The 258048-nt window shown below is 39.6% G+C and overlaps 1 protein-coding gene across 1 annotated transcript; it reads right to left on the bottom strand.

The window, feature by feature from the left end:
- Positions 1-40071: 40071 nt before the first annotated feature.
- Positions 40072-170309, bottom strand: ANLN (anillin, actin binding protein). Its single transcript, XM_053714413.1, has 24 exons — positions 170064-170309; positions 144299-144452; positions 143472-143765; positions 141794-142104; positions 121700-121994; positions 120064-120248; positions 119862-119966; positions 115083-115170; positions 114654-114776; positions 111637-111896; positions 109914-110047; positions 109187-109334; positions 108557-108692; positions 94842-95021; positions 64191-64317; positions 63862-63910; positions 63720-63776; positions 61700-61735; positions 54342-54363; positions 54016-54128; positions 53447-53533; positions 51408-51515; positions 42545-42717; positions 40072-41956 (listed from the first exon to the last, which is right to left on the bottom strand). The coding sequence occupies exons 1-24, from the start codon at positions 170079-170081 to the stop codon at positions 41833-41835; spliced, it is 3327 nt and encodes a 1108-aa protein (XP_053570388.1). The 5' UTR covers positions 170082-170309; the 3' UTR covers positions 40072-41832.
- Between the last annotated feature and the right edge of the window lie 87739 nt (positions 170310-258048).

The raw sequence follows: 258048 nt of genomic DNA, 5'->3' as shown, positions 1-258048 counted from the left end.
AGGGAGAAGGGGAAACGGTGGAAAGACATAGGCCAGATTGAAGGACCAAGGCGCTACTAGAGCATCTATCAGAGCCGCCTTGGGGTCCCTGGACCTGGATCCGTAAAGAGGAAGTTTGGTGTTCTGACGGGACGCCATCAGATCCAACTCTGGAATGCCCCAAAGCTGAGTCAGCTGAGCAAATACCTCCGGGTGGAGTTCCCACTCCCCCGGGTGAAAAGTCTGACGACTTAGGAAATCCGCTTCCCAGTTGTCTACTCCTGGGATGTGAATTGCAGATAGGTGGCAAGAGTGATCCTTCGCCCACCTGATTATCTTGGTTACTTCCTTCATCACTAAGGAACTCTTTGTTCCTCCCTGATGATTGATGTATGCTGCAGTCGTGATGTTGTCCGACTGAAACCTGATGAACTTGGCCGCCGCTAGCTGAGGCCAAGCCTAGAGCGTATTGAATATCGCTCTCAGTTCCAAAATGTTTATCGGGAGAAGAGACTCTTCCCGAAACCATAGGCCCTGAGCTTTCAGGGAGCCCCAGACCGTGCCCCAGCCAAACAGACTGGCGTCGGTCGTTACGATGATCCACTCCGGTCTGCGGAAGCACATTCCCTGAGACAGGTGATCCTGAGACAACCACCAGAGAAGAGAATCTCTGGTTTTCTGGTCCAGTTGGATTTGAGGAGACAAATCTACATAATCCCCATTCCACTGTTTGAGCATGCACAATTGCAGTGGCCTGAGATGAATTCGAGCAAATGGGACTACGTCCATTGCTGCTACCATTAATCCGATTACCTCCATGCACTGAGCTACAGATGGCCGAGGAATGGAATGAAGAGCTCGGCAAGTGTTTAGAAGCTTTAACTTTCTGACCTCCGTCAGAAAATTTTTCATTTCTACCGAGTCTATTAATGTTCCCAGGAAGGGAACCCTTGTGAGTGGGGACAGAGAACTTTTTTCAGTGTTCACCTTCCACCCGTGAGACCTTAGAAGGTCAGAACAATATATCCGTATGAGCCTTGGCTCTGGGAAAAGACGCCGCCTGAATTAAGATGTCGTCCAGATAGGGTGCTACTGCAATGCCCCGCGGTCTTAATACCGCTAGAAGGGACCCTAGCACCTTTGTGAAAATTCTTGGAGTGGTGGCCAACCCGAAGGGAAGGGCCACAAACTGGTAATGCTTGTCCAGAAAAGCGAACCTTAGGAACTGATGGTGATCTTTGTGGATAGGAATATGAAGGTACGCATCCTTTAGATCCATGGTAGTCATATATTGACCTTCCTGGATCATTGGTAAGATTGTCCGAATGGTCTCCATCTTGAAGGATGGAACTCTGAGGAATTTGTTTAGAATTTTTAGATCCAGGATTGGTCTGAAAGTTCCTTCCTTTTTGGGAACCACAAACAGGTTTGAGTAAAAACCCAGTCCTTGTTCTGTAATTGGAACTGGACATATCACTCCCATCTTGATTAGATCTTCTACACAGCGTAAGAACGCCTCTTTCTTTGTCTGGTCTGTAGAGAGACGAGAAATGTGGAACCTTCCCCTTGGAGGAAAGTCCTTGAATTCTAGAAGATATCCCTGAGCAACTCTAATGCCCAGGGATCGGGAACATCTCTTGCCCAAGCCTGAGCAAAGAGAGAGAGTCTGCCCCCTACCAGATCCGGTCCCGGATCGGGGGCTACCCCTTCATGCTGTCTTAGTAGCAGCTGCAGGCTTCTTGGCCTGTTTACCCTTGTTCCAGCCCTGCAAAGGCTTCCAGGTTGCCTTGGGCTGTGAAGTGTTACCTTCTTGCTTTGCGGTTGCAGAGGTTGAAGCAGGACCGCTCCTGAAGTTGCGAAAGGAACGAAAAATTAGCCTTGTTTTTAGCCTTAAAAGGCCTATCTTGCAGGAGGACATGGCCCTTTCCCCCAGTGATATCCGAAAAAATCTCTTTAAACTCTGGCCCAAAAAGGGTCTTTCCCTTGAAAGGGATATTCAGTAACTTAGTTTTAGACGACACATCGGCCGACCATGATTTCAGCCAGAGCGCTCTGCGCGCCATGATGGCAAAACCAGAATTTTTCGCCGCTAACTTAGCTAATTGCAAAGCGGCATCTGTTATAAAAGAATTAGCCAGCTTTAGAGCCTTAATTCTATCCATAATTTCATCATATGAGGTCTCCGTCTGGAGCGACTCCTCCAGCGCCTCAAACCAGAAAGCCGCTGCAGTAGTCACAGGAATAATGCAGGCAATAGGTTGGAGAAGGAAACCTTGTTGAACAAATATTTTCTTTAGTAAACCTTCCAATTTTTTATCTATTGGATCTTTGAAAGCACAACTGTCTTCAATTGGTATTGTGCGCTTGGCAAGTGTTGAAATTGCCCCCTCTACCTTAGGGATCGTCTGCCATGCGTCCCACCTGGGATCAGTTATAGGGAACATTTTCTTAAAGATAGGGGGGGGAACAAAGGGTACACCTGGTCTCTCCCACTCCCTATCCACAATATCCGCCACCCTCTTCGGGATTGGAAACGCATCAGTGTATACAGGGATTTCTAGGAATTTGTCCATTTTACACAATTTCTCTGGGACCACCATGGGGTCGCAATCATCCAGCGTAGCTAATACCTCCTTAAGCAGTACGCGGAGGTGTTCCAGCTTAAATTTAAACGCTAAGGAATCTGATTCTGCCCGCTGAGAAACCTTTCCTGTATCAGAAATTTCTCCCTCGGACAGCACATCCCTCACCGTCACTTCAGAGTTTTGTGAGGGTACAACAGATAAACCTTCCAAAGCTTCTGATTGCTCATACTCTGTTCTTAAAACCGAGCTATCACGATTTTTAGGAAAAACTGGCAGTTTGGATAAAAATGCCGCAAGGGAATTATCCATGACTGCTGCTAGTTGTTGTAATGTAATAGGGGCCAATGCGCTAGAGGTACTAGGCATCGCTTGCGCGGGCGTGACTGGTGTCGACACATGGGGAGAGGAAGGTGGGTTATCCTCGTTACCTTCTGTTAAAGTATCATCTTGGGCTACATTTTTAAGTGAAACAACGTTATCTTTAAAATGCATAGATACATTAGCACACTTAAAACACAAATGTAAAGGGGGTTCCACCATGGCTACTAAACACATAGAGCAACGTCTATCTGTAGGTTCAGACATGTTAAACAGACTTAGACAGCACTCAAAGACTGAAAAATACAATTTGAGAAAAAACGGTACTGTGCCTTTAAATAATAAAAGCGCACACTTTTTTACTAAATGTTCAAAAATGATCCAATCTTTCTGAAATTTTCACCACACGATCTTAATGCTTTGTAATGATTGCACAGCAAATATCAAGTCAATTAACCCCTTAATGCCCAAATCGGAGCAACCTAAAACTGACAACCAGTTAGCAAACTGGGGATTAGTTTGATGAGAATAAGCCTCTATGAAGTCCTCAAGAAGTTTTAGGACCCTCCACGTGAAGCTGCATGAAGCTGTCTGCAATATGAAGTGCGCAACTGAGGCGCGAAATTTAGGCCCTCTCCACTCTGGAGTTGTGGGGCCTTCAAAACCCTAAATAGGTGTCTAAAATTCTGCCATGTGGAATAAAACCCCAAATAACACTCCAAAAGTGATAAAAACTTGTATTGTGATTATAATTTTACTATAAAATAATCGATTGCCCTTTAACAGTGTCCACCAGTCATTTAGCCCTGTTAAATAAGCCTTCTTTCTATACTGAGTCTCAGAATATGGCTTACCTTCCCCACATGGGGATTCTTGTCAGTCTTCTAGCATTACTAAGTCTTGACTAGAAAAAGATGACTGAACATACCTTATAGCAGTTAAGCCTGCAAACTGTTCCCTCCAACTGAAGTTTTCTGGTACTCCTCAGTCCTACGTGGGAACAGCAGTGGATTTTAGTTACAACATGCTAAAATCATTTTCCTCTCAGCAGAATTCTTCATCACTTTCTGCTAGAGAGTAAATAGTACAAACCGGCACTATTTAAAAATAACAAACTTTTGATTGAAGATATAAAAAACTACAAATCTAACACCACATTCACTTTACCCTCCCGTGGAGATGCTACTTGTTAGAGCGGCAAAGAGAATGACTGGGGGGCGGAGCCAGAGGGGGAGCTATATGGACAGCTCTGCTGTGTGTTCTCTTTGCCACTTCCTGTAGGGAATGAGAATATCCCACAAGTAAGGATGAATCCGTGGACTGCATACACCTTGCAAGAAAAATGTTGGTTTAGTGTCTCTTTAACTTACTGTTGGTATATATGTGTACCGTGTTAGGCGGCTTATATTGAAGCATACAAGAGGTCTGATAGTGCTTATAAACATACTAGCTCCACATAAATTTTTATGCGAAGCTCATACCTGCAAGGGCCCTTAATACACCTCAGCCAAGAGCATAATGCTCCCATTATTTAGTTGCATTATAGCAAGCCGCTACGGCTTAAAGGGACATTCCAGTCAAACTTTAAATGCACATAGATTTATTACATCTTTGAATATAAACATGTGTAATATAAATGTATTGGCAAAAATGCTTCTAGTAAGTTATCCCCGTTTTAGTGTTAACATTTTGCTCTGCACGTGAAGCATAGATAGATATTATCAGTGCACCCTCAATTTAAATAATGCAGCTGCTCAGATCATCAGTGGGGCTTGTTTCATGTCAGCAATTAACAAATTGTAGTTGTTACTAGATGGTACAAGCACCTTAGGCTCTCTGAGCAAGTTCTGTGTTTAAATTGCTGGTGCACGGTGCATACTTAAATACACTTTTGAAACAGCTATGGCTTTTATTAGAAGCATTTTTGCTAATGAATGTATATTAAAAAAAAAAAATTCTATTCAATACCGAAACGCACCCAATGTTGTTTCCAATTTTGGCTGGAATATCCCTTTAATATCCAGACAGTCAGAACCTCACTGCCCACATTCAAGGAGCTGTGAAATCTTCATACCGAATAACAATTTATGTAAGAATTTACCTGAAAAATTAATTTCTTTCATAGTGGCAAGAGTCCATGAGCTAGGGATGAACATTCCTCTCAGGAGGGGGCAGTTTCCCAAACCTCAAAATGCCTATAAATACACCTCCAACCTCACATATACCTTAGTTTAACGTGTAGTCAAGAAGTGAGGTGTACAAAAAGGAGTAAAAACATAATTTATGTAAGAACTTACCTGATAAATTAATTTCTTTCATATTGGCAAGAGTCCATGAGCTAGTGACATATAGGATATGCAATCCTACCAGGAAGGGCAAAGTTTCCCAAACCTCAAAATGCCTATAAATACACCTCTCACCACACCCACAATTCAGTTTAACGAATAGCCAAAAAAAAACTTAAAACATAAGCAGAGGAATCAAACTGAAACAGCTGCCTGAAGAACTTTTCTACCAAAAACTGCTTCCGAAGAGGCAAACACATCAAAACGGTAGAATTTAGTAAATGTATGCAAAGAAGACCAAGTCGCTGCTTTGCAAATCTGATCAACTGAAGCTTCATTCTTAAAAGCCCATGAAGTGGAGACATCTTGTAGAATGAGCTGTAATTCTCTGAGGCGGGGCCTGACAACTCCAAATAAGCCTTAAGAATCAAAAGCTTTAATCAAGATGCCAAGGAAATGGCAGAAGCTTTCTGACCTTTCCAAGAACCAGAAAAGACAACAAATAGACTAGAAGTCTTCCTGAAATCTTTAGTAGCTTCAACATAATATTTCAAAGCTCTTACAACATCCACAGAATGTAAGGATCTCTCCAAAGAATTCTTAGGATTAGGACACAAAGAGGGGACAACAATTTCCCTATTAATGTTGTTAGAATTCACAACTTTAGGTAAAATTTAAATGAAGTCTGCAAAACTGCCTTATCTTGATGAAAAATCAGAAAAGGTGATTTACAAGAAAGAGCAGATAATTCAGAAACTCTTCTAGCAGAAGAGATAGCCAAAAGGAACAACACTTTCCAAGAAAGTAGTTTAATATCCAAAGAATGCATAGGGTCAAAAGGAGGAGCCTGTAAAGCTTTCAAAACCAAATTAAGACTCCGAGGAGAGATTGATTTAATGACAGGCTTGATACGGACCAAAGCCTGGACAAAACAGTGAATATCAGGAAGCTTAGCAATCTTTCTGTGAAAAAAAAGAGCAGAGATGTGTCCCTTCAAGGACTTGCAGACAAACCTTTATCCAAACCATCCTCAAGAAACTGTAAAATTCTAGGAATTCTAAAAGAATGCCAGGAGAATTTATGAGAAGAACACCATTAAATATGTCTTCCAAACTCGACAATAAATCTTCCTAGAAACAGATTTACGAGCCTGTAACAGTATCAATCACCGAGTCAGAGAAACCTCTATGACTAAGCGTTCAATTTCCATACCTTCAAATTCAATGACTTGAGATCCTGATGGAAAAATGGTCCTTGAGACAAAAGGTCTGGTCTTAAAGGAAGTGGCCAAGGTTAACAACTGGACATCCGGACAAGGCCCGCATACAAGAACCTGTGAGGCCATGCTGGTGCTACCAGAAACACAAACGAATGTTCCATGATGATCTTGGAGATCACTCTTGGAAGAAGAACTAGAGGCGGGAAGATAGAAGCAGGTTGGTAACACCAAGGAACTGCTAATGCATCCACCGACTCTGCCTGAGGATCCCTGTACCTGGACAGGTACCTGGGAAGTTTCTTGATTAGATGGGAAGCCATCAGATCTATTTCTGGAAGACCCCACATCTGAACAATCTGAAAAAACACATCTGGATGGAGAGACCACTCCCCCGGATGTAGTCTGACGGCTGAGATAATCCGCTTCCCAATTGTCTACACCTGGGATATGTACCGCGGAAATTAGACAAGAGCTGAATTCCGCCCAAGAAAGTGTCCGAGATACTTCTTTCAAAGCTAGGGGACTGTGAGTCCCACCCTGATGATTGACATATGCCACAGTTGTGATATTGTCTGTCTGAAAACAAATGAACGGTTCTCTCTTCAACAGAGGCCAAACCTGAATAGCCCTGAAAATAGCACAGAGTTCTAAATTATTGATTGGTAACCTCACCTCTTGAGATTTCCAAACCCCTTGTTCTGTCAGAGATCCCCAGACAGCTCCCCAACCTGAAAGACTTGCATCTGTTGTGATTACAGTCCAGGTTGGACGAACAAAAGAGGCCCCTTGAATTATACGGTGGTGATTTAACCACCAAGTCAAAGAAAGTTGAACATTGGGATTTAAGGATATTAATTGTGATATCTTTGTATAATCCCTGCACCATTGATTCAGCATACAAAGCTGGAGAGGTCTCATATGAAAACGAGCAAAGGGGATCGCATCCAATGCTGCAGTCATGAGACCTAAAACCTCCATGCACATAGCCACTGAAGGGAATGATTGATACTGAAGGTTCTGACAGGCTGAAACCAATTTCATTTGTCTCTTTTCTGTTAGAGACAGAGTCATGGACACTAAATCTATCTGGAAACCTAAAAAAAGTGACCCTTGTCTGAGGAAACAAGGAACTTTTTGGTAAATTGATCCTCCAACCATGTCTTTGAAGAAACAACACTAGTTGATTCATGTGAGATTCGGCAAAACATAATTTATGCTTACCTGATAAATTCCTTTCTCCTGTAGTGTAGTCAGTCCACGGGTCATCCATTACTTATGGGATATTAACTCCTCCCTAACAGGAAGTGCAAGAGGATCACCCAAGCAGAGCTGCTATATAGCTCCTCCCCTCTACGTCATACGCAGTCATTCGACCGAAAACCAAACGAGAAAGGAGAAACTATAGGGTGCAGTGATGACTGGAGTATAATTTAAAATTTAGACCTGCCATAAAAAACAGGGCGGGCCGTGGACTGACTACACTACAGGAGAAAGGAATTTATCAGGTAAGCATAAATTATGTTTTCTCCTGTTAAGTGTAGTCAGTCCACGGGTCATCCATTACTTATGGGATACCAATACCAAAGCTAAAAGTACACGGATGACGGGAGGGACAGGCAGGCTCTTTACACGGAAGGAACCACTGCCTGAAGAACCTTTCTCCCAAAAACAGCCTCCGAAGAAGCAAAAGTGTCAAATTTGTAAAATTTGGAAAAAGTGTGAAGTGAAGACCAAGTTGCAACTTGCAAATCTGTTCAACAGAGGCCTCATTCTTAAAGGCCCAAGTGGAAGCCACAGCTCTAGTAGAATGAGCTGTAATTCTTTCAGGAGGCTGCTGTCCAGCAGTCTCATAGGCTAAACGTATTATGCTACGAAGCCAAAAAGAGAGAGAGGTGGCCGAAGCCTTTTGACCTCTCCTCTGTCCAGAATACACGACAAATAGGGAAGAAGTTTGTCGAAAATCTTTAGTTGCCTGTAAATAAAATTTCAGGGCACGGACAACGTCCAGATTGTGCAGAAGTCGTTCCTTCTTTGAAGAAGGGTTAGGACACAATGATGGAACAACAATCTCTTGATTGATATTCCTGTTGGTAACTACCTTAGGTAAGAACCCAGGTTTAGTACGCAGAACTACCTTGTCTGAATGGAAAATCAGATAAGGAGAATCACAATGTAAGGCCGATAACTCAGAGACTCTTCGAGCCGAGGAAATAGCCATTAAAAACCGAACTTTCCAAGATAACAGCTTGATATCAATGGAATGAAGGGGTTCAAACGGAACACCCTGTAAAACGTTAAGAACTAAGTTTAAGCTCCATGGTGGAGCAACAGTTTTAAACACAGGCTTAATCCTGGCCAAAGCCTGACAAAAAGCCTGAACATCTGGAACTTCTGACAGACGTTTGTGTAAAAGGATGGACAAAGCTGAGATCTGTCCCTTTAACGAACTAGCGGATAAACCCTTTTCTAAACCTTCTTGTAGAAAAGACTATCCTAGGAATCCTAACCTTACTCCATGAGTAACTCTTGGATTCGCACCAATGCAAGTATTTGCGCCATATTTTATGGTAAATTTTCCTGGTGATAGGCTTCCTAGCCTGTATTAAAGTATCAATCACTGATTCCGAGAATCCACGCTTTGATAGAATCAAGCGTTCAATCTCCAAGCAGTCAGCTTCAGAGAAATTAGATTTGGATGTTTGAAAGGACCCTGCACCAGAAGGTCCTGTCTCAGAGGCAGAGACCATGGTGGACAGGACGACATGTCCACTAGGTCTGCATACCAGGTCCTGCGTGGCCACGCAGGCGCTATTAGAATCACCGATGCTCTCTCCTGTTTGATCCTGGCAATTAATCGAGGAAGCAACGGGAAAGGTGGAAACACATAAGCCATGTTGAAGGCCCAAGGTGCTGTCAGAGCATCTATCAGAACCGCTCCCGGGTCTCTGGACCTGGATCCGTAACACGGAAGTTTGGCGTTCTGGCGAGATGCCATGAGATCCAGATCTGGTTTGCCCCAACGCCGAAGTATTTGGGCAAAAACTTCCGGATGAAGTTCCCACTCCCCCGGATGAAAAGTCTGACGACTTAGAAAATCCGCTTCCCAGTTCTCCACGCCTGGGATGTGGATCGCTGATAGGTGGCAAGAGTGAGACTCTGCCCAGTGAATTATCTTTGAGACTTCCATCATCGCTAGAGAACTCCTTGTTCCTCCCTGATGGTTGATGTAAGCTTTATTTAAAATAAACGACAGCCAAGTGGAAAAATAATGCCCATAAAATTTTTCACCAAGTACCTCAGAGAAAAAAAACGATTAACCTGCCAGTAAACGTTTTAATATAAATATATGAAATGATATTAAAAGCCTGTTGCTAGTCGCTCTCACTGCAGAAGGCTATAAGTTATATGTATACAGTATTTTCTTAGTGAAGTGCCATTCCCCAGAAATACCTCAGTGCCAACATACATACATAACAGCCTGATACCAGTTGCTACTACTGCATTTAAGGCTGTACTTACATTTTAACGGTATTAGCAGTATTTTCTCAGTCAATTCCATTCCTTAGAAAATAATATACTGCAACATACCTCTTTGCAGGTGAACCCTGCCCGCTGTCCCCTGTTCTGAAGTTACCCCGCTCCTCAGAAGGCAGAGAACAGCAAATGGATCTTAGTTACGTCCGCTAAGATCATGCACAAACTCAGGCAGATTCTTCTTCTAATGCTGCCTGAGAAAAAACAACACACTCCGGTGCCGTTTAAAATAACAAACTTTTGATTGAAGAAATAAAAAACAGAATTTATGCTTACCTGATAAATTACTTTCTCCAACGGTGTGTCCTGTCCACGGCGTCATCCTTAGGTTTGGCGCCAAAAAAACGGAAGTTTAAGAGTAATAGAACTTCCGTTTTTTTGGCGCCAAACCTGTTTTTTGGCGCCAAAACGAAGATAATTCATTGGCTGTTGATATATATAAATAGAGCCACCAATACTCACCTTTAGTTAGTCTTGAGAAAGGCCTTTTATAGAGGCCGAAACGCGTTGACAAAATTGGTGAGCATTATTTCATATCTTTTTATATGTTAAAACGTTATTGCACTATGTTGTTGTTTTTTTAAATTACAGGGATAATCGAAGTTCACATTGCAAAGATCAAGTAAAGTCATCTAGCACATAAAAGTCCATTACCATCACTCATATGGAGAAATTCATAAGGAGGATCATTCACTAATATATTTTTTCTTACCAAATATCACTTGGATTTCATTCTCATTTTTATCACATATATTTTTTATATATATTTTTTACTATTTTTACACTTTCACACAATTTTACACAATTTTTACACTTACCACTAGTGTTAGGGGGATCCCCCGTTCATATTACACTTTTATATATACACTTGGATTATTTCAATTGGATTTTATATTATTTTTCACTTGATTTTTCATCAATACTTGATTTTCCATCACTGTTTTTTCCACTGGATTTCTAGACTCATTAGCTACAACTAAGAATTGCACCACAATTCCTTTGGACAATTTTCTAAACAACTCTTTTAGAAACTTTTTGTTCTTCTTAAGAGATCATTTAATGTGACTCTTATTTTCTATATCCCCGTAATTGGTGATATTAATTTGTTGAATATTGTATTTTTATTGTATTTTTATTGTATTTTTATTGTATTTTTTACTGTATTTTTTATTGTATTTCCCACTGACCCGATTATGTATTTTTAACCATATGTTCACTGAATCTCATTTTCGTATATGTCACATGGATCCATGGTTTTAATATATGTTCAAATAAATGTTTTTGACTGTTATTCACTTTCTTGTTAGAATCTTCCTTTGCCTCTAGTTGGCGCTCTCGGATTGTTTTGTTAATACCGTGGTGACTGTAGTTAGAGAAAATAATTCATCAGACCTGATTAAAAAACCAGGGCGGGCCGTGGACCGGACACACCGTTGGAGAAAGTAATTTATCAGGTAAGCATAAATTCTGTTTTCTCCAACATAGGTGTGTCCGGTCCACGGCGTCATCCTTACTTGTGGGAACCAATACCAAAGCTTTAGGACACGGATGAAGGGAGGGAGCAAATCAGGTCACCTAAACGGAAGGCACCACGGCTTGCAAAACCTTTCTCCCAAAAATAGCCTCCGAAGAAGCAAAAGTATCAAATTTGTAAAATTTGGCAAAAGTGTGCAGTGAAGACCAAGTCGCTGCCTTACATATCTGGTCAACAGAAGCCTCGTTCTTGAAGGCCCATGTGGAAGCCACAGCCCTAGTGGAATGAGCTGTGATTCTTTCAGGAGGCTGCCGTCCGGCAGTCTCATAAGCCAATCGGATGATGCTTTTAAGCCAAAAAGAAAGAGAGGTAGAAGTTGCTTTTTGACCTCTCCTTATACCAGAATAAACAACAAACGAAGAAGATGTTTGTCTGAAATCCTTTGTAGCCTCTAAATAGAATTTTAGAGCACGGACTACATCCAAATTGTGTAACAAACGTTCCTTCTTTGAAACTGGATTCGGACACAAAGAAGGCACAACTATCTCCTGGTTAATATTTTTGTTAGAAACAACTTTCGGAAGAAAACCAGGCTTAGTACGCAAAACCACCTTATCTGCATGGAACACCAGATAAGGAGAACACTGCAGAGCAGATAACTCTGAAACTCTTCTAGCAGAAGAAATTGCAACCAAAAACAAAACTTTCCAAGATATTAACTTAATATCTACGGAATGTAAGGGTTCAAACGGAACCCCTTGAAGAACTGAAAGAACTAAATTTAGACTCCAAGGAGGAGTCAAAGGTCTGTAAACAGGCTTGATTCTAACCAGAGCCTGAACAAAAGCTTGAACATCTGGCACAGCTGCCAGCTTTTTGTGAAGTAAAACAGATAAAGCAGAGATCTGTCCCTTCAGAGAACTTGCAGATAATCCTTTCTCCAAACCTTCTTGTAGAAAGGATAGAATCTTAGGAATTTTTATCTTGTTCCATGGAAATCCTTTAGATTCACACCAACAGATATATTTTTTCCATATTTTATGGTAAATTTTCCTAGTTACAGGCTTTCTAGCCTGAATAAGAGTATCTATTACAGAATCTGAAAACCCACGCTTTGATAAAATCAAGCGTTCAATCTCCAAGCAGTCAGTTGGAGGGAAACCAGATTCGGATGTTCGAATGGACCTTGAACAAGAAGGTCCTGTCTCAAAGGTAGCTTCCATGGTGGAGCCGATGACATATTCACCAGGTCTGCATACCAAGTCCTGCGTGGCCACGCAGGAGCTATCAAGATCACCGAAGCCCTCTCCTGATTGATCCTGGCTACCAGCCTGGGAATGAGAGGAAACGGTGGGAATACATAAGCTAGGTTGAAGGTCCAAGGCGCTACTAGTGCATCCACTAGAGTCGCCTTGGGATCCCTGGACCTGGACCCGTAACAAGGAACCTTGAAGTTCTGACGAGAGGCCATCAGATCCATGTCTGGAATGCCCCATAATTGAGTTATTTGGGCAAAGATTTCCGGATGGAGTTCCCACTCCCCCGGATGGAAGGTCTGACGACTCAGAAAATCCGCTTCCCAATTTTCCACTCCTGGGATGTGGATTGCAGACAAGTGGCAGGAGTGATCCTCCGCCCATTGAATTATCTTGGTCACTTCCTCCATCGCCAGGGAACTCCTTGTTCCCCCCTGATGGTTGATATATGCAACAGTCGTCATGTTGTCTGATTGAAACCTTATGAATTTGGCCTTTGTTAGATGAGGCCAAGCTTTGAGAGCATTGAATATCGCTCTCAGTTCCAGAATGTTTATCGGGAGAAGAGATTCTTCCCGAGACCATAGACCCTGAGCTTTCAGGGGTTCCCAGACCGCGCCCCAGCCCACCAGGCTGGCGTCGGTCGTGACAATTACCCACTCCGGTCTGCTGAAGCTCATTCCCTGTGACAGGTTGTCCAGGGTCAGCCACCAACGGAGTGAATCTCTGGTCTTTTGATCTACTTGAATCGTCGGAGACAAGTCTGTATAATCCCCATTCCACTGTCTGAGCATGCACAGTTGTAATGGTCTTAGATGAATTCGTGCAAAAGGAACTATGTCCATTGCCGCAACCATCAAACCTATTACTTCCATGCACTGCGCTATGGAAGGAAGAAGAACAGAATGAAGTACTTGACAAGAGCTTAGAAGTTTTGATTTTCTGACCTCTGTCAGAAAAATCTTCATTTCTAAGGAATCTATTATTGTTCCCAAGAAGGGAACTCTTGTTGACGGGGACAGAGAACTTTTTTCTATGTTCACTTTCCACCCGTGAGATCTGAGAAAGGCTAGGACAATGTCCGTATGAGCCTTTGCTTTTGACAGAGACGACGCTTGAATCAGGATGTCGTCCAAGTAAGGTACTACTGCAATGCCCCTTGGTCTTAGCACCGCTAGAAGGGACCCTAGTACCTTTGTGAAAATCCTTGGAGCAGTGGCTAATCCGAATGGAAGTGCCACAAACTGGTAATGCTTGTCCAGAAAGGCGAACCTTAGGAACCGATGATGTTCCTTGTGGATAGGAATATGTAGGTACGCATCCTTTAAATCCACCGTGGTCATAAATTGACCTTCCTGGATGGTAGGAAGGATCGTTCGAATGGTTTCCATTTTGAACGATGGAACCCTGAGAAATTTGTTTAGAATCTTGAGATCTAAAATAGGTCTGAATGTTCCCTCTTTTTTGGGAACTATGAACAGGTTGGAGTAAAACCCCATCCCTTGTTCTCCTAATGGAACTGGATGAATCACTCCCATTCTTAACAGGTCTTCTACACAATGTAAGAATGCCTGTCTTTTTATTTGGTTTGAAGATAATTGAGACCTGTGGAACCTTCCCCTTGGGGGGTAGTTCCTTGAATTCCAGGAGATAACCTTGAGAAACTATTTCTAGCGCCCAAGGATCCTGAACATCTCTTGCCCAAGCCTGAGCAAAGAGAGAAAGTCTGCACCCCACCAGATCCGGTCCCGGATCGGGGGCCAACACTTCATGCTGTTTTGGTAGCAGTGGCAGGTTTCTTGGCCTGCTTACCCTTGTTCCAGCCTTGCATCGGTCTCCAGGCTGGTTTGGGTTGAGAAGTATTACCCTCTTGCTTAGAGGGTGTAGAATTTGAGGCTGGTCCGTTTCTGCGAAAGGGACGAAAATTTGGCTTATTTTTAGCCTTAAAAGACCTATCCTGAGGAAGGGCGTGGCCCTTTCCCCCAGTGATGTCTGAAATAATCTCTTTCAAGTCAGGGCGAAACAGTGTTTTACCCTTGAAAGGGATGTTAAGCAATTTGGTCTTGGAGGACACATCCGCTGACCAAGACTTTAGCCAAAGCGCTCTGCGCGCCACAATAGCAAACCCTGAATTTTTCGCCGCTAATCTAGCTAATTGCAAAGCGGCATCTAAAATAAAAGAGTTAGCCAATTTAAGTGCTTGAACTCTGTCCATAACCTCCTCATACGAAGATTCTTTATTGAGCGACTTTTCTAGTTCTTCGAACCAGAAACACGCTGCTGTAGTGACAGGAACAATGCATGAAATTGGTTGTAGAAGGTAACCTTGCTGAACAAACATCTTCTTAAGCAAACCCTCTAATTTTTTATCCATTCTTTGAAAGCACAACTATCTTCTATAGGGATAGTAGTGCGTTTGTTTAGAGTAGAAACCGCCCCCTCGACCTTGGGGACTGTCTGCTATAAGTCCTTTCTGGGGTCGACCATAGGAAATAATTTCTTAAATATAGGGGGAGGAACAAAAGGTATGCCGGGCCTTTCCCATTCCTTATTTACAATGTCCACCACCCGCTTGGGTATAGGAAAAGCGTCGGGGGGCACCGGAACCTCTAGGAACTTGTCCATCTTACATAATTTCTCTGGAATGACCAAATTGTCACAATCATCCAGAGTAGATAATACCTCCTTAAGCAGTGCGCGGAGATGTTCTAATTTAAATTTAAATGTAATAACATCAGGTTCAGCTTGTTGAGAAATTTTTCCTGAATCTGAAATTTCTCCCTCAGACAAAACCTCCCTCCTGGCCCCTTCAGATTGGTGTGAGGGTATGTCAGAACAATTATCATCAGCGTCCTCTTGCTCTTCAGTATTTAAAACAGAGCAATCGCGCTTTCTCTGATAAGTGGGCATTTTGGATAAAATGTTTTTAATAGAATTATCCATTACAGCCGTTAATTGTTGCATAGTAATAAGTATTGGCGCACTAGATGTACTAGGGGCCTCTTGTGTGGGCATGACTGGTGTAGACACAGAAGGGGATGATGCAGTACCATGCTTACTCCCCTCACTTGAGGAATCATCTTGGGCAACATCATTATCAGTGGCATCATTGTCCCTACTTTGTTTGGACACTATGTCACAATCATCACATATATTTAAATGGGGAGAAACCTTGGCTTTCAAACATATAGAACAACGTTTATCTGATGGTTCAGACATGTTAACAGGCATAAACTTGATAACAAAGCACAAAAAACGTTTTAAAATAAAACCGTTACTGTCACTTTAAATTTTAAACAGAACACACTTTATTACTGAATATGTGAAAAAGTATGAAGGAATTGTTCAAAATTCACCAAAATTTCACCACAGTGTCTTAAAGCCTTAAAAGTATTGCACACCAAATTTGAAAGCTTTAACCCTTAAAATAACGGAACCGGAGCCGTTTTAACAATTAACCCCTATACAGTCCCAGGTATCTGCTTTGCTGAGACCCAACCAAGCCCAGAGGGGAATACGATACCAAATGACGCCTTCAATAAGCTTTTTCAGTGGTTCTTAGCTCCTCACACATGCATCTGCATGCCTTGCTCTCCAAAAACAACTGCGCATTAGTGGCGCGAAAAAGAGGCTCTGCCTATGACTAGAAAAGGCCCCCAGTGAAAAAGGTGTCCAATACAGTGCCTGCCGTTTTTTTAAAACAATCCCCAAGATTATAAGAACTATTAATAGTTATAATCCACCAAATATGCTTAGAAAGTAATCGTATTAGCCCAAAAATATGTCTACCAGTCTTTAAAGCCCTTATGAAGCCCTTTATTCTTTTACTAAACTAAGAAAATGGCTTACCGGTTCCCATAGGGAAAATTACAGCCTTCCAGCATTACAAAGTCTTGTTAGAAATGTGGCCAGTCATACCTCAAGCAGCAAAGTCTGCCCACTGTTTCCCCCAACTGAAGTTACTTCATCTCAACAGTCCTGTGTGGAAACAGCCATCGATTTTAGTAACGGTTGCTAAAATCATCTTCCTCTTACAAACAGAAATCTTCATCTCTTTTCTGTTTCAGAGTAAATAGTACATACCAGCACTATTTTAAAATAACAAACTCTTGATTGAAGGATAAAAACTACTTTTAAACACCAAAAAACTCTTAACCATCTCCGTGGAGATGTTGCCTGTGCAACGGCAAAGAGAATGACTGGGGTAGGCGGAGCCTAGGAGGGATCATGTGACCAGCTTTGCTGGGCTCTTTGCCATTTCCTGTTGGGGAAGAGAATATCCCACAAGTAAGGATGACGCCGTGGACCGGACACACCTATGTTGGAGAAACTAAGTTTTAATAACCACTGTCCTCTCACACATCCTATCGATTAGTTAGGTGCAAGAGAATGACTGGGTATGACGTAGAGGGGAGGAGCTATATAGCAGCTCTGCTTGGGTGATCCTCTTGCACTTCCTGTTAGGGAGGAGTTAATATCCCATAAGTAATGGATGACCCGTGGACTGACTACACTTAACAGGAGAAAATGTAAAGACTGAGCTAGTACCAAGATATTATCCAAATAAGGAAACACCGCAATACCCTGTTCTCTGATTACAGAGAGTATGGCACCGAGAACTTTTGATAAAATTCTTGGAGCTGTCGCTAGGCCAAATGGAAGAGCGACAAATTGGTAATGCTTGTCTAGAAAAGAGAATCTCATAAACTGATAGTGGTTTGGATGAATCGGAATATGAAGATATGCATCCTGTAAGTCTACCATGGACATATAATGACCTTGCTGAACAAAAGGCAGAATAGTCCTTATAGTCACCATTTTGAAAGTTGGCACTCTTACAAAACGGTTCAAAATTTTCAGATCCATAACTGGCCTGAATGAATTTTCTTTCTTTGGGACAATGAATAGATTTGAATAAAACCCCATACCCTGTTCCTGAAATGGAACTGGTATAATTACCCCTGAAAGCTCTAGATCTGAAATACACTTCAGAAAAGCCTGAGTCTTCACTGGGTTTGCTGGAATGCGAGAGAGAAAAAAATCTTCTCACAGGAGGTCTTACTCTGAATCCTATTCCATACCCTTGAGAGACAATGCTCTGAATCCATTGATTTTGGACAGAATCTGCCCAAATGTTTTGGATTTTTTTTTTAATCTGCCCCCCACCAGCTGAGCCGGAAAGAGGGCCGCACCTTCATGCAGACTTGGGAGCTGGCTTTGGTTTCTTAAAATACTTGGATTTATTCCAACTTGAAGAGGGTTTCCAATTGGAACCAAATTCTTTGGGGGAAAGATTGGCTTTCTGTTCCTTATTCTGTCGAAAAGAACGAAAACTATTAGAAGCTTTAGATTTGCCCTTAGATTTTCTATCCTGAGGTAAAAAAAAAAAAAAAAAAAAAAAAAAAAAGAAAAAAAAAAGAAAACAAAAAAAAAAAATCCCTTCCCCCCAGTAACAGTTGAAATAATTGAATCTAACGGAAACCCAAATAAAGAAAGAGATAGTAATCTAGACTTAGATACCATGTAAGCATTCCAATATTTGAGCCACAAAGCTCTTCTAGCTAAAATAGCTAGACACAGATTTAACATCAATTTTGATGATATCAAAAATAGCATCACAGATAAAATGATTAGCATGTTGAAGCAAGCGAACAATGCTAGACAAATCAGGATCTGTTTCCTGTTGCGCTAAACTTCCCAACTGCAACATCACCCAAAGAAATGGCAGGCCTGAGAAGATAGCCAGAATATAAAAGAAAATTTATGATTACCTGATAAATGTATTTCTTTTTTTACACGATAAGTCCACGGATCATCTTAATTACTAATGGGATATTCACCTCCTGGTCAGCAGGAGGAGGCAAAGAGCACCACAGCAGAGCAGTTAAATAGCTCCTCCCTTCCCTCCCACTCCAGTCATTCGACCAAAGTTAGGAAGAAAAAGGAAAAGCCAAGGTGCAGAGGTGTCTGAAGTTTACATAACCCACAACCTGTCTTACAAGAACTGGGCGGGCCGTGGACTCATCGTGTCAAAAAAGAAATAAATTTATCAGGTAAGCATAAATGTTCTTTTCTTTTTTATGACACAATGAGTCCACGGATCATCTTAATTACTAATGGGATTCAATACCCAAGCTAGAGTACACAGATGATACGGGAGGGACAAGACAGGGGACCTAAATGGAAGGCACCACTGCTTGAAGAACCGAGGCAAAAGTGTCAAATTTGTAGAACTTTTTAGATAAGGTGCCACCCCAATACCCCGTGACCGAAGGACCGCCAACACAGACCCCAGAACCTTTATGAAGATTCTGGGAGCCGTGGCCAGGCCGAAAGGAAGAGCCACGAACTGGAAGTGTTTGTCTAGGAAGGCAAACCTTAGGAACTTGTGATGAAATCCCTGTGAATAGGGATATGTAGGTACACGTCCTTTAAATCCACAGTTGTCATGAAATGACCCTCCTGGATTAAGGGAAGAATGGAACTAATAGTTTCCATCTTGAAGGAAGGAATCCTGAGAAATTTGTTTGGACTCTTTAGGTCCAAAATTGGTCTGAAGGTTCCCTCATTTTTGGGAACCACAAACCGATTGGAATAAAAACCTTGACCCAGTTCCTGGGCTGGAACGGGAACAATCACTCCCAAGGCGGAGAGATCCTTTACACAATGTAAGAACGCCTCTCCTTTTTATCTGGTCTGCAGATAATCTTGAAAGCAGAAACCTGTCTCTGGGAGGAAAACTTTTGAACTCCAATTTGTATCCCTGAGAAACTATTTCTATCGCCCAGGGATCCTGAATGTCCCGAATCCAAGCCTGAACGAAGAAGGAAAGTCTGCCCCTCACCAGATCCGGTCCCGGATTGGGGGCATGCCCTTCATGCTGTTTTTGATTCAATAGCCGGCTTCTTGGATTGTTTACCCTTGTTCCAAGATTGGTTGGGTCTCCATATAGGCTTAGATTGTTCCTGCTTAGAGGAGGAAGAGGGAGAATTTCCCTTGAAATTTTGAAAGAAACGAAAATTACTCTGTCGTCCTTTTTGTCTGTTTCTCTTATCCTGAGGGAGTAGATGACCCTTACCTCCCGTGATATCAGAAATAATTTCCGACAGGTCAGGTCCAAACATCGTCTTCCCCTTGTAAGGAATCGCCAAAAAGCTTAGACTTAGATGACACATCCGTCGACCAAGGTTTTAACCATAAGGCTCTGCGGGCTAGGGCAGAGAAACCCGAGCTCTTAGCTCCCAGTTGAATAATTTGAAGTGAAGAGTCCGTAATAAAAGCATTAGCTAGCTTCAAAGCCTGTATCCTGTCTTGGATCTCCCCCAAGGAAGTCTCAGTCCTGAGAGCATCAAACCAATATGCTGCCGCACTAGTGACGGTAGCAATGCACGCAGCAGGCTGCAATAGCAGACCCTGGTGAACATAAAGCTTTTTAAGCAAACTCTCTAACTTCTTGTCCATAGGATCTTTGAAAGCACAACTATCCTCTATGGGAATAGTAGTTCTCTTGGCTAAGGTGGAAACAGCTCCTTCCACCTTAGGAACTGTTTGCCAAGCCTCCTTGAAAGAGTCAGCTATGGGAAACATCTTCTTAAAAATAGGGGAGGAAGAAAAGGGAATGCCTGGTCTCTCCCACTCCTTAGTAATGATCTCCGAAGCTCGCTTAGGAACCGGAAATACGTCCGAGTAAGAAGGAACTTCGAAATATCTATCTAATTTACTAGCCTTCACGGGAGCAACCACAACTGTGGAGTCACAGTCGTCTAAAGTAACCAAAACCTCCCTGAGCAACAGGTGGAGGTGTTTTAGTTAAAACCTAAAAGTTACGACCTCCGAGTCTGTCAGAGGCAATGAACTTTCTGAGTCTGAAATGTCGCCTTCAGAAGGAATCTCATTACCCCGCCTCTTCAGGTCCTTGGGAGTGTACGTCCGAGATTTCAATAATTCCATCCGAAACCTCACTTACTGGATGCCTGGCTTTCCTCTTACGTTTGCCCTGAAGCATAGGGAAAGCAGACAATGCATCAGAAATTGTGGAAGACATGAGAGCAGCTATGTCTTTTAATGTAACTCCAGCGGGCGCTAGAGCAGAAGTACAGGGCATTGTTAGAGCGGGCGCTAAAATTTGGGGCGCTTGGGAAAAAAGCTGTGGAATAGCATGAAATGTCGTCAGACTCTTGGGAAGCATCCCCTCTTGAAGAGTTTTGCTCAGGAAAAATCTTTTCCCTATAACTTAAAGCTCTCTCAATACATGAGGGACAGAAAGGGATTGGTGGTTCCACATTTGCATCCAAACACATGGAGCAAGTAACACTTTGCGAGGCTCCTAAGTCCATATTAAATCACAATAATAAGAATATGCAATAAAAACTTTAGTTTTGTCAAAAAAAGTTTAAATATAAAAATCGTTACCGTCTCTTTAAATTTTAGAGTGAAACTTTTTTACTGCGTGTGTTAAAAACCGTAATCAAAGCAGCACACAGAAAACACAATTTATGCTTACCTGATACATTTATTTCTCTTGTGGTGTATCCAGTCCACGGATCATCCATTACTTGTGGGATATTCTCATTCTCAACAGGAAGTTGCAAGAGAACACCCACAGCAGAGCTGTTCTATAGCTCCTCCCCTAACTGCCATATCCAGTCATTCGACCGAAAACACGCAGAGAAAGGAGAAACCATAGGGTGCAGTGGTGACTGTAGTTTAAATGAAAAAATTACCTGCCTTAAAATGACAGGGCGGGTCGTGGACTGGATACACCACAAGAGAAATAAATTTATCAGGTAAGCATAAATTGTGTTTTCTCTTGTAAGGTGTATCCAGTCCACGGATCATCCATTACTTGTGGGATACCAATACCAAAGCTAAAGTAAACGGATGAAGGGAGGGGCAAGGCAGGTACTTAAACGGAAGGTACCACTGAAGGTAAAACCTTTCTCCCAAAAATAGCCTCCGAACAAGCAAAAGTATCAAATTTGTAGAATTTTGAAAAAGTATGAAGCGAAGACCAAGTCGCCGCCTTGCAAATCTGTTCAACAGAAGCCTCATTTTTAAAGGCCCAAGTGGAAGCCACAGCTCTAGTAGAATGAGCTGTAATCCTTTCAGGAGGCTGCTGGCCAGCAGTCTCATAGGCTAAGCGGATTATGCTTCTTAGCCAAAAAGAAAGAGAGGTTGCCAAAGCATTTTGACCTCTCCTCTGTCCAGAGTAGACAACAAACAAAGCAGATGTTTGACAAAAATCTTTAGTAGCTTGTAAGTAAAACTTTAAAGCACGAACCACGTCCAGATTGTGTAATAGACATTCCTTCTTTGAAGAAGGATTAGGACACGAGGATGGAACAACAATCTCTTGATTGATATTCTTGTTAGATACCACCTTAGGTAAAAACCCAGGTTTGGTACGCAGGACTACCTTATCCGTATGGAAGATCAGATAAGGAGAATAACATTGTAAAGCAGATAACTCGGAGACTCTACGAGCCGAGGAAATAGCTACCAAAAACAGAACTTTCCAAGATAAAAGTTTGATATCTATGGAATGAAGAGGTTCAAACGGAACTCCTTGAAGAACCTTAAGAACCAAATTTAAGCTCCATGGGGGAGCAACAGGTTTAACCTCTTAAGGACATATGACGAAATTTTTCCGTCATAAAACAATTGAGCAAACTGAAAGCTGTGTCCTTAAAGGGTTAAACACAGGCTTGATTCTAACCAAAGCCCGACAAAATGCCTGAACATCTGGAACATCTGCCAGACGCTTGTGCAAAAGAATAGACAGAGCAGAAATCTGTCCTTTTAAGGAACTAGCTGACAATCCTTTTTCCAAACCATCTTGGAGAAAAGATAACCTGGGAATCCTAACCCTTGGATTCACACCAATAAAGATATGTACGCCATATTTTATGGTAAATTTTCCTGGTGACAGGCTTTCGTGCCTGTATTAAGGTATCAATGACTAACTCTGAGAAGCCACGCTTTGATAAAATCAAGCGTTCAATCTCCAGGCAGTCAGTCTCAGAGAAATTAGATTTGGATGGGTGAAAGGACCCTAAAGTAGAAGGTCCTGTCTCAGAGGCAGAGTCCATGGTGGAAAGGATGACATGTCCACCAGATCTGCATACCAGGTCCTGCGTGGCCACGCAGGCACTATCAAAATCACAGATGCTCTCTCCTGCTTGACCTTGGCAATCAGTCGAGGGAGCAGAGGAAACGGTGGAAACACATAAGCCAGGATCCGTAACAAGGAAGCTTGGCGTTCTAGCAAGACGCCATGAGATCCAGTTCTGGTTTGCCCCAACGATGAATCAATTGTGCAAACACCTCCGGATGGAGTTCCCACTCTCCCGGATGAAAAGTCTGACGACTTAAAAAAATCCGCCTCCCAGTTCTCTACACCTGGGATATGGATAGCTGATAGGTGGCAAGAGTGAGTCTCTGCCCAGCGAATTATCTTTGAGACTTCTAACATCGCTAGGGAACTTCTTGTTCCCCATTGATGGTTGATGTAAGCCACAGTCGTGATGTTGTCCGACTGAAATCTGATGTACCTCAGAATTGCTAACTGAGGCCAAGCCTGAAGAGCATTGAATATCGCTCTTCCAGAATATTTATTGGAAGGAGCGTCTCCTGAGTCCACAATCCCTGAGCCTTCAGGGAGTTCCAGACTGCACCCCAACCTAGAAGGCTGGCATCTGTTGTTACAATTGTCCAATCTGGCCTGCAAAAGGTCATACCTTTGGACAGATGGACCCGAGATAGCCACCAGAGAAGAGAATCCCTGGTCTCTTGATCCAGATTTAGTAGAGGGGACAAATCTGTGTAATTCCCGTTCCACTGACTGAGCATGCATAGTTGCAGCGGTCTGAGATGTAGGCGTGCAAACGGCACTATGTCCATTGCCGCTACCATTAAGCCGATTACTTCTATGCACTGAGCCACCGAAGGGCGCGGAAAGGAATGAAGAACACGGCAGGAATTTAGAAGCTTTGATAACCTGGACTCCATCAGGTAAATTTTCATTTCTACAGAATCTATCAGAGTCCCTAGGAAGGAAACTCTTGTGAGTGGGGATAGAGAACTCTTTTCCTCGTTCACTTTCCACCCATGCGATCTCAGAAATGCCAGTACTACGTCCATATGAGACTTGGCAATTTGGAAGTTTGACGCCTGTATCAGGATGTTGTCTAAATAAGGGGCTACTGCTATGTCCCGCGGCCTTAGGACCGCCAGAAGCGACCCTAGAACCTTCGTAAAGATTCTTGGGGCTGTAGCTAATCTAAAGGGAAGAGCTACAAACTGGTAATGCCTGTCTAGAAAGGCAAACCTGAGAAACCGATGATGATCTTTGTTATCGGAATGTGAAGATAAGCATCCTTTAAATCCACTGTAGTCATATATTGACCCTCCTGGATCATAGGTAGGATGGTACGAATAGTTTCCATATTAAATGATGGAACTCTGAGGAATTTGTTTAAGATCTTTGGATCCAAAATTGGTCTGAAGGTTCCCTCTTTTTTGGGAACCACAAACAGATTTGAGTAAAAACCCTGCCCCTGTTCCTCCTTTGGAACTGGATGGATCACTCCCATAACTAGGAGGTCTCGTACACAGTGTAAGAATGCTTCTCTCTTTATCTGGTTTGCAGATAATTGTGAAAGGTGAAATCTCCCTTTTGGGGGGGAAGCTTTGAAGTCCAGAAGATATCCCTGGGATAAAATTTCCAACACCCAGGGATCCTGGACATCTCTTGCCCACGCCTGGGCGAAGAGCGAAAGTCTGCCCCCTACTAGATCCGTTACCAGATAGGGGGCCGTTCCTTCATGCTGTCTTAGAGGCAGCAGCAGGCTTTTTGGCCTGCTTACCTTTGTCCCAGGTCTGGTTTGGTCTCCCGACAGTCTTGGACTGAGCAAAAGTTCCCTCTTGTTTGCATTAGAAGAAGTTGATGCCGCACTTGCCTTGAAGTTTCGAAAGGCACGAAAATTAGACTGTTTGGCCCTTGATTTGGACCTGTCCTGAGGAAGGGCATGACCTTTTCCTCCAGTGATATCAGCAATAATCTCCTTCAAACCAGGCCCGAATAGGGTCTGCCCCTTGAAGGGAATGTTAAGCAGCTTAGATTTTGAAGTCACGTCAGCTGACCATGATTTAAGCCATATCGCCCTGCGCGCCTGTATAGCAAAACCAGAATTCTTAGCCGTTAGTTTAGTCAAATAAACAATGGTATCAGAAAACAAAGGAATTGGCTAGCTTAAGTGCTCTAAGCTACTTGTAAAGCCTCTTCCAGAGACTCAAACCAGAACGCCGCAGCAGCAGTGACAGGAGCAATGCATGCTGTCACTTTGCTGTAGGATAAAACCTTATTTAATAAACATTTTCTTAAGGTAACCTAATTTTTTATCCATTGGATCTAAAAAAGCACAACTGTCCTCGACAGGGATAGTAGTACGCTTTGCTAAAGTAGAAACTGTCATAAGTCCCGTGTGGTGGCGTCTATTGGAAACATTTTTCTAAAAATAGGAGGGGAAGAGAACGTCACACCTGGTCTATCCCATTCCATATTAATAATTTCTGTAAACCTTTTAGGTATTGGAAAAACATCAGTACACACCGGCACTGCATAGTATTTATCCAGTCTACACAATTTCTCATGCACTGCAATTGTATCACAGTCATTCAGAGCAGCTAAAACCTCCCTGAGAAACACGCGGAGGTGTTCAAGCTTAAATTTAAATGTAGAAATATCAGAATCAGGTTGCATCATCTTTCCTGAGTCAGAAACATCACCCACAGACTGAAGCTCTCCTTCCTCAGCTTCTGCATATTGTGAGGCAGTATCAGACATGGTTCTTAAAGCGTCAGTATGCTCTGCATTTCGTCTAACCCCAGAGCTATCTCGCTTACCTCTAAATTCAGGTAGTCTGGTTAATACCGCTGACAGTGTATTATCCATGACTGCCGCCATGTCTTGTAAAGTAATCGCTATGGGCGCCCTAGATGTACTTGGCGCCATTTGAGCGTGAGTCCCTTGAGCGGGAGTCAAAGGATCTGACACGTGGGGAGAGTTAGTCGGCATAACTTCCCCCTCGTCAGATTCCTCTGGTGATAATTTTTTTTAAAGACAGAATATGATCTTTATTGCTTAAAGTGAAATCAGTACATTTGGTACACATTCTAAGAGGGGGTTCCACCATGGCTTTTAAACATAATGAACAAGGAGTTTCCTCTATGTCAGACATGTTTGTACAGACTAGCAATGAGACTAGCAAGCTTGGAAAACACTTTAAATCAAGTTAACAAGCAAATATAAAAAACGGTACTGTGCCTTTAAGAGAAACAAATTTTGTCAAAATTTGAAAAACAGTGAAAAAAGGCAGTAAATCAAACAAAATTTTTACAGTGTATGTAATAAGTTAACAGAGCATTGCACCCACTTGCAAATGGATGATTAACCCCTTAATTCAAAAAAACGATAGACGTTTTTTAACAGACACAACAAACTGCCACAGACTGCTGTGGCCCTACCTTCCCCAATAAACAACTTTGGAAAGCCCTTGAGCCCTTTAGAGATGTCCTATAGCATACAGGGGACTCCTGAGGGAAGCTGGATGTCACAGTTTGTAATTTTAACTGCAACAACTGTAGCTTTTATACTACAACAGTGGAAAGCCTCAGGAAACTGTTTCTAGGCAAACGAGAAAGGAGAAACCAAGGGTGTAGTGGTGACTGGAGTATAATTTAAAAAATAATTACCTGCCTTAAAAACAGGGCGGGCCGTGGACTGATCACACTACAGAAGAAAGGAATTTATCAGGTAAGCATAAATTATGTTTTCTTCTGTTAAGTGTGATCAGTCCACGGGTCATCATTACTTCTGGGATACCAATACCAAAGCAAAAGTACACGGATGACGGGAGGGATAGGCAGGCTCTTTATACAGAAGGAACCACTGCCTGAAGAACCTTTCTCCCAAAAATAGCCTCCGAGGAAGCAAAAGTGTCAAATTTGGAAAAAGTATGAAGCGAAGACCAAGTTGCAGCCTTGCAAATCTGTTCAACAGAGGCCTCATTCTTGAAGGCCCAAGTGGAAGCCACAGCTCTAGTAGAATGAGCTGTAATTCTTTCAGGAGGCTGCTGTCCAGCAGTCTCATAAGCTAAACGTATTATACTACGAAGCCAAAAGGAAAGAGAGGTAGCAGAAGCCTTTTGACCTCTCCTCTGACCAGAGTACACGACAAACAGAGAAGACGTTTGTCGAAATTCCTTAGTTGCCTGTAAGTAAAATTTTAGGGCACGAACTACGTCCAGATTGTGTAGTAGACGTTCCTTCTTCGAAGAAGGATTTGGACACAAAGAAGGAACAACAATCTCTTGATTGATATTCCTGTTAGTGACTACCTTAGGTAAGAACCCAGGTTTAGTACGCAGAACTACCTTATCCGAATGAAAAATCAAATAAGGAGAATCACAATGTAAGGCTGATAACTCAGAGACTCTTCGAGCCGAGGAAATAGCCATTAAAAATAGAACTTTCCAAGATAACAACTTTATATCAATGGAATGGAGGGGTTCAAACGGAACGCCCTGTAAAACGTTAAGAACAAGGTTTAAACTCCATGGCGGAGCAACAGTTTTAAACACAGGCTTAATCCTCGCCAAAGCCTGACAAAAAGCCTGAACGTCTGGCACTTCTGACAGACGTTTGTGTAACAGAATAGACAGAGCTGAGATCTGTCCCTTTAATGAACTAGCAGATAAACCCTTTTCTAAACCTTCTTGTAGAAAAGACAATATCCTAGGAATCCTAACCTTACTCCAAGAGTAACCTTTGGATTCACACCAATATAGGTATTTACGCCATATCTTATGGTAAATCCTTCTGGTAACAGGCTTCCTAGCCTGTATTAAGGTGTCAATAACTGACTCAGAAAACCCACGTCTTGATAAAATCAAACGTTCAATTTCCAAGCAGTCAGCTTCAGAGAAGTTAGATTTTGATGTTTGAAAGGACCCTGTATCAGGAGGTCCTGTTTCAGAGGTAGAGACCAAGGTGGACAGGATGACATGTCCACCAGGTCTGCATACCAAGTCCTGCGTGGCCATGCAGGTGCTATTAGAATCACTGAAGCTCTCTCCTGTTTGATTCTGGCAATCAATCGAGGAAGCATCGGGAAGGGTGGAAACACATAAGCCATCCTGAAGTCCCAAGGTGCTGTCAGGGCATCTATTAGGACTGCTCCTGGATCCCTGGATCTGGACCCGTAACGAGGAAGCTTGGCGTTCTGTCGAGACGCCATGAGATCTATCTCTGGTTTGCCCCAACGTCGAAGTATTTGGGCAAAGACCTCCGGATGAAGTTCCCACTCCCCCGGATGAAAAGTCTGACGACTTAAGAAATCCGCCTCCCAGTTCTCCACTCCCGGGATGTGGATTGCTGACAGGTGGCAAGAGTGAGACTCTGCCCAGCGAATTATCTTTGATACTTCCATCATTGCTAGGGAGCTTCTTGTCCCTCCCTGATGGTTGATGTAAGCTACAGTCGTGATGTTGTCCGACTGAAACCTGATGAACCCCCGAGTTGTCAACTGGGGCCAAGCCAGGAGGGCATTGAGAACTGCTCTCAATTCCAGAATGTTTATTGGCAGGAGACTCTCCTCCTGACTCCATTGTCCCTGAGCCTTCAGAGAATTCCAGACGGCACCCCAACCTAGAAGGCTGGCGTCTGTTGTTACAATTGTCCAGTCTGGTCTGCTGAATGGCATCCCCCTGGACAGATGTGGCCGAGAAAGCCACCATAGAAGAGAATTTCTGGTCTCTTGATCCAGATTCAGAGAAGGGGACAAGTCTGAGTAATCCCCATTCCACTGACTTAGCATGCATAGTTGCAGTGGTCTGAGGTGTAAGCGAGCAAATGGCACTATGTCCATTGCCGCTACCATTAAGCCGATTACCTCCATGCATTGAGCCACTGACGGGTGTTGAATGGAATGAAGGGTGCGGCAAGCACTTTGAAGTCTTGTTAACCTGTCCTCTGTCAGGTAAATCTTCATTTCTACAGAATCTATAAGAGTCCCCAGGAAGGGAACTCTTGTGAGTGGAACGAGTGAACTTTTCTTTTCGTTCACCTTCCATCCATGTGACCTTAGAAAAGCCAGTACTAACTCTGTATGAGACTTGGCAGTTTGAAAGCTTGAAGCTTGTATCAGAATGTCGTCTAGGTACGGAGCTACCGAAATTCCCCGCGGTCTTAGTACCGCCAGAAGAGCACCTAGAACCTTTGTGAAGATTCTTGGAGCTGTAGCCAATCCGAATGGAAGAGCTACAAACTGGTAATGCCTGTCTAGAAAGGCAAACCTTAGATACCGGTAATGATCTTTGTGAATCGGTATGTGAAGATAAGCATCCTTTAAATCCACTGTGGTCATGTACTGACCTTCTTGGATCATGGGTAAAATTGTCCGAATAGTCTCCATTTTGAATGATGGAACTCTTAGGAATTTGTTTAGGATCTTTAAATCCAGGATTGGTCTGAAAGTTCCCTCTTTTTTGGGAACCACAAACAGATTTGAGTAAAACCCTTGTCCCTGTTCCGACCGTGGAACTGGATGGATTACTCCCATTAACAATAGTTCTTGTATGCAGCGTAGAAACGCTTCTTTCTTTGTTTGGTTTGTTGACAACCTTGACAGATGAAATCTCTCTCTTGGAGGAGAGTATTTGAAGTCCAGAAGGTATCCCTGAGATATTATCTCTAGCGCCCAGGGATCCTGGACATCTCTTGCCCAAGCCTGGGCGAAGAGAGAAAGTCTGCCCCCCACTAGATCCGATCCCGGATCGGGGGCCCTCAATTCATGCTGTTTTAGTGGCAGCAGCAGGTTTCCTGGCCTGCTTGCCCTTGTTCCAGGACTGGTTAGGTCTCCAGCCTTGTCTGTAGCGAGCACCAGATCCTTCTTGTTTTGGAGCAGTGGAAGTTGATGCTGCTCCTGCTTTGAAATTCCGAAAGGAACGAAAATTAGACTGTCTAGCCTTAGGTTTGGCTTTGTCTTGAGGCAGGGCGTGGCCCTTACCTCCTGTAATGTCAGCGATAATTTCTTTCAAACCGGGCCCAAATAAGGTATGCCCCTTGAAAGGTATATTAAGTAATTTGGACTTAGAAGTTACATCAGCTGACCAGGATTTTAGCCACAGTGCTCTGCGCGCCTGGATGGCGAATCCGGAATTCTTAGCCGTAAGTTTAGTTAAATGTACTACGGCTTCCGAAATGAATGAATTAGCTAGCTTAAGTATTCTAAGCCTGTCCGAAATGTCGTCCAGCGTAGCTGAACTAAGGTTCTCTTCTAGAGACTCAATCCAGAATGCCGCTGCAGCCGTGACCGGCGCAATGCATGCAAGGGGTTGCAATATAAAACCTTGTTGAACAAACATTTTCTTAAGGTAACCCTCTAACTTTTTATCCATTGGATCTGAAAAGGCACAGCTATCCTCTACCGGGATAGTGGTACGCTTAGCTAAAGTAGAAACTGCTCCCTCCACCTTAGGGACCGTTTGCCATAAGTCCCGTGTGGTGGTGTCTATTGGAAACATCTTTCTAAATATCGGAGGGGGTGAAAACGGCACACCGGGTCTATCCCACTCCTTATTAATAATTTCAGTTAGTCTCTTAGGTATAGGAAAAACGTCAGTACTTGTTGGTACAGCAAAATATTTATCCAACCTACACATTTTCTCTGGTATTGCAACTGTGTTACAATCATTCAGGGCCGCTAACACCTCCCCTAGTAATACACGGAGGTTTTCCAGCTTAAATTTAAAATTTGAAATATCTGAATCCAATCTGTTTGGATCAGAAACGTCAGTCGCAGAATGAAGCTCTCCGTCCTCATGTTCTGCAAGTTGTGACGCAGTATCTGACATGGCCCTAGCATTATCAGCGCACTCTGTTCTCACCCCAGAGTGATCACGCTTGCCTCTTAGTTCTGGTAATTTAGCCAAAACCTCAGTCATAACAGTAGCCATATCTTGTAATGTTATTTGTAATGGCCGCCCAGATGTACTGGGCGCCACCATATCGCGCACCTCCCGGGCGGGAGATGCAGGTACTGTCACGTGAGGCGAGTTAGTCGGCATAACTCTCCCCTCGTTGTTTGGTGAAATTTGTTCAATTTGTACAGATTGACTTTTATTTAAAGTAGCATCAATACAGTTAGTACATAAATTTCTATTGGGCTCCACCTTGGCGTTAGCACAAATAGTACAGGTCTCATCCTCTGAATCAGACATGTTTAACACACTAGCAAATAAACTTGCAACTTGTAAATATTATTCAAGTAAAATACAATGAAAAAACGTACTGTGCTTAAGAAGCACTGAAGATATATAACAGTTGAAATCAATAAACTTTGTAAAACAAAACACAATTTAGCAAAGGCTTGTTCCCATTAGCAAAGAATAACTAACCCTGATGGCATAAAAAAGTTAAAGAATAAACGTTTTTTATCACAGTCAACTACAATCTCACAGCTCTGTTAGATTACTTCCCTCAAAGAAGCTTTGAAGACCCCTGAGTTCTGTAGAGATAAACCGGAACATGCAGGAAAAAACAATGAGCTTCTGAATGAAATTTTTGATGCGTAGCAAAAGCGCCAAAAAAAGGTCCCTCCCCCTCACACACAACAGTGAGAGAGATCAGTAAACTGTCATAATTAGGTCAAGCAACTGCCAAGTGGAAAAATAGTGCCCAAACATTTTATTCACCCAGTACCTCAGAAAATGAAAACGATTTTACATTCCAGCAAAAACGTTTAACATAAATTAAGAGTTATTAAAAAGCCTGTTGCTTTGCAATTAGGCTAAAGTCTTATATACACAGTGTAATTCCAGTGAAGTACCATTCCCCAGAATACTCAAATGTAAAATATACATACATGATATTATGTCGGTATGGCAGGATTTTCTCATCAATTCCATTGTCAGAAAATAAAAACTGCTACATACCTCTTTGCAGATTAAACTGCTCGCTGTCCCCTGATCTGAAGTTTACCTCTCCTCAGATGGCCGAGAAACAGCAATATGATCTTAACAACTCCGGCTAAAATCATAGTAAAAACTCTGGTAGATTCTTCTTCAAACTCTACCCGAGAAGGAATAACACACTCCGGTGCTATTAAAAAATAACAAACTTTTGATTGAAGAAATAAAACTAAATAAAATCACCATAGTCCTCTCACACATCCTATCTAGTCGTTGGGTGCAAGAGAATGACTGGGGGTGACGTAGAGGGGAGGAGCTATATGCAGCTCTGCTGGGTGAATCCTCTTGCACTTCCTCTTGGGGAGGAGTAATATCCCAGAAGTAATGACGACCCGTGGACTGATCACACTTAACAGAAGAAAAACTAGGCCCCAATAAAGTTTTATCACCAAAGCATATATAAAAACGATTAAACATGCCAGCAAACGTTTTAAATTGCAATTTTATAAGGGTATTACCCCTGAGAGTAAGCATGATACCAGTCGCTATTAAATCACTGTATTCAGACTTAACTTACATTAATCCGGTATCAGCAGCATTTTCTAGCATTTTCCATTTCTAGAAAAAATTGTAACTGCACATACCTCATAGCAGAGTAACCTGCACGCCATTCTCCCGCTGAAGTTACCTCTCTCCTCAGACATATGTGAGAACAGCAATGGATCTTAGTTACAACCTGCTAAGATCATAGAAAACTCAGGCAGATTCTTCTTCTATTTACTGCCTGGGATAAAATAGTACAACTCCGGTACCATTTAAAATAACAAACTTTTGATTGAAGATAAAAAACTAACTATATTTCACCACTCTCTCTTACTACCTCCATGCGTGTTGAGAGTTGCAAGAGAATGACTGGATATGGCAGTTAGGGGAGGAGCTATATAACAGCTCTGCTGTGGGTGTCCTCTTGCAACTTCCTGTTGGGAATGAGAATATCCCACAAGTAATTGATGATCCGTGGACTGGATACACCTTACAAGAGAAATAAAGACACCCCTACACCCTGCAAAACGGAAGATCTGCCCATTGTGGGCGTGGCTTAACCTCAACAGTAGTCCCCGGGAGTAATATAGTGTAAAAAAAAACACCATAGTACCATAACCACCATATAAGAGCTTGTCTCTCAGCCCCAGTGCCTGTACACGCTGTCTGGTTCACCCAGATACTGAGTGTCATTTGTCCCAAAGTGCCTACGTTTGCCCTGCAACGATAATCCCCTTATGTGATGTATTGGATAATAAAAGTGCTCCTTTTACTCTAAGTGATCCCAGGAAAATATCAAGCACTTACCTCATATGTCTACCTGACAGCAAAAGCAGTTCACCAGGTTTGAGGGGTCCTATCCCCCACATGGACTTGTGAAGAAAAAGAAATTCCTGAATATATAGTCCTCAGGATTTCTGGGTCAGGGCAGCAATAATATGGGAGGTGCAGTGAGAATTATGTCTCACCAGTTCCCATTGCTCTAAAGCCACCAATGCCCTACTGAAGAGGCTAATATGGACTACGGCTACACCCCAGGATAAAGCAGCACAATCTTGCACTACTTTAAAAATAATAAACTCTTGATTGAAGAATCTTTTCTAACACCTCCCTTTACCACTTCCTATCACTAATGTAGGCAAAGAGAATGATTGGAGTGGGAGGAAAGGGAGCTGATATTTAACAGCTCTGCTGCTCTTTGCCTCCTCCTGCTGACCAGAAAGTGAATATCCCATTAGTAATTAAGATAATCCTTGGACTCATCGTGTCATAAAAAAGAAATAAGCTTTCCTTAGATAAGATTCAAGTTCCCAATCTAAAGGGTCCTTAAAAGAAGTACTATTTTCCATAGGGATAGTAGTACTTTTGGCAAAAGTAGAGATAGCCCCATCAACTTTGGGGATTTTCCCCCAAAACTCCAATCTAATTGCTGCCAAAGGATACAACTTTTTAAACCTAGCAGAAGGAATAAAAGAAGTACCAGGCCTATTCCATTCCTTTGAAATCATTTCAGAAATAGCACCAGGAACTGGAAAAATCTCTTGAGTATCCACAGGAGGTTTATAAACAGAATTTAAACGTTTACTAGTTTTAATATCAAGAGGACTAGTTTCCTCAATATCCAAAGTAATCAACACCTCTTGTAATAAGGAACGAATATACTCCATCTTAAAAAGAGATAAGTAGATTTGTCAGTGTCAATATCTGAGGTAGGATCTTCTGAATCAGATAGATCCTCAGAGGAGGATAAATCAGTATGTTGACATTTATTTGAAATTTCATCAACTTTATGAGAAGTTTTCAAAGACCTTTTACGTTTATTAGAAGGCGGAATAGCAGACAAAGCCTTCTGAATCGCATAAGCAATAAAATCTTTTATATTCACAGGGATTAGAAGCTTTGACTCTCTGACATCTGTCAGGAAAATCTTCATTTCTAAAGAATCTATTATTGTTCCCAAGAAAGGGACTCTTGTTGACTGAGACGGGGAACTTTTTTCTATGTTCACCTACCACCCGTGAGATCTGAGAAAGGCTAGAACAATGTCTGTGTGAGCCTTTGTCTTTGAAAGAGACGACGCTTGAATTAGGATGTCGTCCAAGTAAGGTGCCACTGCAATGCCCCTGGGTCTTAGAACCGCTAGAAGGGACCCGAGCACCTTTGTGAAAATCCTTGGAGCAGTGGCTAGTCCGAATGGGAGAGCCACAATAGGTAATGTTTGTCCAGAAAGGCGAACCTTAGGAACTGATGATGATCTTTGTGGATAGGAATATGCAGATACGCATCCTTTAGATCCACGGTAGTCATAAATTGACCCTCCTGGATTGTAGGTAAAATCGTTCGAATAGTTTCCCTTTTGAACGATGGCACTCTGAGAAATTTGTTTAGAATTTTTAAATCCAGAATTGGTCTGAAAGTTCCCTCTTTTTTTGGGAACTACAGATTTGAGTAAAACCCCTGACCTTGTTCCACAGTTGGAACTGGGAGTATCACTCCCATCTTTAACAGGTCTTCTACACAATGTAAGAATGCCTGTCTCTTTACTTGGTTTGAAGATAAGTGAGACATGTGGAACCTTCCCCTTGGGGGTAGTTCCTTGAATTCTAGAAGATAACCCTGAGAGACTATTTCTAGTGCCCAGGGATCCTGAACATCTCTTGCCCAAGCCTGAGCAAAGAGAGAGAGTCTGCCCCCTACTAGATCTGGTTCTGGATCGGGGGCTACCTCTTCATGCTGTCTTGGTAGCAGCAGCAGGTTTCTTGGCCTGTTTACCCTTGTTCCAGCCTTGCATTGATTTCCAAGCTGGTTTAGTCTGGGAAGCGTTACCCTCTTGTCTAGAGGCTGCCGAGTTGGAAGCCGGTCCATTCCTGAAATTGCGAAAGGAACGAAAATTGGACTTATTCTTAGCCTTGAAAGGTTTATCTTGTGGGAGGGCATGGCCCTTTCCCCCAGTGATGACTGAAATAATCTCTTTCAATTCTGGCCCAAAAGGGGTCTTACCTTTGAAAGGGGTATTAAGCAATTTTGTCTTGGAAGATACATCCGCCGACCAAGACTTTAGCCAGAGCGCTCTGCGCGCCACAATTGTAAACCCTGAATTTTTTTTTTTGCCGCTAACCTCGCTAACGGCAAAGCGGCGTCTAAAATAAAGGAATTAGCTAACTTAAGTGCGTAAATTCTGTCCATGACTTCCTCATACGGAGTCTCCCTACTGAGCGACTTTTCCAGTTCCTCGAACCAGAACCACGCCTCTGTAGTGACAGGAATAATGCACGAAATAGGTTGAAGGAGGTAGCCTTGCTGTACAAAAATCTTTTTAATCAAACCCTCCAATTTTTTATCCATAGGATATTTGAAAGCACAATTGTCCTCAATAGGAATGGTTGTGCGCTTGGCTAGAGTAGAAAACTCCCCCTCGACCTTAGGGACTGTTTGCCATGTGTCCTTCCTGGGGTCGACCATAGGGAACAATTTCTTAAATATAGGAGGGACAAAAGGTATGCCTGGCTTCTCCCACTCCTTATTCACTATGTCCGCCACCCGTTTAGGTATCGGAAAAGCATCAGGGTGCACCGGGACCTCAAGGAACTGTCCATCTTGCACAATTTTTCTGGGTTGACCAGATTGTCACAATCATCCAGAGGAGATAGCACCTCCTTAAGTAATGCGCGGAGATGCTCTAATTTAAATTTAAATGTCACAACATCAGGTTCTGCCTGCTGAGAAATTCTTCCTGTATCAGAAATTTCCCCATCTGACAAACCCTCCCTCACTGCCCCTTCAGATTGGTGTGAGGGTATGACAGAAAAATTATCATCAGCGCCCTCCTGCTCTACAGTGTTTAAAACAGAGCAATCGCGCTTTCTCTGAAATGCTGGCATTTTGGATAAAATATTAGCTATGGAGTTATCCATTACTGCCGTCAATTACTGCATAGTAACAAGCATTGGCGCGCTAGAAGTACTAGGGGTCGCCTGCGCGGGCATAACTGGTATAGACACAGAAGGAGATGATGTAGAACTATGTCTACTTCCTTCATCTGAGGAATCATCCTGGGCAACTTTACAATTTGTGACAGTTCTGTCCTTACTTTGTTTGGACGCAATGGCACAATTATCACACTATATTTGAAGGGGGAACCACATTGGCTACCATACATACAGAACATGATCTATCTGAAGGTACAGACATGTTAAACAGGCTTAAACTGGTTAATAAAGCACAAAAACCGTTTTAAAACAAAACCGTTACTGTCTCTTTAAATGTTAAACAGGGCACACTTTATTACTGAATATGTGAAAAACTATGAAGGAATTATCCAATCTTTACCAAATTTTCACCACAGTGTCTTAATACATTCAAAGTATTGCACCCCAATTTAACAAGCTGTTAACCCTTAAAATGTGGAAACCGGAGCCGTTTTTAATTTTAACCCCCTTAAAGTCCCAGCCACAGCCTTTGCTGCAACTTCACCAATCCCAGGGGGGTATATGATACCAAATGAAGCCTTCTAGGAACGTTTTTAGTGGATTCCAGACCCTCACACATGCAGCTGCATGTACTGAACTCAAAATTAACTGCACAGTAATGGCGCGAAAATGAGGCTCTGCCTACTACAGAGAAAGGCCCTTCCTGACTGGGAAGGTGTCTTAACAAGTGCCTGGTGCTAAAAACGTTCTCCAATGTTATAAAAGTGTGAAATACAACTTCAAACTGCATATAATACTTAAATAAAGCAATCGATTTAGCCCCTAAAAGTGTCTACCAGTTTATAGCCCATAATAAGCCCTTTATTCTGTTTGAGACTAAGAAAATGGCTTACTGATCCCCATGAGGGGAAAATGACAGCCTTCCAGCATTACACAGTCTTGTTAGAAATATGGCTAGTCATACCTTAAGCAGAAAAGTCTGCAAACTGTTCCCCCCAACTGAAGTTATCTCATCTCAACAGTCCTATGTGGAAACAGCAAACGATTTTAGTAACTGCTGCTAAAATCATAATCCTCTCACAAACAGAAATCTTCATCCTTTTCTGTTTCAGAGTAAATAGTACATACCAGCACTATTTTAAAATAAACTCTTGATAGAAGAATAAAAAACTACAACTAAACACCACAAACTCCTCACCATCCCCGAGGAGATGCTACTTGTTCAGAGCGGCAAGGAGAATGACTGGGGGGGCGGAGCCTGGGAGGGACTATATGGACAGCTCTTGCTGTGTGCTCTCCTTGCCTTTCCCTGTGGGGGAGGAGAATATCCCACAAGTAATGGATGACACCGTGGACCGGACACACCAATGTTGGAGAAACAGCATATAAAGCAAAATGATCAATTTCCTTATGTAGCAGTTTCAGGAATGGGAAAAAAATGCAAACAGCATAGCCCTCTGAGCATAGAAAAAGGCAAGAGGCATATAGGTAGTGGGGTTTAAATAATTAAAATTATTTGGCAGACGGAACCTTGTGCAAGGCACCTGGCGTCAACTAAGACACCGGAAATGGCGAATTTGTGTCACCGAACGTACCTTCGTGCCAAAAAATTATCGCGCAAAGAATGACGCAATTAATATTAGCATTTTTGCTGCCTCTTGAGCCTAATTTTGCCCACGAAAATTAATGAAAACAGTCAATTTTGAAGAAAAGACTATACCCCAGGTAAGAAAAAATAACTTCCTAAATAGGTTTTCCCAATTTTGAAACTGATAGTCCGCAAAAGGAAATATACATAAACCTGACTCATGGCAAATATAAGTACAATACCTATATTTAGAACTTTACTTTAATACATAAAGTGCCAAACCATAGCTGAGGGTGTCTTAAGTAATGAAAACATATTTTCCGAAAGACACCCATCCACATATAGCAGATAACTGTTTCAGTACTGGTTTGGCTATCAGTAGAGGTAATGGAATATGAGAGTATATCATCAATCTGAAAAGGGAGGTAGGAGATGAATCTCTACGACCAATAACAGAGAACCTATGAAAAGGATTTCCCGCGAGGAAAACCATAGAATTTAATAGGTGATTCTCCTTTCACATCCCTCTGACATTCACTGCACTCAGAGGAATCTGGCTTCAAAATGCTGAGAAGCGCATATCACAGAAGAAAATCAAGCACAAACTTAATTCACCACCTCCTTAGGGAGGCAAAGTTTGTAAAACTGAATTGTGGGTGTGGTGAGGGGTGTATTTATAGGCATTTTGAAGTTTGGGAAACTTTGCCCCTCTTGGTAGGATTGTATATCCCATATGTCACTAGCTCATGGACTCTTGCCAATTACATGAAAGAAAAGCATGTAATGGAAAAAATAAAGTGCTTTATACAAAAAAAGTCAAAACCACAAAAAATAGAGTGGGTCTCATGTACTCTTGCCACTATGAAAGAAATTAATTTTCTTTCATGTAAATGGCAAGAGTCCATGAGCTAGTGACGTATGGGATATAATACCCAAGATGTGGAAATCCAGTCACTAGAGAGGAACTAGGATTTTGGTGGCGCATGGACATTGAGGTAGGAAAGTTTGATATGACTTTTCAAAAAAGGATGGAGAGGGGTGATTTATTTACGCTACAATCACATATGGCTTGGAGTTGTAACTAATATTGTTAAATTGCTTACCTGATGCACAGTTCATTAGATTTTAATAATTTCCAAATATGACATAGGTCCCGGTATATAGTTAGTGTTAGTATTAGGTGTGTTGAAGAGGCTATGTATAGGCATTAATCCCTTGCCCTTTAGCAGGATATAGCACATTTAGAAATATTGACAAGGTGATCATTATGATATATACACAGAGTTAAGACACAGTTGGTATATATACAGTTATTTTCTCACAGTTGCATATTTCTTTTGTTATTAGTAGATACCACTGAGATTAAATATTAGTATTGTGCATTTTCACATTTCAATTATGGGCTGGTTTGTTGATATTGACTTATGATTAGCATAGACTATAGGAGACATGGTGTTAGAACAGCAGGCATGTCTGGTGCATCTAGGATATCACCTTTTACAGCGGTGATATTTATAGTTGTAGATTCCTATATAGACTTGTTCATATTCACATATTGAGGATTGGGTACACAGAATTGTTAACAGGATTCTTATAATATGTACAGATCCATATGATAGAGTAATATTTAAGTTTTAAATTTTTTGTTTCTTTCACTTTAAGAACCTATAAATTTTTGTGTTGTGAATATTTTAGTTCGGTATTTATGCATATCGCTACTTGCAGCAATATCTTTTTAGCAAAATCGATCAAGCTGGTTGGTGTATAATGACACTTCCTAATCCTTTGTTAGGAAGTTTGATACTCTGAACACACCGTAGTTAGGATTGTTTGCTGATAACACAGAAAAAATGAGTAAGTGTATAACAAAATCACTGATTATCATCTTTAGATTATGATGCTCTGAATTTCCATTTATAACTGACGGCAAGGTACACATTTTTTATATATATATATGCTAGGGATGTCAATAATAGCTTATACATCTATGCGATGACCTAGATCTCAGACTGCATACATTTGGTATCCATAAGCCGTAGAAAATAATAATGACAGGGGCCAGACTAGTGATTTAAAAATTGGGAATGTTTGTTTTAATAATGATGCTATGAAACACATAATTTGTTTATGTTGCTTGTTTTGTGGATATGGTCACTCTGTTGCTGGTGCAATTGTTCACTGGGGGTGGGGCTTATGGGTTTTTAAATGTTTGTTTTGAACATGTTAGTTGGTCTGAAGGGGAGTAAGTCCCCGGAAAAACACTTAACTAAATGGATACTGCTGTTTGAAATTCAGTGAGTGTGGTCCTCTTTTTATGATTTATCTAACCCTGTCTATCTCTATTTTACACACAAATGTGCAAATTAATGCAAAAAAATGAAAAAACAATCAAGTTTATTTGAAAGCCTTTTATTTTGACAATCTGCAGTTAATGGGTATGTTGAACATGTTTCACAATATAAAACAAACAAAAATATAGTAGAGAAAAGTGCAAGATGGACAGAAAAATGACAACACTGAAAATGTGAAGGGAAAAACATATCACAGAACCATTGTTAGTGTTCATACTGTGAGCAAAATAAAGCATATTTTTAAAAATATATATATAAATTCTTATTTAACTTGGATACAATCATTACACGTGATATTTTAAGCCAAGTACACCCATAGTTACACGTAAACAGCGTTGGAGGTCTTTAAAGTTCCACACCTTTTTACATTTTAATATAAAGAAGAATAAAAAGAAAAAAGAAACTAACAAGTCTGTCAAATCTTGACGCTCAAGACAGATATTTGGCATTGGAAAAACTATGCAAAAAAGTTAAATTCCAGCCAATAGTATTCATGTCACCATTTAATATGTGGCATGGATAATAACGAGTGATCAAGCAGTAAACCTACAATTTATAGTCTGGCTGGCAAGACGTTCTGCAGGCTTTACATACAAAGTGATATAGAACTATTTACAAAACAACTATCTATACTAAAAATAAAAGGCCAGTAAAGTATTTTGCTGGCATTTAGCAGCTTTATAAAATCATTACATTTAAAATACTGCAGAAGCAGGTTGTTCCTGATGCTCCCATACAAAAATATTAATTGTGCTTTGTTCGTTTTGATAACGCTCTATTTTTTCAGTCCAATTTGTCTCCGTTTCAACTGGATACCGTTTTCGTTCCAAAGCGGTACTAGACATGTGCAAACATTTATTTTCGTTATTAATTTGCATAACGAATGAACAATTTTGTAAATAAATGAGTTTATTAAATTAAACAAAGTAATGAAGGAACATAAAAACGTGTTCATTAGTTACTTTAGTTTCTCCATTTAATAGCTAAGAGAAACTAAATGAACGGATTTTTATATTTATTCAATAGTTTGTTTAGTTAATGAATAGATTACATAAAATTTTTTTGTTCAAAACAGAATTTTGCATATGCCTAGCAGGTACTTCTAGGAGATTGACTGAGCATAGAACATGAATTTACCAATAAATTATTTCATGTATATAATTTAAAAAAAAAAAAAAATTAAGGATAGCTTCTAATTTAAGCAACATAGAAAGTGTGTAAGATAGGAACTCTGTCAATGCCTTCTTCCTTCTAAAGCAATTGCCAGAAGTAGGAATCAGGAAAGCAGGCTGGATATATTAGAAGATCCATAGATTACACCATTCCGTCTGGCTGTGTTTATGGAGGGATCCCCCCAATGTTTACTTTAAAAAGTCTTGAAAAATATAAAAAAAAGTCTGGCTGCTGCACTTTTATCCCCTTCTAGAAAGAGAGAATGCAATAGTTATATTTAAAGTCTAAAACTATTCAACTGGAAGCAACCAACAATAGGGTTTATATATTGCACTTAATGCGGCAAAAGTAAAGCTCTCCCAAAATAAACTCATATTAAAAAATGCTAATGAAAATAGGATATAGCCATGCGCGCCATATTGTTAATAACCACATCCAACATCCGTGATTACAAAAGCACTATTTGGTAAACTGAGAAGTGACCTGGTTATCAAACTATTTACTGCATGATGCTTTACAGATCTCGTGCTGCAATGTACCTTCTCTGGCATATTTTATTTTGCAGTAAAATAGGACACAGCTGGTGAGACCTTGACTTGAAGTACACGCGTTCCGTAAACAACCACGTGTTTAAACCTTGGTAGCAGGCCTATAACAGGCATCTGGCTGCCACATGCGGAGATCCAAAAGCACTTGGTTGAGTTTTTGCATCCAAAGATTACGTTCGTCTTTAGTGTCTGCAGATAACCAATTTCTGGAAAAAAACAAAACAAACAATATAAATAATTCATAACTGGTTTTGAGCATAAGCAGACTTGTAACGGTAAAGAAATGTATGATGCGTGCACTCTTGTGATTATTCTCTTTACCCTTTAGGTGTAATAGAAAAATTTTGGACACAATGTCCCTATCATGCATAGAAAAAAAAAAGTATAAATTAAAGGGACATTGTGCTCATAAATTAAATAATGTCGCTCTCCTGAATAAACCAATGTTTTCGTGCAGTATTGGCTTGTTAATTGATTTTCATGAATCATTAAAGTTTAAACTTTCAGATTTACTTCCATGATCAAAATGAGCACAATCATTTTATATGCACACTTTGAGGCACCAGCTCCTACTGAGCATGTGCAAGAATTCACAGTATTTGTATATATGCATTTTGTGATTGGCTGATGGCTGATGCAAGGGGAAGGAAAATTTATGTAATTTTGAAATTAGTCTCACTGTATATTAGTCAAATGACTATTGGATATTTTTCTTTTTAGCTATTACATTGCTAAAGCAAAACATTCAAATCAGGAACAGAGAGCATGCGCTAACCTTTAATTATATAACTTACTTAGTGACGCATAATGTATCTCTGCATTGACTGACTAGTGTTTCTTGGTCGCCTTCTCTTTGTGGTCTCACTGTTATTATCTCAAAAGTATTGGGTCTAGCACAGAATTCTCTGTTGGCTGGTTCGATTTTCCGACTAGTACAGTTTGCTAGATTTATTCTGCCGATTGGATTCTGAAAGAGGTAGAAAAGCAGTAAATAAATTACATTAAAATATATAAGAGGTGTTGCTTGCAATAGCCTCATTTAAAAGGACAGTAGTGCATTTCAGATTTGACTAAAATCATTATTTAAAAATACATATATTAAGTTCCAATTATCACAAGTTTTCTAATAGCTCGTACTGCCCACCTGACCTGCCAACCATATGGCGGTACAGTAGGTTGCATGTGTACACGTGACTGCCTCAAGCGTCTATCACATACTGCCAGTTAAGTGCATGGCAGCAAACCCAGGGGATACTCATATCAAGGGAGGGGGTTCGATCATATAATAAGAAAGGCAGCAAGCCGCCCTGACAGAGATCAGGTTAGTCAGGACCTTTTATTTGCGAGTAATCTTTGCATGTAAAAAAAACAAACCAAAAAAAGTTTCAGATTGGAGAAGAGCTACAGATCTCATATGCAGAAGTAAAAAGCAAAATAGCAGCAAATGGATGGGTATATGTAGGATGAATATGTCCCCTAAAAACTTATAGCAACTTGTAACTACTCCAAGCAGACACAAAGTATGCCTCACCATTAGCTGTATATGAAAACGCCTGCAGTATACTGTCCAGTATTATACTTTTTTAAATTACATGCATAAATGTGTGTCACGAATACCTCATGATTTAGCTGCTAAGGGGTTAATTCTCTTTAGCCTGTGAGCTAAAAAAGATTTGGTTTTCAAAAAGAATTGTGTCCTGTGTGTGTTTGTGTTTTCTTTGAAGTGCCAGGAGCCTCATAAATACCCTGTAGTATACACAGAATAGGTCTTTATGGCTCAACCTGTCAGCAGAGGGTATGATACAAAACAGTGCTTCTTCCCCATATCCTGATGAGGTCAATAAAATGACATTGGTACAATGTAGATCTGTGTTTAAAACATGTTATGACATTAAATGAAGGGAAATATACCAAAATATGGTATCAAATTGATTCTCACAATGTAAATAAGATTGCCCTTTTGTCTATATGAAAATGGTGTATCTAGCAGAAATTATAAAGGGTTCTATAATTTCAGGCAAAGACTTAGAGTTTATTGAAAGTCATAAAAATAGGGGGGTTTCTTAGCCCCTGCCAGGAGGGTATGGTCAGGCAACTTGATCTCTGGAAAATCTTGTGGTTTAACAAAAAAATGGTTATTCTTACAAGGGAAGCTGTTCTACAGAGTAAGGACCTATTGCTTCATGCATTCTCCCTGGCACACAAGATCCCAGAGACTAGTACAGTATACGGTTTCTAACTTTTTCTTCTTTTTACTTTAACCAGTTTGCTGTGTCTAATTTTACTTGTAACAACTTTTTATTAATAATGCATTGTGCATAATATTTTTGGCATAATAAATAATTCCTTTATTAATGTTTGGCCTTTGTCTAATAATTGAACCACGTTACTGAAAGAGACTGGAGTATTTGAACTGTATATTTTAGGTTATTTTCTGCTAAATTGTATTCTGAGAGTTAATGTGCAAGTCTGGGTTTTTCCTTAGGATTTTCCCTTTAATAAATCATAAGTGGTGGCAGCTTAGATATTATAGTTAGTTTAGTGTGGGTGGCATTAAAAGAAATGCCCAAAACTCCCCTTTAAGTGAGTGTTGTTAACCCTTGCACCCATTGAACTAAATTGCCTGGTGTGGCTAGATTGTGATATATAACCCTTTTTTGTGCCAAACAAGTGACTGGCGCAGGGTTGGTTAACCTTGGTCGTCATAATGTGAAAAAACATAATTCATGCTTACCTGATAAATTTATTTCTCTTGTAGTGTATCCAGTCCACGGATCATCCATTACTTGTGGGATATTCTCCTTCCCAACAGGAAGTTGCAAGAGGATCACCCACAGCAGAGCTGCTATATAGCCCCTCCCCTCACTGCCATATCCAGTCATTCGACCGAAACAAGCCGAGAAAGGAGAAACCATAGGGTGCAGTGGTGACTGTAGTTTAATTAAAATTTAGACCTGCCTGAAAAGGACAGGGCGGACCGTGGACTGGATACACTACAAGAGAAATAAATTTATCAGGTAAGCATAAATTATGTTTTCTCTTGTTAAGTGTATCCAGTCCACGGATCATCCATTACTTGTGGGATACCAATACCAAAGCTAAAGTACACGGAGGCAGGAACCACTGCCTGTAGAACCTTTCTCCCAAAAACAGCCTCCGAAGAAGCAAAAGTATCAAATTTGTAAAATTTTGAAAAAGTATGAAGGGAAGACCAAGTTGCAGCCTTGCAAATCTGTTCAACAGAGGCCTCATTTTTAAAGGCCCAGGTGGAAGCCACAGCTCTAGTAGAATGAGCTGTAATTCTTTCAGGAGGCTGCTGTCCAGCAGTCTCATAGGCTAAACGGATTATACTCCGAAGCCAAAAAGAAAGAGAGGTTGCCGAGGCCTTCTGACCTCTCCTCTGTCCAGAGTAAACAACAAACAGGTTAGATGTTTGGCGAAAATCTTTAGTAGCCTGTAAGTAAAACTTCAAGGCACGGACTACGTCTAGATTATGCAAAACAGAATGAGAAGCAGTCTGCCAGGAACGAACAGCAGCATCAATAGCTTGTTCTATGGCCCGGTTACCACCTGGTAGTAGCTTCTTTCTGCCCAATTGTGCTTTCACAGAGGAAAACTTTCCTGTAGTATATCAGTCTGATCCCGCCGACATGGTCAGTCCAGCCCCGAAATACCAGGCAATTCTCCTCTGAACAAGGAACATGACAACCCCAGACGATCGTTTCGGCCTCCTTTGGGCCTCGTCAGTGAGGTGCAGCCATATCCCTCTAAGCACATTGGGCAAGGAGTCCACGTCTGGTTTCCCCCATCACCCTTAGGGAGACTATCCCCAGGGTCATATTTACATATGCAAAACAGAATGAGAAGCAGTCTGCCAGGAACGAACAGCAGCATCAATAGCTTGTTCTATGGCCCGGTTACCACCTGGTAGTAGCTTCTTTCTGCCCAATTGTGCTTTCACAGAGGAAAGCAGCCTAAAAGAGGCTGCTTCCGGGTGGTAAATCACCATAGAACAAGCTACTGAGCTGTTCGTCCCTGGTAGAGCGCTTCTCTCTTTGTATGCAAATACGTCTAGATTATGCAACAGACATTCCTTCTTTGAAGAAGGATTAGGACATAATGATGGAACAACAATCTCTTGATTGATATTCTTGTTAGAAACCACCTTAGGTAAAAACCCAGGTTTTGTACGCAGAACAACTTTATCTGAATGAAAGATCAGATAAGGAGAATCACAATGTAAGGCAGATAACTCCGAGACTCTTCGAGCCGAGGAAATAGCCATCAGAAAAAGAACTTTCCATGAAAGAAGTTTGATATCAATAGAATGAAGGGGTTCAAACGGAACCCCTTGAAGAACTTTAAGAACCAAGTTTAAGCTCCATGGAGGAGCAACAGGTTTAAACACAGGCTTCTAACTAAAGCCTGACAAAATGCCTGAACGTCTGGAACTTCTGCCAGATGCTTGTGTAAAAGAATAGACAGAGCAGAAATCTGTCCCTTTAAAGAACTAGCTGATAATCCTTTGTCCAAACCCTCTTGGAGGAAGGACAATATCCTAGGAATCCTAACCCTACTCCATGAGTAATTCTTGGATTCACACCAATGAAGATATTTACGCCATATCTTGTGGTAAATTTTCCTGGTGACAGGCTTTCGTGCCTGTATTAAGGTATCAATTACTGACTCGGAGAAGCCACGATTTGATAGGATCAAGCGTTCAATCTCCATGCAGTCAGTCTCAGAGAAAGTAGATTCGGATGATTGAAAGGACCTTGTATTAGAAGGTCTTGTCTCAGAGGCAGAGTCCATGGTGGAAAGGATGACATGTCCACTAGGTCTGCATACCAGGTCCTGCGTGGCCACGCAGGCCCTATCAATATCACTGATGCTCTTTCCTGTTTGATTTTGGCAATCAGACGAGGGAGCAGAGGAAACGGTGGAAACACATAAGCCAGGTTGAAGAACCAAGGCGCTGCTAGAGCATCTATCAGTGCCGCTTCTGGGTCCCTGGACCTGGATCTGTAACAAGGAAGCTTGGCGTTCTGGCGAGATGCCATCAGATCCAATTCTGGTTTGCCCCAACGGAGAACCAATTGAGCAAACACCTCCGGATGGAGTTCCCATTCCCCCGGATGAAAAGTCTGACGACTTAGAAAATCTGCCTCCCAGTTCTCTACACCTGGGATATGGATCGCTGACAGGTGGCAAGAGTGAGTCTCTGCCCAGCGAATTATCTTGGAGACTTCTGACATCGCTAGGGAACTCCTGGTTCCCCCTTGATGGTTGATGTAAGCCACAGTCGTGATGTTGTCCGACTGAAATCTGATGAACCTCAGTGTTGCTAGCTGAGGCCAAGCCAGAAGAGCATTGAATATTGCTCTTAACTCCAGAATATTTATTGGGAGGAGTTTCTCCTCATGAGTCCATGAACCCTGAGCCTTCAGGGAGTTCCAGACTGCACCCTAACCTAGAAGGCTGGCATCTGTTGTTACAATTGTCCAATCTGGTCTGCGAAAGGTCATACCCTTGGACAGATGGGCCCGAGATAACCACCAGAGAAGAGAATCTCTGGTTTTCTGATCCAGATTTAGTAGAGGGGACAAATCTGTGTAATCCCCATTCCACTGACTGAGCATTCATAATTGCAGCGGTCTGAGATGCAGGCACGCGAATGGCACTATGTCCATTGCCGCTACCATTAAGCCGATTACTTCCATGCACTGAGCCACCGTGGGGCGCGGAATGGAGTGAAGAACACGGCAAGCATTTAGAAGTTTTGATAACCTGGACTCTGTCAGGTAAATTTTAATTTCTACAGAATCTATTAGAGTCCCTAGGAAGGAAACCCTCGTGAGAGGAGATAAACTCTTTTCTTCGTTCACTTTCCACCCATGCGACGTCAGGAATGCCAGAACTATCTCTGTATGAGATTTGGCAATTTGAAAGCTTGACGCCTGTATCAGGATATCGTCCAGGTAAGGAGCCACCACTATGCCTCGTGGTTTTAGGACCGCCAGAAGTGAGCCCAGAACCTTTGTAAAAATTCTTGGGGCTGTAGCCAACCCGAATGGAAGAGCTACAAATTGGTAATGCCCGTCTAGAAAGGCAAACCTCAGGAACTGATGATGATTCTTGTGAATCGGAATGTGAAGGTAGGCATCCTTTAAGTCCACTGTGGTCATGTACTGACCCTCTTGGATCATGGGTAAAATGGTTCGAATAGTTTCCATCTTGAATGACGGAACTCTGAGGAATTTGTTTAAGATCTTTAAATCCAAAATTGGTCTGAAGGTTCCCTCTTTTTTGGGAACCACAAACAGATTTGAATAAAACCCCTGTCCTTGTTCCGTCCGCGGAACTGGATGGATCACTACCATTACAAGGAGATCTTGTACGCAGCTTAGGAATGCCTCTTTCTTTATCTGGTTTGCAGATAATCTTGAAAGGTTAAATCTCCCTTGTGGAGGAGAAGCTTAGAAGTCCAGAAGATATCCCTGAGATATGATCTCTAACGCTCAGGGATCCTGAACATCTCTTGCCCACGCCTGGGCGGAGAGAGAGTCTGCCCCCTACTAGATCCGTTGTCGAATAGGAGGCCGCTCCTTCATGCTGTCTTAGAGGCAGCAGCAGGCTTTCTGGCCTGCTTGCCCTTGTTCCAGGACTGGTTAGGTTTCCAGGCCTGCTTGGATTGAGCAAAAGTTCCCTCTTGTTTTGAAGCAGAGGAAGTTGATGCTGCACCTGCCTTGAAATATGAAAGGCACGAAAATTAGACTGTTTGGCCTTTGATTTGGCCCTGTCCTGAGGAAGGGTATGACCCTTACCTCCAGTAATGTCAGCAATAATTTCTTTCAAACCAGGCCCGAATAAGGTCTGCCCCTTGAAAGGAATGTTGAGTAATTTAGACTTTGAAGTCACATCAGCTGACCAGGATTTGAGCCATAGCGCCCTACGCGCCTGGATGGCGAATCCGGAATTCTTTAGTCAAATGAACAATGGCATCAGAAACAAATGAGTTAGCTAGCTTAAGAGTTCTAAGCTTGTCAACAATTTCAGTCAATGGAGCTGTATGGATGGCCTCTTCCAGGGCCTCAAACCAGAATGCCGCCGCCGCAGCAGTGACAGGCGCAATGCATGCAAGGGGCTGTAAAATAAAACCTTGTTGAATAAACATTTTCTTAAGGTAAACCTCTAATTTTTTTATCCGTTGGATCTGAAAAAGCACAACTGTCCTCAACCGGGATAGTGGAACGCTTTGCTAAAGTAGAAACTGCTCCCTCCACCTTAGGGACAGTCTGCCATAAGTCCCGTGCAGTGGCATCTATTGGAAACATTTTTCTAAATATAGGAGGTGGGGAAAAGGGCACACCGGGCCGATCCCACTCCTTACTAATAATTTCTGTAAGCCTTTTAGGTATTGGAAAAACATCAGTACTCACCGGCACTGCATAGCATTTATCCAGCCTCCACAATTTCTCTGGCACTGCAATTGTGTCACAGTCATTCAGAGCAGCCAATACCTCCCCAAGCAATACACGGAGGTTCTCAAGCTTAAATTTAAAATTAGAAATCTCTGAATCAGGTCTTCCCGATTTAGAGACGTCACCCACAGACTGAAGCTCTCCGTCCTCAGGTTCTGCATATTGTGACGCAGTATCAGACATGGCTCTTACAGCATCTACGCGCTCTGTATCTCGTCTAACCCCAGAGCTATCGCGCTTGCCTCTCAATTCAGGCAATCTGGATAATACCTCTGACAGGGTATTATTCATGATTGCAGCCATGTCCTGCAAAGTAATCGCTATGGGCGTCCCTGATGTACTTGGCGCCATATTAGCGTGCGTCCCTTGAGCGGGAGGCGAAGGGTCCGACACGTGGGGAGAGTTAGTCAGCATAACTTCCCCCTCGACAGACCCCTCTGGTGACAATTCTTTTATAGATAAAGACTGATCTTTACTGTTTAAGGTGAAATCAATACATTTAGTACACATTCTCCTATGGGGCTCCACCATGGTTTTTAAACATAATGAACAAGTATCCTCTGTTTCAGACATGTTTGTACAGACTAGCAAGCTTGGAAAACACTTTAAAGCAAGTTAACAAGCAATATAAAAAAACGTTACTGTGCCTTTAAGAGAAACAAATTTTGACAAAATTTGAAATAACAGTGAAAAAAGGCAGTTACACTAACAAAATTTTTACAGTGTATGTAACAAGTCAGCAGAGCATTGCACCCACTTGCAAATGGATGATTAACCCCTTAATAACAAAAACAGAATAATAAATGACAAAAACGTTTTTTAAACACAGTCACAACAACTGCCACAGTCTACTGTGATTGTTACCCTCCTCAAACACGACTTTGAAGCCTTTTGAGCCCTTCAGAGATGTACTGTATCATGCAGAGGGAAGCTGAATGTTTCTGTCAGTATTTTTACCTGCACAGAAAAGCACTAAAATAGGCCCTTCCCACTCATATTGCAACAGTGGAAAGCCTGTTACTAGGCAAAAATCAAGCCAGCCATGTGGAAAAAAAACTAGGCCCCAATAAGTTTTGTCACCAAACATATATAAAAACGATTAACATGCCAGCAAATGTTTTATATTACACTTTTATAAGAGTATGTATCTTTGTTAATAAGCCTGATACCAGTCGCTATCACTGCATTTAAGGCTTAACTTACATTAATCCGGTATCAGCAGCATTTTTCTAGCAAATTCCATCCCTAGAAATATGTTAACTGCACATACCTTATTGCAGGAAAACCTGCACCCCATTCCCCCTCTGAAGTTACCTCACTCCTCAGAATATGTGAGAACGGCAGTGGATCTTAGTTACTTCTGCTAAGATCATAGAAATCACAGGCAGATTCTTCTTCTAATGCTGCCTGAGATGAAACAGTACACTCCGGTACCATTTAAAAATAACAAACTTTTGACTGAAGTTAAAAAACTAACTATAATACACCACTCTCCTCTTACTACGTTCATCTTTGTTGAGAGTTGCAAGAGAATGACTGGATATGGCAGTGAGGGGAGGAGCTATATAGCAGCTCTGCTGTGGGTGATCCTCTTGCAACTTCCTGTTGGGAAGGAGAATATCCCACAAGTAATGGATGATCCGTGGACTGGATACATTTAACAAGAGAAAGCCATATTTTCATAGATTTATAATAATATTTCAATTAAAAGTTTTTATTAGCTTTTCGCTAACTAAACTATGGGAATGGTTTAATTTAAAGAAACATAACTAAAATTAAAACTGCCTTTTTTTTTTTTATAATTTCCTCCCCAACCCCCAAAAAAAAAACTAACACCACTACAGTTTGCACATCTACAGTGACCTTTGGAGTATACACAGCCGCTGACTGACACATGCTTTAGCTTAGAGTTTTTTTGTAGTAACCAATCAGGAGCTTGCAAGGTTTGTAGATCTGCAGTGCAGCGATGTCTGAGGTTTTTAAAATATACTGGTGCGATACTCAGGAATGTTTGCACTGGACTGTCTCGTTAATGTATTCATGCATCCTAACCGAAGAAGCAGCTCATTGGAATCCAATGGCAGATAATCTTTAGTCAATATCTTAACACCATCTATATTTGAATAAAGAACTACAATAAAATGTTTACTCATTAAGAAAAGATTGTTGCACTAACCTTTCGTTTTTCATCATCTGGATATGTCCAATAGGAAATACAATATCCCGAAAGTACACACCAACGTCTATGCCAAGCTCCAAAACCACTCACATCTTCAAACATAGTCTAAGAGAAAAGATTAATGTTTAATGTGTAAATTTAGCACTTTGTAGAATGTGAATTAAGAGTCATAATTTTATACTGTCATTTAAGTTTATGAAGAGATTATATATACATACAGATATATAATCAAATAGATAAAATAATTAAAAGCAGCAGGTGTTTGTAATGATGAAATTATGTGTTACAAGTGATGTTTCAAATATATACACATGTATTCCTCATGAAGAGGGCTTGAATGCAGTTAGAACCTTGTTAACAGATGAATCATAATATAAGTGACCGCCAATAGAATTTGTTCTTACTTTTACATTTTTTTCTCCATAAAAATGTCTTTAAAATTTGAGAGAGAAAAAAATATATATTTTTGCAATTACTTAGCACAGCTATGGAGTCCAATGTGGCCTCTAGCTATGCCAATGCATTCATGTATTTCTATGAACAGACCCATATTCTGTCTCACCCACTCCAAGTTATATGGTAACTTTTACCGTGTGTCATAAATTATGTTTTTTGTTTGGACAGAGAGTGAGGATGGTCTGAGACCTCTATTTGATGATTTGAATCAAATACAGGGGGTCTATACAAATTAGTGGCCAAGTGGAGTAGATGGCGCATAGAGTTTCTAGATGCTTAATTATATTAATGTGATGGATTAGTAGAATCAAGGTTATATAGAAAACCAATTGATAAATACCTTGGTTAGGTATGACTTTCCACCATAAACATTTATTCAATTCAATGACTAAAGTACAAATGCTTAGGGTACCTAAATTAACCTTTGAACGTGAGGACAAGGAAGGAGCCATCAGAGAAATGAAAATTAAGATTTCAGGAAGGTTGGCTACCCAACAAACATTTTGTGTAAGGGAGAATTGGATATAAAAAAAAATTAAACCATTAAGTGAGCAAGGGAGTACACAACAACCAAAGGGAAGACTTTTTTTATTACAGACTACTCAACAGACACATGGAAGTTAGTAAGAGTGTTGGATAATTGGAGAGAGTTTTGCAGGTAGAAGAAGTTAAGTACATATACAAAGGAACTTACCACTTTTCTTATAGGAAGGGGAGAAGGTGTAAAGACTATCTAGTACAGGCAGACCCTTGTGAAAAATATCAGGATAAAAAAAAAAAAAAAAAAAACTTCTTGGCCAAAAAAAAAACAGGTGTGTGAAGGTGCCATTGTTGTGTTACTTGTAATAGCCTTATATTAGGGGATACTAGGGGATAATGGGTCCTCCATCAGACAGGTATTAGAATTGGGTAAAACGGATCAACCAATGGACCAACTTTTTTTTGGTCCACAAACACCTGTTATCCACCTTAAGATGTTGTCCCGGGAGGTGATCGAAAAATATTATTATTACAAAAAGAAACCTTTTGGATAGTGGAACTAGATACCCTATTACCCAAAAGGTTTGAATAACTAACTTTTATTTTCAATGTTTTATATAAGGAATTATAGAAACATCAATACGTTTGTTTATATGAATTTAAAATGCATAACTTGTTGGTTTAACATGTAACATGTAGAACGTGTTTAATTTGTAGCTTATTTCTGATATTTTTATTCCTCTATTTTACAACAAGCAGAATCCACCAGTTTGAAGCAAAGGATGCTATAGAGATAATGGCTAGTAGATGGCAGTGCAATAGTGGACTTGCTTAGAATCAAGAGTTCTGACGTGTCAGAGTAAGCTGCTGTTAATTCAAAATCTATATTTAAATGCTGTATTGACCATAGATGTATTACCTTTAAAAAAGGTCCAGTGAGTTGGGATTACACTAGGCTTGGCATGTGTAACAATAATGAAATTATGAGCAATTTATGAGTACTGAGTCTTTTGGGACTGTTTATTACATTGACTTGGCGAATGAAGCTTTGAAGAGTGTGCTCCAGATTTGGATGGATATAAATATATAACAATGCTTACCAAAAAGCCCCTTTCTTCAACAGACGAGTCTACTTGACACTTAAGTTTGAGATAGATGTGCCCTTCTAATGGAGACAAAAATGGAACCTGCAAGAAGAAGTAAAAGATTCTATTAACAGACGGTAGCTGGATTAGATGTCACAATTTACATGTAAACACCAGAAAAGATTATTTTGGAAGTTCTTGTGAAAAGGACCGTTATTTATTGCCATAGAAAATTTTCATTGTAGTGATGGATTCCAATAAAGATGTATTTAACCCTTTTGCTGCTGGGCCATTTTCACACCCCTGAGCTAGAGTGTATTTGAGTTGTTTGGCCGTCATTGCATTTCTTTTCTTTTCTTTGTACAAGGCTTTATTTACTATTTATATAAACTAAAAGTACACACATTTTTTATATATTTGCAACAGTGTTGCACTGAGTAGGAGTTTCTAAAAAAAAAAAAAAAAAATCAAACAAAACAAAAATCAGGTTCTTCATTACAAGAACCTTCACAGCCAGTACACAATACAAACACAATCTACTAATATAATAGCATAGGAAATGTATTTCATAATTAAGTTTGTACCTTTTCCAAAAGAAACTTGTTGCTACCAACTGAAGACAGAGAGAGCTTGTGAGATCCAACAAGTACAAAATTACTGGTGCGAACAGCATTTGGGCCTCCTGGACTAGCCAGTGCTGGGATGGGAAAAAAAAAGGGGGGGGGGATTAAATGAGTTACCAAAAAAAAACACTACAGGTCAAGATTTTTTAACAGCCTTAAAAAAAGGGACAAAAATAAAATAAAATTCATTCATGATTCAGATAGAATATTGGATGAGTCAATGAAACGAGGTAAATTTGTGCATCCACTCTTCACCCAGTACTTGTATATTAGATAATGGTACTTACCTGGTGTATGAATGTTGCTCTTCTGTTAAAAACATAAGAAGTATTAGTAATTAGAAACTAATTAGAATACACATTTTTAGTAACCCAATTTAATCATATTACTCATGAAGAAGTTTACTAAACAGATGTTTACAAGTGATGAACAAAGCAGTGTTCGTGAGCATTTAGTACTTGTCTGAAATGTAAAATGGATAGTTATTTTTTTAAAAAAAGGTAAACTTGTTAATTGTTTGACTTTAAAATGGACGACATTTAACGCTGCCGGGTTATTTTTAAAATAAATTGTGTTTTGTCCCACGCTCCCTAGGAGGCCAAAAAACAATTTATTCTTAACTGATAAATTTCTTTCTTTGACACGGTGAGTCCACGGAACATCTTAATTACTGTTGGGAATATCACTCCTGACCAGCAGGAGGCGGCAAAGAGCACCACAGCAAAAGCTGTTAAATACCACTCCCCCTACCCACAATCCCCAGTCATTCGACCTAAGGGAAAGGAAGTAATCTATGGTGCAGAGGTGCCTGAAATTTATAGAAAAGCAAACTGTCTGAAAAACAGGGCGGGCCGCGGACTCACTGTCAAGAAATAAATAAATCAGTTAAGAATAAATTATGTTTTCTTTCTAATGACATGGTGAGTCCACGGATCATCTTAATTACTGTTGGGAACCAATACCCAAGCTAGAGGACACGGATAAGGGAGGGACAAGACAGTTAAAGGGACACTGTACCCCAAAAAATTCTTTCGTGATTCAGATTGAGCATGAAATTTTAAGCAACTTTCTAATTTACTCCTATTATCAAATGTTTTTCATTCTCTTGGTATCTTTATTTGAAATGCAAGAATGTAAGTTTAGATGCCGGCCAATTTTTGGTGAACAACCTGGGTTGTACTTGCCGATTGGTGGATAAATTCACCCACCAATAAAAAAGTGCTGTCCAGAGTACTGAAACCAAAAAAAGCTTAGATGCCTTCTTTTTCAAATAATGATAGCAAGAGAACGAAGAAAAAATGATAATAGGAGTAAATTAACAAATAAAAAATGTGGGTTCAGTGTCCCTTTAACCTAAACAGAAGGCACCAATGCTTCAAGAACCTCCCTCCCAAAAGAAGCCTCTGCTGAAGCAAAAGTATCAAATTTGTAAAATTTAGAAAAAGTATGCAAAGATGACCAAGTCGCAGCCTTGCAAAGCTGATCTACAGAAGCTCCATTTTTGAAAGCCCAAGAAAATTAAACAGCCCTCGTGGAATGAGCCATGAATCTCTCAGGAGGCTGCTGACCAGCAGTCTCATATGCCAAGTGAATAACACTCCTCAACCAACAAGAAAGAGAAGTAGCCGTAGCTTTCTTACCCTTACGCTTCCCAGAAAGGACAAAAAAATAAAGAAGAAGACTAGCAAATATCCTTAGTCGCCTGCAAATAATATTTCAATGCACGAACCACATTCAGGTTGTGCACCAAACGCTCCTTATGAGGAGGATTAGGACACAAAGGAGGAACAACAATCTCTTGATTAATATTCTTATCAGAAACAACCTTGGGAAGAAAACCCAAGGAAGTACGCTGAACTACCTTAGAGTGAAAAATAAGAAAAGGTGATTCATACTGTAAGGCTGAAAGCTCCGAAACTCTTCGAGCTGAAGAAATAGCCACCAGAAACAAAACCTTTCAAGATAACATTTTAATATCCAAAGAATGCATAGGTTCAAACGGAGCCTGTTGAAGAAATCTAAGAACCAAATTAAGACTCCAACGTGGAGTAGTAGACTTAAACATAGGCCGAATTCTAACCAAGGCCTGACAAAAAGAATGAACATCTGGGACATCCGCCAGGCGCTTGTGCAATAAAATAGATAAAGCAGAAATTTGTCCCTTCAGGGTACTAGCAGATAAACCCTCCTGGAAAAAAAATCCTAGGAATCTTAACTCTACTCCACGAGTAGCCTTTGGATTCACACCAATACAAATATTTACACCAAATCTTATAAATCTTCCTAGTCACAAGGCTTACGAGCCTGAATCATAGTCTCAATGACCGACTCAGAAAAACCATGCTTAGAAAGAATCAAGTGTTCAATCTCCAAGCAGTCATCTTCAGAGAAATAAGATTTGGATGAAGGAAGGGACCCTGCAGAAGCAGGTCCTTCCTTAATGGAAGACGCCAAGGTGGAAGAGAAGACATCTCCACCAGATCTGCAAACCAGATTCTGCGAGGCCACGCCGGAGCAATGAGAATCACTGATGCCCTCTCTAGTTTCACCCGAGCAATGACCCGAGGAAGAAGAGCAAACGGAGGAACACATATGCCAGACTGAAAGTCAAAGAAACAGCCAGAGCATCTATCAGAACAGCCTGATGATCCTTTGACCTCGACCCGTACCTCGGGAGCGTGGCATTCTGATGAAATGCCATGAGATCCAACTCCGGCTGCGCCAACTGAGAATAAAGCTGGAAAATACTTCTGGATGAAGTTCCCACTACCCCGGATGAAAAGTCTGTCTGCTCAGAAAATCCGCCTCCCAATTGTCCACCACTGGAATATGGATAGCAGAAAGACAACAGTTGTGAATCTCCGCCCACTGAATAATCTTGGCTACCTCTGTCATGGCCAAGGAACTCAGAGTTCCTCCCTGATGATTGATGTAAGCCACTGACGTTATGTTGTCCGACTGAAACCTGATAAACTGGGTTGAAGCTAGCTGAGGCCAGGCTAGAAGAGCATTGAAAATTGCTCTCAGTTCCAAAACATTTATTTGAAGAACCGACTCCTCCTGATTCCATAGACCCTGAGTCCTTAATGAACCCCAGACAGAACCCAAGCAAACTTGCATCAGTGGTTACAATCACCCAGACAGGTCTGCGAAAGAAAGTTCCCTGAGAGAGAAGATCCTGAGACAACCACCATGGAAGAGAATCCTTGGACATCTGATCTAGAACAATCTTTGGAGATAGATCTGCATAATCCCTGTTCCACTGCCTGAGCAAGCATAACTGCAGAGGTCTGAGATGAAACCGAGCAAACTGAATGATGTCCATGACTGAAACCATCAGACCAATAACCTCCATGCACTGAGTCACTGACGGCCGAGGAAGGGACTGAAGAGCAAGACATGTATTAAAAATCTTTGACTTTCTTGCTTCTGTCAGAAAGATTTTCATCTCTAGAGAATCTATAATGGTCCCCAAAAATACCACTCTTGTAGCTGAAATTAAAGGAACTTTTTCCTAAATTCACCTTCCAACTGTGGGAGCGCAGAAGAGACAACAACTCTGTGTGGGAGTTTGCTAGTTCAAAAGATGGAGCCTGAACTAGAATGTCGTCCAGATAAGGAGCCACTGCAACACCCTTCAATTGAAGAACCGCCAACAATGCTCCCAGGACCTTTGTAAAAATTCTGGGAGCTGTTGCCAGACCAAAAGGAAGAGCTACAAACTGAAAATGTTTGTCTAAAAATGCAAATCTTAGAAATTTGTGATGATCCCTGTGAATGGGAATAATGCAGATACGCATCCTTTTATACGCATCCTTTAGATCCACTGTGGTCATGAACTGACATTCCTGAACCAAAAGGAAGAATGGAAACAAATCTTTTCCATCTTGAAAGAGGGTACCCTGAGAAACTTGTTTACACTCTTGAGATCTAAAATAGGTCTGAAAGTTTCCTTCTTTTTGGGAATGACGAAGAGATTGGAATAAAAACCCAGGCCCTGAACCGGAACTATCACTCCCATGTCGGAAAGATTCTGAACACAACATAAGAACGCCTCTGCTTTTATCTGGTTTACAGATAACCTGAAGAAACCTACCTCGGGGGGGGGGGGGGGGGGATTCTTGAACTCCAGTTTGTAACCCTTAGACACAATATCTACCACCCAGGGATCCTGAACATCTGAAACCCAAGCTTGAGTGTAGAAAGAGTCTGCCCCCCACAAGATCCATTCCCAGATCGGGGGCAGACCCTTCATGCTGATTTTGAGTCAACAGGCTTCCTGGACTGCTCCCCTTATTCCAAGACTGATTTGACTTCCAAGATGGCTTGGACTGTTCCTGCTTGGAGGAAGAAGAGGAAGATTTACCAGAGAAGTTACGAAAATTACTCTGCTGACCCTTCCGTTTATTTCTTTTACCCTGAGGAAGAGAATGCCCCTTCCCACCCGTAATATCAGAAATAATCTCAGCCAAACCTGGTCCAAACAAGGTCTTACCCTTGTAAGGAATAGACAAAAGCTTAGACTTAGAGAACACATCCGTAGACCAGGATTTTAACCATAATGCTCTGCGAGCTAAAATGGCAAAAGCAGAAATTTTAGCTCCCAACTTGACCTGTAGAGAAGTATCTGCAATAAAGGAATTGGCCAACTTCAAAGCCTTGATTCTATCTTGAATTTCCTCAAAATGAGTATCTTGCTGAAAAGAATCAGACAATGCATCAAACCCATATGCCGCCGCACTAGTAACCGTAGCAATACATGCAGCTGGTTGCCATTGATATCCCTGGTATAGGATCTTTAAAGGAACAGCTGTCCTCCATAGGAATAGTGGTCCTCTTGGTCAGAGTGGAAACTGCTCCCTTCACCTTAGGAACCATGTGCCAAGATTCCTTAATAGAATCGGCAATAGGAAACATTTTTAAAAATTGGAGAAGGGGAAAAAGGAATTCCAGGCTTCTCCCATTCTCGTGCAATAATATCTGAAACACAATCTGGTATAGGAAAAACTTCCACCTAGGAAGGGTCATCAAAAAAATTAAGCTTACTAGATTTCTTAGGAATAACCATGACTGACGCCTCAGAGTCATCCAAGTTACCCAAAAAGCTCCTTGAGAAACAAAACGGAGGTGCTCCAGCTTAAACCTTAAATAAACAACCTCAGGTTAAGAAGAAGGATTTACACTTATCAGAATCCGAGATCTCACCCTCAGATGCTACTGAAGTATCTTCCTCCTCAGACTTTAGAGAAGAAACACTAGACACATTTGCAACAGAATCAGAAACCTTGTACTTCCACTTGCGCTTCCCCTGTAACATAGGAAAAACAGTCAAAGCCTCAGATACTGCCGAGGATTTATGGGTAGTCATATCCTGCAAGGAAAAAACAACCTGAGACGAAATACAGGGCACTGCAGAAGATTGGGACATATGAGGAGAAAGCTGCGGATTAGCAAGAACAGGAGACTCCTGAACAACATCAGCCCTAGACAATGAAGGCTCAGAATCAAAAAGTCTATACTTGTAATGTAATGTTCTCTCAATACAAGAGAAACAAAAAAGGGATAGGAGACTCAACATTAGTATTTAAACATAGAGAACAAGCAACAACTTGCAGGGCCTCTTGGTCCATCTTATTCCAAAGGAAAAAAAACCTTAATCAATAAAAAATTCTAAGTTCAAATCAGAATTTTAAAAAACGTTACTGTCCCTTTAAATTTTAAACAGACTTTTTTTTTTTTTTTTTAAATAGAAAATCCTTAAATAAACTGCACAATAAATCTTGCAGCAAAATTTTTTCACAAGAGACACAAACGTTATAGTCTTTGAAATTCAGACAGAAACTTAAACAGAGCAACAGCCCCCAAAAAAACAGGCAGCCTCCACACCTCAGCAAGCTCTGCTGAGATGCCTACCTGACCTCCTTGCTGCCAGAAACAAAGTCAGAAAATTATCCAGACCCCCATACAGCCACACCGGAGAGAACGCTGAACCACCTCTGAGGAGCTATGCAACAGAGCTGCAACATCCAGGAACAACAGGAAACAGCTAAAAGGGCGCCAAAAAACGCCCTTGCTATCTCAGATAAGCCCGTCTATTGTGGCCTAACAAACCTCCCAGTAGCCATTAATACAAACAAAAACCATGTACACCAAAGTGAAAACATAATAAACGGAGCCAAACATCCCCAGTGCCTGCAAAACTGCCATACAATAAACAGTTAACCTAGAAGGCTGATTGTATATTTAGACAGAATTAACTGTCAAAGTGCAAAATTCTCCTATATCAAAACAGGGATAGAAATAGGCACTTACCTCAAAAATCTGTCCGGCAGCAGGACAGCTCACTTGGTATGAGAAGGGCTTCCTACCTCACATGGACTTGTGGAAAAAAGAAAAGGCTGAATAAACTTACTCAAACTTTCAACCAAGGGCAGCATGAAATTACTTGGGAGGCCCAGTGGCGATTATACCCCACAAGTTCCCAAATGCTTAAAAGCCACCACTTGCGCTACTGAAGAGACTGACACGGACTACGGCTAAACCCCAAAGAAAACCAGAGCAAACTTGCACTGCTTAAAAAATAAACTCTTGATTGAAGAATCAGACACCTAACTTTACCCCTCCATGCAACTGATACAAGCAAAGAATGACTGTGGATTGTGGGTAGGGGGAGTGGTATTTAACAGCTTTTGCTGTGGTGCTCTTTGCCTCCTGCTGTTTAGGAGTGATATTTCCAACAGTAATTAAGATGATCCGTGGACTCACTGTGTCATTAGAAAGAAAGCACATTTTGTAACTTGCAACTGTTACAAATCAAATAGATGGTTTAGGCAATTTGCAGCATTTTGAAAACCTAGGTTACAGATATTGCTTTTTGGCTTTTCTAAGAGGCATTGGGCATGGAAAGATTTATTACATAAAAGCAAGAGTTTATTAAGAGACATCTGCAGGCAGCGACATTCAGCTATATTCTGCAGCAATATTATTAGTGTAAAAGAGCAATACACAAATAGCTGGAGTTGCAGATATTTTTGTGTTGCATTTTTACACTAAAAAAAAAAAATCCAGTGGCGAAAAGAGCAGAATGTCAAATTAAAAATGCACACAAAACCCAAATTTTGTCTCTCATTATTCAGATAGAGCATGCAATTTTAAGCAACTTTCAAATTTTCTCCTATTTTTCCTCGTTTCTTTTGCTATCTTTATTTGAAAAGGCAGGAATGTAAGACTCCTATGCTTTTTCAAATAAAGATAGCAAGAAAACGAACAAATTATAATAGGAGTATATTAGAAAGCTGCTTAAAATTGCATGCTGTATCCGAATCATAAAGGAAACAAATAGTAAACTAAACCATGAATTTCTAATTATGACTTTACTGAACCTTTATGTACATTTAGTAGAAACCCGTTCTTCATAGAACCTTCCCCATATCGGTCTAACCATAAAGCATGCAATTACCTCTTCTCTCCAGTATCAAACCCACACAATTATCATTCTAAATGTATGTACGTACAGTATGTATGTATGTATGTATGTATGTATGTATGTATGTACGTACAACAAGCTTACGAATACATTTTAATTTAAGCCATTTGTTTCAGTGCAATTCTTATGAATTATATAAACAAACAACATTGCACTTACTGTAATAGATGTCAGAAGCCTTTTTGGAGTTATTGCCTAAATAAAAAAAAAAGAAAATGGATTACTGACCAGAGAAATCCTAGTGCAATTACAAAACTATTACATCCTCATTCTGTTTTTACAGATATTTACTATAATAAAAATAATAAAGAAACAAAAAAAACAAAAAACAAACCACCACTTTACTGTGCCTAAATACATATAAAAAGCCACGCATATTTAATCCCAGATTAAACTGTATACAGTCTTATAAGTGTATAATGTGTCACATACAAGGTGTGCAGTACTCCATACATGCAATGAACGCTAATTTAATATTCTAGTATACTGGCAAAACTAAAGTAAAAATTAAACCTATTTTATAAAATCTAAGATTTTTTTTTGCTCAATATATATGGAAATATTTAAATATGTAAATAAGGCATGACTAACAATTTAAAAATGTTTTCTCGTAAAGATAAAAGAAATGATTCCATCATATTCTGTGCGCTACCAACACTTTATTGATATCAATAAAAAAACAACTCCTTATTCATTAGAGTACAGTGAGCCTAATGGAACACACATCAGAACAAACTAAATTTAGCTCTAAACGGAGTCAGTGTTACAGATCTAGTAAACCGTAAAGACAAAAAAAGTGATTTTTTTTTTTAACTGGGAAAGAGAAAAATCTGGCAACCATTAAGTGACTAAATATTTTGCAATTATAACGGTTTATTTTGATGAAAAGATTTAAATCCCTAGGTCAACCCTGATGAAAATTAAAAATATTAAGAGACATTAAAGTCAATTAGATCTCCCTCTCCTGGTATATATTGCTATCTATATCATCTATTATGTAAAGCATACCTGGGTAAGCTCAGAAACAGCAATGCACTATAAGATCTAGCTGGTAATTACACACACATGGCTCACTCTGTGTGTTCAGCTAGCTCCCAGAACTGCACTGGAGCTATGTGTTTACTTTAAAGGGTGTAAACCGTTATATGCAAACAGAGCATTTTTATTGCACAAACACAGAGCATTTTCTTTTTCTACTTGTGTCCCATTAAAATGAACATTAACTAGAAAGTTATGCTTCAATGTTAACATAAGTTATCGTTAAATAACTATAAGATTTAATCAATAACAGTGCCAATGCCGTACAAAAAAATGGAAGTTAAAATCCCTTAGAACAACTGAATTTTTAGATTTCTGAGATTCTTCAGGTACTTTTTCATAACGGTTTTGTTATATTTTAGTTTTATAATAAAACCCTCAATACACAAGTGAAACAAAAACAAAACTGATCCCTACGTTAGTAAATTGCATGCAGTATAGAGCACTGGCACACAGACTCCCAACAACAGGGTGCACAAGTACACATGGAGAATCATACCAAATAGTTAAAGAGTTTCTGTATTAGGCGGGAAGATGAATAGCGTGGCGTTCTGCAGATAAGCTAAATAAGAAAGTCACACTTAGCAGCTTTGTGTACTTTATGTGTTATATCAGCAGTTTACATCAAAATAGGTGGAAATAATCTTCTTTCTACGCTACTTTAAAACCAAAATGGACACAAGGATGGATTAAAAGCCAATATTTAAAAGGGGCTTAAAACCAAAATAAACACTGCACTTTTTCTTTTTAACATGTAAAGGTTTGTATAAATTTCATACAAAAATAATGTCAAATGTTACATTAAATGTTTAAATTAATTGTGAAATAGAAAGTTAAAAAGGGACATGAAACTTTTACGTTCTACAGTGAAACTAAGTTGACTGAAATAAAGTAGGGGTAAAATAAAGTAGACATGTATAACAAAATATACAACATTAAAGCAGTGAAAATGTGCTCAGAGCTAAACACAGTCTGATTCTAAGACGCCATTAAAAAAAGAGGAGGGAATTATACACAAGTGAAGCTACAATTCTAGAAATTACTATAAAGTGAAGTGAATACATTGGCTATATTCTGTATCATTTATACTCTTATCTAGACGCCAGCTAGAAGCCCGTGTTAAAGTAACTCATTTGCTCACCTTTGCCTTCACAGCCTTTTTTCTTTTGTCAACTGGAAGCCCTTCCTTTTTCTGCACCTGCAAAATGAATGTATTAACTTGCGGAGTGTATATATTTAAAATAAGAGAATATTTACATATTTTTGAAAAATAATATCCTCACCAAACTGTAAACATCAACAGAGATTTCAAAATCATTGGAAACATCTTCCCTGTAAGGAAAGAATGGACTGAGTTAACAGGTAACCAATTCAAAATTTAAAATGATATTCTCTAGCGGGTGTATTAATTTTCTAACTATCGACCCTACACTGCTGGCCCTTACAGAACAGTAACATTCTATTGGTTTTGTTGTTTTTTTGGGTTTTTTTTTTTTTGGGGGGGGGTTGCCAAATATTATATAGGGGAGAAAAACACTATATAGAATAATCTGAAAATGCAATAAATAATAAAAAAAGTAAATATTGCAATTCTAAAAGAACATCTACTTACAATGTAAACGTTGTTGGAAATGCAAGAGCATCTCCTTTCATGGAGCTTGAGATACTCGCCAACGGCGAAGCCACAATGTTTTCAGCTCCCGCTCTGATCATTATAAAGAAATAATAATTTGCGGAATCTACAAATAAAGCAAGATGACCATTAAACATTCTGCCGCCTATACAGGGTGGATTAGACTAAAATCATGGTTTTCTACATAATGGTTTTATTTTTAGAATATACACTATGAGATCAACTTTTCAACTGTACTTTATTTGAAGAAAAACTTTCATTACCTTAATTATTTGTTTTAGTTAAATAAAATAATACCATTTATAGGTTTTACATTCACTTAGGTTCATGTGCAGATCTGTTTCACTCCAAACCATATTCTTTTCATTGAGCTTCTTGAGACTTAAGGAGTTGATTATGTGTATGTAGAATTGCAGGGGAACAATGGGATTAGAGAGACCGTAAAGTAAAAACATAATTTATGCTTACCTGATAAATTCCTTTCTTCTGTTGTGTGATCAGTCCACGGGTCATCATTACTTCTGGGATATAACTCCTCCCCAACAGGAAATGCAAGAGGATTCACCCAGCAGAGCTGCATATAGCTCCTCCCCTCTACGTCAGTCCCAGTCATTCGACCAAGAATCAACGAGAAAGGAGTAACCAAGGGTGAAGTGGTGACTGGAGTATAATTTAAAAGATATTTACCTGCCTTAAAACAGGGCGGGCCGTGGACTGATCACACAACAGAAGAAAGGAATTTATCAGGTAAGCATAAATTATGTTTTCTTCTGTTATGTGTGATCAGTCCACGGGTCATCATTACTTCTGGGATACCAATACCAAAGCAAAAGTACACGGATGACGGGAGGGATAGGCAGGCTCATTATACAGAAGGAACCACTGCCTGAAGAACCTTTCTCCCAAAAATAGCCTCCGAAGAAGCAAAAGTATCAAATTTGTAAAATTTGGAAAAAGTATGAAGCGAAGACCAAGTTGCAGCCTTGCAAATCTGTTCAACAGAGGCCTCATTCTTAAAGGCCCAAGTGGAAGCCACAGCTCTAGTGGAGTGAGCTGTAATTCTTTCAGGAGGCTGCTGTCCAGCAGTCTCATAGGCTAAACGTATTATGCTACGAAGCCAAAAAGAGAGAGAGGTAGCAGAAGCTTTTTGACCTCTCCTCTGTCCAGAGTAAACGACAAACAAGGAAGAAGTTTGGCGAAAATCTTTAGTTGCCTGCAAGTAGAACTTGAGGGCACGAACTACATCCAGATTGTGTAAAAGACGTTCCTTCTTTGAAGAAGGATTTGGACACAAGGATGGGACAACAATCTCTTGATTGATGTTCCTGTTAGTGACTACCTTAGGTAAGAACCCAGGTTTAGTACGCAGAACTACCTTGTCTGAGTGAAAAATCAGATAAGGGGAATCACAATGTAAGGCTGATAACTCAGAGACTCTTCGAGCCGAGGAAATAGCCATCAAAAACAGAACTTTCCAAGATAACATTTTTATATCAATGGAATGAAGGGGTTCAAACGGAACACCCTGTAAGACGTTAAGAACTAAGTTTAAACTCCATGGTGGAGCAACAGCTTTAAACACAGGCTTGATCCTAGCTAAAGCCTGACAAAAGGACTGGACGTCTGGATTTTCTGACAGACGTCTGTGTAACAAGATGGACAGAGCTGAAATCTGTCCCTTTAATGAACTAGCTGATAAACCCTTTTCTAAACCTTCTTGTAGAAAAGACAATATCCTAGCGATCCTAACCTTACTCCAGGAGTAACCTTTGGATTCGCACCAGTATAGGTATTTCCGCCATATTTTATGGTAAATCCTTCTGGTAACAGGCTTCCTAGCCTGAATCAGGGTATCAATAACCGACTCAGAAAAACCACGTTTTGATAAAATCAAGCGTTCAATTTCCAAGCAGTCAGCTTCAGAGAAGTTAGATTTTGATGTTTGAATGGACCCTGTATCAGAAGGTCCTGTCTTAGAGGTAGAGACCAAGGCGGACAGGATGACATGTCCACTAGATCTGCATACCAAGTCCTGCGTGGCCAAGCAGGTGCTATTAGAATTACTGATGCTCTCTCCTGTTTGATTTTGGCAATCAATCGAGGAAGCAGCGGGAAGGGTGGAAACACATAAGCCATCCTGAAGTTCCAAGGTGCTGTCAAAGCATCTATCAGAACTGCTCCCGGATCCCTGGATCTGGACCCGTAGCGAGGAAGTTTGGCGTTCTGGCGAGACGCCATGAGATCTATCTCTGGTTTGCCCCAACGTCGAAGTATTTGGGCAAAGACCTCCGGATGAAGTTCCCACTCCCCCGGATGAAGAGTCTGGCGACTCAAGAAATCCGCCTCCCAGTTCTCCACTCCCGGGATGTGGATTGCTGACAGGTGGCAAGAGTGAGACTCTGCCCAGCGAATTATCTTTGATACTTCCATCATTGCTAGGGAGCTTCTTGTCCCTCCCTGATGGTTGATGTAAGCTACAGTCGTGATGTTGTCCGACTGAAACCTGATGAACCCCCGAGTTATTAACTGGGGCCAAGCCAGAAGGGCATTGAGAACTGCTCTCAATTCCAGAATGTTTATTGGAAGGAGACTCTCCTCCTGATTCCATAGTCCCTGAGCCTTCAGAGAATTCCAGACAGCGCCCCAACCTAGTAGGCTGGCGTCTGTTGTTACAATTGTCCAGTCTGGCCTGCTGAATGGCATCCCCCTGGACAGGTGTGGCCGATGAAGCCACCATAGAAGAGAATTTCTGGTCTCTTGATTCAGATTCAGAGCAGGGGACAAATCTGAGTAATCCCCATTCCACTGACTTAGCATGCATAATTGCAGCGGTCTGAGGTGTAGGCGTGCAAAAGGTACTATGTCCATTGCCGCTACCATTAAGCCGATCACCTCCATGCATTGAGCTACTGACGGGTGTTGAATGGAATGAAGGACGCGGCATGCATTTTGAAGTTTTGTTAACCTGTCTTCTGTCAGGTAAATCTTCATTTCTACAGAATCTATAAGAGTCCCCAAGAATGGAACTCTTGTGAGAGGAAAGAGAGAACTCTTCTTTTCGTTCACTTTCCATCCATGCGACCTTAGAAATGCCAGAACTAACTCTGTATGAGACTTGGCAGTTTGAAAGCTTGAAGCTTGTATTAGAATGTCGTCTAGGTACGGAGCTACCGAAATCCCTCGCGGTCTTAGTACCGCTAGAAGGGCACCCAGAACCTTTGTGAAGATTCTTGGAGCCGTAGCCAATCCGAATGGAAGAGCTACAAACTGGTAGTGCCTGTCTAAGAAGGCAAACCTTAGATACCGGTGATGATCTTTGTGGATCGGTATGTGAAGGTAAGCATCCTTTAAATCCACTGTGGTCATGTACTGACCCTCTTGGATCATGGGTAAGATTGTCCGAATAGTTTCCATTTTGAACGATGGAACTCTTAGGAATTTGTTTAGAGTCTTTAAATCTAAGATTGGCCTGAAAGTTCCCTCTTTTTTGGGAACCACAAACAGGTTTGAGTAGAACCCTTGTCCTTGTTCCGACCACGGAACCGGATGGATCACTCCCATTGTTAACAGATCTTGTACGCAGCGTAGAAACGCTTCTTTCTTTATCTGGTTTGTTGACAACCTTGACAGATGGAATCTCCCTCTTGGGGGAGATAATTTGAAGTCTAGAAGGTATCCCTGAGATATGATCTCTAGTGCCCAGGGATCCTGAACATCTCTTGCCCAGGCCTGGGCGAAGAGGGAGAGTCTGCCCCCTACTAGATCCGGTCCCGGATCGGGGGCTCTCGGTTCATGCTGTCTTTGGGGCAGCAGCAGGTTTCCTGGCCTGCTTGCTTTTGTTCCAGGACTGGTTAGGCTTCCAGCCTTGCCTGTAACGAGCAACAGCTCCTTCCTGTTTTGGTGCAGTGGAGGTTGATGCTGCTCCTGTTTTGAAATTCCGAAAGGGACGAAAATTAGACTGTCTAGCCTTAGCTTTGGCCTTGTCTTGAGGTAGGGCGTGGCCCTTACCTCCCGTAATGTCAGCGATAATTTCTTTCAAACCGGGCCCGAATAAGGACTGCCCCTTGAAAGGTATATTAAGTAATTTGGACTTAGAAGTAACATCAGCTGACCAGGATTTTAGCCACAGTGCCCTGCGTGCCTGTATGGCGAATCCTGAGTTCTTAGCCGTAAGTTTGGTTAAATGTACTACGGCCTCCGAAATGAAAGAATTAGCTAGTTTAAGGACTCTAAGCCTGTCCGTAATGTCGTCTAGCGTAGAGGAACTAAGGTTCTCTTCAAGCGACTCAATCCAAAATGCTGCCGCAGCCGTAATCGGCGCGATACATGCAAGGGGTTGTAATATAAAACCTTGTTGAACAAACATTTTCTTAAGGTAACCCTCTAATTTTTTATCCATTGGATCTGAGAAAGCACAGCTATCCTCCACCGGGATAGTGGTACGCTTAGCTAAAGTAGAAACTGCTCCCTCCACCTTGGGGACCGTTTGCCATAAGTCCCGAGTGGTGGCGTCTATTGGAAACATCTTTCTAAATATTGGAGGGGGTGAGAACGGCACACCGGGTCTATCCCACTCCTTAGTAACAATTTCAGTTAGTCTCTTAGGTATAGGAAAAACGTCAGTACTCGCCGGTACCGCAAAGTATTTATCCAACCTACACAGTTTCTCTGGTATTGCAACAGTGTTACAATCGTTGAGAGCTGCTAAGACCTCCCCTAGTAGTACACGGAGGTTCTCCAATTTAAATTTAAAATTTGAAATATCTGAGTCCAATCTGTTTGGATCAGAACCGTCACCCACAGAATGAAGCTCTCCGTCCTCATGCTCTGCGAGCTGTGACGCAGTATCAGACATGGCCCTAGCATTGTCAGCGCACTCTGTTCTCACCCCAGAGTGATCACGCTTGCCTCTTAGTTCAGGTAATTTAGACAAAACTTCAGTCATAACAGTAGCCATATCTTGTAATGTTATCTGTAATGGCCGCCCAGATGTACTAGGCGCCAAAATATCACGCACCTCCCGGGCGGGAGATGCAGGTACTGTCGCGTGAGGCGAGTTAGTCGGCATAACTCTCCCCTCGCTGTTTGGTGAAATTTGTTCACATTGTACAGATTGACTTTTATTTAAAGTAGCATCAATACAGTTAGTACATAAATTTCTATTGGGCTCCACCTTGGCATTGGAACAAATGACACAGATATCTTCCTCTGAGTCAGACATGTTTAACACACTAGCAAAAAAACTTACAACTTGGTTATAATCTTTTTTACCAAAAAAAAAAAAAAAAAAAAAAAAAAAAACGCACTGTGCCTCAAAGAGGTACTAACGATTAAATGACAGTTGAAATAATGAACTGAAAAACAGTTATTGCATCAAACTTTAAAACAACACAACTTTTAGCAAAGGTTTGTTCCCATTAGTAAAAAACAACACTAATTAAATTTGTACATAAGAAAACAAAACAACGTTTTTTATACACAGTCACTATAAGAATTCTCACAGCTCTGCTGAGAGAATTTACCTCCCTTCAAAGAAGTTTGAAGACCCCTGAGATCTGTCAGAGATGAACCGGATCATGCAGGAAATATAAAAGTAGCTGACTGGAATTTTTTGATGCGTAGCAAAGAGCGCCAAAAACGGCCCCTCCCTCTCCCACACAGCAGTGAAGAGAAACGAAACTGTCACAATTAAAGCAAAAAAACTGCCAAGTGGAAAATAATGCCCAAATATTTATTCACACAGTACCTCAGCAATGTAAACGATTCTACATTCCAGCAAAAAACGTTTAACATGAGAATAGTTATTAAAAGGATTAGTGACCTTTAACACAGTAGTTCCGGTGAAATACCATCCCCAGAATACTGAAGTGTATACATACATGTCATTTTAACGGTATGGCAGGCTTTTCTCATCAATTCCATTCAGAAAATAAAAACTGCCACATACCTCAATGCAGATTCATCTGCCCGCTGTCCCCTGATCTGAAGCCTTTACCTCCCTCAGATGGTCGAGAACAGCAATATGATCTTAACGACTCCGGTTAAAATCATAGTAAAAAATCTCTGTCAGATTCTTCCTCAAACTCTGCCAGAGAAGTAATAACACGCTCCGGTGCTATTTTAAAATAACAAACTTTTGATTGAAGTCATAAAAACTAAGTATAATCACCATAGTCCTCTCACACATCCTATCTAGTCGTTGGGTGCAAGAGAATGACTGGGACTGACGTAGAGGGGAGGAGCTATATGCAGCTCTGCTGGGTGAATCCTCTTGCATTTCCTGTTGGGGAGGAGTTATATCCCAGAAGTAATGATGACCCGTGGACTGATCACACATAACAGAAGAAAAATAAATATTGCTTCCTCACATGTTCAATGCAGAATTTCCATAACATGACAAATATATACTTCAAATATAAGATTGCGATGTAAAAAATGTAGTACTATCAAACTATAAAGCTTTATTTACATTATTTATACAAGGTACGCCAACAGAAATGTAACTTATTTTTATTTTTTTGATACACTACATTTGCAAAGTACTCGGGTTTCTTTATATAGCAACTCTGCCATCTAGTGGATTATGTAAAAATATCTTGTTTTTTTTATCCTGAATAAAAATGAAAAAAAAGTTAATGTAGAATGTAAATCATAAAAGATTACACAGGTTATAGAATATGGAGATAGTGTATTAAATGGTTTACACCAATGCAATTTAAGTTTAGACTTGGCTGATGTTATTCTGTAGCAAGACACCAGAAGTATCGTGATTACAATGTGTTTACAGTCTCTTTACATGAGAGAAACGGCTATGACTGAGAAATATGTTGCATGTGTGGTACACCTTATTAGGTTTATCCTTTTATCAGGGGACATTTGCATTTTACTTTTTTTTATTAATTGACTAAAGATGTTTTATTATCCTTAAAGAGACAGTCTAGGCCAAAATAAACTTTCATGATTCAGATAGAGCATGTAATTTTAAACAATTTTCCAATTTACTTTTATCACCAATTTTGCTTTGTTCTCTTGGTATTCTTAGTTGAAAGCTTAACCTAGGAGGTTCATATGCTAATTTCTTAGACCTTTAAGGCCACCTCTTTTTAGAATGCATTTTAAAAGTTTTTCACCACTAGAGGGTGTTAGTTCACGTATTTCATATAGATAACACTGCTTGTGCATGTGAAGTTATCTGGGAGCATGCACTGATTGGCTAAACTGCAAGTTTCTCAAAAGAACTGAAATAAAGGGGCAGTTTGCAGAGGCTTAGATACAAGATAATCACAGAGGTTAAAAGTATATTATAACGGTGTTGGTTATGTAAAAATGGGGAATGGGTAATAAAGGGATTATCTATCTTTTAAAACAATACAAATTATTGGGTAGACTGTCCCTTTAATTTCATGATTCAGATAGAGAATACAATTTTAAACAACATTCCAATTTACTTATATTATCTAATTTGCTTTATTCTTTAGATATCCTTTGTTGAAGAAATAGCAATATAGATGGGTGAATCACACGAGGCACCTATGTGCAGCCACCAATCAGCACCGTCAGAGTCTATTTTTATGTGCTTTTCAAAAAGGATATCAATATAATGAAGTAAATTAGATAACAGAAGTAAATTGGAAAGTTGTTTAAATTTGCATGTTCTTTCTAAATCATGAAATAAAAAGGGTTGTGCTTCATGTCCCTTTAAGGTGATCACAGGGACCTGGCAATTTGGTCTATTTGGAATCGGACCACTGACAGTTCAAGAAATCCAGCATCAGTGAGCTGGTACACTTCGATCTCCAGCAAGTCTCTACCAAGAACATTTGTGGGCTGCAGGAATACGAGATTACCCTGCGTTTTATTTTCACATGGTTGTGGACAAATTAGCCTTCCAGTGTGGTTATTGTACAGATTGGTTCTAAAGGAAAACAGAAGAGTAGCCCTAGGTGGTGTTTCATATAAATCATTGGATGTTTCCATTTGCTAGCTTGTGATTTTCTAAAAAACATTGGACATTTGAGTTTGCAGTATTGTATGTAATTTGTATCAAATGTATGATTGCTAAGTTTTTTTTATTAATATTTTTCTCTTTTCTCTAAACACAGAATGACATTTGTTAAACATACAATTTACAACGTTAGTACCCTTAGTGGTTGATACCATCTAATGTGGCAAGACAGATAGGGATAATGCAGTAGCCTTCTAGCCCTAACATTAACCCGAAAAAACAAAATTTATGCTTACTTGATACATTTCTCTCTTTTGCGATTTACCGAGTCCACGGATTCATCCTAACTTGTGGGATATTGTCCTTCCTGACAGGAAGTAGCAAAGAGAGCACCACAGCAGAGCTGTCTATATAGCTCCCCCCTTAACTCCACCCCCCAGTCATTCGACCGAAGGTCAAGGAAGAAAAGGAGAAACTATAAGGTGCAGAGTTGACTGAAGTTTACATAAAAAAAATACTATCTGTCTTGAATAGACAGGGCGGGCCGTGGACTCGGTACATCGCAAAAGAAAGAAATTTATCAGGCAAGCATAAATTTTGTTATCTTTTGCATGATGTACCGAGTCCACAGATTCATCCTAACTTGTGGGATACCAATACCAAAGCTTTAGGACACGGATGAAGGGAGGGAACAAGACAGGAACCTAAACGGAAGGCACCACTGCTTGCAAAACCTTTCTCCCAAAAATAGCCTACGAAGAAGCAAAAGTAACAAATTTATAAAATTTTGAAAAGGTATGAAGAGACGACCAAGTCGCAGCCTTACAAATCTGTTCAACAGAAGCATCATTTTTAAAAGCCCATGTGGAAGCTACCGCTCTAGTAAAATGAGCTGTAATCCTTTCAGGAGGCTGCTGTCCAGCAGTCTCATAAGCCAAACTGATGATGCTTTTCAGCCAAAAGGAAAGAGAAGTCGCCGTAGCCTTTTGACCCCTATGTTTCCAGAATAAAATTTCAAAGTACGAACCACGTCCAAGTTGTGCAACAGACGTTCCTTCATACAAGAAGGATTAGGACACAGAGAAGGAACAACAATTTCTTGATTAATATTCCTGTTAGTAACAACCTTAGGTAGGAACCCAGGCTTGGTACACAAAACCACCTTATCAGCATGGAACCCAATATAAGGAGAGTCACATTGTAATGCAGATAGTTCAGAAACTCTTCAAGCTGAAGAGATAGCAACGAGGAACAAAACTTTCCAAGATAAAAGATTAATATCTATGGAATGCATGGGTTCAAACGGAACCCCCTGAAGAACTCTAAGAACTAAATTTAGACTCCATGGCGGAGCAATAGGTTTAAACACAGGCTTAATTCTAACTAAAGCCTGACAAAAAGCCCGAACGTCTGGAACATCTGCCAGACGCTTGTGCAACAAAAAATAGACAGAGCAGATATCTGTCCCTTTAGGGAACTAGCTGATAATCCTTTCCCCATTCCCTCTTGGAGAAAAGACAAAATCCTAGGAATCCTGATTTTATTCCAGGAGAAGTCTTTGGATTCGCACCAAAAAAGATATTTACGCCATATCTTATGATAAATTTTCCTGGTAACAGGCTTTCGAGCCTGAATCAAGGTATTTATGACTGACTCGGAGAAACCCCGCTTTGATAGAATCAAGCGTTCAATCTCCAAGCAATCAGTTGCAGAGAAATTAGATTTGGATGCTTGAATGGACCTTGAATAAGAAGGTCCTGTCTCAATGGCAGAGACCATGGTGGAAGGGATGACATGTCCACCAGGTCTGCATACCAAGTCCTGCGTGGCCACGTAGGCGCTATCAAAAATCACAGATGCTCTCTCCTGTTTGATTCTGGCAATCAGACGTGGAAGGAGAGGGAAAGGTGGAAACACATAAGCCAGGTTGAACGACCAGGATACTGCTAGATCATCTATCAGTACAGCCTGATGATCCCTTGACCTGGAACCGTAACAAGGAAGTTTGGCGTTCTGACGAGACGCCATCAGATCCAACTCTGGTGTGCCCCATAGCTGATCCAGCTGAGCAAACACCTCCGGATAGAGTTCCCACTCCCCCAGATTTAAAAAAAAAAGTTTAAAAGTCTGATGACTTAGAAAATCTGCCTCCCAGTTCTCTACACCTAGGATATAGATCGCTGACAAATGGCAAGAGTGAGCCTCTACCCATTGGATTATCCTTGAGACCTCTATCATCGCTAAGGAACTCTTTGTTCCGCCCTGATGATTGTTGTGATGTTGTCCGACTAAAACCTGATGAATCTGGCCGAAGCCAGCTGAGGCCATGCCTGGAGAGCATTGAATATCGCTCTTAATTCCAGAATATTTATCGGTAGGAGAGCCTCCTCCCGAGTCCACAAACCCTGAGCTTTCAGGGAATTCCAGACTGCACCCCAGAAGACTGGCGTCTGTCGTCACTATAACCCATTATGGCCTGCGGAAACACATTCCCCGGGACAGATGATCCTGTGACAACCACCAAAGAAGAGAGTCTCTGGTCTCTTGATCCAGATTTATCTGAGGAGCTAAATCACATAATCCCCATTCCACTGATTGAGCATGCATAGTTGCAGTGGTCTGAGATGCAAGCGAGCAAACAGAACTATGTCCATTGCCGCTACCATTAGTCCGATTACCTCCATACACTGAGCCACTGACGGCCGAGGAATGGAATGAAGAGCTTGGCAGGTGGACAAAATCTTTGATTTCCTGACCTCCGTCAGTAATATTTTCATGTCCACCGAGTCTATCAGAGTCCCTAGAAATGAAACTCTTGTAAGGGAGGGGGAAAGAGAACTCTTTTACGTTCACTTTCCACCCGTGAGACCTTAGAAAGGCCAACACTAAGTCCATGTGAGACTTGGCTAGTTGGAAGGCGACGCTTGAATTAGAATGTCGTCTAGATAAGGCGCCACTGCTATGCCCCGTGGCCTTAGAACCGCCAGAAGGGACCCTAGCACCTTTGTGAAGATTTGCTGCGCCGTGGCCAACCCGAAAGGAAGAGCCACAAACTGATAATGCTTGTCCAGAAGGGCGAACCTGAGGCACTGGTGACGCTCTTTGTTGATAGGAATGTGCTTATTTAATGAAAAAAAAAGAATTTGCAAAAACGGTATTGTGCCTTTAAGAGAAAAAAAGGCATACAGAAACTGCAAAACAGGTTAAAATTACTTCAATTTTTCTGAAATTTTAAGTGTACCCACTAAGCTTTAGAAGGATTGCACCACAAGTTAATAAGCAATAAACCCCCAAATGAAAAAAACGGATTGATAATTGTCTAAAACCGGTTAAAAACCCTTATAGCACCTTGCCATAGCTCTGCTGTGGCCCTACCTGCCCTTAGGAAGCAAAAATATGGGGTTTAAAGCTTCAATTAGACCCACAGAAGACTCACAGGACCTCAGGAGAAGTTGCATGTTGCTTGTAAATGCAGGCCCCGCCCACCTCACTCGATGTTGCTGGGGCCTACACAAAACTAACAAACCCTGCCTGAAAGCCATGTTGGTTATAAACAACCCCAAAGAACCCTCAAGCAAATGTCCCATAAAACAGAAAACGTTACTCCCAGACACAAAAACGTTTGTCCCAAATTCACAAACTGAGTGCCCACAAAAAATTAACCCTTTATGCAAGCTAGTAAAAACCTCTGATAACACTAGGATTACTGCTTACCCTTCCCCTAATGGGGACACCGTCAGCCTTTCTGAATCAACACAGTCTCTGCAGAAAAACATAATTTATGTAAGAACTTACCTGATAAATTCATTTCTTTCATATTAACAAGAGTCCATGAGCTAGTGACGTATGGGATATACATTCCTACCAGGAGGGGCAAAGTTTCCCAAACCTTAAAATGCCTATAAATACACCCCTCACCACACCCACAAATCAGTTTAACGAATAGCCAAGAAGTGGGGTGACAAGAAAAAAAGTGCGAAGCATATAAAATAAGGAATTGGAATAATTGTGCTTTATACAAAAAAATCATAACCACCACAAAAAAGGGTGGGCCTCATGGACTCTTGTTAATATGAAAGAAATGAATTTATCAGGTAAGTTCTTACATAAATTATGTTTTCTTTCATGTAATTAACAAGAGTCCATGAGCTAGTGACGTATGGGATAATGACTACCCAAGATGTGGATCTTTCCACACAAGAGTCACTAGAGAGGGAGGGATAAAATAAAGACAGCCAATTCCTGCTGAAAATAATCCACACCCAAAATAAAGTTTAACAAAAAACATAAGCAGAAGATTCAAACTGAAACCGCTGCCTGAAGAACTTTTCTACCAAAAACTGCTTCAGAAGAAGAAAATACATCAAAATGGTAGAATTTAGTAAAAGTATGCAAAGAGGACCAAGTTGCTGCTTTGCAGATCTGGTCAACCGAAGCTTCATTCCTAAACGCCCAGGAAGTAGAAACTGACCTAGTAGAATGAGCTGTAATTCTTTGAGGCGGAATTTTACCCGACTCAACATAGGCAAGATGAATTAAAGATTTCAACCAAGATGCCAAAGAAATGGCAGAAGCTTTCTGGCCTTTCCTAGAACCGGAAAAGATAACAAATAGACTAGAAGTCTTACGGAAAGATTTCGTAGCTTCAACATAATATTTCAAAGCTCTAACAACATCCAAAGAATGCAATGATTTCTCCTTAGAATTCTTAGGATGAGGACATAATGAAGGAACCACAATTTCTCTACTAATGTTGTTGGAATTCACAACCTTAGGTAAAAATTGAAAAGAAGTTCGCAACACCGCCTTATCCTGATGAAAAATCAGAAAAGGAGACTCACACGAAAGAGCAGATAATTCAGAAACTCTTCTAGCAGAAGAGATGGCCAAAAGGAACAAAACTTTCCAAGAAAGTAATTTAATGTCCAAAGAATGCATAGGTTCAAACGGAGGAGCTTGAAGAGCACCCAGAACCAAATTCAAACTCCATGGAGGAGAAATTGACTTAATGACAGGTTTTATACGAACCAAAGCTTGTACAAAACAATGAATATCAGGAAGAATAGCAATCTTTCTGTGAAAAAGAACAGAAAGAGCGGAGATTTGTCCTTTCAAAGAACTCGCGGACAAACCCTTATCTAAACCATCCTGAAGAAACTGTAAAATTCTCGGTATTCTAAAAGAATGCCAAGAAAAATGATGAGAAAGACACCAAGAAATATAAGTCTTCCAGACTCTATAATATATCTCTCGAGATACAGATTTACGAGCCTGTAACATAGTATTAATCACGGAGTCAGAGAAACCTCTATGACCAAGAATCAAGCGTTCAATCTCCATACCTTTAAATTTAAGGATTTCAGATCCGGATGGAAAAAAGGACCTTGTGACAGAAGGTCTGGTCTTAACGGAAGAGTCCATGGTTGGCAAGATGCCATCCGGACAAGATCCGCATACCAAAACCTGTGAGGCCATGCCGGAGCTATTAGCAGAACAAACGAGCATTCCCTTAGAATCTTGGAGATTACTCTTGGAAGAAGAACTAGAGGCGGAAAGATATAGGCAGGATGATACTTCCAAGGAAGTGATAATGCATCCACTGCCTCCGCCTGAGGATCCCGGGATCTGGACAGATACCTGGGAAGTTTCTTGTTTAGATGAGAGGCCATCAGATCTATCTCTGGGAGCCCCCACATTTGAACAATCTGAAGAAATACCTCTGGGTGAAGAGACCATTCGCCCGGATGCAACGTTTGGCGACTGAGATAATCCGCTTCCCAATTGTCTACACCTGGGATATGAACCGCAGAGATTAGACAGGAGCTGGATTCCGCCCAAACCAGAATTCGAGATACTTCTTTCATAGCCAGAGGACTGTGAGTCCCTCCTTGATGATTGATGTATGCCACAGTTGTGACATTGTCTGTCTGAAAACAAATGAACGATTCTCTCTTCAGAAGAGGCCAAAACTGAAGAGCTCTGAAAATTGCACGGAGTTCCAAGATATTGATCGGTAATCTCACCTCCTGAGATTCCCAAACTCCTTGTGCTGTCAGAGATCCCCACACAGCTCCCCAACCTGTGAGACTTGCATCTGTTGAAATTACAGTCCAGGTCGGAAGAACAAAAGAAGCCCCCTGAATTAAACGATGGTGATCTGTCCACCACGTTAGAGAGTGCCGAACAATCGGTTTTAAAGATATTAATTGATATATCTTCGTGTAATCCCTGCACCATTGGTTCAGCATACAGAGCTGAAGAGGTCGCATGTGAAAACGAGCAAAGGGGATCGCGTCCGATGCAGCAGTCATAAGACCTAGAATTTCCATGCATAAGGCTACCGAAGGGAATGATTGAGACTGAAGGTTTCGACAGGCTGTAATCAATTTTAGACGTCTCTTGTCTGTTAAAGACAAAGTCATGGACACTGAATCTATCTGGAAACCCAGAAAAGTTACCCTTGTTTGAGGAATCAAAGAACTTTTTGGTAAATTGATCCTCCAACCATGATCTTGAAGAAACAACACAAGTCGATTCGTATGAGACTCTGCTAAATGTAAAGACGGAGCAAGTACCAAGATATCGTCCAAATAAGGAAATACCACAATACCCTGTTCTCTGATTACAGACAGAAGGGCACCGAGAATCTTTGTGAAAATTCTTGGAGCTGTAGCAAGGCCAAACGGTAGAGCCACAAATTGGTAATGCTTGTCTAGAAAAGAGAATCTCAGGAACTGATAATGATCTGGATGAATCGGAATATGCAGATATGCATCCTGTAAATCTATTGTGGACATATAATTCCCTTGCTGAACAAAAGGCAATATAGTCCTTACAGTTACCATCTTGAACGTTGGTATCCTTACATAACGATTCAATAATTTTAGATCCAGAACTGGTCTGAAGGAATTCTCCTTCTTTGGTACAATGAAGAGATTTTAATAAAACCCCATCCCCTGTTCCGGAACTGGAACTGGCATAATTACTCCAGCCAACTCTAGATCTGAAACACAATTCAGAAATGCTTGAGCTTTCACTGGATTTACTGGGACATGGGAAAGAAAAAATCTCTTTGCAGGAGGTCTCATCTTGAAACCAATTCTGTACCCTTCTGAAACAATGTTCTGAATCCAAAGATTGTGAACAGAATTGATCCAAATTTCTTTGAAAAAACGTAACCTGCCCCCTACCAGCTGAACTGGAATGAGGGCCGTACCTTCATGTGAACTTAGAAGCAGGCTTTGCCTTTCTAGCAGGCTTGGATTTATTCCAGACTGGAGATGGTTTCCAAACTGAAACTGCTCCTGAGGACGAAGGATCAGGCTTTTGTTCTTTGTTGAAACGAAAGGAACGAAAACGATTGTTAGCCCTGTTTTTACCTTTAGACTTTTTATCCTGTGGTAAAAAAGTTCCTTTCCCACCAGTAACAGTTGAAATAATAGAATCCAACTGAGAACCAAATAATTTGTTTCCCTGGAAAGAAATGGAAAGTAGAGTTGATTTAGAAGCCATATCAGCATTCCAAGTCTTAAGCCATAAAGCTCTTCTGGCTAAGATAGCCAGAGACATAAATCTAACATCAACTCTAATAATATCAAAAATGGCATCACAGATGAAATTATTAGCATGCTGGAGAAGAATAATAATATCATGAGAATCACGATTTGTTACTTGTTGCGCTAGAGTTTCCAACCAAAAAGTTGAAGCTGCAGCAACATCAGCCAATGATATAGCAGGTCTAAGAAGATTACCTGAACATAGATAAGCTTTTCTTAGAAAAGATTCAATTTTTCTATCTAAAGGATCCTTAAACGAGGTACCATCTGACGTAGGAATGGTAGTACGTTTAGCAAGGGTAGAAATAGCCCCATCAACTTTAGGGATTTTGTCCCAAAATTCTAACCTGTCAGTCGGAACAGGATATAATTGCTTAAAACGTTTAGAAGGAGTAAATGAATTACCCAATTTATCCCATTCCTTAGCAATTACTGCAGAAATAGCATTAGGAACAGGAAAGACTTCTGGAATAACCGCAGGAGCTTTAAAAACCTTATCCAAACGTATAGAATTAGTATCAAGAGGACTAGAATCCTCTATTTCTAACGCAATTAGTACTTCTTTAAGTAAAGAGCGAATAAATTCCATCTTAAATAAATATGAAGATTTATCAGCATCAATCTCTGAGACAGAATCCTCTGAACCAGAAGAGTCCAAAGAATCAGAATGATGGTGTTCATTTAAAAATTCATCTGTAGAGAGAGAAGATTTAAAAGACTTTTTACGTTTACTAGAAGGAGAAATAACAGACAAAGCCTTCTTTATGGATTCAGAAACAAAATCTCTTATGTTATCAGGAACATTCTGCACCTTAGATGTTGAGGGAACTGCAACAGGCAATGGTACATCACTAAAGGAAATATTATCTGCTTTAACAAGTTTGTCATGACAATTATTACAAACAACAGCTGGAGGAATAGCTACCAAAAATTTACAGCAGATACACTTAGCTTTGGTAGATCCAGCAGGCAGAGGTTTTCCTGTAGTATCTTCTGGCTCAGATGCAACGTGAGACATCTTGCAATATGTAAGAGAAAAAACAACATATAAAGCAAAATAGATCAAATTCCTTATAAGACAGTTTCAGGAATGGGAAAAAAATGCCAAACATCAAGCTTCTAGCAACCAGAAGCAAATGAAAAATGAGACTGAAATAATGTGGAGACAAAAGCGACGCCCATATTTTTTGGCGCCAAATAAGACGCCCACATCCGGAACGCCGAAATTTTTGGCGCAAAATAACGTCAAAAATGACGCAACTTCCGGCGACACGTATGACGCCGGAAACGGAAAAGAATTTTTTGCGCCAAAAAAGTCCGCGCCAAGAATGACGCAATAAAATGAAGCATTTTCAGCCCCCGCGAGCCTAACAGCCCACAGAGAAAAAAATCAAATTTTTGAGGTAAGAAAAAATATGATAATTTAAAGCATAATCCCAAATATGAAACTGACTGTCTGGAAATAAGGAAAGTTGAACATTCTGAGTCAAGGCAAATAAATGTTTGAATACATATATTTAGAACTTTATAAATAAAGTGCCCAACCATAGCTTAGAGTGTCACAGAAAATAAGACTTACTTACCCCAGGACACTCATCTACATGTTTGTAGAAAGCCAAACCAGTACTGAAACGAGAATCAGTAGAGGAAATGGTAAATATAAGAGTATATCGTCGATCTGAAAAGGGAGGTAAGAGATGAATCTCTACGACCGATAACAGAGAACCTTATGAAATAGACCCCGTAGAAGGAGATCACTGCATTCAATAGGCAATACTCTCCTCACATCCCTCTGACATTCACTGCACGCTGAGAGGAAAACCGGGCTCCAACTTGCTGCGGAGCGCATATCAACGTAGAATCTAGCACAAACTTACTTCACCACCTCCCTTGGAGGCAAAGTTTGTAAAACTGATTTGTGGGTGTGGTGAGGGGTGTATTTATAGGCATTTTAAGGTTTGGGAAACTTTGCCCCTCCTGGTAGGAATGTATATCCCATACGTCACTAGCTCATGGACTCTTGTTAATTACATGAAAGAAATATGACTGAACATACCTCTTGCTTTATAGCAAGAAACCGTTCCTCACACTGAAGTTTTCCTGTACTGCTCAGCTCATAAGGGAAAAGCAGTGGACCTTAGTTACAAATGCTAAGATCATCATCCTCCAGGCAGAAATCTTCATCTATGTCCTGCCTGAGAGTAAATAGTACAACACCGGTACCATTTAAAAATAACAAATACTTGATTGAAGATAAAATAAAACTAACAGTTTAACACCTCTTCTCTTTACTCTTCCTGTTTAGAGCCAGCAAAGAGAATGACTGGGGGGTGGAGTTAAGGGGGGAGCTATATAGACAGCTCTGCTGTGGTGCTCTCTTTGCTACTTCCTGTCAGGAAGGACAATAGCCCACATGTTAGAATGAATCCGTGGACTCGGTACATCATGCAAAAGAAAAGAACAAACTAGAAGATTGACAAAACTCCTTGGTCACATGAAGGTAAAACTTTAATTCCAAAATTATGTAAGAACTTCTCCTTAGAAGAACTTGGGTTAGGACTAAAAAAGGTACAACAATCTCCTGATTAACCTTGTCTGTCGAAATCACTTTTGGAAGGAAACCCGATTTAGTGGATCACAAGCAAGAGCAGAAATTTCAGAAACTCTACAAGCTCAAGAAATGGCCACCAAAAACACCACTTTCCACGGTAACTTGATATCTAAGAAATGCATAGATTCAAAAGGAGGATGCTGGTAATACCTTAAGAACCAAATTAAGACTCCATGGAGGAGCAACAGGTCTAACAGGTCTGTTCCTACTCAAAGGACTGGACCTAAGACAGCCAAGTTACTTTCCGGGGCAATAAAACCAAGACAGCAGAAACCTGGCCCTTAAAAGAACTAGGCGATAAACCCTTATCTAGGCCCACCTGAAGAAACTGTATGCCAGGATTAACCGTTCTCAGTACACAAATATAAATACACCCTCCACACATTATGACAGATGTGTCTGGTGACCGGTTTACGAGCCAAAAAGCGACCTCAAAAGACCAAATCAGATGAGTCGCACCAAAAAGCTGCAGCTCCAACCACCGCAGAAATACTCAATGCGGCTTGAAAAAGGAACCCCCCATACAAAGGATCTTCTCAAATAACCCATAAGTTTCCTGTCCATGGGATTACTTGAAGGAAGAGCTCTCCTCCTTCAGGGAAATAGAGGTTCTCTTTGCTAATGTAGATATAGCTTCATCAACCTTAGTAACGGCACCCCATAACTATAAACTAGTCTTTTTTTTTGTTGTTTTTTTTTTTTAAGTTGGTGATGGAGTAAACGGAACCCCAGGTATATCCCTTTCCTTGGATTTGATAGCAGATACTAGTGAGGGAACAGCAAAAGATTCAGGGGCTCACGACTTAGGTCTGAAAATAATGTTCAGCTTATGCACCGGCTTAACCTTAAGCTTCCTTATCAGATTCCCCAACAGAGTCTTCAGAGGACACTACTCCATCTGAGCTAGATGGAGATTTATCCAAATCAGACCCCTGCAACTGCATAAGTGCAGAAGGACCAGCAGAACTACCACCCTTGGTAACTGAAGAGCAATGTTTTAGTTTAAATGTATGCTTAATTGCAGGCGGCATAGACTCAAGCGTCCCAGATATTGCAGATTGTAGTTGAGAGTTTAAAAAAACACCAGCCTGAGAAATAAAAACATAGGGACAGCCCATAGAAAAATGTGCAGTGGAGCCCTGAGAATGAGACTGCAATACATTATTAGGACAATAGCTACAAAGCTGCTCCAATGGGCATACCCATAGCCACCTTGCCAAACAGGCATTTATGGACAAAATAATGTCTGAGGATGCACCCTCAGTAGAGAACAGTTGGTGTCAACAGCCTCAGACTGCTCCATCTATCCCAATTCCAGATCCCAGAATAAGAAAAACAAAGTCTTGATTCTTAAATTTACTGACTTTTTGAAATATATAAACTCCCTCAAAGGAAAACAACAAGCTTGCTCCGGAGCTAGGATTTTTTTCCCTTGTGCATATAACAGGCATTTTGTCCTAATATAGCTCCCCAAGAAATCTAATCCTAGACACAGGATATTCAAAGACAAGAAAAATAACCTCCCCTGCCCTCTAGTTTTGGACTTACCCCCGCCTTAAAGTGCCATAAAACACTAAGGGCTAATAAAGTAAAAAAATAGTATAAAAAAATATTGGCACGTATTTTAAAATAATTTTCTAAAATTAGCTAAATTAGTTACATAGCCTTGCTGTCTGGAGAAGTCTGATCCACCCCCCTTATCAGTGTTTAACATCAGAAACAGGCATTGTAATTCAACGGAGTTCATTGCAGCTTCTAGGCCTGCTCCAGCAGATGAGTGTTTTGAGTAGTGCATTGTACAAAATCAATGGTAGCTATAGATACAGCAATAGAAGGAAATGTGTGCGGGGAGTTAGATTCGGAAACTTAAAAGAAAGGGTTAATGGCGAGCCACTGTAGTATAATTTTCAAGGTAAAGTAAATAAAATACATATTATATTTTGTCTCTATCACATCTTGTTTTATATCACTTTAAAGTGTAGGGATGTCAGGTGTAGAGAGCAGCACACAAAGACTGTGCCTCAGATAAAGCTCTGAAAAATGACAAGGCAGGATGCAAGCCAAAAGTGTTTGCGGCGGGGGAAAAAAACCTAACCCCTTCCAACCCACAACAAAACCCAGCTCACTATGGACCCGCTATATCCGCCTCACCGCCGCTAAATTCCTGAGCCAGAGTAACGGTCACATGACTGGAGCTGTAGATACCTGACTGGAATGATTTTAAAGGGCCATACACTGTTGAAATAAAAAGCTCCTAAAGTTACCCAAAAATGTAACAAACCAAAAGCACATTGGTCACATACAAAACCTAAAACTTAGCAGTTAGGCAAACAAAGCCAAAAATGTTGGCGCTTACGGTCCTGGAACTTCTGTGGAAACTGTTTCAATGGTTGTTTTTATCAATGTATTTATTTATTTGTAACAAATTTGATCTCAGCACTTAGCTATGTTATTTTGTCAGGCATTTGAACACAGGTTGTAACACAGGTGACATATGATAGGCTGACCTATGAACCTCACCTGCATCAGCTCCTTTAAAAGCTGGTTGGAGCACAGAACAGAATCACTCTTGACAAAGTCTGGGCAAACCCAGACGAAACGCGTAGAGACATTTCTATCCCATTTTATGACTTTCTGCATCAACACTGCATTCACTGACACCATTTGGAAGGTGTTTTCAACAAGTACAGTGTGGATTCTTGCAGTAGTCTTCACCTTGGAATTTGCTTACATATATGCCTTTAATGTTTTTATGTTTGTAAGTAGCCACTTGTCTTGTGCACTTACTGTTCAAATAAATTGTATTTCACTTGAGTCAGGCTGCGCCTGTCCCATTCTTTCTACTTTCAAAACCTAAAACTTGCCCCAGATTTCTTGACATGGTGAGTCCACGGATCATTGTGAATTACTGTTGGGAATATCACTCCTGGCTAGCAGGAGGCGGCAAAGAGCACCACAGCAGAGCTGTAAAGTATCACTTCCCTTCCCAGCAACCCCAGTGAATCGAACGAAGAAAAAGGAGAGAAAGGAAATAACACAAGGTGCAGAGATGCCTGAGGTTTATATAAAAAAACCTGTTCGAAAAACAGGGGGCTCGTGGACTCACCGTGTCAAGAAAGAAATACATTTATCAGGTAAGCATACATTTTGTTTTATTTCTAATGACACAGTGAGTCCACGGATCATCATCAATTACTGTTGGGAATCAATACCCAAGTTAGAGTACACAGATGATAAGGGAGGGATAAGACAGGTAACTTAAAGAGAAGGCACCACTGCTTAAAGAGCCTTTCTCCCAAAGAAAAACCCCAGCTGGGGAAAAGTAAAGCATTTATAGAAAAAATTGTTCTCCAGAGACCTCTGTCTTGAAGGCCCAAGAAGAAGACACCGCCCTAGTGGAGAGGCCTGAAAATCTCTCAGGATGCTGCTATACAGCAGGCTCATGAGCCCTACAATTAACACTTAATCAGAGAAAAGAAAAGCGGAAGAGCTTTCCAGCATATATAATTATCCATAAAAACAACAAACAATAAAGAAGACTATAAAGTCCTGAGATTGTAGATAACATTTAAAAGGGCCATAATACCCAAATGTTTAAACACTTGAAAGTGATGCAGTATAGCTGTAAAAAGCTGACTAGAAAATATCTCCTGAACATCTCTATGTAAAAAAGAAAGATATTTTACCTCAAAAGTTCCTCAGTAGCCACCTCCCATTGTAAAGGATTTCTAAGCAGCATTTTAGTGTGTCTGTCCTAGGACAGCTTAGGGGATGAGCCTCGTGAACTCTCATATTTCACCAATCAGGTAAAGGAAGCTTACTATGAAATCTCATGAGAGTTAAGTCAAATCTCATGAGATCACAGTAAGAGTTCATGACCTCAGCACTGCTGATGCTGATTGGCTGCTGTTCATTTCTTCATTTTTATTTATTTTTTTACCTGCAGCTGGGAGCAGGTGAAGTATAACTTTTTACACAGAACTTACTCTGCTGAGCTGAGGAGATTGTGAGGTAAAATATCTTCCTTTTTTACATAGAGATGCTCAGGTGATATTTTCCTGTCAGCTTTTTACAGTTATACTGCATCAGTTTCAAGTGATTTAGCATATGAGTATTATGTCCCTTTAATAGTCCGCACAACATTTAAGATGTGCAATAGACCTTCTTGAGAAGAAAGAAATAGGACAAAGAAGGGAAAACAATTTCCTGAATAAACCTCGGTCCGAAAGAGAACCCTAAGAAGAAAACCAAACTTGGAACAAAGAACTTCCTTATCTGCCTGAAATACAAGATAAGGAGAACCACACTGACAAGCTAAAAGACCGGAACACTCTGAGCAGAAGAAAATAGCAGAAAGAAAAAAAACTTTCCAAGATATCCATGGAACACAGTCTCAAACGGAGCCTGGAGAAAACTTTAAGAACAAAGTTAAGGCTCCAAGGAGGAAACAATCTAAAAATATCCCCAGCCCAGCAGGCTGGCGTTCGAAATCATAAACACTCAGGAAGGCCTGTGTTCTGAGACCAAATCCTGAGAAACCACTGCGGGAAGAGACTTTTCTCGACAATCCTGATCTGGAGACAAATGAACAATGGATGATGTCCATAGAAGCTCAACAGACCAATTACCTCCATACACTGAGCCGCGGGTGCCTAACAGCAGACAGAAAAGAGAGGAAGGAGGAAGGATTGTGGCCCTTCTGTCAGAAAGATCTTCATCGATAGGGAAACAATTATAGTCCCTACGCAGACTACCCTGTAGCTGAGATAAAGGACTTATTTTCCAGCTCCATTTCCAAACGTGGAAAGAAGGCGGCAACAAAAGACCTCCTAAAAAGATCTTGCTTGAAAGGAGGATGGCGCCTAAGTCAATAGGTCGTCCAGGCCGACCGCCACTGCAAATCCTGGATTTAAATGCCAGCTAAGGCCATTTAAAAGCAAGTTCTTTCTTTGGAATCCCAGAGAGTAAATGAGATATTAAAAAGATATTGACCCTCATTTTATTTAAAATTACCCTGTCACTTTAAATTTATATAGACTTGCTGAAATTATAAATACACTTAGGAACAGACCTCTGTTCCAATGATAATAAAATCCCTTTAAAGAATTAAATAATTCCTTATGTGAAGGAACTCTAATTTAGTTAAAGATATGTATCTGTGTAATAAACTTGTGTCACACACCTTCCTAAGGCTAAAAAACCCAGCCGACTAACTTAATTTTGTTTGTAAAATTACAGTAAAGAGCCTGAATTAGCGTACATCTCAAAACCTCCTTGTTGCACTAGAGGCAAAGAGAATGACTGGGGTTGCTGGGACGAGAAGTGATACTTAACAGCTCTGCTGTGGTGCTCTTTGCCTCCTCCTGCTGGCCAGGAGTGATATTCCCAACAGTAATTTATGATGATCCGTGGACTCACTGTGTCATTAGAAAGAAATTGGAGACTCGCCAGAGTATGCTGATTATTTGCCTCTATCTGCCCAGCATAAGTCATGCAGACGTACCTTGTGTAGTATCATAGATTAGACTTCATAAGGAAGGACATGTCTGGCCAACAGGAGGAGGCTTGGGAACTTCCCAGTGACACTCATGGCATGAGGATTAGCAAAAACTCCATAGAAGAGCATATATGCACAACTGCACCTTCCATAACCCTCTCTTCTAGGAACCATCAATTGAGGGTCAACTTAATAAATCTTGCAGAAACACCTCTATGCCTTCTCTTTGGGGTGTCTAACATCTCCTGGTGGCCAGGTGATGTACTTCTCACTACCTATATAAAGAAATAGTGATTTTCTGGATGAATAAACACTAGAGATACTTAAAGCAAGGAAATGTACTTGTTAAACTAATCATGAATGAAGACTAAATAATGCATGTCAAAAAAATTAAAATAAATGTATTTCTAAAGGTTACTTTGTTCCTACTCTCCCTTATATGTTTGCGGATACAAGTTTAATATGGAAGAGTGAACAATACAAGTATATATATAGCTGCATCTAACCTGAAGTTTGATTTGGCCATAAACCTGAACTATATAGGGTCGCAAGGAGCATGTTATGGCTATGTGGAACACACATCTGGCTTTCAGTATGTATGGTAAAGGTTTTAGCTCGCATTCCTAAAAGCTGCGTGCAGCAAACTGTTCTGTACTTACTGCTGCTGTGCTCATATGCTCTCACTCACAGCAGCAAAAACAAGGTGCTCATTATTGGTTGGTTGGGGACTGGGTGCAATGTCAAAATAAGCTCTTTTACTACAATGTAAAACAAACAAAACAAAAAGATCAGATGTTAAAGGGATCATGTGTTTAACACATATCAGTACAGGTACATACTCCCAAATCCGGAATTCCAAAATCCAATAAAATAAAACGATCAAAAAGTTCTAATTTTCCCTGCCTGTAAGGCACAAAAGTATTACAAAATATAAAACTACCTTTAGTTACATGAATAAGCTGTATTATGACATTTAAATATTGTCTAAATGACATTAAGATATTGTTGTTTACACTTTGTTCTCCCTACCAACGGTCCCATTTTAAATATGCAAATAATCCAAAAAACAAACGTTTTCAAAAAAATCTTTACCGGTCACAAGCAGTTTGGATAAAGGGTTTTCTACCTGTATTGTATTTTAACAAATGAAAGCAAAATTTATGCTTACCTGATAAAATTTTTTCTTTCCGGATATGGAGAGTCCACAACGTCATTCCAATTACTAGTGGGATATTCACTCCTGGCCAGCAGGAGGTGGCAAAGAGCACCACAGCAAAGCTGTTAAGTGTCACTTCTCTTACTCATAACCCCCAGTCATTCAGCCCGAAGGGAAATGGAAAAAGAAGATAACGCAAAGGTGTAGAGGTGCCTGAGGTTTAGTATAATAATCTAATCTAAAAGGGTGGAGTCGTGGACTCTCCATGTCCAGAAAGAAAAAAATATTATCAGTAAGCATACATTTTGTTTTCTTTCCTAAGACATGGAGAGTCCACGACATTCCAATTACTAGTGGGAACCAATACCCAAGCTAGAGGACACGGAATAAACAGGGAGGAAGAACAAGACAGCAGTCCTGAACAGAAGGCACCACCGCTTGAAGAACCTTTCTCCCAAAAAGAAGCCTCAGGCGAGGCAAAAGTATCAAATTTGGAAAAAGTATGCAGAGTACCAAGTTGCAGCCTTGCAAATCTGTTCCACAGAAGTTTTATTTTTGAAAGCCCAAGAAGAGGAGACAGCCCTAGTGGAATGAGCCATAATTCTCTCAGGAGGCTGCTGTCCAGCAGTCTCATAAGCAAAGCGAATAACACTTCTCAACCAGAGGGAAAGAGAAGTAGAAGTCGCCTTTTGACCCCTATGCTTTCCTGAGAGGCAAACAGGGCAGAAGACTGGTGAAAATCCTTAGAAGCCTGTAAATAGAATTTTAAAGCACGCACAACATCCAAGTTTTGCAACAAACGTTCCTTTTGAGAAAAAGGATTAGAACAAAGGAGGAACAACAATTTCCTGATTAATATTTCTATACAAAACAACCTTGGGGAGAAACCCCAATTTAGTATGAAGAACCGCCTTATCCGCATGCAAAACTAGGTAAGGGAATTACACTGTAAAGCCGAGATTCTAATTCTAATTCTAAAAAGAGCCTGACAAAAAGATTGAACATCTGACACATCCGCCAGACTTGTGTGTAAAAGAATCTGACCCTTCAGAGAACTGACTGACGACCCTTTCTCCAGACCTTCCTGGAGAAAAGACAAAATTCTAGGAATCCTGACCCTACTCCAAGAGAAGCCTTTCAATTCACACCAATATAGGCATTTACACCATACCTTATGGTAAATCTTACGAGTAACAGGCTTGCGTATCAATAACTGACTGAAAAACTACGCTTGGCCAGAACTAAGCGTTCAATCTTAGTTTTACTAGTTGAAAAGATGGAGCCTGAACCAGATAACGCGACACCGCGATTCCCTGAGACATGACAACTGCCAAAAGAGCCCCCAGAACTTTTGAAAAAAAGCTGTGGAAAGGCCAAACGGAAGAGCTACAAACTGAAAGTGCTTGTCCAGGAAAGTGAATCTCAGGAACTTGTGATGATCCCTGTGGATGGGAAAATGCAGATACGCGTCCTTCAGGTCTATGGTCGTCATGAACTGACCCTCTTGGACCAAAGGAAAAATGGAACGGATGGTTTCCATTTTGAAGGACGGTACCCTAAGAAATTTGTTGAGACACTTCAGATCTAAAATGGGATGAAGAGTTCCCCCCCTTTTTTGGGAACCACAAACAGATCTGAATAAAATCCTAGGCCCTGTTCCCTTAGTGGAACTGGAACAATCACTCCCAGGGAGAAAAGGTCCTGAACGCAGTTCAAGAATGCTTCTCTATTTACCTGCTCTGCAGATAATCTTGAGAGGTGGAATCTGCCCCTGGGAGGACAAGTTTTGAAGTCTATTTTGTAGCCCTGGGATACAATGTCCACATTCCAAGAGTCTGGGACTTCTCATATCCAAGTTTGTTGAAACAAGGAAAGTCTGCCCCCCACTTGATCCAGTACCGGACCGGGGGCGGACCCTTCATGCTGACTTAGACTCAGATGAGGGCTTTTTTGATTGTTTCCCCTTATTCCAAGACTGATTGGGTCTCCAAGAGGACTTGGACTGCTCCAGCTTAGAATAGGAAAACTTCTGACCTTTGAAGTTATGAAAGGAATGAAAATTAGAATTGACGCCCCTTATGTCTATTCTTCTTGTCTTGTGGTAGAAAGGACCCCTTTCCACCGGTAATTTCAGAAATGATCTCTGCCAGACCAGGACCAAACAGGGTCTTACCCTTGTTAGGTAGCGACAGGAGCTTGGACTTGAAGGTAACATCAGCTGACCAAGATTTCAGCCACAAAGCCATGCAGGCTAGAACAGTGAAGCCAGACATCATGGCTTCCAGTCTAATGACTTGAATGTTCGCATCAGAAATAAAGGAATTGGCTAGTTTGAGGGCCTTAAACCCATCTCTGATCTGCGCCAACGGATTTTCCTCTAAAACCAACTCTGACAAAGCATCGCACCAATAAGATGCCGCACTTGCCACTGTGGCAATACAGACTGCAGGTTGCCATTGTAGACCCTGATGAACATACATTTTCTATAAATAAGCCTACAGCTTTTTGTCCATGGGATCCTTAAAGGAACAGCTATCCTCAATAGGAATCGTGGTTCTCTTAGCCAAAGTAGAAATAGCCCCTTCTACCTTAGGCACTGTGCCACATGAGTCTCAAATGGGGTCAGCAACAGGAAACTTATTTTTAAAAATGGGAGACTGGGAGAAAGATATCCCTGGCTAATCCCACTCCTGTGCAATGATCTCCAATACATGGTCTGCAACAGAAGAATCTGAGTCGTCCAAAGTAGCCGGTACCTCTTAACAGTACACAAAGGTGTTCAAGCTTAAGCTCTTCAGAGTCAGTCAAAGGAATTATACTGTCTGAATCTGAGATTTCACCCTCAGAAGATACCAAGGTACCCTTCTTATGAGACTTAGGATGGAGGTCAACCTTCGCAGCAGCAGAGGCGACAGACACCTTACTATCAGAAAAATGTTTACATTTCCTCTTGAGCTTCCCAAACATGAGAAAAGCAGATAATGCTGCAGATACCACAGAAGATATCTGTGCAGCAAAATCTACAGGCAAATATACGCCTCCTGGAGGTTGAGTGGAAATGCAGGGCACTGTATGTGATGCCAATGAGGCTTGGGACGCTTAAGGAGAAAGCTGCGGCATAACCTGAACATCATTATCCTGGGAGACAATAGGCTCAGAGTGCAATAATTTGTCTTTACATTCTAGCTAAACATGTAGCACAAAATTGCATAGGCAAAACAATTTGGGCCTCTAGACATAGACATTTGTCAAAAGAATCAGATTCTTGATCCATATACATGGCTGCAAAAATAAAAATACCTTCAAATTAAATGAGAAATTTAAAAAAATATATTTTTTTTTATAAAAATAAGAATTACTGTCACTTTATGAAACTCTTAATTCCTATAAGCGTTAACACGCTAATGAGACAAAACTGCCCCAAAGGAAAAGAACTGGAGAAACCTCTATATTCAAGAGGATCCCAAAACAATTGCACAGGGGCTGCTAGCGACTTCTCCCAAAACGATGGAAGAACAAGGGACGGTTTGTCACTTCAATTTCCCACTGTCGCAACAGCCGACACAGAAAAGACAGCTCCTATGTGACTCCACTCCGATGTCAGAAGAGAAGGAGATCACGTGACCGGCAAAGAGGAACTGCAAAGCACTAAAAGCGCGCGTTCCCTGACAAAGAAGGAAAAGCCGTTTACAGCTCTCACTGTCTTTAAAGTGATAGGAAAGTCAAAATTAAATTTATCAATTTTGGAATAAGGTCTCCTACTGGTTTAACAAAAACTTTGGGACTAAATGTCTCTATAGGGCTGGAAGAGATTATATTTCTTGAGGTTCAAATAGATAATCAAAATTCTTACGGAAACATACTAAACACAGTAATCTTATTGTCCAGGCATTTAATTTTGAAATCTTGGAAGATTACAATAGCTCCTAGCTTCTCGCTTTTTACTAAAGAGATACAGAACCAAATTATTTTTGAATCATTTCATACAAAATTATTAGGGGAACAAAAAATTAAAAAATTCTTAGTAGGATGGCTCCCCATAATTAAAACCTACCCTCCTCAAATCCAAAAACGTATACTGAACCCTTTCTTGAGCTCTAATAGTTTTGCTGAATTAGTGCTATTAAATGAATTCCCGGCATCTTGGATTTCGTTATATAGAGAAATATATTAGTGGTCATAAGCCCAGTAAATTAATTTTGCATGTTGAGTAATAAGATACAATTGGGAGTTAACATTAAGGGAGACAGGGGGCGGGGTATTTTTTTTTTTTTTTTGTCACCTTTCTCCGTTTTTAAAAAAATGATACCCGGAATGGTATTAATGGTTATTCTGATGCTTAGAACTATATTGTATAGAATAATGACAAAGTTAAGATAATGGCTACCCAGCTAGGTAGATTGTTATAATTTTTGTTCATTTTATTTCTTGTTTTTCTTGTTGTTTTTTTCTTCTTTTTTTTTTTCTTTCTTTTTTCTGCTGAGGTGGAGCTGTGTCTCCATGGAAGTTACAATATGATGAGGAGCTGCGTCTCCATAATATATTATTTCTTTTGTTTTTTTTCCTTTTTGTGGATTGATTTGTTTTATTTTTTATGTTATTTGAAAAAAACTGATAAATATTTAAAAAAAAAAAAAAAAAGAGAAAGTCAAAATTAAAACTTGCATGATTCAGATAGAGAAGGTGATTTTAAGACACTTGTAAATTCACTTCTATTTTCAAATGTGCTTCGTTCTCTTAGTATCCCTTGTTAAAAAATGAATACGCACATATCATAAACTTGTGGGAGCTGCTGCTAATTGGTGCCTGCACACATTTTTGTCTCTTGTGATTGGCTAAATAGATATTTTCAGCTTCCTGCCAGTAGTGCAATGCTGTCCATTCAGCAATGGATAACAAGAGAATGAAGAAAGTTTGATAATGGAATTAAATTGGAAAGTTGTTTAAAATTGTATGTTCTATCCGAATCATAAAAGAAAATGTTGGGGTTTACTATCCCTTTAAGGAACCGCAATTGAAAAATAAAAACACAGACTTAAAAAATTAAATGTTTATCCCCACTTCACAGCCTTACACAAAATGCCCCAATATTAACTTGCACACACAAAGTTTATTTTACCTAAGAGCCACAAAGGTAAAAACTTCCCCAATAAAGAGAAGAATAAAGCAATGTTTCCTTTCACATACATAAGTGCCTGCCCACTGCCTCAGCAATCCTAAACATAAGGACTATCTTTTTGTCCCAATATTCTGCAGAGTTAACTCCTGAAGTGCAAGTCTCCAACACCTAGAAGGCAAAAGCACTTACCTGCAATCTAGCTGTTCGGCAGGAAGTCAGCTCACCAGGCGTGAAAGGACACATACTCCTTACAGAGACCTGTGGAAAAAAAGAAAGATCAGAGTAACCAACTCTGGCTTTCTGTTACTAGAGCAGCAAATATGTTAGGAAACAAAGTAAGGACTACCTCACAACTTCCTAACTGCTTAAAAGCCACCACTACTCTTGCTCAAGAGATTAATGTGGACACAGCTAAACCCTAATCCTTGCTTGCAGGGAAAAGTAGCCAAAAAAGGAAAAATATCTCCAGACACTGAACTTCACCTCCTCCATTGACAGAGGCAAAGAGAATGACTGGGGCTTTTGCTGTGGTGCTCTTTGCCTCCTCCTGTTGGCATGGAGTGAATATCCCACTAGTAATTGGAATGATGTTGTGGACTCTACATGTCTTAAGAAAGGAAATATAATTTTTACAATATGCAGGTATTTCTACAGATACATTTTTTTAGAGAATTATATTTTGAAATTAGTTTCCCATTATTATTTTAGTTTTTGAAAAAATACTTTTAAATGAGTTTGTTACTTACCTGGTTTTTGTGACGTGTTGACCACAAAATCTGCTTTCAATGGTAGAAACATTTCGGACACTGAAACTTTCCCCCTTGATGGTGAGTTTTCACTACTGGCAGCAGCACCTCTTTTTTGACTTTGAGGTCCTTCACTCTTAAGTCGATTTATCTCAGCAAGCAAAGCTGCTCTTTTTTCAGCTGTTAAAGTACCAGTAGAATTGCATAATCAACAAGTGCATAAAAAAAAGATAATGCAATAACACTTACTCTGAAATTAAAATACAGTAGATTTTTTTTTTCCTGGACAAAATAATCCCCCATTTGCCACCCCCTTGAATCATGTGACAGTCATCAGCCAATCACAGACTAATATACGTATACACTGAATCTGTGCATATGCTCAGTAGGAGCTAATGCTCCAGAAAGTGTGTATATAAGACGACTGTGCAATATTTGTGAATGGAAGTAAATTGGAAAGTCTCTTAAATCTGAATCCTCAAAAATAAAATACTGAGGGTGAGGAAGACAAAATAAAATGTCAACAAGTTTATTAAAAAAAAATTGTTTTGTTTTACTAGATATCTTTCCAGCCAATTAAGTACAGATTTTAAAAAGCCAAAAGGAACTGACAAATGGACAAACTAATAAAAGTACAAAGTTACAAGGGACATTCAAACAGAATGTACAATTGTTCAAAACTTTCCAAATTACTTCTAATATCAAATGTACCTATTTCTACTGGCCTCCTTTGTCTTAGAGAACTGGCGGTACTTTTTATCATGTAAACTCATTAGGAACAAAATACAGATACATAAAAAGGTACATAAAAAGGTTGAAGTTCTATGAATTGATACAGAAACATATAGAAAAACACATATGCACAAATGATACCCAGGGACCAGTTTTCACTGCTTTCTAAGGACAACTTCTATGGCACACTTTAAAAAATAAAAATGTTTACAGAGCATAAGCACATCACAATCTCAACCCAGCACTTGGTGCTCTAGGGCTACGGCATCATCCAGAGATGCTGGTAACATCACCACGCTTGTGGTTCCATCACCTAGCACACGAAAACTGGATGCGCCAGTATATTAGTATATTAGTCTGTGATTGGGAGCTAGATAGAAACTTCCAAAACCCACCGTTTTGAAAGCTTATATCCTGTTTTTTGTTTGTTTGTTTGTTTGTTTTTTTGGGGGGGGGGGGGGTTTAACGTGTGTCTTGGAGGTTAATGTACACTGTTTTTAATAAGCTAATTTATATATACCTATATATAAAAGACCACCAAAAAGGTCTAGAAACATCCCAAAACCCCTTGTGTTAAGGCCCCTAAGCTCCTTCTAAAAATAAAGCCCCTGTATAAAAGTGTTAATAGCCAGGTGATCACTGGGGTATTAGTGATACCCTGGTGTAAATAAATATCCATTAATTTGTAAAGAGGCAATATGTGCAGATCAGAGTTACATAACTATCCCAAAAGGTCCTTATTTAATTGAAGATAACCAGTTCTTTTTACTACAGAGTTTAGGACACACACACACTATTGTTTATACCCTTCTTTATTAAAATAAATTATTTTTTCCCCACACTTTTGAGGCAGATTTCTTATGTCGTGATATATATATAAAATAATGTTATAGCTTAAATCTGCTGCATATTCTGGGTGGAAAACAGAATTTATGCTTACCTGATAAATTACTTTCTCCAACGGTGTGTCCGGTCCACGGCGTCATCCTTACTTGTGGGATATTCTCTTCCCCAACAGGAAATGGCAAAGAGCCCAGCAAAGCTGGTCACATGATCCCTCCTAGGCTCCGCCTACCCCAGTCATTCGACCGACGTAAAGGAGGAATATGCATAGGAGAAATCATATGATACCGTGGTGACTGTAGTTAGAGAAAATAATTCATCAGACCTGATTAAAAAACCAGGGCGGGCCGTGGACCGGACACACCGTTGGAGAAAGTATTTTATCAGGTAAGCATAAATTCTGTTTTCTCCAACATAGGTGTGTCCGGTCCACGGCGTCATCCTTACTTGTGGGAACCAATACCAAAGCTTTAGGACACGGATGAAGGGAGGGAGCAAATCAGGTCACCTAGATGGAAGGCACCACGGCTTGCAAAACCTTTCTCCCAAAAATAGCCTCAGAAGAAGCAAAAGTGTGCAGTGAAGACCAAGTTGCTGCCTTACATATCTGGTCAACAGAAGCCTCGTTCTTGAAGGCCCATGTGGAAGCCACAGCCCTAGTGGAGTGAGCTGTGATTCTTTCAGGAGGCTGCCGTCCGGCCGTCTCATAAGCCAATCGGATGATGCTTTTAAGCCAAAAAGAGAGAGAGGTAGAAGTTGCTTTTTGACCTCTCCTTTTACCAGAATAAACAACAAACAAAGAAGATGTTTGTCTGAAATCCTTTGTAGCCTCTAAATAGAATTTTAGAGCACGAACTACATCCAAATTGTGTAACAAACGTTCCTTCTTTGAAACTGGATTCGGACACAAAGAAGGCACAACTATCTCCTGGTTAATATTTTTGTTAGAAACAACTTTAGGAAGAAAACCAGGTTTAGTACGCAAAACCACCTTATCTGCATGGAACACCAGATAAGGAGGAGAACACTGCAGAGCAGATAACTCTGAAACTCTTCTAGCAGAAGAAATTGCAACCAAAATCAAAACTTTCCAAGATAGTAACTTAATATCTACGGAATGTAAGGGTTCAAACGGAACCCCTTGAAGAACTGAAAGAACTAAATTTAGACTCCAAGGAGGAGTCAAAGGTCTGTAAACAGGCTTGATTCTAACCAGAGCCTGAACAAATGCTTGAACATCTGGCACAGCCGCCAGCTTTTTGTGAAGTAAAACAGATAAAGCAGAGATCTGTCCCTTCAAAGAACTTGCAGATAATCCTTTCTCCAAACCCTCTTGTAAAAAGGAAAGAATCTTAGGAATTTTTATCTTGTTCCATGGGAATCCTTTAGATTCACACCAACAGATATATTTTTTCCATATTTTATGGTAAATTTTCCTAGTTACAGGCTTTCTAGCCTGAATAAGAGTATCTATGACAGAATCTGAAAACCCACGCTTTGATAAAATCAATCGTTCAATCTCCAAGCAGTCAGTTGGAGGGAAACCAGATTCGGATGTTCGAATGGACCTTGAACAAGAAGGTCCTGTCTCAAAAGGTAGCTTCCATGGTGGAGCCGATGACATATTCACCAGGTCTGCATACCAAGTTCTGCGTGGCCACGCAGGAGCTATCAAGATCACCGAAGCCCTCTCCTGATTGATCCTGGCTACCAGCCTGGGAATGAGAGGAAACGGTGGGAATACGTAAGCTAGGTTGAAAGTCCAAGGTGCTACTAGTGCATCTACTAGAGTAGCCTTGGGATCCCTGGATCTGGACCCGTAGCAAGGAACCTTGAAGTTCTGACGAGACGCCATCAGATCCATGTCTGGAATGCCCCATAATTGAGTTATTTGGGCAAAGATTTCCGGATGGAGTTCCCACTCCCCCGGATGGAAAGTCTGACGACTCAGAAAATCCGCTTCCCAATTTTCCACTCCTGGGATGTGGATTGCAGACAAGTGGCAGGAGTGATTCTCCGCCCATTGAATTATTTTGGTCACTTCTTCCATCGCCAGGGAACTCCTTGTTCCCCCCTGATGGTTGATATATGCAACAGTCGTCATGTTGTCTGATTGAAACCTTATGAATTTGTCCTTTGCTAGTTGAGGCCAAGCTTTGAGAGCATTGAATATCGCTCTCAGTTCCAGAATGTTTATCGGGAGAAGAGATTCGTCCCGAGACCATAGACCCTGAGCTTTCAGGGGTTCCCAGACCGCGCCCCAGCCCACCAGACTGGCGTCGGTCGTGACAATGACCCACTCTGGTCTGCGGAAGCTCATTCCCTGTGACAGGTTGTCCAGGGTCAGCCACCAACGGAGTGAATCTCTGGTCCTTTGATCTACTTGGATCGTCGAAGACAAGTCTGTATAATCCCCATTCCACTGTCTGAGCATGCACAGTTGTAATGGTCTTAGATGAATTTGTGCAAAAGGAACTATGTCCATTGCCGCAACCATCAAACCTATTACTTCCATGCACTGCGCTATGGAAGGAAGAAGAACAGAATGAAGTACTTGACAAGAGCTTAGAAGTTTTGATTTTCTGGCCTCTGTCAGAAAAATCTTCATTTCTAAGGAATCTATTATTGTTCCCAAGAAGGGAACTCTTGTTGACGGGGACAGAGAACTTTTTTCTATGTTCACTTTCCACCCGTGAGATCTGAGAAAGGCTAGGACAATGTCCGTATGAGCCTTTGCTTTTGACAGACGACGCTTGAATCAGTATGTCGTCCAAGTAAGGTACTACTGCAATGCCCCTTGTTCTTAGCACCGCTAGAAGGGACCCTAGTACCTTTGTGAAAATCCTTAGAGCAGTGGCTAATCCGAATGGAAGTGCCACAAACTGGTAATGCTTGTCCAGAAAGGCGAACCTTAGGAACCGATTATGTTCCTTGTGGATAGGAATATGTAGGTACGCATCCTTTAAATCCACCGTGGTCATGAATTGACCTTCCTGGATGGTAGGAAGAATCGTTCGAATGGTTTCCATTTTGAACGATGGAACCCTGAGAAATTTGTTTAGAATCTTGAGATCTAAAATTGGTCTGAATGTTACCTCTTTTTTGGGAACTATGAACAGGTTGGAGTAAAACCCCATCCCTTGTTCTCCTAATGGAACTGGATGAATCACTCCCATTCTTAACAGGTCTTCTACACAATGTAAGAATGCCTGTCTTTTTATTTGGTTTGAAGATAATTGAGACCTGTGGAACCTTCCCCTTGGGGGTAGTTCCTTGAATTCCAGGAGATAACCTTGAGAAACTATTTCTAGCGCCCAAGGATCCTGAACATCTCTTGCCCAAGCCTGAGCAAAGAGAGAGAGTCTGCCCCCCACCAGATCCGGTCCCGGATCGGGGGCCAACACTTCATGCTGTTTTGGTAGCAGTGGCAGGTTTCTTGGCCTGCTTACCCTTGTTCCAGCCTTGCATCGGTCTCCAGGCTAGTTTGGTTTGATAAGTATTACCCTCTTGCTTAGAGGGTGTAGAATTTGAGGCTGGTCCGTTTCTGCGAAAGGGACGAAAATTTGGCTTATTTTTAGCCTTAAAAGACCTATCCTGAGGAAGGGCGTGGCCCTTTCCCCCAGTGATGTCTGAAATAATCTCTTTCAAGTCAGGGCCAAACAGTGTTTTACCCTTGAAAGGGATGTTAAGCAATTTGGTCTTGGAGGACACATCCGCTGACCAAGACTTTAGCCAAAGCGCTCTGCGCGCCACAATAGCAAATCCTTAATTTTTCGCCGCTAATCTAGCTAATTGCAAAGCGGCATCTACAATAAAAGAGTTAGCCAATTTAAGTGCTTGAACTCTGTCCATAACCTCCTCATACAAAGATTCTTTATTGAGCGACTTTTCTAGTTCTTCGAACCAGAAACACGCTGCTGTAGTGACAGGAACAATGCATGAAATTGGTTGTAGAAGGTAACCTTGCTGAACAAACATCTTTTTAAGCAAACCCTCTAATTTTTTATCCATAGGATCTTTGAAAGCACAACTATCTTCTATAGGGATAGTAGTGCGTTTGTTTAGAGTAGAAACCGCCCCCTCGACCTTGGGGACTGTCTGCCATAAGTCCTTTCTGGGGTCGACCATAGGAAATAATTTCTTAAATATAGGGGGAGGAACAAAAGGTATGCCGGGCCTTTCCCATTCCTTATTTACAATGTCCGCCACCCGCTTGGGTATAGGAAAAGCATCGGGGGGCACCGGGACCTCTAGGAACTTGTCCATCTTACATAATTTCTCTGGAATGACCAAATTGTCACAATCATCCAGAGTAGATAACACCTCCTTAAGCAGTGCGCGGAGATGTTCTAATTTAAATTTAAATGTCACAACATCAGGTTCAGCTTGTTGAGAAATTTTTCCTGAATCTGAAATTTCTCCCTCAGACAAAACCTCCCTCCTGGCCCCTTCAGATTGGTGTGAGGGTATGTCAGAACAATTATCATCAGCGTCCTCTTGCTCTTCAGTATCTAAAACAGAGCAACCGCGCTTTCTCTGATAAGTGGGCATTTTGGATAAAATGTTTTTAATAGAATTATCCATTACAGCCGTTAATTGTTGCATAGTAATAAGTATTGGCGCACTAGATGTACTAGGGGCCTCTTGTGTGGGCATGACTGGTGTAGACACAGAAGGGGATGATGCAGTACCATGCTTACTCCCCTCACTTGAGGAATCATCTTGGGCAACATCATTATCAGTGGCATCATTGTCCCTACTTTGTTTGGACACTATGTCACAATCATCACATATATTTAAATGGGGAGGAACCTTGGCTTTCAAACATATAGAACATCGTTTATCTGATGGTTCAGACATGTTAACAGGCATAAACTTGATAACAAAGCACAAAAAACGTTTTAAAATAAAACCGTTACTGTCACTTTAAATTTTAAACTGAACACACTTTATTACTGAATATGTGAAAAAGTATGAAGGAATTGTTCAAAATTCACCAAAATTCCACCACAGTGTCTTAAAGCCTTAAAAGTATTGCACACCAAATTTGAAAGCTTTAACCCTTAAAATAACGGAACCGGAGCCGTTTTTACATTTAACCCCTATACAGTCCCAGGTATCTGCTTTGCTGAGACCCAACCAAGCCCAGAGGGGAATACGATACCAAATGACGCCTTCAATAAGCTTTTTCAGTGGTTCTTAGCTCCTCACACATGCATCTGCATGCCTTGCTCTCCAAAAACAACTGCGCATTAGTGGCGCGAAAATGAGGCTCTGCCTATGACTAGAAAAGGCCCCCAGTGAAAAAGGTGTCCAATACAGTGCCTGCCGTTTTTTTAAAACAATCCCCAAGATTATAAGAACTATTTATAGTTATAATCCACTAAATATGCTTAGAAAGTAATCGTTTTAGCCCAGAAATATGTCTACCAGTCTTTAAAGCCCTTGTGAAGCCCTTTATTCTTTTACTAAACTAAGAAAATGGCTTACCGGTTCCCATAGGGAAAATGACAGCCTTCCAGCATTACAAAGTCTTGTTAGAAATGTGGCCAGTCATACCTCAAGCAGCAAAGTCTGCCCACTGTTTCCCCCAACTGAAGTTACTTCATCTCAACAGTCCTGTGTGGAAACAGCCATCGATTTTAGTAACGGTTGCTAAAATCATCTTCCTCTTACAAACAGAAATCTTCATCTCTTTTCTGTTTCAGAGTAAATAGTACATACCAGCACTATTTTAAAATAACAAACTCTTGATTGAAGGATAAAAACTACATTTAAACACCAAAAAACTCTTAACCATCTCCGTGGAGATGTTGCCTGTGCAACGGCAAAGAGAATGACTGGGGTAGGCGGAGCCTAGGAGGGATCATGTGACCAGCTTTGCTGGGCTCTTTGCCATTTCCTGTTGGGGAAGAGAATATCCCACAAGTAAGGATGACGCCGTGGACCGGACACACCTATGTTGGAGAAAAACATAATTTATGCTTACCTGATAAATTCCTCTCTTCTGTTGTGTGATCAGTCCACGGGTCATCATTACTTCTGGGATATAACTCCTCCCCAACAGGAAATGCAAGAGGATTCACCCAGCAGAGCTGCATATAGCTCCTCCCCTCTACGTCAGTCCCAGTCATTCGACCAAGAATCAACGAGAAAGGAGTAACCAAGGGTGAAGTGGTGACTGGAGTATAATTTAAAAGATATTTACCTGCCTTAAAACAGGGCGGGCCGTGGACTGATCACACAACAGAAGAAAGGAATTTATCAGGTAAGCATAAATTATGTTTTCTTCTGTTATGTGTGATCAGTCCACGGGTCATCATTACTTCTGGGATACCAATACCAAAGCAAAAGTACACGGATGACGGGAGGGATAGGCAGGCTCATTATACAGAAGGAACCACTGCCTGAAGAACCTTTCTCCCAAAAATAGCCTCCGAAGAAGCAAAAGTGTCAAATTTGTAAAATTTGGAAAAAGTATGAAGCGAAGACCAAGTTGCAGCCTTGCAAATCTGTTCAACCGAGGCCTCATTCTTAAAGGCCCAAGTGGAAGCCACAGCTCTAGTGGAGTGAGCTGTAATTCTTTCAGGAGGCTGCTGTCCAGCAGTCTCATAGGCTAAACGTATTATGCTACGAAGCCAAAAAGAGAGAGAGGTAGCAGAAGCTTTTTGACCTCTCCTCTGTCCAGAATAAACGACAAACAGGGAAGAAGTTTGGCGAAAATCTTTAGTTGCCTGCAAGTAGAACTTGAGGGCACGAACTACATCCAAATTGTGTAGAAGACGTTCCTTCTTTGAAGAAGGATTTGGACACAAGGATGGAACAACAATCTCTTGATTGATATTCCTGTTAGTGACTACCTTAGGTAAGAACCCAGGTTTAGTACGCAGAACTACCTTGTCTGAGTGAAAAATCAGATAAGGAGAATCACAATGTAAGGCTGATAACTCAGAGACTCTTCGAGCCGAGGAAATAGCCATTAAAAGCAGAACTTTCCAAGATAACAACTTTATATCAATGGAATGAAGGGGTTCAAACGGAACACCCTGTAAAGCGTTAAGAACTAAGTTTAAACTCCATGGCGGAGCAACAGCTTTAAACACAGGCTTGATCCTAGCTAAAGCCTGACAAAAGGTCTGGACGTCTGGATTTTCTGACAGACGCCTGTGTAACAAGATGGACAGAGCTGAAATCTGTCCCTTTAATGAACTAGCTGATAAACCCTTTTCTAAACCTTCTTGTAGAAAGGACAATATCCTAGCGATCCTAACCTTACTCCAGGAGTAACCTTTGGATTCGCACCAGTATAGGTATTTACGCCATATTTTATGGTAAATCCTTCTGGTAACAGGCTTCCTAGCCTGTATCAGGGTATCAATAACCGACTCAGAAAAACCACGTTTTGATAAAATCAAGCGTTCAATTTCCAAGCAGTCAGCTTCAGAGAAGTTAGATTTTGATGTTTGAATGGACCCTGTATCAGAAGGTCCTGTCTTAGAGGTAGAGACCAAGGCGGACAGGATGACATGTCCACTAGATCTGCAAACCAAGTCCTGCGTGGCCATGCAGGCGCTATTAGAATCACTGATGCTCTCTCCTGTTTGATTTTGGCAATCAATCGAGGAAGCAGCGGGAAGGGTGGAAACACATAAGCCATCCCGAAGTTCCAAGGTGCTGTCAAAGCATCTATCAGAACCGCTCTCGGATCCCTGGATCTGGACCCGTAGTGAGGAAGTTTGGCGTTCTGGCGAGACGCCATGAGATCTATCTCTGGTTTGCCCCAACGTCGAAGTATTTGGGCAAAGACCTCCGGATGAAGTTCCCACTCCCCCGGATGAAAAGTCTGGCGACTCAAGAAATCCGCCTCCCAGTTCTCCACTCCCGGGATGTGGATTGCTGACAGGTGGCAAGAGTGAGACTCTGCCCAGCGAATTATCTTTGATACTTCCATCATTGCTAGGGAGCTTCTTGTCCCTCCCTGATGGTTGATGTAAGCTACAGTCGTGATGTTGTCCGACTGAAACCTGATGAACCCCCGAGTTGTTAATTGGGGCCAAGCCAGAAGGGCATTGAGAACTGCTCTCAATTCCAGAATGTTTATTGGAAGGAGACTCTCCTCCTGATTCCATAGTCCCTGAGCCTTCAGAGAATTCCAGACAGCGCCCCAACCTAGTAGGCTGGCGTCTGTTGTTACAATTGTCCAGTCTGGTCTGCTGAATGGCATCCCCCTGGACAGGTGTGGCCGATAAAGCCACCATAGAAGAGAATTTCTGGTCTCTTGATTCAGATTCAGAGTAGGGGACAAATCTGAGTAATCCCCATTCCACTGACTTAGCATGCACAATTGCAGCGGTCTGAGGTGTAGGCGTGCAAAAGGTACTATGTCCATTGCCGCTACCATTAAGCCGATCACCTCCATGCATTGAGCTACTGACGGGTGTTGAATGGAATGAAGGACACGGCATGCATTTTGAAGCTTTGTTAACCTGTCTTCTGTCAGGTAAATCTTCATTTCTACAGAATCTATAAGAGTCCCCAAGAATGGAACTCTTGTGAGGGGAAAAAGAGAACTCTTCTTTTCGTTCACTTTCCATCCATGCGACCTTAGAAATGCCAGAACTAACTCTGTATGAGACTTGGCAGTTTGAAAGCTTGAAGCTTGTATTAGAATGTCGTCTAGGTACGGAGCTACCGAAATCCCTCGCGGTCTTAGTACCGCCAGAAGGGCACCCAGAACCTTTGTGAAGATTCTTGGAGCCGTAGCCAATCCGAATGGAAGAGCTACAAACTGGTAGTGCCTGTCTAAGAAGGCAAACCTTAGATACCGGTGATGATCTTTGTGAATCGGTATGTGAAGGTAAGCATCTTTTAAATCCACTGTGGTCATGTACTGACCCTTTTGGATCATGGGTAAGATTGTCCGAATAGTTTCCATTTTGAACGATGGAACTCTTAGGAATTTGTTTAGAATCTTTAAATCTAAGATTGGCCTGAAAGTTCCCTCTTTTTTGGGAACCACAAACAGGTTTGAGTAGAACCCTTGTCCTTGTTCCGACCGCGGAACCGGATGGATCACTCCCATTAATAACAGATCTTGTACACAGCGTAGAAACGCTTCTTTCTTTATCTGGTTTGTTGACAACCTTGACAGATGAAATCTCCCTCTTGGGGGAGATAATTTGAAGTCTAGAAGGTATCCCTGAGATATGATCTCTAGCGCCCAGGGATCCTGAACATCTCTTGCCCAGGCCTGGGCGAAGAGAGAAAGTCTGCCCCCCACTAGATCCGATCCCGGATCGGGGGCTCTCGGTTCATGCTGTCTTTGGGGCAGCAGCAGGTTTCCTGGCCTGCTTGCTCTTGTTCCAGGACTGGTTAGGCTTCCAGCCTTGCCTGTAACGAGCCACAGCTCCCTCCTGTTTTGGTGCAGTGGAGGTTGATGCTGCTCCTGTTTTGAAATTCCGAAAGGGACGAAAATTAGACTGTCTAGCCTTAGCTTTGGCTTTGTCTTGAGGTAGGGCGTGGCCCTTACCTCCTGTAATGTCAGCGATAATTTCTTTCAAACCGGGCCCAAATAAAGACTGCCCCTTGAAAGGTATATTAAGTAATTTGGACTTAGAAGTAACATCAGCTGACCAGGATTTTAGCCACAGCGCCCTACGTGCCTGTATGGCGAATCCTGAGTTCTTAGCCGTAAGTTTGGTTAAATGTACTACGGCCTCCGAAATGAATGAATTAGCTAGTTTAAGGACTCTAAGCCTGTCCGTAATGTCGTCTAGCGTAGATGAACTAAGGTTCTCTTCCAGAGACTCAATCCAAAATGCTGCCGCAGCCGTAATCGGCGCGATACATGCAAGGGGTTGCAATATAAAACCTTGTTGAACAAACATTTTCTTAAGGTAACCCTCTAATTTTTTATCCATTGGATCTGAAAAGGCGCAGCTATCCTCCACCGGGATAGTGGTACGCTTAGCTAAAGTAGAAACTGCTCCCTCCACCTTAGGGACCGTTTGCCATAAGTCCCGAGTGGTGGCGTCTATTGGAAACATCTTTCTAAATATTGGAGGGGGTGAGAACGGCACACCGGGTCTATCCCACTCCTTAGTAACAATTTCAGTTAGTCTCTTAGGTATAGGAAAAACGTCAGTACTCGCCGGTACCGCAAAGTATTTATCCAACCTACACAGTTTCTCTGGTATTGCAACGGTGTTACAATCATTGAGAGCTGCTAAGACCTCCCCTAGTAATACACGGAGGTTCTCCAATTTAAATTTAAAATTTGAAATATCTGAATCCAATCTGTTTGGATCAGAACCGTCACCCACAGAATGAAGCTCTCCGTCCTCATGCTCTGCAAGCTGTGACGCAGTATCAGACATGGCCCTAGTATTGTCAGCGCACTCTGTTCTCACCCCAGAGTGATCACGCTTGCCTCTTAGTTCTGGTAATTTAGACAAAACTTCAGTCATAACAGTAGCCATATCTTGTAATGTTATCTGTAATGGCCGCCCAGATGTACTAGGCGCCATAATATCACGCACCTCCCGGGCGGGAGATGCAGGTACTGCCGCGTGAGGCGAGTTAGTCGGCATAACTCTCCCCTCGCTGTTTGGTGAAATTTGTTCACATTGTACAGATTGACTTTTATTTAAAGTAGCATCAATACAGTTAGTACATAAATTTCTATTGGGCTCCACCTTGGCATTGGAACAAATGACACAGATATCTTCCTCTGAGTCAGACATGTTTAACACACTAGCAATAAACTTGCAACTTGGTTATAATCTTTTTTAGCAAAAACGTACTGTGCCTCAAAGAGGTACTAAACGATTAAATGACAGTTGAAATAATGAACTGAAAAACAGTTATAGCATCAAACTTTAAAACAACACAACTTTTAGCAAAGGTTTGTTCCCATTAGTAAAATAACAATAATTAAATTTGACATAAAAATTACAGAGCAACGTTTTTATTCACAGTCAATATAAAATTCTCACAGCTCTGCTGAGAGAATCTACCTCCCTCCAAAGAAGTTTGAAGACCCCTGAGATCTGTCAGAGATGAACCGGATCATGCAGGAAATATAAGAGTAACTGACTTGAATTTTTTGATGCGTAGCAGAGAGCGCCAAAAACGGCCCCTCCCCCTCACACACAGCAGTGAAGAGAAACGAAACTGTCACAATTAAAACCAAACAACTGCCAAGTGGAAAATAATGCCCAAATATTTATTCACTCAGTACCTCAGAAATGTAAACGATTCTACATTCCAGCAAAAACGTTTAACATGATAAATACTTATTAAAAGGATTAGTGACTTTTAACAGAGTAGTTCCGGTGAAATACCATCCCCAGAATACTGAAGTGTATACATACATGTCATTATAACGGTATGGCAGGATTTTCTCATCAATTCCATTCAGAAAATAAAAACTGCAACATACCTCAATGCAGATTCATCTGCCCGCTGTCCCCTGATCTGAAGCTTTTACCTCCCTCAGATGGCCGAGAACAGCAATATGATCTTAACTACTCCGGTTAAAATCATAGTAAAAAACTCTGGTAGATTCTTCCTCAAACTCTGCCAGAGAAGTAATAACACGCTCCGGTGCTATTGTAAAATAACAAACTTTTGATTGAAGTCATAAAAACTAAGTATAATCACCATAGTCCTCTCACACATCCTATCTAGTCGTTGGGTGCAAGAGAATGACTGGGACTGACGTAGAGGGGAGGAGCTATATGCAGCTCTGCTGGGTGAATCCTCTTGCATTTCCTGTTGGGGAGGAGTTATATCCCAGAAGTAATGATGACCCGTGGACTGATCACACATAACAGAAGAAATAATATGTGTCTCTCTCACTGAAAATGACCTACAGTAGGGTCTAGATGTGAGCAGCACCTAATAACTGCAAAATACAGGGGTGGAAATGGCTCAGCAGTGAAAGGGATGAGCTTAAAAAGTATAAGATGTAAGATGAAAGACCGATCTAAAAAGAGCATAAATCACTAGGATAACATTGCAGTTTTCTTTCTATAGGAGTACTGCCTGGAGGATTGTGGGGTAATAATTGCTACCTCTTAATTTACAGCAAAAGGCAATATTTTTTTTGCTTTTGAAATTTGCCCTTAACTGCCACTTACTTGCTACCAGTAGCAATCGTTCAGCTTCTGCTTCTGTTTGTGAACCTTTCCCATGATCCTCATCTACGCAACAATTAAGTGCTTGGCTGGCTTGGTGAATCACTGTCTGCTGCAGGTTGATTTCATTGTTCAGCACCTAAAGAATATTACGAATTAGATTTCCTCAGGAGAAAAAAATAAATAAAATAAATCTATATCGCTATCTCTATATATCCATCATACTGACTTTTCTAACCAACTTAATACAAGCTAAATATTAAAAAAGTGTAAATCTAGCAACGTACCCCGTTCTGAATTTTGTTTAACATTTGTCTGTCTTTCTATACACACACACACATATATATACACATACTGCTAGTTTTTGTGCTGTAGAAGATTATTACACTCTATAAAACAAACACAAATGCGAATGATAATCAAATATAAATATAATGCAGCATTGCTGCTCTCTATCTTTTTTTTTTTAAAGGAAGAGAGGGTATTAAGAAATATATATATATATATATATATATATATATATATATATATATATATATATATATATATATATATATATATATATATATATATATATATATATATATATGTTTCTCTACATAGAACTATATACAATATATATATATATATCACCTTCATTTTTTGCTTTATGTTAACATGCCGAGGAGATGATGACTTTTTATCCTGTACTCTTGAAGATATATCTTCTTTTCGAACAATGGTTTGCACTACCTGAGGACGATCTGACTCTTTAAACCTCTGAGATCTGTATGCGTCAATGCTTAGGGGAAAGAATTAAACATTTTAAAAATAAATGTAATAAAATGGAAACAAGATTCAAAGAATAAAGAAATTTTCTGAGAAAAATACTGTGACACTTCTCAATGTAACATAAAAAACACATTACAGAGCAAATACATAGCTGTTATGCATCTTCTACCCAGATAGTTAGCAGCACTGCTGCCAGCAAGTCACATACGGTGTCTACCATCTAACATTGCAAGACATTTTCTTACTACTACTAAGATCATTATCTTCTTTAAAGCTAAGATAAGTTGGGATTAAAAGGGCCATTGTAGTGAAAATAATTAAATTAATTACTTTGAGTATGTAATTATATCACTATCAAACCTGCAATATTCTGATTAACCCCTTCGAAGGAGTTAAAAACAGTTATCAAATGAGTGCATGCAATTAATTTCACTTTAATGATCCTTTAAGGGCATCAGCTTTAATGCAGGTGGACAAAGGAAAGAGAACAAAACACACATGAAGTCCTGTACGTTGAAGCAAAAGTTGTTAAATTCATGCCCATGCATAATATATGTCAACTGTGTTCTGTTTTACATGTAGGATTTACCTGTACAAAAGGTTTTGGTTTTCTTCTGAAGAATCAAAGCTGTCTGGTTCATGTCTACTCTGAAATTTGACAGACTTTGGACTATCACAACTTGCACTGGTTCCAGCTGTAATCTTGGATGGGGACAGAAGAGCCTATCAAAGACAATAAAAATAAGGAAACAAACATATTACTGAAGAATTAGAAAAAAACGTAAGGTTTTATTTTTAACACCATCTACTTGAGTCCTCAACGACAGAGATGCTATATTAGCTCAACTGAGTCAAAGGGATGCAGTAATCTTCACCCTAATGTGTTTAACCTACACATAGCTTAAAAAACAAGCAAAAAAACACTTTTTTAAGTAGGACATGGGCAGAAGTGGCATATCTAGGTAGCTGTTAAACACTGGCCATGGCCTACTCAACACTGGCTTGGCAATGAGGTTGCTTGAAAACTTTTATTAGAAGATGAAATAAAAAGAGAAGGCACCACCATAGCGTAGGGTCAAAAGATATCAGATATTTTCCCCACTTCAAATGCCCGTACTTACAGGATATCCAAGCACATCCAAGCTATATGCGTAGTCTGGGTTCTCACAGCCAAAGACACTTGATAAAACAGTTTGATACCGTGAAACGTTGTGACTTCTTTGATTTTAAATAAAGTCTTATATTTTTTTAGCAATATTTGACTAGCCACGGACTTTTATCTTTTTATATTTAGTTTTTAACCAAGATTTATACCACTTTTGTGTTTGTCGGTTCTCACCGACTTACAGAGGTAATTGTGGTTATACTAATATCCAAGAATATACCGCATAAGTGTTGGTCAGATTACCATACTGACATCCAGAGGAGTTTGTGGTTTTACTATATACTATATTCCATATTCCCAACTTGGTTTGGATACAGTGGAAAGCTTGCCCAGAGGAACCGGAGGAGTTGTTTAAATACCCCTTGGAACAGTCGGCTGGGTGACTGTGAGAACCCAGACTACGCATATAGCACTTGATTAGTGCTTGGATATCCTGTAAGTACGGGCATTTGAAGTGGGGAAAATATCTGATATCTTTTGACCCTACACTATGGTGGCGCCTTCTCTTTTTATTTCATCTTTACATCTGTAGGAGTGTTATCCAACGAATTCCAGGAGAAGCAGCTTGCCACAATCTTCAGCTTTAATGAACTCTCACTTATACATTTTCCTCTGTCTATGAGACAACGGACTAACGAATGAATCGTCAATTAGACTGATAAGTTTATCTTTATATGTACAACATTGCATGATTTATACCAACATCACATTTGTAAGTTTAACACCTGTTGGACTTTACATGCCGCTTTTACTTAGGTGTTTTCTATATCACTTGTTTTTAGGTGCTAAACACCACATTATATAATTTATTTTCAGGTGGTTTATATATAACTTTTACATTTAGGTGTTACACACCACATTATATATATTTTTTATATATCACCATTGTTATCATATATATTTTATCACTTGTTTTATATGATCTTTAACTATACACCTTAACAATTATCCCTTGGAGAATACTCACTTGGTAACACAGTGTATACACTGATTTACACCAACACTAGGTGTATTAGATTTGTTCATTATATATTTGTTAGACGCATTCGATTTAACATTTTTGTTATTAGCATTGGTTTTATTAGAAGAACTGTGCCTGAGCCATGAGGAGAGAACGGCAACTTTATAAAATGATCTATTCCCCTACCTCTGGACTTCCAACACCGACTGTCTCTGCTAATGGTGTAAGCAGAGACATTGAGGAGATGTTCAGTGCATCCTCGTCCCGTTCATCTGCTTCCTCACTGTCTACATCACTGACACTTTCTACTTGCTTGCATGAACTTTCTGTAACATCATTCTCGTTCTCTTCCAGAGCACTACTGAAAATGCTGGTGATCATCCCTGAGCTGTTTGATTCATCAATATCACCATCCACACTCATCTCAATCTCTCGTATCACTTCCACTGCAATGAGACAAAGATAGCTGTAGATTAGAACCTTCTATTCACTGCCTTAACAGATACATCACTTCAGGTAGTACTGTAGTCACAATTTGTTTAGGAGGAAGCTATTAAAAACCAGTAGTAAAAAAAGGTACAACTGCTATTACAATGAGTAATTCCTATTAATAGATTGTGTATATTAAGGTTATTAATATTGCTATTTTCAATATTTCCACTACTATTTGGAGTTTTAAAGAACAGCCAATCTTTAAAGGGACAGTGTTCTGACAAAGGTTCTACCCTTCAATGTATTTACAATAATCCAATTTATCTGCTTGTGTGTATTACGTTGTTTACAAATAGCTAATTTACCTTATATTTTGTCATCTGAAATAGATGCTTTTGCCTGTTGAAACCACCACCTATATGCTAAAATATGCAATACTGCATTAAAGAAGTGCCAACAGAAGAAATCACACCCCAGTGTTAATTTTAATTGTTCTCTGCTGATGATCAAAAACTTGTTGGTGTGGAGAGAAATCATGCACAATCTTTGAGGTATATTTAAGCATAATATTGTAATGTAAGTGTTTCTCCTTCATATCCAGACCCCTACATAGTGAGATCAAAAGCTTTCAACATACAATTTGAATTTCTAAAATTCTTTGAGGGACCTCACCATACTAACACTGGAGAGCTTTAAATCAGCTCAGCCTATTGTAATGTGTTGTGGCTTCAAAGAGCATAAACTGCTATCGCATATACAAAACATAAGAGAAATTTCATATATATTTTATACTCTGCAGCTGGTAAAACAAGTCACTGGGAACAGATTAAGAGGAAGGCAATTTTACGATACACTGTCCCCCAGCGTGGGAGTCGGTGGTGTGCATACCTCTGTTGTTTAACAGCAGTAATGGGTAATTGGAGAAAACAAGAGAGGCGCCTGTGTGTACCAATAATAGAAAAGGAAAATCGCAATCAATGAGCCCTAGTCAGGGTACTCACATTTGTGAAGAGCACTGATGAAACAGCGTTTTGAAGCGCTGAGAAACGCGTTGTATTTTATAAGGAGGGCTGCTAGCATTCCCTACCTTATGGTTTCATTGTTCCATTTTTTTATACTTTGATTTTTAATAGATTTGCTTTTAACAATATTATTATACATTGGAACCTTGCCTTAATTGCCTACCAATTATCTATAACTCCCTTAGGGAGTCTTTGGCTGCACTAGTTGCAGCACTACTACTGGGGAATTTTTTTGCACCTTCAAGCTACTGGGACGCCATTGTCCCAGGGATCCTGTGTTCCAGTGTTCCTGTCACCGGTCTGTTCAGTGAGCTGGGTTGCTGTCAAACATCCAGCCTGCGTTTGATAGCACTGAGTGCTCTTCACAAATGTGAGTACTCTGATTAGGGTTTTTATACTGACACCACACAGGCACCTTGTCTGTTTTATTTCCCCAGATTTAATGTCACCTTGTACCTGTATTCCGGCTAATCAGTGAGCTGGGTTGCTGTAAAATATCCAGCCTGTGTCTAATAGCACTGTCTGAGTGCTCTTCACAAATGTGAGTACTCTGATTAGGGTTTTTATACTGTCACCACACTGTTATATTACTGGTACACACAGGCACCTTGTCTGTTTTATTTCCCCAGATTTAATGTCACCTTGTTCCTGTATTCCGGCTAATCAGTGAGCTGGGTTGCTGTAAAATATCCAGCCTGTGTCTAATAGCACTGTCTGAGTGCTCTTCACAAATGTGAGTACCCTGACTAGGGTTCATTGATTGCGATTATCCTTTTCTATTATTAGTACACACAGGCGCCTCTCTTGTTTACTCCAATTTTCCACATTTCGTGACATCTTTTTGTGAGGAGATTGCAGCCCTTATGCCATTTTTGCTACTTCTGCCATTGATACCACTGAGCAACAGCTTCATCCAGTGATCTTCAGTTGGACTATCAACCTAAAATGGACATTTTTGCATAGAGATCGATGTTCACTAATATTTGTAGGTATTAGGATTATTTATATAACTACATATTCCATCCTGTTCGTACATATTATATACTGACATTTATTTTTGAATATACCATTGTTATAGTTCAATATTTATTGTATGAGATCATATTTAGCGCCCCTATCAAGAGTTAGTTATTACTATCTTTACTTATTACTTAGCAGTAATGGGCAAGTGCACTGCATGTAATTAGTTTTTCTTCACATGTCTGAAGACGGGGGTTACTCCCCGGAAACATTAAAGGGACCCTGAACACAAACTTTTTCTTTTGTGATTCAGATAGAGCATGCCATTTTAAGCAACTTTCTAATTTACTCCTATTATCAAATTTTCTTCATTCTCTTGGTATCTTTATTTGAAATGCAAGAATGTAAGTTTAGATTCCGGCCCATTTTTGATGAACAACCTGGGTTATTCTTGCTGATTGGTGGATAAAATCATCCACCAATAAAAAAAGTGCTGTCCAGAATCTGAACCAAAAAAGCTTAGATGCCTTCTTTTTCAAATAAAGATAGCAAGAGAACGAAAAAAAATTGATAATAGGAGTAAATTAGAAAGTTGCTTAAAATGGCATGCTTTATCCGAATCATGAAAGAAAAAAAAAATTGGGTTCAGTGTCCCTTTAACATTTGAACAAACAAATTTTGCACAACCCCTATGGACATGAGAGGGGGGAAAAAAAAAAAAAAAAAAAAAATAGTATGTACACTCTAGACTAGTAGACTAATTTACAAAAGAAAGAAAAATGTACACACCAGTTTCTTCACTCTTGCTTTCTTTTTTAGTTGATGTATGTTCCAAAGGTTTTTGTAGTTCATCAGGTTTTGTTGATTTTAATGGGCTGCACACCTGTCCTGCCATCTTTGGCTTATCAATACCTATGGGATTTTACAACCGACTGATTATTTAACAGTATACACAGTATGGTACAATCATCAAGTAATTCAGTCTGTCAACTAAGCAGATCATGGACAAAGTGACTTAAAAGTATATGACCGTTTTGCATTACCACGTGTAACTAGCAGATATGTAAAGGCTATAACTATGAATATTTATTCCATAAATTACTAGATGCGAAACAAATTAGTAAATATCAAGATGCAGTTTCATCAGAAAGCATTGATTGCACCTACACAGATATATAGACAGACACACAGATAGATAATCTCTTGTATTGTTCTTACCGGAAGACACTGGAGCTTTCTCTCGTATTGAACTAGTTACATCTGGCTTAGGTGGTTTGCTTGATGTTGATGGGTGAATCTGAGCTTCCTACAATACAACATTTTGGGGAGGTAAGCCAACATGGAAACCGCTGTTAATGATTAAACCCACAAGCATTACTATTTAAGAGTTAGTGCTACTCCCCATCGCTGTCAAACAGAAATAAACAGTACTAAAATATATTCTCATAAATAATCTTAGGGGCATTTTTACCAACTTTTAGACCAAAATGTTGTGTGATAAAATAAATTAAAAAGGAAATACAGAACATAGGAAAGGATTTGGTTTCCCCACTTATGAAAATGCACAGCATAAAAACCAGATTGGCTTGGAGGACAATATCAATTTATGATTTCAACATGGCGTCGATTTGATTTCCTGCATTGAATATTATATGCTTTTTGATTTGCACATAACCACATCAAGGAGCAATAAAAAGGGCATGTTATACAAAATTTGTACTATTAACATTTAAAGGGGACACAAAAGTCAAAATTAAACACATGATCTAGATCCCCCCCCAAAAAAATTTACTACCATTATTAAAATGTGCACATTCTTTTTATATGCACACTTTCTGAGGCACCAGATCCTACTGAGCATGTGCAAGAGTGCCCAGTGAATACATATATGTGTTTTGTGATTGGCTAATGGCAGTCACATAAGGGCAGAGAAAATGGAAATAACTAAAATTTATCAGAGAAATATCTACTACTCATTTGAAATTCAGGCTGTTATTGTGTTGTCTTTATTATGCATTTGTTGATCGTGCAATTCTGATGCATTTAATGGTCCTTTAAGTCTAAAAACAGAATTTATGCTTACCTGATAAATTACTTTCTCCAACGGTGTGTCCGGTCCACGGCGTCATCCTTACTTGTGGGATATTCTCTTCCCCAACAGGAAATGGCAAAGAGCCCAGCAAAGCTGGTCATATGATCCCTCCTAGGCTCCGCCTACCCCAGTCATTCGACCGACGTACAGGAGGAAATATGCATAGGAGAAACCATATGATACCGTGGTGACTGTAGTTAGAGAAAATAATTCATCAGACCTGATTAAAAAAACCAGGGCGGGCCGTGGACCGGACACACCGTTGGAGAAAGTAATTTATCAGGTAAGCATAAATTCTGTTTTCTCCAACATAGGTGTGTCCGGTCCACGGCGTCATCCTTACTTGTGGGAACCAATACCAAAGCTTTAGGACACTGATGAAGGGAGGGAGCAAATCAGGTCACCTAAATGGAAGGCACCACGGCTTGCAAAACCTTTCTCCCAAAAATAGCCTCTGAAGAAGCAAAAGTATCAAATTTGTAAAATTTGGCAAAAGTGTGCAGTGAAGACCAAGTCGCTGCCTTACATATCTGGTCAACAGAAGCCTCGTTCTTGAAGGCCCATGTGGAAGCCACAGCCCTAGTGGAGTGAGCTGTGATTCTTTCAGGAGGCTGCCGTCCGGCAATCTCATAAGCCAAACGGATAATGCTTTTAAGCCAAAAAGAAAGAGAGGTAGAAGTTGCTTTTTGACCTCTCCTTTTACCAGAATAAACAACAAACAAAGAAGAAGTTTGTCTGAAATCTTTAGTGGCCTCTAAATAGAATTTTAGAGCACGGACTACGTCCAAATTGTGTAACAAACGTTCCTTCTTTGAAACTGGATTCGGGCACAAAGAAGGTACAACTATCTCCTGGTTAATATTCTTGTTGGAAACAACTTTCGGAAGAAAACCAGGCTTAGTACGCAAAACCACCTTATCTGCATGGAACACCAGATAGGGCGGAGAACACTGCAGAGCAGATAACTCTGAAACTCTTCTAGCAGAAGAAATTGCAACCAAAAACAAAACTTTCCAAGATAATAACTTAATATCTACGGAATGTAAGGGTTCAAACGGAACCCCTTGAAGAACTGAAAGAACTAGATTGAGACTCCAGGGAGGAGTCAAAGGTCTGTAAACAGGCTTGATTCTAACCAGAGCCTGAACAAAAGCTTGAACGTCTGGCACAGCTGCCAGCCTTTTGTGAAGTAAAACAGATAACGCAGAAATCTGTCCCTTCAGAGAACTTGCAGATAATCCCTTCTCCAAACCCTCTTGTAGAAAGGATAAAATCCTAGGAATTTTTATCTTGTTCCATGGGAATCCTTTAGATTCACACCAATAGATATATTTTTTCCATATCTTATGGTAAATTTTTCTAGTTACAGGCTTTCTAGCCTGAATAAGAGTATCTATTACAGAATCTGAAAACCCACGCTTTGATAAAATCAAGCGTTCAATCTCCAAGCAGTCAGTTGGAGAGAAACCAGATTCGGATGTTCGAATGGACCTTGAACAAGAAGGTCCTGTCTCAAAGGTAGCTTCCATGGTGGAGCCGATGACATATTCACCAGGTCTGCATACCAAGTCCTGCGTGGCCACGCAGGAGCTATCAAGATCACCGAAGCCCTCTCCTGGTTGATCCTGGCTACCAGCCTGGGAATGAGAGGAAACGGTGGGAAAACATAAGCTAGGTTGAAGGTCCAAGGTGCTACTAGTGCATCTACTAGAGTCGCCTTGGAATCCCTGGATCTGGACCCGTAACAAGGAACCTTGAAGTTCTGGCGAGACGCCATCAGATCCATGTCTGGAATGCCCCATAATTGAGTTATTTGGGCAAAGATTTCCGGGTGGAGTTCCCACTCCCCCGGATGGAATGTCTGACGACTCAGAAAATCCGCTTCCCAATTTTCCACTCCTGGGATGTGGATTGCAGACAAGTGGCAGGAGTGATCCTCCGCCCATTGAATTATCTTGGTCACTTCCTCCATCGCCAGGGAACTCCTTGTTCCCCCCTGATGGTTGATATAAGCAACTGTCGTCATGTTGTCTGATTGAAACCTTATGAATTTGGCCTTTGCTAGATGAGGCCAAGCTTTGAGAGCATTGAATATCGCTCTCAGTTCCAGAATGTTTATCGGGAGAAGAGATTCTTCCCGAGACCATAGACCCTGAGCTTTCAGGGGTTCCCAGACCGCGCCCCAGCCCACCAGACTGGCGTCGGTCGTGACAATGACCCACTCTGGTCTGCGGAAGCTCATTCCCTGTGACAGATTGTCCAGGATTAGCCACCAACGGAGTGAATCTCTGGTCCTTTGATCTACTTGAATCGTCGGAGACAAGTCTGTATAATCCCCATTCCACTGTCTGAGCATGCACAGTTGTAATGGTCTTAGATGAATTCGTGCAAAAGGAACTATGTCCATTGCTGCAACCATCAATCCTATCACTTCCATGCACTGCGCTATGGAAGGACGAAGAACAGAATGAAGAACTTGACAAGAGCTTAGAAGTTTTGATTTTCTGACCTCTGTCAGAAAAATTCTCATTTCTAAGGAGTCTATTATTGTTCCCAAGAAGTGAACTCTTGTTGACGGGGAAAGAGAACTTTTTTCTATGTTTACTTTCCATCCGTGAGATCTGAGAAAGGCTAGGACGATGTCCGTATGAGCCTTTGCTTTTGACAGAGACAACGCTTGAATCAGGATGTCGTCCAAGTACGGTACTACTGCAATGCCCCTTGGTCTTAGAACCGCTAGAAGGTACCCTAGTACCTTTGTGAAAATTCTCGGAGCAGTGGCTAACCCGAATGGAAGTGCCACAAACTGGTAATGCTTGTCCAGAAAAGCGAACCTTAGGAACTGATGATTCCTTGTGGATAGGAATATGGAGGTACGCATCCTTTAAATCCACCGTGGTCATGAATTGCCCTTCCTGGATGGTAGGAAGGATCGTTCGAATGGTTTCCATTTTGAACGATGGAACCCTGAGAAATTTGTTTAGGATCTTGAGATCTAGAATTGGTCTGAACGTTCCCTCTTTTTTGGGAACTATGAACAGGTTGGAGTAAAACCCCATCCCTTGTTCTCTTATTGGAACTGGATGAATTACTCCCATCCTTAACAGGTCTTCTACACAATGTAAGAATGCCTGTCTTTTTATTTGGTTTGAAGATAATTGAGACCTGTGGAACCTTCCCCTTGGGGGTAGTTCCTTGAATTCCAGGAGATAACCTTGAGAAACTATTTCTAGTGCCCAAGGATCCTGAACATCTCTTGCCCAGGCCTGAGCAAAGAGAGAAAGTCTGCCCCCCACCAGATCCGGTCCCGGATCGGGGGCCATCCCTTCATGCTGTTTTGGTAGCAGTGGCAGGCTTCTTGGCCTGCTTACCCTTGTTCCAGCCTTGCATCGGTCTCCAGGCTGGTTTGGGTTGAGAAGTATTACCCTCTTGCTTAGAGGATGTAGAAGTAGAGGCTGGTCCGTTTCTGCGAAAGGGACGAAAATTAGGCTTATTTCTAGCCTTAAAAGACCTATCCTGAGGAAGGGCGTGGCCCTTTCCTCCGGTGATGTCTGAAATAATCTCTTTCAAATCAGGCCCAAACAGTGTTTTGCCCTTGAAAGGGATGTTAAGCAATTTTGTCTTGGAAGACACATTGAAGAATAAAAACTACATTTAAACACCAAAAAACTCTTAGCCATCTCCGTGGAGATGTTGCCTGTGCAACGGCAAAGAGAATGACTGGGGTAGGCGGAGCCTAGGAGGGATCATATGACCAGCTTTGCTGGGCTCTTTGCCATTTCCTGTTGGGGAAGAGAATATCCCACAAGTAAGGATGACGCCGTGGACCGGACACACCTATGTTGGAGAAAATAGACCATCAAAGTAATAGTAAAACCATAGGGCAACAAGTCTTTCAAATGTACCTTTTGTGTGTCCTGTAATTTTGTTTTTGATAGATCTCTCTCAGCAGTCCGAGCACTGCCCTTATCAAACCGATTCCGTAGAGCAGCAAGTTCCTTCTCACGCTCCTGAAATGAAAACAAAAGATTTATGTTAGCAGACATTCTATAGAATGTACTTAGCATCAGCCACTATAAGTGTAGCTTAGTTAGCTTTGTACCATACCTGTTTCATCTGCTGTGCTAAGCTAGATGTACTGGTCAATTCATTCTGCTTCAGCAGTCTGTCTTGGATACTCCTTGTATTTGGGGTCAGAACAGTTGCCTTGAGACCAGAGTTTGTGGGTGCTGGGCTTCGCTCCTGACACTTCTCACCAAAACGCTCAAGGAAGGACTTTATACCTGGGCCACCTGTGATACAGCATCATTTTTACTTGCAGATAAATTCAAATGGAAGTATATTTTGGCTGCGGTTAGGAATGTTAAACACTTACTTAGTATGTTGTATATGAATATATTTTTTTTCTTCCATTGTGGTAAAGACACATTAGTTAGGAACAAACATTGGTGCAAGAATAAAATGTATGTGTACACTGCTGCAGCTGAACAAGGCCAGTGAGCAAATAAGGAGCAACTACCGATCACTGCTCTCGCTTAAACACAGGAATCAAACCATCATTTATCATATTCTGAGAAATGCTAGAAAACCGATTATTCTTTTAACTATTCCACTGCTCCTCATTGCTAGTGCCAATCAAGTCACATCAAATGGCAAATTGCCTATAAAAGGAAAAGTGAGTACTTAAAGAGAGGAGAAGTTAACCCTATCAAATGAGGGGTAGCCTGTCCCCTTAGGATGCAACTAATCACCTACCCCAATGGAAGGGTTATATTATATTGAAGAATCTCAGAAAAAGAAAGATACTTTCAAAATAAAAAGCAAGGGACAGTATACACCTCATCTTAAAGTCTTACCTTAGATTAAGCTGCAGATATCCTCCTCCACATTTTCTATATCATGCAGCAGGAACGGTAAAAAAAGATATTTTAAAATGAATATTGTTACTGGCCAGTTAGAAATGGCTCCCAAGCTCAGCCCACTGACGACATCACGATCTGGGCTGCATATGGAATCCAATAACAAAATGCTCACTAGTTGGATTCAACAGACTGTCAATGCTATTCAGCAGAGTGCCTAGATGCAGCCCAGAATGTGATGTCATCAATGGGCAGAACTTGGCAGCCATTTGAAAGTGGCCAGAAACAATTTTCATTTTAAAATAACTTTTTTACTGTTCCTGTTGCATGATATAGAAAGGGTGCAGGAGGCTGTTTGCAGCTTAATCTAAGGTAAGACTTTAAAATGACTAAGGTGTAGACTGTCCTTTTAAGCTGCTCAATTACAGTAATTACAATGACAATTACAACACAGCACTGGCCCTTGTTCAGGATTCTATTAGTTAAAATAAGCCCTGGGTCATCTCACCACTGCATCATTACATTTTTTAAAAATATATTAGAGGTTTTATTAGCAAAGTAATAAAAATGCCTTAACGTAAACACTGGCCTTTTTATTACAATATATATATATTCTTGTATTCTGAGCAAACAAATTAACAGGTATGCAAATAAATAAGTGAACTTGGTGAGCAGGAAAAATAAACATAGCATATTTTTACTCTACTAAGCGAGTTTGAAAAAGTGGAGGAGTATGAACATATTGTCAAAATGAGCTACATCCCCCCACCCTCTTGTTAAATCAACTAATAAGGTTTTTTCCTAAATAAAACACAAAACCCTCACAAGTAACTACAAGAAACAAACTTGACTTCCGGCATAGCTACACCTGGTCTGATACTTACCTGGGGTTGCAGTATTGTCCTTCTGTTGGGAATGTATTGGGGTTTCCTTATTGAACTCGTCTTTTGATGCAGTTGCTTGGGTTAAAAATATTTTTGAAGTCGGTCTCTCTCTTCTCTGGGGACTGGAGGGCTTGTCTGAAGACCAGGACTTTACACTGTGTGGGGGCACCACCTCATTTTCCCTCAGTTTGTTAGACACAACGCTAGTTGATTTGACTTCCAAGCATTTTGATTTCTCAGTGGTTTTGACCGTGGTGGAGATATTCGTAAAAGAGGGAGTTGTGGGTTTGCTCTCCTGTAAAAGCAAGCAAATAATATTCATCTCATGTGTAATTAAAACAATGAAACACCATAAAATTGATATAACGCAAGTCTCCCCTAATACACTAGAAAAAAAAAAAAAAAACAGAATTTATGTTTACCTGATAAATTACTTTCTCCAACGGTGTGTCCGGTCCACGGCGTCATCCTTACTTGTGGGATATTCTCTTCCCCAACAGGAAATGGCAAAGAGCCCAGCAAAGCTGGTCACATGATCCCTCCTAGGCTCCGCCTACCCCAGTCATTCGACCGACGTTAAGGAGGAATATTTGCATAGGAGAAACCATATGATACCGTGGTGACTGTAGTTAAAGAAAATAAATTATCAGACCTGATTAAAAAACCAGGGCGGGCCGTGGACCGGACACACCGTTGGAGAAAGTAATTTATCAGGTAAACATAAATTCTGTTTTCTCCAACATAGGTGTGTCCGGTCCACGGCGTCATCCTTACTTGTGGGAACCAATACCAAAGCTTTAGGACACGGATGAAGGGAGGGAGCAAATCAGGTCACCTAAATGGAAGGCACCACGGCTTGCAAAACCTTTCTCCCAAAAATAGCCTCAGAAGAAGCAAAAGTATCAAACTTGTAAAATTTGGTAAAAGTGTGCAGCGAAGACCAAGTCGCTGCCCTACATATCTGATCAACAGAAGCCTCGTTCTTGAAGGCCCATGTGGAAGCCACAGCCCTAGTGGAATGAGCTGTGATTCTTTCAGGAGGCTGCCGTCCGGCAGTCTCGTAAGCCAATCTGATGATGCTTTTAATCCAAAAAGAGAGAGAGGTAGAAGTTGCTTTTTGACCTCTCCTTTTACCAGAATAAACAACAAACAAGGAAGATGTTTGTCTAAAATCCTTTGTAGCATCTAAATAGAATTTTAGAGCGCGAACAACATCCAAATTGTGCAACAAACGTTCCTTCTTCGAAACTGGTTTCGGACACAAAGAAGGCACGACTATCTCCTGGTTAATGTTTTTGTTAGAAACAACTTTTGGAAGAAAACCAGGCTTAGTACGTAAAACCACCTTATCTGCATGGAACACCAGATAAGGAGGAGAACACTGCAGAGCAGATAATTCTGAAACTCTTCTAGCAGAAGAAATTGCAACCAAAAACAAAACTTTCCAAGATAATAACTTAATATCAACGGAATGTAAGGGTTCAAACGGAACCCCCTGAAGAACTGAAAGAACTAAGTTGAGACTCCAAGGAGGAGTCAAAGGTTTGTAAACAGGCTTGATTCTAACCAGAGCCTGAACAAAGGCTTGAACATCTGGCACAGCTGCCAGCTTTTTGTGAAGTAACACAGACAAGGCAGAAATCTGTCCCTTCAAGGAACTTGCAGATAATCCTTTCTCCAATCCTCCTTGAAGAAAGGATAGAATCTTAGGAATCTTTACCTTGTCCCAAGGGAATCCTTTAGATTCACACCAACAGATATATTTTTTCCATATTTTGTGGTAAATTTTTCTAGTTACAGGCTTTCTGGCCTGAACAAGAGTATCAATAACAGAATCTGAGAACCCTCGTTTTGATAAGATCAAGCGTTCAATCTCCAAGCAGTCCGCTGGAGTGAGACCAGATTCGGATGTTCGAACGGACCTTGAACAAGAAGGTCTCGTCTCAAAGGTAGCTTCCATGGTGGAGCCGATGACATATTCACCAGATCTGCATACCAAGTCCTGCGTGGCCACGCAGGAGCTATCAAGATCACCGACGCCCTCTCCTGATTGATCCTGGCTACCAGCCTGGGGATGAGAGGAAACGGCGGGAATACATAAGCTAGTTTGAAGGTCCAAGGTGCTACTAGTGCATCTACTAGAGTCGCCTTGGGATCCCTGGATCTGGACCCGTAGCAAGGAACCTTGAAGTTCTGACGAGAGGCCATCAGATCCATGTCTGGAATGCCCCACAGATGAGTAATTTGGGCAAAGATTTCCGGATGGAGTTCCCACTCCCCCGGATGTAATGTCTGACGACTCAGAAAATCCGCTTCCCAATTTTCCACTCCTGGGATGTGGATTGCAGACAGGTGGCAGGAGTGAGTCTCCGCCCATTGAATGATTTTGGTCACTTCTTCCATCGCCAGGGAACTCCTTGTTCCCCCCTGATGGTTGATGTACGCAACAGTCGTCATGTTGTCTGATTGAAACCGTATGAACTTGGCCTTTGCTAGCTGAGGCCAAGCCTTGAGAGCATTGAATATCGCTCTCAGTTCCAGAATATTTATCGGTAGAAGAGATTCTTCCCGAGACCAAAGACCCTGAGCTTTCAGGGATCCCCAGACCGCGCCCCAGCCCATCAGACTGGCGTCGGTCGTGACAATGACCCACTCTGGTCTGCGGAAGGTCATCCCTAGTGACAGGTTGTCCAGGGACAGCCACCAACGGAGTGAGTCTCTGGTCCTCTGATTTACTTGTATCTTCGGAGACAAGTCTGTATAGTCCCCATTCCACTGACTGAGCATGCACAGTTGTAATGGTCTTAGATGAATGCGCGCAAAAGGAACTATGTCCATTGCCGCTACCATCAAACCTATTACTTCCATGCATTGCGCTATGGAAGGAAGAGGAACGGAATGAAGTGTTTGACAAGAGTTTAGAAGTTTTGTTTTTCTGGCCTCTGTCAGAAAAATCCTCATTTCTAAGGAGTCTATTATTGTTCCCAAGAAGGGAACCCTTGTCGACGGAGATAGAGAACTCTTTTCCACGTTCACTTTCCATCCGTGAGATCTGAGAAAGGCCAGGACTATGTCCGTGTGAGCCTTTGCTAGAGGAAGGGACGACGCTTGAATCAGAATGTCGTCCAAGTAAGGTACTACTGCAATGCCCCTTGGTCTTAGCACCGCTAGAAGGGACCCTAGTACCTTTGTGAAAATCCTTGGAGCAGTGGCTAATCCGAAAGGAAGCGCCACGAACTGGTAATGCTCGGCCAGGAATGCGAACCTTAGGAACCGATGATGTTCCTTGTGGATAGGAATATGTAGATACGCATCCTTTAAATCCACCGTGGTCATGAATTGACCTTCCTGGATGGAAGGAAGAATTGTTCGAATGGTTTCCATTTTGAACGATGGAACCTTGAGAAACTTGTTTAGGATCTTGAGATCTAAGATTGGTCTGAACGTTCCCTCTTTTTTGGGAACTATGAACAGATTGGAGTAGAACCCCATCCCTTGTTCTCCTAATGGAACAGGATGAATCACTCCCATTTTTAACAGGTCTTCTACACAATGTAAGAATGCCTGTCTCTTTATGTGGTCTGAAGACAATTGAGACCTGTGGAACCTCCCCCTTGGGGGAAGCCCCTTGAATTCCAGAAGATAACCTTGGGAGACTATTTCTAGTGCCCAAGGATCCAGAACATCTCTTGCCCAAGCCTGAGCGAAGAGAGAGAGTCTGCCCCCCACCAGATCCGGTCTCGGATCGGGGGCCAACATTTCATGCTGTCTTGGTAGCAGTGGCAGGTTTCTTGGCCTGCTTTCCCTTGTTCCAGCCTTGCATTGGTCTCCAGGCTGGCTTGGCTTGAGAAGTATTACCCTCTTGCTTAGAGGACGTAGCACTTGGGGCTGGTCCGTTTCTACGAAAGGGACGAAAATTAGGTTTATTTTTGGCCTTGAAAGACCTATCCTGAGGAAGGGCATGGCCCTTACCCCCAGTGATATCAGAGATAATCTCTTTCAAGTCAGGGCCAAACAGCGTTTTCCCCTTGAAAGGAATGTTAAGGAGTTTGTTCTTGGACGACGCATCCGCTGACCAAGATTTCAACCAAAGCGCTCTACGCGCCACAATAGCAATCCCAGAATTCTTTGCCGCTAACCTAGCCAATTGCAAAGTGGCGTCTAGGGTGAAAGAATTAGCCAATTTGAGAGTACGGATTCTGTCCATAATCTTCTCATAAGGAGGAGAATCACTATCGATCGCCTTTACTAGCTCATCGAACCAGAAACACGCGGCTGTAGTGACAGGGACAATGCATGAAATTGGTTGTAGAAGGTAACCTTGCTGAACAAACATCTTTTTAAGCAAACCTTCTAATTTTTTATCCATAGGATCTTTGAAAGCTCAACTATCTTCTATGGGTATAGTGGTGCGTTTGTTTAAAGTAGAAACCGCTCCCTCGACCTTGGGGACAGTCTGCCATAAGTCCTTTCTAGGGTCGACCATAGGAAACAATTTTTTAAATATGGGGGGAGGGACGAAAGGTATACCGGGCCTTTCCCATTCTTTATTTACAATGTCCGCCACCCGCTTGGGTATAGGAAAAGCTTCTGGGAGCCCCGGGACCTCTAGGAACTTGTCCATTTTACATAGTTTCTCTGGGATGATCAAATTCTCACAATCATCCAGAGTGGATAATACCTCCTTAAGCAGAGCGCGGAGATGTTCCAACTTAAATTTAAATGTAATCACATCGGGTTCAGCTTGATGAGAAATTTTCCCTGAATCTGAAATTTCTCCCTCAGACAAAACCTCCCTGGCCCCCTCAGACTGGTGTAGGGGCATTTCAGAACCATTATCATCAGCGTCCTCATGCTCTTCAGTATCTAAAACAGAGCAGTCGCGCTTACGCTGATAAGTGGGCATTTTGGCTAAAATGTTTTTGATAGAATTATCCATTACAGCCGTTAATTGTTGCATAGTAAGGAGAATTGGCGCGCTAGATGTACTAGGGGCCTCCTGAGTGGGCAAGACTCGTGTAGACGAAGGAGGGAATGATGCAGTACCATGCTTACTCCCCTCACTTGAGGAATCATCTTGGGCATCATTTTCAGTGTCACATAAATCACATTTATTTAAATGAAAAGGAACCTTGGCTTCCCCACATTCAGAACACAGTCTATCTGGTAGTTCAGACATGTTAAACAGGCATAAACTTGATAACAAAGTACAAAAAACGTTTTAAAATAAAACCGTTACTGTCACTTTAAATTTTAAACTGAACACACTTTATTACTGCAATTGCGAAAAAGTATGAAGGAATTGTTCAAAATTCACCAAAATTTCACCACAGTGTCTTAAAGCCTTAAAAGTATTGCACACCAAATTTGGAAGCTTTAACCCTTAAAATAACGGAACCGGAGCCGTTTTTAACTTTAACCCCTTTACAGTCCCTGGTATCTGCTTTGCTGAGACCCAACCAAGCCCAAAGGGGAATACGATACCAAATGAAGCCTTCAGAAAGTCTTTTCTATGTATCAGAGCTCCTCACACATGCGACTGCATGTCATGCTTCTCAAAAACAAGTGCGCGAAAATGAGGCTCTGCCTATGATTAGGGAAAGCCCCTAGAGAATAAGGTGTCTAAAACAGTGCCTGCCGATATTATTTAACAAAAATACCCAGATTAAATGATTCCTCAAGGCTAAATATGTGTAATATATGAATCGATTTAGCCCAGAAAAATGTCTACAGTCTTAATAAGCCCTTGTGAAGCCCTTATTTACTGTCTGAATAAAAATGGCTTACCGGATCCCATAGGGAAAATGACAGCTTCCAGCATTACATCGTCTTGTTAGAATGTGTCATACCTCAAGCAGCAAAAGACTGCTCACTGTTCCCCCAACTGAAGTTAATTCCTCTCAACAGTCCTGTGTGGAACAGCCATGGATTTTAGTAACGGTTGCTAAAATCATTTTCCTCATACAAACAGAAATCTTCATCTCTTTTCTGTTTCAGAGTAAATAGTACATACCAGCACTATTTTAAAATAACAAACTCTTGATTGAATAATAAAAACTACAGTTAAACACTAAAAAACTCTAAGCCATCTCCGTGGAGATGTTGCCTGTACAACGGCAAAGAGAATGACTGGGGTAGGCGGAGCCTAGGAGGGATCATGTGACCAGCTTTGCTGGGCTCTTTGCCATTTCCTGTTGGGGAAGAGAATATCCCACAAGTAAGGATGACGCCGTGGACCGGACACACCTATGTTGGAGAAAAACAGAATTTATGTTTACCTGATAAATTTCTTTCTCCAACGGTGTGTCCGGTCCACGGCGTCATCCTTACTTGTGGGATATTCTCTTCCCCAACAGGAAATGGCAAAGAGCCCAGCAAAGCTGGTCACATGATCCCTCCTAGGCTCCGCCTACCCCAGTCATTCGACCGACGTTAAGGAGGAATATTTGCATAGGAGAAACCATATGGTACCGTGGTGACTGTAGTTAAAGAAAATAAAATATCAGACCTGATTAAAAAAACCAGGGCGGGCCGTGGACCGGACACACCGTTGGAGAAAGAAATTTATCAGGTAAACATAAATTCTGTTTTCTCCAACATAGGTGTGTCCGGTCCACGGCGTCATCCTTACTTGTGGGAACCAATACCAAAGCTTTAGGACACGGATGAAGGGAGGGAGCAAATCAGGTCACCTAAATGGAAGGCACCACGGCTTGCAAAACCTTTCTCCCAAAAATCGCCTCAGAAGAAGCAAAAGTATCAAACTTGTAAAATTTGGTAAAAGTGTGCAGTGAAGACCAAGTCGCTGCCCTACATATCTGATCAACAGAAGCCTCGTTCTTGAAGGCCCATGTGGAAGCCACAGCCCTAGTGGAATGAGCTGTGATTCTTTCGGGAGGCTGCCGTCCGGCAGTCTCGTAAGCCAATCTGATGATGCTTTTAATCCAAAAAGAGAGAGAGGTAGAAGTTGCTTTTTGACCTCTCCTTTTACCTGAATAAACAACAAACAAGGAAGATGTTTGTCTAAAATCCTTTGTAGCATCTAAATAGAATTTTAGAGCGCGAACAACATCCAAATTGTGCAACAAACGTTCCTTCTTTGAAACTGGTTTTGGACACAGAGAAGGTACGATAATCTCCTGGTTAATGTTTTTGTTAGAAACAACTTTTGGAAGAAAACCAGGTTTAGTACGTAAAACCACCTTATCTGCATGGAACACCAGATAAGGAGGAGAACACTGCAGAGCAGATAATTCTGAGACTCTTCTAGCAGAAGAAATCGCAACTAAAAACAAAACTTTCCAAGATAATAACTTAATATCAACGGAATGTAAGGGTTCAAACGGAACCCCCTGAAGAACTGAAAGAACTAAATTGAGACTCCAAGGAGGAGTCAAAGGTTTGTAAACAGGCTTGATTCTAACCAGAGCCTGAACAAAGGCTTGAACATCTGGCACAGCTGCCAGCTTTTTGTGAAGTAATACCGACAAGGCAGAAATCTGTCCCTTCAGGGAACTAGCAGATAATCCCTTGTCCAATCCTTCTTGAAGGAAGGATAGAATCCTAGGAATCTTAACCTTGTCCCAAGGGAATCCTTTAGATTCACACCAACAGAAATATTTTTTCCAAATTTTGTGGTAAATCTTTCTAGTCACAGGCTTTCTGGCCTGAACCAGAGTATCGATAACAGAATCTGAGAATCCTCGCTTCGATAAAATCAAGCGTTCAATCTCCAAGCAGTCAGCTGGAGTGAAACCAGATTCGGATGTTCGAACGGACCCTGAACAAGAAGGTCTCGTCTCAAAGGTAGCTTCCAAGGTGGAGCCGATGACATATTCACCAGATCTGCATACCAAGTCCTGCGTGGCCACGCAGGAGCTATCAAGATCACCGACGCCCTCTCCTGCTTGATCCTGGCTATCAGCCTGGGGATGAGAGGAAATGGCGGGAACACATAAGCTAGTTTGAAGGTCCAAGGTGCTACTAGTGCATCCACTAGAGCCGCCTTGGGATCCCTGGATCTGGCCCCGTAGCAAGGAACTTTGAAGTTCTGACGAGAGGCCATCAGATCCATGTCTGGAATGCCCCACAGGTGAGTGACTTGGGCAAAGATTTCCGGATGGAGTTCCCACTCCCCCGGATGCAATGTCTGCCGACTCAGAAAATCCGCTTCCCAATTTTCCACTCCTGGGATGTGGATAGCAGACAGGTGGCAGGAGTGAGACTCCGCCCAAAGAATAATTTTGGTTACTTCTTCCATCGCTAGGGAACTTCTTGTTCCCCCCTGATGGTTGATGTACGCAACAGTCGTCATGTTGTCTGATTGAAACCGTATGAACCTGGTCCTCGCAAGCTGGGGCCAGGCCTGGAGAGCATTGAATATCGCTCTCAGTTCCAGAATATTTATCGGTAGAAGAGATTCTTCCCGAGACCAAAGACCCTGAGCTTTCAGGGATCCCCAGACCGCGCCCCAGCCTATCAGACTGGCGTCGGTCGTGACAATGACCCACTCTGGTCTGTGGAACATCATCCCTTGAGACAGATTGTCCAGGGACAGCCACCAACGGAGTGAGTCTCTGGTCCTCTGATTTACTTGTATCTTCGGAGACAAGTCTGTATAGTCCCCATTCCACTGACTGAGCATGCACAGTTGTAATGGTCTTAGATGAATGCGCGCAAAAGGAACTATGTCCATCGCCGCCACCATCAAACCGATCACTTCCATGCACTGAGCTATGGAAGGAAGAGGAACGGAATGAAGAATCCGACAAGAGTCCAGAAGCTTTGTTTTTCTGGCCTCTGTTAGAAAGATCCTCATTTCTAAGGAGTCTATAATTGTTCCCAAGAAGGGAACCCTTGTTGACGGGGATAGAGAACTCTTTTCCACGTTCACTTTCCAGCCGTGAGATCTGAGAAAGGCCAGGACAATGTCCGTGTGAGCCTTTGCTTGAGGAAGGGACGACGCTTGAATCAGAATGTCGTCCAGGTAAGGTACTACTGCAATGCCCCTTGGTCTTAGCACCGCTAGAAGGGACCCTAGTACCTTTGTGAAAATCCTTGGAGCAGTGGCTAATCCGAAAGGAAGCGCCACGAACTGGTAATGTTTGTCCAGGAATGCAAACCTTAGGAACCGATGATGTTCCTTGTGGATAGGAATATGTAGATACGCATCCTTTAAATCCACCGTGGTCATGAATTGACCTTCCTGGATGGAAGGAAGGATAGTTCGAATGGTTTCCATCTTGAACGATGGGACCTTGAGAAATTTGTTTAAGATCTTGAGATCTAGGATTGGTCTGAACGTTCCCTCTTTTTTGGGAACTATGAACAGATTGGAGTAGAACCCCATCCCTTGTTCTCTTAATGGAACAGGATGAATCACTCCCATTTTTAACAGGTCTTCTACACAATGTAAGAACGCCTGTCTTTTTATGTGGTCTGAAGACAACTGAGACCTGTGGAACCTCCCCCTTGGGGGAAGTCCCTTGAATTCCAGAAGATAACCCTGGGAGACTATTTCTAGCGCCCAAGGATCCAGAACATCTCTTGCCCAAGCCTGAGCGAAGAGAGAGAGTCTGCCCCCCACCAGATCCGGTCCCGGATCGGGGGCCAATATTTCATGCTGTCTTGGTAGCAGTGGCAGGTTTCTTGGCCTGCTTTCCCTTGTTCCAGCCTTGCATTGGTCTCCAAGCTGGCTTGGCCTGAGAAGTATTACCCTCTTGCTTAGAGGACGTAGCACCTTGGGCTGGTCCGTTTTTACGAAAGGGACGAAAATTAGGTCTATTTTTTGCCTTGAAAGGCCGATCCTGAGGAAGGGCGTGGCCCTTACCCCCAGTGATATCAGAGATAATCTCTTTCAAGTCAGGACCAAACAACGTTTTCCCCTTGAAAGGAATGTTTAGTAGCTTGTTCTTGGAAGACGCATCAGCCGACCAAGATTTCAACCAAAGCGCTCTGCGCGCCACAATAGCAAACCCAGAGTTCTTAGCCGCTAACTTAGCCAATTGCAAAGAGGCGTCTAGAGTGAAAGAATTAGCCAATTTGAGAGCATTGATTCTGTCCATAATCTCCTCATAAGGAGGAGAGTCACTATCGAGCACCTTAAGCAGTTCATCAAACCAGAAATATGCGGCAGTAGTGACAGGGACAATGCATGAAATGGGTTGTAGAAGGTAACCCTGCTGAACAAACATCTTTTTAAGCAAACCTTCTAATTTTTTATCCATAGGATCTTTGAAAGCACAACTATCCTCTATTGGAATAGTGGTGCGTAGTTTAAAGTAGAAACCGCTCCCTCGACCTTGGGGACTGACTGCCATAAGTCCTTTCTGGGGTCGACCATAGGAAACAATTTTTTAAATATGGGGGGAGGGACGAAAGGAATACCGGGCCTTTCCCATTCTTTATTAACAATGTCCGCCACCCGCTTGGGTATAGGAAAAGCTTCTGGGAGCCCCGGCACCTCTAGGAACTTGTCCATTTTACATAGTTTCTCTGGGATGACTAAATTTTCACAATCATCCAGAGTGGATAATACCTCCTTTAGCAAAATGCGGAGATGTTCCAATTTAAATTTAAATGTAATCACATCAGATTCAGCCTGCTGAGAAATGTTCCCTAAATCAGTAATTTCTCCCTCAGACAAAACCTCCCTGGCCCCCTCAGATTGGGTTAGGGGCCCTTCAGAGATATTAATATCAGCGTCGTCATGCTCTTCAGTAACTAAAACAGAGCAGCCACGCTTACGCTGACAAGGGTTCATTTTGGCTAAAATGTTTTTGACAGAATTATCCATTACAGCCGTTAATTGTTGCATAGTAAGGAGTATTGGCACGCTAGATGTACTAGGGGCCTCCTGAGTGGGCAAGACTCGTGTAGACGAAGGAGGGAATGATGCAGTACCATGCTTACTCCCCTCACTTGAGGAATCATCTTGGGCATCATTGTCATTATCACATAAATCACATTTATTTAAATGAATAGGAATTCTGGCTTCCCCACATTCAGAACACAGTCTATCTGGTAGTTCAGACATGTTAAACAGGCATAAACTTGATCAGAAAGTACAAAAAACGTTTTAAAATAAAACCGTTACTGTCACTTTAAATTTTAAACTGAACACACTTTATTACTGCAATTGCGAAAAAACATGAAGGAATTGTTCAAAATTCACCAAATTTTCACCACAGCGTCTTAAAGCCTTGAAAATATTGCACACCAATTTTGGAAGCTTTAACCCTTAAAATAACGGAACCGGAGCCGTTTTAAGCTTTAAACCCCTTTACAGTCCCTGGTATCTGCTTTGCTGAGACCCAACCAAACCCAAAGGGGAATACGATACCAAATGACGCCTTCAGAAGTCTTTTATAAGTATCAGAGCTCCTCTCACATGCGACTGCATGCCATGCCTCTCAAAAACAAGTGCGCAACACCGGCGCGAAAATGAGACTCTGCCTATGCTTGGGGAAAGCCCCTAAAGAATAAGGTGTCTAAAACAGTGCCTGCCGATATTATTATATCAAAATACCCAGATAAAATGATTCCTCAGGGCTAAATATGTGTTAATAATCAATCGATTTAGCCCAGAAAAAGTCTACAGTTTAAATAAGCCCTTGTGAAGCCCTTATTTACAATCGTAATAAACATGGCTTACCGGATCCCATAGGGAAAATGACAGCTTCCAGCATTACATCGTCTTGTTAGAATGTGTCATACCTCAAGCAGCAAGAGACTGCAAACTGTTCCCCCAACTGAAGTTAATTGCTCTCAACAGTCCTGTGTGGAACAGCCATGGATTTTAGTTACGGTTGCTAAAATCATTTTCCTCATACAAACAGAATTCTTCATCTCTTTTCTGTTTCTGAGTAAATAGTACGTACCAGCACTATTTGAAAATAACAAACTCTTGATTGAATAATGAAAAACTACAGTTAAACACTAAAAAACTCTAAGCCATCTCCGTGGAGATGTTGCCTGTACAACGGCAAAGAGAATGACTGGGGTAGGCGGAGCCTAGGAGGGATCATGTGACCAGCTTTGCTGGGCTCTTTGCCATTTCCTGTTGGGGAAGAGAATATCCCACAAGTAAGGATGACGCCGTGGACCGGACACACCTATGTTGGAGAAAGGGAAATTTATGCTTACCTGATAAATGTATTTCTTTTTCGATACGATGAGTCCACGGATTTCATCCTTACTTGTGGGATATCGCCTCCTGGTCAGCAAGAGGCGGCAAAGAGCACCACAGAAGAGCTGTACATATAGCTCTTCCCTTACCTCCCCCTTCAGTCATTCGACCAAAGTTAGGAAGAGAAAGGAAAAGCCAAGGTGCAGAGGTGTCTTAAGTTTAACAAAAATATAATAACCTGTCACATTAGAAACAGGGCGGGCCGTGGACTCATCGTATCGAAAAAGAAATACATTTATCAGGTAAGCATAAATTTCCTTTTCAAGATACGATGAGTCCACGGATTTCATCCTTACTTGTGGGATACAATACCAAAGCTATAGTACACGGATGAAACGGGAGGGACAAGACAGAAAACCTAAACGGAAGGCACCACTGCTTGAAGAACTTTCCTCCCAAAAAACAGCCTCAGCCGAGGAAAAGGAATCGAATTTGTAAAATTTGGAAAAAAAGTGTGAAGAGACGGCCAAGTTGTAGCTTTGCAAATCTGTTCAACAGAAGCAGCATTTTTTAATTCCCCTTTGGAAGCTACAGCCCTAGTGGAATGAGCCGCAATTCATTCAGGAGGCTGCTGACCAGCAGTCTCATATGCAAAGCGGATGATACTCTTCAGCCAAAAAGAAAGAGGTAGCCGTAGCTTTCTGACCCCTACGTTTCCCTGAAAAAAACGACAAACAGATGATTGACGAAAAACCTTAGTTGCCTGTAAGGAGAACTTCAAGGCACGGACCACGTCCAAATTATTTAACAGACGCTCCTTCTTAGAAGGATTAGGACACAAGGAAGGAACAACAATTTCCAGATAAATATTTTTATTTGAAAAAACCTTAGGAAGAAAACCAGGTTTGGTACGAAACACCACCTTATCAGAATGAAAAATAAGATAAGGAGAATCACATTGTAATGCCGAAAGCTCAGAAACTCTGCAACCAAAATAAAACTTTCCAAGATAACAACTTAATATCTATGGAATGCAAAGGTTCAAACGTAACCCCTTGAAGAACTTTAAGAACTAAATTCAAACTTCAAGTAGGAGCAATTGGTCTAAACACATGCCTGATTCTAGTCAGAGCCTGACAAAAAGATTGAACATCTGGAACCTCTGCCAGACGCTTGTGTAACAAAATAGATAAAGCAGACATCTGTCCTTTAAAGGAACTTGCTGACAACCCTTTCTCCAATCCGTCTTGGAGAAAAAACAAAATCCTGGGAATCCTAACCCTACTGCATGAGTAGCCCTTGGATTCGCACCAATAAAGATATTTACGCGATATCTTATGGCAAATCTTTCTAGTAACAGGCTTACGTGCCTGAATCAAGGTATCAATGACAGAATCAGAAAATCCACGCTCATACAAAATTAAGCGTTCAATCTCCAAGCAGTTAGCTGCAGAGAAACTAGATTCGGACGATGGAAGGGGCCCTGAATGAGAAGGTCTTTCTTCAATGGGAGCTTCCACGGTGGCTGAGATGACATGTCCACCAGATCGGCATACCAAGTCCTGCGAGGCCACGCAGGGGCGATGAGGATCACTGATGCCCTCTCCTGTTTGACTCGAGCAATCACCCGGGGAAGGAGAGCAAATGGAGGGAACATATAAGCTAGGTTGAACGACCAAGGCACTGCCAAGGCATCTATCAGCTCGGCCTGGGGATCCCTGGACCTGGACCCGGACCTCGGAAGCTTGGCATACTGGCGAGATGCCATGAGATCCAACTCCGGCCTGCCCCATCCGAGAATCAGGCTGGAAAATACCTCTGGATGGAGTTCCCACTCTCCCGGATGAAATGTCTGTCTGCTCAGAAAATCTGCTTCCCAGTTGTCCACCCCTGGGATGTGAATCGCAGACAGATGGCAAGAGTGAGACTCCGCCCACTGTATTATCTCGGCTACTTCTGTCATCGCTAAGGAAACTCCTTGTTCCTCCTTGATTGATTTAAGCTACCGTTGTTATATTGTCCGACTGGAATCTGATGAATTGGACAGAGGCCAACTGAGGTCAAGCCCGAAGCGCATGGAATAGAGCTCTAAACTCAAGGATATTGATGGGAAGGAGAGACTCTGCCTAAGTCCACACACCCTGAGACCTAAAGGAGTTCCAGACTGCACCCCATCCTAACAGGCTAGCATCCGTTGTCACCATCACCCATGAGGGTCTGCGAAAACATTTTCCCTGGGATAGAAGATCCAGTGACAACCACCCCAGAAGAGAGAGTCCCTTGTCTCCTGATCTAGATGCAGTCGAGGAGACAATCTGTATAATCTCCATTCCACTGCTTGAGCATGCTTAATTGCAGATGAAAAATGAGCAAACGGAATGATGTCCATTGCCGCCACCATCAATCCGATAACCTCCATGCACTGAGCCACTGACTGATGAGGATTGGACGGAATGGTTCGATATGTATTCAGAATTTTTCATTTTCTGACCTCCGTCAGAAAAATCTTCATTGAAATGGAGTCGATTAGAGTTCCCAGAAAGGGTACTCTAGTCTGAGGAACTAAACTCTTTTCCAGGGTTGCCTTACACCCGTGGGTCCTTAGGAAGGAAAGCACAAAGTCGGAATAGGACCTTGCCAGTTGAAATGATGACGCCTGGATCAAGATATTGTCCAGGCAAGGCACCGCTGCCAATAAAGACCCCAGAACTATTGAAAATTATGGGCGCCTTGGCCAGACAGAAAGGGAGAGTCACAAACTGAAAATGTTTGTCCAGAAAGGCAAAACTCAGGAACTTGTGATTATCTCTGTGGATGGGAACATGAAGATATGCATCCTTCAGATCCACTGCTGTCCTAAATTGACCCTCCTGGATCAATGGAAGAATGGTACGAATAGTTTCCATCTTGAAAGATGGAACTCTGAAAAACTTGTTTAGACTCTTGAGATCTAAAATAAGTCTGAAAGTTCCCACTTTTTTGGGAACTACAAACAGATTTGAAGAAAACCCCCGTCCCTGAAATGGAACGGGACAGATTACTCCCATGGAGGAGAGATCTCTTGCACAGCATAAGAACGCCTCTCTTATTATCTGGTCTACAGATAATCATGAAAGAAGAAACCTTCCTCTGGGGGAAGAGCTTCTGAACTCCAGTTTGTATCCCTGAGACACTATATCTATTGCCCAAGGATCCTGAACATCTCTCATCCAAGCCTGGATGAAGAAAGACAGTCTGCCCCCTACTAGATCCGGTACCGGATCGGGGGCCAACCCTTCATGTCGATTTGGGAGCCGCAGCAGGCTTCTTGAATTGTTTACCCTTGATCCAAGACTGGTTGGGTCTCCAGGTGGCCTTGTTTTGCAAATAGTTCCCTTCCTGTGTAGAGGAAGGGGGTGTTCCCTTGAAATTTCGAAAAGGAGCAAAAATTACTCTGTTTGGACTTCTTATCCTGAGGGAGGAGATGACCCTTACCCCCGTGATGTCAGAAATAATTTCCTTCAAGTCAGACCCAAACAGGATCTTCCCCTTGTAGGGAATAGCCAAAAGCTTAGACTTGGATGACACATCCGCAGACCAGGATTTCAACCATAAGGCTCTGCGTGCTAAGATGGAAAACCCCGACTCTTGGCCGCCAATTTGGTAATCTGCAAAGAAGCATCTGTAATAAATGAATTAGTTAATTTAGAGCTCAAATTCTGTCCTGTATCTCTTTAAATTATAAAGGCAACTCTATTGTTGTGTGCTTTTGTTCCATCCTAAGTCACAAAGGATGAATTCACACAAATAAACAGCAGTAATGTCTTAATAAAAATGAACCCTTACTGTCTCTTTAACCGCAAAACTGAGTCTATTTACTTATCTGTGCAAAATTAAATTATATTTGCGTGCAAATATTGCATAACGAAGTTACCCTTCAGAAAAGTAACAAGCAAATTTGGTCGCCTGCCGATTAAGATATAGGCGAGGCGATTTGTAACTCATCAGGGAAAGGGCATCCATCGTGGGACACTGAATAAAAAGTGTTACTTTCACCTTAATCTTAAACAGGAACTAGTTATTTCTCCGAGCAGGGTCTTTTATTTAAAGAAACTTCTCAACAGCATGTTTAATTTATTTAAAAATACTAGAGGCAAGAATTGCATAAAATATTGCCAAGTGTCAGAATGATGCTTATAGCAACCAATTTTGCAAAGGATTTCTCTTAAAACATGGGGAACAGAACCATCTGAGAATGTTCCACATTAAAATCAAGACATAACATACAAGGATCAAAATGTATGGGACAGTTGCCAATGACAAATGCACTGCGTTATGCAACTGATAAAACAAAAACACAGAAAATCAGTTAAAGGGACACTGAACCCCAAATTCTTGTTTTGTAATTCAGAAAGAGCATGGAATTTTAAGCAACTTTCTAATTTACTCCTATTAACAAATTTTCTTTGTTCTCTTGCTATCTTTATTTGAAAAAGAAGGCATCTATGCTTTTTTAGGTTCAGTACTCTGGACAGCGATTTTTTATTGGTGGATGAATTTATCCACCAATCAGCAAGGACAACTCAGGTTGTTCACCAAAAATGGGCCGGCATCTAAACTTACATTCTTGCATTTTAAATAAAGATACCAAGAGAATGAAGAAAATTTGATAATAGGAGTAAATTAGAAAGTTCCTTAAAATTTCATGCTCAATCTGAATCATGAAAGAAAAATTTTGGGTACAGTGTCCCTTTAAACCTTTCACGGTTTCACTTTTAAATTTTAGCAGCTGCACCTCCAATTATTTCACTCAGGAAAGACCAGCATGTCTAATTCATTTAACAGTTTATTTGGAAATTGTCTTACTTGTGACGCCTCTCTGCCCAACGTGGTGTCCCATTCACTCAAAAGACTGTCCAAACGGCGCAAAAAAACCTCTCAGCTGTATGTTGTAAAACACAGCCGAGGAGGCATCCAGCAATCCGTCAGAGGAAATTAGCCAAATGGCACGCACACAATGGCATGTAACGAAGCGCCGCCCATCGTGGGCGTATCGAGCTCAATCTCCTGTGCGAACAATTATTGTGAAGAAAAAAAATGGAGCCGCCGGGAGATCAATAATTAGTCAAGTGGCGCGCACACAATGGCGTGTAACGAAGCTCCACCCATCGTGGGCGTATCAAGCTCAATCTCCTGTGCGGACAAACATTGCAAAAACAAATAGAGCAGCCGGGAGACCAAGAAAAAAATAAGTAAACCCCCAGTCAGCACTCAAAGTAATACAAGCTGATAGGTACAAATCTCCCTGCCGGCTGCCATCTCAGTAAACTCACCCAACAAGTGAAATACATGCATGAATGGTACTAAACAAATCTCCCTGTCGGCTGATAATTTCAAACATAAGCCGAAGTGAGCAGGGGCACCAGTATGAAAAGGGACATGCAACAATCCTGTATCTCTTACTAAAACAGGATAACTCTCCCAGTCAGTTCCCATATCTATTTTACAATATAAAACATTGGAACATGAACTAACAACATTATGTTATAGCACATTATGCCTAAATAGGATCACCCTGCCTCTCGGCTTCCAATTTCAGCAATAGAAACCGTAAGACACAGGGATATGCAACATATCATGTATAAAATCCTCACAAGAATCCTATATAACACCTAAATAGTGAAATAGGATAACTCTCCCTGTCGGCTGTTAAACTAGTTATAAGCCGCTGGGAGACATATAGAAGGAAGAGATGTGTTGCTTCTGAATTACAGAACTGCCATTTAAAAACTTACCCCCATTCCAGGGATATTCCATATATAGAGTGCCAAATCTTTTCTGTGTACATACCAAACCTGTATAACTCCAGAAAATAAAGTTTAGCACCTACCTTAGAAGTCTGCCCAGCAGTAAGGCATCTCACCCGGCTTGTGAAGCTCTCTCCCCCACATTGGCCTGTGGAAACAAAAAGTACTGAGCATTTACTCCCTCAGACTTTTACAAACAGGGCAGCATAATGTCTATGGGAGGCGCAGTGAGAATAAATGTCCCACAAGTTCCCATTGCTTTAAAGCCACCAAATGCTCAACTATAGAGACTGATCTGGTCTAGGCTACACCCCAGAACAAAGTAGCACACTGTGGCACTACTTTAAAAATAATAAACTCTTGATTGAAGAATCTATAACACCTCACTTTGCCTCTTCCTATCACTAACACAGGCAAAGAGAATGACTGGAGTGGGAGGGAAGGGAGGAGCTATATATACAGCTCTGCTGTGGTGCTCTTTGCCTCCTCCTGCTGACCAGGAGGCGATATCCCACAAGTAAGGATGAAATCTGTGGACTCATCGTATCTTGAAAAAGAAAAGTAACAAAAAAGTGTTTTGTGACTAAGTTCCTAGCTCGTCACAAAGGTAGCAGAGAAGACACCGATTTAAAATTAAAACTTCAGAATGTAGACAATGAGACATAAAACTGCAAAAAGCAAATGCTCTAATGTGTTATATACATTGCTATAATTACAGTAATTATAATTATATAACAGTGTTATAATTACAGTCTTGAACTATATAACAGTGCTATAATTACAGGCTTGAACTACGTATTTAAGCCTTGCAATGGTGTTATACATTTAATCAGCTCCAAAACCTGTCAAAATGCACTGAGATGAGAGGCGACCTGCAAGGGCTTAGAAATTGGCATATGAGCCTACCTATTTTAGCTTTAAAAAAAGGAATACCAAGAGAACAAAGCAAATATGATAAAAGTAAATTGGAAAGTTGCTTAAAATTGCATGCCCTATCTGAATCATGTAAGTTTAAATTTTGACTTGACTGTCCCTTTTAACTTTTGATTCATACAGAGCATAACATTTAATTTAAACAACTTTCAAATTTACCTTTAGCATCAGTTTTGCTTTGTACTCTTGGTATCCTTTGCTGAAGAGTAGGCTTTGGGGCAGCAATGAACTACTGGGAGCTAGGTGAACACAGAGTAAGCCAATGACAAGAGATATATGTGCAGCCTCCAATGATCAGCTTGCTCCCAGTAATGCACTGCTGGTCATGAAACTACCAAGATGTGATTTTCAACAAAGGATAACAAGAGAAGGAAGCACATTTGATAAAAGAATTAAATTGTAACTGTTTAAAATGGCATGCTCTATCTGAATTATGAAAGTCTAATTTAAAACTTTGCTGTCCCTTTAAAAAAAAGACAGACATTAAAGTAATTTGTTTTGTTGTATTTGTCTTATCCCCTTTAGCCAACCAGAGATCAAATAATGTGTGGAAATTACATGAAAAGTCAGCAACACAAATAATGAAAGTACATTTCAATGTTTTCTTACTACACAAAAGCTCTTTATAGGAAAACACATTATACCTTGTGTCTTTTTGCAAAAGAAAACAAAATACACAAACAAAACTCTTCCCTTCACGGGTATACAACACATAAAATAAAATGAGAACAGATCACAAGCTATAAATCCCAGGGTTTAAACGAGATCTAAAACCATTTACAAATAAATACTGATCCTCTTTAGGCTTTCTGAAACTAGAGTTAAATCAATTTTGTTTTAAAGAAAACAAAAGATCTCCAAAGAAACTGCAAAACAAAGGAATTAAGCTACTGTTAAGCTACTTTATTATTCATATTTACTATAGTACACTGCAAAGGCTACCCCACCCCCCTTCAAGTCCCCTTAAGTGGAGCAGTCTGGACAGTACATTATGGAGCTTACAGATGACTAATTTATTGAACTAGTTTTTTATAAAAACTGTGACTATATGCAAAATCATATACATAAGTAAATGAACTATACTGCAGTTTAACAGATAGCTGCATCTCAGCATATAAAATATAGGTATAAGCACACATTTCATCTGTCAAAATAAAAACTAGTTAATAGACATACCATGTAATGACTTAAAAAAAACTAAGATAGGTAAACAGATTACAAATTATGATTGTAAAGATTAATACATACCCGTGTACCAGAGACTGCAGCTTTTACAGCATCCTGCCTTACAGTGTGGCTATTGATGCCGACAGATGTAGAACTAGTAGAGGATGGCTTTGATAAACAAGCAGTACCAGGCTTTTCTTGTGCATTGTTCGGCCTGACACATGGATGACTTAGATCATCTTCCCAGGAATCAATTGTAGCAGCAAGGTTGGCAAAACGTCCTCTCCGGCCCATTGGAGTATCAGCATTTATAGCAGGAGTTTGTTGTTTTGGTGGAGAGGCCACAATTTGCTTGGGTGGCATAGGTGATGGGGGTGAACTTGGTGGACTAGCTAAAAACGCCAGACAAGAAAAAATATTTTTATCATATGCACAAACCTTATAAAACACACACAGATAGAGAGATAGAGAGAGATAGAGAGAGAGATAAAGGATTACCTGGGCGGACAGACAACTTGGGCATTAAGTCTATTATTATCTTATCCCTATTAGAATTAGGTCTCTTTTTTTACCATGGCCATTGGTGTTTTTTTAATTATTTTAGATGCACCATAACTTTATGTATATGGTTTTTTTTTTTAGATGTGTTTAATAAATGTGTTTTATATATGCCATATGTGTGATTTGATCTGTGCCGACTCAGACCACCTATTTCATACTGATCCCCTGTAGTATTAATTATTAGAATATTGGAGAGTGCTGGCTAGGGCAATACATACATACATGTTCCTGGATGTGCTTTGGGTCTTGCTTTCTAATTTCTATTAACTGTGAATGCTGGCTCAATGTAAAAGATACATTTAATACACACATACACAATTTAAATGGAGTGTAAGAGGACTGAAATAAAAAAAAAAAGTGCAATATATATATATAATATATATTTCCAGGTATACATTCATAGGACAAAATTAAAAAGTAACATTATTGCAATGCAAATATCATATGCTCTAATCATTCAAATGTGTTACTGACCATGCAAGATTGTTTAACCCGAAAGCGGGTTAAACTCATAGAAAACTGCTGATCCTGAGCAGACACAACCACTGAGTCAATGAGTAGCGGCAGTGACACAGTTTTACCCTCAATACCCTCCATTTTGAAAACAGAGATGTCAAGCTACTTCAGCCTAAACTGCACAACAGCAATTGAAAACATAGTCTAGAACTCTCAAGCACAACACACCATCCAATATGGTAAAGTATTTCAGAACAGATATTTTACATAGAAGGAAATTGTAAGGCATCATGAGATTTGGAAGTAAACTGCAAGTCATTTTTTTAAGCGCTTTATATTTTTTTCATCTCCGTGTAATAAACAATTTACTATTCTAAGTATGGAGAAATAAAATACTATTTTTATTTTTTTTTATTACATTTTATTTTTATATAGAATTCCTGATATTTAAGTCATGCAACAAAGTCCTGTGCGATTCCTAAGCAGGACATAGCCAATGATTGGTGGATACTTAAGTATGCTGCACCAGATAAGCTCACCAGTGGGTCCCTTGCATTGTTCCTGGATGTACAACTTTAACTATAGGTCTAATCCCTAAAGCAGAGGTTCAACATGGTAGGGTAGAGGGGATTTTTTTTTTTTTTAATAAAACACTACCAAGGAAGTGCATTTTATTTGTACTCTACTTTTTCCGGTTTATTTAGATTTACAACTAATAACCAGACATGACTTCAACACTTACCATCATTATCCCAATACCGCCTCTGTTGGGCTAGTTTTTGCATGCGTGTCTTTACACAATTTTCTCCTTGGGCCTCAGATTCTTCACTCTGCTTTTCTTCATCTTTGGGTAACATTTGGCTTTGGGAGATCGGACTGGTTACCCTTGTTTGAAGGTGTGAAACCACTTCAGATGTCTGATGAATTGCAGGCTTTTCTGGACTTTTTGGTTGCCTATTCTCAGAACCTGAAGCCGGTGTCTCAACATTATCTGAACAGCGCTTCTTTGAAGGTGATGGTTTTGAACTGGGCTTAGCTTAAAAAATAAATAAAGAGATGGACACAATCCAATAGATTTAGGTCCTAAACCGGAGTACTTCAGTAGTGAATAATTAAACAGATTTAATAATAATTTGTGCAACAAATATTGGAGGACAAAAAAAAAAAAGACTAACTAAATAATGAAAAATTTAGTAAAAAAAAAAAAGTTTATTTATTCTCTAATCTGCTTCTTTCTCTTGGTATCACTTGTTGAAAAGCCGCAGGAGCAGCAATGTACCTCTGGGATCTAGCTGCTGATTGGTGGCTGCACATATGTATGTTGCCATTGGCTTACCCAGTGTTCAGCTCCCAGCAGTGCATTCTGCTCCTTCAACAAATGGTACAAAGAGAATGAAGCAAATTTGGTAATACAAGTAAATTGGAAAGTTGTTTGCAAGAAAGAAAAAAAAAAAACCATGGAAACTACATTTTTAAAGCTTCTAATTTTTTTTTTTTTATCTGACTCAAATTTAAAATACATTTTCACACCAACAATAAGGCATTTATAAAAAAAAAAAAAAAAAATACCTTCTTCAACAGGTGCAGGAGACAGACGATTTGTCTCTGAAAGTGGCTCTCTAGGCCTTTTATTTAGCACTGCTGACCGAGCGCCTGCAGTTGGCCTGTCAGCCATTTTCTTCTGCAAGTTCTCTCTCCTGGCTCGCGTTCTTTCTAGCAGTTTCTGAAAAGTAAATAAATGATTTTTTAAGTGATCTAAACCAGTACTCATGAAATTCAGACAGAAGGGCGTCCACTGGGCCTAACCTGACAGCTGGCTCTGTGAGCTTTTTGTAACCCAATAATAAACATTAAATGGTGTGTGCGCACAATAACCAATGTTGGATGTGCAGGGCCCTGCATGCACAGATGATGTAAATTTCTTACATGCCATGATACGAGAGAGAGAAAAAAAAAAAAAAAAAAACAACACATAAATTATGCTTACCTGATCATTTAATTTTCTTCTGAAGGGAAGAGTCCACAGCTGCAAAGACACCCCAGCCAAAGGCTTAAATACCTCCCCCACTTCCCTCATCCCCCAGTCATTCTGCCACGGGAACAAGGAACAGTAGGAGAAATATCAGGGTGAAAAAAGGTGCCAGAAGAACAAAAAATGTACAGCCGCCTCATAGATAAAAACACGGGCGGGAGCTGTGGATTCTTCCCTTCAGAAGAAAAACAGAATTTATGCTTACCTGATAAATTACTTTCTCCAACGGTGTGTCCGGTCCACGGCGTCATCCTTACTTGTGGGATATTCTCTTCCCCAACAGGAAATGGCAAAGAGCCCAGCAAAGCTGGTCATATGATACCTCCTAGGCTCCGCCTACCCCAGTCATTCGACCGACGTACAGGAGGAAATATGCATAGGAGAAACCATATGATACCGTGGTGACTGTAGTTAGAGAAAATAATTCATCAGACCTGATTAAAAAAACCAGGGCGGGCCATGGACCGGACACACCGTTGGAGAAAGTAATTTATCAGGTAAGCATAAATTCTGTTTTCTCCAACATAAGTGTGTCCGGTCCACGGCGTCATCCTTACTTGTGGGAACCAATACCAAAGCTTTAGGACACGGATGAAGGGAGGGAGCAAATCAGGTCACCTAAATGGAAGGCACCACGGCTTGCAAAACCTTTCTCCCAAAAATAGCCTCTGAAGAAGCAAAAGTATCAAATTTGTAAAATTTGGCAAAAGTGTGCAGTGAAGACCAAGTCGCTGCCTTACATATCTGGTCAACAGAAGCCTCGTTCTTGAAGGCCCATGTGGAAGCCACAGCCCTAGTGGAGTGAGCTGTGATTCTTTCGGGAGGCTGCCGTCCGGCAGTCTCATAAGCCAAACGGATAATGCTTTTAAGCCAAAAGGAAAGAGAGGTAGAAGTTGCTTTTTGACCTCTCCTTTTACCAGAATAAACAACAAACAAAGAAGAAGTTTGTCTGAAATCTTTAGTGGCCTCTAAATAGAATTTTAGAGCACGGACTACGTCCAAATTGTGTAACAAACGTTCCTTCTTTGAAACTGGATTCGGGCACAAAGAAGGTACAACTATCTCCTGGTTAATATTCTTGTTGGAAACAACTTTCGGAAGAAAACCAGGCTTAGTACGCAAAACCACCTTATCTGCATGGAACACCAGATAGGGCGGGGAACACTGCAGAGCAGATAACTCAGAAACTCTTCTAGCAGAAGAAATTGCAACCAAAAACAAAACTTTCCAAGATAATAACTTAATATCTACGGAATGTAAGGGTTCAAATGGAACCCCTTGAAGAACTGAAAGAACTAGATTAAGACTCCAGGGAGGAGTCAAGGGTCTGTAAACAGGCTTGATTCTAACCAGAGCCTGAACAAACGCTTGAACGTCTGGCACAGCTGCCAGCCTTTTGTGAAGTAAAACAGATAACGCAGAAATCTGTCCCTTCAGAGAACTTGCAGATAATCCCTTCTCCAAACCCTCTTGTAGAAAGGATAAAATCCTAGGAATTTTTATCTTGTTCCATGGGAATCCTTTAGATTCACACCAATAGATATATTTTTTCCATATCTTATGGTAAATTTTTCTAGTTACAGGCTTTCTAGCCTGAATCAGAGTATCTATTACAGAATCTGAAAACCCACGCTTTGATAAAATCAAGCGTTCAATCTCCAAGCAGTCAGTTGGAGAGAAACCAGATTCGGATGTTCGAATGGACCTTGAACAAGAAGGTCCTGTCTCAAAGGTAGCTTCCATGGTGGAGCCGATGACATATTCACCAGGTCTGCATACCAAGTCCTGCGTGGCCACGCAGGAGCTATCAAGATCACCAAAGCCCTCTCCTGGTTGATCCTGGCTACCAGCCTGGGAATGAGAGGAAACGGTGGGAAAACATAAGCTAGGTTGAAGGTCCAAGGTGCTTTAAATTTTAAACAGAACACACTTTATTACTGAATATGCGAAAAAGTATGAAGCAATTGTTCAAAATTCACCAAAATTTCACCACAGTGTTTTAAAGCCTTAAAAGTATTGCACACCAAATTTGAAAGCTTTAACCCTTAAAATAACGGAACCGGAGCCGTTTTTACATTTAACCCCTATACAGTCCCAGGAATCTGCTTTGCTGAGACCCAACCAAGCCCAGAGGGGAATACGATACCAAATGACGCCTTCTATAAGCTTTTTCAGTGGATCTTAGCTCCTCACACATGCATCTGCATGCCTTGCCTTCCAAAAACAACTGCGCATTAGTGGCGCGAAAATGAGGCTCTGCCTATGACTAGAGAAGGCCCCCATCTGAAAAAGGTGTCCATACAGTGCCTGCCGTTTTTTAAACAACAATCCCCAAGATTATAATAACTATAAAGCGCTATAATCTGTCAAATATGCTTAGCAAGTAATCGTTTTAGCCCAGAAAAATGTCTACCAGTTTTTTAAGCCCTTATAAAGCCTTTATTCTTATACTTAAACTAAGAAAATGGCTTACCGGTCCCCATAGGGAAAATGACAGCCTTCCAGCATTACCAAGTCGTGTTAGAAATGTGGCCATCATACCTCAGGCAGAAAAGTCTGCCAACTGCTTCCCCCAACTGAAGTTACTTCATCTCAACAGTCCTGTGTGGAAACAGCAATCGATTTTAGTAACGTTTGCTAAAATCATCTTCCTCTCACAAACAGAAATCTTCTTCTCTTTTCTGTTTCAGAGTAAATAGTACATACCAGCACTATTTTAAAATAACAAACACTTGATTGAAGAATAAAAACTACATTTAAACACCAAAAAACTCTTAGCCATCTCCGTGGAGATGTTGCCTGTGCAACGGCAAAGAGAATGACTGGGGTAGGCGGAGCCTAGGAGGGATCATATGACCAGCTTTGCTGGGCTCTTTGCCATTTCCTGTTGGGGAAGAGAATATCCCACAAGTAAGGATGACGCCGTGGACCGGACACACCTATGTTGGAGAAATTAAATTATCAGGTAAGAATAATTTATGTTTTTCTTCTTAAAAGGGAAGAGTCCACAGCTGCACCACAGCCTGAATTACTCAACACACAAAAATGAAAAAATAAGTACTAATGACACAGAAAAAAACCCAAGCCCAGGTAACTGCACATCAGTTACACCAACGGCACAGCCGAACTAGAGACCACGCAGACCCAGAGTCCTTCAGGTCCAAACAACCACAGGACACGACAACCAAGAAGGTACCCGGCTCAACACCTAAAACCAACCCAAGGTTGTCTATACAAAGGCAACACCCAGGGAGACAACTCCCTAGAACACAAGGACCCAAAAAGAAGATACATACACAGGGAACATGTCCTCAAAAGGACTCGAAACTTCTCATGTCCCCCAATCTCATACGGTACTCCAGGAAATTCGTGAGTCCCCAGATGCTCCATAACATATCTAGATCTGGAGGCTAGATAGGCGGAGACAGTAGGAACAGGACATCCCAGCAACTAGAACAGAGCTCTCGCAGAGAACTCAAAACGCCTGAACAGGAACTCTCAAAGACCAGCCTCAAAAAGGAAGGCTGACCCTATTGCTAACTCAAAACCTCCTAAAGGTGCGTCAAGCTAGTTAGCATCCAGACAAAAGCAAGTTGCTGTAACTGGATACACCATCACTAAGCAAATCGCTGTGGATGGTTCCAGTAAAACATGTGCAGAGTAGCCACAGTGCAATAGTATGCTGAGCTAGCTGTCCAGCTCCAAGGGCGTACAGCCCACCGAATAGCAGCTCCAAGAAGCGTCCCATCCCGGCACCAGTAGAAAGGACGACATCCAAAGTCCTCCCTCAAGAAAAGGGCCAACAGCAGAATGGTCAACATTGCATAGAGTAACCAATCCCTAACCTTCCCAGCCCAAAGATCGAAGACAAGAGTCCCAGACTACAGGAGAGAAGAGAGGATCAACGAGGAACAAAATCCCCTGTTAGACCGCTGCTACAAACGGCATGCTACCGTGAGTCAAAAAAACATGCTGCTCGGGTACAAGATCCCTTACACGCAGTCGTGGACAAAAAAAAAAAAAAAAGGCACACTTCCCAAGGGAAGAAGTCCCCCAAAAGCCTCAGCATCCATATATTGGATACACGTAGTGGAAGCCACCACTGGAGCAAAACCCTTAGTCTTCTGCTGCGGGAACGGAGGAACCATACACTGCATCACAGCTCCCCTCCCAGGAACCTGAAACACAGGAAGGGAAAAAAACCCTGCAAGGCAGGACCAAGTACCCCCAGGACTCCACGATACTAAGGTGACTCCAAAACCAGAGAACCCAAACCCTACCCTGAAAGAGAAGGGAATGAACAGGGGAAAAAAAAAAAAAAAAAAAAAAACTACCATATAGAGGGGAGACCCCTTGGCTACATGGCCAACCCGGTTGAAAAGCACCTAGAGTCTACAGGAACATTGTGAATGCACCAGAAGACAAGTAGGGGCCCGTCAGAAAGGCCTAAAGCTTGAGCCCAAGTCAAAGAGGCATCTCTCAAGAGTCCTAGCCCCAACTAAGAGGGCTCACGGGACCACAACTTCAAGTGAGAACCGAACCATCCACACAGAGACGAGGGTTCTCGACAATGGACGATGAAAAAAATCCAATCTCAAAGAGAACCCTAACTGCCTCCCCTCCAAGGAGGAGAGCACCTCTAAAGTCAATAGATCTGACAATCTTAATAGCCTCAAACTCAAGAGTCACAAAGGACTCCTAAACAGTCTGAGAATCAGCATCCAGTGAAATGGAACGCAAGAAATCTCGTAGGCAAGCGGCAACACGTGATACCCAGGCAGGGTAACATCAGTACCCGAAGGAATTGATAATACAAGGCTTGCGTAGCATAGAGGACGCAACACACCCGAATGGCAAAGACCCTAGTCCGACCGAGGGTATTAGCTGAAATAGACGACAGTCAGAGAGCTTGAAAAAGCTATTATTGAAGGAAACTACCAAACTGAGTTGCAACTCCCACAGAAGGCAGGGAATTCCTGCACACCAGCTCTCAGAGTAACATGAACATCTGAACAGAAAAAAACATGCCCGCACACCTGACCAGACGATCTTCCCCCCTCTCCCAAAAGTGGGGAAGGATGAAGCTCCGCCATCGCAAGAAAGAGTGCATTAAGCTAGCAAGTCAGCATCCGGAAGAACATCGAGTGAAAACCAAACGTTAATCACCCGGCACATAAGACCAAAACAGGTCACACACACAACTCCCAAATTCCATTTAAAGGAAATAACGGTTCTAAGTCTTGGGTACCTGAAGAAGAATCATAGCCCAGGCGAGTAGCCCGAATCGACCACCCTTAGAGTGATACGCACAACCATCCGTCCGGAGAAGTTGCATATAAACCAAAGACCTCATACATCAGTAGGATCCAAGCCCGGAGTCCATAGAATAGGCCTAGATGTATCCTCAGCACCACAAAGGTGACATGAACCCTGGTAACAGCTGAAAAAGCGCCCGACCAGTGCCAGCCTGGTATAAGAGCAATCTGGAACTGTTCAAGGTCCAAGAAAATTTGTCCCGAAGGATCAATAAATGAACTAGAAAAAAGAAAAAAACTTTAAGACGAAATCTAACATACCTGACCTTAAGGAAAAACAAATTAAACCCATCCATCCGGATCAAAAATAAAATGAAAGGACTCGCAGTTAATCCAGAAGCCAAAGTAGAGACCGCAAAACGGACTCTACTGAGCCAACAGTCCTCCAGGAGACACCGTCACACAATCCCCCACCGCTCAGCCCCCACAAATGAAAGGGACACCAGTCGAAACTCTCAAGGAAACAAGGCAAAGGAGAACTGATTAAACCAAAAAGGTCCCCTAATGAAAAAAAAAAAAAAAAAAAAAAAAACCACCTCCAAGAGTGAGCCCAGCACACAGAGACCCAAAAGGGACCTAAACAGGGAAAGGAGGCCACGCCTATACCAAGCAAATCCCGGGCACAGAGACAGAACAGACGTCTCTCCAACATCCTGCAAGCACGGAATGCAACTGAAGAGGCAAAGTCCTCCCAGTGTCCGACCATAGAAAACCCAAGGCATTCGAGCATGAAAAAGTGTGCACTACACCCAGGTGAAAAACCCCAAGTTTGAGAACACAGAGTCCATAACAGGATGAAACAGAGGGTACTTGCGAGGAAGAAGAAGAAGTCAAGCGAGAAAACAGACCACAAAAGCATCCCTTGGATAGAGGGCATGCTCCAGGCAACCTAAGTCGCCAGACCTACACACAGGTCCCTAAAAAAAGAATACAAAACCTTAATCGAGGCCCCCCGAGTATACCCTCAAAATCACAAAGGAAGAGTTAACCCTCTTCTGAAATCAATGGAGCAAGTTGAAAGGATAATCTATACTTTAACAGACTGAGCTAACAGGATAGACTCAACGAGCCCACACAAGCAGATGAGACTTCGACCCAAACGCAGCGCCTTAGACCGCTCGGCCATCCTGACCTGTAGACCCACACCCAGCTGGACCAATCCAGCCTCAGGGATCCAAGACAGGGGAACAAAAGAATCCCGAAACAGGTACAGGAACAAGTAAGGATAGCATAGCCATCCCCACAGAGTACAAGTACAACACGACTCTGAAAAAAGACAACAAAGGCCATAGACCTAAGGATCTATCAAAATAAAGGCCCAACAAGTCTGACTTGAAGCCAGCAAGAACCCAGGGGGAACCAATCCATCCTTTCCATCTCCCATTTAGGAGAATCCCCAAGTAAAGACTCCATCTCCATAGGGAGGAGAATATCCCCTAGAGAAAAGAAAAAAAAAAAAAAGGGATGATGCCGGAAGGGCAGCAACTCCTCAAGGCCCAAAACCACCGGAAGATAAATTCCCAACACAGATGTCCTAGAAAAGGATCCCCCTACAAGTAGCATGCCAAGCAGAGGCACAGCCAACCCATTTGCCTGCAGAGCATCCACTGGAACATTGACAAGCTGACCGGGGGAATGCAACCCTAAGGCGCACCAGATATTGGACATCCAGCGTCAGCAGCTGGGTATGAACCAACAACCCTTGAGGCACAAGCCACACATTTTTCACTAGATGACATGGGCTACTCTTGTGGCAAAGAGTAAAAAATACTCCTAAAACCTGGCCAACCATGACCAGGTCAGGTAGATGGAATAAGGACATAGCCCAAGTTCCCACAACTTTGGAACAACCCGACCAGCCCTGAGATCCAAGATTCCAAAAACACCCAAAACTGGTCAGGAAAAAGGCCAAACGAAGCTTCAGCAACTGGAAGTCTAAGGGAGAAAAACAGGTCCGGGCACCTAATAGTTCAGGCAAACCTTACCCTAGAACACCCCAACTGGCCAAAAAGACAGACAAAAGGCATATGGATGCATATCCAGAGAATCCAGATAGCGAGAAGAACTCAAAAGCCCCCGACCAAAGGAAGGAACCACCCCTATCTAAAGTCCAATTCTCCAAGGAGCAAGGCTAGAAGTCGTATTCAGATACTTCTCAAAGCCTCAGGACAACCAAGGGATACCTCGAGGTCCCAAAAAAAAAAAATCCTACTAGCAAGACTAGTCTCCCTATCACCTCCGCACAAGCAGAGGACACAAAGAAAAAGGCACTAAGCCTACCCAGCTCCAGAAAACCCTGAGCCAAACAAAGTCCCCGCAGGGAACAACCACCACCCGAAAACACAGATCCCTAAAAAGAGATCTTACTCACCCGGAGACAATGGAAGAAGACCCAAAAGGTCTCATAACTCGGACAGACAGTACTTGTCAAAGAGTAAGAGCTGCATCTAGATACACTATAAACAGCTGAACCTAAAATTGGCTTGCTGCTAAATTTTACATTACTGCTTTTAAAATAAAGATAACAAGAGAACTAAGAAAAAAATAGGAGTAAATTAGAAAGTTGATTAAAATTTCATGCTCTATCTGAATCATGAAAGAAGAAAAAAATTGGGTTCAGTGTCCCTTTAAGCCTTTGGCTGGGGTGTCTTTGCCTCCTCCTGGTGGTCAGGCTCAGTATTTCCCAACAGATAGGAATGATGCCGTGGACTCTCCTCATATTAAGGAAATATCTGGCTCCTACATTTTTGGCCGTGCTCCTAGATCTGTATCAAGCCCTGATCTAGACTATATCAAATAAATGAATATGTTTACCATTGCTTGTGTTAACCCCTTGACTACCAGAGAGCTGCAACACATTCCAAAGCAATGCAATTCTCTTGAACAGCTGAGAGGTTAAATACTATAATTTGGGGCAATTTTTTATTTCTTTTAATAGGATCAAGTTCAATACAGTAATGAGAAGTAAATTTATTTCTGGCACATTTCAAAATTTACTTCAATATATATGTCAGACCTCCTGTATCATGTGACAATCATAAGCCAATAAAAACACATATACTATGTAGTCTTGCACAGTTGTTTAAAATAAGCTTTGTGCTTGTGCAAAAGTTCTATATATCTATATCTATCTATATCTATCTATATAATGCACCGAAATAGAAATTCTGGACTGAAACTGAACCCGAAAATCCAGGATGCACTTGGCCTAAAACCGAAACAAATACCGAAAATATCTTTTTTCTCAAATTATTGTAAAATATTTTTTTTTCTTTTTTTTTGCATAATTAGACTAAAAAAAAAAAAGTTCACACTTTTATAGAAAGTAACACAGTAACATTGGACAAAAATATCTTAAAACAATAATATGCTACACAATAATGTTACCAAGAAAAAAAAAACAGGCAAAAAATGAAAGTGCCATTTTTGGCCAAAATGTTTCTGCGACCAAAATTTTGGTGCATCCCTACTTTAAACAATATTAAATATCAATATACTGTATTATTCTTTATTTAGTTCTATGTAACAGAATCAGATTTAACAGTTTGTTTGTTTTTTACCAATTATCCAAATAAAGTATAGTCATAGAAATCTCATATGCAAAACAGTAAGTCAAGTAATGAACTTAAAGGGACATTATACACTCATTTTTTCTTTTGTAATTCAGATATAGCATGCAATTTTAAGCAACTTTATAATTTACTCCTATTATCAATTTTTCTTCGTTCTCTTGCTATCATTATTTGAAAAAGAAGGCATCTAAGCTTTTTTTTGGTTTCAGTACTCTGGACAGCACTTTTTTATTGGTGGATGAATTTATCCACCAATCAGCAAGGACAACTCAGGTTGTTCACCAAAAATGGGCCGGCATCTAAACTTACATTCTTGCATTTCAAATAAAGATACCAAGAGAATGAAGAAAATGTAATAGGTGTAAATTCGAAATTTGCTTAAAATTTCATGCTCAATCTGAATCACGAAATAACATTTTTGGGTACAGTGTCCCTTTAAGTCTGAAAACCTAAAGATCAGTGCCACATCTCTCCCCAATTTGTTATCTTATTTCTGTTAAAATTAAACTATGGAGATTTTGTTAACAGAATGGAAGATGCAAGCCCTGTGGTCTCAAAATCGGTTCCTCTAACTACAGAAAACTGGTGAGTAAATTTTGACCAGCAAAAAAAAAAAAAAACTTAAATTACAACATTACATGTTAATATATTCTAATAATGTTCAGATCGCCGATGTGCCAGGAACATGAAACACAAAATACCTAGCATACCAAGAGAACAAAACAAATGAAATAGAAATAAATGGGAACGTTATTAAAATAGCATTCTCTATCTGAATCATGAAGGAAAAAAAAAAAAAAAGTTTCATATCCCTTCAAATCTATTAGGAAACTGCAGAAAAGGACGTTTACTGTCCTCTTGCTAACATACTGTACATTGCACTGTTGACTGATGCACTTACACTACTACACTTTTAATACTGACAGAGAAAGCTTACTGTTCAATACACTACTGCTGTTATATGAGAGAATGCGTTTATAGTTAAATACAATTAACGACTTTGTTAATAGTTAAAATAATTAAAGGGCCATAATACCCAAATGTTTAAACACTTGAAAGTGATGCAGTATAGCTGTAAAATGCTGACTAGAAAATATCTCCTGAACATCTCTATGTAAAAAAGAAAGATATTTTACCTCAAAAGTTCCTCAGTAGCCACCTCCCATTGTTAAGGATTTCTAAGCAGCATTTTAGTGTGTCTGTCCTGGGACATCTTAGGGGATGAGCCTCGTGAACTCTCATATTATTTCACCAATCAGGTAAAGGAAGCTTACTATGAAATCTCATGAGAGTTAAATCAAATATCATGAGATCACAGTAAGAGTTCATGACCTCAGCACTGCTGATGGGCTGCTGTTCATTTCTTCATTTTTTTATTTTTTTTTTTACCTGCAGCTGGGAGCAGCTGAGTATAACTTTTTACACAGAACTTACTCTGCTGAGCTGAGGAAATTGTGAGGTAAAATACCTTCCTTTTTTACATAGAGATGCTCAGGTAATATTTTCCTGTCAGTTTTAAGTGATTTAGCATTTGAGTATTATGTCCCTTTAAGGTTAAAAAGGACAGTCTGCAAAATATTTATTGTTTTAACCCCTTAATGACAACTGACGTACCAGGTACATCCTGCAAAAACTGTCAGTTAGTGACAATGGACGTACCTGGCACGTCATTTGTCTAATTGAGTGCTGAAAGCGATTGCGATCGCTTCCAGCAGCTCTCAGGGTATTGCAGTGATGCCTCGATATTGAGGCATCCTGCAATACCCTTTTACAGGCATCCAATGCAGAGAGAGACACTCTGTGGCCCTCTCTTCACCGGTAGCGATGGTGCCGTTAGTTGGTGGGTGGGAGCTTACCAGGGAGGTGGGTGGCCCATCGCTACCCGGCATCAGGTTCCTGTAAGTGCAATGTGCACGCTGGGTGCCGGGAAAGTGCGCTCAGCAACCACTGCCACCAATGAACCCTGAATTAAGAGGGAGGGGAAACTAAAAAATGTATTGGACATAAAAGGACCTGGTAGGGTTATAGCGGTATTGAGGGGGCAGCTACACTACAGAAAAGCTTAAAAAAAAAAACACACAACAAAAAAAAAAAAAAAAAAAACAAAAAAAAACAAACTGTTTTTGGCAGCAAATAGGTAGCAGGGGGAGAGTTAGAGAGCTGTTTGGGGTGGAGATCAGAGAGGTTGGGGGCTAAGGCAGAGGTCCATCACTGCTGAATTATTTTATTATTTTTTTAAATAACATTTTTTATTTTAGTACTGGCAGACTTTGTCAGTACTTAAGATGGCGGGGACAATTGTGGGTTGGGGGAGAGAGCTGTTTGGGAGGGATCAGTGGGTGGGATGTGTCACTGCTTCACTGCTGGGCATAATACAAGTGTGGTGCACAGCGGCATTTAGCGGCCTTCTAATTGCCAAAAAGCAACCCCAAAGCCATATACTGTATGTCTGCTATTTCTGAACAAAGGGGATCCCAGAGAAGCATTTACAAACATTTGTGCCATAATTGCACAAGCTGTTTGTAAATAATTTCAGAGAGAAACCTAAAGTTTGTGACAAAATTTGGGAAAAAGTGAACGATTTTTTTTTTTATTTGATCGCATTTGGCGGTGAAATGGTGGCATGAAATATACCAAAATGGGCCTAGATCAATACCTTGGGTTGTCTTCTAAAAACGATATATACATGTCAAGGGATATTCAGGGATTCCTGACAGATATCAGAGTCCCAATGTAACTAGCGCTAATTTTGAAAAAAAAAAAAAAAGTGGTTTGGAAATAGCAAAGTGCTACTTGTATTTATTGCCCTATAACTTGCAAAAAAAAGCAAAGAACTTGTAAACATTAAGTATTTCTAAACTCAGGACACATTTTAGAAACTATTTATTTTGGTTGTTTTTTGGTGGTTGTAGATGTGTAACAGATTTTGGGGGTCAAAGATAGAAAGTGTGTTTTTTTCCATTTTTTCCTCATATTTTATATTTTTTTATAGTAAATTATAAGATATGATGAGAATAATGGTATCTTTAGAAAGTCCATTTAATGGCGAGAAAAACGGTATATAATATGTGTGGGTACAGTAAATGAGTAAAATAACACAAACACTGCAGAAATGTAAAAATAGCCCTCGTCCTTAAGGGTAAGAAAATTGAAAAATGGTCCGGTCATTAAGGGGTTAAAATATAGATAATCCCTTTATTACCCATACCCCAGTTTTGCATAACCAACAGATATATTAATGTACTTTTTACCTCTGTGATTGATTACCTTGTATCTAAGCCTCTTCTGACAGCCCCCTGATCACATTACTTTTTATTATCTATTGGCTTGCATTTAGTGCTGTGCTAACTCTTAAATAACTCCTCGGGCGTGAACACAATGTTATCTATATGGTTCACATGAATTAACCTTCTCCTGTTGTGAAAAGTTAATAATAAAAGCATTTGATTATGGGGCTGTCTATAATGGCATAGAAACAGGCAGAAATTTAGAGGTTTAAATGTTATAAAGTATCAATGTTTGTTGTGCAAAGCTGGGGAATGGGTAGTAAAGGGGTCATCTATCTTTTTCAACTACAACAATTTTAGTGTAGACTATTTGCATAGATCCTCCTATACATCATTTGTTTAACAATACCCAGATTTACTTGTGTGATCGACAGCTAGTTGTGGTGTTGTACAGCTTTAGATCTGTCACATTATTATGCTAATATAAAACATATGAATATCTGTTAATACATGTTCAGGGTATCTCATATTAATTGTTTTTACATATTACACTTTACATGGCTGCTCATGCATTGCAGATTCCTCCCCCCTAGCAGGGACAGCGCCCACAGAATAAGTGTTTATTCCACACACAAATATAAAAATAGTGAGAACAGAACCAAGTTCCTTTAAAAAGAGACATTGAACATTAATATTCGAAATAGAATGTCTTCAAAGCAACTATTAGGCCAATAATATGCATATGTATTAGTTGTTTAAAGGGCCACAAGTCGAAAAATTACATGCTCTAATTTGTTAGAGGAAAGGGGTTAAAACACAGTAGAAGTACTGAACAGGACCTGAAGAGCACTGCTGGCCCCAAGTAGAAACTAATGCTCATCCAATCAGCAGTGCTAGGTACACAGCCGAGTTGTGCTTTGTGGGTCCTGAGCAGTACTTCTACTGTGTGTTTAACACATACTAGTGAAGGGACGTTCGTTTTAAAATTGCATGCTCTAACAAATTAGAGCACGCAATTTGTTTGACTATTATGGCCATTTAAATATTTAAAAAGGAAAATGTAACTGTTTAGTGTCCATAGAGCAAGGGGTGCTGCCATGTCATAACCTAGGCCAGTTATGGACAGTTCTAAATGGGTCACTGTGGAATACAGCAGTGTTGAGTCTGGACTACGATTCTCACAATAGAATTATAGGAAAAGGGGACAACATAAATAATGAAAGTATATTGAAAACATTTAACGTCCCTTTAAGTTTTAAGAGTGGTCTTGCCTAACCTTTTCAGTTGTAAAGGTCTGCACCAGCATTTTATGGATTAATTCCAGTATTCATTTTATGCTGCAGATGTAAATAACCAAAAAAAACAGTCATAAAATGTTTTGTACAAGAATGTACTTGCTGGGTCAGCAGCATTAGGTAATATTGGTAAGGATTCAAATAAAGCTATTAATAAAAGCATCAGACAAGTATTTTTTCAAATGCAGAGAAAAATAAGTGACAACAAATCTCATCTTGAGATCCCTCCTACAAAAGGAACAGTACAAGCCTTGTGTGTGACTAAGCAATGTATAAATTTCATCGTGAGGACCCCCACTGGAAGCTATATTGTATTGTTACCACATGTGGAAGCATTTTGCAAACAGCCAATTGCCAGAGAAAGCCACTCTGCATATGCTGTAAGCTTACACAATCACATGCAAAGTTAGTTTTTTTCTGCTTTTATATAGCGTACGTTAGTCAGATAAATTTGTGTCAATGGCGAAAAGCTGCAGTGCATCTTAACGTACTGTATTTAGTAAGTGACTCACAATTATGTAATGGAATTAAACCCCACCCAATGCCATTCAAATTAGCCAATCGGTTTTTATTTTTTTTTAATGGTATCTGTCAGCAGAGTTACAATTGTTGGCTGTTTTGCTTTTTCAGGTTGCAGCTTGCAAGCTACATAGCAGCTCTGTGCTGACAATATTCACAAAGCTATGTGCTGGAAGGCTGCCCAATGCTTCAAACCAACGGACCAGATATTTTCTCTTTGCCTGTAAGACAGGAAAGCTACATACTACCAATTATGGAAATAGATGCTGGGGAGACAATTACACATAATTCAACAGATGGTATTCCTTTTCTTCAAATAATGCAAGAGACTAGCGTTCTGCAACTTCTAAATCAAAGTGAAACAGAATAGAATAGATACGGTATATTATGACTCCATACATTTACTAATTCTCTAGATTTTAAAAGATAAACAAAAACAAAAAACAAAACAAAAAAAAACAAAACAAAAAAAAAACACATCTAATAAGTTTCTTGAAGTTGTTTTTTTTTTTTTGAGGATTCTTATTCACCCGTGCCCCCCCCCCCCCCACAAAAAAAATCCTTATGTGCCTTTCTTTTGTCGCTGTGCCCAACAGATTGGTCCTTAAATGGACAGAAAAGTGTCCCTGTTTTATTACCCTAACCCCTAGCACTTTTTTCTAATACTATCCTATCAAAATGAATATGTCATCCTGCTGCCTCTTCTCAGAACCCACTCTTTGCTTACAATAAGAGCTATGTGAAATCACCATGTTCAATATCAATCATCAGTGCAGCTTCTGATAGGAAGGGGAAAAAATGGACATAAATGTGCATAAAAAAAATAATTAGTGTTTGAATGGGTAATACAACTCATAGTTCTATGCCAGCAATAGTGCAAAAATACAATGCTCTACTGCAGAGCTAGTTAGTCGGTTTAAAATAAAAATAAATTCTATGTGTATTAAATGTTACCATTTGTATGAAAATGTAAATTCTGACACACAGCACCTTCAGCACTCCCTCAAGCAAAAGCAAGATGCTTGCAAGGCCCTACATGCACTGAATGCAGTTGTCGCCCTATTAGCACCAAGATTAAAATGAATGTAAATTTTGATGCTACTGTGACAGATTTTTAAAATGCGATTAAAAACAGGGGTACTTTAACTCAAAATTTACATTTCACTCCTGTTGTGAAAAAAATTGACCAAAATAGATTAAAGGGACAGTAAAGTAAAAAAAAAAAACAAAAAAAAAAACATTTAAATAGGGCATATAGTTTTAAACAACTTTCCAATTTACTTTTATTACCAATTTTGCTTTGTTCTCTTGGTATTCTTAGTTGAAAGCTAAATCTAGGAGGTTCATATGCTAATTTCTTAGACCTTGAAGGCCACCTCTAATCGGAAAGCATTTTGACAGTTTTTTATCACTAGAGGGCGTTAGTTCATGTGTTTCATATAGATAACATTGCGCTCAGGCACGTGAAGCTCCTAGGAGCAAACACTGATTGGCTAAAAATGCAAGTCTGTCAAAAGAACTGAAATAAGGGGGCAGTTTGCAGAGCCATAGATACAAGGTAATTACAGAGGTAAAAAGTGTATTTATATAACTGTGTTGGCTATGCAAAATTGGGGAATGGGTAATAAAGGCATTATCTACCTTTTTAAACAACAAAAATTCTGGTGTTTACTTCCCTTTAATGGGACACTGAACCCAATTTTTTTCTTTTGTAATTCAGAAAGAGCATGCAATTTTAAGCAACTTTCTAATTTACTCCTATTATCAATTTTTCTTTGTTCTCTTGCTATCATTATTGGAAAAAGGCATCTAAGCTTTTTTTTTGGTTTCAGTACTCTGGACAGCACTTTTTTTATTGGTGGTTGAATTTATACACCAATCAGCAAGGACAACCCAGGTTGTTCACCAAAAATGGTCCGGCATCTAAACTTACATTCTTGCATTTCAAATAAAGATACCAAGAGAATGAAAAACATTTGATAATAGGAGTAAATTAGAAAGTTGCTTTAAAATTTCATGCTCAATATGAATCACGAAAGAAAATTTTTGGGTACAGTGTCCCTTTAACATTGCGTTTGCTGCAATTGTTTATTTAATGGTCAAAAACCACCCACCACTTTCATTTGTTGAGGAAGGCAATCTGGACTTGAGTATTTTGATAATAGGGGTTGCCACTATCATTGTGTTAACAAAACGTGTGTGGGCACAAACACACAAAACAGTGATTCATCACTTTAAATGACAAACACAAAACCCTAATGCAACTGCAAGGTTATTAATCCGCAGCTTGATAAATCGACCCCTTAGAAATTCTCAGTGTAGCCCGTACCTACAGCTAGATAAGCAGACACAACAAAACCTACTGATCATGGCAATAAACTGACTGTAGCTACTTTATGGTGTCTCCTAGCAACTCTTTAAAAGAACCCTTTGCCTTCTTATAGAGACCCCAGCCTCCTTATGGAGCTGTGACAGGAAGTAATAGACACATTGCCAAATTAAGTTTAAGGGATAAAAAGGTAAAATCATTTTACAAATGATGATTATTACATATTGTGATGATTAACCCACTGCTCAGTGCTTTGTTTGTTACAATAATGAAACATAGGTCAAAGCTCAGAGAGCTTGTGGTAGGTGTGTATGGTGCCTGCTATATAAGCCACTGCTGAGTCTCATAGGTGTGGTGTTTGAATAATAGTGCACTGGCCCTCACAGAATGAATGTGTGTGTGTATAATAAACATATTTCCTAATGGAAGTATAATGCAAAAAGGTGTTTATTTAAAACTGAAATGCACTCATGTACATTTAAAATTTTCACTTCTCTCTTCCTTTTAACAGTTGCAGAACAAAGATGCAATGGGTGTATAACTGACAAAGACAAAAAGCCTCACATTGCATTATTTCGGGTGACAATCAAAATTTGAAGTATAATGCAGTCTAAAATTGATTTTATTCAAATAGCGAACAAAGCCACATAAGAAACCCATCTACAACATAATCACATTATACAAATCTTGTACTTTTAAATCCATTGTTAGTCCAACAAACAGAAGCGAATACTACTTACTACAATACTGTAGTTTGCTGAAATTTAGGCATATGAATCTTTAGACTAGGGGTATTAAACTCCATGTATCTGGGGGACACTGGCCAAGTGTTCTTCGCCCATGGAGGTCGCTTGAACCGAGTAAGCGCTAGATATACTAGGAACTGGAAGTGACATTTACCCAAGTAGTAGTGCATGGTGGGAGTTGTAGCCCACAACAGACATACAAAATTGTCTACATTTATCTTGTGAGTGCCAAGTGAAGTGATCATTGTGGAACTGTATAACAATGTTAAAAGTGGCATGTATCCAAGCAGTGCATGGTGGTAGTATTTATATTTATTTTGCGAGTGCCTATATAGAACATCAACTAGTTACACTTCTTAGAACCCTAAAAAGAATTGAAAGCCCAAATTAATGGTTTATCTATTAAATAAGCGAGGGCCATATGAAACTATCTTGGGGGCTACAAATGGCCACAGGGACGATACTTTAAGACCACTGTTCTAGACTAACGTAGTTACTCCAATCTACAAAATTAAAGGCAAACCTGGCCACAATTATCATATTATGTATCTGATGAAAAATACACTATGTAAAAATTAAGACCGACTAGCGCTGCGGAATCTGTTGGCGCTCTACAAATAACCGATAATAATAATTAGTGGAATAACTAGACCCCCATTATTCAGACATTGTTGGTATGTGTCTTACTGTAACAAAGACTTATAAGTGCTTGTTATATAGGAGCATATAATCTTAGAAAAATCGTGTTTCAGTGAATAAAGCTACATTAGCTCTAAACTGTCTGCGACAGAGAGACCGATGATGATCTATGATTCAGTGCCCTTAGAGGCACGAAACATTTTCTGGCAAATGAATTTAAAGTGTGTTTTTATGATTTTTAAAGTGCAGCGTTCTCTTGTTTGTATACTGTCTGACTTTGCCTGCGACCAGTCAGTACATAACCAATGTAAACAAACATACTCTAAGAAGCAGGATTTTGTGCAAGGTGGATAAAAGTAATTTTTTTTAACAAATACATTTAAAAAGTGAATGTTCATCATTTTAAATTGTTTTGGTGTTGGAGGGGAAATAAAAAAAAAAAAAACTCTTAAAGTTATTATAAAAGCACCCCTTGTTAAAATCAGTTCCGGAATGTTAGTGATATTGGAGTTTAATTAATCAGTTGTAACGAAGTTGCGCTATAACTTATTTTAATATATATATGAAATGCTAATACCTCGTGATCGCCACCCAGTTCAAAAATATTTTTTTTGTGAGCTAAAGGTTAAAATTGTTCTCCAGTCAAATCTACAGCTACAACAAAAGCGCCATAAGGGGAGAAAGCCGATTGGAGAACAAACCATTATCTCACAGAAAAACTTACTTTTGAAGTGGGCGGTGGAGCACAGGGAATTTGAATTTAACATCCATGTAAAAAAACAAGTAATAACGCAACTTTATTACATCTGAGGAATTAAACTCCATCTAAAATATCACTAACATTCAGGATCTGATTTTAAAAAAGGGAGATTTTACCATCACTTTAAATAATCTAAAGGTTATGCATCCTGAAATATAGGTTAGTTTTTATTATATAGCAAAATGCTGTATATTCATGGCTATAATGTTTAAATTTTTTGGTAAATTAATTCCATTAATCAATTCACATTGTCATACTCCACAGATCTTTCTGTCAAATTATTTGAGGCATTTTTTCTATCTAGAAGATACTACCACATATTGTCGGTTTTGTAGTTCTCAAAATTAAGAATTTGTGTCTGTAGAAATAATTTGCCCCTTCTTCACAGCAAAACTGTTATAAAATAAACATACAGAGTAAAGAAATAGACCCTTAAAGGGACATAATCATGAAAGAAAACTTCTGTGTTTCAGATGGTAGAATTAAATCTGAAAATTGTAATCTCTATCAAATTTGCTTAATTCTCTTGGTGTCCTTTGTTGAAGGAGATCAATGCTCTACTGGGGGTAAGAGTGACCAGCAGCAAGCTTGCAGTAGTGCATTGCTTCTGAGTCTATTTAAATTAAATCCTGTTTTTGTTGCCTATGAAAAGAAAGTGTCTGCTATGCCTTAAAGGGACAGTCTACACCAGATTTTTTGTTTTAAAAGATAGATAATCCCTTTATTACCCATTTCCCAGTTCTGCATAACCAACAGTTATATTAATACACTTTTTACCTCTGTGATTACCTTATATCTAATCCTCTGCATACTGCCCCTTATTTCAGTTCTTTTGACAGCATTTTAGTCAGTGCTGACTCCTAGGTAACTCGAAGTGTGTGAGCACAATATATATATATGGCAAACATGAACTAACGCCCTCTAGTTGTGAAAAACTGTCAAAAAGCATTCAGTTAAGATGTGGCCTTCACGGGCAAATAAATTAGCATATGAGCCTACATAGGTTTAGCTTTCAACTAAGAATAACAAGAGAATAAAGCAAAATTGATGAAAGTAAATTTGAAAGTTGTTTAAAATTACATACCCTATCTGAATCATGAAAGTTTATTTTTGACTAGACTGCCCCTTTAAAAAGGGATATGAAACAGTGCGACTTTAGAAAATAAATTTTAAATCAAAGTAAACATTAAGACAGATTGTATTAAAAATCAGCAAATAACTTCCTTGTTTTAAGTTCTACTATCACATGATGTTTGCAGCAAAAGTCTTCTACTGAACATGTTCAAGAAACTGAATGGAGCTAGTGCAGATATCTCCTAGACACCACTATAAAAGAAAGCTTTTTTTGCCTTCCTGTAGAGACCACAGCATGCTTGTGGGGCTGTGACAGGATGTAATGGACCCTGCACAAATTAAGCTGGAAAAAAAATCCTTATAAAATTATAAATACATATTTATATTAAAAGGGACATTATACACTCATTTTTTCTTTGCATAAATGTTTTGTAGATCTATTTATATTGCCCATAAAGTTTTTTTTTCAAAAAAATGTATAGTTTTGCTTATTTTTAAATAACATTGCTCTGATTTTCAGACTCCTAACCAAGCCCCAAAGTTTTATGAGAATACGCTCGACTACCTACTCCAGCTTGCTCCTGTTTGTGTAAAGGGTCTTTTCATATGCAAAAGAAGGGGGGGGAGGGGGAGTGTTTTATTTACCACTTGCAGTGGGCTTTCCAGCTACCTTTTCAACAGAGCCAAACTAAGAGGTTCTAAGTAAGTTTTTAAACAGTTTTATACTGGATTTTTATATCAGTATCTGTGCATCTTATTCTTTATAGTAGTGTCTTTTACATGCAGTTATATGAAAATGAGTGTATACTGTCCCTTTAAGCATAACAGATTGCTTAGTGTTTTTTGTAATACAAAAATGAATCAGACTGTTTTATAAACCTTTAAAATGGGATATGAGCATCAAAATTAAACTCACGATTCAGATAGAGTGGAGAAAAAAAAAACACTTTCCAATGTTCTGATGTTATCATATTTACTTCTATCTCTTGGCATATGTTGTTGAAACTTTAGCTTCTTTCCATGAAAACATACTTAGGTAGGCTCAAGAGTGTTAATGTGTTGAGCACTATATGGCAGCAGTGTTTGTATCAATACAATACACATCTGCCTAATGGTTACATTCCCGGAATATATTCAGATACTTCAAAACAAATATGGCTGATTTTAACTTTCATACGGACATAATTCCAATCTTACTGTCCCTAACAAAACTTGTTAAAAGGGACAACGTACTATAATTTATTTCCACTTTACTGAGTTCCCAATTACCGATTTAAACACTGGAGTGCACCAATTTATTTATATATAGCTAATCTACCTTGTCATTTAAAATCGCTACCTTTTTCCTGTTGATACCTTCAACTATACTGAAAATTTGAATACTTTAGTGCAGTGTTAGACAAACCCAGTAACCAGGGAACCACTAGCTTCTAGAATTTTACCCCTGGCTCCTAACTTTTGGGTTATTTTCCATATAGCTACATACAAGTAACAGTGTCTGCCTCCCAAAAGTATATCTGGCCCCTAAATATTCTTACTGGCTCCTATGTTTGAGATTTGTCAACCCCTGGTTTAGTATTCTATAGAGAAAAGCTATGTAAACAAAAAACAGCAAACAAGTTCAAAGGGCGGCGAAGAAATTGAATATTTATTTGTATTTTCAATTGCTCTAAGCATCGGCCATTGTGTACAGACAGCGATATTATAAGGAGGCCTTACTATATAGAGATAGATAAGATTAGAAGGTCTTCTATTTCTAAAAGCAAAATCCATTTACATGGGAATGTTTTGATAACAGCTTTAGGGGACATGAAACCCAAATGTTTTTCTTTCATTGTGCAGATAAAGCATGCAATTTGGGGGGGGGGGGGGGGGGGGGGGGGGGAACTTTTCAATTTACTTTTATTATTAAACTTGCTTCATTTTTTTGGTATCCTTTGTTGAAGCAGCAATGCACTACTGGGAACTAGCTGAACACATCAGCAGAGACAATGATAACAGGCACAAGCAGCCACCAATCACCAGCTAGCTCACAGTACTGCATAGGTATGTGATTCAATAAAGGATACCAAGGGAACAAAGCAAATCTGATAATAGAAATACATTGGAAAGTTGTTTAAAATGATATGCTGCCTGAATCATGAAAGAAAAAAAAAATGAGGGTTTCATGTCCCTTTAAGAATGCATTTAGCAAAAACAGCTACAGTATTTATTATCCAAAAATAAACCTAAAGGAGCAATTTCATCTGCATTTACTATAAAAATTATTTGGAAACACATTAAGAGGGGGGCTCATTTTAAAGTTTAGTGTCCCTTTAACTCACAAATTTGATGAATTTTTACATTTTCTCAGTAAGTTACTGACAACATCATTTACATTTGCAACACTTTTCTAGGTTCAGTTGTTGGTATTTTTTGCAAGGCGTGATGTGAAACTGAAAACAGCAATTACAAAAGGGAAACAAAAAAAAACAACAATGTGATTAGGTGTGAAAGCTTTCACACTGAGGTCAGACAACACCAACAGGAAGACCAGACAAAGTATTTTATAAAGCAAAATATTCAACTCAAAAGACATGTGGATAAATGTAAATAGAATGTAATACTGAAACTAACAGTCTGATTCAGTGTGTTACAATCTTATGAATACTTTTATTCCAAAGCACAATGTTTAATTCTACAACATTAAATGAAACAACGTATTAATTATTTTATCAGAAACTAAAATACAAACTTCATATTCAACATTACAGATGTTGAATAACATTAAATGGTGTACATATAGCAATGGTCTCAAAGTATCAGCCCAGGGGCCATATGCAACCCTCAAGATAGTTTATTCTGGCCATCCCTTGTTTATTAGGTAAATTATTAATTTGGCACCATCAAGTCTTTTAGGGTTCTAAGAGGTGTAACAAGTTGATGTTCTCTATAGGCACAAGATAAATATAAAGACAAACATGCATTGTCCAGTGTAGACTCCCATCATGCACTGCTTGGATAAATGTCACTTTATATTCAGTTCCAGAATGATCACTTCACTTGGCACTCACAAGATAAATATACACTGTATATGTCTATTATGGGCTACAGCTCCCACCATACACTACTACTTGTGTAAATGTCACTTCCAGCTTCTAGTATATCCAGTTCCTGAGCACTCACTCTGTTCAAGTGGCCCCATGGGAGAACAATACTTGGCCAATGGCCCCTGATACAACGAGCTTGATAACATTGATTTAAAGGGACGCCATACTGTACAATTGGATTCTACTTAATGTGTTTCCAATGGTTTGTTATATCTGCCGTAAAGCATAATATATGGGAAATCAATTGTTTAGGTTTATCTTTGTATATGAAATAGCCAGCATTGAGCTTTGAAACTACAAGCTATTAGAATTGGCTGAGCTTGCAGGGAGAACAGTCTTATCTGTCCCTATGCACAAAGACTTCTGTATCTTATCTTTGTCCATATGCAAATACAATACAGCCGAAATTTAACTTTTTTTGGTAACTGTCTCTCCCACCATCAACTGGGTGTTTGATTTCTTCTGAAGGCTCTTGCTTAAATAGCTTATCTGTACTGCAGTTATTGACATTTTTAATCTAGGTGGTGGTTTCAACAGGCAAAAGCAGCTTTTTGAAATGACAACTTGGGAATGAGCTATTTGTAAACAATCAAATACACTCCAGCATGTAAAATTGAACATTTAACATGTTAAAGTGAACAACAATTTACAGTGCACTGTCCTATAAAGCTTTTTAAAGAAAGAAAAAAAGGAAATTATGTGCCTTTTGATAGTGATCTGTATACACATATCACTAATTGAATGCCTGATCAGATACTAAATCCCATGACAACAGAGCCAACTATACGATTTTAGCTCTGGCTCAGCATATTGTATTTTGCCCCACACATCCCTCAATTATAGGCTCATCGCCATTCTGGGTGTCATTAAATTTGTCAACACTGTGTCCCACCTAATTATTTTTATCTGGATTTTGGTTTCTTCAGTGCAGTTTCAGAGGGTAGTGCTACATAATGCCACTTAGAAAGGTAAATAAGCCAAGCAAAAATGTATGTCAATAGCAGATTTAAAAGTGCAAGGCAGGGAAATTTGTAGTTTCAGTAATAATAGAAATTCAAAGTTTAACGCCGCTACGGCATTGTATTCCGTCCAAATTTCTCTGGGCTTTAAGGCCGATGCACAGAATACAACGTCCTAACCGATGGCTTTCCTGAATCCACTGGCGCCTCCCTGATGGGATTGTGGTCTGGAAGGCGTGCATTATAGGGACGCCCCCCTGATGCAATCCCATCATTGAAATCTCATGATCACTTGCACAATTGCGAGATTTCAAATTGTTTACATCAGAACAGTTGTTCCGATGTAGACACTTTAACCCTGGCAGGAAAGGATTAAAGAGACAGTAAACACCTTGAAATAATATATATATAAAATTTTGCTTACACCCAGGGTGATTACATAAGTCTGTGAACCCTGACTTGTTCTCAGTTTGATTATTAGCTTGCATTTGTGTGCGTGGCTGCAGTTGTGCGGCTGTATTAGGGACTCAGGTATGTGGAAGAGACCTTGACGTGGTACCCGGGCTTGTCCCATTTGGCCAAATGTGGTAACTAACTCTTCCAGTTTTGCTTTTAATCCTAGCTGAGAGCTTGTGAGCGACTGCTGGACTTAACAACTTTGCTATATATTGTCCAAATTTGTTTTGCCCACTTTTCATTTAATTAGCTCTGAAAATAGTGGATGTTCTAGTCACCTAGTGTTTAAAGCTGAAGGCTAAACCTACAGCATATCTGCACCTAATTAACTTTAACAGATAACTTCAAACCAAAGCACTTTATACAAATATTATCACAGTGTCTAGCTTTGTTGCCTGCAGATAAAAACCCAGATTGGCATATCTAAATAAGGCAATGCTGTGTGTAGATTAAGAAAAACAACAGCAGCAAATATTAAATTTGTAAAAAAACATCCAGACATGACTGATATTATTTTAGAACACCACATCAAACGTCTTGTAATTACATTGTGTTTACTGTCCCTTTTAAACTATATGCCCCCCCACACACACACAAAAAAGCACCAATCTAGACAATGAGCCATCAAATGTTTGTTATCCCTGCCCTATTCTAGGGTGTGCACTACTGACAGGACTGTCTGGCTTGGCTGATATCTGCAGTGGTTCTATATTACTGTGTGTGTGTGTAAGGTCTCATAATATTGTACTGCCACCCATAAACTCCAACATCTCTTCATTTCTACAAACTTTGGGAGAAATATACAAATAATATTGGTTAGAACCAAACAACAAGGATGTATTGTCCAACAAAGATGAGAGTGTAAAATGTACCCCTCTCATACTAATGGATAATTCTTCAGGCAAGCAGTAGTGGCATTTGAACACTTTGTAGACTATCATGATCCACTCCAACATCTCTTCATTTCTGCAGACTATGGGATAAATATACAAATAATGTTGCAGTCTAGAAGCAAGCAACAAGAATTTAAAAGGACCCCCTCCCATACTAATGGCTAACAAGGACTTCATGCAGGGAGGAAGTAGATGCCTTGGAACACTTTGTAGACATCCAGGTCGATCACAGGAAAAAAAAAAAACACTAGGAGGAGTTACACAGGGCTTGTCCTAAATTAAATAATATAGAATATATATCTTTGCATCTTAAACTATTCGCTTGTTATTATATCACAGCTTTTAAAGCCATTACCTGAATACAGGGTAAATTAAGAACCTAAATGGTATGAAGAAGCAGCACGGGGTAAGCACCAGCATATATCTCACCTCTGTAAATGGATCCATGACTGTGTGTTGCGCTTTGTTCTTCCACTAGTGTATATCTCCGGTATCGCTCCAAGACTATGTAGTTCTCAGTATGATAATTACAGTCACTCTTGTTGCGGTCGCCCTGTCTCTCACTAGGCTGAGTGTCCCTGTCACTATATTCCCAGTAATCACCCCTCTGTCTCTAACAGTCCTGAAGACGATTCAAATATTTGAATTTCACCGCCGTGCCTTCTCTGCCGGTCATGTGACAGGGGTGAGTGGCGGTGATGGATGGAAACGCTATCTGAATGGCTGGAAGCCGGAATAGGCGTGATCTTCCTGTACGTGGTGCGTCATGTACAGAGTTTGATGGTCTGATAGCTAGATTGGAGTGGAAGGAAAGGGTTGGCATGTCACGTGCTTTGCTGCTCCCAGTCTCTCTTTAGTAGTAGCTACTCTGTCAGACTGTCTGGTCTCTAGTCTGGTTACGATTCAGTCAGTGGTGTTTTTTCTTTTCAGTTGCTTAGATTGTATTTGTTACCATACAGCACATTTCAAAGTCCATAGTCTTATGTTTTATTAGGTGACTACGAACCGCGCTAGCTTGTTGACAAACAGGCGCAGCTAAAAAAAAAGCATATTACTGAAGTTTGATAACTGTATATGCGGTTTTGAAAATGTTTAAACAATTTATAGGTATACAACTAAAAATGAAAATATATATTCATATTGAAATGTTTTAGTTTTTTGAGAAATTTACGCTATATGTGACAGAGAGACTTCTATTTAATTTATAAATTCAGTTATGGGGTTTCCAGGGTTCTGTCGTTTTTTGCTACCTCGTGCGCATGCAACAATTACGTAATCGCACTCCACATATGTTTAAAAGGAATGTGCGGAAAGCAATTAGGTAATTACAAACATGGCTGAGGTGGCAACCCTAATCGTTATGCTTCATAACGCTGCTTTTTCCCTAACGCCGCTATTACAAGTCTTGTAGGTATAGGTGTACCGCACACATTTTTGGCCATCACGCAACGTCAGTACCGCACTTTTAAAAAAGTAATTTTTCCATGGGACTTCCATAGCGCCGGTATTACGAGTTTGCCTGGGAGGCCAAAAAGTGAGCGTTACACCCTATACTGACAAGATCTGTACCGCCATCTAAAGTCAGTAGTTATGAGTTTTACGTTACAAAGCTGTACCATAAAACTCATAACTAAAGTGCTAAAAAGTACAATAACACCCATAAACTACCTATTAACCCCTAAACCGAGGCCCTCCTGCATTGCAAACACTAAAATAAAATTATTAACCCCTAATCTGCCGCTCCAGACATCGCCGCCACTAAATAAAATTATTAACCCCTATTCTGCCGTTCCCCGACATTGTCGCTACTATAATAAACCTATTAACCCCTAAACTGCCGCCCTCCTGCATCGCAAACACTATTTAAAGATTATTAACCCGTAATCTGCCGTCCGCCCACACCACCGCTATAATAAACTTATTAACCACTAAACCGCAAGCCCCCCACAACAAAATATACTAAAATAAATTATTGACCCATAAACCTCTGACCTCCCACATCACTAACTCTACATAAATATATTAACCCCTAACCCTAACATAACCCTAAGTTTAACACCCCATAACTTAAATATAATTAAAAGAAAGATAAATAAACCTTACAATTATTACCTAAATAATTCCTATTTAAAACTAAATACAAGCTTACCTGTACAAAAAAAAACCTAAGCTAGCTACAATATAACTAATAGTTACATTGTAGCTAGCTTAGGTTTTATTTTGCTTTCACAGGTAAGTTTGTATTTATTTTAACTAGGTAGACTAGTTAGTAAATAGTTATTAACTATTTAATAACTACCTAGCTAAAATAAATACAAAGTTATCTGTAAAATAAAACCTAACCTGCCTTACACTAAAAACTAACATTACAATAAAATAAAATTAATTAAATTATTCAAATACAATTTTCTAAATTACAAAAAAAATAAAAACTAAATTACAAAAAATAAAAAAACAAAATGATCAAAAATAAAAACGAATTACTCCTAATCTAATAGCCCTATCAAAATAAAAAAGCCCCCCCAAAATAAAAAAAACCCTAGCCTACACTAAACTGCCAATGGCCCTTAAAAGGGCCTTTTGTGGGACATTGCCCCAAAGAAATCAGCTCTTTTACCAGTAAAAAAAAATACAAACACCCCCAACAGTAAAACCCACCACCCAACCAACCAACTCGCCCAAATAAAAACCTATCTTAATAAACCTAAGCTAACCATTGCCCTGAAAAGGGCATTTGGATGGGCATTGCCCTTAAAAGGGCATTTAGCTCTTTTACATTGCCCAAACCCTAAGCTAAAAAAAACAACACCCAAAAAAACCCTTAAAAAAACCTAACACTAACCCCCAACGATCCACTTACAGTTATCAAAGTCCGGACATCCATCCTCATCCAGCCAGCAAAGTCCTCATCCAGACGGCAAGAAGTCTTCATCCAGACGGCATCTTCTACCTTCATCCATCCGGCGCGGAGCGGGGCCACCTTCAAGACATCCGGCGTGGAGCATCCTCTTCTACTGATCGTCACTGGAAAATTACGTTTCCCTTTAAGTGACGTCATCCAAGATGGCGTCCCGTACATTCCTATTGGCTGAAAGATTTCTATCAGCCAATAGGAATTAAAGGGGGGAAAAATCCTATTGGCTGTTGCAATCAGCCAATAGGATTGAGCTTTCATCCTGTTGGCTGATTGGAACAGCCAATAGAATGAGAGCTCAATCCTATTGGTGTTTGTATTTGTTTTTTACAGGTAAAAGAGCTGATTTCTTTGGGGCAATTCCCCACAAAAGACACTTTTATGTTAAAATGGTTTTTATTGGAATAACAGCATTAAACACAGTACATGTCTTATATCATTGGTTACCTCAATATTACATCAGGTGATTATACACAACCTTCTCAATAAACAGCGTTTCCCAATTTTCCCTGCTATCATGTTTAGTTACAATGCATAGTTTGTTCTTGGGACTTGGGTATCTGACCTGTTGCAATTCTCATAAAAAACATTTATTACATGTACATGTTTCTTATAACCATCAAACAGTTAACAAATAAACTGATACAACTTGTGGTCACTTCGAATTTAACAATCATTTGTCCATACTAATTCTTATAAATACTTCTTTTCTTTAATTTATTATTCCTATCCTTATCTATGACGAAGGAGATTCCTCTATAGTCATACTACCTTTACAACCAGCTCTGTTTCATGTTTAGACCTATGTAGATGACTTTTCTCTTTTTGTTTTTTATTTAGTATACATTCTCTATCCCTTATACAAAAGTTAATCAGCTAGGTTATGGTGGGTGCATTATCCAGTAAAACCAGATTTTGTGAAAAATGTCTACCATCCCTAGTATTGTTGCTGCTGTTTCATGTAAAGAGTATGTCGTTTTAAATCTTCCTAGTATCTCTTGCCATGTCGGTACCCCCTCCTTCCAATATCTAGCTATACCCTCCCTTGTAACCGTACAAAGAATTCTAATAAAAGTGTAGATGTGTTTATTGAGAGTGGGGATCGGAGCGTTTAATAACCCCTGGGATATATTTAGTGATACGTGTTCGTCTAGGAGTGTGCTAAGGTAGTTTGATAATGTGGTCCAAATGTGGGCTACCCCAGGGCATTCCCACCACATGTGTAGATAGGTACCTATTGAGTTGCACCCCCTGTAACAGTTTCTGCTCTTGCCTTCCATGTAGTGTGAAGTTTTGACCGGAGTTAAATACCACCGAAAGATGGTCTTGAGACTATTTTCCCTCAAATCTGCGCTAATTAGTCCCCTGCATGAGGAGTAAAACAACTCTTGCCATTCTTGTGTTTCTAGTGTTGTGTTTGAGTCTTTTTCCCATTTAAGCATAACCGGTAGCTTAGTATGATCTTTTGAGTTTTGTATAGCAAGATATAGCCGCAAGATAGATTGTTTAGGCCTATTGACAGTGCAGCATAGCCTCTCCAGAGTGGTACTGGGTTGTTTGTGTATATTTGGTATATATTTGTTTAGAGCCGATAGAATCTGCAAGTATAAATACCATTGCAGTGGAATGGGCGCCAATTTTTCTTGTATTTGGTTAAAAGTCATTGGTTTGGTTTTTGTCAGTAAGTCTCCTACCCTGTAAAGGCCGTTATTCTCCCACTTGTCTAGTCAAAAGACCCTTTTAAAGGCCATTGGCAGTTTAGTGTAGGCAAGGTTTTTTTTTATTTTGGGTGGACTTTTTTTATTTTGATAGGGCTATTAGATTAGGAGTAATTTGTTTTTATTTTTTGATAATTTAGTTTTTTATTTTTTGTAATTTAGTGTTTATATTTTTTTTGTAATTTAGAAAATTGTATTTTAATAATTTTATGAATTTTATTTTATTGTAATGGTAGTTTTTAGTGTAAGGCAGGTTATGTTTTATTTTACAGGTAACTTTGTATTCATTTTAGCTAGGAAGTTATTAAATAGTTAATAACTATTTACTAACTAGTCTACCTAGTTAAAATAAATACAAACTTACCTGTGAAATAAAAATAAAACCTAAGCTAGCTACAATGTAAATATTAGTTATATTGTAGCTAGCTTAGGTTTTATTTTACAGGTACGTTTGTATTTAGTTTTAAATAGGAATTATTTAGTTAATAATTATAAGGTTTTTTTTAGATTAATTTTAATTATATTTAAGTTAGGGCGTGTTAAGGTTAGACTTAGGGTTACTTTAGGGTTGGGGTTATGCTTAGGGTTAGGGTTAGGTTTAGAGCTTAATATATTTATTTAGTGTTAGTGATGTTGGAGGCCAGAGGTTTAGGAGTTAATAACTTTAGTATAGTGGCGGCGACATTGGGGGTGGCAGATTAGGGGTTAATAACTGTAATGTAGGTGTCGGCGATGTTAAGGGCGGCAGATTAGGGTTAATATTTTTATTTAGGTGGCGGCGATGTTAAGGATGGCAGATTAGGGGTTAATAATATTATGTAGGCGGCAGCGATGTCGGGGGCGGCAGATTAGGGGTGTTTAGACGTGGTTTTTATGTTAGGGTGTTAGGTTTAAACATAACTTTTTCTTTACCCATATACATCAATAGGGCTTCGTTACGGAGCTTTTATTTCCGCAATCGCAAGTGTTAGGCTTCTTTTTTGCCGGCTCTCCCCATTGATGTCTATGGGGAAATCGTGCATGAGCACGCCAAAGCAGTGCTTGTATTTCGGTGCGGTATGGAGCTCAACGCCACCATATCGCCTACACAAGCCTTCTTTTTCAAAACCTGTAATAGCAGCGCTATAGAGAGGTGAAATAACGCCGCTTTTGTGGTGGTCATTAATTTCCTATAGCGCTGAAAACTCGTATTCTAGCTGTTAGTTAGGTAGTAAATTTAGATGGTTAAGAAAATTTAGTCCCGCATTACTCATAAATGGGGTGACAAAGTACACGAGTGTATGCACAGTAATGTGGTAGCAAATTTCAAAAAAGAGATTCATCTTTCTCCAAAATTTGCTACCACATTAATTTGCTTGTGTACTATGCCACCCCATTCATTAATAATGTGGGACTACATTTTTTTAACCATCAAAATCTGCTACCTAACAATGTGTACATGCTTGTAATTACGTAATCGCATCTCACAGATTCTTTTTAAACGTGGAGTGCGATTACGTAATTGTGCGCATGCGCACATGGAGGTAGCAAATCTCAATGTTGTAGCAAAAATCGACAGAACACCAGCACTGGGTGGGGTCTAGCACTGTAGAGAACATATGGAACTTGGAACCCAATTTTTTTCAGATGATTCAGATAGAGCATACAATTTTTAAACAGTTAAAATTCCTTAAAATTATCAAATTTACTTTGTACTCATGTTGTTCTTTGTTAAAGAGAATACTCAGGTAGGTAGCATGCACATGTTTGGAGAAAAAATGCTCTTAAGATGACAAAAGTGTCACTGTAACAATCTATTCTAAATATAAAAGCAAAAAAGTTCTCAATACACATCTATTTCTTTCATGTAATTGGCAAGAGTCCATGAGCTATTGACATATGGGATATACAATCCTACCAGGAGGGGCAAAGTTTCCCAAACCTCAAAATGCCTATAAATACACCCCTCACCACACCCACAATTCAGTTTTACAAACTTTGCCTCCTATGGAGGTGGTGAAGTAAGTTTGTGCTAAGATTTCTATGTTGATATGCGCTTCTCAGCATTGTTGAAGCCCGATTCCTCTCAGAGTACAGCGAATGTCAGAGGGACGTGAAGGGAGTATCACTTATTTGAATACAATGATTTCCCTAACGGGGGTTCTATTTCATAGGTTCTCTGTTATCGGTCGTAGAGATTCATCTCCTACCTCCCTTTTCAGATCGAAGATATACTCTCAATTTACCATTACCTCTACTAATAACTGTTTTAGTACTGGTTTGGCTATCTGCTATATGTGGATGGGTGTCTTTTGGTAAGTATGTTTTCATTACTTAAGACACTCTCAGCTATGGTTTGGCACTATATGCATTTATAAAAGTTCTAAATATATGTATTGTACTTATATTTGCCATGAGTCAGGTTCATGAATTTCCTTCTGCAGACTGTCAGTTTCATATTTGGGGAATATAAACATTTTAAGAAATGTATTTCTTACCTGGGGTTTAGTCTTTTTTTTTTCAATTGACTACTTTTTGCAATTGCGGGTATTAGGCCCGCGGGTGCGTCAAATGCTAAACTTTATTGCGTCATTCTTGGCGCGAAAATATTTTTTGCGCGAAAAAATACATTTATGACGCAACTTTGTCATTTCCGGTGTCATACGTGATGCCGAGACCTTTCACACGGCGGCATCAGTGACGCGAGTGTGTCATTTCCGGTTATTTTTGGCGCCAAAAAAAGTTTACGTTACGTTGTGCGTCATACTTGGCGCCAAATTTTTTAATTATTTCAGTACCCCGTGTATGTTTGCCTCTTGCTTTTTTTCCTCTATCAGAGGCCTATGCTTTTGCATTTTTTCCCATTCCTGAAACTGTCATATAAGGAAATGATAATTTTGCTTTATATGTTGTTTTTTCTCTTACATTGTGCAAGATGTCCCAATCTGATCCTGTCTCAGAAGTTTCTGGTGGAACATTGCTGCCTGACATCGGTTCTACCAAAGCTAAGTGCATTTGTTGTAAAATTGTAGAAATTATTTCACCGAATGTCATTTGTAATAGTTGTCATGATAAACTTTTACATGCAGATAGTGTTTCCATCAGTAATAGTACATTGCCAGTTGCAGTTCCTTCAACTTCTAATGTGCATGATATACCTGTAAATTTTAAAGAATTTGTTTCTGATTCTATTCTGAAGGCTTTGTCTGCATTTCCACCTTCTAATAAACGTAAAAGGTCTTTTAAAACTTCTCATTTAGCTGATGAAATTTCAAATGACCAACAACATAATAATTTATCCTCTTCTGATGAGGATCTATCTGAGACAGAAGATCCTTCCTCAGACATTGACACTGACAAATCTACTTATTTATTTAAAATAGAGTATATGCATTCTTTATTAAAAGAAGTGTTAATTACTTTGGATATTGAGGTAACCAGTCCTATTGACGTACAGTCTAATAAACTTTTAAATGCTGTTTTTAAACCTTCTGTGGTTTCTCCAGGGGTTTTTCCTATTCCTGAGGCTATTTCTGATATGATTTCTAGGGAATGGAATAAGCCAGGTACTTCTTTTATTCCTTCTTCAAGGTTTAAGAGATTGTATCCTTTACCAGCAAAAGCTATAGAGTTTTGGGAAAAAATCCCCAAAGTTGATGGGGCTATTTCTACTCTTGTTAAACGTACCACTATTCCTATGGAAGATAGTACTTCCTTTAAGGATCCTTTAGATAGGAAGAGATAGACCGCGGCAGAGAGGAGTGGAGAAGCGGCAAAGGGTCGTCCAAAGCACACTGCCATGTGCTGGATCCGGTAACTCTATGTTGGCCCTGATTAAGTCCCCTGGCCAAGGACTGTTTGTTTCTATCTGTTAAACAGGACCGTTGCCTTAAAAATGTATTTCTGACCCTTTGGTAAATAGTGGCTGCCAGTGTGTTATAGCACAGGAGTGGGGCCAGGAAGGCTAAAAGCATTGTGGAGATCTTTTTCTTATCAGCAAAACCGCATTGTGAAGAGTAACTTTTTTTTTTAATACACAAAGTTAATAGTCCTAAAAATTATGTGTTTTGGAGTATAAGTCTGGGTGTGTAAGAGGGTAGGTGAAACCTGTCTAAGTCCCCTCAGAAAATTGGCAGAAAGGGGGAATAATAAGAAATGAGAAGATCAAATCTTGCCATTCAATAGCCATACAAACTGGAAACAGATTAACTGTGTAACTACCAAGTCCTCCCTCCCAAGCCCACATATCCCAGTGAAGATAATTAGGACTTTGCCGGATTGAGCTTTGACAGCAATTTAGATAAAGCTTATATCCTTCCCCCCATCTGGTATACTGCAATAACAGAAGTGGGTATCTATGCTCCTTTTCCTGAATGGTATAAAAGGCTAATCCAGTCTGGGCCCTAGAGAAGGAGGGTGAAACCTAATAGCCGCATATTAAAGGCTACTGACCTGGTTCAGAAAGCTAGGAAGCGGTGCGGACTTAAGTCCCCCCTTAGGGTGATTGTCCCCAGTGAAGCTAGCCTTAAACCAGAAAGTCTGTGTTTGACTTAAGAGAAGAAAGGGGGAAGGAAGGACTGTGTTCTGGACAGATGGGTGCTTAAAGCAGTGACTTATCCCTTCTTGGTGTTCCCACATGTTGATGCAATGACTAAAATGTATTAACTGTTAGCTGAAATTTAATGCTTTTTTCCAAAATCTTATTGTCATATATTCTATCTGCCTATATCATTGGAAAATATTCTATGTGAAGCAAAGGCCTATTGCCAGATAGAAAATCTTGCTGCTGGTCAATCAAAGATAGATTTTTCTTTTCTTTTTCTTTTTCTATTTTTGTTTGTTTTTTTATGTAATTTAGTAAGCACACTAAAGGTTATTTTCCAGGTTGAAGAAATATATTCACACTGTGACAGGTAGACACAGATTTATTTCATCCTGTATTTATTAGAATAATGCCAGGTTGTCTTAGATAACATAACTGACCATGTGTTAGAAATGTAAAATCAAGAAAAAACTGTCTAGTTGATCTGTGCTTTTGGTACAAGGTTTTGTCTATATAATTTGGGAACATAGATATTTGTAAAGTAAGTTTCTCCAAAAGTGCTAATTCCTTGTTTAAATTTTAGCTACGTAGTAACTTAGCCTACTAAACGTACTGTTTTTTTGATTGTCAAGGTCTCCAGTTGGGTGATTGTACTAATTAAGATCCTCCTGAGACAAGGAGTCTAGCTAACTTTCTGGGGTCTATATTAGAAGTGAACTGCCAAGCTTGTACACTAATACTCTGGCCTAAAGGCGGAATTCTCTCTGTTAGCATAAGTTCATAGAGCTCACACCACCCCTGTATACACATCCACTTATTTGCACTAATTTCCACTTGTGGATCTTCTTTTTTTTTTGCATTTCACATTTCACTCCCTCTCTCTCAGTAAAACACTAGAACCTATATCTCACCTATAATCTTTTGGAATTTTTTTTTTCACCTTACCTCATTCTTCACTCGCTTTTTTTTTTTCTTTTTTTTTTTCACTTTATATGGAGAAATTCGTACACATAGCTAAAACCCACACTTCATTATCCCAAGATAGCATAACAGAGGAACCCGCTAGTCTTCAGACAATCTTAGACGTCCAACAGCTGGTAGAGCAATTCTCACTATCTATGTTACCACATTTAGAGTTGATTAGACAAGATGTAGCAGCTCTGTCAATGGAAGTAAGGCAGTTCAATAATAGGTTAGATGAAGCAGAGGCTAGAATCTCTGAAATTGAAGATAGACTGAACTCACGAGAGCAAGATTCTAAACACTATGATCTGACAATTAAAAAATTACAGGATAGACTGGACGATCTAGAAGACCGTTCCAGACGCAATAACTTGAGAATAGTAGGTGTTCCTGACACCCAAGAATTTGCTGATCTTAATAATTTTATGGATGAAATTTTACCAAACCTATTGGAGATGCCTATTAGCCGAGCCAAAATAATGATTGAAAGAATCCATAGAATAGGACCTGAAAAAAAAAGACCTGATGGTACTATAATAAATAGATCCATAATTGTGAAATTCTCGCACTTCCAAGACAAAGTTGCTATCATGAGTTATTATAGGAAGAAGAAAGCCACAGTTCTTGTAAACGATAAAAAAATCTTTTTATTTCAAGATTACTCAAGTGAGACTTCTAATCGCAGAAAGGAAATGGCTCCGTTTTGTTCTAAACTAATAGAGAAAGGTTTTAATGCTTTTCTATTATACCCAGCCAAGATTAAAGTACTGAAGTCTGGAGCATGGTATGTTTTGTCTAACAGGGCGGAAGCCAATTCCTTTCTGGATAATATCCAGGATTAACTGGAGATAACTGATTAAGAATTAAACATATCCACTCTTAGGTAAATCCCTTGATGTAAGAAATGGCAATACCAAAGAGCCAGAATGAAAGGGTTTCAAAGAGTTTTTATCTGAAAGGAGGGTTTGTTCCTCCCTCTTTGTCCCTTTTGTGTGTTTTTTTTTTTTTTGTTTTTTTTTTTGTTTTTTTTCCCTTTCCTCTTCCTGGCTTCCTCCCAGTTTTTGCGAAAGGCCGTTGGTTATTTTGTGTGTAGTACACAAATAAAATATGAGTGATCAAGTGATCAATTTGGTTTCATGGAATGTTCGCGGAATAACAACTCCTATTAAGCGAAAAGCCATTTTGAAGCACTTAAAGGGATGTAATGCGCAAATTGCCTTTTTACAAGAAACATATCTCTTAACCAATGAAGCCATTAAACTTAAATCAGGTTGGGTCGGTGAAGTAGTGGCCTCCTCAGGCACCAGAAGGAAGAGGGGAGTAGCAATACTGTTTCATAAAAATTTAGACTACAAAATATTACACAAGCATATAGATGAAGAGGGTAGAATGATTATAGTTCAGGTAATTATAGCTAACCATAAATACACGCTCTGTAATATTTACGCTCCAAATAATGGAGACAAAGAATTCTGGAAGAATCTAACAAAAAAGCTAACAAATTATTTAGATGATGGTCTGATTATCGCAGGTGATCTAAACTTAATTACGCAATACCCCCTGGATCGCTTACATAGAACTAATAGTATGAAACAAAAAAAAATAATAAAAGTTATAAGGCTGAGACAAAGATATTAAAAAAATTTAAAAAAACGCTAAACTTGGTGGACATCTGGAGATTGCAAAATCCCGATCTAAAAGAATATACATGTGAATCTAAAACCCACAAAACTTTTTCACGTATTGATTACTTCTTAATAGATAAAAAAATAGCAGGTAGGATACCAAGGGCCGTCATTTCTGCAATCATTTTGTCAGACCATGCCCCTATCACATTACAACTGCAAACTAACCTGGTAAAAAGATCTTTTCTCTCATTCAGCTTTCCAAAATATCTTATCAACAACTCTAAATTCAAAAACTGGCTAAATGAAAAATGGAAACAATATATCCAGATTAATCAAAATTCAGTACAAAATCCTGAAATTTTATGGCAAGCCTCTAAAGCGGTATTGCGGGGAGAAATAAAGGCATACTTCTGTCATTCTAAAAAAAAGAACAATGAGCGCAATACACAACTTACTAATCAATTAGCTAACGCATATAATACCTATTTAAGGGATTTGTCAAGTGGAGGCTGGAGTACATACCAGTAAGCAAAGAGGGAAAAGGAAATATTTTTACAGCAGAATGCTGCATCAGAAATTGTTAAAACATCTGCAAAATACTACAGATATGGGGGGAAAATGGGCAAATGCCTCTCTAATTTGGTAAAAGCAACTAAGGGCTCAAGAACTATCTTGGCAATTAAAAGTGACAAGAAAAGATTAACCCAACTTAATGATATTAGCGCTGAATTCCTAAAATATTATAAGCAAATCTTCTCATCCTCCGTAAGCAATGAGGATAATAAGAAAAAGTTCTGGGAGTTATGTAACCTACCAAATCTAAGAGAGGAAGAGCTAACAGAACTAAATAGTCCAATTTTGCAGGAGGAAGTTGAGAAAATAATTAATCATTTAGCGTGTAACAAAGCAGCAGGGCCTGACGCACTCCCGAATGAATATTATAAAATTCTTCATAATAATATTATAACACATCTGGTTGATTTATTTAATTATTTTTACATTAAAGGGGCAAGTCCATCTAAAGAATTTACTAAGTCAACAATCATTTTAATTCCCAAAAAAGGTAAAGACCCTGAATCTCTAGATGCTTATCGCCCAATCTCACTGCTTAATTCTGACTATAAGATATTGACAGCAATAATAGCAACAAGACTTCAGAAGTTATTACCAACCTTAATACATAGTGACCAAACAGGTTTTATGAAGGGCAGGTCCTCTTTTACCAACTTAAGGAAACTGCTCCTAACTGTGGACTATTATAATGCTCAAGCTAAAGATAACACATTTTTAGGCGATGATAAGGCAGTGATCGCCATAGATGCCGAAAAAGCTTTCAACGCGATAGAATGGCAGCACCTTTTTAGTTCTCTAGCTCGTTTTGGCCTAATAGGCAATTTTCTCAAATTTATTTATAATTTATGCTATAATCCATTTTCGGCACTGGTGGTAAATGGTTTACTCTCTGAAAGTTTCAAATTGAACAGAGGGACGAGACAAGGATGTCCGTTATCTCCACTATTGTTTAATCTATGTATAGAACCATTGGCATCAGTGCTGAGGAATAACATGCAAGGTATTAAAGTAGGCTCCAAAGAGCTTAGAATATCCCTTTATGCGGATGACTTACTGGTGTTTATCAGTAAAGCAGACGAAAATATTCCAAAACTTATGAAAATTCTTGATAGTTTTAGTACTTTCTCAGGTTATAAGGTAAACCTACAAAAATCTGAAATACTATGGGTCCAAAAATCAGGTAACTACAAAGGTGAATGCTTATTTAAGGAAGTGGAAAGTTTGAGGTATTTAGGGATTAATGTTAATAGATCTCCAGAAAAATGGTACGAGGAAAACTTTGTAGGATTAATCAATAAAGCGGAAAATGACTTATCAAGATGGATTAATTTCCCGTTTACACTAGCAGGCAAAATAAACCTAGTTAAAATGACTATTCTCCCTAAATTCCTATATATAATGCAGAACATGCCTTTGTTTATTAAATCTTCTGATCTCAAAAGAATGAATAAAGCTTTAGGCTTTTTTTGTGGGGGAAAGATAAAGTCAAACTATCTCTAAATAAACTCGTTCTTGAGAGAGATTCGGCGGGATTTGGCTTTTCCTGTCTCCAAAAATATAACTGGGCTTGCTTGGTTAAAATTATTCCAGATTGGCTAGTGGATGTAGGACATTTTCAAATAAAAGAGTTAGAACAGGACCTTTTTTGGCCTTTCTCTTTAAAAGCTCTTATACATTTAAATACACCTAAACTACCTACTATGTTGAAAAGGATGTGTACTTTCAAAAACCCTATTATCGCATGGCATAAGATTTGTAAGCTTATAAAAACTGATTATAGCTACTCTAAATATCTACCTATTATAGGCAATCCTGAATTTACAGAGGGGATAAACAACAAGATCTTTAAAAACTGGCAGGTTAGGGGCCTGTCCTATTTCGATCAATGTATTAACCGAGAGTCTGGAAATCTCCACTCATTTGAAAGTATTAAAAGTAATTTTCAAGTCGATAACAAAGATTTCTTTGGATATCTACAAGTGAGACACTACTTGAATTCTAAGAAATCTAGTTTTGATAATATGAGTTGAGAGGGCCTGTATACAGGGATCGCCCTCTTCCGTGCTGGTGTGCATTCCATCTCCTACTGGTATAAGATGCTAATACAAAAAGAAGGAGAGAAGCATCTTACTTGCTTGGCACAAAGATGGTCACTTGATATACCAGGGATTGATACTGATGCAATAAGCAAAAGTCTTTTGAGGGCTTGGCAAGCTACTCCGTTACTAGCTTGGAGAGAGTCGCAACTAAAATTGATTAATCGTACATATGTAACGCCCCACGCATTGAATCTCTGGAATACAAATCAGTGTTATGCTTGCTGGAGATGTAATTTCCCGAAGGCTAACTTGATCCATTGTATTTGGAGCTGCCCAAAGGTTGCTTCCTTCTGGGCCAAAATTTCATTTTGGCTTTCAAAAATATTCAGGCAAAAGATTCATCTTAAATTAGATGACATCATTTTGCTACTTGAAAAGACACCCTTGGTATCTAATCTGAATACAATATTTATAAATTTCACAGTTTTGTGTGCCAGGAACACCATCTTTGCGTCCTGGAAATCGAAGAGTTCTCCAAGTTTTGTGCAATTTCTAAAAATGTACATCTAAAATTAACTTTTGAACAGTATGATACATCAATCGATTCAGAACAGGAGATTAAAAGATTTCTTAATAAATGGATTAATTTTTTACAAAGCTTACCCACAGATATACAGAAACAATATATATTCCCGTTTAGAAACTCTGTTCCTGTTTTGGAAGCATGTCTTAGAGGTGAACTCCCTAATTGAGGGTATTGGAGATGAGAGGTAAGGCTCGGAAGAGGAAAGTCTTTTTTTTTTTTTTTTTTTTCTTTCTCTCTCTTTTTCCCCTTCTCTCTTTTCGTATCTTGTTTGGTCCTGTTTTGTTTTGTTTTGTCTAGTTGTTTTAAATTTTGTGTTTTGATGAATTAGCTACGGTGCTGTTCTGGTCGGCCGGGGCTCAGCCGACCAGTTACGAGAATAACTGTGCAATATAACACAATATTTTTTTTGTTTTCGTAGACCTGATCATACAAGAAGTAAAAAAGTTTGAGAGACTGGATTACAGAGATTCTGTGCCTAATATATTTTAGTTGAACTCTAGTCATATTTAATTGCGTTAAAGACAATGTATATTGTGTTTATAACCTCAGCCGCTGGAGCCGGGGTTACAAGTTTCTTTTTCCCCTTATTGTCTTTTTTTTTTTCTTCTCTTTTTTTTTTTTGTGCATTTATACACCCTGTGTGGTGTTAATTGTGACTGTAGCTGACTATGTATAAAACAATAAAAATGTTAAAAAAAAAAAAGACCTCCTGTGAGAAGATTTTTTCTCTCACGTATCCCTGTAAATCCAGTAAAAGCTCAGGCTTTTCTGAAGTGTGTTTCAGACCTGGAGTCTTCAGGGATAATCATGTCAGTTCCTCCTCAGGAACAAGGTTTGGGGTTTTATTCAAACCTATTCATTGTACCAAAGAAAGAAAATTTATTCAGACCAGTTCAGGATCCGAAAATTTTGAATCGTTATGTAAGAGTACCAACTTTCAACATGGTGACTATAAGGACTATTGTTCCTTTTGTTCAGCGAGGACATTATATGTCCACAATAGACTTGCAGGATGCATACCTTCATATTCCGATTCATCCAGAACACTATCAGTTTCTGAGATTCTCTTTTCTAGACAAGCATTACCAATTTGTTGCTCTTCCATTTGACCTAGCAACAGCTCCAAGAATCTTTTCAAAGGTTCTGGGTGCCCTACTATCTGTAATCATAGAACAGGGTATTGCAGTGTTTCCTTATTTGGACGATATGTTGGTACTAGCTCAGTCTTTACATACTACAGAATCTCACACAAATCAACTAGTGTTGTTTCTTCGGAAACATGGTTGTAGGATCAATTTACCAAAAAGTTTCTTGATTCCTCAGACAAGGGTCACCTTTTCAGGCTTCCAGATAGATTCAGTGTCCATGACTCTGTCTCTAACAGACAAGCGACGTTTAAAATTGGTCGCAGCATGCCGGCTCCTTCAGTCTCAGTCATTCCCTTCAGTGACTATGTGCATGGAAGTTTTAGGTCTTATGACTGCAGCATCGGACGCGATCCCCTTTGCTCGTTTTCACATGAGACCTCTACAGCTTTGTATGCTGAATCAATGGTGCAGGGATTATACAAAGATATCACAATTAATATCCTTGAATCCCAATGTACGACACTCTCTGACATGGTGGATAGATCACCATCGTTTGGTTCAATGGGCTTCTTTTGTTCGGCCAACCTGGACTGTGAGCACAACAGATCCGAGTCTTTCAGGTTGGGGAGCTGTTTGGGGATCTCTGACAGCACAAGGGGTTTGGAAATCTCATCTTTTGTGTTGCTGGTGGCTCCAGCATGGCCACACAGCTTTTGGTATGCCGATCTGGTTCGGATGTCCAGTTGCCCACCTTGGCCACTTCCGTTACGGCCGGACCTACTATCTCAAGGTCTGTTTTTCCATCAGGATTTAAAATCATTAAATTTGAAGGTATGGAAATTGAACGCTTAGTTCTAAGTCATAGAGGTTTCTCTGACTCAGTGATTAATACTATTTTACAAGCTCGTAAATCTGTCTCTAGAAAGATTTATTATAGAGTTTGGAAGACTTACATTTTATGGTGTTCTTCTCATAAATTCTCCTGGCATTCTTTTAGAATTCCTAGAATTTTACAGTTTCTTCAGGATGGTTTGGATAAGGGTTTGTCTGCAAGTTCCTTGAAAGGTCAAATCTCCGCTCTTTCTGTTTTATTTCACAGAAAGATTGCTATACTTCCTGATATACACTGTTTTGTACAGGCTTTAATTTGTATTAAGCCTGTCATTAAGTCAATTTCTCCTCCTTGGAGTCTTAATTTGGTTCTGAAGGCTTTACAGGCTCCTTCATTTGAACCTATGCATTCTTTAGACATTAAACTACTTTCTTGGAAAGTGTTGTTTCTTTTGGCCATCTCTTCTGCTAGAAGAGTTTCTGAGTTATCTGCTCTTTCTTGTGAGTCTCCTTTTCTGATTTTTCATCAGGATAAGGCAGTTTTGCGGACTTCCTTTCAATTTTTACCTAAGGTTGTGAATGCTAACAACATTAGTAGAGAAATTGTTGTCCCTTCCTTATGTCCTAATCCTAAGAATTCTTTGGAGAGACCCTTACATTCTTTGGATGTGGTAAGAGCTTTGAAATATTATGTGGAAGCTACTAAAGATTTCAGGAAGACTTCCAGTCTATTTGTTTTATTTTCTGGTCCTAGGAAAGGTCAGAAGGCTTCTGCTATTTCCTTGGCTTCTTGGTTGAAACTTTTGATTCATCAAGCTTATTTTGAGTCAGGTCAGGTCCCGCCTCAGAGAATTACAACTCATTCTACTAGATCTGTCTCCACTTTGTGGGCTTTTAAGAATGAATCTTCAGTTGATCAGATTTGCAAAGCTGCAACTTGGTCCTCTTTGCATACATTTACTAAATTCTACCGTTTTGATGTATTTGCTTCTTCGGAAGCAGTTTTTGGTAGAAAAGTTCTTCAGGTAGCTGTTTCAGTTTGATTCTTCTGCTTTTGATTTAAGTTTTTTTCTTTCAAAAATGAAAATAAACTTATTTTTTTGGGGGGTTGTGGATTAATTTTTTCAGCGGAATATCGCTGTTTTTATTTTTATTCCCTCCCTCTCTAGTGACTCTTGAGTGGAAGATCCACATCTTGGGTATTGATATCCCATATGTCACTAGCTCATGGACTCTTGCCAATTACATGAAAGAAAACACAATTTATGTAAGAACTTACCTGATAAATTAATTTCTTTCATATTGGCAAGAGTCCATGAGGCCCAGCCTTTTTATGGTGGTTATGATTTTTTGTATAAAGCACAATTATTTCCAAATTTCCTTTTTTGATGCTTTCTACTCCTTTCTTTATCACCCCACTGCTTGGCTATTCATTAAACTGAATTGTGGGTGTGGTGAGGGGTGTATTTATAGGCATTTTGAGGTTTGGGAAACTTTGCCCCTCCTGGTAGGATTGTATATCCCATATGTCACTAGCTCATGGACTCTTGCCAATATGAAAGAAATGAATTTATCAGTTAAGTTCTTACATAAATTATGTTTTTCCGTTTTACACGTTCATAAAAAATATCAGTTCCACTGCCTATTAAAATAAGCATTCCATGCTCCAATAATACAGTTAGTACACACAACCAACATGTATTGCTGCCTTTTTTTAGATATAATTCCAGCTTTATTAAAAATTATAAATGCATTACAATCCAAGAGAAATAAAGACAAAAACAAACTCCCCTCTAGCCATTGCATGGTTCAAAAATTCAGAACCAAAAATGGGACAAATTAACTGAATTGGGGAAGGATTGTATCAATTTGCCCATTTAAAAAAACAAAACAAAACATCTAGTCATTGCCTTCTTGACTTGATTAATGTATCAAACTTTTCAATAATAAGATGATCCTGGACCTTTTTAATGAAGGCTGATAAACTAGGACCTTTTTTGATTTCCAGGATCTTAAAATAAGATACTGTCTATTAAAATTGATATACAGTATTAATAATCGGCTAGATTACGAGTTTTGCGTTATGAGTGAAAAAACAGCGTTATGGCTCTTTTTCACTACCGCAGGTATTACAAGTTTTGCAGGTATAGCTGTACCACACACTTTTTTGGCCATAACGCAACGTAACTACCGCAGCTTTCAAAAAGTAATTTTTCAATGGGACTTCCATAGCGCCGGTATTATGAGTTTGCCTGTCTGGCCAAAAAGTGAGCGGTACAAAGCTGTAGCATAAAACTCATAACTATAGTGTTACAAAGTACACTAACACCAATAAACTACCTATTAACTCCTAAACCGAGGCCCTCGCGCATCGCAAACACTATAATAAAAATATTAACCCCTAATCTGCCGCAGTGGACATCGCCGCCACTATAATAAACATATTAACCCCTAAACCGCCGTACTCCCGCATCGCAAACACTAGTTAAATATTATTAACCCCTAATCTGCTGCCCCTAACATCGCCACAACCTACATTACTGTTATTAACCCCTAATCTGCTGCCCCCAAAATCGCCTCCACTATACTAAAGTTATTAACCCCTAAACCTAACCCTAAGTCTAACCCTAACACCCACTAACTTTAATATAATTAAAATAAATCTAAATATCAATTACTATCATTAACTAAATAATTTCTATTTAAAACTAAATACTTACATATAAAATAAAACCTAAGCTAGCTACAATGTAACTATTAGTTATATTGTAGCAAGATTAGGGTTTATTTTATAGGTAAGTATTTAGTTTTAAATAGGAATTATTTAGTTAATGATAGTAATTTTTATTTAGATTTATTTTAATTATGTTAAAGTTAGTGGGTGTTAGGGTTAGGGTTAGTTTTCGGGGGGGGAAAGCCCCGTCCTCAGACTCCTGTAAAAAACAAACAGTGTATTACTATGCTTACCTCACAATGGCTAAATAGCCAGTGGACCGTCTCGACGCCATCGGCCCCTCCGCTGCCGCTCCGGGTATGAACCAGAAGTGATGCCTAAGCGGCGTTACGTCATCACGTTGGCGTCGAAGGCGCTGGGACCGCCCCTGTGTGGCAAGAACAGGAAACATAATACATATAGATCAGTGCATAAGGAGTAATGCATACAATGTGTATAAATAAACATGTGCAGTGCTATATTGTGTCAAAAGTACTTGTCAGCAGGGATTAATGTGTAACTTGCTAAATGACTTACGATTAGCAAAAAGTGTCTAAAAGGTGTCTAAAAGTTAAAAACACTATAAGGATTGCAGGGAAGAAGCCCTATCACAATTGGAAGACCCTCAAACATACCGTGGATTACCAGGAGATCCCACGAGAATCTTTAAAGATAGAATCAACACCTATCTGGACCAGATTTACAACACAGGGTATATTACCAAACAGGAACTTGAATATCTCAAAACACCACACCCTAGAATACTGGTGTTTTACACGGTTCCAAAGATTCACAAAAGGCTAGACCGCCCCCCCCCCCCCCCCGGGAAGGCCAATAGTGTCAGCCATTCAGTCTATACATCAGCCTTTGGCCAAATTTGTCGACTCATTTTTACAGCCTTTGGTTAGACATATGAATACCTTCCTGCTTGACTCTAACATGCTTCTATCAATAATTGGAGATCTTGAACCATTGGACGAAACTGACATCCTGGTAACTCTTGATGTTACCAGTTTGTATACTGTCATCCCCCACCAATTGGGACTCAGAGCCATAGAAAGGCAACTACAACACTATACTTATGTGGGTCCCCCTATGGAGGTAATATTGACACTACTAGAATTCTGTCTTACTACCAACTACTTTAAATTTGAGAAACAGCTATATTTGCAACTGATGGGAACAGCAATGGGGTCCAATGTGGCCCCATCCTATGCCAATTTATTTATGGCAGAATTTGAAACAAAGGACACTAGCCTGTTCCAAGATCATCGAATAATACTTTTCAAACGCTATATAGATGACTTGATATTAATATGGCGTGGAACAGCAGAAGATCTCTTTAAATGGTTTCAACAACTAAATCAGACATCTACAGATATGAAGTTCAAGATGAACCACAGTACTACGGCTATTGATTTTCTGGATCTACACCTATATAAAAACTAAGGGAGACTGCATTCCACCCTCTATAAGAAGGAGACGGATAGAAATTCACTATTGTACTACACCAGCTGCCATCCTCCAGCCCTTAAAAGAGCTCTACCTAAATCTCAATTACAACGAGTTATGAGGAATAACACAGAGAAAAATAACCAGAAAAAACAACTGGATGAAATGAAGGATAGATTCATCCAGCGAGGATATCTGGCAGCAAAATTAAACATAATAGAACAGAACCTGATGACAATAGAAACACCTACTAAAGAAGGATCAACAGAACCCAGGCTTACGTTCATCACTACATATACCCATGACAAACAAGATCTGGTAAACAGTCTGAAGAAAAACTGGGAGATATTGACAACAGATCCAAAATTACCATTCAAAAATTATGCCCCTCCAAGACTGAGCTACAAAAGAGCAAGATCCCTGAGGGACCATCTGGTACATACGGATCCAATTCGTAGTTATGAACAGAAGACCTGGCTTCACCCAAAAAAAAACAGGCTGTTTCAGATGCCTAGGGTGCACCACCTGCAGTGCACTAATAACAGGCCCTCACTTTACACATCCTTACAAAAAGAAAAAATACACACATAGACATTGGATGACTTGTACTACCACACATGTAGTCTATCTCTTATACTGCATCTGTGGCCTGTTCTATGTGGGGAAGACTACAGACGACCTTCGTACTAGAATGGCTAATCATAGGTAGTCCATACGTACAGCATTGGACAAAGGAACATCGGAGCAGCCAGTAGCTCACCATTTTGTACAAGCAGGACAAACAGTCAAAGATTTGAAGTACACCTTGATTGATCATGCCCCGCCCACCCCCAGAGGAGGAGATAGGGCACGAAGACTCCTTCAATTGGAAGCCAGGTGGACTTATGAATTGGGCACTTTATCACCCCAAGGATTAAATACCCATCTGGACTGGTGCTTTTATCTATGAAACCTAGGCCCTGTACACTAATACAGTACATATAGTATACCTAATACATCATTTTGGATTCTACAAGTATTTTACCTGCGACATTAAAGATTAAAAATTAAACTTAATTGTCTAGATATCCCAAATGGGGATGCTAAAGAGGTCTTCCAGACAATATGTAAAGAAAAAATCCCTAGGGTCTTATCCCTGTCTAAGTAAAGGTCCCTAGCCACTGTCTAACCCTTGAAATGGTTTTAACTTTTAGACACCTTTTAGACACTTTTTGCTAATCATAAGTCATTTAGCAAGTTACACATTAATCCCTGCTGACAAGTACTTTTGACACAATATAGCACTGCACATTATTATTATGTTTATTTATACATATTGTATGCATTAGTCCTTATGCACCGATCTATATGTATTATGTTTCCTGTTCTTGCCACACAGGGGCGGTCCAGGCGCCTTCAATGCCAACGTGATGAGGTAACAATGCTTAGGCATCACTTCTGGTTCATACCCGGTGTGGCAGTGGAGGGGCCGATGGCGTCAAGACGGTCCACTGACTATTTAGCCACTGTGAGGTAAGCATAGTAATACACTGTTTGTTTTTTACAGGAGTCTGAGGATGGGACTTACACCCCGAAAACATTCACTCTTTCAATAAATACATTTGGTTATATCACGGCGAGTGCCTCCTTTGGATCATTTCTCTCTCTCTCTCTCTCTCTCTCTCTCTCTCTCTCTATATATATATATATATATATATATATATATATATATTTATATCTTATAAATATATTATTTGTGCATCGGCATAAATAACGATAGAATTAAATACAAAACCACCCCTAGAGCAGGGTGAGACTAAAGAGAAATGCCTCTAAGCACAAAGTTTATTTTTTATTGTGGCTATTAAAATGACAGCAAAGAAACCGTAAAACAGATACACTGTTTGCTGCCCAACAGAAATAAAAACACTACACTACTGGTACTAATTACGAGACTTATTTTGAACCGTTGTATGAAGTGAAATTGTATGCCTGTTAAATAACGTTGTATGAAGAGAAATATACGTAAAAATGTACTTAAATGCGGTCTTTGTTTTCACTAATACTGGGTTGCATGTATTGGTAAAAATAGTGTGCCGCTAAATATACCTAAACCCTATTACACCTATTATATCTCTGATGAAGCGCATGTGCTCATGCGCGAAACGCGTAAGATAGGAGCTCACCTTGCATTTTGAAGCCTGCTCCGTAATAAACTTGATCACTGATTCCAGGACTCAGCTTCCTTTCTTCCTCATTTCGTACACCTATTATATAAGTGACTGACAAATGTCAGTTATCCACAAAAATGAAGAGTAATGATTAAATATGATAAAAAATAAAGACAAGCAAAGAATCCCTCCAATGAAGAACCTTTAATTAAACTTGCATTCCATTAAAGGGGACATTACTAAAAACAAAATCAGCAATATGAAAGAGCAGCATCTAAATACCTGTATGTTGATTTGTTTTTGTGTAAAAGTGTAAATTCAGCTAATAATCACTGAGCATTAGCAGCAGATGCACAATTGATACTGGTGTATTCATTTGATTTTAAATTTAAGCAGTTTCTACTGGCAAAAATGCTTGTCTTCCATATAGATCTATCGTTTGTCTTCCATATGGATAAAATATTCTTTTTTAGTACAGTGTCCCTTTAAGTTTTGGATATTTAAAGTGCTATGCAAAACCAAATGTTTGGCAAACACACATGAGGCATGTGAAATATGGGCTCCTGTTATTTAAATTCAAACATTATTGCAGAACTAACATGCTTTGTCATGGCTTACACACCTCACCAGAGACAAAAATACAGGTTTGTTTTTTTCACACACTAGGCAGCCGTTTCGTTTGGAATTGCTATTAAAAAACAGTGGAAGTGTCTCCCCAATACAAGTCTGCAGCAAACCATGTGACTAAAGTTCATCTGCTTCTGGAGAACCACATTGTAAGCAATGGAGCGAACAGAACACAGCATTACACAAAAAAAAATCTAATTTTTTTTAAGGCACCAATTTGTAATCAGAGTACCCTGCAACAACAATTACAGATAAATGTTGCATACAAGGAGACATATCACATATTTTTTTTATATAGCTGTATATTCACACACACACATACTTTTATATGTTTTCATTAGAAGAAAAAAAAGATGTTATATGTTTTTCATGTGAAGACCCAATATACATACAGTTTTCACATGCTGCTACAAAACTTTTATATGGGACTATCTATACTACATTTATAGGACTCTCACACAAAGATACATTTTTATATTGTTTTCATGCAGAGATACAGACTTAAATGTTTTTTTGCACACTAACGGCTAGATTAAGAGTTTTGCGTTATGAGTGAAAAAGCTTCATAACGCTGCTTTTTCACTTCCGTTGGGTATTACGAGTTTTGCAGGTATATCTGTACCGCACACTTTTTTGGCCGTAACGCAACGTAACTACTGCAGCTTTCAAAAAGTCCTTTTTCAATGGGACTTCCATAGCACCGGTATTACGAGTTTGCCTGTCCGGCCAAAAAAGTGAGCGGTACAGCCTATAACTACAAGATCCATACCGTAAACTGAAAGTCAGAAGTTATGGCTTTTATGTTACAAAGCCGTAACATAAAACTCATAACTAAAGTGCTAAAAAGTACACTAACACCCATAAACTACCTATTAACCCCTAAACCAAGGCCCTCCCGCATCGCAAACACTAAAATAAAATTATTAACCCCTAATCTGCCACTCCGGACATCGCCGCCACTATAATAAACATATTTACCCCTAAACTGCCGTATTCCCATATCTCAAACAGTAGTTAAATATTATTAACCCCTAATCTGCTGTCCCTAACATCGCCGCAACCTACATTACTGTTATTAACCCCTAATCTGCTGCCCCCAAAATCGCTGCCACTATACTAAAGTTATTAACCCCTAAACCTAACTCTAAGTGTAACCCTAACACCCACTAACTTTAATATAATTAAAATAAATCTAAATAAAAATTACTATCATTAACTAAATAATTCCTATTTAAAACGAAATACTTACCTATAAAATAAACCCTAAGCTAGCTACAATATAACTAATAGTTACATTGTAGCTATCTTAGGTTTTATTTTTTTTCACAGGCAAGTTTGTATTTATTTTAACTAGGTAGCCTATTCAGTAAATTGATATTAACTATTTACTAGCTACCTAGTTAAAATAAATACAAATTTACCTGTAAAATAAAACTTAACCTGTCTTACACTAACACCTAACCTTACACTACAAATAAATAAATTACATTAATTAAATAAATTAACTAACATTTTTAAAAAAAGACTAAATTACACAAAATAAAAAAAATATTTAAATGAATTACACCTAATCTAATAGCCCTATCAAAATAAAAAAGCCCCCCCCCCAAATAAAAAAAACCCCTAGCCTAAACTAAACTGCCAATAGCCCTTAAAGGGGCCTTTTGCGGGGCATTGCCCCAAAGAAATCAGTTCTTTTACCTGTAAAAAAAAATACAAACAACCCCCCAACAGTAAAACCCACCACCCACACAACCAAACCCCCAAATAAAAGCCTAACTAAAAAAAAACTAAGCTCCCCATTGCCCTGAAAAGGGCATTTGGATGGGCATTGCCCTTAAAAGGGCATTTAGCTCTTTTTCAGCCCAAAAACTAAGCTAAAAATAAAACCCACCCAATAAACCCTTAAAAAAACCTAACACTAACCCCCGAAGATCCACTTACAGTTTTTGAAGACCGGACATCCATCCTCAACGAAGCCGGGAGAAGTCTTCATCCAAGCGGCAAGAAGTGGTCCTCCAGGCGGGCAGAAGTCTTCATCCAGACGGCATCTTCTATCTTCATCCTTCCGACGAGGTGCGGCTCCATCTTCAAGACATCCAGCGCGGAGCATCCTCTTCTTTTGACGGCTACTGAAGAATGAAGGTTCCATTAAGGGATGTTATCCAAGATGGCGTCCCTTGAATTCCGATTGGCTGATAGAATTCTATTAGCCAATCGGAATTAAAGGTGAAAAAATCCTATTGGCTGATGCAATCAGCCAATAGGATTGAGCTTCAATACTATTGGCTGATCCAATCAGCCAATAGAATTGAGCTCACATTCTATTGGCTGATTGGAACAGCCAATAGAATGTGAGCTCAATCCTATTGGATGACTAGCTAAAATAAATACAAATTTATCTGTAAAATAAAACCTATCCTGAGTTACACTAACATCTAACCTTACACTACAATTAAATACATTACCTAAATTAAATACAATTACCTAAATTACAAAAAAACAACAAACACTAAATTACACAAAATAACAAAATAAATGATCAGATATTTAAACTAATTACACCTAATCTAATAGCCCTATCAAAATAAAAAAAGCCCCCCCCCCCCAAAAAAAACCTAGCCTAAACTAAACTACCAATAGCCCTTAAAAGGGCCTTTTGCGGGGCATTGCCCCAAAGAAATCAGCTCTTTTACCTGTAAAAAATTATAAATACCCTCCAACAGTAAAACACACCACCCACACAATCAAACCCCCCAAATAAAATCCTAACTAAAAAATCCTAAGCTCCCTATTGCCCTGAAAAGGGCATTTGAATGGGCATTGCCCTTAAAAGGGCATTTAGCTCTATTGCTGCCCAAACCCTAACCTAAAAATAAAACCCACCCAATAAACCCTTAAAAAAAACTAACACTAACCCCTGAAGATCCACTTACAGTTTTGAAGACTGGACATCCATCCTCAACGAAGCCCGGAGAAGTCTTCATCCAAGCGGCAAGAAGTCGTCATCCAGAAGGGCAGACGTCTTCATCCAAACGGCATCTTCTGATTGGAACAGCCAATAGAATACCAGCTCAATCCTATTGGCTGATTGGATCAGCCAATAGGATTTTTTCACCTTTAGTTCCGATTGGCTGATAGAATTCTATCAGCCAATCGGAATTCAAGGGATGCCATCTTGGATGACGTCACTTAAAGGAACCTTCATTCGGGAAGAAGACTTCGATTGAAGAGGATGCTCCGCGCAGGATGTCTTGAAGATGGAGCCGCTCCGCGTCGGAAGGATGAAGATAGAAGATGCCGTCTGGAGGACCACTTCTGCTGGCTTGGATGAAGACTTCTCCCGGCTTCGTTGAGGACTTCTTGCCGCTTGGATGAAGACTTCTCCCGGCTTCATTGAGGATGGATGTCCGGTCTTCAAAACTGTAAGTGGATCTTCGGGAGTTAGTGTTAGGCTTTTTTAAGGGTTTATTGGGTGGGTTTTATTTTTAGCTTAGGGTTTGGGCAATTGAAAAAGAGCTAAATGCCCTTTTAAGGGCAATGCCCATACAAATTCCCTTTTCAGGGCAATGGGGAGCTTATTTTTTTTTAGTTAGGATTTTATTTGGGAGGTTGGTTGTGTGGGTGGTGGGTTTTACTGTTGGGGGGTTGTTTGTATTTTTTTTTACAGGTAAAAGAGCTGATTTCTTTGGGGCAATGCCCCACAAAAGGCCCTTTTAAGGGCTATTGGCAGTTTAGTTTAGGCTAGGGTTTTTTTAATTTTGGGGGGGCTTTTTTATTTTGATAGGGCTATTAGATTAGGTGTAATTAGTTTAAATATCTAATAATGTCTTTTTATTTTGTGTAATTTAGTGTTTTGTTTTGTTTTGCAATATAGTTAATTTTATTTAATTTAGGTATTTTATTTAATTGTAGTGTAATGTTAGGTGTTAGTGTAAGACAGGTTAGGTTTTATTTTACAGGTACATTTGTATTTATTTTAGCTAGGTAGTTAATAACTATTTAGTAACTATTCTACCTAGGTAAAATAAATACAAACTTGCCTGTAAAATAAAAATAAACCCTAAGCTAGATACAATGTAACTATTAGTTATATAGCTTAGGGTTTATTTTAAAGGTAAGTATTTAGTTTTAAATAGGAATTATTTAGGTAATGATAGTAAGTTTTATTTAGATTTATTTTAATTATATTTAAGTTAGGGGGTATTAGGGTTAGGGTTAGACTTAGGTGTAGGGGTTAATAACTTTAGTATAGTGGCGGCGATGTTGGGGGCGGCAGATTAGGGGTTAATAACTGTAATGTAGGTTGCAGCGATGTTAGGGACAGCAGATTAGGGGTTAATAATATTTAAACTAGTGTTTGCGATGCAGGAGTGCGGCGGTTTAGGGGTTAATATGTTTATTCTAGTGGCGGCGATGTCCGGAGCGGCAGATTAGAGGTTAATACATTTATTATAGTGTTTGCGATGTGGGAGGACCTCGGTTTAGGGGTTAATAGGTAGTTTATGGGTGTTAGTGTACTTTTTAACACTTTAGTTATGAGTTTTATGCTACAGCTTTGTAGCGTAAAACTCATAACTACTGACTTTAGATTGCATTATGAATCTTGCGGGATAGGCTGTACTGCTCACTTTTTGGCTTCCCAGAAAAAGCTTGTAATATCAGCGCTATGGAAGTCCCATTGAAAAAAGACTTTACGCAAATTGCGTAAGTTAATTTGCGTTACGGCCAAAAAAGTGTGCGGTGCCCCTAAACCTGCAAGACTCGTAATACCAGCGGTAGTGAAAAAGCAGCATTATGAGCCTTAACGCTGCTTTTTCACCCATACCACAAAACTCGTAATCTAGCCGTAAGTAAATAAAAAAATAATCTTCCCATTGCCCAAAAGGGCATTGAGCTCTTTTTGTGCTTATTAAAAATAGAAAAAGCCCTAATCTAAAAAAAAAAAAAAACACAACCCCAAAATAAACAAAAAAAAATAACACTAACCCCAAAATTGGTACTCACCATTGATGAAGGGTGGCGCTCCATCGTCATCCATTGCGGGACCATCTTCTTCAATCTTCATCCAGGCCACAGTCCATCTTCTATCTTCATCCTGGTAGCAGCAGCGAAGGCGACGATGTAATCGGCGGCAGCGACATCTGTCCTCATCTTCAGCTAGGCGACACTGAGGTTCCCCAGACTGAAGATTGAATGCAAGGTACCCCTTTTTTTTATTTATATTTTTATTATTTTTATTGAGGAAATAAACAATACAATTGACATGTTTTATAGGAATGCAGATATAGTGCCTACTTTTAAATACACAATTGTTGTTAAAGCAGGTGTTATTTAAAAAAAAAAAAAACACGTTTGTAAATCCTGAATAGCAGGCCTCATTTTTATCCCTATAATTGACACGGACCACTCTTGAGTCCTCCATGCTAAAATAAAAAACATAAAGGTAGGGAATTTATAAAAGTAAAACAAAAAAGAGGAACTTAGTTATGCAATGCAAGTATAATGAAGTATGCTTGTTAGGGACCACAATTGGACTGTACAAAGTAAATGTAGCAACAGGAAAAATTAGCTACCTATCCTGACCTGCATCTCTCTAAGAGCCAAGAGACATGTCTGCTGCATGAGGTTTGTATATGTAAATCATTTAATATATTGAGTGTACAAGTGAGTGCTCTAAGGAAAGGGCTAAACACTTTAGGTATAAGGACTAGGGACCTGAACATCAATGCTGAAATAATTATAAGCAAGGACAATATTGCTCAGTAGGCTCCTTCTTGTAAAGCTCTTAACTGCTTTTCCTTCCCCTGCGGCTGCGGCCGCCAGCCACAGGGAATAGATCTTATAGTCCATCAATCCTGCATTGTTATATGTATTGGTTATGGTAGGAAACCTGCCCACCACACAGGCATTTTAATATGAGTAGTATTACAAAGTGTTGCCAGGTCCTTAGCTTCAGGATGGCGATTAAAAATTGTGACAGGGTAAGGAACTCTTCAAATATATACAAACTTAATAGGAAATAACATCTAAACACTAAACTGTGAAGAAACAAACTAGTTATGCTAGGTACCATTAAATGTCCCGCTGTTATGATTTAAGACCTCTTAAGGTAGTACTTGGATATTTCAAGTTATTATTACATTGATGTCCCCAGGATTTTTAAAGCGTAGATGAAAGTTAGAAAAGTTCCTAAAGTCAATGTGTCACGATAATCCAGAGGGAAATAGTATCCTGAGCTATCCTCATGTGGTGCTCCATTCAGAGTGTGCGAGTTACTGGTCAATCGAAATGTGGCATCAGATCCCTTACAGCTCTCTTTACGTGTATCCAGCTCAGCAGTAATCACAGGCTTGGGGTATTTCAATTTAGTGGCTGTAGCTTCCCAGGAGCACCCTACAAACTCCTGCAAGCCCACACCCACCAATAACTGACCTCCTGTTCGAGGTACTGTTTCTGGAGTCCCCGGTACGTTGCTCATCACTGCTTTACTCGATTCAGAAGCCAGCTTAGATGATGCCGCGTGGGAGCCGCACGACACCTCCAGAGGTTCTATGTCATGCCGTGGATCACGCTATAAGGTAGAGATTGCGTCTATGCAGCTGGGCCTTCTCTGTGGTTGATCACTTACAGCGTAATTAGCTGTCAGCGGCACACCCATGGGTATGGTTGTTGCATTCTTTGTGTCATATTGCCTCCCATGGGATGCGTATTTGTCGCATGATTTCTGGAGACTCGATAGGCGGTGTTATAGAAGCTTGTTTATGGCATAGAAGCTGTATCATATGTTCCAATGGAGCTTTGTCCATCAACTTCTGCATCAGAGTCTCAAGTTTCTGGAAGTGCACATCATGTCATTGTCACATGGTCTCAGCATCCATGTCTCTGTAGCGAGCAGGATCCTAGTTGTAGATTAATGCTAGGTCTAGAATATAATGCTGTGATATATAGAGATGCCTTGTCCCGTTGTGGTCAGTTTCCTCGGTGTGCTGAGGGGGGAACGCTGCCTGTTTCAAGCCACCACTTCAGGCCTATTTGATTCAATCCTGGGCTCTAGTTTCACAAATACAGCCAGGAGACAATAATATGCTCACTATAGAGCAAAATAATATCGTTATGGTCAAAGTTGTACTTCAGCTGTAAAATATAGACAATAATCGGCGGATTAATGATCAATCTACCGGAGCTCATGGAGAGTGCGACCGTTCAGGTTCGCTGCTAGGACACGCCCCCCGCAAGGTACCCCTTGTATATAGGGGTACCCTTGCATTCCTATTGGCTGATTTGCTTCTTCAAATTCAAATCAGCCAATAGGATGAAAGCAGCTAAAATGGTGGGTGGAGTTTGATTATTGACAAAACAATTGTAGTGTACGGGTCGTTCATATAACTTTCAAATTGTTATAATTACAATGTGTGTACTGTCTATTTTAGTCAAGACATGCTTGTTCCCTAGATGTAAATTGCTCAGCTGCTAATATGAACTCCCATATACATTCTTTTGGATGCAACAAAAAAAAAACTTTATAGTAACCTTGAAATAATTATTTGCACACTTTCCTGCAGAGTTCTGTCCTTTTCTTTCTTTCTTTCTTTCTTTCTTTCTTTCTTTCTTTCTTTCTTTCTTTCTTTCTTTCTTTCCCTGTCTGCCCTGATCTATCTGTCTGTCTGTTTATCAATCCTTATTAATTACATCTTTATATATGGCTGAAATGGATGTTAAGGAATAACTTCCTGTCATTGTATCCAAGTCTGGCTAAATGTTTTTCTTTCAATAATAGTAGGATAGGGCTACAATGATAAATAAACATTTTATATTATTTTGTCCCTTTAAAATTAGATTTTTTTTATCAAATCAGAAACTGTATATTTCTACTTCGAAATACCACATCTTATATAGAAACACCAGACCCTAGTAGTTCCATGACAAAGAGTTTTTATATTTGCTCACTGAAAGGCATCACAACTATAGTGTTTCTTTTCTGCTAGCAGAATACAAAGAAAGAATTTCTTCAAAATGACTTGGTACTATTTGAATTTTTTTCAGTTCAAAAACCATACGTCACATAAAATGCTTAGTATTGAAACATTCCCATTAGATATTGTTCTTGGTAACTTAAGGACAATCCTTTAGAAAGAATGTTCTGCTCTATTTTTTCTCAAAAGTATGTGTGAAACAAAAAGGTGCAACATTTTTTTTTCCTTTGCCCTTTCCCCCATTTTTTCCTCTCAAAGCTTAAATTGTTTTAGTTTTTAACTGCTGCAAATTCCACAGCTTACAGTCATTTCTGCAAAGGACTCTGACTCAGATTTTCACATCTGCAGAATAACAGACTTGTGGAAAACAGTACAAAGTAATATAACTCTGACTTTATAGATATACACACTTTCATGTTCTCATCCCTGCAATATAAAGAATGTAATACATTTTTTTTTTTTTTGGGGGGGGGGGGGGTTGAAGTAGAAGATGTCACTGTTAAAGGGACAGCTTAAAGTGACACTGCACACAATTTCTTTCTTTTGTGATTCAGATAGAGCATACAATTTTAAGCAACTTTCTAATTTACTCTTATTATCAAATGTTCTTCGTTCTCTTGCTATCTTTATTTGAAAAAGAAGGCATCTAAGCTTTTTTTTTATTCAGGACTCTGGATAGCACTTTTTTATTGGTGGATGAATTTATCCACCAATCAGCAAGGACAACCCAGGTTGTTCACCAAAAATGGGCCGGCATCTAAACTTACATTCTTGCATTTCAAATAAAGATACCAAGAGAATGAAGAAAATGTTATAATAGGAGTAAATTAGAAAGTTGCTTAAAATGTCATGCTCTAACTGAATCACGAAAGAAAAAATTTGGGTTCAGTGTCCCTTTAATTTTGCAGGATTTTGGAAATTTTATTCACATACTTATTAGCTTTTTTTTCACACTTTTTTTCACACACTGTTTTTTCACACACTGTTTTACCTCAGAAGTTATGAAGCAGCACTCTAAAGACCGCTGCTCCATATCTTGTCCGCCTGCTCTGAGGCCGTGGACAGAAATCAACTCGATCGAATACGATCGGGTTGATTGACACCCCCTGCTAGCAGCCGATTGTCCGCAAATATGCAGGGGACGGCATTACACCAGCAGTTCACAAGAACTGCTGGTGCAATGATAAATGCTGGTTCAATGATAAATGCAATAAGTGCAATGATAAATACTCTACTTCGTATCATGTCGGCTCGCACATTGATAAATATGCCACAAAAAATGTTTTATGGCACTTTAATTACTCTGTTGTGTTAACCACAAAGGTAGACTTGTGCATATAGTTTACCCTTGTGCTGTCTAAAGAAAGGAGTATGTTTGGATCAACCAACCAAGGGCGCAGTGTCACTTGCAGTGGCTGATTGCTTGATCTGCATGCATTTTTCCAAGCAGAACATGAGCATGCATGTACAAAAGTTTGCCTTAGTGTATAACTGTAACTTCACCACAAAGCAATTTAAAATTATTTACACACAGTGAATGAGATTGTTTTTTTATAAGAAATATGCAGCACAAAGATGTTTAAAAAATAATAAAGAATTACACTATGGGGCCGATTCATCATATGTCTGGCGGACATCAATAAATGCAGACAGCATACGCTGTCGGCATTTATCATTGCAGAAGCAATCATTGTGCAATACTGAACCCTGCAGATTCATGGCCAATCAGCCGCTAGCAGTGGGTGCCAATCAACCCGATCGTATGTAATCGGGCGGATTGATGTCCGCAGCCTCAGAGGTGGCGGACAAGTTAAGGAGCAGCGGTCTTAAGACCACTGCTTCTTAACGCCTGTTCCCGGCGAGCCTGAAGGTACATATTCATCTGACAGATTAAACATCTAACAATTTGGGGGGACTATTAATTTCTATACTTAACAATATGTGAGGGATTTCTTTATTATCACAAATGACCGTATTCCTCTTTTATCAGATTAGTTATTCCTAGTTGTCCATAATTAAAGGAACATTGCATTCAAATATTTTCTATTATGCATATGAAGAGCAGTATTTAGACATAGTGAAACTGGTATTTTTTGCCTGAAAAACTGTAACTTCATACAGCATCAGATGTGTATGTACTATTAATGCTCACTGAATGGGACAATTCCCACAGCACTGGATACTGCTCAGGGCTTATTGCACACTGCAGTCAGGGGGAATGTACAAAGATATGAAATGTGAAATGCAAAAGATAACAGAAAGCTTTGTATGCATGTGCTAGCAATGTTATTCTGCACTTTATCTTTTCATAACAGTTTACTTTTTCTGTTACTAGCATTACATTATTCTTGCAGGGTACTGCATTTGCCTTTAGTATGTGCCTTGATGGACACACCCAGAGGTAGGTATGAGGCATGTGTTCTGTTTCAGATCTGCCAGTGTGAGCACAAATAGCTGCAGTGGCATGGGGGTCTGCTTTAAGGAAACATCTGGCTTTACTGCACAGGTTTAATTATAGCAGACAAAAAAGCAGCATAGATAGATACAATATTAGATCTAGTTTACTGTATGTCACTGAGGATGTTAGAGTTGGGGGGGGCAGGGCCGTCTTTAATATTGATTGGACCCTGGGCAAAAAATTTCTTGGGCCCCTCCCACCCCATGCAATTTTGCTCTCCACCCCAACATCCCAAAAAACAACTAAATCAATTTTTTTTATTATTATTAGCCCAGCGGTGGATCATCCACTGCTGGGTTAATCATTTAAAAAAAAAATGCAATATGTGAAACTGGACCTAAGCAGTACTAATAAGTAAATAAATATATAAATTCCTCCACTGTGGATTCATTTAATATTCTTTTGAATGTGATTCTGGTGTGAGGTTAGCTGGTTAAAGAGATTTAGGGCAGCCAACAGGAGCAAAGCAAGGTAAAGGAGGAAGCATGGAGGTGCAGACAAATATAAGTTTACTGACTGGAACAGCAGAACTACTATGGGAAGCTGTAAAATCTGAGACAGAGAGAAAATAAAAACAATAAAAATAAACCTTACATTAATGTGTGAAGTATCAGCATGACGCTATACATCAGCCACACCAGCACATGTCGCTTGTTTGCTAGGAACAAGTTCCCTCTCACCCTGAACTAGACAATGCTGCATGGGGAGGGGCGTGTGTGCACTCACTTATTCTTCCCACTGACACCTTTCTACAAAGCACTATTCCCCTAACAAACTTCAGTTAGTTGATCTTAGGGCCACAGCAGAAAGAGCAGGGCTAAGGGGACCAGTAGACTGGATGCTGTCTGTCCAAGGCTGCATGGATACAGTGTGAGATGAGTCACACAGCCTCAAGACTGAAGAGAGCAGTGTATGCAGCTGCACAGATGCTCAAATCCTCATGTGCCTACAGTCAGCCCTACCCAGAAACAATCCCCACCACCAGAGCAGTTACCTGGTAACAGTGGTAACCCCAGTAGGACCTTTTCTGATGCAGTGGGAAATGGCTGGATGCCGAGTTAGGGCTTTGCATTCAGTGCTGCACAGTGCACATCTAAAACAGCACATGGCACTAGCTTGGCATGTCACATGACACCGGCACGGTCTGGCACAGTTTTTAAAAAAAATATAAGCAGAGTACTTTTGACTGTGACAGTATTAGGACTGAATGTGTGTGTTCCCCATGTCACATCAGCAGTCTGGTATGAACCATAAAAAAAAAAAAAAATTTTTTTTTTTTTTTTTTTTTTAAAGACTCTTGGGCCCCTCAACAGAGACTGGGCCCAGGGCAACTGCCCCTTTTGCTCTGTGTTAAAGATGGTCCTGGGGGGGGGGATTTAAATGGGGTCTGAGTCTACTTTGCTGTACTAAAATTATTATAGCTGACAAAAAAAAGCATTTATCTGAGATTTGCACTGATGTACCTAGCTCAATATAACTGGACAAACAATATGAAGGGGACATTTTCTGGGATTTGCTGCTGCACTGTATCCATTTATGGCTGAACTAAAAATACATAATTAAGGGGGGCGTGGCTGCACGGCGATCCTAAACGTTCGCATATCTCAGAGCTCCTGCTGAATCTATCAAACCGCCGTTTCTAGGAGAAACTTTACAGCGAAACTCACTATACCAATACAAATAAGCAAACCACTAAGCTGGGTCTTAAAAACCATCTTAAATTCAGCTGTATTCCTGAAGCCGGAGCCCCAAAGCAGAAAATCAAGGCCTAGAGCGGCGACCCATTATAGGCAGCGTTTCCCCCCTCGAGGCTTTGAGGTTTCAGTCACAACTAGCCTTCCCAGTAAATCTGCAGTGACGCTTCTAACACTTACTACTGCACAGGAGAAAGGCAAGCAAAAAACTGTCACTACGAGTAGAAGACATCTCAATATCTCTAAGATGGCCAACACAGGAAAGGCAAAGATCCAGATCTCCAATGCTATCTGCTGGCTCAAATTCTACAACGATCCTATGGATTTCCTGCTAAACAAAATAAATGCTAACCGAGGATCACCTAAAACAGCAGAGGACATATCAGATGCTAGATGCTGCGCATTGGAGTTTTAGCAGCCACGTCCGCAAAATGTAAAGGTAACCTCTGCAATACTAAATGACTCTCTGCTTAGCGAACAAGTCCTTATGGCAGCGGAAGAACCTTTAACCTTTTAATGCCGTTATGCCATTGTATTCCGTCACAACGGCACTGGGCTTTAAAGCTGTTATGACGGAATACAGCGTCATCGCAAACAGCTGTCCTGAAGCCTACTAGGCTTACAGGATTTGATCGCGGTCTGGAGGGCGTTCCTAGCGTCTTAGGGACGCCCCCCAGACCCGATCCTATAATTGAAATCTCGCGATCTTTTGCACGATCGCGTGATTTCAATTTGTCTACATGGGAACGCTGTTCTGATGTAGACTTTTTAACCCGGTCATGAAAGGGTTAATGATTTTACCAAGGGACCTGATAATACCAAACTATTACCTAATGCACGCTGGATCACTCCAAATATATCTGCTCAGATGATGGAACACCCATCACAGAAAGTGGCCACGAGGAAGCTAGTGGAAGGCTACCAGACGAACACCAAAGATATGCCGTTACATCTGACATCCATGATTACCACTGCAACCAAGATCAAAATAGGAGCTAATAGCGGAGCCGCAAACCAGCACCTACGGCAAGCACCAAAAACAGACGCAACTTGTTTTGCCTCAAACAAACCTATGTGGAAAGATGCATATCTATCACAGAAAATGGCCACGGGAGAGTATGTGGGGCACTCCCAAGTGACTGTTGGAAACAAATCCTTGCGTCCACCATGTGGGTTTAACATTTTGCCTACATTCAAAGAAGTCACTCCTGCTGGAAACAAGGGCTCACACCAAAAGTTTGATACCAAAAAAATGATGGTCACATCTGAGGGAAAGCCAAAGAACGACAACACCGGACTCACTCAGATAATAACTCAGGGCATTAACTGTTCATATGAAAATAACAAAAGTTTTTATGCAGACTTTCCCTACCTCATAACCTAACAGGTCTTATACATAAGCATTTTAGAGGGGAATATTAGTAATGTTTTAGAGTCACTGGTTCTTACTCTATCCTGTTAACGACTTTTAGTTTAACTCTATCAACTTGTTCGTATAATGTCGCACTCAGCATGCAATAATTTTCCATTGTAAACTTCCTTAATCCCATAACCAAATAGGAGGATAAAACAATAATATATCTGAGTCTCTGGTTTGTACCCTATACTGTTAGCGACATTTAATATAATTATGTTAACTTGTTCGTGATTGTTAAATGAGTATAGCGTTATAACATAATACTAGCAGCTGTGTCGTACTTCAAATCCCAACAAGATTACTTCTAGGGCCACATATAGAACACGCAGCAAGCAATACTTTATCATTACAGACTCCAGTTTGCCAGGTTTCGACAACATTTCAACACTATTCCTTTTGAAGAGATGTTTGTGTTGGGGATATGTGGGGGGTCCCCGATGGAACACTTCAGATAAAATCAACATGCCTAGGGATAGGATATAATTATATTAGCCTGTTAGAGTAGACTGGTACAGTACCAACTTCTCCCCCGCGACCTAAGGCCGTGGTCCGGGGTGAGACACAAATAGGATATACCATGTACTTAACACAGAGATATGGGTCTTAGCGGACACTATAGAGGAATATATGTTAAACATGTTAAAAGCTGCACTCACATATAAAAATATCTTGTGAAACTTCAACCACACAAACAGACCAAACACGGCTGCCTCAAAAAATAAAGAAACACAGAGTTAGAACTAGCTAAATAACATTCTCCTTATTATTCCGTGGCCGGACTTTTAGCCGACGGACACTTGGCCGACGGACATTTGGCCGAAACACAAGTGGCTGTCAGATAACAGTCCGGCACGAGATAGATAGATTTGATAGATAGATAGATACATAGATTAGATAGATAGATCAATAGATGCAATAGATACATTTGATAGATACAATAGATAGATAGATAGATAGATAGATTTGATAGATAAATAGATAGATTTGATAGATAGATAGATAATTTCCCAGACAGAGAATTACAAAACGTGCGGCCTGGGACCCATGGTAAGGTTCCCAGAGGCAGTTGCGGCGCCCGAGGCTCTGATTAGAACAGAGCACTCTGGAACGCATCTGCCCTCGGCCGAAATCGGAACATTCTTTAGCTTTCTGTCTGTCAGCCAAATGTCCGTCGGCCAAATGTCCGTCTGCCAAATGTCCTTCTGCCAAATGTCCTTCTGCATTTTGTCAGAGCACCTATTATTCATACTAGATGTGATTTTTATTCCTATGTATAACATCAAATGCAGAGTTTACATCTTTGTTGTTTTTCTTCTTAAATCTCTATGGAATGGCTTAGTTTGTGCCTTTTTTTTATTTTCATTTATATAAACCACAATATTGCTCACAGATAGCACCTGGTAGGATCCATGAGTGTTTCTTAATTTCAGTAATGGGGTCTAAAATGAGGACTTCTAGGATAGATACACAGTTTTGTTTATTGAATGCTCTTCAGTATCTGTATCTTTGATGAATGCATCTCTTCATGAGTATTCAGTTTCTGTAATGTGCAACTCCTCAATAACATTTTAATTAAAAAAAAAAGTGGACAATAAAGTTTTAAAAATTGAACTTTTAAAAAACTTTTAAAAAATAAAAAAATAAATACATAATTAAAAAGGATCTGATTTCAGGTCTGTTTTTGTGCATTAATTACATTATAGTTAAACATAAATTATATAAGGTCAGTATGCAATCTGGTTTCTGCTGAGCTTCACAGGGCCTTTAGTGTTGGCCAAAAAGGTCTAAGTTTTATAATTATGTTCTTGAGTCTGCTCTGGTGTATTTAAGAACTACCACTAACCAATGCCTTGTCATGCCCATGATTAAGTGGTTTCCCCTAAAAGACTTCAGTTCTGTGTAATGTGCATTCTGTTTAACTGGTTAAATAATTTGTAAAACTGTTTTGTGGTCTTCTTTTTTTTTTGGAAAGTTTGCCAGTCTGATCTAATATTTATACCTCTTAATTAACATTTCCTAAGAATCTTCCATGACAAGGAGGTGAGGGGTCTTGTAGGCAGTGGTCCTAATTGTTTTGTGGAGAGTGTGTTGTGAGTGGAACCAGGCAGGACATGTGCTGGACTTATTTGAGCAGTCCCTAAAAACCAGGACATTTACCCTGGCTGGAGACACTACAGGGAGGCTTTCAATTCGTGACAAAGCTGCAGGACCCTGGGCAGTTGGGAGGTCTTAATTATATATGTACTAATGGAAACATTTACCATCCCTGCAGGCAGACAGGTTCACAAATAGTGAACCTGTCCACCTGCAATTGTCACTTGCAATGTTGCTTAGCACAGTGAAATTTAACATTGCACAAGAGAATTCTTCTGCAACGCCGCCCCCTGTTCTGGCGCAACCAATTTCTCTTAAGCAGGGCTTGTCAATCACCCGAATGAGCAAGTGTCAGGGTTATTGATCTCGCCAACTCTGTGGTGGCAGAGAGGAAAAAAAATATGTAAAACAAATGCGTTACTGGCACTGTGGGTATAAATTTAGAGGAAAGGACTCAATATATATGGGACCGGTGCTACCCTTAATGACAAATATTAAACACCAATACCCCACTAAAGAAATGGGGCAGAAAGAAGGGGGATTAAGCACTCCGCCTCCAATATTATGTATACTATAAAATGTAACTTTTAATACTTAAATAATAAAATCCAGGGAACCCTGGGAGGTCACCCACCACACTTAAAGGGACAGTCTAGTATAAATTAAACTTTCATTATTCAGATAGGACTTTTAATTTTAATCAACTTTCCAATTTACTTTTATCATCAAATTTCCTTTTTTCTCCTGGTATTCTTAGTTTAAACTAAACATAGGTAGGCTCATATACTAATTTTCTAAGCCTTTGAGGGCTGCCTCTTATCAAAGGCTTTTTAAATCTCTTTTCAACACAAAGAGACAGAAAGTACACGTGGGCAATATAGATAACACTGTGTTCAGGCACATAAAGTTATTTAAGATTTAGCACAAAACAATGCTAAATTTAAGACAATAGATAATACACATTCACAGTCATGTGATCAGGGGGCTGGAAGACGGTTCCTAGATACAAGGTAATCACAGAGGTAAAAAGTTTATTAATTAATTATTAATTAATCTATCTTCCATTGCAGTTTTTTTAACCATATGATGGCAGACCTGACAATTCCCACATTGTACAGATCCCTGGAAAATTGTTTTTTATTTGAATTCCTGTCAAAGTGGCTGCGTGTCAGATACTCATTCAAATTTTTATACCTTCTAAACGTAAACGACGGTTTATCAGTAAGTAATTTATTTAAATGGTCATCTTCTTTAATGACATGCCAATATTTATTAAATATTTATTTGATTGTGGCACTTTCCGGGTAAAAGGTTGAGACAAATCTAATGGGATTGGTTGGTTACGTTCTCTTGTTTTTAAAAGATCTTTGCAATCTTTCTTTAAAGCCTTGTGATATGCCTTAGCTAAAGATCTACAAGAGTAACCTCTTTCTAACAATCTCTGTCTCAAGTCGCTGTAGATTTTCTAAAGGTATCAGTCTCTAATTTACCATCCACATTATGAATAGTCAGATCTAAGAATTCCACTTTTACTTTACTTATGGAATATGTTAAAAATAGACCAAATGACCTGAAAAAAATCTTGCAGCGTCCCTTCTGGTCCATTCCAAATAAGGAAAATGTCATCAATATATCTTGACCAGTGGGATATATATTGACTATAATGACTGAGAGATTCATGGTACACAATTGTTTCCTCCCCCTACTCCAGGTATATATTTACGTACGTTGGTGCACAAGAAGTGCCCATTGCCGTTCCGCATGTTTGTAGATAAAACTTGTCATTAAACACATAAAAAATCCATAACAGATATGGTATGATACAAAAAGAAAGCAAAGAGGTGTGAGAGTGAAAGGGAATCAATTATAAAACTTAAATATGTAATATATAATACTACTGTGTGAAGCTGCTACTTGATAATGTGTGAAAATTAGTTAAGGTGGTAAAATGTGCCACCTTAAGCATAAAAGAGCTTTGATAGCGAAGGGTGGTTGTACCACTGGTGATAGTAAGTGTTTAAAGAAGGGTACCTTTAGATACGTACCTACTATATAGGTAACTGTCTTACTGAGTGGTAGACTGGTGCTTTAAGAGTTTAAATATAAGTTATTAGATTAGATACTTGTTACATGTGAATAGTGATAAACAGTAGTGAAATAAAAAATGTGAGACAAACTACATATATTTGTGTTATCTATTGGTAGACACATACTAGACAGATTCCTCTAATAAAGAAATAAGGTCATTGATTGTGTTTAACTCATCTTGTTCAAATGTGCCTGTTTCAGAGTCTTTGTCAAATAATTTTTTAAGAAGTAAATTTCTCACAAATAAATGGACATCTTTTTACAGAAAGACACTAATTTACCGGATGGTACTAAAGACTTCATCATTTCGTTGTTGCAATTTGTACTGAGTCACAATTACTTCATGTTTAATGACAAGTTTTATCTACAAACATGCGGAACGGCAATGGGCACTTCTTGTGCACCAACGTACGAAACAATTGTGAATCATGAATCTCTCAGTCATTATACTCAATATATATCCAACTGGTCAATATATATTGATGACATCTTCCTTATTTGGAATGGACCAGAAGGGACGCTGCAATAATTTTTTCAGGCTCTAAACCAAAATCCATTTGGTCTATTTTTAACATATTCCATAAGGAAAGTAAAAGTGGAATACTTAGATCTGACTATTCATAATGTGGATGGTAAATTAGAGACTGCTACCTTTAGAAAACCTACAGCGACTAATAGTATATTACGGGCTGAGAGTTGTCATCATTCCTCTATCATTAGAGGTTTACCTGTTGGAGAGTATATGAGAATAAGAAGGAATTGTTCCACTGAGGAGTCCTTTAAAATTGCAGCATTGGACTTGAGACAGAGATTGTTAGAAAGAGGTTACTCTCGTAGATCTTTAGCTAAGGCATATCACAAGGCTTTAAAGAAAGATTGCAAATATCTCTTAAAACCAAGAGAACGTAACCAAACCAATCCCATTAGATTAGTCTCAACCTTTTACCCGGAAAGTGCCACAATCAAAGAAATATTTAATAAATATTGGCATGTCATTAAAGCAGATGACCATTTAAATAAATTAATTACTGATAAACCGTTGTTTACGTATAGAAGGTGTAAAAATTTGAATGAGTATCTGACACGCAGCCACTTTGACAGGAATTCAAATAAAAAAACAATTTTCCAGGGATCTGTACAATGTGGGAATTGTCAGATCTGCCATCATATGGTTAAAAAAAACTGCAATGAAAGATAGATTTAATAACCAATGGTCTATTAAGGAGTTTATTAACTGCAAAAGTAACAATGTAGTATACTGTATTTCTTGCAGCTGTTCTATGTTGGCTTGACGACGAGATCCTTACGAAACAGAATGACTGAACACCTAAGTAATATTAGGAATGCAAAGTCAGATTTGGATAAAAAGAGGAAGATTACTAGTGTTGCAAGACACTTTTTGCATAAACATAAAGGAGATACACGGGCACTGAAATGCTGGGGTTTGGAGAAAATCAAGCCAAAAAGAAAATCAGGCTCTAAACCAAATGTAGCAGGGATGAGCTTGAAAGCGTGCACTTAAGTTAACATGTTAGTGTTCCCACTTCCCTCTCTTAATCACAGGACATTGTGCATGATAACACATCACATCTGCTTATTTATGAACTGCAGTATATCATTCCGTTCCTATATCTGGCCGGCAGCGGGCCCTCCCCAGAGTGGCAGACCTCTCCACTAAAATGATGATGAAATAAAAAAATAAAAAAAAATAAAATAATGATGAGCCTGTCAGTCTGCCGCGGCACACCTGAGGATCTCTCACGGCACACTAGTGTGCCACGGCACACTGGTTAAAAATCACTGTGATAAAGAATAATACTCAGACTGAATTAATAACAAGCGGATTATTTGGTACGCATAGGATACTTCAGGTAATAATATAAAGATCTTATACCAACCCTGTGCTGCGATAGATAAATTACAAACTAAATATCTATAAGAGACTTATTTTCTACATTTTACATATAATGCAGTGCTTTTGAAATACCTGTAGAAGATATTAGATATGTGAGATGATCGGTATTTTAACCAACTATATACAGTGATAACCGCTGACCACTGTTCAAAATTAGACTACATCAAATAATCATTTTTGAAGACTTCGCTGAGAGAATACCGTGAAGTGTATGAGCGCCTCACATCTAACATATTGCTATTACAAGTGCAGCTAATTGATGGGACCCAGATATTCTAACACTTTGACAATAATATACTCCGTAAGCTACTATTTACATTTACTGTGACCTACCCTATGAGATGCGTTCCCACACACACGCCCCCTATACAAGCAATGTTAGCCACGAGGTGGAGTTGGATATGGGAGGACTTATGATGCAATGCGTCGTCATTGGTGGGTAGTACACAGATAAGGTATTTAAGGTGCGCTGAATTGGCGCTCAGTTTGTCTAATCATTTACAATAACGTCCACATTGAGAAAGGCCGTTTACAGGCCGAAACTCGTTTGTGTCCCAAAACCCTTTTTTAACCACCGTGTAGTGCCGTCTATGCCTCTGTCACCTGATGCCGATGTAAGCTGTTATCGGCCAGGAAACAGGGAGGCAGACAATCTACTGTAAGGATTCCAGGCCAGCTTTTCCTTCTCTCCCTTACCTGCACTCCCTACCTGCTTTTAAGTCGTCACCTGACTGCAAACAGGTGCTTAGTAATTAGACTTGCAGCAGCTAACAGCATTATTGGAACTTCGCTTCTGTGAATCAGCTTTAAGCCTAAAACTTTGGATTACAAATTCTACCTGCCAGAAATCTACTCTTGTCAACTTCTCCAATTGTGGATTACTAACTTGGGATACCTTCGCTCCTGTAAAGGACTTTCTGCTTCTTGTCAGCATTCTCATCACCCGCTGTACTCTCAGCTATCCCAAAGCTAAACAAACCATCTTGTGTTTTAAGCCGCTCCCTTCACTGGCTTTCAATTGCACATTTACCCTTTTGGATTACATACTTCATTTTCTACCTAACGCCAAACGATAGTGATAGTCTGAGGTGGATATTCAAACAGCATAAAGAGCTGTCACTCAAAATCTGATTCCACTACGTCATCACTTCTCCGGAGCTACAGACTACAAGCCGATGTCAGTCATAAGGTCTGTACCGCCCTCTCCTCCTCTCAGCCCCGCTCTGTAGCGGCTTCGGATTCTCACCTGTCTGCAGCAACTTACAGCTCTGTTCAGTACACGCTATTAAGCGTAAGGACTTCAGCTGCTCACAAGTAGTGACCCTTCTCCATGCTACACATTTCCAAGTTTATACCATCTGTTGTAGGGTCACTGTCAGTTTCTGGCTTATCCGCTCTGAAGTAATTAACTGTGAAGCTCCTTATGTCCTATTCCTGCTACAGCCACTGTTGAAATAATCCTATGATTACCTTTTGTTTCTTTTGGCAAGTGTCACTAGTAAACATAACCTCCCACTGAGAGTAAGCTCTGATGCAACCTTCCAGTATCCTTTGTTGAAAGACATAGGTGGGAATACATTCTACCTTCTACTAAAATAAGATTAACTTTATTTCACCTAATTTCATTCAGTCTATGCTGATTAATAGCCTGAAGTTTATTGGTGATACAACTCTGTACGTGCTCAGGTCTGCACTTGTGATCCTTTGCTTTACCTGTTAAGGGGTTCACCTCTCATAGCTTACAGAATTACTAAGCCACTATGGATCCAGCAGACTTGCCAAATATAGTCTACAATTTGTCCCACAGGGTGGATGAACTTACTCAGGGGATGAGAGAGTTAAAGGCTGAAAATGACACTCTAAAGAAAGCATTTCAGGATATGACAGCCTCCAAAGCTCATACATCAGAGTCTTCAATTGAACCTTTTATCTCCTCTCCAGAACCCTTTAATGGGGATAGAGCATTATACCGGCAATATAGAAATGCTTGCCTTTTGACTTTTACACTAAAACCTACCACTTATCCCAATGACAGAGTGAAGGTCTTAACCATGATTTCTTATCTTCGTGGGGAACCCCGTATTTGGGCTGATACCCTCTTTGAGACTAACAGTATAATCCTCTCATCTCTAGAATCTTTTCTCGCCGTTTTAGATGAACTTTACTCTGATTCAAACGTACAGTTGACAGCTGAAACAAAACTAAGGAAGCTAAAACAAGGCAACCGGCCAGTGGAATCTTATATAACTGACTTCAAACAATACGCAACTGATAGTCAATGGAACACCGTTGCATTAAAAAATCAATTCCGCCTTGGCCTTGCCGAGCAAGTCAAAGATGAACTTGCTCGCACTGAGCTCCCAGAAACCTTGGAGGGCCTTATCAGACTTTCCATGCAGCTTGACAGACGTCTCAGAGAAAGAAAATCTGAACGCCAATTTAGTGAAGCTGCCCCTAGAAGGCCCCCCATCTCCTTCCATACTCCTTCTCAATCTAGTTCAAGTAAGGCCGAACCTATGGATATTGGTGTCTTCAGAGGCCCACTTACTTCTGAAGAAAGATTCCGGAGAAAGTCTCGAGGGTTGTGTATGTACTGTGGTTCTCCTTCCCACTCAATCCGTGACTGTACTTCACTACGCAAGAACAAAACCAGTAAGTCACTTTCTTGCTTGACCTCACTGATTGTACGTGATTCTCCAGTTCACTGTCTTTTACCTCTCTCTTTACAGTGGGACAACAAGCATATGAAGATAGAGGCAATAATTGACACGGGAGCACAAGAAAATTATATTGATGCATCCATTGTATTAAAAAATAAAATACCTCTCTGCAAAAAGTTGTCTTCTGTCTCTATTAAAGTTGTTGATGGTTCTGAAATATCTTCTGGTCCCATCACGCACCACACTATTCCTATTCTCGTGACTACGATTGGCTTACATCAAGAATATGTTACTTTTGATGTTATCACATCACCCCTCTTTCCTATTGTGTTAGGAATACGTTGGCTTCAGTTACATGAACCTGACATCACCTGGAGTTCCTTACAAGTGCACTTTAATTCACCCTATTGTAAACAGACCTGTTTCCAACATCGTTCGTTACTTCATTTATCTGAAACCTCACAAATACCTGAATTCTACTTGAAGTACTCTGATGTCTTCAGTAAGAAAGAAGCGGAGACTCTTCCCCCACATCGCCCTTACGACTGCCCTATTGATCTAAAACCTGGCACGTCACCACCATTTGGTCATCTCTATCCGTTGTCACAACCTGAACTGGATCACCTTAAAACCTATCTGGATGATAATTTAAAGAAAGGCTTCATTCGTCCATCAGTGTCTTCTGCTGCCTCTGGTTTCTTCTTTGTGAGAAATAAGGATCAATCTCTACGCCCCATTATCGACTTTAGGGAATTAAACAAAATAACCGTTAAGAATCGATATCCCTTGCCACTCATCCCGGAATTGATTGAGAGGTTACAACATGCTAAACTTTTCACAAAACTCGACCTCAGAGGGGCTTATAACCTTGTCAGAATCAGGGAAGGCGACGAGTGGTTAACCGCTTTCCGTACTCGGTACGGTCTATATGAATATCTGGTTATGCCCTTCGGTCTCACTAACGCGCCTGCAACTTTCCAGTACTTTGTGAATGATATTTTCCATGACCTACTTGATGTTTGTGTTATAGTGTACCTGGATGACATCCTCATCTATTCCAACAACTTAGATGAGCATATAAAACATGTGAGCTGGGTTCTTTCCCGTCTCCAGGTGCATAGGCTCTATGCTAAGATGGAGAAGTGTCTCTTCCATACCACAGAGATTGACTTTCTCGGTTATACCATTGGACCTAAGGGTATACAAATGCAAGACAATAAAGTTGAATCTGTCAGATCCTGGCCACAACCTACCAACAGGAAGGATTTACAACGCTTTCTTGGCTTTAGCAATTATTATAGGAAGTTTATCAGAAACTTCTCACATAAAGTTAAACCTCTTACCTCACTCACTAGTGTTTCAGTTCCTTTCACTTGGAATCATGCTGCCGCACAGGCATTTCAATCACTCAAAGAGTCCTTCACTTCTGCTCCTATTCTACGCTTTCCAGACACCTCCTTACAATTCACTCTAGAAGTCGATTCATCAGACTATGCTATCGGTGCAGTTTTATCTCAACGGAAAGATCTTAAACAACATCTCCACCCAGTAGCATTTTATTCAAAACTTCTTTCCCCAGCAGAAATGAACTACTCTATCGGAGACAAAGAATTACTGGCCATCAAGAGAGCTTTTGAGAATTGGAGACACCTCTTAGAGGGTACATCCCTTCCCATTCTGATCTACACCGATCACCGCAACCTGGAATTTCTACAAAGAAACAAAACCCTTTCAGGTAGACAAGTTCGTTGGAGCTTATACTTCAGCAGATTCAATTTTCAGATAATCTATAGACCGGGAGCTAAGAATGGCAAAGCTGATGCCCTCTCCAGAAGAGATCCAAGACCATTAAATACACAAGAAACTACTTAGATTATTCCAGCTGATAGATTTCTAGGTCTTTTTTCAAGTTTTGTCTCACAAATACAACTTTCCTTGGCCACTGACAGTGAGATACCATACAATCAGGTTACCTTTCAAAACGATCTGTACTTCCATGGCAAGAAAATATATGTACCAAAAGTCCTGAGAAATGATGCTATCCGTCAACATCATAATCCTCCTCTATTGGGACATCCTGGTATTAACAAAACCAAAAGATTACTTGACAGATCTTACTGGTGGCCTGATATGATTTCCTCAATTAAAGCATACATACAAAACTGTACCATCTGTATAACCTCCAAAAAGGATAGAAACAAACCTTATGGTGATTTGATTCCTACACCTATACCTAGCAGACCCTGGCTTCACATAGGCATGGACTTCTTAGTCGAATTACCCTTGAGTACTGGTTTTAACACCATTCTTGTCATCACGGACATTCTAACTAAGATGGCGATATTCATTCCCTTTCATAAACTACCTACATCATACGAAACGGCTCAACTCTTCCTAAACTCAGTTGTCAGATTTCATGGACTTCCAACTGTCATAACAACAGACAGAGGCACCCAATTCACTTCGAAGTTTTGGAAACATCTTACCCGACATTTGCAAATCGATCATCGTCTAAGTACAGCTTTCCACCCACAAACCAACGGACAGACCGAGAGGCTGAATCAGTGGCTCGAGCAGTATTTGCGTTGTTACTGCTCCTATCACCAAACTGATTGGGCTCGCTACCTCTATATGGCTGAATTTGCTTATAACAACTCTACCAACAGTTCCACTAAGTTATCACCCTTCTTTGCTAACTATGCCTTTCATCCCAACTTCAGTTTGGAGCAGACTCAACCTGTAAACTCCCCTATCGTCGATGACCTCTTGCAAACCATCGCAGAAAATTTCCATTTTTTAAAACTGAATATTCTGAATGCACAATCCTCACAAAAGAAGTATTATGATCTTCACAGAAGACCTGCTCCAACCTATGCAGTTGGCGATAGGGTTTGGCTTTCTACGAAAAACATCAAGATACCTTTTCCTTGTAAAAAACTTTCTGGATTGTTTATTGGTCCATTCCTCATTACCCGTATTGTAAACCGTAATGCTGTCACCCTCGACCTCCCTTCTTCTATACCTGTTCACCCAACATTTCATGTCTCTTTGTTGAAACCAGCCACTGACTCTACCCCTACCTCTAGCGTTCTACCTCCACCTACTTCACCTTTACTCTCCGACTCCTTCGAAGTCCAAGACCTTCTTGATTCCAGAATTTGTAACGGACAATTACAATACCTGGTTAGATGGAAGGGGTACTCTCCGGATGAAGACACCTGGGAACCGTATACGCATATAGACGCTCCACGCCTAATATCCCGGTTCCACAGGCGCTACCCTCACCGTCCTAAGCATCAAGCCGAGGATCGGCTTTCTTGATGAGGGGCGTACTGTAAGGATTCCAGGCCAGCTTTTCCTTCTCTCCCTTACCTGCACTCCCTACCTGCTTTTAAGTCGTCACCTGACTGCAAACAGGTGCTTAGTAATTAGACTTGCAGCAGCTAACAGCATTATTGCAACTTCGCTTCTGTGAATCAGCTTTAAGCCTAAAACTTTGGATTACAAATTCTACCTGCCAGAAATCTACTCTTGTCAACTTCTCCAATTGTGGATTACTAACTTGGGATACCTTCGCTCCTGTAAAGGACTTTCTGCTTCTTGTCAGCATTCTCATCACCCGCTGTACTCTCAGCTATCCCAAAGCTAAACAAACCATCTTGTGTTTTAAGCCGCTGCCTTCACTGGCTTTCAATTGCACATTTACCCTTTTGGATTACATACTTCATTTTCTACCTAACGCCAAACGATAGTGATATTCTGAGGTGGATATTCAAACAGCATAAAGAGCTGTCACTCAAAATCTGATTCCACTACGTCATCACTTCTCCGGAGCTACAGACTACAAGCCGCTGTCAGTCATAAGGTCTGTACCGCCCTCTCCTCCTCTCAGCCCCGCTCTGTAGCGGCTTCGGATTCTCACCTGTCTGCAGCAATTTACAGCTCTGTTCAGTACACGCTATTAAGCGTAAGGACTTCAGCTGCTCACAAGTAGTGACCCTTCTCCATGCTACACATTTCCAAGTTTATACCATCTGTTGTAGGGTCACTGTCAGTTTCTGGCTTATCCGCTCTGAAGTAATTAACTGTGAAGCTCCTTATGTCCTATTCCTGCTACAGCCACTGTTGAAATAATCATATGACTACCTTTTGTTTCTTTTGGCAAGTGTCACTAGTAAACATAACCTCCCACTGAGAGTAAGCTCTGATGCAACCTTCCAGTATCCTTTGTTGAAAGACATAGGTGGGAATACATTCTACCTTCTACTAAAATAAGATTAACTTTATTTCACCTAATTTCATTCAGTCTATGCTGATTAATAGCCTGAAGTTTATTGGTGATACAACTCTGTACGTGCTCAGGTCTGCACTTGTGATCCTTTGCTTTACCTGTTAAGGGGTTCACCTCTCATAGCTTACATCTACACAGTGTTAGTTGTTTTGGGTAGTTTTGTCTTTGCTTTTAAGTGTAGTGGGTGTCCTCCCAGGGTTTCCTGGATTTTATTATTTAAGTATGAAAAGATACATTTTATAGTATACATAATATTAGAGGTGGAGTTCTTAATCCCCCTTCTTTCTGCCCCATTTCTTTAGTGGGTTATTGGTGTTTAATAAGAGAGGAAAAAGAAGACATTTCTGCTTCTTAAATATGTGGCGGAGGGCTCGCTTATGCAAACCTGCTCCACATAGATGAAAAAGCTACAAATGCTTAATAAATCTAGCCCAAAGGATAATAAAATCTAAATTTGCAAGTGAAATGCATCTTTCTTAACACAGTAATATGACATCATTGTGGTGCAGAATATACATTTGGGTGGAGAAACAAAATATTTTTGCACTTCTTTTAACCCCTTGAGTGCTAACGCCGGCTCTGAGCCGTCGCAAATTGTCTCAGTCAGGTGCTAACGATGGCTCAGAGCCGTCGGTGGGGGCTCCTACCCTGGCGATCAGGCCTGTATAGTGACAGGCATCACCGGGGCTTCACGTTTTGCGTGGTTATGTCACGCGCAATGACGTCACCGCGCAACTTTATTTAAAAATCACAACAAGTATAAGGAAAGGGGGCATGCTGCTTAGAAGACTGTATCTCAGGCATCTAAGCAGCTAGAGACCACCAAGACCCACTGTTGGAAAGGTAATCGCCTAACCTTTCCAATAGTATATGTCTTGGGGATTTTATTTTTAACTAAATTAAAAAAATATATATTTAAAAAAATTAAAATAATAAACCCCTCAAATCAGCTTAGCACCCAGGTGGGAAAGTGCTTAGCACTCAAAGGGTTAAAGTGATGGTAAACTCTTCCCTTTATAAGAACAGATCCGGAATGTTAGTGATATAACTTACTTTTTAATATAGACATGAAATTCAAATTCCCTGTGCTCCGCCACAAGCTTCAAAAGCAATTTTTTCTGTGAGCTAAAGGTTGGGCGCCATTTGTAGGGTTGCCAGCTGTCTTCCACAAAAATACCAGACACTCTGTCAGTCATTGGGCACAACTCCCCCACCCCCCCAAAAAAAAAGCTCTACCTTAACTGAATATCTTTTTTTTAAAAAAAACAAATACATTATGCATTCCCCTTTATGGCTTTGGATTTATTATATAGAGTGATCAAGTATACAGAACACTGATGAAAAGCAGAAACTTGCAGCTGCTTACTTTACTAATAGAAAGTGACTATTAATTTATATTTTTATATATTGTTTGATGGAAAATAGAACGCTGGCACTTTTATACTAGGTAATTTAAAATTATTATTATTTATAGGATTGATAGCAGTGTTTAATACTCCTTATCAGCCCATGTATTAATAAAACATCTTGCACCATTCAGTCAGCTGCAGTTACCTCACAATAACTTAATTTAAACTGTAAAGTGTAAAATCAAAGTATGTCTCTTTAAATGCACTTTATAAATACTCATATGTAATTCTCTAGCACTCTTCTAAAAGTTGTAGCCACAAGGAAAGGACTAAGAATTAAAAACAGTACTGGGATGCAGTTTCTTAATTTGATTCTTTTTTCTACCTTAATAAAAACAAAGGGCTGTTACTAGAACCAAATAGCATAGATGCAGCTAGACATACTGTTAAACAGTCTTTACAATAATGTTGGAATGGTTCCCCTTTATATGATTCCATTTTTTTCCCATTAAAAAAACAGCTAAATCCCACTGACAATTTGCTGCTCTTTGGACATACCTCACCTGCTGCTGTTTACTACACACTACACAACCTGATCTGTGTTTGATTGCAAGTGACTGGCAGTGTTAAGTGCAATCAGAACTTGGCTTCTTCACCTAACTAACATCTGTTCTACTTTGAGTGACACCTATCGTTAGCTTTTGAAACTGCATCTGCATGTATCTAGTGTCTTCTTAAAAAAAAAAGTCCAGCTGGTGGAAAACCCGGACTGTCCGGTCAGATAACGGACACCTGGCACCCCTAGCCTTTTGTTGCAGCTAGAGCACTGATTAGACAACCATATAAACTAGCTCACAGAAAAATTTACTTTTGTAAGTTGGCAGCAGAGTGTAGGGTTGCCAGGTGTCCGGTATTAGACTGGACTGTCCGGTATTTCAGGTTACTACCAGGCTGTGTCAAGTAAGTTCCACCGGCACCAAGTTCTAACCCTAATAGTCTTAGTCACAGTTGTAGCGGCTGCAACAGGACTCCACGCTTGCATCTGATTCCTGATGTGCCATGCGAGACTGTCAGATGTCACGTGATCACGCACGTGACGTCACGACAGCAAGAAGAACCGTGTGCTGCGCTGTCTAACAGCATAAAGAGAGAGACTTGAGTATGGGTGGCAGAAAGATACTGAAGTAATTGACAGAGGTCCAAGGGTCTGACTGAAGGAAGTGTCAGCTAGGGGAACAAAGGTAGGACTGGTATATGTGAGGAACAGACGCGTGGTTGTTACTGATTAGGAGATTTAGGAAAGGCAAAGAGGATAAATATATAAACAAATTAATATTTATATAATATATATATATAAAAATATAAAAAAATAACATAACAGATAGAGCAACTTCAGGACATATATTGATATCCTAAAAAAGCAAGGGAATATACAAGGCACACAAAAAGTACTTTTGAAAAAAGTAAATTTTTAATTATCCCAAAACACATTCAAGTGATTCATCTGTCAGTTCTTAACTGCACCACTCAAAGTGAAAACTTAAAACCTTAAAACAGTTGGTATAAAAAGAAACATTAGGACTAGACATGTGCAATTCGTTTCGGATTTATTCGGAAATTCAGAAAATTCGGTAAATTCTGAGATTCGGATCGATTCGAATTTCCGAATTAAAATACTTCCGAATCTACCGAATGAATCCGAAATAGCTGCCGTATATCCGAATAAATTCGAATTAGCTCGGTAAAATTCGGCATTCGCCCATAGGAAACAATGGGGCAGTTTCGGCTGAAAAAAAACCTAACACCTGCAAAAAAGCAGCGTTCAGCTCTTAACGCAGCCCCATTGTTTCCTATGGGGAAACACTAAGGGGCCCATTTATCAAAGGGCTTGCGGACCTGATCCGACACTGCGGATCAGGTCCGCAAGACCTCGCTAAATGCGGGGAGCAATACGCTCTCCGCATTTAACATTGCACCAGCAGCTCACAAGAGCTGCTGGTGCAACGCCGCCCCCTGCTGACTCGCGGCCAATCGGCCGCCAGCAGGGAGCTGTCAATCAACCCGATCGTATTCGATCGGGTTGATTTCCGGCGATTCATGTCCGCCTGCTCAGAGCAGGCGGACAGGGTTATGAAGTAGCGGTCTTTAGACCGCTGCTTCATAAGTTGTGTTTCTGGCGAGTCTGAAGACTCGCCAGAAACACGGCCCTTCAAGCTCCGTACGGAGCTTGATAAATGGGCCTGCAGGTCTGCACCTAACACCCTAACATGTACCCCGAGTCTCTAAACACCCCTAATCTAACACTTATTAACCCCTAATCTGCCGTCCCCGCTATCGCCGCCACCTACATTATACATATGAACCCCTAATCTGCTGCCCCTAACACCGCCAACCCATATATTATATTTATTAACCCCGAATCTGACCCCGCCCAACGTCGCCGCAACCTAACTACAAGTATTAACCCCTAATCTGCCGACCGGAAATCGCCACCACCTACATTATAGCTATTAACCCCTAATCTGCTGTCCCTAACATCGCTGACCCCTACATTATAGTTATTAACCCCTAATCTGCCCCCCCCCAACGTTGCCGCAATCTAACTACAAGTATTAACCCCTAATCTGCCGACCGGACATCGCCGCCACCTACATTATAGCTATTAACCCCTAATCTGCTGTCCCTAACATCGCCGACCCCTACATTATAGTTATTAATCCCTAATCTGCCCCCCCCAACATCGCCGCAATCTAACTACAAGTATTAACCCCTAATCTACCGACCGGACATAGCCGCCACCTACATTATAGCTATTAACCCCTAATCTGCTGTCCCTAACATCGCCGACCCCTACATTATAGTTATTAACCCCTAATCTGCCCCCCCCCCAATGTCGCCGCGACCGGACATCGCCGCCACCTACATTATAGCTATTAACCCCTAATCTGCTGTCCCTAACATCGCCGACCCCTAAATTATAGTTATTAACCCCTAATCTGCCCCCCAAACGTCACCGCAACCTAACTACAAGTATTAACCCCTATTCTGCCGACCGGACATCGCCGCCACTATAATAAATGTATTAACCCCTAAACCACCGCACTCCGGCCTCGCAAACACTATAATACATTTTATTAACCCCTAATCTGCCCTCCCTAACATCGCCGCCACCTACCTATAATTATTAACTCCGAATCTCCCGCCCCCAACGTCACCGCTACTATAATAAAGTTATTAACCCCTAAACCTAAGTCTAACCCTAACACCCCCTAACATAATTTAAATAAAACAAAATAAATTTACTATAATTAAATAAATTAATCCTATTTAAAACTAAATACTTACCTGTAAAATAAACCCTAATATAGCTACAATATAACTAATAGTTACATTGTAGCTATTTTAGGATTTATATTTATTTTACAGGCAACTTTGTATTTATTTTAACTAGGTACAATAGTTATTAAATAGTTAATAACTATTTAATAACTACCTAGCTAAAATAAATAAAAATTTACCTGTAAAATAAATCCTAACCTAAGTTACAATTACACCTAACACTACACTATCATTAAATTAATTAAATAAATGAATCCTATTTAAAACTAAATACTTACCTGTAAAATAAACCCTAATATAGCTACAATATAACTAATAGTTACATTGTAGCTATTTTAGGATTATTATTTATTTTACAGGCAACTTTGTATTTATTTTAACTAGGTAAAATAGCCATTAAATAGTTATTTACTGTTTAATAGCTACCTAGTTAAAATAATTACAAAATTACCTGTAAAATAAATCCTAACCTAAGTTACAATTAAACCTAACACTACACTATCATTAAATAAATTAAATAAATTAACTACAAGTACCTACAATTAAATACAATTAAATAAACTAAACTAAAGTACAAAAAAACCAAAACACTAAATTACAAAAAATAAAAAAATATTACAAGAATTTTAAACTAATGTAATGTTGGGGGGTGGTATTGTGGGTTTTTTTTTACAGGCAAAAGAGCTGTTTTCTTTGGGGCATGCCCTGCAAAAGGCCCTTTTAAGGGCTGGTAAGGTAATAGAGCTGTTAACTTTTGTAATTTAGTATAGGGTAGGGCATTTTTTTTATTTTGGGGGGCTTTGTTATTTTATTAGGGGGCTTAGATTAGGTGTAATTAGTTTAAAATTCTTGTAATATTTTTTTATTTTTTGTAATTTAGTGTTTGTTTGTTTTTGTATTTTAGTTTAGTTTATTTAATTGTATTTAATTGTAGGTAGTGTAGTGTTAGGTTTAATTGTAACTTAGGTTAGGATTTATTTTACAGCTAATTTTGTAATTATTTTAACTAGGTAGCTATTAAATAGTCAATAACTATTTAATAGCTATTGTACCTAGTTAAAATAAATACAAAGTTGCCTGTAAAATAAATATAAATCCTAAAATAGCTACAATGTAACTATTAGTTATATTGTAGCTATATTAGGGTTTATTTTACAGGTAAGTATTTAGTTTTAAATAGGATTAATTTATTTAATTATAGTAAATTTATTTCGTTTTATTTAAATAATATTTAAGTTAGGGGGTGTTAGGGTTAGGGTTAGACTTAGGTTTAGGGGTTAATAACTTTATTATAGTAGCGGCGACGTTGGGGGCGGGAGATTAGGGGTTAATAATTGTAGGTAGGTGGCGGCGATGTTAGGGAGGGCGGATTAGGGGTTAATAAAATTTATTATAGTGTTTGCGAGGCAGGAGTGCTGCGGTTTAGGGGTTAATACATTTATTATAGTGGCGGCGATGTCCGGTCGGCAGATTAGGGGTTAATACTTGTAGTTAGGTTGCGGCGACGTTTGGGGGGCAGATTAGGGGTTAATAACTATAATTTAGGGGTCGGCGATGTTAGGGACAGCAGATTAGGGGTTAATAGCTATAATGTAGGTGGCAGCGATGTCCGGTCGGCAGATTAGGGGTTAATACTTGTAGTTAGATTGCGGCGACGTTGGGGGGGGCAGATTAGGGGTTAATAACTATAATGTAGGTGTCGGCGATGTTAGGGACAGCAGATTAGGGGTTAATAGCTATAATGTAGGTGGTGGCGATGTCCGGTCAGCAGATTAGGGGTTAATACTTGTAGTTAGATTGCAGTGACATTGGGGGGGGCAGATTAGGGGTTAATAACTATAATGTAGGGGTCGGCGATGTTAGGGACAGCAGATTAGGGGTTAATAGCTATAATGTAGGTGGCGGCGATGTCCGGTCGGCAGATTAGGGGTTAATACTTGTAGTTAGATTGCGGCGACGTTGGGGGGGGGCAGATTAGGGGTTAATAACTATAATGTAGGGGTCGGCGATGTTAGGGACAGCAGATTAGGGGTTAATAGCTATAATGTAGGTGGTGGCGGTGTCCGGTCGGCAGATTAGGGGTTAAATAATTATAGGGTTTGCGATGTGGGGGGGGGCTCGGTTTAGTGGTTCATAGGTAGTTTATGGGTGTTAGTGTACTTTAGCACTGTAGTTAAGAGCTTTATATTCCGGTGTTAGCCCATAAAGCTCTTAACTACGGTAGATTCGAATTAACTACTGCCTTTATTCGGTAGATTCGGATGGCCGTGTATTACACTAGTATTTACACCTAATATACAGTACATATAATACTAGTCTAATACACAGCATATCCCACCTAAAACATACCAAATTTCCAAATTTCGGAACCGAATAGAACCGAATTCAGCCGAATTTATTCGAATCCGAATAAATCCGAAACAGATTCATTCGAATCCGAATAAATCCGAAACAAATTCATTCAAATTTTGCCGAATTCGAATCGATCCGAACCAAAATTCGAAAAGTCCGAATCAATCCGAACCGAAAACGAACCGAATTTTTTAGCCATGCACATATCTAATTAGGACCTATCCCTATCCCTAAGCATACGTATGCAAACCTAGGATATCCCTAGTATATAGTAAATTAATCATACAAGGAAAATAATACATATGCAAAATAGTACACAATCAGGACAATGGGAATTGATACGAATATTGTCCTTATATACACATACAAAATAAGATCCATAAGCCCCAGTGTCCGTGACCAAACAGATGATAATTCTCTTGCTGTGTATTAGAAAATATAATTCATAGCCACTGAACAAGTCACCGGTAAGAAATGTATTCGACCGCAGCAATTCCTGCTGCACACTAGGTCATTCAGGTATGTAACCTCTTATGAGAAAGCAACAAGTAACAGCACTTATCTTAGATCTTATGTTGCAATGTTTCAAACAGCCTGCTTGCTGCCACATTCAGCGATTCCTCAGCGTGTGACGTATCCCTAGATGGGAGTGGCAAACCGTCACCAAAGACTGTGAGTGGCTCCTAGCAGATAGACCAGTTCCTATAGGTCAAGGAAAAACCAGCTGGATCGGCAAACAACCGCAACACAGTGCAAACTTTCACAGAAGTAAAAATAGATACCAAGATGTACAGTCTTATATGAGGTAGATATCCTCTCCGTTCAGCGGATCCTCACCGCATCCGTATGTCCCACTTGAACATTTTGTCTGCTCACAGCACTGCAGAATGCGCTATCATATCAGCGCATAAGCAATTACACAGGTGTGTCCTGCTTTGTTACATTCCCAAAGTGTAGCTGATCTGAGCTGTTAGGCTGGAATAGGAACACAGCGTCTTGCAATACCACTGATTCCCCAGGAGATAGTCGACTTACTCCTGGGACAAATTACACATAGTGCCAACGCACGTTTCACCCCCACCGCAAGTATGTGTTACAGGGGTTCATCAGGGCATACTGAGTCCTCACCGGACTTCCTCTTTTAAAGGAACACCTGATTTATTACAGGTGATCATCCCGCACATTCTAACAAATTTCTTAAAGCTGTATCTTGTTTATCCTGTGTGTTAAATACATCCCTTACAAAAACACTCATTTATAGGTTGTGTTATATAATATTATATTAAAAACTTGGCTTCACCTAATTCCTAGTTGTCCCAAGCTAGTCCTACACAACACTATATAAAGAATTCACTTTAATCAATATCATACACTCTATCAGTCCCTAAGTATTATAGATCAATTCATTACAGGAAACTTGCATATTCCAGCTTGTCATTCAACCCTGCTAGAATTCTAGTTCCTAATCTATAAATCCATTTGGCTTCTTTTTGTAAAAGAACCTTATTATTATTTTTTAAATTTAATCTAAAGGGTGGCACCGGAAAGTGAGTTAAGCAATATTTCCTACTCTCTCATTTTCTTTTTCTTTTTGTTTATATATAAAAATATATAAACAAATATAGGTCTCCCCCTTCCTGGGACCCTAAACCAGCACCCACACAATGCATACTTCCAAACAAACCAACTGGGAACCTCCCAGGGTGACACAGGCTTTTGTAACCTCCCCTATGTAAATACGAAACACAGGAATGGACCGCACTCACAGACTGGACTGGGTACACATCCTAAGCCACAGCAAACTCCACAGCCCTGAACACTGACAGACAGCTGCAAAGTTCCAAGCAACCCAGGCAGTTAACCCCAGAGCAACCTGGGTGACAGGACTGCAGGGAAGCATTGCAAACATTATCAACATAACACACATTATCAACACAACACACATAAAACCTGGCACTCGCCAGCACATTCACAGTAATGTTTAAAAGCAAAACTGGGGGAAGTCAGTTACATTTGGCGCCAGAGGATCAAGCCCAGGACCACAACAAGGTCTACCCCTTCCTGGGACCCTAAACCAGCACCCACACAATGCATACTTCCAAATAAACCAACTGGGAACCTCCCAGGGGGACACAGGCTTTTGTAACCTCCCCTACGTAAATACAAAACTCAGGAATGGACTGCACTCACAGACCGGACTGCGTACACATCCTAAGCCACAGCAAACTCCACAGCCCTGAACACTGACAGACAGCTGCAAAGTTCCCAGCAACCCAGGCAGTTAACCCCGGAGCAACCTGGGTGACAGGACCGCAGGGAAGCATTGCAAACATTATCAACACAACACACATTATCAACACAACACACATAAAACCTGGCACTCGCCAGCAGATTCACAGTAATGTTTAAAAGCAAAACTGGGGGAAGTCAGTTACATTTGGCGCCAGAGGATCAAGCCCAAGACCACAACAAGGTCTCCCCCTTCCTGGGACCCTAAACCAGCACCCACACAATGCATACTTCCAAACAAACCAACTGGGAACCTCCCAGGGTGACACAGGCTTTTGTAACCTCCCCTATGTAAATACAAAACACAGGAATGGACCACACTCACAGACTGGACTGGGTACACATCCTAAGCCACAGCAAACTCCACAGCCCTGAACACTGACAGACAGCTGCAAAGTTCCAAGCAACCCAGGCAGTTAACCCCAGAGCAACCTGGGTGACAGGACTGCAGGGAAGCATTGCAAACATTATCAACACAACACACATTATCAACACAACACACATAAAACCTGGCACTCGCCAGCAGATTCACAGTAATGTTTAAAAGCAAAACTGGGGGAAGTCAGTTACATTTGGCGCCAGAGGATCAAGCCCAGGACCACAACAAGGTCTACCCCTTCCTGGGACCCTAAACCAGCACCCACACAATGCATACTTCCAAATAAACCAACTGGGAACCTCCCAGGGGGACACAGGCTTTTGTAACCTCCCCTACGTAAATACAAAACTCAGGAATGGACTTCACTCACAGACCGGACTGGGTACACATCCTAAGCCACAGCAAACTCCACAGCCCTGAACACTGACAGACAGCTGCAAAGTTCCCAGCAACCCAGGCAGTTAACCCCGGAGCAACCTGGGTGACAGGCCCTCAGGGAAGCATTACAAACATTATCAAAACAACACACACAAAACCTGGCACATCAGCCGAAAGTGGCTTCCAATCTGACTACCTTATGCCTTTTATTTCTCGCGTCCAAATGGTCCATGAGTGACCATCTAGTTAGTCAGTCAATCTAGCAATATTATTATAAAATAGAGGTTTGAGAAGCCTACCTATTGTTATTCATTGATGTGTTTTTCGCTTTCTTTACAAATAACAATGTTTTGTTTTTTTCTTTGTTCTTCCTGAACAATGTCATATGTATATTTATGATTTTACTAGGCATTCACTGTATGTTGTGTGTATCGCAAAACCTCAATAAAAATGTATTTAAAAAAAAAAAATCCTAACACTACGGAAAAAAATAAAAACCTAATATTACAAAAAATAACAAAATCTAAAATTAAACAAAATAACAAAACCTAACATTGCACAAAATAAACTCTAAAATTACAAAAATAAAAAAAACTGATAACAGAAAAAAAGAAACGAAATTATCCAAAATAAAAAAATTAAACCTAATCTAATACCCCTAAAAAAAACAAAAAAGCCACCCCAAAATAAAAACACCACTAAACTACCAATAGCCCTTAAATTGTCCTTTTGTAGGTTCAGTTTAACAGCTTTTACATAAAAAAAGTTTTCATAGCCCTCACTGCATGGATTGATCCATACTATAACACTGTTCTAATCATAAACTAGCAGATTACATATGTGCCATACGTTATGAAAATGAGCTGTTAACCCTCTTTATATTTTCTGATAACAACTGTATCAGTAATGACATTGTATCGATATTCAACATGTTGTGCTTAATTCAGGATATGAAATGTAATGTCGCTGTGATCTGGCATGTCATTGTATGCATCTAACTCATTGTACCTGTAACTCTTTAATAAAAAGAATTTAAAAAAAAAAAAAAAAGTTTTCATGTGCACTAACCCGACCGCAGTGTTCCGTAGATTAGTGTTAAAAACAAACAAACAATATTACTAAACAATATAAGCAACAATGAAAAAAATAAACCAAGAGTAATTTGCATTGCTCAATATAAATAATGAGTAAATTACAAAATGGTAGTTTTAAATGTTTTTAAAATGTTTCTCTTATATGCAAAGGGAAAATAACAACAAATAGTGAAGTCCTGTAAGAACAAACTTAAAAAGAGGTGGAATAATTCTACTCACACTCTAACGAGCTATAACTTAGCTCTCAGTAAAATGGCTCATGTGTATAGGTACAGATGGATCTGGGGACATTAAAACTTCTTAAAAACGGTTTATTAACTCTTACAAATCACTCAGGATAAGGGAAAATTTTAAACACATAACCGACTGTTGAATCACCAAACACAGCGTCCACAGACGGCTTCACAGTGTAAAAGTCAAAGTCCCAACCCTCCTTGTGACATCAGAGTCCCAACTGTCCTTGAAAAAGCCGTCAACGACCTGTGAAACATACGTCGGATTCTATTGGACAGTTGGGACTCTGATGTCACAAGGAGGGTTAGGAGTTTGAATTTTACCCCGTGAAGCCGTCTGTGAATGCCGTGTTTGGTGAATCAACAGTCGGTTGTGTGTTTAAATTGTTCCCTTATCCTGAGTGATTTGTAACAAGTTAATAAACCATTTTTAAGAAGTTTTAATGTCCTCAGATACATCTGTACCTATACAAATGAGCCGTTTTACTGAGAGCTAAGTTAAGTTATTGCTCCTTAGAGTGTGAGTAGAATTATTTCACCTTTTTAAGTTTGTTCATACAGGACTTCACTATTTGTTGTTAATTTCCCTGTTCATACAGGACTTCACTATTTGTTGTTAATTTCCCTGTTCATACAGGACTTCACTATTTGTTGTTAATTTCCCTGTTCATACAGGACTTCACTATTTGTTGTTAATTTCCCTTTTCTTCCAAGGACTTTAACATCAGGATTCCTGAAGAACATATATCCTTACCTGTGCTTTATCACATTTGTTTGTCATTTTATTTATTTGTTTGTGGTTTATTACAACATAACACTTTATTTTTTGGTTTCTCTTATATGTGGTTTAATTTTACAATATTGATGGAAAACTAAAGTGCATTTGAAAAAGCACTATTTAAAGTGATGGTAATTCCTAGAGTTTTTGAAACACTAGGATTTACCAGTGCAACAAATAAAGGGGACTTTCAGTCGTGAAGTATAAAAAACTGCAAGCTGTCTTTTTTTTTGGACTTGACTTAGTTTTGCATAACCAACACAGTTATAATAATACACGTTTTACCTCTGTAATTACTCTGCAGACTGCCTCCTTATTTCAGTTCTTTTGACAGACCTGAATTTTAGCCAATCAGTGCTCACTCCTTCTTCTATTGGTGAAAAACTGTCAAATGCAGAGGCGGCCTTCAAGGGCTAAGAAATTAGCATATGAACCTCCTAGGTTTAGCTTTCAACTAAGAATACCAAGAGAACAAAGCAAAATTGGTGATAAAAGTAAAGGAAAAAAAGATATATAGGCGCTAATGTAAATAAGATAAAAAACACTGAAATGTATATAAATAGATTGCGAGCAAGTTAGTGAAAGCTATTATAGCAATATGTTAAAAAGTAGGGATACATTTCATGAGAGAGGGAACACCATTCAATCTCTAACTAATTGATATTTGATATTCAGCTCCTAATAATATTAGTGGTAACTTTTAAAAATGTCCATACATAAAATATCAGTTTTAAAAGCTCAGCTCATACACTATATATGACCTGTATTGTATGGCAATATCAACTCCTGGATGTTAAAATCTTTCTGATACAGTCCACTTATATTTTGTTTCGAAAATCCTGTACACGGTTTGTGTTAAAGTTACAGGAACTGCTGGTAATCGCCTCACTGGGAGAAACTTTTTCCGGGTGCTGCTCTTCTATCTGATGTCTCCTTCGCTTCAGAGAAAAAGTTGAACGATCTATGTGAAAAAAGAACAAGAGCGCAACCTCCGACTCAAGTAAAGTTTTATTAAATACAAATAAGCGTTAAATACATATGCACTTACGAGAATTAAAACCTAAGTCAGCCTGTCAATACATCAAGTCCGCTGTACTCTTGCAAGTGATCCTAAGCCCTTGTTGTGGTTCCGTAGTCTTTATTGCAAGTTCACCGATTTCGGTGGGACCTCCATGGGTTGTTTATCACTGCAAGCTGTGTCCTACACTGTGTGTTCCTCGACGTGTTTCCCCCGACGCTGGTCGGGCTTTCTCAAGAGGTAAGATTGTGTGACAGCTTTGGCATACGCTAGCTTTTTTTGTAATATAGAGATCGCAATCGCTTCCAGCAGCTCTCAGGGTATTGCAGTGATGCCTCGTTATTGAGGCATCCTGCAATACCCTTTAACAAGCATCCGATGCAGAGAGAGCCACTCTGTGGCCCTCTCTGCACCGGTAGCGATGGGGCCGTTCGTTGGTGGGTGGGAGCTTACAAGGGAGGAGGGTGGGCGGCCCATCGCTACCCGGCATCCGGTTACTACAAGTGCATTGTGCACGGCGGATGCCGGGAGCGTGCAGAGGGGGGGCCTGCGTGTGCGCGCGCGCGTGTGTGTGCGCGCGCGCAGCAAACACTGCCACCAATGATTTCTATTAAGAGGGAGGGGGGGCAGCAAACTTTTGTTTTTTTAAAAAAATAATAGGATCTGGTAGGGTTAGGGGGGTGGGGGTACTGGGGGGGGGGCAGCTACACTACAGAAAAAACGGAAAAAAAGGCCAAAAATAAAAAAAAACACACTTCATTTTTTGGGGAAAACTGGGTACTGGCAGACAGCTGCCAGTACCCAAGATGGTGGCAAATAGGTAGGTGGGGAGGGTTAGAGAGCTGTTTGGGGGGGGATCAGGGATGTTGGGGGTTAAGGCAGGGGTCCATCACAGCTGAATAATTTAAAAAAAAACAAAAAACAAAAAAAAACACCTTTTATTTTAGTACTGGCAGACTTTCTGCCAGTACTTAAGATGGCGGGGACAATTGTGGGGTGGGGGAGGGAAGAGAGCTGTTGGGAGGGATCAGGGGGTGGGATGTGTCAGGTGGGAGGCTAATCTCTACACTAAAGCTAAAATTAACCCTGCAAGCTCTCTACAAGCTACCTAATTAACCCCTTCACTGCTGGGCATAATACAAGTGTGGTGCGCAGCAGCATTTAGCGGCCTCCTAATTGCCAAAAAGCAATGCCAAAGCCATATATGTCTGCTATTTCTGAACAAAGGAGATCACAGAGAAGCATTTACAACCATTTGTGCCATAATTGCACAAGCTGTTTGTAAATAATTTCAGTGAGAAACCTAAAATTGTGAAAAATGTCACTTTTTTATTTATTTATCGCATTTGGCGGTGAAATGGTGGCATGAAATATACCAAAATGGGCCTAGATCAATACTTTGGGTTGTCTACTACACTACACTAAAGCTAAAATTAACCCTTCAAGGTCCCTACAAGATCCCTAATTAACCCCTTCACTGCTGGGCATAATGCATGTGTGGTGCACAGCGGCATTTAGTGGCCTTCTAATTACCAAAAACAATGCCAAAGCCATATATGTCTACTATTTCTGAACAAAGGGGATCTCAGAGAAGCATTTACAACCATGTGTGCCATAATTGCACAAACTGTTTGTAAATAATTTCAGCGAGAAACCTAAAGTTTGTGACAAAATTTGTGAAAAAGTGAACGATTTTTTTTATTTGCTCGCATTTGGCAGTGAAATGGTGGCATGAAATATACCAAAATGGGCATAAATCAATACTTTGGGTTGTCTTCTAAAAAAAAATATATACATGTCAAGGGATATTCAGAGATTCCGGACAGATATCAGTGTTCCAATGTAACTAGCGCTAATTTTGAAAAAAAGTGGTTTGGAAATAGCAAAGTGCTACTTGTACTTATTTCCCTATAACTTGCAAAAAAAGCAAACAACATGTAACCATTGGGTATTTCTAAACTCAGGACAAAATTTAGAAATTATTTAGCATGGGTGTTTTTTGGTAGTCGTAGATGTGTAACAGATTTTGGAGGTCAAAGTTAGAAAAAGTGTGTTTTTTTCCATTTTTTCCTCATATTTTATATTTTTTTTAAATTAAATTATAAGATATGATGAAAAAAATGGTATCTTTAGAAAGTCCATTTAATGGCGAGAAAAACGGTATATAATATGTGTGGGTACAGTAAATGAGTAAGAGTAAAATTACAGCTAAACACTAACACTGCAGAAATGTAAAAATAGCCCTTGTCATTAAGGGTAAGAAAACTGAAAAATGGTCCGGTCATGAAGGGGTTAAAGGGACATGTTACCCAAATTTTTTCTTTCATGATATAGAAAGAGCATACAATTATAAACAACTTTCTAATTTACTTCTATTATCTAATTTGCTTCATTCTCTTGATGTTCTTTGCTGGAAAGCATATCTAGATATGCTTAGTAGCTGCTGATTGGTAGCTGCACATAGATGCTTCATGTGATTGGCTCACCGTGTGCATTGCTATTTCTTCATTAAAGTATATCTAAAGAATGAAGCAAATTAGGTAATAGAAGTAAATTGGAATGTTGTTTAAAATTGTATTCTCTACCTTAATCATGAATGAAAATGTTTGGGTATAGTGTCCCTTTAATATTTCAATGCTAGAAAGAGGCACATGACATACAGAATTATTGACTCAAACTCATGAGGTTAACTTAATAGTTATTCAGCTGCTTTTCTCTAGACATGGGTTACAGCATTAACTATAAACACAAACATTCCTTTGAAGAAATCAAATTCCATCCATATAATAGGGAGCTTTTATAAAGACTTCCTAGCAATAAAAAAGGCAGAAGTGTGTTTACAGTGCATGACTTTAGTGTGACTTAGCAACTTGTGTTTGGTTTCTTTTTTCATTGTTGCTTATATTGTTTGGTTATATTGTATTCTCTTTTTAACACTAATCTTCGGAACACTGCGGTGCAACTGTACAAGTGGTATGTAATAATTTGTTCATAGATTTTACTTTCATTTTAGATTTTTATTTTTGTTCTTTTTGCCTCTAGCTATAATCCATGATTTAAAATGTACTCCAAGTGGTGCCTTAAAGAGACAGTCTAGTCCAAAATAAACTTTCATGATTCAGATAGAGAATGTAATTTTAACAATTTTCCAATTTACTTTTATTAACAATTTTGCTTTGTTTTCTTGATATTCTTAGTTGAAAGCTAAACCTAGGAGGTTCATATGCTAATTTCTAAACCCTTAAAGGCCGCCTCTTCTCTCAGGGCATTTTGACAGTTTTTCACCACTAGAGGGTGTTAGTTCATGTGTGTCATATAGATAACACTGTGCTCATGCACGTGGAGTTCAAATGAGCCAGCTTTGATTGGCTAAAATGGATGTCTGTCAAAAGAAATGAAATAAGGGGGCAGTTTGCAGAGACTTAGATACAAGGTAACCACAGAGTTAAAGTGTGTATTTATATAACTGTTGGTTGTGCAAAACTAGGGAATGGGTAATAAAGGAATTATCTATCTTTTTAAACAATAAAAAGTCTGGTGTAGACTGTCCCTTTAAATGATTAATGAACTGAAATTTATTTCAATACAGCTATTCAAGGCATAAAACGACTTTGTAATCCAACCTTTATTTTTCCCATTTGAAAGAAGGCATTTAAAATACATACAGCCTTAAAGTATGTACTCACAGTGTGTCCAATGTAATAGTAATGGCTGATGCGTTTTGGCTTCTACACCGTAATCATACCGTAGAAGACAAAACATGTCAGACATTATTATTCATGTCATGATATCAACGATGGTCTGATGCCACAAATGTTACTATTGTTTTAATAAGGTTTGGATTTTTTATGGAAACCCACTATTGGGCTCAATGCCATTTTCTTCGTTCTGGTGACTTACATAACCATGAATGGACTATAGAGCTGGGTGTCTGACGCTGTAGTTTGAGAGCTTTTCCAGGAGATCACAATGTGACCTACATACTTATGATGTGTTGGATGGCATTTGGAGGCATATGATATCTATCTGATTTATTATATTTTAGTTATAACTAAATTGTCTTATAAGTAAGTGGCTTCCCCTATAGCGTGTGCTCTTTGACTCACATAATTTGTCCTCACAGTCATCCTGTATAATGGGAAAGTACCTTTTTTTATTGTTTATTCAATTTTATTCTTGCCAGACGTGTAGATGTTTGTCCACTTAACCAATAGTAGAGTGGGAACTGCCTCATTAGCCAATGAGAATACAGTACAAATGCATCATCTATTATTTTTAATTTAAATTTAAACAGTTTTATGGAACTTTTTAAATCAAAAATATATTATGTTTAATGCTTCTTTATATGAAACATATGAACCAATGACACTTATTGGGATTTTGAGGTCTGATCTTTGTTCATAAATTATTATTATTATTATTTGTTTTTGTAAAACATTTATATGTTTGCTTATTTTTAAACACCATTGTGCTGATTTTCAGACTCCTAACCAAGCCCCAAAGTTTTAGATGTATACAGATGTATACAGACTTCAGACTGCTTCTGTTTGTATAATGGGTATTTTCATATGCAAGGGAGGGGGAGGATCTGCTCTCAGCCCCTTTCAGTGGGTGTGCCACGCTAATCTCATCAACAGTGCTAAATTGGGAGCCTCTAAGTACGTTTTTAAAAGGGTTTATACTGGATTTTTCTATCAGTATCTGTTCATATTATTCTTTATAGCAGTTTTGATTACATTCAGTGAAATGAAAATGTATGTATACTGTCTCTTTAAGGGGAAAACTATTTTACAGTACACTGTGCCTTTAAAAGGGTTTATTGTTCTGGTCTGGGGTCTGATTAGGAAATATAGCTGGTGAAATTGTTGTATTGTAAGCATGTGTCTGTCTGATGTGGGTCACATTTTTTTAAACTGTAGTTCTCGCTGTGTTCATTCCTTAATTGACCACAGGCGTTTCTTTCTATTACTGTCCTGGCCTAATGCATTGGGTACCTGTATCTGTTCTATGGATATGCAGGGGTGGACTGATCAGCCGGGCAAATAGGACCTGGACTGAGGGCATGTCGGGGGGGGGGGCACAAATGTCATTGCCATGGCTCCTGGTGTGCTGCTTAAGCTGGGGCTGACAGCTGCCCTATCAGTAACTAATCAGTTAAGTGTGGGTTTAGTGGGGACCTTGTGCCTGAAAGTGGGGTTTATTGCTCAGGGGGTATGGGGGTCTGTCGCTGTGAGTGCCATGGAGGGTGGGGTCTAGCCCTGGAGGTTGTGGGCCCTGTTTTAAGCCCTTGACGTTGGGGGCCCTGATGTGGGCAGGGCAGGGAGGCTACCAATTTTCATATGCATACATTTGAATTATTTGGTTCAGTGTGAGACAGTGATTGCCCTTTCCTAATTTTTGCCCGGGGCCCTGATTTGTCTCAGTCCACCCCTGTGGATATGATTTTAATTTTTATTTATGGCCCTGGTTTGTTATACTGGACAATGTATATTGAAAACTGCTAGAGTTCAATTTCTTCTCCTAAAATATCTGTGTATTAACCTGTCAGGGTACAGGTCAATGACGTATATGTATTTATACTAATATATATAAATGAAAATGATATGAAAAGGATGTGTGTATATATGAGGCCGTCTATTTTATCAGATGTGCTGTAGAATAGCAATTCTGATGTAAAGGATTGATTTAAAACCCATAATCAGTCCTCCCCCACTTTTTCAATTACACAGGACACTCATAAAGATACTTCAAAAGAGACATTTCTAGCTAGAGTGTGAAGATGAAGTCCATACCAAATTGTAATTAAAACTTCCCTCTGACACTGAAACATTTGCTCTTTAATTGGAAGGGCAAAAATTCAAAGCACTCTTTACCCCATGCAGTGAATGAAGACAAAGTGTCTGAAATATCCTTTGAGGCTTGATGAGATGGAGATGTCAAAGGCACATACCCATATATGGGCTTCCTGCCTGCTAGAGGATTTCTGTCTAGGCAAAAGGCTCAGAAACACAAACATTTTCCAAGGGTTTAGCAGCCATGTGTTAAGTGACCCCCTGTTAAGTTTCCATGTACAGAGAACAGACAAATTAACATTTACTATCCCTGTATAGCATAAATAAAAATATATTGCTTGAAAAATGAATGATGCAAAAACTTTTCATGTATGTTTGAAATAATTCAAATAACCCATATATGTATATACATATTGAACTGGGACATATTATATTAAATAAATAATTGCTGTATTGAATAATAACTACATTGATAAACATTGCAAATAGATATGAATGTTAAATCATTTCTTAAAATTATTTATTTCTATTGCAGGCAACAATTGGTCATGAACATCAATTTATATATTCAGAAATGGTTGGAGATATAAAACATGCTGTATTTGCATGAATGCCATATCAGGATTTTAAATGCCATTAATTTCAAAATAATTAGCAGTATTGATTTTCTTAAATATAGTAATGCTAAAGGCACATGATATTTCATATCAAAATAATCAGAAAATTGATATGATGCTGCTCCATCTATAATTAAAGGGGCAGTCAAGTATAAATTAAACTTTCATTACTCAGATAGGACTTTTAATTTTAATCAACTTTCCAATTTACTTTTATCATCAAATTTGCTTTTTTCTCTTGGGATTCTTAGTTTAAACTAAACATAGGTAGGCTCATATGCTAATTTCTAAGCCTTTGAGGGCTGTCTCTTATCACATGCTTTTTAAATCTCTTTTCAACACAAAGAGAAAGAAAGTTCACGTGGGCCATATAGATAACACTGTGTTCAGGCACAGAAAGTTATTTAAGATCTAGCACAATACAATGCTAAATTTAACACAATAGATAATAAACAGTCACAGTCATGTGATCAGGGGGCTGGAAGAAGGTTCCTAGATACAAGGTAATCACAAAGGTAAAAAGTACATTAATATAACTGTGTTGGTTATGCAAAACTGGGGAATGAGTAATAAAGGGATTATCTATCTTTCAAAACAATAACAATTCTATGGTTGACTGTCCCTTTAATTTTGTGAGTGATTGATGCAGGAAGTTATGATCTAATGAATAACCATTTCATAGAAATAATGAGTTGTTTAAAATGTTGGATAATAAATGTATCGCTGTGTTTGTTTGTCACGCTGCCACCGATGGACAAGGTCCGGTGTTGCAATACAGATATTGTAGCCAGGAGACGATTGGTTGTTGAAAGAATGCATCTCCTTGGCAACGTACATTCACAAGGTGAACCAATAGCAGGGACAAGGTTTTGAAGGGCCGCCCATTATCCTCGCAAATGATGGGAACTTATATAAGTTAATGCAAGAGAGAGAGACAAGGATTTTCTGCTGAGCTGATTTGTAACTGGGTGCTGGGCATGAGATACCATTTACTCAAGCAAAGCTGATCTACCTTTTTCTAATTGATTGCAAAATATACTTATTGGTATTTCTGAGGTGAGATAAAACCTACTGAAAGATATTGGATATCGATTGGTGTTCATCCTGGTAACGTATTGAAAGATTGTGGGTAGATTGAAAAGAGCAAATTGTGTTTTTAAACTGTATTTCATAGCCATAAATAGCTCTCAGCTTGCCTTTTTGTATGCAAACATTTAAAGTAAACATTCATTATTGCTGTATGTAGCAGATTTAAAGAAGTAGTTTGTATTTCAAGTTAGTATTTCATAAGCCTGTGTATTGTTAAACATATATCATTGATGCAAAGTAAATTATCTGTGAAAATATTGATATTTTAAAGTAGAATTGTGTTAGAGTAAAGTGGGGATAAATAGCTGAGCATTTTACTCAGAATCCCATTGTGTTAATTGAATTAAAAGCTATTTGTAAATAAGGCTGGTTTTAAAGGTAAACTCTTATGAGAGTTGTAATAAGTATAGCATATCTAAATAGTTTTTTTTTTTTAAATATTGTTTCATATTCTGGTATTACAAATATATTCCAATATGCTCATAGATATTAACTAATAAAAAGAATTCAGATATTTATATTAATTTTATGGTTTCTAGTAGATGCCTATTGATTGAGGATTTATATTTTAAAGGATAATTATTAAATAGATTGTATTATAACCCTGCCATAGACTGACATATTATTTGGAGAGCACTACTGAAATTCTTATGAATATACTGACAAACCTGCTTTGTTACTGAACCTTGTTCTTAGTAATCAGCGACATTTTGCTGTAGTCGTGCAATAGCTGTCATTCTAGCTACCCTGTTTGTCATTATCTGAACTGGCACAGATTTAATTGTCCTTAAGTATCTCTTGTTTTTGCTACCTTTAATTCCATTTACTTGAATTAACTTATAAATTAAAAATGCTCCAGCCTTGCAATACCTTATGCTCAGGCTACTGTGTTTGTCATTTACTAGACAGCGTTTATATTTCTAATATTGTCCTTACCTATAACATGACCTGCTACATTACTTAGCCAGTGGCCCCCGGATACAATGAGCTTGATACCACTGATTTATAGACATATACACATATAAACACATAAATACATATATATATATACACATAGAGACATATATACAAGTGCATTGGAGCCCTTTGCAGTTAAGTAGATTAAAAACATGTAAAAGCATATTTATGCAATATTAATTTTTAATAAAGTTTTATAGTGTATATTTACTGTAAATATTTCACATTCTAATGTTCTGCTCACAGCAGAATATCTTCTATGTATTTGTAAATAGCTATTCCTATATATATCTATACCTATATCTAATTATCTATTTCTAGGCAACTATTTAACGTGAAAAAAAAGGTAAAGGATGGTAAACAACAATAGTAAAAGATTGTAAGCAACTTAATATGCACCAAAGAAAAATGGATAAATTGAGAACACATTACAGGGAAGAACAATTTATAGTACAATCATATTCAGGGTAAAGTTGAATATCTCAAATGGTGATTTTATTTTTAAAATCCTTCCTTGATCATTAAACATAAAGATTATATGATTATAGCAACAACTATCACATTAAACTAAGTCATATATTCATTTTAACATCAATTTCAGACAAAGTCATGTTTATAAAAAAAATAGCAAAAACCTGCAATGTTAACTGCGACCCCAACAACATTAACTTGTTACATTTTTTTTTAGTTCATGGATTTGTGTAACCTTTTAAATTGTGTCCTTAGGTCAAACATAGTTGTAAACTTATCTGATGCTTAATTTCCTTGTCTTTGGTTAAACGTTGCGTGACACGCGAGCAGCTAAGAGAACAATGGAAGAGAGCACTTACATGTAACAGATATTATACATAGTGATAATTAAATAAATGAGTCTATTGTGATGAAACACTTCACAATGAAAATTTAATTTAGTAGAAAATATCAAATCATTAGAAAAGTATGCCCAACTGCAGCTACTTAATTGAAGCTGAATTAAATTACTCAATTTATTAAATTAAGTTCTATAAAAAATTTTTACTAAATATCGGCTAGATTACGAGTCTTGCAGGTTTAGGTGCACCGCACACTTTTTTGGCCGTAACGCAACGTAACTACCGCAGCTTTCAAAAAGTCCTTTTTCAATGGGACTTCCATAGCGCCTATATTACGAGTCTGCCTGGGAGGCCAAAAGTGAGCAGTACACCCTATACCGTCAAGATCGATACCGTAAACTGAAAGTCAATAGTTATGGCTTTTATGTTACAAAGCTCCGGACATCACCGCCACTATAATAAACATATTAACCCCTAAACCGCTGTACTCCCATATCGCAAACACTAGTTAAATATTATTAACCCCTAATATGCTGTCCCTTACATCGCTGCAACCTACATTACTGTCATTAACCCCTAATCTGCTGCCCCCAAAATCGTTGCCACTATACTAAAGTTATTAACCCCTAAACCTAACCCTAAGTCTAACCCTAACACCCCTAACTTCAATGTAATTAAAATAAATCTAAATAAAACTATTATACTATTAATAACTAAATAATTCCTATTTAAAACTAAATACATACCTGTAAAATAAACCCTAAGCTAGCTACAATATAACTAATAGTTACGTTGTAGCTAGCTTAGGTTTTATTTTTATTTCACAGGCAAGTTTGTATTTATTTTAACTAGGTAGACTAATTAGTAAATAGTTATTAACTATTTACTAACTACCTAGTTAAGATAAATACAAATTTACCTGTAAAATTAAACCTAACCTGTCTTACACTAACACCTAACCTTACACTACAATTAAATAAATTACATTAATTAAATACAATTAACTAAATTACAAAAAAAACAAACACCAACTTACACAAAATAAAAAAGAAATGATCAAATATTTAAATTAATTACACCTAATCTAATAGCCCTATCAAAATAAAAAAGCCCCCCCCCAAATAAAAAAGACCCTAGCTTAAACTAAACTGCCAGTAGCCCTTAAAAGGGCCTTTTGCCCTAAAAAACCTAAGCTCCCCATTGCCCTGAAAAGGGCATTTGGATGGGCATTGCCCTTAAAAGGGCATTTAGCTCTTTTTCAGCCGAAACCCTAAGCTAAAAATAAAACCCACCCAATAAACCCTTAAAAAAACCTAACACTAACCCCCGAAGATCCACTTACAGTTTTTGCAGGCCCGACATCCATCCTCAATGAAGCCGGTAGAAGTCCTCAGCGAAGCCGGCAGAAGTCTTCATCCAAGCAGGCCAAAGTCTTCATCCAAGCCGGCAGAAGTCTTCATCCAGACGGCATCTTCTATCTATCTTTATCCATCCGGCGCAGAGCGGCTCCATCTTCAAGACAAGATGCGCAGAGCATCCTCTTCTTCTGACGGCTCTTCTCGAATGAAGGTTCCTTTAAGTGACGTCATCCAAGATGGCGTCCCTTGAATTCCGATTGGCTGATAGAATTCTATCAGTCAATCGTAATTAAAGGTGAAAAAATCCTATTGGCTGATGCAATCAGCCAATAGGATTGAGCTTCAATCCTATTTGCTGATCCAATCAGCCAATAGGATTGAGCTCGCATTCTATTGGCTGATTGGAACAGCCAATAGAATGCAAGCTCAATCCTATTGGCTGATTTTTTTACTGTTGGGGGGTTGTTTGTATTTTTTTTTACAGGTAAAAGAGCTGATTTCTTTGGGGGCAATGCCCCGCAAAAGGCCCTTTTAAGGGCTATTGGCAGTTTAGTTTAGGCTAGGTTTTTTTTGGAGGGGGGTGCTTTTTTATTTTGATAGGGCTATTAGATTAGGTGTAATTAGTTTAAATATTTGATCATTTCTTTTTTTATTTTTTGTAATTTAGTGTTTGTTTGTTTTTGTAATTTAGTTAATTGTATTTAATAAATGTAATGTATTTAATTGTAGTGTAAGGTTAGGTGTTAGTGTAAGACAGGTTAGGTTTTATTTTACAGGTAAATTTGTATTTATTTTAGCTAGGTAGTTATTAAATAGTTAATAACTATTTACTAACTAGTCTACCTAGTTAAAATAAATACAAACTTGCCTGTGAAATAAAAATAAAACCTAAGATAGCTACAATGTAACTATTAGTTAGGTTTATTTTACAGGTAAGTATTTAGTTTTAAATAGGAATTATTTAGTTATTAATAGTAGGTTTTATTTAGATTTATTTTAATTACATTCAAGTTAGTGATGTTAGGGTTAGGGGTTAATAACTTTAGTATAGTGGCAGCGTCATTGAGGGCGGAAGATTATGGGTTAATAAGTGTAATGTAGGTGGCGGCGATGTTGTGGGCGGTAGATTAGGGGTTAATAAGTGTAGGTAGGTGGCGGCGACATTGGGGGCGGCAGATTAGGGGTTAATAAATATAATGTAGGTGGTGGCAATGTCGGGGGCAGCAGATTAGGGGTTAATAAGTATAAGCAAATTGGAACAAACTCTACTTAGAGCAGAATGTAGATGGATATATCTGCTTAATAGCGTTCATCCGAATGGACTCAACGAACAAAATAATTATTACTGCTTTTTGTAGAAATACAGTACTAATCATTTTAAATAATTTAAATGGGGAAGAGTTAGATATCTTGTAAAAATATTTGTATTAGCACTAGAGCACACCAGATCACAGAATCATTTATTGCAATTTTTTTTACTACACATTATTAATTCACTACCATATAGCATCACCTGAAATTAATAGGGTATTGTTGATAAATATATAAAGGTATAATTATTAATTTATCTTAGGTTTAGTATTAATCTCACCTCCATATAATATAATGAGTCACTTCCTTAGTTAGACTTACTTACACTCACTTATTGGATTAACCTTTTATTAAGGTAACATTTTAGTCACCTTTCAAGTTTTATTTCAAATCACTTGTGGACCTTAGAATTTCATTTGGGTAAATACACCATACTAAATATATTTATTTAGCTCCCCTCCCTCCCATTTATTTATATATGTTTATGTTCAATTTTGTTTTATACATTCTTTCTTTATTCCCAATATGTATAGTGATGTCCATTTGACTAGCAGATCTACTAATTTTCATATATTTTTGCACTATAAATGCCTGTAAATCCTCCCATGATAGATGAACTGGGATCTGAGTCTCTGATCAAACTGATAGACATATATTTAACTGTGACATGTTAAGTTCTAAACCGCACCAATAATAATCAACAAACTTTGGTAAATCCTCTGATGCAGACACATTTATATTTAGGGAAAGTAATAATAAATTTATAAATACAGTGAACATTATCCTGCTCTCCAATCCTGTATGTTATTACTAATCCTCCGGTTGCTAAGCAACACTGTCAACAAACTATTACGTCGATGTCGGGCTGGTCCGACACACCTTCAAAACCAACCAATTGAATTCCAGCTAACAGAAGCCAATCAGGCATCCTTCTGATCCTGCTATCTAGCCAATAAATAGCCAGTATTATGGCGGCCGCCCCACCTTTGACAAAGCCGAAAGGCGAAACATGTCAGGGCGTTTGGGGACGTGATGTCTCCATTTTTAACTGCAGAATGTGTTAACCGTAGCTTCTTAAACTATTAATAAATTAAGTTCTTTATATTTACTTCAGTTGGCTTCCCTAGTGGAGCATTTATTTATAATCAGTATAAAAAATAAAAATGTGTGGTAGTGCACAATTTAAACTCTCAAATTCCAACACTCACAAACTGTGCTGGCAGTCCCAAAATAATATGCAATACAATAAAAGAGAAGGATTGAGCGAAAAATTATCAGTCAATCAAAGAGGGACACAGGCCGCACTTAGTTAACCAGAGTTTTATTACTATGTAATTCTGAACAACCGTAAATCAGAACGTCTACCCTCCACCCTATTCCCTTAAAGCGGAACACACACCAATTAAAATACACAGGTATTTAGAACAGGCTGGCCAGCTATGCATTGAAATATAACTCACAAACTTGCATACACCATATATACAGTATCCTATATGCACATAATATCAATACTGCAAATGTAACTTGGGAGGCAGGTAAATAAGGAAATTAGTAATCAAAACTAGTTCGTCAATTATTTCGGGGCCCCACTGTTGCAGCTGTTAATAGCAAGTAACTGTTCAGTTTCCACGCTCTTAGTGTATACACACGCTCTGGATCTGGACACAGTTTCTTTACTTTCCTTTTGCACAATGTAACAGCTTGATTGCAAGATTTATGCTTGTGATTTCTTTTATGGTTAAACTTGTGAGTGATATAAATGCGGTGTCTTTCTGAAGATTAACGCACAATGTACCCTGGCGGGACAGACCTGGCTGTCAGCTGCAAGACTTTAAAGCCAATATAAAGGACTATTATTCAGTACCTGTTATAGCAGTTTAGGCAATACAAGAGTCTTTGTTGCTGCAATAGGGCTGCTTCACTTGCTTACCGCCATGTACCCTTCAGCGTTTCAGCGTTCCTCAGTAAGATTCAAATGCTGGTGCTGTTCTCTGCTGCTCACAGCTGTTCACCTGTCGTGCTTTGCTCAATCATGACGCGTTTCTCCCCTCCCACATAGGGCTGAGTATCGGGGCCTCATCAGATGTGTATCTAGGGGGGTGTGTCTCAGGCTTTATATTGCCATTGGTTATCAGCACCTCCCCTTTCCTTTCACAGCACTATTCAAACTACACAGCTTCAAAGCAAAACCGTGTCATTCAATCGGTGTCAAACCGCACACAAGGGAACTGATCATTAATATTTACAATATGTACACAGAGATAGATTTGGCTAATGCATACTTAGGATTGGATTGCAACATATTACGGATTATTACGATTTTATAGTGACACCTTATGGACCCACCTCCACTGCTTGATATATTGCCTTTAACCTACATTTACTTGTTTTAAATATAATTATGTAGCTATTATGTTCTTTTTAAGTTAAAGAAACTTTTGGTTAATGAACATTAAGGCCTACATTATACTATAGTAAGAAAGGTATATGGAGTTTCCTAAATGTCACTACGCTCTTTTAACCAAATACATGTTGATCGTATGTTAACCCTTTTTGCTTGTACAAAATTTAGATAAGGAGAGCTTTTCACAAGAAATGTGCATACTCTATTTTCTCATTTAAACCAATTGGGCTTAAGGTATTTAACCTAAAAATCCATCTTGATTCATGCTGCAGAATGATTTTGTCTAAGTGACCACCCCTTCTATTTTGTTTTAACTGTTCAATGCCCATAATTTGCAACCTGGTGTGATCTGAATTATGGTAGAGTTTGAAGTGTCTTGCTACTGGGCTATCCATGTCTTCATTCTTAATATCGTCTCTATGCTCTCGAATTTATAATCACTATGATAAACTTAATTCAAGTTAACTTACTATGGGGTTGACTCTGGGGAAGTGGGAAAATTGTAGCCGCTAATTTAAAATACTTACTGATTATGCGTGAGAGAGATTTGTTTGTATAACATGCTAACAAGCGTAACGATGGTGTGAGAGACGTTCTTGTAAAATCCGCTAACTAGTGTTATTATGGTAATCAGCACTAACGGGAGCCAGCAATTTCGATCTTTGTAACACTGTAGATACATGGTTCTGCAACCATATATGTGTTTATCCGCTATTGCTGCAGCCGGGATTTAACTGTCTCAGTGGGAGGGGTTCCTTGACAAAGTATCGAGTCGCACTGGCTCAGACATTTTATTATCAGATGGAGACATTTGTAATTGAAACTGACCGCAGTATGACTATATAGTAGAATTCTAACTTACAGTACTACCATTAATCCGTTGTGATAGTGGGAGAGTGTGTTACATACGACCAATTGTACATACCATTTAGTAGATGTACATCATATCTTTAGTAAATCTGATAACTGGAGAACAGTTAATATAACTATTTTCTACCCCAAGTTATTTTTTCTACACCAAAATAGTAACTATTTATTCCCTTAGGGAAACATGTATAATAAAATATGATATCCAATGATATGGCCACACGTAACAACTAGTCATACATTGTTGAAACTTAACTGCTAGAACTGATATTATTATAAAGCGAATGTCACTCCATGATATTATTGGCAACTTACATTTGCCCTACTTAAATGATGATGTTTTATTCACATAATATTATATTATAACAGTTAATATAGTTGTTGCAAAACAAGAACTTATTATACAATTATTCTCTCAGGCTCCGGGCTGCTTATGCCATTATAGTGTCTATAGGTAATATACTTATGTTAGAAAATGACCGCATACTCTTACTATTGGTCCAAATTATCCAGCTATCTAAGGCTACTTAAGTGTATACTTGGGACACTCATCAATAAACATACAGAAACATATGTTACTTGTGTACTATTTTACCATAGAGCTCCCCCTTATATAGTGGTGCACTATACGGTTTAAAATATTAACCATTTATCGCCCTTAGGAACCTTGCATAACTAAATATGACATCCAATGATATGGTTACAAGCAACAACCAGTCATACGTTGTTGAATTATAACGGCCAAAGTTGGTATTATTATAAAACAAATATTAATTCATGATATCACTGGCAAGTTACATTCACCTTATTAAAATGATGATGTTATATCTCTAAAAATATATTCCAACAGTGGACCTAGTTGTTGTAAAATATAAATTTAGTATACACTTATTCTCTCTGGTTCCTGGCTGTCGATATTATGACAGTGTTAATAGGCAACACATTTATGTTAGATAATGTCCGCACCCAGGGCCGCCACTAGAAATTTTGGGGCCCCTGACTTAACCATTGATCAGGGCCCCCCCCCCCCCCCTCCTTTGACATGTGCAATTTTTGACCAAGTGACTAAAATGTATATGCACTTTATTCTTAAGTGTCTATTTAAACTTGGAAATGTTGTAAAGGTAGTAACATACACAAACACAGACACACTCATACACTGAAACACACACACACACACATAAGGATTCACATATAGACACTCTAGCAAACACGCAAAGAAACTCAGACACAGACACCCAAACAGACACTCAGCACTTGTTTACATTGACCTGACAAGTAATGAGGTAAACTACAGTTTTGTAAAAAAAGGAGATTTAGAAAACAAAATATGGAGTTCTGATTATCTTTTTGTAAAGGAAGATGACAACTAAATGATGACAACAGCATGCAGTGGCTGAAAGGAAGGGCCCTGAACTGCCTAAACAATTATTTAAAGGTTATATGGTAGATTGGTGACTTCCGGAAAGGTCTCATTAGTCTCAAAGTCTGTAGAAAGATGTGAATAATCAGTAGTAAGGTCAAAATGTCCTAAAAAGGTACAGACAATGGACACACACACACACACACACACAAACTTGCACATACACCCAAGGAAACACCAACAGAGACAGCCTCAGAAAACACACAAAGACATACACACACACACAGAGACACCCACAAAAAACACAGAAAGACATACACACCCTCACTGAGACATCCACAGAAAACACACGCGACATACACACACCCTCACAGAGGCACCCACAGAAAATACACACCCTCACAGAGACATCCACAGAAAACACAGACATACATACACACACACACACACACACAAGCCCTCACAGAGACATCCACAGAAAACACAGACATACACACCCACCCTCACAGAGGCATCCAGATAAAATACACAAAGACAAGCACATGCCTATCCTCACAGGGACACCCATAGAAAAAGCTCAAAGACATATGCACACACCTTCACAGACATCCACAGAAAATGCACAAAGACATACACACCCACCCTCACAGAGATACCAACAGAAAAAAATGCATACACACTCATAGAGACACAAACAAAAGCACAAAGACATAAACACAGACACCCACAGAAACACTCACAGGAGGAAACATTTATGCACCTTGCATCCCCTAAATCAACAGAGTGTAACATGCATGATAAAAAAAAATGCAGAAATTAAGAGATCCCTTTTTAAAAAATCATATTTGTAAATGTGCAAACAAAAATAATTCTGTGAATTCAAAATTGTACATTAATGATCTTGGTATATGGCTAGATGAAGAAAAGTACTTTTAAAAGGTTGACTTGACATATGTTTGTTTGATATTTTCCCCATTTTCCCCAACCAAGAGCACCACTTCAAATATAGTGTACAAATGTTCCCATCTGTCAGCTGTACTTGTTGATTTTGAAAATGCTGTACTCTATATGGTCCTGGTGGAACTATAAGCTGTGGTACTCATACTATTAGATCTGGTTAAATGCAGGATTTAAGCTTGTTGGTATGCATTTCAAAATTAAGTCAGCTGTAGAGTAAACTGAACAGTTTTAAGTTAACCTGTCTCATTTCCAACACTGAGTCTTAGTCTGAGAGTATAACATGTTATGCAGATGTAAAAATCTTAGATAAAATGCCTCCTTGTATCTGGAAAGTCCTTGCATAAAGGGGCAGTAAACTGAAATATAATATATATCATTTGTGTATTGAGGAGGAAACATTTCTGCATGGTTTTAAATATAGAATTTCTACAGCATTGTCAAATAATCATAAATACACTGCTGCTAAAAAAAATTGTTTTTATGGACCCCTGGCCCACCATACAACTACTACCACACTGAAGTTACAATCTTAAATTGCACAAAGAAATAAAAAAACATTTGCTAAGTAATTCCTACCTCCTCTGCAAATGAAAGTGATCAGCCGAAAGTGACTCAGGCACACACTCTACAAACAAAGTGCCAAGTCTGTCTCACACTGTGCATAGTGGTTTAGTGCACACTCAGAAATCCTCTCAAATGCTAATTCTTTACTCCTTGTAATAACATTTCCCATACTCAATTAGCACTCTGCTGTAGTACCCACTGGTGGCTGCCTCATGGGGCCCCCCTAGCCCATTGGGCCCCTGACAGGAGTCACCCCTGTCACCCCCTGATGGCGGTCCTGTCCGCACCGATGGGAGAACTATAGAACGCTACTCCTACTATTGGTCCTAATTTTCCAGCCATTTCAGGCTACCTTTGTATATACTCAAGACACTCACTTATAAACACATAGGAACATATGTTACTTGTGCACTAATTTACCATAGTGCTCCCCCTCATATAGTGATGCATTGAATCCATTGATAAACAATGTACTCTCTCTCTTAGCTTGAGAATATTTATCTTATTGTGGTTACAATTGCTAGCCACCTCTGGCACAATTTTGCCCCCCTGATCATTAATCCTATCAGCACGACACAATACAGTTTACTACTCCTAGTAAACCATACAAACCTATGAGTTTACTAGTGTGTGCTGGAGGGCCCTACCCCATATTGAAGCGCAGTGTTACTCATTTGTGTTTTTAATACACCACACTATTTTATTTTTTTATATAATAAAAGTTAAGTTTTACCCCTAGTACTGGGGGATTTTCTTTTTCATTGTCCTCTGGGAACTCCTAGTTCAGTGGTTCACGTGTCGTGGAGTGCTATTTATGTACACACCTTTTTTCCTCTGCCTTGCATTGTGAAATTTTTTAGTTAATAAGTTTAATGTAGTTGGCGGCGATGTCGGGGGCGGCAGATTAGGGGTTAATAAGTATAATGTAGGTGGCGGCGATGTCGGGGGCGGCAGATTAGGGGTTAATAAGTATAATGTAGGTGGCGGCGATGTCGGTGGAGCAGATTAGGGGTGTTTAGACTCAGGGTTTATGTTAGGGTGTTAGGTGTAAACATACATTTTGTTTCCCCATAGGAATCAATGGGGCTGCGTTACGGAGCTTTACGCTCCTTTATTGCAGGTGTTAGGCTTTTTTTTAGCCGGCTCTCCCCATTGATGTCTATGGGGAAATCGTGCACGAGCACGTAAAACCAGCTCAAAGCAGCGCTGGTATTGGAGTGCGGTATGGAGCTCAATTTTGCTCAACGCTCACATATTGCCTGCTAACGCCGGGTTTATGAAAACCTGTAATAGAAGCGCTATAGGGAGGTGAGCGGTGACAATAACTTGCAAGTTAGAACCGAGCCGCTCATAACGCAAAACTTGTAATCTGGCCATATGTATTTTAACAAATAAATTTAACATTTGCTTTTAGAATTTTATTTAAAGAGCCATCAAATACAGAAGAATTGCTTTAGCAAGAAATGCATAATTAAAAAAAAATCAAATGAGCAGCACATTTTTTCTGACAAATAAAAAATTTCTTTCCATTTCCTTGTGACTCATACGTATATACTGTACACTCTTACACATGCTCAGCAAGAGCAGGTGACTCAGAAAGTGTACATATAAAAAGACTAATAATGGAAGTAAGTTGGACATGCTCTATCTTAATCATGAAAGTTTAGTTTTTGTATTGCATTTTAATGTGTAATCTTTAGAGTAAGCAAAGCAAAAATGCATGGTGTGTGTGCAGGTTTAATGGTCTTTAAAGAGTCAAGTACATTGGATTTTAAGCACATTAAAACATTTTTGCTCAAAGTAGGAAATATTGTAGATTGTACTTTTTTTATTTCTTAATTTTTACTGAAAATAAATAGAACTGATACATGAGAAATAAAAAACATTTTAAGACAAATATATTTTCAAGTAGATTCCTGTCTCTCCAAAAAGTTCCATAGGGGAAAGAGGTGTAAACAAAAGGTCTACTGTGGGTGCCAGTCTGTAAGTCTAATATTTTCTCTCCCACATAGTTGAACCATCTAAAAGAAAGGGCCCTGTGTATACATAGCTTAAAGGGACAGTAAAGTCACAAAAAATTGTTCATGATTTAAATAGGGCATGTAATTTTAAACAACTTTCCAATTTACTTTTATTACCAATTTTGCTTTGTTCTCTTGGTATTCTTAGTTGAAAGCTAAATCTAGGAGGTTCATGTGCGCATTTTGACAGTTTTTCACCACTAGAGGGCGTTAGACCATGTGTTTCATATAGATAACATTGAGCTCCGGCACGTGAAGCTCCTAAGAGCAAGCACTGATTGGCTAAAAATGCATGTCTGTCAAAAGAACTGAAATAAGGGGGCAGTTTGCAGAGGCATAGATACAAGGTAATCACAGAGGTAAAAAGTATATTATTATAACTGTGTTGGTTATGCAAAATTGGGGAATAGGTAATAAAGGGATTATCTATCTTTTTAAACAACAAAAAATCTGGTGTTTACTGTCCCTTTAACTTCAGGAAAGGAAAAAGAAGCGTTCTAGTCAAATGGGAGCGAGAAAAGAGGATAACGTGTAGCACTAAAGGAGAACGACAAAGGAAAGAAGGAATGTGTAACAAACAGCAAACTGCTTTCCTGTCTGAGAACGCATATTCTCAGTGTCAGGTGGAGTGATGTTGTTTTGAATATAACAAACTGGAATCAATGGCTGAGAGACTTAGCTCACCACAAGCCCTTACTGATGCACTGAACGTTAACAACACTGTGTTTCAACAGAGGCCAGGGGTAAGAGAACTAGTACTTTAATCAGCCCCTACAAAACAAACAACAATTTGAATTTCAAAGAAAGACATACCTTTGTATAAGTTTATTCGCGCTAACCAGGTTAATGCAGCTTGCATAAATTACTTAATGCAGATCTTCTGATAGCAGAGGTATCCAGGGGATCATTGTCATGTTGGAATGTGAAAGTCCTCTTTATCTACAGCTTTCTAACAGAGGTCAGCAGATTTTGTGTCGAAATATCTTGATATTTGGAGATATTCATTAGCCCATGCATCTTGACAAGAGCCCTGGAACCAGCTGAAGAGAAGCAGCCCCATAGCAGGATTCTACCACCACCATACTTTAAACTCGGTATGGTGTTCTTTGGTTGATGAACTTCATTTGCTTTGCAAGAAACATATCTTTTACAATTTAGGACAAAAACTTCAACCTTAGACCATAACACATTTTGCCACAAGTTTAAGATGACTGAATTAATCTTCTGGCATAATTTAGACGGGTTTAGATGTTCCTTTTTTTATAAAAAATGGTTTCTGTTTTGCCATTCTACTCCATAGCAAAGACATGTGCAGAATACGAGAGATGGTGATCACATTCAAGGAGAGACCGGTTACTTACCAGAAATTCCTGTAGCTCCTTCAGTGATGCTGTTGCATCTTAGTAGCCTCCCTGATAAGTTTTCTTCTTGTCCTCTCATCAAATTTGGAAGGTAGTCCTGATCTTTGTATTTTTTTTGTAATATAGAAAAGTTAAAATTGTTTAAATTTAAAAATGTAAAAATGAATATTTTTGTTCACTGGCTGATAGACACTCCCAAAAAAAAGTTTGTTAGTAAAAGAATGTTTATTTGAAAACAGAATTGCATGGTAGTGCATTTTGAGATATTCTCTTTTAGAGGGAAAAGAACATTTCTGTGAACAATAATAATAATGTAAATAGTAAATAATAAAAGCATATACTGTATATAACACAAAAAGCTGAATCAAATCCACACTAAGGGCTAGATTACAAGTGGAGTGATATTGTTAGCGTGAGGAGCTAAATGTGATCCCGAGATTGCTGTGTTTTTTCACTCTAATCCATATTACAAGTGGTGCGGTGTTTAAATTGCCACAAATTACGCTCCCCATATGTTCTATGGGCGGAGTTGAGCAGCAATGTGCACTCATATTACAAATAGAAAGTAAATGTGATCTCTCAAATACAATCACATTTCACGCTAAAACATTTTACGAAACTTGAAAGTTTGCATACAGAGTTTGTCCAGAGGAAAAAGTTGCAATAAACTATACTATTAACCCCTAAACCTCCAAATCACAAAGTACCCCACTACACTATTAACCCCTAAACCGCCAAACCCCCACATCACCCTAAAGCAATTAAAGCTCTTTTTGTTAAAAAAAAACCCTAATCCCCAACGGGATGAAGATAGAAGATGAGTCCCTGCTGCCTCCATGAAGACAGACCTCGACACCGCAGCCAAGATGAAGATGGGCCCTACCTTGAGTAGCGTCTTTCGGGTTTAGCTGTAGGTTTTTTTATGTTCATTTAAAAAAAAAAAAAAAGAAGAAGAAAAAAAAAAGCTGTAATCGCTTTAGGGCAATGCCCTATCAAATGACCTTATTATCACAATTTTTAAAGTGTTTTTTTTATATATGCATTTTTTGGGGAGGGGGTTACTTTAATTGTAGTATGGGGTTGTTTTTTGGGGGGTGAAAAGAGCTAAATCTCTTTGGGGCAATGCCTTCTAATTGCCATAGTAACTTTTAGTGTTATTATGTTTTTTTTATTTTGGGGTGGGTTTTATTTTAAGGGGGGCTTTAGTTTTAGAATAGGTATAACTGTGTTTTTTTTATTTTTGGTAATTTTTGTTTTTTTATTTTCTGTAATGTTAGTTTTTTCTTATGTAATGTTAGTTTTTTAATCTAATGATAGTTTTTTTATTTGTAATGTTAGGTTTTTTATTTTGATGTAATGTCAGTTTTTTTATGTAATGATAGTTTTATTTTAATGCGATGCGGGTTAGCATTAACACAGTCACAATATTCTGACACGCATCTGGTTAGCTCACAAGCGAATACTTTTACTTTCTTGGAAAAATCAAAATTTTCTTTAGATCTATTTTATTGCATATATTTACAAAGAAATTGCGGACAACACAGAAGCTTCATAGAAATCCATTCTTTATTTCTTCCGTTAAAAAAAAAAAAACTATTGAAGACAGGGACCAATTTAGGGCTAGATTACAAGTGGAGCACTAATTAATGGCACGCTAGCAAATGGGCAAATTTGCGGTCACGCGATAAATAACCAGTCATTACAAAAGGTGGCAATTAGCCCTTATAAAATTAACCAGAGATCAGATCACTGGTTAATTTTATAAATGTGCCCCAAATACCTCCAAAATACAGTTTAGTGTAGTTTATAAAAAAAAATTGTAGCATCTTTATTTTTTATAAAATAACTGCACTAGGTAGTATTTTGGGGCTAACGTTGGCGGAAGTCAAGTGGGGGATTATACAGGGAGTGCAGAATTATTAGGCAAGTTGTATTTTTGAGGATTAATTTTATTATTGAACAACAACCATGTTCTCAATGAACCCAAAAAACTCATTAATATCAAAGCTGAATAGTTTTGGAAGTAGTTTTTAGTTTGTTTGTTTTTTTTTTGTTTGTTTTTTTAATTTAAAGTATTTTATTGAGGTAAGTAAAATATACAACATAGGATGAAGATACAATTTCAATTTCAAATATTCTCCAAAGACAGGTTACAGAAGACATGACAGTTCGCCATCATAAAAATAGAATAACCTTGTGAATATCATCACCATTATATGAACTATAAGTTTAACCCATGAGTAAAATTATAACAGTAATACCTCTTTTTTAATTTATATCATTATGAAACCTCCTCAAAAAGGACAGGCCACTCTTGGGCCATGAAATATGGCAACACTTTGTGGAGGTAATTTTGTTAAGGCTGAAGCCACTTTTGGGCTTCATAGAACAGAAATACCATAACTATGTATATGTAAATCAACAACAAATTGTGCTACAAGTTCCCACTCAGATGGGTTTAATAAGCTTCTGGAATATTTTGTTATCCTTGGTCAGCACTAAACTCCCACCATTTAGTTCAGGATCATGAAACTAATTAAGAGTATGGGGGCCTCAGAACTTGATATCAGATATAGGGTGTACTAGTACAACTAAATTAGTACTGTTAAATAGCGGCCTGTGTGACCTGGGAGCTATTTCAGCAGGTGCCTTAGGGAATTTATTGATTATGGCAACCCCAGAGGGAGATCATCTGAGAATTACTACAAGACCAAGCAGCACATGGTTAAGAGCAAATATAGTCAAAGATAATAAACCTAATATTTATACATAATTTGATTACTATTAATAAAGAAACACAAAACTATTCTAAACATTAGGAATGTCACTGGCTCAATGTCTTTGAAAAGAAAGCACTCCTTTAATGAAGTGAGAAGTCTCCAACCCGTAGATGAGTGCCCTGCACTGAGACCTCTCATAAACAGCCACTGTCCCTCTAGCTTATAGAAAAGAAAAAAGAAACATGTATAACGGTTTTGCCACTAAAGTCCAGTGCTCAGGAGCGGGTCTACTAGTAAACATAACATACGCCTGGGCTATGAGGCTGCACTCCCAGATCATCTTTCATATCTACCCCACTCCGTGTCTGTCAGCTGGCATCACGCTGGCTTGTACGATGTACATAGAGTAGAAAGACTGCTTGAAATTTCTCTGCTGCTGTGGTATTAATAAACCGTTGTAGGTAGGAGTTGGTGCGAGCTCTCTGTGGGCTGGGCATGTAGCTTCGGCACAAACAGGGAATCTGGGGTAACAACTATGGTCGCAATAATAATGGTTGCAAGACCCAGGCCCTGATCTAGAGTCATTGGGACCAGTGAGTAATGTGCGCTCTA

Source organism: Bombina bombina, chromosome 5, assembly GCF_027579735.1.
Source record: "Bombina bombina isolate aBomBom1 chromosome 5, aBomBom1.pri, whole genome shotgun sequence".
NCBI classification, from domain to species: Eukaryota; Metazoa; Chordata; class Amphibia; order Anura; family Bombinatoridae; genus Bombina; species Bombina bombina.
This window is presented reverse-complemented; position numbering and strand designations above follow the sequence as displayed.

Excerpts from the sequence above, each read along its gene's own strand:
- ANLN (XM_053714413.1), bottom strand. Across the intron at positions 142,105-143,471 it reads GCGGTATTGGGATAATGATG|CTAGTCCACCAAGTTCACCC; the intron begins GTAAGTGTTGAA and ends TGGCGTTTTTAG. Across the intron at positions 115,171-119,861 it reads AATTACAGGACACACAAAAG|GAAGCTCAGATTCACCCATC; the intron begins GTACATTTGAAA and ends GTTGTATTGTAG.